General features: G+C 37.5%; 19 protein-coding genes and 1 long non-coding RNA gene across 30 annotated transcripts in view; 14 read left to right on the forward strand and 6 right to left on the reverse strand.

The window, feature by feature from the left end:
* The window catches only part of shroom3 (shroom family member 3), a 72,192-nt gene extending 67,336 nt beyond the window's left edge, over positions 1–4,856 (forward strand). For both annotated transcript variants that reach the window (XM_079847727.1, XM_079847728.1), the window contains one exon: positions 3,228–4,856. In XM_079847727.1, coding sequence (XP_079703853.1) covers positions 3,228–3,575 — 348 coding nt within the window. In that variant the 3' untranslated portion in view covers positions 3,576–4,856. The remainder of the gene's footprint in view (positions 1–3,227) is intronic.
* Positions 4,857–9,419: 4,563 nt separating this feature from the next.
* On the reverse strand, positions 9,420–12,627 carry sowahb (sosondowah ankyrin repeat domain family member B). Its single transcript, XM_079847729.1, has one exon. The coding sequence runs from the start codon at positions 12,522–12,524 to the stop codon at positions 10,365–10,367; it is 2,160 nt and encodes a 719-aa protein (XP_079703855.1). The 5' UTR covers positions 12,525–12,627; the 3' UTR covers positions 9,420–10,364.
* A 1,312-nt stretch (positions 12,628–13,939) lies between these two features.
* ccni (cyclin I) lies at positions 13,940–22,427 on the reverse strand. The gene is made up of 7 exons (XM_079847801.1): positions 22,176–22,427; positions 21,244–21,400; positions 20,561–20,695; positions 19,117–19,191; positions 18,413–18,553; positions 16,615–16,848; positions 13,940–15,046 (listed from the first exon to the last, which is right to left on the reverse strand). Exons 2-7 carry the CDS (start codon positions 21,355–21,357, stop codon positions 14,648–14,650), a joined length of 1,098 nt encoding a protein of 365 aa, XP_079703927.1. The 5' UTR covers positions 21,358–21,400; positions 22,176–22,427; the 3' UTR covers positions 13,940–14,647.
* A 1,128-nt stretch (positions 22,428–23,555) lies between these two features.
* ccng2 (cyclin G2) lies at positions 23,556–28,720 on the forward strand. The gene is made up of 8 exons (XM_079847928.1): positions 23,556–23,653; positions 24,446–24,588; positions 25,084–25,221; positions 25,307–25,557; positions 25,846–25,924; positions 26,012–26,110; positions 26,471–26,673; positions 28,412–28,720. Exons 2-8 carry the CDS (start codon positions 24,484–24,486, stop codon positions 28,527–28,529), a joined length of 993 nt encoding a protein of 330 aa, XP_079704054.1. The 5' UTR covers positions 23,556–23,653; positions 24,446–24,483; the 3' UTR covers positions 28,530–28,720.
* On the reverse strand, positions 26,197–52,610 carry taf1c (TATA-box binding protein associated factor, RNA polymerase I subunit C). Of its 2 annotated transcripts, none has more exons than XM_079847924.1 (16): positions 52,184–52,610; positions 50,836–50,950; positions 46,491–46,543; positions 46,282–46,377; positions 46,103–46,158; positions 45,582–45,829; positions 43,292–43,420; positions 42,985–43,102; positions 41,031–41,102; positions 39,232–39,367; positions 38,033–38,158; positions 37,271–37,448; positions 35,596–35,733; positions 32,509–33,836; positions 30,352–30,661; positions 26,197–26,686 (listed from the first exon to the last, which is right to left on the reverse strand). In XM_079847924.1, exons 1-15 carry the CDS (start codon positions 52,310–52,312, stop codon positions 30,383–30,385), a joined length of 3,201 nt encoding a protein of 1,066 aa, XP_079704050.1. In that variant the 5' UTR covers positions 52,313–52,610; the 3' UTR covers positions 26,197–26,686; positions 30,352–30,382. The 2 variants fall into 2 exon arrangements, with proteins under 2 accessions (XP_079704050.1, XP_079704051.1); XM_079847925.1 differs by having other exon boundaries at positions 52,199–52,441.
* Positions 52,611–55,427: 2,817 nt separating this feature from the next.
* On the reverse strand, positions 55,428–59,622 carry LOC307145101 (proteinase-activated receptor 3). Its single transcript, XM_079847926.1, has 2 exons — positions 59,413–59,622; positions 55,428–57,596 (listed from the first exon to the last, which is right to left on the reverse strand). Exons 1-2 carry the CDS (start codon positions 59,474–59,476, stop codon positions 56,539–56,541), a joined length of 1,122 nt encoding a protein of 373 aa, XP_079704052.1. The 5' UTR covers positions 59,477–59,622; the 3' UTR covers positions 55,428–56,538.
* Positions 59,623–63,045: 3,423 nt separating this feature from the next.
* wdr38 (WD repeat domain 38) lies at positions 63,046–70,007 on the forward strand. The gene is made up of 9 exons (XM_079847282.1): positions 63,046–63,435; positions 63,506–63,626; positions 65,191–65,307; positions 65,480–65,577; positions 67,124–67,204; positions 67,293–67,415; positions 69,427–69,579; positions 69,662–69,709; positions 69,789–70,007. The coding sequence occupies exons 1-9, from the start codon at positions 63,340–63,342 to the stop codon at positions 69,969–69,971; spliced, it is 1,020 nt and encodes a 339-aa protein (XP_079703408.1). The 5' UTR covers positions 63,046–63,339; the 3' UTR covers positions 69,972–70,007.
* A 2,018-nt stretch (positions 70,008–72,025) lies between these two features.
* On the reverse strand, positions 72,026–76,934 carry rpl35 (ribosomal protein L35). Its single transcript, XM_079898506.1, has 4 exons — positions 76,838–76,934; positions 75,967–76,103; positions 74,305–74,386; positions 72,026–72,229 (listed from the first exon to the last, which is right to left on the reverse strand). Exons 1-4 carry the CDS (start codon positions 76,838–76,840, stop codon positions 72,080–72,082), a joined length of 372 nt encoding a protein of 123 aa, XP_079754632.1. The 5' UTR covers positions 76,841–76,934; the 3' UTR covers positions 72,026–72,079.
* Positions 76,935–77,226: 292 nt separating this feature from the next.
* uqcr10 (ubiquinol-cytochrome c reductase, complex III subunit X) lies at positions 77,227–78,091 on the forward strand. Its single transcript, XM_079898507.1, has 2 exons — positions 77,227–77,439; positions 77,777–78,091. The coding sequence occupies exons 1-2, from the start codon at positions 77,299–77,301 to the stop codon at positions 77,822–77,824; spliced, it is 189 nt and encodes a 62-aa protein (XP_079754633.1). The 5' UTR covers positions 77,227–77,298; the 3' UTR covers positions 77,825–78,091.
* Positions 78,092–81,800: 3,709 nt separating this feature from the next.
* On the forward strand, positions 81,801–97,014 carry prodha (proline dehydrogenase (oxidase) 1a). 2 transcript variants are annotated; one of them, XM_079898603.1, is made up of 15 exons: positions 81,801–82,386; positions 83,597–83,805; positions 86,348–86,382; positions 88,378–88,413; positions 89,137–89,286; positions 90,144–90,208; positions 90,294–90,410; positions 91,222–91,301; positions 91,426–91,507; positions 91,591–91,683; positions 93,058–93,204; positions 93,927–94,102; positions 95,314–95,412; positions 95,514–95,602; positions 96,265–97,014. In XM_079898603.1, exons 1-15 carry the CDS (start codon positions 82,063–82,065, stop codon positions 96,453–96,455), a joined length of 1,893 nt encoding a protein of 630 aa, XP_079754729.1. In that variant the 5' UTR covers positions 81,801–82,062; the 3' UTR covers positions 96,456–97,014. The 2 variants fall into 2 exon arrangements, with proteins under 2 accessions (XP_079754729.1, XP_079754730.1); XM_079898604.1 differs by lacking the exon at positions 88,378–88,413.
* Positions 97,015–105,019: 8,005 nt separating this feature from the next.
* Positions 105,020–111,920, forward strand: rexo4 (REX4 homolog, 3'-5' exonuclease). Its single transcript, XM_079846923.1, has 8 exons — positions 105,020–105,568; positions 105,717–106,042; positions 107,453–107,605; positions 107,687–107,880; positions 108,971–109,059; positions 109,598–109,672; positions 109,773–109,847; positions 110,514–111,920. The coding sequence occupies exons 1-8, from the start codon at positions 105,353–105,355 to the stop codon at positions 110,649–110,651; spliced, it is 1,266 nt and encodes a 421-aa protein (XP_079703049.1). The 5' UTR covers positions 105,020–105,352; the 3' UTR covers positions 110,652–111,920.
* A 4,474-nt stretch (positions 111,921–116,394) lies between these two features.
* Positions 116,395–122,252, reverse strand: cacfd1 (calcium channel flower domain containing 1). 2 transcript variants are annotated; one of them, XM_079847930.1, is made up of 6 exons: positions 122,055–122,244; positions 121,660–121,895; positions 119,291–119,363; positions 119,077–119,202; positions 117,838–117,945; positions 116,820–117,121 (listed from the first exon to the last, which is right to left on the reverse strand). In XM_079847930.1, the coding sequence occupies exons 2-6, from the start codon at positions 121,766–121,768 to the stop codon at positions 117,031–117,033; spliced, it is 507 nt and encodes a 168-aa protein (XP_079704056.1). In that variant the 5' UTR covers positions 121,769–121,895; positions 122,055–122,244; the 3' UTR covers positions 116,820–117,030. The 2 variants fall into 2 exon arrangements, with proteins under 2 accessions (XP_079704055.1, XP_079704056.1); XM_079847929.1 differs by having other exon boundaries at positions 116,395–117,121; positions 121,660–122,252.
* Positions 122,253–125,722: 3,470 nt separating this feature from the next.
* LOC307144657 (arrestin domain-containing protein 3-like) lies at positions 125,723–134,708 on the forward strand. The gene is made up of 7 exons (XM_079847202.1): positions 125,723–126,055; positions 126,152–126,193; positions 126,286–126,346; positions 131,256–131,397; positions 131,509–131,602; positions 132,748–133,004; positions 133,143–134,708. Exons 1-7 carry the CDS (start codon positions 125,794–125,796, stop codon positions 133,539–133,541), a joined length of 1,257 nt encoding a protein of 418 aa, XP_079703328.1. The 5' UTR covers positions 125,723–125,793; the 3' UTR covers positions 133,542–134,708.
* Positions 134,709–135,380: 672 nt separating this feature from the next.
* mob1bb (MOB kinase activator 1Bb) lies at positions 135,381–142,595 on the forward strand. Its single transcript, XM_079898404.1, has 6 exons — positions 135,381–135,525; positions 136,660–136,826; positions 138,408–138,501; positions 138,572–138,705; positions 138,839–139,002; positions 140,739–142,595. Exons 1-6 carry the CDS (start codon positions 135,512–135,514, stop codon positions 140,814–140,816), a joined length of 651 nt encoding a protein of 216 aa, XP_079754530.1. The 5' UTR covers positions 135,381–135,511; the 3' UTR covers positions 140,817–142,595.
* A 226-nt stretch (positions 142,596–142,821) lies between these two features.
* Positions 142,822–150,509, forward strand: dck (deoxycytidine kinase). The gene is made up of 7 exons (XM_079847935.1): positions 142,822–143,070; positions 143,562–143,677; positions 147,085–147,278; positions 147,412–147,559; positions 147,654–147,769; positions 149,365–149,464; positions 149,890–150,509. The coding sequence occupies exons 1-7, from the start codon at positions 142,980–142,982 to the stop codon at positions 149,914–149,916; spliced, it is 792 nt and encodes a 263-aa protein (XP_079704061.1). The 5' UTR covers positions 142,822–142,979; the 3' UTR covers positions 149,917–150,509.
* A 1,131-nt stretch (positions 150,510–151,640) lies between these two features.
* Positions 151,641–209,874, forward strand: slc4a4b (solute carrier family 4 member 4b). 4 transcript variants are annotated; one of them, XM_079847932.1, is made up of 28 exons: positions 151,725–152,128; positions 166,900–166,970; positions 169,817–169,990; positions 175,668–175,803; positions 179,718–179,878; positions 180,035–180,214; positions 182,107–182,199; positions 182,658–182,734; positions 184,695–184,852; positions 185,768–185,855; positions 185,936–186,090; positions 186,206–186,322; positions 189,158–189,332; positions 191,429–191,562; positions 194,076–194,344; positions 195,003–195,061; positions 195,232–195,420; positions 196,095–196,208; positions 197,500–197,661; positions 197,829–198,007; positions 199,897–199,969; positions 201,321–201,389; positions 202,429–202,536; positions 202,712–202,777; positions 203,604–203,765; positions 203,854–203,947; positions 205,358–205,428; positions 207,994–209,873. In XM_079847932.1, exons 1-27 carry the CDS (start codon positions 152,112–152,114, stop codon positions 205,390–205,392), a joined length of 3,315 nt encoding a protein of 1,104 aa, XP_079704058.1. In that variant the 5' UTR covers positions 151,725–152,111; the 3' UTR covers positions 205,393–205,428; positions 207,994–209,873. The 4 variants fall into 4 exon arrangements, with proteins under 4 accessions (XP_079704060.1, XP_079704057.1, XP_079704058.1 ...); XM_079847933.1 differs by having other exon boundaries at positions 207,998–209,707; XM_079847934.1 differs by lacking the exon at positions 182,107–182,199 and having other exon boundaries at positions 151,641–152,128; positions 207,994–209,874.
* A 10,472-nt stretch (positions 209,875–220,346) lies between these two features.
* Positions 220,347–230,752, forward strand: fpgs (folylpolyglutamate synthase). Its single transcript, XM_079898508.1, has 15 exons — positions 220,347–220,933; positions 222,408–222,536; positions 223,296–223,349; positions 223,434–223,498; positions 223,939–224,053; positions 224,886–224,963; positions 225,197–225,258; positions 226,280–226,382; positions 226,457–226,534; positions 226,610–226,754; positions 226,828–226,908; positions 227,523–227,673; positions 228,023–228,098; positions 228,182–228,248; positions 229,433–230,752. Exons 1-15 carry the CDS (start codon positions 220,739–220,741, stop codon positions 229,807–229,809), a joined length of 1,776 nt encoding a protein of 591 aa, XP_079754634.1. The 5' UTR covers positions 220,347–220,738; the 3' UTR covers positions 229,810–230,752.
* A 184-nt stretch (positions 230,753–230,936) lies between these two features.
* On the forward strand, positions 230,937–236,884 carry cdk9 (cyclin-dependent kinase 9 (CDC2-related kinase)). Its single transcript, XM_079898605.1, has 8 exons — positions 230,937–231,035; positions 231,407–231,520; positions 231,708–231,789; positions 231,908–231,998; positions 232,541–232,707; positions 232,835–233,006; positions 235,121–235,269; positions 235,877–236,884. The coding sequence occupies exons 1-8, from the start codon at positions 230,995–230,997 to the stop codon at positions 236,240–236,242; spliced, it is 1,182 nt and encodes a 393-aa protein (XP_079754731.1). The 5' UTR covers positions 230,937–230,994; the 3' UTR covers positions 236,243–236,884.
* Positions 236,885–257,614: 20,730 nt separating this feature from the next.
* LOC307144281 lies at positions 257,615–263,787 on the forward strand. The gene is made up of 3 exons (XR_013818715.1): positions 257,615–257,738; positions 257,876–257,923; positions 263,675–263,787. It is a non-coding gene; the product is annotated as an uncharacterized lncRNA (long non-coding RNA).
* A 13,723-nt stretch (positions 263,788–277,510) lies between these two features.
* Positions 277,511–282,500, forward strand: part of fnbp1b (formin binding protein 1b) — a gene marked incomplete at its 3' end in the record, with an annotated part of 75,955 nt that continues 70,965 nt past the window's right edge. For 2 of the 4 annotated variants that reach the window (XM_079847941.1, XM_079847954.1), the window contains exon 1: positions 277,629–277,875. In XM_079847941.1, the coding sequence (XP_079704067.1) occupies positions 277,852–277,875 (24 nt within the window). In that variant the 5' untranslated portion in view covers positions 277,629–277,851. Of the gene's footprint in view, positions 277,876–282,500 lie in introns of all 4 variants that reach the window. The other 2 variants (XM_079847949.1, XM_079847951.1) reach the window with 2 other exon arrangements.

Genomic DNA, 282,500 nt, shown 5'->3' on the forward strand with positions numbered 1-282,500 from the left:
TTAACTCTATAGTAAGCACATATTAATTAATATTACTCTGTACTTATTTGAGGAAGTACAATGTAACTACGTCACCTTAAATTAAAGTGTAACCTAATATATTTTATTATATGAATAAAATTATTATAATATTGCAGCAAAATCAATTCAATTTTATTTAACATGGTCATTTTGATTAATCTTTCTGAAACATTTTTGCTACTGCACATTTAGACTTCTATGTAAACGTTATGTTTGCATATGAGATGAGCAATAATGTTTATTCATTATTGCTCATTTCATATGCAAAGATGAATTTACATACAAGTCTTAAAGGTAACTGATCTAACAACAACACAGAGAGACATTTGAAGTAGTTTACTCACCGTGACTGCTCGATCCTTAAGCATTAGACGATCTGCAAATAAGTCGATCTGGGCTTTGTTTATAAAACAATCATCGTCGAAATGCAGGGAACAAAGAGTCGTGCACAACCTCCGTTGATGCTTCGAAAAAACAAACTCCATCCACTATTCCCTTAACGCTGGGTTCTTTGGGAATCTGTGCAGGGTTGTCTTGCCCTGCCAACCAAAAACCCACTTCTTTGGTGACATTGACTTAGCGAGCCGAGCATAGCGCTTTGAGGTAACGTACTGCTTTCGCTCTCTTCTCTCTCTGGTCTGCGAGTGCGCGCGCGGCCGCGGAGAAGTGCCCTTAGGACCCATATAAGGAAATTCCGCTCTATCTTACGTAAGACAGAGCCATACTCGAAAAAAATTTTCCGAAACTTGTGACAAACCGGAAGGAGTATTTTTGGAACAAAAATACTCCTTTCAAACGTACAACTTAACTTTTGAAACTTTGTCCATGTTTAGCATGGGAATCCAACTCTTTAACAGTGTAAAAAACTCAGTATGCATGAAACAGCAATTCACCCCCCCTTTAATGTGACTCAACTGCATCACTCACATGCTGTAGTTTACTCACTAACACTTGTTTATTTGAAATAGTCCTGACATTTACATACACTGCTGTTTAAAGGTTTGGGTCTGTAAGATGTCTTATTGTTTTTGAAAGAATCTCTTCTGCTCACCAGGGCTGCATTTATTTGATCAAAAATACTGTAATATTGTGAAATATTATTACAATTTAAAATAACTGTTTTTTATGGTGATATATTTTAAAATGTAATTTATTCCTTTGATCAAAGATTGAAGTCTGGAGTAATGATTCAGGTCACATGATCCTTCAGAAATCATTCTAATATGATGATTTGCTGCTCAAGAAACATTTCTAATAATTATTATCAATGTTGAAAACAGTTGTGCTGCTTCATATTTTTTGTGGAAACCGTGATTCATTAGTTTCATGCTCCTTTGATGAATAGAAAGTTCATTATAAACATTATAAATGTCTTTACTGTCACTTTTGATCAATTTAATGCATCCTCGCTGAATATAAGTTGTATTGATTTAAAAATCGTACTGACCCAAACTTTTGAACAGTAGTGTAAGTACAAATATTCCATGCAGCCTTTCAAATAATTGAGGCTACATGTATAATGATTATTAAAGAATTAGCAAAAATAATTTTTAGAAAGTGTATGTCATCTTCCCATTGACCGAAACATACAACAGTCTGAGGGCCGTTTACACGAAACCATTATCATCTAAAAATGGAAAACGTTTTATGTGTTTTGGCCGCTCGTTTACACAAAAATGTCGTTTTGGGGGCCTAAAAAGGCAAACTTTTGAAAACAAGTTACAAAGTGCAATTTTTTGAAAACGTTGACGTCACGCGATTTGTGTATTACGTGTTCAGTCTATAGGCGCGTAGTGTTTTTTTCAAAAGTGGCATCGCCACCTACTGGCCTGGCAGCAGAATACAGCGTTTTTAGTAGTTTTCAAAGATCCTTGTGAACGGGATCGTTTTGACAACTGTGCGTGAAAAAAAACGCAAAAGCAAAACTTTTCCAGTTTTAGCACATTGTTGTCATGTAATCATACTCTGAATTCCCAACCGGACACTCCTTTAACATTTAGTTTTTCTGAAGAAAGGGCTGTTCCAAATAATTATACAGTTTGCCCGCATTTCACGCACTGAGAAAGAACAAGAAATGCTAATTAAAGGACATGATATTACATAAGATAGAGTGATTCACTTGAAACGCCTCAAACGCAGGTGAGGACAGAGATAAAGTCTTATCTGTGAATTACACTCGAACTTAACGTCATCGCGAATTGAGGGTCAAGTTTATGATAACACTGTGTCTCATGACACACTGGTGTTTAAAATGTAGTTTCAATATACTGATAGTAATATTTTAGATATTGCACATGCATGAGCATTTCAGAAACCTTTTTTTTTTTTCAATACCAGCCTGCCACACTTATATCAGAGCAATTCCCACGTCTTCAAAACAGTTTGGTTTTAAGTCCTTCGATTGTGCTTTTGTTTATTTTATAGTTTTATACAGCTAATCCTGTTTGACAAGCATCAGGAACTGTACAAATAAGTATCTATTAGGAGGAGCTTCCAGCAAGAAGGGGTTTGACGTCACTGTGTTTGTGATTATTACACTGTGAAACTCTTCTACAAACACTAGACCATCATAAAAACATCCTTGCTTGCTAAGTTAACCGCTAGAGTGACTGTAACTAGTCATTTTAAAGCTAACTAAAGACAGCCTCAGGTTTGGAGACTGCTGACATATTGAAACTATAAAATATAATAATAATTATAAAACAATTATGTTTCTGTTTCATCTAGCATCACATACAGTTATAAAAAAAAATGTACGATACTGTTTTAAGATTTTTTTTATGTTTTCATCTCTAATGCTCATCAAGGCTTCATTGATTTGGTCAAAAATACAGTAAAATTGAGAAATATTATTTCAATTTAAAATAACCATTTTCTATTTGGATCCATTTTAAGATGTGATTTATGTCTGTGATGCAACTGGAGTGATTACTTCAGTCTTCAGTGTCACATGATCCTTCAGAAATCATTCTAATATGCTGATTTGCTGCTCAAGAAACATTTCTGATTATCAATTTTTTACATAGAAAGTTTAATAGAACAGCATTAAACATTATAAATGTCTTTACTGTCACTTTTTTATCAATTTAACCTAACCATGCCTGATAAAAGTATTACTTTCTTTAAAAAAAAAAAAAAAAAAATTCTTACTGACCCCAAACTTTTAATGTGTTTTTAAGTTAATGTGTGTTTGTGTGTCCCTGTAGGAATCTCTGCAGCTGAAGAGGAAGCAGTTGAGCAGTCAACAGGAAGACGCTCGAGAGCTGAAGGAAAACCTGGACCGGCGCGAGCGAGTGGTTCAGGACATTCTGTCCGGTTACCTGAGCCGCCCACAGCTGCACGACTACCAGCGTTACATCCGCATCAAACCCGCCCTGCTGATACGCCAGCGCCACCTGGACGAGCTCATACGCCAGGGAGAGGAGCAGGTGAGGAGGCTGGAGGAGACCCTGCCCCCTGAACACCACCCAAAGAACACTGACTCCGCCCCCCAAACACAGCCTTGTTTTAACTCCACCCACCTGACACGCCCCACCACTGTGACCTCACTCTGACTCCGCCCATCATAGACTGACGCCACTCACAGCTGAGGAGGAATATGAATCAATGACACTGATGATAAGCAGTGCGCACAAACAAGTGCCTTAAATGAAGGAAATGATGACGGAGTTGCACCACAGACGTTTTCCCAATGTGCCATTGCACATGAACGCAAAGTTTGGAAGACCGTAACTGCGGGTTTTGCCCATTAGACATCATCTACACTGCACCACTAAATAAATGCACAGTGCATTTACACTACATACTTAGCATATAGCACAACACTGAAGCACAAGGCACAGCACAATGCTAATTCAATGGCATCATTGTGATTGGCCAAAACACGAATGATTTCCAGCCCTGTAACTTCTGAGCACTTTGGAACAGATGAACCACTATGATGTCACAAAAACTATCGAACACACACACACTTACTGTCTACGCTTTGAAATTCCTGTTGTCAATAAATGCGACAGCTAAATATTTATGATTTTACGTTTAGAAACAATTTTGTACTCTGTGCGCCGCTGTACATACTCTGAGCAATGCCCTCGTGATTTTAAAATGTAGAAGGTTTAAAAACAGCATAGATGATGTATTTTTGTAAGCATATTACTAGTGAGGGTGTTTGTGTGGCTTTTGGGCGTTTGTGGTCAGCTTTAAGAGGTGCTATTATATCGAAATCATGACAATTACTACCAGAAACAATAATAACTGTTCACTGGCACTTGAACACAACATCAGTACTTGCTTTCAATAGCGATTAGGAAGCGAAAAGTCTGTTAAAACTGATGTTGAATAAATATTATTCACAACTCGGCTGCATGCAGGGTTTTATATATTTCCTGGTTTGATCGCAATGCACATGCCCAACTTATTTTGCCAATAATATATTTTATTTTATTTTAAATTGTGGCTGTTTTTATTTGGATAATCTTAATTCACGAAGTATCATACCCCGTACGGCTGTATCTAAACACATAGACCGCAATAGCAGCAAACTGTAGATGCTCGTAATGGAAGTGTTTATATTGGACTGTTCTTGTATAAGAGCTGTTGTGATCTGATACACATGCAATTGTTGTTGTTTTTTTTTTTTTTTTTTTTTGATGGGCCTAATCTGAAGAGAAGGTTCAGCCATGCTTTACACTGTTTAAAGGCAAAAAAGAGCACAATTGGAAGGCAAAATAAATCTATTTTTTAAATACAACCTCATTGTCTTGGTGTTGCATTATTTGCCATTTTCATATGTCATTTAACTGTAATAAAAATAAAATAACGTTTTATGATTGATCAAGTCTTGTCAATGAAACTCATCTTCCGTAAGTATTGATGTTATTTTTTTTTACTATATATTTCACCTGTTAAACTGAGGGGCCGTTTACACGACACCATTTTCAACTACAAACATAAACGTCTCCGGTTACTTTTGTAACCTCGGTTCCCTGAAAGGCAAGGAACGAGACATTACGGATGTTGTATATGGGAACTCCTCTCCTCCTTCACTTCCGCTGAAATCTTACAGGCTAATTCCAGCAGAGCTGGCCAATTGACGCAAATTATGCAAATACTGAAACACCGTTGCAGTAATAATGCAAGTGCAGCGTCAATTCCCTTCAGAATCGAACGTTTGAACTGAAGTGTGTACCTGTGCCGAATCACATTTAACACCCACGGTGAAATGCCTGGAATAGCTTCCCACGCTGTCTGAAAATGACTCAGCGTGGGTAGATCTAATCCTGCGGTCATCACCGCTGCGGTCATCGCCGCTATTTGAGGGCTGGGAAAGGACACTTCGCGTTGCCCACGAGGTGCCTTTATAGCTACAGACCGTGACTCTGCGCTGCTCGCGGGCAGGGCGGGTAACACAGTGTGTGGTGCAAGAGGGGAAAGGAGCTCTGTTTGTGAAGTGGTAGTTTGCTTTATTGAACACGGTGCACAAGAAACAACATTCACAACACAACTGCACATGACGCTCGTGGAACGTTGAGAGACTAAGTGCTGTAGAGCGCGGCGCTTGGTTTGAACGGGACCAGCCTGGCGCTCTCTTCCCCTCTTACCCAGGCGGTCAGGACGACTGCTTTGGCCTCGCTGGGGAGGGGACGCAGCGACCTTCCTGCGCGGGCTCCTTTGAGCCGTCCTATTCTTACCCGCTCCCTGCCACTGGCCGCTTCGGCCTCTACGAGCATCCGGCTCGGGGCGGGGTGCTGTCTGCCTTCTGGCAGCAACCTGAGGTTGGCGGCCCGAGGCGGAAGACGAGCGCGAGCGAGGCTGCAGTGGAGGCGGGGGCAGTAGCTTTCTTCTGAGTCTCGGAGTAACGCTCGGTGACTTTCTCAACGGTGTCTCCGAACAGGCCTGTTGGGGAGATCGGTGCATTCAGCAGCGTCTTCCTATCAGCCTCCTGCAGGTCTGAAAGGCTGAGCCACAGGTGTCGGTGGAGAACCACCAAAAACCCCATCGAACGGCCTATCGCCTGGGCCGAGCACTTCGTGGCTAGGAGCGCGAGGTCCGTGGCTGAACGGAGATCCTGGATGGCGTCAGCGTCGATAGAGGCGGTGCCATCCAGAGACTTTAGCAGTTTAGCCTGCAGCACTTGGAGAACGGCCATGGCGTGCAGCACAGATAGCGCCTCCCCCGCTGCGCCGTAGGCTTTGTTAGCCTGATGGGCCGTGAATCTGCAGGCTCTGGACAGCAGGCTGCGGTCCGAGCCCAGGGCGGGAGCCGACGGGCAGAGGTGCGCAGCGACGGTCTCCTCGACGGGGGGGATACGGAGGTAACCGTGGTCCCCCGCCTCGTTAACGGGGGCAAACATGGCCTGGGTAGAAGTGAGAGTGCACGCCGATTGCGGGGCCACCCACAACTTCGGAGAACGGGGTTTCCCTTTTCGAAGCGGCCTGACGGCAGCTCGATTGGAGGAACCACGCGTCCAGTTTGCTCTTGGATGGCTCATCCAGAGCTTTCCAAGAGAGGTCCAGTTCCTCGACGGCCTTGGAGAGGATACGAAAAAGCTCGTCCTGCAGGTCCGCCGGGGTCTCATGCTCCGCGGCCGCCAGCTCCGGTGTGGCCTGCTCCGCGCCCCAGTCGTTCTCAGAGGCGGACAGAGACATGGAGTCCTCCTCCTCACTTGCCCCAAAGGACACGAAGTCAGCGACTTCGCGAGGGGGGCGAAAGGTGGAGTCGGGGAAACTCACGGGGGGGTCGAACCTCGAGGGGCCCACCAGCGGCTCGGCGGCGGCAGTGGGCCCGATCCCCGCTGCTGTGCGAGCTTCAGCCCGCCTGGCCTTGAGAGCTCGTAGGGACATGTCCGCGCAGAGCTCGCAGGACCCGCCATCCTTGAGGGCGGACTCGGCGTGGGCCAGCCCCATGCACGCCACGCAGAACAGGTGCGTGTCCGGGGGCACGATGGGGCCCGAGCATAAGTTGCAGATGGTCGCCATCGGATGCAGAAGACAGTTGCAGTATCTTCGGCGCACTTTCGACGACGGCGAATAATCCAGTAGTTGTAGAGGTTAGTATCAGCTTTCTAGCACACGATTTGAGTGTGAGATTCTGAAGGGAATTGACGCTGCACTTGCATTATTACTGCAACGGTGTTTCAGTATTTGCATAATTTGCATCAATTGGCCAGCTCTGCTGGCGTTAGCCTATAAGATTTCAGCGGAAGTGAAGGAGGAGAGGAGTTCCCATATACGACATCCGTAATGTCGAAGTTCCGTAGCCTTGATAGGGAACTTTTTATGAGTTTTGGCGTTCATTTACTGGGTAACGGCATTTTGGGGGCATTTTGGGGGCCTGACATGCAACTTTTTCAACATTTTTTAAAATGATACCGTTATCATCTCCATGTAAACTACAAAAACTAACTACAAAGTGTTTCGGTGCTCTGTGGATCGGCCTGATCCACTTTGTTTTCCTCCTATTTACACAGCCAGGATAATGTACAAACAAATGTTTTTTGTTTTTTTTCAGTAAACTGCTTACTGCAGCTTTAACAGGTTTCATTTTTGTGTGTGCAAGTTCCTGTATCCTCACGTAAAACAAAAGTACTTCATATTTAATGACTGGTGTAGCCTACTTGTATTCATGTGCTATATTTCAAATTCAGATTTCACTGCTCAACAAATATGCTACTTATCTGAAATCTTCACCTCAGATGCACATTGTGCAAACTGAAAGTTATGCTGCATAAATAAAGCTCTTATGATGTTCTGAATGTTTTGCATTTGCGTGAAACCAGTTGCTCAACCAAGTAGAAAGGGCAGGGAGAGAAATTGTTTCTAGGTGTACTAAAGATTTTTGCATTGTTTTTTTTTTTTTTTTTTGCATAATCACAAATGCCTGGGAAAATGCTGGAAATTGGTCAACTGGTCATAAAGTGTTGGAGTCCTGTTATATTCACCTTTATTCATGAAATGATCCCTTTAGAGAGAATCGGGTCACTTGATACAAGCCATAATATGGTCAGTTCTGCAACAGGAAACTAGTGAGTGAAAAGAAACTGCCAAACAAACAATGTAATGGTAACCAGATCACCAATCAGTGTAATGGCTAAACCATAATGATATGTGCTACTTTATCAGGGCTGTGCAAACAATCTGAATCATTTAAACTGCAGACGGTTCAGTTGCCAAATGTGATGTCCAGCCTCAGAAAATTGACATCTTCACTTTTTATTCAAATATTATTAAAAATTTGTTAAAGATTTTCTAAGCATATTGTGCTTGGAGTCAATTGTTTTATAACGCAATGAAACATGCAAAATTGTGCAAAACATAATGTTTTGGCCAGGCTGTCTTACAAAGAAAGTATGAACACATGCAAAAATTTGAAAACCAATGAAATATTAATAATGGATTTTGTTGTTTTTTGCATATAAAATAAAACCTGCAGCTGTAGTTTGCCTTTTTATCCAAATAGTTTCTAGACAAATACCTCAACACAAGTTTAGTGTTTTGTTCTGTCATTGTATTTAAAATATATTTTTTAAAATATATGAATTCCTCATATTTTGATGGTTTCGCCAAACTTATAGGGTCATTAAAAACAAAAATTCCCTCCATGCATAACTTCTGGCCACTACTGTGTGCCTCAAAATTATTCAAAGTCTGAAAAAAGTCGAAATCAGAATATGTTGCATGTACCAGAGAAATTGTTTGCCTTTGAAATGAAAATGCTGGGAAAGCTTTGCTTGATTTCAAGGTCAAACTATTCGATTGGCCTGTATATTAATGCATCTCAACACACATGCAATTGAAACAAAGCTCAAGACGGTTTTACAATGGTCAAAGTCTGTGTTTTATTCAAAATAATAAAGCTGGAACATAAAGGTGCATCATAAGGAGTAAATATTATGTAAGACTAACAGCCAACACTCCCTGTGACAAGTCCAAACATGTCAGCGAACACAACACTGCATAGACATAGATCGCTCAGTGATGTTTCTATAGAAGAAACAAAGTGATGGGGAGAGATAAAAAAAACAAAAAAAAACAACTCCACCAGTGCGGTCACGTTATCTCTCTTCCTAAACTCTGTTTTTCTACCTCTCAGATCACACAGAACACAAAAAACAGGTTTAGCTCAGCATGCAAATCATCAAGCCTTTAGAACTCAAACATGAACATTAACTTGCTCCACAAAATGACTCGTAAAAAAGGAAGAGAGAAAAGGCAGAGAGAAAACTCAACCTAACTCACTCGGTTGCTGCTCAAGTAACACTCGAGGTCTGCGAGCTATGACTGGAATGTTCTTCCAAATGAGTTGGATTTTAGAGGTTTTTCTTTTATCTCTCATACAACGTTTTAAGATAAGGAGGAAAAGTGAGTTAAATATTAAACCAGCGAAGAGCTTATCTGTGGTTTTCAGCATGGACACATGCAGTGCTGGAAAGTGTGTGAGCAACTCAACATGTGAGATCATGGAAGAAAGACACCAAACTGCAATATCCCAACACAAAAATCAAGAGAGTAAACTAAATGAGTTTGAAATAGGACATATCTGAACTGCATAGTTTCCTAGATTAAGCACCGAGGGGCACAAACAGCTTCCAATGCCTGCAGAGCTTAAGGGTAAAAACAATTGCAGGGCACTGAAGCAAATTTGTCCCTGAGGAGGAAATGAAGAACTTGTTATGAGCAGAAACATATTTAGATGATCCTCAGTCTGAAACAACATGAGTGGGAATCCAGTTTGTATTAGTATGAAGCAAAACAGTGAGACAAGAATTATTAAAGGGATAGACCACTCAAAAATTATAATTCTGTACTCACATTCATGTCGTTCCAAACCTGAATGGCTTTCTAGTTTCTATGGAACAAATATATTTTCAAGAACTACTTTTTTCCTTAGAACGAAAGTCAGTGGAGTCCAAAACAACATTGGATCCCATTGACTTTCTTTGCATTGGCAAAAAATCTCTTCTTTTGATTTCCACAGAAAAAAGTCAAACCGGTTTGGAAAGACATGGGGGTGAGTAAATAATGACAGTCAAATAAAGTTTTATTTGAGTCAACTATACCTTTAATGCTTTCATATTATAAGAGAGAGGTATTTAATATCAGCCTCATAAGGGAGTTTCAAAACACCAATATATATATATAAATGACATTCATAGAAAACACTCAAGTTTTGGACATAAAGAGTTACAAACCAAGAACAAAACAGAAAAACATTGTACCATTCAATGCAAGTTGCCATATTTTTAATCATAAAAAAAAGAAGAAGTGACAGTGTTTTTACACCAGCAAAAAAAAAAGTGCCACCATTATGAGCAAGGGTTTAAGTCCCTTACAACAATCTAGCCCCTAAAAAGCTTCTGGACTAGACTTGACCATCAACTGAGACTTGTGTTTGAACAGTGCTGCAATAGACGTGTGTCTTTTGACGTTCACCTTTGTGGGGGCAGATCTTGCGGGCAGGTTTTCTGGCATTGCTGGACAACCGCTGATGCGTTTCTGTGGGGCACCCAGAATCTCTAAGATGTCCCGGTGTTCGTCTTTGCCCAAGTACTGCCACGGTTTCTTCCCGCTGCTGTCCCGTATCCGCACATCAGCTTTGAACTTTTGCACCAGGAGCCGAATGAGTTTCTTGTGGCCGTGAATGGCCGCCAGGTGAAGCGGCGTGTAGCCGCACAAAGTTTTCACGTTGACGTCTAAAGTCAGCCCGAGTTTGTCGACTCCGTACCACAGCGTGTTCAGGACGCGATGGTCGCCATGTTTTGCAATCCAGTGGACGACGGTGAAGCCGGATATGAAGTCTCGTTTGCTCAGGAGATTCGGGTCCTCTCGTAAGAGAGCATAGATGTCGGTCCAAGAGCCTGATGCTGCTTTGACAAACCAGTTGTGTTCTCTGGAGTCAAGAGGGACGGGCGAATGCTTGCTGCTGAACGACCCATCGTGCAAACTTTGTGTGGATCCCATGGGCGATGAGAGGGAACTGTGTCCTCGGCTGGAGGACGCGCTGACTAAATTGCCCATGCTTAGAGTCGAGGACAACCGCTGGAGACGGTTGTGTCGTGCCGAGATGTTGTCCTCTGGGAACGACTGATCCAGGTCTTCTCCGAGACTCCGACACATGCGACTCCGCAGACGGGACGTCAACCTCCGGGCCATGGGTCCATAATGGGTTTCCGGCGAATTGCTTCGCGTAGATGTTCTGGAGTCCTCGTCATCGAGGTGACCCGTCGAGTGGTGCAGGGACGGGATGTTTCGACTCGGTTGGTGGAGTTGGGACAGCATCCTTGCCTCCTGTCTGCGACGCAGGAAAGTGCGTACATCGTTCCCGTCTTGTCCTCCGAGTCCCTGATCACTGGACTGATCCTCACGCCCAAATTCTTGAGGCCAGCCAGTGTCAGGTGGAGTAGAAGAAGGAGAGGGGATTGAGATGCTATCCCGACTAGAGGATAGACTTGAAGGCCCATGGAGCTGCAGATACGTTGCACTTGCATGGACAGGAGGACCGTCTTCAGGCAAGCCGTGCATCTGAGACTCATACTCGTCCTGCTCTTGGATTGGAAACCCATTAAACCCTCCGTTCGGCCGTAGTAGACTATCATTGCTTCGACTCAGGCCTGCATGAGTGTACGCCTGGGAGTGTATGTGTGGAGAAACAGGGCGGTCCAGTAGACAAGGAGACGAGTTGTATACATGAGACTGTCCGAGGGTTGAATGTAAAGGCCATGCTTTGGCGACAGGCTCGGTTGAGTGTTTGGCGTGAACCTCAAACGTGTTTGCATCCAAACTTTTCCTTTCAACTGCAGGCGACAATCTCACCTCATAGTAAGCAGGGGCGGTGAAGGACTGCTCGCAACCATCTGCTTCCCCTAATTGTCTTGGTTTGGCGGGGTAAACACTGTTGTGTTCCAGCTCTGTTGCCTCCCTGGTTGCTTTTGACTCCCATAGCTGTTCAAAGCTCTGGCCGCTCCCACTCGAGCGACTGTCAGTGTCAGATGGGGTTGGTTTTAAATGGCAGGTGTTGTTCACCTTTTCTGCAGCAGAAGTGTAAACAGCAGGTTGTTCCCTCCCATGTGGTGATGAAGTTTTGACTGCTTTCTCAAAAGTGGGAGTAGAATCCTTGTTGTTATTGTTGTTGCTGGTGGTGGGGATGATAATACCAGCAGCTGGCAAGATTTCAACACGAGTTGGGATTGTCAGATCAGCTTGTGGTTTACCGCTCGCCGCTGGTTTGGAGTCTCGTTCTTTCTGTCGCTCGGGCTCGTGGTTCGTGGCGATGTCTCCGAGATGCACACGGTATTTTTTCCTTAGTACAACATGAGACACCCCCTCCTCCTGCCTCACAGTCGCCACGGAGTTCACATACCTCTTAAATAACTCCCGGTTTTGCACTCTGTCCTCGTCCTCTCTCAAAAACCGCTTGTAGTGATGTAATAAATCCGCGTTTCGCACCTTCCCGCCGTTGTTGACGACGAAGCGCAGCACGGATTCCTGAGTGAAGTCTGTGGCCATGCTGTGTGAATCCCTCTCGGGTTATCGCACAATCAAACTGAAGGAAGGGAGTCAAAGGACCTGACAGGCGGTTTCGCTGTTGAGATTGTAACTCCGCCCTCGGGTTTCTCTCTCAGTTCCACCTGCATACCTGCGTGCTGAGATATACCTGTGAACCTCACACACATCTATCTATCTATCTATCTATCTTCAAAAACTATGGTTTGAAGTTTGTGATGAATAATACAATATAATTACAATACTAACAACCTGCTTTATACTATTAAAGTAGCCTACTACTGCTAAAATATATTGTAGTAGCCTATATATATTATGAAATACAAGAACTTCATTAAATGTTATTTTATATATACGTATAAATACGTTGGATGACCGAGGTAGCCTAATTTTTTTATTATGTAATGACAAACTTCACAAGTATACAGTACCTGAAGTGTTTGGACACTTGAGAGTAGTGAAAATAGGGGAGAATTCAGGTTGATTGTTGTGACACGACAAAGAGTCCCAATCAATCTGAATTCACCCCTTTATGAATTTCATTACTTTAAGTAACAAAATATCAAATCAAGTAGCATTTAGTAAGCAAATAAAAAAAAAAAAAATTTTTATGCACAAGCACACTTTTCAGGGAAAACTTTTGGCTCAATGGTTGTTTTATGGTTGTTTTTAACTGCTAAACTATAAAATGAAGACAAAAGGTGGTTCAACATAAAAACATGTTCATAGTATATGCAATGAACCTGTGGTTCCTCTTCTGGGATACCTGTGTGAACTTGAGAACTGACTCCCATCCACTAAAACATTCATGAACTAAAAATCAAAACAAATTAAGTTAACTATGGAAAAATATCCTGCAGCATCCTCTTTTCATTGTATGAAATAAGCATGTCACTTCTTATGCAACATGCCACAACTCCAACTTGCCAATTATTTTGCAACTGCTTGAAATTATTATATAAAATATAAGTTCTAGTAATTTAAAACATTACTATTTGAATAAATAGCTTCTAATTCCACTTACTTGGCTTTAGATACTGAATACACATTTTCTTCAACAACTCAAACCGCATACGGAACACAAAAGATGACGTAAAAGCATGACCTGTGTATCACAACCATGACCTGTTTCTCCCTTTTGTTAGTGAGTGCAATGAGTTCCCCAGTAAAAATATCAGATTTCATTGTTAAGAGTACAGTATTGTTTCTTCAAACACACACACACACACACACACTTAGAAAAAAGTGACATCAGAGACATCAGCAGTTCAGTACGTTTTCATTTATTTGAGCTTTGGGAGGTTTCTCAGCAGCGTCCCGGACTGTCATCAGCACCTCAGAGCACGAGAGAAAGCTTTCGGCAGGAACAGCGCATGGAGGTTATTATGATCAGCAAAGGAATGGTGAAGGTCTAAAGCTTTTTATGTTAGTTCAGAATCTTATGAATTTAATTCTACTCGATATAACAGTTATATTACTAGGTTTAGAACAAGCGACAAACAGTTCAACTAACTAAGTCACGCCATGTGTGATCTAATGCCACGGATAACACCAGCTCATCGTTAATGCTCAGTTTAAGGAAGTGATAGGGACATTATCACCCTTCAAATACTCACACACACTCACTCACTCAATGATCACACACACATCACAACGAGCAATTAGACCCAGCTGTGAAGGAGAGAGTAAATTTGTACAAAACTAATATAATGTGTTCAGAAATGCCACTTTTACCACAGCCTTCAAATATATATATATATATATATATATATATAAAATAAGAGCACTCAGAAATGTTGAGGGCTGTGTTTGACAAATAAAAAGAGAGAAAAGGACAGTGAAAGTTACAGAAATAAATGGCAGGAAATACACATAAAAAGAGACAAACAGGAACTATACGAGTTTCCACAGATAGAGGAAAAAATATTCCTACTTTTTTTGCAAACATTTTTCCTTTATATATAGATTTTTTTTCTGCTTTTTCAAAGCCTTTTATGTGTACGCTCAGTGAACGGTTATGAAATGGCATCATGCACAGAATGTTTTTTTGTTAGTATTTTTGGCCTCTCTCTTGCTCTGAGGTGAACTGATGGACACGGTTGCTGTGGTTGTGTGATTTTCTTCCTCTAGGTTTCTCTGGCCGGTTGGAGAGGCGGGCAGGGGGAGGAGCCAGCGTTCTGCTTCCCTCCTCCCGCTGTTTGGCCCGTACACATGAGCGCCCCCTCCTGGGGACTCTCCTCGTTGTACAGGCGCTTGATCCCATCAAAATACTCGTCCACCTCCATGTGTTCCACCTTCCGCTTGGCCGAGGACTTGCTTGAACGGTTGTGGGTGGTGTTGGGGTCAGAGGGTGCAGTCGGAGCGGGGGACACGTGCCAGGCGGGCAGGACTCCCCTGTCCCGAGGCCCCGGGGCGTTCAGCAGGGGATGGCAGATGTACACAGTGTTAGGAGGCAGGGAAGCCGTGTGTGTGGACAGGCAACGTGCAACCAGCTCTCGACAGCCAATCAGCTGAGAACTGTCGATCTGAGAGAGAGGAAGCGGAAAAATACATATACGGTATTAGTTCTACATCAAAGAAAAGTGTGGTTGCACATATAATATCAGATATACACTACTGTTTGTACGTTTGGGGTCAGTAAGTCTTTTATTCAGCAAGGACAAACTAATTTGATCAAAAGTGACAGTAAAGACATTTATAATGCTACAAAAGATTTCCATTTCAAATAAATGCTGCTTTTTTTTTTTAACTTTCTATTCATCAAAAAAACTGTTTGTTGATAATTTATTGATAATAATCAGAAATGTTTCTTGAGCATCAAATCCCCATATTAGAATGATTTCTGAAGGATCATGTGACACTGAAGACTGGAGTAATGATGCTGAAAATTCAGCTTTGATCACAGGAATACATTTCTTTCAAATTCTAATAATATTTCACAATATTACTGTTTTTACAGTATTTTTGATCAAATAAATGCAGGCTTGGAGAGCAGAAGAGACTTTTCAAAAACATTTTTTATTTTTATTTTAATCTGACCAAACCCAAACTTTTGAATGATGGTGTGTATCATGTTCAATACATACATAGTCAATAATATTTTAAAACTGCTTCATTGATGTTGACAGTATTAGTTACTGAACCTGTATTTTTAAAGCTACATGAAACCGTAAACTTGAACTTTGGGAATTTCTTCATGAGTTTGTTGTACATGTATGACTTTTAAAGGTCTGTCTTTTTTGTTTGGCGTTGAGCTCGCTGCTGGCAGAGATAACTGAGTTTGTTTGGAGAAGTGAGTGACCGGGCCTCTTCTGAGTTATGATAAGGGTTAGAGCGTCTACAGAAACCCAAGCATGCGAGATGGATTATGTCCGCTAGTGCGACTCTAACGTGTAGCGGCTCTTAGTTGTTTAGGTCTCTGCGTCAATGTGATCTTTCGGACCACTTTATGCATTTGCTTAAATGGAAATGTTTGGATCTGGCCTCCCTCTAAAAACTCTTAATCTACATTATTTCATTTTACAAACAATATTCAATACCAATTTACTCTTTTAACCCTATAAATACTACTGTATCAAATTTGCACGGCCTCTAAATGATTGACATGATCAAATCTGCTACATGTCCTCTGTCATCTGATCGATAGTTTATAATTTTAGTATAACTGTAAAAACGTCTAGCTTCAGGTCGTGGTTCACATGTCTTTATGCGGTGAAATCTTTAATGAGTTTTATTAAGTAAACAATAACTTCCATTTTGTAAGTAATATGTCAAGATGACCTGCAACTTTGGTTTACTTGATTATCCATGCATCCAGAAAAATCATGTTAAAATGTATCAAATATGATCCATCAGACTTTTGAGAAACAAAACTTTTGTTCATCTTTCAAACATCATTTCATTGCATTATATATTTTGACCCCCACAATAAACTCTACATATATTTCCCAGATGCACATGGAAATCATCTCGTTGGACCGTATGGACACGTTTCACTAACGTTTGACATCCCGGAAGAGTTTAGTTTAAATGAATCATATATCATAATGTATTCAAACACAATTTGGAGCCACTGAACTTCATCAGTTCTTACCTGTAACTTGTGTAGCAGGTCGACAGTGAGAGCGAGCCAATCAGGACAGAGTTTCTCCAGCTCCAGCGTGATGAGGCCGAGGGACAGCAATGAGCCGCGCACCTGCAGCAGTGCATTGTGGGTCAGACAGTGGAAGAGCTGCTGGGTGAGCAGAGCCACGTGCTGTGACGGGTTCAGACCCGACAACGCCACGTTCAGCCGCCCGGACTTGCAGCTCAGAACCATCGCATGGAACTACACGGAGAGAAAGGGTAGATAAAAATGATTTTAAAAAAACAAGATTCTTTTGGATCTCAGCACTTAATCAGATTAATTGTCAGTCCTTCAGCCCCACATGGAGAGCTGGATATGAACAGAAACCTCAATGTGCCGAGAAAGAGGATCCTTCTTTGACACTCACATGAGGAAGAAAATCTAATCTAAATTCATTTCTCTCACTCACTACTAGCAGCAACATCCATCTAATATTCTACTTTTGTTGGCTGACTTTACACAATACTGTCTTCATTTAAAAGCCCTTTTGCCAGTTTATTTACATGACAACGGCATTTTGGGAGCCTGAAAACGCAAACTTTCGAAAACGGGTTTCAGATTGCAAGTTTTTGAAAAGATACCGCTATGAATTTGTGAGAACAGTGACATCATGTGCATGCATATTACGCGCTCAGTCTATGGATGTTTAGCGTTTCTTTGCAAAGTGACATAAACTACTGGTCTGGTACAAATACAACGTTTTTAGTTGTTTTCACTGATCCGTGTGAACGGGGATCGTTTTTACAATGTCGTCATCTGTATGCGAAACTTTTCAAAAACGCAAAGGAAAAACTCAAAAATATAGACTGATAGCATTAGCTTGATCAGATCCATAACTTTAAATATGATCAACAATAAGATGCTTGCCTTAGCAAATAGGTTTTACAACAGTTTAGTACTTTTGTGAACTAGTATAGTGTTCTGTGTGAATTAGCTAAACTGATATTATCCGCTTCCAATATGAACCAAATCAGATAGCGATAAAGTAAAGCAATATATATGGTAATGCTTTACAATAAGTTTCATTTGTTAACATTAGTCAAATACATTAGTTACATTAACAATAATAATGCTTTAACATTAAGATTAACACTGTTTATTGTTTTGTTTCAACATTTAGATACATTTTTAAAATCAAAAGTTGTATCTGTTCAGTTAATGCACTGTGATCTAACATGAACTAATGAACAATTGTATTTTTATTAACAAGCATTAACATTTAAGATTTAGAAATGCTGTGAAAATCTATTCCTCATTGTTAGCTAATGCATTTACTAATGTTAACAAATGAAACCTTATTGTAAAGTGTTACCATATACATTATGCATCTGTAATTGACATGCACCGTCTAACATATTTGCCGACTCATTGAACACACATCAATGAGATGTCCATTTGATGTGCTTTTTATCATCTGAAAGATGTATTTTTTTAGAGCTTTTGCTCATCTGCAATAAGTCAAAGACCGTTCCTGTCAAATGTTAGACATATAGAAAATTTCCTTAAAATGTCTTTCCTTAAATGCTTGTCAAACATATTTTTTAAACATGTTCACCAGATGAAGCGTTATGTAACATCTTAGAGACATACTTGTGCTGGGGAACATTGACATTTTCTGTAATTGTATGGAAGTCTGACTGAGACCCAGGAATATATATGAAGCAGAGTTTGGCATCTGTCAAAAGTTTGGTGGCATCTTGCGTGTGTGTGCGTGCACGTGTGAGAGAGAGAGAGAGAGAGAGAGAGAGAGAGGAAGTGCACTCACGATGTAAAGGAAGTCCAGTGCGGTGGTGGAGTGCAGGTCCCAGTTTAGCTTATCCAGAACAATCCTCTCCATCCGCAAGATCTCCGACGGAGAACAGCCACATTTGCTGCTGGACACCAACTCTCTCAGCGAAGGGATCCGCTGCAAAAACACACAATAAACGGTTACACACACAGAGACAGCCACAGAAACACACAGAATTATTAAAACACAAACATACTGGTTGAAAAAAAGAAGCAGCTTGAAATCTAACAGTAATGGCATAACTTTGAACTCATTTTGGTAATTGCTTCATTAAGTTTAAGCCACATCACATGGTCAGTTCGAGCCAGAAATGACTTTAAAGGGCTGCCAGAAAATAATCGGATTAAACATTAGTCCATCTTTGGCGTTTTAAGTAGAAACAAGTACAGAAACCGCAGTCGTCATATTCCTACAGAAAATGTCTCACTGTCTGTCCTTTCATGAAGCAGCTGATGGGAATGTTCTGTCATACGTCAGTCTCAGTAAAGAACACTTTTTACTAAAAGGTCATCAAACCTGATTTTAGACTTGAAAGGGCTTTATCTGCCTCCCTCGTGACATGGTCAGTTTTAACTGCTACATAAACAGATAAAGCCACAGAGAGCCATGATGACCGAAGTTGACCATGCATCAGCTCTAGTGCCTCTGAACGTAGATTGGCATAATAATATTTCATTCACCTCATCTTCCTCGCTGGTCTTAACAGCCAGGAAGAAACAAGAGATGGCGATACAGCGCAGGTACTTAGGACGGGCCTGAAAGAGAGAGAGAGAGATTGGTCAATGACGGTACTGATATAATGCATCTCGTGCACTGCTCATTGTGTATGCAGAGTTTGTCACAACAGTTAGTAGTAGTAATAATGGGTTTTTTTATGCCATGTCAGCATCTGAGGCTTTCTTCATGGCAAAAACTGAGTTACAAAAAAACAAGAATTGCTTAAATACAATTAAAAGGAAAAACAAAACAGCAGGAAATATAATACAAGATGTTTTACATTAACATGATAAAAATCCTAAACTCTTTTCTGGTAAAATTCCACTAAACAAGTTCTTAAGTGAGCTTACTACATAAAAATGTTGTCTACTTGCATTAAAAGTGGCACAGTCGAATAAAATATGTTTAATGGAAAGGGGGGTCTTGAAAATGCAAGTCAATCTTGTGCGACATATCTAGTGAACAACAATTGACCAAATCTTGTTCTAAAGGAGATTAAAAGTCTGTTGGGGATTTCAGGACTGATTTAATGTAATTTGTTGTCTGGATCAATATCCCACTCTTTAATATATAAAGATTTGTCACAAACAGGTAAGGGCAAATGTTTCTCACACACATGTGAACATCCTGTGTTTATTTCCTGTTCACTTGAATGCCAAAGCACAAGAACTAATCAGATGTGCAGTGAGTGCCATGTAGCTGCATCTAAAAATACTGAGCAGGCAGTTTCACTTTCTCTCTCTCAAAAGAAAATCTAGAATTGTCTCTGCGGCCCTTGAATGTTCAGGAACGTTTTCTGATGTTCTAAAAGAAATTGGCACAAAGACAAGAGAGCAAAAGATATTCAGTGTTGTATAATAAAAACCACTAAGCTAAATAGTTACCTAACTTTTATCTGTAAAGCAATTACATAACAGTAAAAGTTCTATAACGGAGTAAAATAATGTTCACTGCACACAAGTTAACATATGATCATAAATGCAATTATGCTAATCAAACTTTAAATCCATACATTATAATGCATAACATGCACACATTTAAACATGCATACGACATGCATACATTTTAATGCATAAAATTCATATATGCATACGATAAAATTCATAAAATGCACCTGATAAATTTTGCTTTAATCCTAAGCATGTATCAGAAAATGTATCATAAGAGCTGCAATATTTGCCACACACAATACTAAGAATAAGCCAAATTCATACGAGAGAACATTATTATAATTGTTTTTTTAAAATAGGGTGTTATTAAGTGAAGTACCTATCATGGGCTGCAATTAGACCAGCCAACACACAGCTAAAACCTGTTATGGACAGCTGTATAACGGAAAATGCCATAAAACCATAATCATTGACTGGGGCAGAAGACCTTGACCGGTCAGATGTTTTTAAACATTACCTTAATGGCAGAGAGGAAGCGATCCAGGATGCCGATGGCCAGGCAGAGGGTCTCTGGATAAAGCTTCAGCTGGGAATGCACATCCCTCAACCACCGGACGGCCTCATCACGCTTTTCAGGGGAAATATCTGTATCCTAAACAATAAAAACATATTCAAATCAAACACAAAGCAACCCATACTGACTCAAATCCAAACCAAACCCGTTTTTATTGTCGATCCGAGTAGACTCAAATGCACAGATGCTTATTTATAATAGTAATGCATTTTTTCAAACTAAATGCAAGCCCAAATTGTATGCACAATAAAACTGCCACAGTTCCCATCAGGATCAGTTTAGATAGCAAACCTCACACACTGGCGCATGTGTGCGTGTAACAGACACAAAAGCACCATATAGTCACAACAGGAGATAAAACAGCCTCATAAAACTGTATCCCAGTGTCTCTGTGTGTCTACAAAATTCCGGATTTATAAAGCAAGTCATAAATGCATACTGCAGAATCTTAAGGGATCTTCTGAAATGCAGGCTTACAAATTACAGTACATGATAATGATGATGACAACATTACTATTCACATTGTGCCTGGACAGAAAGTACCTTAAATTATCAACCTCCCACTATGTAAACAGTGTGTTGTCATACCTAACAAACCAGAGATATCAGCTGACAGACTGTCTCACCTGGTTGGTAGGTTTCTTTGGCACGTAACCCTTCCATAGTTTGGCTTCCCTAGAAACTGCCTTCTCTAGAAGAGATGACAGCTTCCGGCTTTCCAAGGGCTGGGTGAACTTCATCACACACCCTGGAACAGCCTACCTCCCCACTGGATACAGCTACCTGAGCGCAGAACACAAAACATCTCAAAAACACAGCAAATATAATCGCTCACAAATTACAAGGGACGTCTGGGTTGTCTATTATTAATCACATTTAAAAACAAAGTCTAGAATAAATAAATGTTTAAAATATTTAAAAAATGTAAAAAATATATATATATATTAGTAGTATTTTATCCAAACTGATTATAATTACAATTACATTTTAATAACAATCATCATACAATAATAGTTATACATATATTGCTATATTTGTTATTCCTATTGTTGCAGTTACTGTTTGTTTTGATTAAAATAAAAGCGTTTAAAAAAAATTAATGAACACCAAATCAAGAAAGAAAGAAAAAAACATTTATCATAAATCAACTCTGAATTGATTATGATGATGATGATGATGGGTTCACTTGCCATTTAAATTGAGGACAAATAATGAGAATTGATTAAGCATCATATTCATACTATATAAATGTAATACTGATGTATATAAGTACAACACCCGTACTGTTTAGTGTTAAATATTACTTTAACCACGACAAAACCCATATCACCAGCTCAGTATGAAATGTTAATGGTGTTGACGCAGTTTACATTTGATGAGTGTTAGCTGACAAGCTACACAGTAATAGATCAGTATACATGCACTTCCACACACCTAACTACACTAAAAATCTTAATTTAGTATTTTAAAGGTATATTTATATCTATTCGAGCTGGTTTAAACAAGCGAAATGGTGATATTTGTTTATAAAATCTCTTAGAAACGGTTAGATTTTTACCTCCCCTGCAAGGTTGTGGGAAACGCAGATCATCCGGTCCATTAAATTGAGGTAAAATAAAGGAGCAAATCGGAATCAGTCATCTTTCTAAGCGTCCAGCTTCGCCTCCATGCTTGCCGTGAAATTTGGTTGGGGTTTTAAAAATCTAAAAGGGAAATTTCCAAACTGATATGAAAAATAAAATGAACGGAATATAGACACGGACGTCTACTTCCGAGGAGGAGACTGAGAAGGGAAGGAGAACCTTCCGCTAACCTCCTCACCGCGCACAGAAACCTCCACCGAAACATTTTCTTATAAATAAAAAAATGTTAAGATAAATTCTAAGCGATTAGAAATACTAAAAAGCACAACATATTAATGTAGATTTAGTCAGATGTTTATTTATCAATGGAAATGATTGTGAATTCGGTAATTGTGTCATAAAAGGACTACTTTTCTGGTGGATTTGTAGATCGTACTGTAAGGGACTACTTTCTTATACAATCTATTTCAATATCTCAAGATGACACTGAAAACAGAAAACAACGCAAATCGAGACATTAAAGGGATAGAATGTCAATTAATAAATTACATTTTAACATCTATTCCATCACGGACATTAAGCTTTAAGGGGAAGTTTAAACAAATTCCTAAATAAATAATATTTGAATACTTATATTATATTACATTATTACTATTATAGTAGTAATGTTATAGTACTATAAATAATAATTAATAACTAAAATACTTTTATATTATTATTAAATTCGATGTGTCTGATAGTCATATCTCTAACCTAAAGGAATATTTTCACCTTTCATGCGTCAATTTATTTTATAAAAACTGAATCAGAATTCACTACATATGGCATCTGCTATAACATTCAGCTAAATATGTTGATAACTCACTTTTTGTTTAATGAATGTTGAAGAGAAAGGGAACATTTTAATTGTAAGACACAGAAACTCATCACAAAAATGAACGAGAGGAATGCATTTGTACTACATTTTTTACCCCCTGGCAACCCTGTCAAAACAAACCCAGCAACAACCATTCAGAGTGCAGGACAAGCTATCGAGTCTAACCAATGGTCGGCGTCTACATGGAACCCAGTAGCCAATGAGCGCAGAGAATTTTGGGCGGACTATTTGAACGCTACATCTTCGTGCGATTCTATTGGTCGGTTAGACTGTCAGTATCCTAAGACCCAGATAGCTTTAAAACAACGCTTGTATGTTTTACAACATGAAATATTTAAAACAGATGTGTCATAAAGATAAAATAACATAAAATACAGTTAAATAAGTGTAGGAATGACAAAAGCATTCGTTATAAATAGCAAAAATGTACCTAAACAGAGAGACTTACGTTCCTTACGTGCCAGGCCCAGAGGGGCGGGGCTACATTCAACATCAACAAAAGGAAAGAGAAGAGAAGCAGAAAACAGACGAGAGACTCGGATACACAAACACAATTATGTCCTTTTAACATCTCTGGTAATATACCTTTATTCATCTTCAATAATTGTCGTTAACATTTGTTTCCTTTTTAGATGTCCGTCTAGATGAACTGTCACTGTTTAAATGTTCTAACGTTAGTTGTTGTTGTTTTTTTATTATGAAAATGGGTTTGATCTTTGGCTATCCTGGCTAATTTTCGACTAGGAGTCAATCTTTATATTTCTTCTAGATTTTAATGGTACTTTATCGATCATTTGTGTATTTCATTAATTACAGTTTTGGATTATTTTACTGGAATGACCGAATCACTTGGGGTTTTTTTTGTTTTTTTTTGGTGTCTTTGATGTTCACTTTCTAATCCAGTACGTTACATGTATCATTTGAAGTCAATTTGTGTATAATTCTGAGTCGAATAGATTGATCCGTAAAATGTTACAGTGCCCGATTTGTTATATTGTAATACACAGATAAACCGTATATAATGTAAGGTCAAAAACACACTGTACATCAGTGTAAAGATTTAAACCCCTCCCCCTCTGGTCTAGGTATTTTCCAGCTGAAGGATCAACTGAGCTCCACTGGATTACATTGACTTTCGATGCTGTTCTAACCTTAATAATCAAGTTAGCGTTTTTAAAAAGGACGTTTCCACATTTATGTGCATATCTCAGGCAGAATGTGTCAGATTTATTTGTTTGTATCTCCTGTAAGAAGGCGTTAACCAGCGAAACCCGACACCGAAGCTCAGCTGCGCGGAGGGGGCTGGGCAAAACCTTGACCCACTGCTCTGGGTGAACTGAATTTACTCACTTTGTTTTCATTTTTAAGGTGCTTTGGAGACTTGAAACCCAGTTAAAGCCGAAAATATGGAGGCCTTCAAACTGATGAAGGAGCTGAAGAGCAATTTGGAGCTGGAGGTTCATTATCTGCCTAAAGAAACCGGTCTCAGTTTGATCGAATGCACCAAAGAGGTAAACTAGTCTTACCAACTCCTGTGAAAATATATATAAAACCTTTATTTGAAAAGAAGTTATTTAAATTTGCATTGTATTTGACTTTTTATTATGTACAAAAAAAAACCTCTTAAAGGGATAGTTCACCCAAAAATAAAAATTGTCATAATTTACTCACCCTCAAGTTGTTCCAATCCTGTACGAGTTTCTTTCTTCTGCTGAACACAAACATGATATTTTTAAGAATGCCTGTAACCAAACAGTTTTTTTCCATACGTTGGAAGTCAATGGGATCCACCAACTGTTTGTCTACCCATATTCTTCAAAAATATCTTTTTGTGTTAAGCAGAAGAAACAAATTCATACAGGTTTGGAACAACTTGAGGGTGAGTAAAGGATGACTTTTTTTTTTTTTTTTGTGGTGAACTATTCCTTTAAATGGTCCAATTGACAATATGAAGCCTAATTACAGTTCTAACTTGAAATTTTACTGATTTCTCCTTGTCCACACAGAACGGTAATGGAGTTTCAGCCAAATGTCGAGATGCTCAAGTGGAAGATCTCTTGAGTCTGACCAGTTTCTTCGGTTACAGCACTCAGACCTTTGTACTAGCCGTTAACCTGCTGGACAGGTTTCTAGCTAAGATGAAGGTAACCAGTTAATTATAATTGATTCCATCTGATTAGCATGATGTCTTCGCTGGTATAACATATCGGTTCTGTGTTTTGCGTAAAGGTTCAGTCCAAGCATTTGACCTGCATCAGCATTGGCTGCCTCCACATCGCCGTCCGAGTAACTGAAGAAGAATGCAATGTTTCGTCCAGCCACGAGCTCATTCGCATCAGCCAGAGCAAGTTTACCGTCTCCGACCTCAGCCGAATGGAGAAGATCATATCTGAGAAACTCAACTTGCAGTTCAAAGCCGTCACAGCCTTAACCTTTCTGCATTTGTACCACGCCATTGCACTTTCGCACACATCCAACAGGTAAGAATGGGTGGTGGCATTATCAAACTTCAAACTCAAAGCCAGATAAACTTTTTAAATGTGCAGGATTGACAAAAGGAAACTTGACTCATGACGGTTGATAAACAGAGCTAGCAAGTGCACTTTGAGCATTTTGCAGTAAATGGGTCACAGAGAATCCAGTTAGCCATGAAAAACTAGGATAATCTCCTGACTAGACTGCACAGCAACAGCTTGTTAAATGGCAAACAGCTCAGCTAACGAAATGCAAGCTGTATTTTGACCATCAACTCTTTTTCTCTCTTTCAGAAAAGACTTCCTGAATCTTGACAAACTGGAAGCCCAACTGAAAGCCTGCCTATGCAGAATTGTTTTCTCCAAAGCAAAAGTAAGAACTACTTCAAAACAAATCGACAGATGCTAGAAGTGAATTATAGGAAGTTTGAATTGATGAATTTTCTTCTCTTTTTTTTAGCCTTCGGTGCTCGCCTTGTCGCTCTTGATGCTTGAGATCGAGGCCTTACAGTCTGCGGATCTGCTCGAGATCGCCCACCGCATACAGACACACTTGAAGGTAAATACTCAGAGGTCAGCCTTTTTTAAATGCCCTGAGCATCACAATAAAAGTAAAGAAATAAAAAGTTAATATCACAGACTGGTCGAGTAGAACTAGTTTAATCAAACAATTGTGTACCAAAACATTGTGAACACATCAATCCATTACAATTGATTGATAAAAAAAATAGTCCTTTAGTTTCAGCAGCACTTTCATCCATGGTGTAGGAAAAAATCCAAAGCACTTAATAGTGTCCTGTCGCCAGCAGACTATTAGTTTACACTTGTCGGCCCCGTCCCATATGAAATTACGCTGGCTCTGTGCCCTGTCCTTATGTAAGATGGTGTCTAATAGAGAAGTGTCTGTTGCCCTACTCAGATCTCGAAGGCTGACCTGGCACACTGGCGTGGCCTAGTAGACCAGTGTATGAGGGAGTACTCCTCTCCAGAATGTGCCAAACCCGACAACAAGAAACTGGTGTGGATCGTCTCGCGGAGGACAGCGCAGAACTTGCACAGCAGCTACCGCTGCATCCCAGAGTTACCCACAATTCCAGAGGGCGCGTGGGACGAGAGCGAGAGGTAAACAGCTTACCTGCGGAAAGACACGGGCATTAGTATGTCACACTCATTATAATCAGGAAGTAGAAGCAGAAAGTTATAAATATTCTGGTTTAACCGCATACAGATCATTTCAATCAAGTTTGATTACCACAGAAAATAATTTAGATGTCATTCAGTTTGCAAAACAAACAAAAAACAGAATTTTGTTCGCAATGGATGTCTATGGGGCAAATGTACAAATCAAAATGATCTTCTCTGGCATCGTTAACTAAAGACAAAACTATTCAAAGTAGTATTTGGTAACTGAAATAAAATAGAACTTAAATATTAGATATGAATATTAGAAATGTTGCCTTTGCCACTAAGTGAAACAAAACAAGCATTAAAATGACTGATAAAATAAAAATGACAAACACATAAAATTACTAAAACCTGAACTAAAATCATAATAGAAAATATATATAAAAAAATGAATTTAAAATATTAATAAAATGCTATAATAGACTGTAAATAATACTAAAATAACACTGGAGCAATTAAATCAATCTGTCACATTATATCCCACATCACAACACTTAGATTTTCTTATTCTACAGATTACAACTTAAGTCTAAAACATCAGGAAATAGCAGCAAATAAACAAACTTGGGAATAATTTACGTAGAGTACGCCTGTGTGCAATTTTCCATCACAACTTCTGGTTTCAGTTCTATCAGTTTTTCCCCATCACATGACATGACATGACTTAACCTTGGTGTTTTACTGACACACACCACTTACGTCACAACCCCGTAAGCACAGGCTGAAGTTCTTTCTGTACGCCCCACCCAACGCCTTACTATCAGGTGTTTTAACCTTGTTACTTGATAACTACTAATGGTTAGTCACACACCCCCAGCAACCATCCCAAGCATGTTTATATCCAAGAGCAATAAGTCATTCCTGAAGCTCACAGCTGATTACAGGCTGAAAATCTAGACAGGACACACTGCTTTAAGATGGCTAATGGGTTAGATATGCATACGTCAAACTAGGCGCAGCGATGGAATGTGGGTAGAGAATAATGTCTGTTTACAAATGTCACATGTGAGTAAGAGATGGGTGTGCGAGGTGTGGCCAGTTAGATGGAACAAAAACATCGCTTTTGAGAACCAAGCATATTGTACAATCAAGAGTACATTCTGGGTTGAGCTTGATTGAAACCATCCGCATACTAGTGAAATAAATATGCTGCCTTTGTGACTAACTGAAGTACTAAAATGACTAAATCTGAAATAAAAATAAACAGAAATATTAAAATAAATTGAAGCTAAATAGAAATACAAAAAAAAAATTTTTTTTAAATGAACTGTCACGGTACCTCTGAAACAACTGCATAGTTTGTAAAGCTTTCACGATTTCCAAATACATTTTAGTGTCTTGATGTTAAATCGTTCAAGTACAGGCATTTGTTTCAAGCCATTTGACTTCATGAATATAATAATGACCAAATATAATAATTAAATCAGAAATAAATATATTTATCAACACCATCCAATAAGAAACACCTGAACGTCACAAATCTTCAACAGAATTAACAACCCCAGCTTCCTTTTGTAAAAAAAAAAGAAAGAAAGAAAAATACTTTAAATTCTCTCCAAAATAGAAATTTGCACCTTAGGACATTCCCCAATTAAATGACTAACGGTTTCAGGGGAATCTTTAACAAAGTACACAACATGATTGCATCTGACTGTGTTTGTTCCTCTTCCAACAGTGAGGATTCAAGCGAAGACCTGAGCTCTGGGGAAGAGAGTCTGAGCAGCTCGCTGGGCAGCGACGCAGGAGGACTCTACTTCCCCTCTAACTTCCGGTCACGTGCCTGCAGACCGTAGTACGCTCTGAACCACATGCCAAGGAGCACAATCACCAATGGAGATGTGTCCACCACAATGCCAAATAATGATCTGAATGGCTTCCTTGTCATCTTTCACGATGACGTCACAGACCTCTCCTGGCTGGAAACCTAATGTTGTACAGCGAGGTGCCATTGTGCCTGGGTTCAATGAAACCAACGAGTCCAAAATATCAGAATTGTATTTTAAAACTCTTCTTTTATGGCTTTACAAAAAGCCAGTCCACATACTGTAAACTTCTCTTCTTGATTACTTGTGTTAAGCTAAAGTGAAATAATTCAGCACTGCACAACACTGGCAGCTAAAAAAGAAAAGAAAAAAAAAAGTAGTCATAGCGTTTATAGTAGTTGGTGCATGTTCGGATGTGTCAACATTCCAGCTGGCTCAACATGACATATCCAAGGTACTCTAGACTGTTATAGAACAAATTAGGACTTGTACTTTGGTGGTTTCCACAGTTTTGTAATATGATTGTAAGCGTGTGACAGCAGGAAAGCTGCGTGCCTGAAGAACTGCCGCCTCTCTGAGGTGACGGAGTTCGAGATTTACAGTGGTGTGCATGACGTTCACAGGGAGAAAAAAAAAAAAAAAGCAGATTGTTTATTTTTGTGTGTGTATGTTTGAGTGTGTTGTTAACCTACTTGCCAACTTAGTACAAGTTTCACTTTAGCCGATGTATGAAGACAAATACTGTGTTGAAAATGTGCAACAAAAAAAGCCTGAAAAAATGTCAATATAAAAAAAAATGTAAATTTGTGTAAATGTAAAAAACAAAACAAAAACATATACTTTCTGTATAGCTTCTTGTAGATATTAACTTATTTATTGTTATTTTTGTCATGGTAATATAAAAAAAAAACATTTACAATTAAAAAAAAAAAGCTATTTTGAAATTCACTGAATGTCTCCTGTTTTACTTGCTTGGGTTTCATGAATATCAGCTTAACTTCTAATTGGTTCTCCGTTCCCAACAACCTCAACTATACCACACACACACACACACAGAGAAAATGGCAAACAGCCAGCAGATGCTGTAAATGTCTTCACTGACACTGGATTTTACACAACAACACAGTGGCTTCTCCATGCAGAGAGCCTTCGTCAAACACCACGTCATGATGTTATCAGCTGATTTAAACGCCTACAAACAAGCGAATGATGCAATTCTGTCTGGTGTGATGCGATTCACATAAAGAAGAGGAACTAATTTTCATGAGAAACCAAAAGCCAGTGCACTGGAAAGAAACAGTGTCAGGTCAGTTTTCATAGGCTGGAACTGATCTTTCTGTTCCCTCAAAGACACAGGTGGGCAACATGCCCTAAACATACCACGAGATCCATTTCATAACACAATGCACTACATACAGTGATGACATTTTGAATGAGAACAAACACTAGAAAATACCACATGGCAAGCATTTGAAGAAGTTTTTGAAAATGATTAGAATTTGGAAAGTCAAGTAATAAACTTAATGTAATAAATTATAATGACACGACACCTTGGTTTTCCCCTATAGCCATTATACAAGTTATGTAATCTCGTTCTATCGAGTGCTAAACTATAGCTATAGACCACTAGTACCCACTACTAAGCTATAGACCACTAGTACGCTCTAATTGGTTCAAACAGAAAGCATTTGCTAGTCATTACAAATATACACACACACACTTGAGGAATTCCCGCACAGTGCACACAAACACACTCACTATAGAAACATTGGCTCAAGTTCCTCGTTCAAACACATCCCGCCTGCGTACAGTACTCAAACATTTGACACCGCACAAAAAGTAGGTCACTTGCCTTGCAGCATTCCTTGTTTGGAGCCAGATTTTTAGAAACCCATCCGAGACCTCTTTTTAGGCTGAGAGGCCTGTGAGGAGCTTCTGATTTGGGGAACTCTCTGGGAAGACCAGGAGAGCATGGACGACTGAGTTGGCGAAGAAAGGTGAACCTGAGACAAAGAAAATCCATCATCCGGTGCAGAGTTCTGAGTAGATATCTGGGAAGCGGCAAGGGAATTAAGGTCCTTCCGCCGTTTCGAGATGGATAGACGAGGTCCCGAATCCATCCCTACTGCAACACTAGGGGTGCTAGAGATTGGTCGTTCAACCTGAAAGTAGAGGTGCATGATATATTATTGGTTATAATTATTCCTGTTATAATGGAATTTCTGCTGATACTTTCACCGATAATTTGTTAAGCCAATTTGTCAAGTCACTAGTGAGGAGTACTTTATCATTGTACCTTGTTAATTTGTTATTGAGCTGATTTAAAGGTTTAGTTCACCCAAAAATGAAAATTCCGTCAGTAATTACTCACACTCATGTTGTTCCAATCCCGTAAGACTTTCGTTCATCTTCGGAACACAAATTAAGATTCTTTTGATAAAATCTGAGAGCTGTCTCACTCCTCCATAGGCTGCTACATGCATGTTATTGAAACTTGTCAGTCAGTAATGTAGGCTCACTATAGGCCATCATCACACACGACCAGCCTCGGCCAACGTTCTGACGTACACCCCAGATGCGCTGCGCTGTTTCACTACGTGAATTCACTCAGAGGCCCACACAGAAGAAAATTAATAGTCGAATAAAGTTGTTATTTTTGTTTTGTTTTTGCGCACAAAAAGTATTCTCATCGCTTGATAAACTTATGGTTGAGCCACTGTATCACTTGGACTATTTTAACGATGTCTTTACTAACGTTCTGGGCCGGCAAGTTTCAATAACATAAAAGCCAATGGAGGAGTGAGACAGTTCTCAGATTTAATCAAAAATATCTTTATATGTGTTCCGAAGATGAACGAAAGTCTTACGGGATTGGAACAACATGAGGGTGAGTAATTACTGACAGAATTTTCATTTTTGGGTGAACTAACCCTTTAAAGAGTGAATGTTTATATGGGAATAAAAAGCCCATAACCCTTTAAAGGGTTAGTTCACCCAAAAGTGAAAACAGTATCATCATTTACTCACCCTCATGTCGTTCCAAACCCGTAAGACTTTCTTTCATCTTCGAACACAATTAAAGATTTTTTTGATGAAATCTGAGAGCTCCATTGACAACAACAAGACAATACAGTGGCTTCACCATGCAGAGAGCCTTTGTCATCCACAGTGTCATGATGTTATCAGCTGATTTAAATGCCTACAAACATTGAGCGAATGATGCAATTCTGACTAGTGTGATTCGATTCACATAAAAAAGAGGAACTCATTCTACACAACAAACGGTTTAGGTCAAATTTTCTGAAGATCACTTTTTTGATGAACAAATTGAATTTAGGCTTTTATTCCCAATTCCCATATAAACATTCATCAGCACACACATCAGTTGTGGTAAACGGAAGCTCAAGCATGTTCACTTGACGTGCGAGAACCAATGAGGTTCATTCTCGTGTTACGCAGCATGTTTGAGCTTCATCAAGAACCAATGAGGTTTGTTTGTGTTCGCTGATCAATGTTTATATGTGAATAAAACCCTAAATTTAATCTGTTCATCATATAAAGGGATCGAGTGGCTTCATAAAATTTGGACTAAATCACTCAATTCACATGGATTAGTTTTACGGTCTCTTTATGAACTACTATGAAGCGTCAAAGTGGTAGTTGCGTAGCTGTCAATGGAGGGACAGAAAGCTCTCAGATTTCATCAAAAAGATCATCATTTGTGTTCTAGAGATGAACAAAAATCTTACAGGTTTGTAACAAAATGAGGTTGAGTAAATGGAAATTTTCATTTTTGGGTAAACTAACCCTTAAATTTACGATCACAAAAGTATTCATATGCCGTAGACGTAATTAGTGAACATGTCTTTGTATTATGTCCTGTTTTCACTTATTCATGAAAACAGATGATCCCAATTAAACAAGCCAAATTTATTAGACAAGTAATAAAATTATCAGCCACAATGACCTGCAAGTTATTGGTTATCAACTCAAATCAGTGAATCCTTACCCGAGAGGATGACTGAGATTTTGACGGAGATGTCAAAAGGTCTCGATCAGGCCTTCTCAGAGGAGATTGTAGAGCAGATCTTACGGGAGATTGTCTTGGTTCTTCCACAATTGATTGATCATGTAAAAACCGTCTCAGCATGATGGGGCTCTTTTTGCGCATCTCAGATCTGGACATCCATTCCTCGATGTCCGTGGATTGAGATTTTTCCAAAGTCTCATCATTAGAATCCAGAAACTGGCTTCCCGCCGATGACAAACAAAAGTCACTTCCTTGGTATTTAACAGACGAGGTGAAGCTTCCAGAAAGCGAGATGCGATGCCGAGCTCTGGCCTGCTTTATTCTCTGGCGCTTTCTACGGAGAGCCGCAATTTTCTTGGCCTGGTTCAAACCCAGCTTCTCCTCCCACCAACATTTCCAATTGCCCTCCCACGACGCAGCCAAGCGCTGGCTCAGATCGTCGTCCCAATCGTCGGGATCAATAGGATCAGGAACTGGCGTCACATTCAGGTGAGGCAAGTATGTGACCCCATGCGAGAGCGACTCTTTCTTCCTCATGACCTCTTGAAGGTCTCTCCGCAATCTAGTCAAGTTATCTTTCACGAGTTTATAGGACTTTTTGCCTTTTAAGCCATTTAAATCGTCCGTTCTTATACGTCGAAAATGAGAGTGTCGTTTTTTTGCTGATGCCTTTTTAAAAATGGGCTTGAACCATTCGTTCCAGGCAGCCTGGAGATCAGGATCCTTGCTTGGTTTAGGTGGTCTGATAGAGCAAGTTGGGTTATTCCCAATAGAAATGCTTAATGGGTCTTTGCTGATATCTTTATTGGTATCCGAAGCATTTAAGTGATCAACATCAACATTATTAATTACTTCCAAATGACCAAGCGCCGCTTGGCGTCCCTCAGTCTCTGAGTCACTCTGAGAAGAATGGACGTCACTGTTGGCGTGGGAGTTAAAATTCACACGCTCTCCATTTTCTACAATACGTTTCACACTGACAGCTTGTTCTGGGATGTCCTTGTTGGTCGTGGTCTGAACTCTGTGCAGATCCAATGCTCGGAAAAAGACGCTTCCAGTCTCTGAGTGCTGGCCTCCCTCAGTCTCTGAGTCACTCTGAGAAGATTGGCCGTCACTGTTGGCGTGGATCTGGAAAGTCTCGGTCTCTACATTTTCTACAGTATGTTCCACACTGACAGCTTGTTCTGGGACGTCCTTGCTGGTCGTGGTTTGATCTGCATGCAGTTTCAATGTTTGGAAAAAGACGTCTCCAGTCTCTGAGAGCTGGAAAACGGACATGTAGTCCTTATTCTGTACAGCAGCAAAACCTGAGGAATAACGAGAAAGCACCACATGAGTACAGTAGTCCAGGGCTTCGGACTAACATTTGAAAGCAGTAACACCAGTGCCACTAAGATCTACAGATGGTGGCACCAGCACCTGATTTGATAGCGCTGGGAGGTGGGGGGATTTTAATCATAAATTCATTATTGTTTTGTAATACCAAGTACAGCAACTAATAATATGTTTATTTTTAATGGAAATGCACATTTGACAGTAGAGCAAAGAGCTTGAGTTGAGATAAAGATAAAATTAACGTATGAACAACAGTAACATGTTTTATAGGGAAAAGCTATTTTTATAGGGAAAAATATATATATTTATCAGCACAATAAAAATAAGTGTGAAGCACTTAAGTGTCACTGAAAAGTGAATTTCACTCTCAAAGGTTGAAGAAACCGTGAAATGAATAATGTAAAAATATTCAACTATTTTTGCCACAATACCATGGTTACAGTTAGCATTACTACATTAAATCCATGGTGAATGTGAGACATGGAGATTTGTGGATTGAAAAGCCTTCTATAACTTGTTCGTTCATGACACGTTTCCACATCAGCGCTGTTTGATCTGATATCTGTGGTTTATAACAATTCTGCAACGAACTTGAATGTTTCTTAAGGATGTTTTTTTTCCCTAAAATATTGTATTCGAATATTCGGGCTCATAAAAATCTAATATTCAAATATTTGTTTATTTAAATGACATTTAACAAGAAAGAAGTTATTTTATTTAAGTTTAAGGCTTTAAGTTTTTGTCACGATTTCTGAACAAGCTTATTGTTAGTCAATATCATTAATTAATTTGATTAAAAGTTTCATTAATTCATTTGATTAAAAGTAATTCCATTTTGTAATATAATTTAGTAAGATCATTTCAGTAATTCCAAACTTCGCGAGGCAGATGACGACATTATGAGATCAAATACAATCCACTTGTTAAACACACTCCACAGCGCCACCCAGTGCATTTAATTGTAACTGCAAGTTTTAGTGTTTGGGATTTATCATGGATTCACTGCATTTACGGCCAGCAAAGCAACATAGTAAAATTCAAATAGTATTTTATTTTTTTAATAACAATTACAGATCGAATACTCGAAAATTCTAATATTTGTGCACACTCCTAATGCTTCTCAATAGATCTTGCAGCAATGCCATTAATACAGCAGCGAATTCAAAACTGTGCAATACGTGTCGCATGATCAAGACTGGCCCACGAAAATTTGTTCTGAGCTCACACTGTGCTTCTCTGTCTATTATTCGCCCTTTGCACCTCAAACGAGTTACATGGTTTTGTTTCACTTTCGCACTGGCAAGAAAAAAAAGGTCACAGTCTGAAGCCCTGCAGTCTGATAATCATTGCACCAAATAATAGAGTAATGCTGCACGATTAACTGAGACAAAACAGAAATTGCAGATTAGTGAAATATTCAAATCCTAAAAGCTGTGAATAAATTAAATATATGCGCAACACTGTTCATTTACACACATTAGCAGTTCATTTACACACATTAGCAGCTCATCCGTTGATTTCAGTGTCTCAGAGCGGCTCGGTTCGCATTAAATCCTGCTCTTTTTCGTACTTTGACTGATTATCACCTCCCCACTTCAAACCAACCTAAAAGAGACTATCATATGACAACACAGTTGTCTAATGCAGCAGTTTAATATAGTACATACTTCATGCTAGTCAAATAATACCATCTATCTAATACCATCCAGCTGGTTGTGAAAGTGTCCTGACCTGTAACAGGCACGTTCAGTCTCTTCTGAGCGATGTGTTTCTTGTGAGGTAGCTGAAGGTTTAGTTGGCTCAGACACTCTTTGGGATTAAAAAGCCTTTGAATGGGTCCTTGAGTCTGACAGGCATGCTCTCTACCACCTGAGTAACACAAGAGAAAATGCATTCATTTAGTCAGTTTTTTAGTACAGTGGATTTATTCAAAGTGTCCTACAGTACACTTATTACAGGCAAAATGCTCCAGGAGAAGCTCAAGACCTTTTTGGGTTTATACATACATGAACAGGGGTGGGAAAATATATTGATAGGACAATATATCGTTGTCCTTCTCCATGCGATACGAGAATCGATATGCTAGCACCAAATATCAATATTTTAAAGGGTTAGTTCACCCAAAAATGAAAATTCTGTCAGTAATTACTCACCCTCATGTTGTTCCAACCGCGTAAGACCTTCGTTCATCTTCGGAACACAAATTAAGATATTTTTGATGAAATCTGAGCACTATCTCACTCCTCCATAGGCTGCTAGGTGACCGAAACTTGCTGGCCCAGAAAAGTTAGTAAAGACATCGTTAATATAGTCCAAGTGACTACAGTGGCTTAATCTTAAGTATATCAAGCGACAAGAATACTTTTTGTGCGCAAAAACAAACAAAAATAACGACTTTATTCCACTATTCATTTCCTTCTCTCTGGGCCTCTAGTTGGTTCATGTAGTGTTTTTGCGTAGCGCGTCTGTGTTACACGTCACCACGTAGGCTCACAATTGGCCGAAGCTGGTCATGTGTGTGATGCGTCTGACGTGCAACACAGACGCGCGGCGCAAAAACACTACGAGGCCCAGAGAGAAGGAAATGAATAGTGGAATAAAGTCGTTATTTTTGTTTGTTTTTGCGCACAAAAAGTATTCTCGTCGCTTGATATACTTAAGATTAAGCCACTGTAGTCACTTGGACTATATTAACAATCTCTTTAATAACTTTTCTGGGCCAGCAAGTTTCGGTCACCTAGCAGCCTATGGAGGAGTGATCCAGCTCTCAGATTTAATCAAAAATATCTTAATTTGTGTTCCGAAGATGAACGAAGGTCTTACGCGGTTGGAACAACATGAGGGTGAGTAATTACTGACAAAATTTTCATTTTTGGGTGAACTAACCCTTTAATTAATTAAATAAGGCGCTCTAAACAGATTTGCCTGCAGATTTGTTACTTCATGGCTCCTTGAAGTAGCACTCAACACATGAATGAGTGAAACATGAGTAAACACAAGTTAACTAGCCTAAGAAAAAGAGGGTTTTAACAGGATGGTGGACAGTGAGTAAAATAATAGATGTCCCAGCCACAATTAAGTCCAAAGTCTGGACACACTTCGGCTATTACACCACTGATGAGACAAACATGACGCTCTTCACCGAGCGCTTACACAGATACACACGAGAGCGTTTGAAAACAGGAGTTGACCCCTAATATATACGCTGATAGATGCCTGTTTTCAAACGCTCTCGTGTGTATCTGTGTAAGCGCTCGATAAAAAGCGTCAAAGATGTCTGGTGGCACATTACCAGGTAACATGAACTAATAAAATGCATTCCTTAAATGAACGCATAGCAATTTGCTGTGGATAAAGCATCAGCCAAATACAAACAGAAACTGTTGCTGACACACAAGCCCCTCACCCGTGTACTGCAGTAGCATGATTTCCTGTGTCCTCTGAGAACCAAGCAGCAATTTGCAGGTTTGGCTTGGGGTCTGTCCTGGCAGATCGCAGGCAAATATTGGCGGAGACTCCATCATATGGTTCCATTTCAGCATGGGAACACTGGGAACCCGCTCATCCATGATGTAAGTGGAAAACTGCAGACGAGGAAACAGGAACTGCTTTATTTCTCTTACACTGTACAGTGATGGCATCAGATACCAGGTATTACAATACTTTGTCTTTAGACATACACTCAAAAGTGTGGGGTCAAGATTTTTAAAAAAGATATTAACTTTTATTCAGCAAGAATTCATTAAATTGATAAGTGACGTAAAAAAAAAATTTGAACAAACATTCGACCAGTAGTGTATAAATAGTATACCTCGATACATAATTATAACTATATTTATACACTAAGCTAGTTCAAAGAATATCACGGTATTACAGTGCTAGAGCCAAGTTACTAACACGGTTATAAAACACACTGAACAAGGAAACGCTCCACTGCATTAAATATCAAATCTCTAATTATACTGACAATAGTTCCTGTAGAGATAAAAAAAAAAGGTTAAATCGTGTGTGTGTGTGTGTGTGTACAATCCCATGACATTTGATACAGATCATCATTCAAGGAAGTTCTGGAGGATTTCATTGAAAAAACACAAGATGAAACACACTCTTCTGCACTAATATCTGATGCAGACACTAATCTTGAATCGCGATATATGATAGTGTTTACCTGGGTATTAATAAGGTGGTGATGGGCGTGGCATTTACTCAGGTACTTGGCTACTATCACTCGCTCTCCCGACACACAACCTGGTGTCTTTCCAATCCGGAACAATGTGTGAGTATTTCCATGACTCTGCATTGAGGAAGTGACAAAGATTAATAATAAATTGAGACCCACTTTAAAAAAGAGAAATAAAGAGAAGGCTAACCAAAGAGTGAAACAAAAGAATGATCATAAAATACACAAATCTGAAATAAATAGTAGAGGTACAAATTGTGGTCAAATCAGCTTACAGGCCGTTCTTCACCCAATACATTTTACAGTTAAGTTGATCAAATGTAGGTAATAAAATAATGTAATATTTTAAATAACATTTTAATTTGATATTTTAAATTAAATAATATTCTAAAGACTATATCATAATAATAATAATAATAATAAATCCCATTACTATGATTGTTATTACTAGTATTATATACTAGTAGTACCTAATTATATTGTTAATATTATTAAATCAGATTAATTTAGATAACAATAATAGGAGTCTATATTAATAATTAGATAAAACAACAAGATTTAAAAAAATATTAAGTCTTATTACTTATTTTATCTAATCATTGTAACATTTAAAAACCTATTATTATTGATAATAATCGGGATGTAAGGTACATATATTTTACATTTATTCATTTATCAGATGTTTTTATTTAAAGCTACTTACAAATGAAGAGCTTTACAAAATATTCATAATACACAATGCCAAACTTAAAGCATAAGCAAGATGAGCATGCAAGCTAGAGCAGAAGTGAAATGCAGAAAAGAAGAGCAAGACTTCATTTTAAACGTGAGTTCCAGTAAGTGTCCTGGTTTATGGTTGTTGATTAGTTGTGTTCATGGAAGAGGCGTGTCTTTAGCTGTATAATAATTTTATCTCTAACATCCTCCTCTTTTGTTAGAGGAAATAATCACTCATCAGAGTTGAATACTACAAGGTACAAAGTGTAATATAATTAAGTATTTTAACAGTGCCCAAAAACCATTGCATGATGCTGCTTCTACTCTGTTAGGCTGTTGCTGTATTGGTGGTTTGGCTATTAAAATGTACAAAACAATGCACTATGATGAGGCACTAAATGTTTATGGAGGACTCAGTTCAGTATCATAATTTTGGCCAATAATGATACACGTAAGAAGAGCCACTTTACCCGTATGTCTGTAAGCTCCGCCCCCGTTCTGTCAGCATAGACCATCACTCTCGGGTGACTGGAGAACTCACACCATCGCCATGACGACTTGGCATTGAAGTACAGGTTGGAACTCTCCTCACGGAACTTCTGCAATCTAAAAGAGAACAGAATGTCACAAAACTCTTGACTGGTTACAACAACCACACACTGCATCATGTGGCATGGGGTTGCATCAGCTCACTGTACAGACTCGTGAAGCCATATGATAATGTTCTGAAACAAACAAACAAACTGAAATTTAAAGGGATAGTTCAGCCAAAAATGAAATTTCTGTCGTGATTTACTCTCCCTCATTTCGTTTCTAAACCCGTAAGACTTTCGTTCATTTTCGGAACACAAATTAAGATATTTTAATGAAATCTGAGTGCTTCTGTCCCTCTATTGACAGCTACGCAACTACCACTTTGTCAATTTTCTGAAGAGACTCGATCGCTTTATATGATGAACAGATTGAATTTAGGCTTTTATTCACATATAAACATTAAATCAACTCAAACATTAGATATGATAAAAGGAAGCTCAAGCACGTTCGCTTCTTGTGTGAGAACCAACGAGGTTCATTCTCGCGTTACGCAGCACGTTTGAGCTTCAGCGAGAACCAATGAGGTTTGTTTGAACTGTACGAACCAAGCGGGTTTGATTGAGCCGTTTATGTTCTCTGATCAATGTTTAAATGTGAATAAAAGTCTAAATTCAATCTGTTCATCATTTATAAAGAATGTGTCTTTATATATTATTTGGACTATTATTTTTATGAATGTGTCCCTTCAGAAAATTTGGATAAACCAATTCATATGAATTTGTTTTACGATCTCTTTATGAACTTTTTGACGTGGTAGTTTCGTATCTGTCAATGGAGGGTCAGAAACCTTGTAGATTTAATTTAAAATATCCAATTTTTTTTTGTAGAATGAAAGTCTTACGGGTTTGGAACGGCATGAGGATGAAGTCTCAGATTTCAAATTCAGACAATTTTATTACGAAATTCAAATAATATATACCGTTTTGGCAGTTTTTCTTTTCTTTGACGTGACAGATCATTGTTGCCGCCTCAGATCAAGCGAATGGGCAGTTAACTGATCGTCTCTTCCACTTTACTACTAATTACAGCACGAAATAAACATGATTGCACATCAGAAATATGTTGAAAGATACAGTACAACTTCCAAAAAGCTGTATCATGTCTCATGTGGTCACTTAATCAGGGTTTCAACCGCAGAAAGAAGTCAATAAAACCACTTGTAAACAACGTCACATAATGCTACATTTACCACAGGAAAACCATCCAATGTCCAAACACTCACAAGTCAGCTAGAAAAATTAACTCGAGAAAGGAGCATTTTGCTAAATATATGCACCATGTTACATTTTCATTACATTTTTTACTGATGTTAATATTTTACGTATATTTGAATAAATCCGTCAAGTTTTTATGACAGACACCAATTAAATGACATGGACCATCGCCACCAACTGGACAGGAGTGGGAATGACAGTTACAAGTTACAGTAGATCACCCTCAATGTAATCTGTCAAAATGACAGACAGCCTTCAGATTTTTTTTCTCATCAATGCTAATAATATTCAGTCAATGATGGAAAATGTTCGGTTAACGTGACCTTTGGAGCTTGGGTACTGCTCAAAATTTAGCTAAAGGACAATTTGTAGTAGAAGCAGATAGGATGATTTTGGTACACTGAGTCCTAAGCACAAGATAACAGCAAGAGAAACACACATTGTTCTTAAAACACACGTACCCTCTGCGCACGGTCCAAAGATATGCTGCTCCTCGCTCATTAACCACCACAAACTCATTTGGTATGTGTGGACTGTGAAAGACAAAAGAGAACACACATTAATAAGACAAGTTTATAGGTTTAGCCAATGTTACAAAGGCTAATAAAAACATGAAGATAAAGGAAAATATCCTAGACCATGTTTCCCACCGCTCTTCTCTTCTATTTTTTCTACACTGTGGAAGTCAATGGGGTCCATCAACTGTTTGGTTACAAACATTCTTCAAAATGTCCTTTTTTGTGTTCAGCAGAACAAAGAAACTCATGGAGGTGTGGAACAACTTGAAGGTGAGCAAATATGACAGAATTAAACATTTTGGGTTACCTAACCCTTTAAGAAATTTAGAAAAACAAATACATTTAGATAAAAGTTTCAATAATATATGCACTGCTGTTTAAAACGGGGGAAAAAATAAAATAATGCTTATATTTAGGATGCATTAAATGGATCAAAAGCGACAGTTAAGGCATTTATAATGTTACAAAAGATTCTATTTCAAATAATTCCTGTTCTTTTCAACTTTCTATTTATCAACAAATCCTGAAAAATATCACTGTTTCCACAAAAATATAAAGCAACACAACAGTTTTCAACATTGATAATAATCAGAAATGTTTCTTGAGCATCAAATCATCATATTAGAATGATTTCTGAAGGATCATGTGACACTGAAGACTGGAGTAATGATGCTGAAAATTCAGCTTTGGTTACAGGAATAAATTACATTTTAATATCCACATCCACAATTTAAATTTTCAATAATATTTTACAATATTACTGTTTTCACTGTATTTTTTTTTATTAAATAAATGCAGCCTTGGAAGGAATACGAAACTTCCTTCAAATAAACCTTACAGACTCAAAAAGTATAAATAGCAGCGTATACATTTTCCATATGCAACTATATTCATAATATAGCATAGCCTCTTGTACATTATGGCTTAAATAAATGCTATTTTGACTATGGTGTCCAGTAGACATAACTAACACAGAACACTATTCAGCCATGAGCACATGATGACAAGAAAAAAAAGGTGATTTAAACTTTAAAAAAAGCACAACTTGTCGGCACTCAGACATGCATACACCCCTTAGGCGCAATAGTAAAATGAAGTCATTTGATTATCAGTTCAGTGTGTGATGCTGATCATTTGAATATCTAATATTAAAGGTGCTCTAAGCAAATGTCACGCATTTTTTGGGCTGAAACATTTTTTGTCACATATAGCAAACATCTCCTCACTATCCGCTAGCCACCTGTCGCCTGAACACACTGTAAAAAAAACGTGGTCTCTTTAGACAGCCCAGGCTCCACAAACGGCAACAAAAACAAACTGGCCCAGCCTGGACCACGAATCATAACAAACAGTGTTCCAGCCAATAATCGACAAGTATGATTTGGGGGTGGGGGGTTAATGCGCGTGCACATGAAGGGGGGTGTGGGGAGTGGAGGAGAGAGAAGCATGAAGAGGGAAGTTAGCTAGAGGAGAGATGTCCTAGACAACGACAAACGTTAGAATTATATTCTCTTGAATTTTGATATGGCCGACACACGACCAAAGAGACGACGTTCCGATGAACAAATAGCAAAGAAGAGGGAAAAGGAGAAGGAACGCGCGAAGTCCCGAATTTACATCGGAAAAGCACAGAAGGGAGGGGACGAGATGAGGAAGAGGGAGGGTCGAGCTAGCCTCCGTTTTGTTTGACAATACTTCGAACGTCAACAAGAAGTGACGTCACCCAACATCGCTTAGAGCGCCTTTAATCATTCACACAGTCCAATGACTGATTTTGAAAGTCAACTAGTAGTCGGGCTTAAGGAAGCCCTGAATAATCAGGGTCCATCAGGAGCACAAGCCGACGTGTTGTGTGAGGCACATGTTAAAGTGAGGCAGCAAGAGCTTTCAGACACACCTGCCGGTGACGCAGGAGAAGGGATCTTTGGTCTCGATGACTTCCACTAACCGCGGCTTCGACCTGTTTCCCAGCATCCACATGCCACATAAATAATCTGACCGCACAGCAACATGACCTGCACACAGATGTTTGACATGCAATAATTTGACATAACATGTAATAGACATTGATTTTTTACTCTGACATGAAGACACTGTACCATCATTGCATGAATTGCATTGATTACAATAGTTTGATTGGTGTGATCAATGACTCCTCCCAAATGTAAGCTTTGTTCTCAGCCAATCCATTTCTCACATCTCACCTTCGTCTTCCATTTTGCCACAACTGATCTGTCTGACACATCCATTCAAGTAAAAGACAGCAGGTTGGGGTTGCATGACAAAACTAGTAGGCTTGTCATCATTAAACTGTTGCACCACCCTGTGGAAAACTGAGGAACTGCAGTAAAGGAAAAATTAAAAGAAACAAACACACGTTTAAATAGTCTAAAGAATTGAGAACTCTTTAAGACCTGTACAAAAAGTATACGTCTGCAAACTGTATGTCCATATAGAATCTCAAAATTAATCATATCTCAGATTGTTTTACTTGAATTGACAGGCTGGTTACACATTTAACAGGAAACCATAGTAATTGCAAGTTTAAAATACTCAAGACATGTTTTCTTTAATAAATACATATGTAGTGAAATTGGTTTATGTACTAATATGTACTAATAATAGACTTTGCTGATATGATGATGATGGGAGTGAATAGTACCTGAGATTTTGAAGCCCAGAGAAGCGCATCCATCCATCATTAATAATAATCCATACGATTGCAGAGCGTTAATAAGTGCCTTCTGAAGTGAAGTGATGTGTTTTGTAAGAAAAAAAATCCATTTTTATAACTTTGGAAAAAAAATATAATCACTGGCTTCCGGTGATGACCGTACGCAGGTCGAGTTCCGGCGGAAGAGTGACCTCTGACCCCACGTATGACATATCGACGAACACAGAAACACAGAAGACAGAGCAAAACAAAACACCAGTCACGAATTAGAAGTCTAAAACGAGAATTTTTAAATATAAATGTCGGAGGAGCTTGAGTTTGTTTGCTCTATTTGTTTGAACCGCGAGAGGTATCGACTCTCACCTAAGCTTACGTTACTCCATCCTAACTCATGCGTCGGGTCAGAGGTCACTCTCCCGCCGGAACTAGACTGGCGTACGGCCGTTACTGGAAACCAGTGATTATAGTTTATAAAGTTATAAATATGGATATTTTTCTTACAAAAACGCATCTCTTCACTTCAGAAGGCCTTTATTTCCCCCTGGAGTCGTATGGAGCACTTTTATGATGGATGCAGTTTTTTGGCCTTCAAAATCTCAGGTACCATTCACTCCCATTAAAAAGCTTGGAAGAGCCAGGATATTTTTAATATCTCTGAATGTGTTTGGCTGAAAGAAGAAAGGCATATACACCTAGGATGGCTTGAGGGTGAGTAAATCATGGGATCATTTTCATTTTTGGGGGAACTATCCCTTTAAGGCCTTGATTAGCTGGTTCAGGTGTGTTTAAAGGAGAACTCCGGTCAATTTTAACATTGAGCTCATTTTTTTTGTAAATTTGGAGTGCTGTCAATACAGAGAACAACGACAAAAATCGGTGTTGCCTACACCGTGTTATCCTCTTTTTACAATTTGCACCCTGTTGACTTCAATGGGGCAAGTTTTAAACCTGCTTTTAGCCTCTTAACATCCTTGATATGTCATTACATGTGCCCAGCCATGTGAGTGATTCATTCAGAGTGAACACGAGTGGATCTGACTGCAGTAGATGTGAAAGATATGAATAAAAATGATAATAATTCAGCCAGTGCTCATACCTGTATTTACTTAATGTTTTCGGGCGAAGTCCACACAGTAGTCGATTGTCGAGTTCACTCGCGTGATAACCTATGCGCGTGAACTCGACAATCGATTACTATGGACTTCGACCGAAAACATTAAGTAAATACAGGTATGTGCGCTGGCTGAATTATTATCATTTTTATTCATATCTTTCACATCTACTGCAGTCAGATTCACCGTGTTCACTCTGAAGGAATCACTCACATGGCTGGGCACTTGTAATGACACATCAAGGATGTTAAGAGGCTAAAAGCAGGTTTAAAACTTGCCCCATTGAAGTCAACAGGGTGCAAATTGTAAAAAGAGGATAACACGGTGTAGGCAACACCGATTTTTGTCGTTGTTCTCTGTACTGACAGCACTCCAAATGTACAAAAAAATGAGCTCAATGTTAAAATTGACCGGAGTTCTCCTTTAATGGGGGTTGGAGCTGAACTCTGCAGGACAGTGACCCTCCAGGAGCAGGATTGGACACCCCTGTGCTACAGTTTTTTCGAGTAGTTTTGAGTGTGTTTCTATGTGCTTGCCATGGTGTTCTGGATGGTTGGTAAAGTATTTGGTTAAACAGGTATAAAATAAAATATGGAGTTAAATACTCAGTTATTGACACCAGCCCTCAGATCACTGACCCCTTAATAACGTTCTTCACCATGGCATCAAACAAACTATGACACTATTGCAACTATGGTAGGAGGATACCGATTTTGTCCATCCCGACTCCCCTGGGATAGATCAGACAGGCATCTCTGCTGATCTGGTCCCCATGAAAGGGCACAAATCCTAGACTGCCCCCTGTAGTTTCTGCACTGAACTGCTGCCGTTCCCTCTGAGTCGTCAGCTCTTCATAGAGGAGCGAGGAAAGGAGAGACGGAGGAACATCGCTCACAATATCCCTGAGAAGATGGTGCATACGACGGATCTTCTTCGAGAAACTTGCATACTCGCACCTAAAAGGAGGAAGAAGCAATTGAGGATTATTTTTAATGCATTATTAAATGAAACTTCACCTTATGATTTTTTTTCCTCTGACTTTACCCATTTAAAATGGACAAAATAAAAGCATTTTTGTTTTTAAATGCCCCTATTACGCTATTTTAAGGGTTCTAATTTTGTTTTGCACTTGGATGGGTAAAATGCAGAGCACAAATTCCAAGTATGGGACACCACACTTGGCCACACATCACGTCACTTTCACTTAGATCCACATAAAATAATCTTACCTCTTATATTTTAAGCCATTTATAAAGTCAATAGACCAACGCATTGACAAAGTATCCTGATTGAAAAACAAGAACAGAAGATAACTATTACAGGACCACTAGAAAACATGCCAAACACAACAAGACAACGACAAATCATTCTGACCACACAACAAGCACACACAGCAGGACTCCCTCACCTTTGGTTGTTTACGCTGGAAAGAGAAGTCATCCTGGAGCAAATGTCCCATTGTGGAGAATGCGTCCATAAAGTAATGCTGGTAGAAATACTGCATCTGAAGGGAAAACAGAGACAAAACATTTTTTTTTTTTTACTAAACAAAACATTTTGAGATGAAAAGTCACTTTAAAACCCAAAGACTTTGGGAATCATGCTCCCCTAACTTACATGATCTGGGAAATCCATTGGATCTGGTAGATCAACAGATGGGACTTTGGCATCTTGGAAAGATTAAAAAATAAATCCATAATACATTATGCAAATATCACCACCCAAAAAATACAAAATAATATCTTGCATAAAGAAAATGAAGCATTTTTTCTTGGCAGTGTGACATTACAATTAAAAACATTATCTTTGGATCCCAGGTGTTATTATTGTTAACTAAAATTATTAAAAATTATTTTTTTGTTTACTGACATGAAGCTGAAATAAAATATAATCTAAAATTAAATGAAACTGAGAAGATAAACTAAAGCCAATTCACAATATTATTAAAAGGTTAGTTCAACCAAAAATAAGAAATGATATCAATGACTTCACATCATTCAAATCCATAAGACTTTCGTTCATCTTTGAAACAAAAATGAAGATCTTTTCAATGAAATCTGAGTTTTCTGTCCAATAAATATGAATCTAGCGGTTTAATCCAGGTCTTCTGAAGAGACATGACAACTTAATGTGATGAACAGATTTATTTTAGGCTTTTATGCACATATAAATATTGATCAGCAAACAATGTTTTAGTGGTCGACCGATATATCGCCGAGGCCGATATATCGGCCGATATTTGGAATTTTTTAGATATCGGCATCGGCCGATAAATCTTTCCGTTTGGCCGATATATTTCAAAACAGTTTGTGACAGTGCATTAGCGCTTTTTTCCACTGACGCGAACAGAGCGAGCGTGAATGAACTGAATACACTCGCTCTGCTCCGCCCAGCACCGTAAAACAAGCCACTCAGAAGTGAAGCAGACATCTGACAGACACAGTAAATGACCATTCGCGTTCGCTTTCTAACCTGACGCTACATTGTGTTACACACAAAAACACTCCGGCGTGCAGCAGAGTCTATTCAAACAGTACCGTGATATGTCAGATCCGCAGCCCAGCGGTAGCTCCAGTGGGGGTCACAGATGTGATATAAACCAATTCAAACAAAACTGAAAACATTTTACCTCACAAACAGTCAAAAATCCTGTGACTGGCTGTTCCTCAGATACGCGCGTTGTTCTCGGGTTACATTTAAACTAGACGCTGTTTTCCAACGGACTCGCGTGCACGGAAAAGCTGGGTCGCGTGCATTACAGATCAGTGGTCGCGTGAGGTGGATGAGAGGAGAACACTATATAATAATATTACGTTTGAAAATAAATCCTTGAAAATGTTATTCACTATCTACTGTATTTATTTATCCATGATTGGCGTAATATCGTGTGTAGTATACATTTTCATATGTTCATGTATGTCATGCAAATACATGTGACGGCTTGCAACGTTTTAAAGAAACAAACAAGCAAAACTAAACACATAAATCATTATTATTTAAATATACTTGAAGTAAAACAACCTTAAAAAAAGGTTGAACTATTTAAACTATTTTAAAGTAAATAGTGTAAATAAACTATGTGAGATTTATATTTTGTATTGTACATAAAATGTATGTAATTTCACATACTATTTTGTCATTAATTTATGAATATTGTTTCGATTGGTTCATTAATGATAAATGTTATTTGTAACCTGCAGTAAGCAGCAGTAATTATTTATGTGACTGAAAAAATGACTGTAAATATTAAAGCAGACAAGAAGTTGCACTAAAACTTTATTTATTGAAGTGTTACCTTACCTTTTTGTTTACATTTTAATTTCTTATTAAATATTTTCTATTGCAAAAAGAATTTTGCATAAATAGTATGTACAATAAATGTTCATTTAGTTTCACCAATATTCTTTATGTCTCTCATTTACTGTATTCACATGTATTGTATCGGCCTCATATCGGCCAATCGGCCAGATTGCTTTCTCAATATCGGCATCGGCATCGGCCATTAAAAATCCCATATCGGTCGACCACTACAATGTTTACAGCATTCGAATTTTGTCGAAGCATGTTCGCGTGACGCACAATAACCAATGAGGTTCATTCTTGCATCACACGGCATGATAGAGCTTCCGCAAGATCAAAGTTTACGCATAAAAAAAGCCTAATTTAAATCTGACCAGATCTCTCAAATTTCATTAAAAATATCTTTGTTGTGTTCCTAAGATCAATAAAACCTTTATTGGTTTGGAATGACATGAAGTTTTTCATTTTAAGGTGAACCGTCCCTTTAAATACTATAATTTTATCTACTTCCCGTCTCTGTCGGGCAGAACCCTTCAAATCCGCTACTTTTTAAAGGAGTCATGACCTGCAATTTTCACTTTTCCACGAGAATCAATGTATGTTATGATTGCCTAACGATTATACACTGGCCGGGAAGCCGATATTTAAAAGTGAAGCGTTCGTTTACCCCAGGGTTCATAAACCAGCGCGCGTGCACGCGCACTCAAATACGAGATTTTGATTTCAGCCCCGACTTGACGTCATGACAGGGCAGGATATCCCATATATGGACACCGCAGACCTGCCGCAGGAAGCGCGCCCTGGCGCCCCTCCTCCCCTCATATTCAGTCGAGAAAGAAGCAGAAACGTAGTACACACTGAGTTGCTCTGTTGTTGACTGCCAGAATCAACATGTAAATGTGTTTTCTCTCCCAAGAACGGACCAAGCTGTCAGGGACCAGTGGATTAAATTCATTTTTAATGACGCGGTTCCTACAACCCTTCCCACTGGCTTAACGTTATGTGTCTGTGCTAACTAAACATTTTACGCCGGAATCCTTCACAAATTTGAGGCAATATCAGGCGAAGTTGGCATCGAAGCTCGGGAAAAAGGGGCCATTTTCAACAATCAGACACTTGCCTGCAATTGAAACAGTAAGAATGTGTTTTTATTGCTCTACTCTGTGTCACAAACAGCAGCCAACTGCTAATGCGGCTATTGTATGCTAGCGGGAGTATTAGCTTCGAGGTAAACATGGGGAATGGCTGCTAACGTTACTTTGCAAACAACAAATGACTGAGATCATCATGAATTCGGCTATTGTATATTGATTGCCTAACGCTTATATATGAGGCGCCGTCTAGTTTGTGTGTGTGTGTGTGTGTGTGTGTGTGTGTGTGTGTGTGTGTGTGTGTGTGTGTGTGTGCTCACGTCTCATATGAGTAACTATGTGTATGAGTATGTGCGTGGAGAGTTCATATACATGTATGTGTGACTACTTAGTATGTATGCAAGCGTGTTTCATATATGTGTGCGTGAATGAAGTTTGATTTAAGCCCTTATACACTGGCTGGGAAGCCGGTCGCGGCCAGGTCGGGTTCATTCATAATTTGCGCCATGATGCCATTTTGGAATGATATGCTAAAGCGTCACCTGCGGTGTCAACCCCCTCCTTCCTGCCACCAATCAACGCGCCCCTCATTTGCATTATTAAAATGACTGTCCACGACAGCCAAAATATCGCATCAGATCTCGCGAGACAATAATGCCTTCAGAAATAAGGGTCTGAGGAGCTCTGTGTTTATTTTTTTTCCACTTTTCTTTTTTAGAAGGGCCTGAAAGACTATAATACAGCAGTAGGTATCCAAGGTAATACTAGGTCATGACTCCTTTAAGGAAATGGAAAAGACACTATTTGTTAAATAAACACTGTGTTGTCAAAGTTGATTTTGCAGCTTGTTATGTCAGACACTTGCATGTGTCATTATATCATTAACACATTACCAAAATCAAGCTAATATGTTTTCATCAAATTACAGGTTATAAAGTTTACTGTATAGTTTTGTGGGGGCTTAGTTTTTCCTGTCATTTGTCCAAAACCTCATGTTATAAAAGATGAAGGCTATATAGACCTTATTCACGTCAGCGCCATCTCTGAGTTTTAATGGGATTGAAAGCGAGGCTTTGAGGGATAGACATTTCTCTCTTCAGTGGGTTGTACTGCTGTTTAATGTGTTTTTGGATTGTTCTGCTGACGAAACACTAAAAAAATATCTTTCCAAGAAATTTCAGTAGACAAAAACCTACTGTGCAACATGAGCTGTGGAAAATTATAAGTGACCTAGCAGCTTTGCATATGGAAAAAAGACGAAATATGGAGATACAAGGTTTCATCGCACAGAGATGTTATATAAATATTATTAAAATAACACTGCATTCTCATTGATAAAACTGCCTTGATTTTATTTTTTGTTAAGTTATAACCTATAATGTTCTTCATGAGATCCATCACAATGCACTTTTCTTAATATAACCAATGGCCAAAATACAAAGACCGTATATTCATAACCAAGCAAATACACTAATGCAAAATTTTACATTTTGGGATCTAAGGATGTTTTATCATTTAATATTTAAGCCTATCTAATGACTAAGCTTCAGACCATTAAAAATAAGGTTTACCTTCATATAGTGGCATTAAAGGGGTAACGGCTGGTTTGACCGGCAGCCATTCCTCACCGCTCACAGCGTGCTGGGGTTCAAACTCAGGACGGGCCCACGGTTGTTCAGCATCGAACTGTAAAATCAAAATCAAGTCAGTCATGATACACATTCACAATTACAGGGTGGAGAATGTGAAACATAACATTATGATAATTCTGCTATAGGTGGAACGATATTGACATTTATTTTTATCTTTCTGTTAAAACCTGTCATGCCATGCCATGCTTTTTAGAGAAGTCCTACTATTCTTTTGTGCCGCCTAATAATACATTTGTGAAATCTAATAATTTTGATTTCTGTACTTTTCAACTAATCATTAATAATAACTTGGTAACTCCTTACCATAATCAACTCGATATGCATTGTTATTGAATTTCTTTTAATTCATACTGATACTTCAAGGGGTATTTTTGTTAAGTATCTAGATAGTAACCAATGCCGATTACAAATCCTCATTTGGCTCATGTATGAATATTTCATACGCAATTATAAACACTAAGATGAAATAATTTAGATTTTCTTCAGATTTTCTACATCAGAAAATCATTCATAAATATTATTATCATAACAATCATATCATATCATATTATTATCATTGCTGCAAGCAATTATCAGGATTCTTTTTTTATTCTTTAACGCCATTCCAGTTTCTATGGCCATTTTTTATCAAAAATAAAACTTAAGATGTTTAAGATTATTTTTTTCTAAAAACCTTGTCTTGATTACTTGGTTAAAAAAAACCTTTTCAAAAGTATCAACAGAATAAAAATAATTAAAAAAACGTAAAGGGGTAGAAGTATAACAGTCCAGCAAAATATGTTTAATGGACAATGGATTCTGACGAGATAAACACTGGTGAAATGTTCTCCTGATAGTAAAATATTATGTGTCTTGAGTGTCCAATCTGGCCTCGTGAGTAAATGACTTGATCCCAGCGATTATTTAAATGTAATATTTTTTTTTTACCCCAAACATCAAGATTTATAAGTAATTATAAAGCACATATTAATGCCTTATTCTGCATGACCATATTCTACATCACTTAATCCTACCCAGTACCTAAACTTAACTAACGTAACCTTACTCTTAATAAACAATAATTAGGCGTTTATTGACGTTAGTCAATATAGTTAGTTAATAGTGAGAATTAGACCCTAAACTAAAGTATTACCAAACCTTTAATATAAACACAATTTACATCAAGTTTACAAGCATGCATATTTAATGTGTGTGCTAAACGCATTTGCATTGTATTCTGTGCATCAGGACGGATCTGTCACTTTTGTTATGATGTGCATCGTCTTACCGGCCCGGCACCCACAGTCCGCACGCGCTCGTATGAACCCCAGCCTCCATAATTGTGTTTCGCCTCTTCTTCAGGCGGACCATCCAGATACAGATGTGGATAAAGCTGATGAGGAAATATGTTGTCCATGATGGTCGCGAGGAAGTCCTGTCTGTGTCTAACGTTACCCGGCCCAGAAGATCAGACAAGCCCGGGCATGTTCTCTTGAGTATGGCCGTCCACGTGCGCACTGATTTAAGATCGTAATGTGTCGGAAAAAGTCATTTTCATATATAGAAATATTGGCAATATTACACGGTATAGCACGCGTTTATGAAAAACGTGGTTGGCAAGAGACCGCGTGCGCGCTAAACAGAACGAAAACGTGCCTGCGCTGCTCACGTCACTCTCACATGCCTCAGCTGCCTCAGCTGATCCACTGCGAGGGAAGCCGGAAGCCGGAAGCCAGACTCCTCGACTCTACGAGCGCGGGAAACATTTTAAAATAAAAGCCTTTTAAACATTTCAAAATAAAGATCTTGTCAGTGTACAGTGGTAATAAACTTTTGTAGCGCAATGGTATATGAAGCAGTTAAGTAGCTTAGGTAAATAAATGATTTAAAAAAATACATTACTAATAAATAAATTAAAAATAGTGTCTTGTTATTCCTGTTAGGTTTCAGCAAACACTGTAAGTTAGGCCTAGTCTGTAATAAACTAATGAATATGAATGCAGTGACCCCACGTTTGTATTAGCTTTCAGCTTATTTACGTTTTCAACATAATATTTGTATTGCTTTTCACGCTTTTATTTTAAATACTTTACCTGTTGTAATGAAACATGGATGCTACGTAAGGTTGCCAACCGTTCCGTATAATACGGAATCGTCCCGTATTTGACACATAAAAGTCTTGTTCCGTATTGAACTGATACGGAACGCACTTTGTTCCGTATTTTTGAGAATCAATTCAGTGCATATCCATGACAGACACATAGCTTCTAATACATAAGAGAAAAAAAACCCCGACGGTACGGTAGATACTAATTTCTCCCTCTGTTTGTCTATGATCAGCGTAGCGTTTTTAACATCTTGGAACATCATCAGAGAATGCCCTTTTAATTGGTCGTTTCAGTCAATGAGTCACGTATCGTAGCAACGATGACGACAAGTGACAACAGCGGGAAATGTATATCGTAGCAACGATGACGACAAGTGACAACAGCGGGAAATGTAAAAATCACTACCTCCGAGCAGCCGGCGAAAAATAAAAGAGCACAAAAATATAGAATTGAATGGGAAAATGACTACCCATGGCTGGAATGCGTGAGGGAATGCTGTTGTGTTTATTTTTCTTCAAATGCAGTCTAAGCCGATGAGTTTTGAATGTTATCTGTTGTATTTGTTTAAGTTAAAAATAAAACGTATTATAAAGTAAACAAATCGATGGTTCATTGCTGGCAAAATGATAATGATAGGCTTTATATTTCACATCTATGTGGTTCAGTCTTGTATATTGATTATATACCCCCCTTCCCCCCTTATTTCCATTTCAGAAAGTTGGCAACCCTAATGCTATGCTACGAGTGATGTTTCCAAGGTCCTCGGATATATTAATGAAAATGAAAAGAAAAGAAAAGAAATGTAAGCAAAGATTAACAAAAATAATAATAATTAAAAGCATTTTTTGTTTGGACTTTGACAGTCATTTTTCACCATTTGCTAATTGTATTTTGATGCTTTATAGCTTAAGTGTATTATTTTCATAATTGATGTAGGCCTTCTTCACACACACACACACACACACACACACACACACTTTTTAGAGCTGCTTTACAGCAGAATGATTCCTGTTTGCATCATTGAATCGTTATTTTCCTGTTATCACTGGAAAGCTGCTTTAAAACAATCTGAATCTGTATTGTATAAAGCACTATATAAATAAAGGTTACTTGACTTACCAAATTAATCAAAACGCAAACTTGAATTAGATTGAGCTTTTGTATTTTCAACAGCTTTAAAGAAAACTTGATACTGCACAAAAACAGGAATAAAAAAGGCCACAGACTTCTTCATTTCTAACGCTTATGAATACGAAAGTTTTACAAGGTTTTCCTCTGCACTTAATACTTAATATATTCATTTATTATAAGTTCATGTGCATTTACAATGACAATATAAGCACAAAAAAACTTTCCTTCAGTTTTCCAGTAATCCCCACCTGTCTTCCTCTGTTCACATTCCTGAAAGGTTACGCTTATGAAACCATAGAGGTTGTCAAGACATCGAGATGCGTGAGTTCATATCAAGCCTGTGAATGAATGTATTTGCAATTCCCCTCAAGGACCAATTGCTAACTGAGATAAAGCCAAAGAGAATTCCAACTAAAAACCACAAGACAGGTCATAACCAAAACAAAAATCATGCATCAAAATGTATATTTTTGTCAAACAAGAGAAGATCTTGGTGAGATTACAAAAAAGAGAGAGCAGTCTAACAACACAACATTTCTTTATGGCTATCAGTTGTCATATTGGCTTTAACCTGGATTAAACAATAGATGACATGAATGTGAAATCTATAGTTGGAATTATACCAGGAAATCAAAACTGACAATTCTTGTTTTATTTTATTTTGTTTGGTACACTGTAATTATTAATTTAAGTATTGAGTTATATTAAGTAACTACATACTTTAGTGTTAGAGTTTGGTTTTTGGTTAGTTGTATGTAATTATGCATAATTTACAGTGATTAATATAGTAACTACATGTAATATATGTAACAATGGCACTGTAAAATAAAGTGTTACCCTTGTTTTTTATAGAATATTGCAGTGTTTATTATAAACGATTTATCCATGCACATCGTAATCTTTAATCAAAATATCTTTCCCTCCCTCTTGCAGCAGCATCTCTTCTCTGATGATGCGTTTACTGGCACGAGGGCGGGGCAACCTGTCACTCACATGAGATCCACCAATAGCAAACCACAACCATCCAATCATTTCCCAATTGACAAAATCAAGTCCCGTCCTTCATTTTTTCCTCATTCGAGAAGCCGTTTCACTTGGATATACGTCGTAATATGAAAGAAAACACTATCGCAACTTCCATTTCATGTCAATTTTAAGTATTTTTAATGCAAAGTCAAATCTTGCATGTTTTTTGATGAATCAAATTTAAAGAAATGAACACCACTCGACCTTAGTTAGGCAGATGGCATTTGATTGAGGTCCATGAAACCTAAAAATAATCAGACAGCCGGGAATTTTGTTTTATTTGTTTTAATGACTATATTAATGCTGTGCTTTGAAATCACATAGGTTTAAATATAGGCATTATCATAAAGCATTTACATTCTCTATACAAACAGACAAACTTTGCCTTGGTCAACAAGGCTTTATGTAACATTCATAACACACACTGAACACAGTCCAGGCAGTATATTACACCCCTTTCTCTCAGGCCCATTCAAATGTCTTTCCATTTGTATTCAGTATAAAATATGCAGCTCTTGTCCAAGCTATTCGAGCCAACTGGCTGGAACTACGGACTATTAGTTCTCCTAATGGCACTTCACATATTAAATACTTTAAACCTAGATGAAGGTGGTTTTAGAAACAGGACCAAAACAAAACAAAAAGCAGATTCTAGATTACCCCTTTTTTAAATCAATATAGTCAACATGAAATCAAAATTTACCCTTTTTACTTAATATGCTTAGTGCACTGTATTGTGCAAGATTCATCAAATGTGCACTACTGTTCAAAAGCATGTGGTTTTTGAAAGAAGTCTCTTCTGCTCACAAAGCCTGCATTTATTTGATAAAAAAATACTGTAAGAACAGTAATATTGTGAAATATTATTGGAATTTGAAAGAACTGTTTTCTATTTGCATATATTTTAAAATGTGATTTGATACTGTGATCAAAGCTGTATTTTCAGCATCATTACTCCAGTTTTCAGTGTCACATGATCCTTCAGAAATCATTTTAATATGATGATTTGCTGCTCAAGAAACATTTCTCATTATTATCCATGTTGAAAAATATTTTTCAGGATTCTATTTGAAACGGAAATCTTTTGTAAAATGATGTCTTTATTTTGATCAATTTAATGCATCCTTGCTAAATTAAAGTATTCTTTAAAAGTTTTTTTTAAAGAAAGTTCTTTCAAAAAAGAAAAAACTCTTACTGATCGTCATCTTTTGAACAGTAGTGTAAGTGCTTGTAGTCTTTTATCAAAATGCAACAACTTTCTCTGCCATTAAAACGTTTTTCTATTTCGCCTGTTTCAACGAGTTCACATTAAACATCCTGTTTCCCTTGGAAAGACACAGGATTGCAGAAGCTAAATAGGTTGCGCAACATGTTGACTTTATGTAGAGATGCTAAGCGCATGTCCTTTGCGTCCAAGAAAGTAGCGTTTGGTTCCGACAGTCCTGGACATGATCACAAAGAGAAACGGATCCATAGCACTATGCAGGCAACACAGACACACGGACACACTGAAGTAGATGTAGAAACTCTCTGTAGTGCTAACAGACAGCAGGACGTAATGCACAAAATGAAAACAGCTGCTTGGGCCGATGCAAATGACAAAGATAATGAAGTTAAACGTGCTAGCTCTGATGTAAAGAGCCCAGTCTTGATGTGAGCGGTTCAGGTGCCAGACGATGGAAGTGTAACTTGCTACTGTCACCACTAGGGGAAGGAAAAAACCTACACAGGTGAGACCAAGGTTATAATAGACAAGCCACTGGTAGTAATCTGGAAGAACGTCGTGGCATGTGATTATTCCAAGATTTGTGATGTGGTAGCTTTGTTGCACTAGGAATTCCGGGAGAAGGGCAATAATAAATACAATCCAGACGGTTAAACAACCACAGGTGCTGAACGTGTGTTTTGGAAAACTCTTATAGAGAAAAGGATGAACCACGGCAATGTAGCGCTTGATGCTAATGAACGCTAGTGTGAAAGCTGAGCAGTAGAGGTTGCCGTAAAAACATGCGGTCGTGATACGGCAGGCGATTTCACCAAAAATCCAATGGTTCCCACTGAGATGATAGTGTGTCTTCAGCAACAGGCTGAACAACAGCAGCAAGTCGGACAACGCTAAGCTACAGTACAAAATCGCAGATGAAATTAATCTCACTTTGGTTCCAACGGCAACCAAAATGGCGATATTGGCGGGAATGCCGACGACGATGGCTATGATGTAGACAGCTGGGATGAAGCCCTTGCTCAGAGGACCTCGGAGGTACTCTGCCGTGTTGTTGCTGCGTAACACCACTTCCACAGACGGGACGACACATGCTTGCGGGTCTGTTGTTTGATTAGGAGGAAGAGGGAGGTTAACTGGGTTCGCGTTTCCTATAAAAAACCTTGGGTTGGCAATGGCAGTGATGTTTCGTTTGTTCTTCCCGGCCCTCTTTCCTGCAATTAGACATATAGAAGAGTTAGTAATTGTACATCTCCTCGTTTTATAGATAGATAGATAGATAGATAGATAGATAGAAAAATTGCCTTCTCTAAATTTCCTTTTATTTTAAAAATAATAGAAAAAGCAGTAGCTAAGAAACTGTTGGAGGTTATAAGTGAAAACAATATTTTTTCAATCCTAGTACTGAAACTGCCCTTTTAAGAGTGACTAATGATTTACTGATTGCAGAGGATGCTGGAGAGTGTTCTGTTTTATTACAGTTGATCATTCAATTCAGTCTTAATTGACACATTAAATAGATGGCTGGGAGTTTCAAGGAGGGAGTTGGACTTGTTTAATTCTTATTTGTTAAATAGAACATTTGTAGTGTCAGTTGGAGAAGATTTATCCTCCACTTCTACAATGTGGTGTTCCTCAGGGCTCCCTGTTGGGACCTATTTTGTTTTCAATTTATATGTTAACTCTTGAATCCATAATCTAGAAACATCATATACATTTTCTCTGCTATGCAGATGATTTACAATTATATTTATCACTGTGATCCAATGATCTGAGAAGCTTAGATGTCCTCCAAGCATGCTTAGCAGAAATAAAAAAATTGGATGACTTGTGCTTTTCTGCAATTCAATACTGATAAAACTGAAGTAGTGATAATAGGTCATTTATATAATAAAAGTCAGATCAAGTTAGTTCCTAATATTCAGCAGGTAGTTAAAAACTTGGGTGTTTATTTTGACACCACTTAAAAAATTTAATATCACGTTAAGAAATATGTGTTTCCTATACTCAGTTAAGAAATATTTCCAAGGTGAGACAGATTATAAATTTTAAAGACACAGAGAAACTTATTAATGCTGTTGTTAATCATCTCATCTGGATTATTGCAATGTCCGGTTTTCTACTTTAAAGCAACACATTTTATCACAGCTTCAGTTACAAAATGCTGCTACTAAAGATTATTGACACAAACTAGATCTTTTAATCCTATTACTCCAAATTTAGACTCATTACATTGGCTACCAATTCCTTTTTGGATATTTTTTAAGATATTATTTATTATTGACATATAAGCACTACATGGTTTGGCGTCTAAGTATTTAGTTGACCTTTCAAGACCTTAGGAAACTGTTAGATGTCTCAGATCTTCTAGTCATGGATTGTTGGCTGTTCCAAGATCCTGATTAATGATATAAAACAAAAGGTGACAGAGATTCTGCAGTGGCTCCATTGCTCCAATGTTATGGAATAGTCTCCCAATGGATATTACATCTGCGCAATCTGTGTCTGTTTTTAAGTCTCAAAAACGTATTTGCATAGACTTGCTTTTATTACTTTGTGAAGTATGTTTGTGTGTTGTGGATCCTTTGGTTTATGTAGTATGTTTGTTTTATTATTTTGTAAAGCTATTCATGTATTTTTACTTTTTACTTTTTTACTTGATTGTATATTTTATAATACAATCTATATATTATTATTAAAAAAAAAAAATATATATATATATATATATATATATATTAAATAAAACTTCTCAAATGTTCTACTGTAGTTTATAGAATGTTTATAGATTATTTCGGAAATAATCTTTAAGAAAAAATAACACTAAAACTCTAAAATTCTTGCACAATTCTACAGCACTTCTATCATTTGAGCAAAATCAGATTGAATGATGAAGCCTTTTTGTTATGGTTTTGGATTTTTACAGTAAATCGAATGTTTTCTCGTTCATCACGATCACACACATGATGTAGACCAATGGATTGTTTGAAGTGAATCAAAACTAAACGGTTTCCAACAAATCGATTTGCTTACCTTTAGCCTGGATCGCGTTCAGAAGAATGAATGTGATCAAAACGAAAAGAAAAACTTTCCCCATGACTGAGAAAGACGTCCAATTTTGTAAATTAAAAACGAGCGAATTCTCAACACGGTTTATCTGTGTGTGGAATGCAAACGAAGCCCGACACGAGAGAGCTTCGTGGAAAGAGCTCACTGTGAGTCAGTCTCAGTCTCAGTCTCAGTGACAGTCTCAGTCTCTCTCTCTCTCTCTCTCTCTCTCTCTCTCTCTCTCTCTCTCTCTCTCTCTCTCTCTCTCTCTCTCTTTCAGCGGTGTCGTTCCATTCCGATGACATCATCTTCGTCCCCGCTTGTTTTTGACTATTTTGTGTTTTTGAGGTAGGCCTACTTGATTTTCTCAACTAACTATTAACTATTTATAACTATTTTTCACTACCAAACAAGTCTTAAATGGATAGTTAAACCGTTAAGTCTTAAAGGGATAGTTCACCCAAAAATGAAAATTAGCCCTTGATTTACTCACCTTCAAGCCATCCTAATATGACATTCTTCTTTCAGATGAATACAATCAGAGTTATATTAAAAAATATTCTGGCTCTTATAAGATTTATAATAGCAGTGATCGGCTGTATGTTTTTTGAAGTTCATCAAAGTGCATCCATCCATGATAAAAGTGCTCCACAGGCTCTGAGGGGGTAATAAAGGCCTTCTGAAATTATGTGTTTGTGTAAGAAAAATATCCATATTTAAAACTTTATCGACTAAAATAACTAACTTCCGGCAAACGGCCGATTTATGGCGAATGAGTAACACACAGAGACACACAACGTAATGATAAACGTGGGGGTGCAGAGGATAGAGCAAAACAAAACACCAGTCACAAATTAGAAGTCTAAAATGAGAATTTTAATGTCGGAGGAGCTTGAGTCTGTTGCCCAGCCCTGTGTGTTTGAACCGCGAGAGGCGTCAAAGCTTACGCTACTCCTACATCCTACATCACACATCGTCAAGTGTTACTCTTTTGGTGCAAGTCGACTTGCGTACGGCCTGTTGCCGGAAGCTAGTTATTTTAGTCGATAAAGTTTTAAATATGGATATTTTTCATACACGAATCACGACATAGCTTCACTTTAGAAGGCCTTTATTAACCCGCCAGAGCTGTGTGGAGCACTTTTATCATGGATGGATGCGCTTTGATGGACTTCAAAAAATATTTACCCATTCGCTGTCATTATAAAGCTTGGAAGAGCCAGGACATTTTTTAATATAACTCAGATTGTATTCGTCTGAAAGAAGAATGTCATAAACACCTAGGATGACTTTAGGTATTCATGGGTTAATTTTCATTTTTGGGTGAACTATCCCTTTAATGGGATATTTATTTATTTATAGAATTAGATTAATTACTGCTTACTTGTAAGCAAGATGTGACTTAAACAAAAAAATCTTGTATTTCTAAAAGTTAAAAGCCCTGTTGGTCTAACAGAACAATTTCAGCTTAGTTAATGGATTCAAGCTAAGATCTTGTTCTACCACAGATTGTGTGGGAAGGAAAGGGCTGTCTGACAGTGAGAGATAACACAAGAATAGAGGTCACAGTTCTGATCCTTCCCCTACAGATGACCAGAGATCAAGAAGACAACTGAAAAGTCATTTGATTCGAACATCTGTTTTCATTTTCCATAAGTGTATTATTTTCCTGTGGTTATGGGTTACTGCATTGCGGTCAACTAGTGCTAGAGTGACGCAGTTGTAGGAGCAGATCAAATATGTATAAAGGTGAAAAACACATGAGAGTGATGATTTCCTGTTTTCTACAAAAGACCAACTCTGCATGTAGATGTGACTTCAGTAATTCTCAAAAACATGCACACCAACACATATCCGCACGCACGCACACACACACACACACACACACACACACACACACACACACTCGTTGGGTTTCCATGTTTTATGAGGACTTTCCATTGTACAAACTGTATATTCTACTTCCTTACACTAACCCTACTCCTAAACCAACCCATCACAGAAAACTTTCTGCATTTTTACATTTTCAAAAAATATCACTTATGATTTATAAGCTGTTTTCCTCACCAAAAAAATGTCCCCACAAGAACAAGGATATCAGATATTGCATTCATCTTCTATAAGATATTTTATCCCCCATAACGTAGGGTTTACCAGCACACACACACACAGACACACCCACACACCCACACACACACGCACAATTTAATTATAGCCCCCTTATCATGCAGGTCAGAGAGCTCAACTTCCTCTTAAAAAGTTCTCAACTGGTTTGGCTTCAAGACCAAATCAAAAATGTCCTAAAAGCAAACATATTATATGATATTACACCAATAATGCACCAAAAAGAGCTTGATTTGACGCACAACATTTGACGTCAACAAAAAAAGATATGGGATGCATTTTCTACTCTCTTGTAGATTAAGTTGATTATATATTTAGCTCCTACTTGTATACATGATTTTTATTTATTTGCATTTGTTTCTAAAAAATGTGCTTCAACTATCTGGGATTATAAATTTTGTTTTTGAAACTGCTGTGATTCTATCAAAGTGACTGTTATCCAGTAAAGGTGAAAGGTGTCACTGTTTCCTGCATAGGCGTGAGGACACACAGAATGACTAACACACATCTCCTGCTGTGAGCGAGCTGCGTGAAACTCATGCAAACGACCCGCTAAACATCCTGCTGTCAAGAACAAACATTCAGAGAGAAAGCCTACGGATCTGTTACGTCAGTGACTCTCTCTGACTGTGAGACCAGAACACAGATGTCTTCCTTTCTAACAGTAAATCAGAAACAGCCATGGAATATTAGTGCCTGGGTGGATCATTTCTCAAAAATACGGGACAAAAAAAAACTGACACTAACATGTCAGGACTTCTGAAGGGTCACGGGGTAAACTGGTATTCATACACATATTATTACACACACAGCATGAACAGACATGCATAGAGGTGACACATTTAACAGGACAGTGCAAAAATTCCTTATGTGGACATTTCTGAAGTTTGGGATTGTCAAACAGACTTACTGAGAGGATTCACAGTGACAGATTTCTCTCCTTCAGCCTAGAATCAACTGACATGTTACTAACATATTGCTAATGCGATTTCTTTTTAATATTTCAAATGGTTATGAAAGGTATTAGTATAAATATTAAATATTTGTATGAAATATTAGTTTTATGTTTTCATGTAATTCAATTACTATTTATAATAATATATTATTATATCTTTATTCAGGGTTATTTAATATGCAAATGGATGGAATTATTATGAGTCATGAAAAATGAAAAGTGAAACCAAAATTGAAGCTTTACTGTAACATATGGAACCTTGTTTCCGCCTTTGAATAAAACATAAAAAAGGTTATTGCGACTTTATATCTTGCAATTCTGACTTTATTACTCACAATTGCGACTTTATATCTCACAATTCTGAGGAAAAAAGTCAGAATTGTCAGATTAAAAAGTCGCAATTATCTTTTATATTTGTTTTATTCAGTGGTGGAAACAAGCTTCCATAATAACAGGTATCTAAATATGTTTTTACTTTTTTTATTTTAGGATTACCTTTTTTTACTGTATGTACTTGTACTCTATGCATCATTCACATCATGAGCTTATAAAATCATTTTGAAGTGAGTTTTATGTACTTCTTGCATGACTTAAAATCAGTGCTTAAAAGTGCTACTGGCAGGCAAACTCACAAACTCAGCTTGTTAATGTGTTTTCAGAGTTAATGACTGTCTAAACCAGGAGAGAATTGTAATAAAGCGCAGACACTCAAGAGACCGTAACTCTGGATACAAAACCCAAACAAAACTGAGCTGCAACACCAACGACAGCAGCTAAGCTCCATGATTCATTGACCATGTTCGATTAATTATTACATTTGTGACATTTCTGAAATGTTGCTTTCTCATGAAAAAGGAAACACGTGGCGTCATCCCTCAGAGGACTTCAGCGTGTCCAACATTAGATATTTTTCCAGACACAAAGGAGAGGTAATGTTTGTTTGTACTTAATTTAAATATAGACAGAGCAAGCCTGTGTTCATGTTCTTGTCTGTCTCAGGTGAACTGCTGTGTGTTCTCACCTGACTGTCAGATTCTGCTCAGCTGCTGTGATGATGGCAGACTTTACCTGTGGAACGCCACCAGCGCAGAACACCTGGCCACAGTCAGCGGACACTCAGGTGCATTCAAGGGGTGGTATAATGCCCTTTTCACAAGATGTAAAATAAGTCTTTGATGTCCCCAGAGTGTGTATGTGAAGTTTTAGCTCAAAATACCCCACAGATATTCTTATATAGCATGTTAAAATTGTCACTTTTTGAGGGTGAGCAAAAACGCACCGTTTTTGTCTCTGTCCCTTTAAATGCAAATGAACTGCTGCTCCCGGCACAATGGGCGGAGCTTCAACAGCTCATGTCCTTTTACCTCACAAAAAAATTCAAAAACTTTTAACCTTTTATGTTCAAACCGGAGTCAGACAATGATGGAGAGACTCAATAAGAAGTGACAACAACGTTTCTGAATGGTTAGTTGATGAATGTATGTAGCTTATGTGTAGTTATCTTCTAGTGATTAGCATTTTCTGTCTTGATAATCTATATATCGTGTTCCAGGGGCGGGGTTAATGTAAATTCTAGAGTTGGTGATGTAATTAACCCGGGAGGAATGTTGTGTAGTCTCTACCAGCCGTTTGTTGTAGTCCTTATAAAGGAATTTCTGTAAAAGAAAATATTTCCCTTTGCTTTGAACTTTGAGCGTTGTAACTTTGCAGATGTTGTTTATGCTCAAACAGCAACATTACACACTGACTAAAGTTAGAAAAGTGAAATCATAATCAACCACCCCTTTAAAGGGATAGTTCACCCAAGAATGAAAATTCTGTCATTAATTACTCTCCCTCATGTTGTTCCAAACCTGCAAGACTTTCCTTCATCTTTGGAAGACAAATGAAGATCTTTTTAATGAAATGGATATTTCTGTGCCTCCATTGGCAGCTACGCAACTACCACTTTGACGCTTCAAAAATTTCATAAAGAGATCATAAAACCAATCCATATGAATTGAACGCAAGTCTTACGAGTCTGGAACGACATGAGTTTGCTGAACGCAGTAATAAGCGTTTAAAAAAACTCAATGAGATGACATTATTCTACTCACCCCTCAAACAAGAGAATTTAAAAGTGCAAAAGCATTAACAAATTACTACAACAGACCATGAAAAAACCCCAAAAGCTTGAATTTGGACAAACTTCTTCAACCCTCTTTATATGTTGTCACAAAAAGTTCAACTTTTTAAATTACCTGTGGAAAATATGAATTAAATAAAATAGCCTATCCTCAAAAAAATATTATAGAGTAATAAAGAGTAAAATGTTCTGCTAATAAAACCCTGCTATCTAAACTCGTATATATACACATATAGCTATATAGTGGCATTCATTTATGAAGTGTAGATAGGTTTTATTAGCAGAACTCAAAAACACAGAGAAAAGACAAATCCAAGGACAGAGCAAATCCAGAGAAACAGGTAAAAGATAAAAAAAGATAGAAAGAAAATGTACAAAACACTTAGATATGCAAGAGTGCAAGATATAGCCTATACACAAGTAACGAGTCCATCCATTGGTGCAGTGGGTATGATAGGGCATAGGCTAGAGAAGTATATTTAATGAGGGCAAATGGGCAATTCTAACATTTCTAATATTTTCTTTGTTTATTTCTTTGTTTTTAAAAAATAAACTGTAGGTCCAGTGAAATCGTGCGTTTTCTCGACGGATGGTCAGCTGTTCGCGAGCGCGTCCCACGACTGTACCGTCAGAATCTGGTGCAGCTCGAGCACTAAATGCACACACATACTGACAGGTGTGTTTACGTTCATAATGAACTCAAATAGGCCTAATTCTTCGCTTCATCTGCAGCAACAAAAATATCATTATAGTTATCAGCCCTTTTCTGCTTTATAATCACCTTTAGATGAATATAGCCTACTACAACCACAGCCTAAATGTGCTCGAGTTGTTGTTCTGAACCTCAGGTCACACGCGGAGTGTGGAGACGGTGAGCTTCAGTCCGGACGGCCAGTGGCTGCTGTCGGGTGGATGGGACAACAGGGCGCTGATCTGGAGAGTTCAGGTGAGAAAACAACACTTCTATTGCTAGCTCAGGAACTAATGTCTAAAACAAGCATGCGCTTCCCTTTTAATACATACAGAAATAGAGGGACAAATGTATTTAACCAAATGAAACAAACACTTCCCTTTTTTAAAATCATACTTCAAGAGACACCTCTTCCTAAAATATAAAGGCACATTATATATTTTCATGTATAAATTGCCATTTATGTAATGTGAGAAAAATGTTAGGTGCATAATATTATACTTTGACTATTATATTTATTTTTTTATGTTAATATTACATTATAGGCCTACTTTATATTCTATTTTATATCATTATTATACTTTGTCTATTATAAATATTTTTATGTTAATATTATATAGTATACTTTATGCTTATATATTATTTTCATTTTTATGTTAATATTATATTATACTTTTTGGCAATAATTTATCATACTTTAAATTATATTATACTTTGTCTATATTATATATTATTTTCATATGATATGATATTCTATATTATACTTTGTTAATATTATATTTACTTGATATTATATTTTATTTTATATTATACTTTGTATATTATATATTTTTCATTATAATGTTAATATTTACGGTGGCCAAGAGAGCTCAACGCACAGCAACTGAAGAAAACACATGCAAATAGAAAAATGCAAATTGTGTGTTTTTTTCTATTTGCATGTGTTTTCTTCAGTTGCAGCGCGTTGAGCTCTCTCGGCCACCGTAATAATTATAATACATTATATATTATATTATATTATATTATATTATATTATATTATATTATATTATATTATATTATATTATATGCTTTGTTAATATTGTATTATTCTTTGTTATTATTATATATTTTTATGTTAATATTATATAATATTTTATATTATACTTATACTTTTGTCAATTATATATTATTTAAATGTTTATGTTATTATTACACTATACTTTGTCTATTATATATTTCTTTATTATATTACATTATATTATATTATACTTTGTCTATTATATATATTTTTTCATTTGTTTAATTATTTTTTTTAAAGATTTTTATCTTATAACTGCTTTAAAGCTAAAACTAAGTTAAAATTATCCTTATATTTAAATAATTCCTTTAATATCTATATGATTAATATTATTTTCTTTTAAAAATAAAATAAAAAACATCAAAATGTATACGACAAAAAAATCTGATTTGTTATTCAAATAAAATATTTTAGAATATAATAAAATTAATTATTAAAATCATGATTTCTGACAAAGAAAATAATACCAAATGTAGCAAGTATGTCTAAAAATATTATTCAGTTAATATCATAACATTTAAAAAAAAAAAATACTTTGTATGATGTTTTTCTCATGGGAATTTAAAACCCCTCACTTTCATTATCATTAAGATGGTGTGGGATGAGCATTATGATGAAGTGTTACTTACGGTTAACGGGTTGTTTCAGATCACTAACCCTAAGCATGATCTAAGGACAGAGCTCTGGGACTCTCCTCATGTAGTGACAGGTGTTTTTGAGAATCTAATGTTTGGTGTTTCAGTGTGGTGAGATGTTTGAGGAGTTGCGGGGTCACACTGCAGCTGTCCAGAGCAGCGTCTTCTCCTCAGACTCGCAGTGTGTGGTATGACTCTCACACTCTCTCCGTGTCGCTTGTTTTGAGCCGTTCAGGACGAGCTGCATCACCTCTTCGTTCTTTCTCTTCGCCACAGGCCACAGGCTCCTGGGATCGGTCCGTGAGAGTGTGGAAACTTCATGAAGGAAAGGATGTCGTGACATTACAGGGGCATCTGGGAAACGTGGCCTGTCTCTGTTTCTCTGTTACTGGGATGCTGGTGAGCAGATTTGTTGTTGAGAGTGAGCTTTGGTATTTGATTCAGGATAAACGGGACATTTAATAGTTCGTGAAAATGAATAATTTCCTTGAACTCAGAATGCATATAATTTCATGCTGAGTTTTCCCATACACACTCTCAGAGGAACGGGTTCTGTCAGACGCTTCACCCATCATGGGATCGTTTTATGGATTTAGTTTTAATTAGGCTAATTCATTTTGTTTTAATCCATTTTTAATTGCAATTATATTTTATGAAGTTTAGCAGCCTGTAAACATACTTCATCACTAGAAAAAATGAAATAGCCCATTAACATTGAAGTACTATGCAATAATTTAAGACATTTGGCCCCGGTCATCCTCTCCTTAATACAGTGCAGTCGCCCTGTCCCCTGTGCAGAAAAACACCCCCAAAGCATGATGCTACCACCCCCATGCTTCACAGTAGGGATGGTGTTCTTGGGATGGTACTCATCATTCTTCTTCCTCCAAACACGTTTAGTGGAATTATGACCAAAAAGCTCTATTTTGGTCTCATCTGACCACATGACTTTCTCCCATGACTCCTCTGGATCATCCAAATGGTCACTGGCAAACTTAAGACGGGCCTTGACATGTGCTGGTTTAAGCAGGGGAACCTTCCATGCCATGCATGATTTCAAACCATGACGTCTTAGTGTATTACCAACAGTAACCTTGGAAACGGTGGTCCCAGCTCTTTTCAGGTCATTGACCAGCTCCTCCCGTGTAGTTCTGGGCTGATTTCTCACCTTTCTTAGGATCATTGAGACCCCACGAGGTGAGATCTTGCATGGAGCCCCAGTCCGAGGGAGATTGATAGTCATGTTTAGCTTCTTCCATTTTCTAATGATTGCTCCAACAGTGGTCCTTTTTTCACGAAGCTGCTTGGCAATTTCCCCGTAGCCCTTTCCAGTCTTGTGGAGGTGTACAATTTTGTCTCTAGTGTCTTTGGACAGCTCTTTGGTCTTGGCCATGTTAGTAGTTGGATTCTTACTGATTGTAGTATGGGGTGGACAGGTGTCTTTATGCAGCTAACGACCTCAAACAGGTGCATCTAATTTAGGATAACAAATGGAGTGGAGGTGGACATTTTAAAGGCAGACTAACAGGTCTTTGAGGGTCAGAATTCTAGCTGATAGACAGGTGTTCAAATACTTATTTGCAGCTGTATCATACAAATAAATAGTTAAAAAATCATATATTGTGATTCCTCCATGATTTCCAAGTGGGAGAACTTGCAAAATAGCAGGGTGTTTAAATACTTATTTTCCTCACTGTAACCTTTTTTTCAAAGTGCACTCTTAAAAATGAAGGTTCTTTATTGGCGTTAATGGTTCAATTAAGAACTTTTGACATCCATGAAACCATTCCATTCCATAAAAGGTTCTTTATGGAAAACGTTTCTTCAGATTATAAAAATGTTCCTCACAGTAAGAAAAAATAAATGGTTCTTTTAAGAACTGAAAGGCTCTTTAATTTTAAGAGCGTAGAATTAAAACGACCTAAAAGCCCCCAAAATGAAGTTCAATGTGTGTAATTCTTGTCCTCTTCCTATAAAACAATCATGTGTTTGGTGAAGAACATTAACTACTAATCAAACGTTTGGGGTTGGTAAGATTTTTGTTAAAGATTTAGATATTTAACGGCGGGTTCACCAAGCCTGCATTTGTTTGATCAAAAATACAGTAAAAACAATACAATTCTGAAAGATTACTCCAAGTTTCTATTTGAATATATGTTTAAATGTAATTTATTCCTGTGATCAAAGCTGCATTTTCAGCATCATTACTCCAGTCTTCAGTGTCACATGATCCTTCAGAAATCATTCTAATATGATGATTTGATGCTCAGTTGTGCTGCTTAATATTTTTGTGAAAACTGATTAATTTTTCTTCAGGATTCTTTCAAATGCGTTCAAAAGAACAGCATTTATTTGAAATGGAAATCTTTTGTAACTTGATTTATTTATGTATTGCATGTGTGTGTTCTAGGCCTCAGGCTCATGGGACGGGACGGTGCGCGTGTGGTTGCCGAAGCGTCCTGCGTGTCTGTTTGTGTTGGGGGGTTGTGAGCGTGTGTGGGTCAGGAGTCTGGCCTTCTCCAGAGACGGACGGGTTTTAGCATCCGCCGCTGAAGGCGACACGGTAAAACAAACACATACTCATTCACACACACACACACACAGTCTGTGCCGCACAGCTTGATTTTGACACGTCTCTTCATCAGGTGAGGATCTGGGATACGACCACTGGAGCTTGTGTGAAGAGGCTGCAGGTGATCCAAAACCTTTGACTGGTCATGTTTAGCATTATGATGACATCACAAAGCCTCATACTGTGTGTGTGTGTTTCAGGGTCATAAGGACTCAGCGTTCGGCTGTGTGTTCAGTCCCGGCGGGGAGCTTCTCGTCTGCGGATCTGAGCAACTGGATGAAGAAAACAGCTCAGACTCAGAGGAGAGAAGTGAGAGATGGACGAGTTTAAACAGTGAACAGGACGATAAAGATGACGGCGATACCAACTTATTTGTAACATAGAGCTTGTCCATTTGTAACTTGAGCGCGCAAGGCTTCTGATTCTGAGACTTTCAATTCATTTTCTGCTGTAGGTAAATTACTTGAAGAATAGTAGAGTGCAGTAAACTGTAAAACTATTTTAACAGTACTGACCAAAGTGTTTATGATTATGATAATACATATAAATTTAAATAACAAATACAGTTTGCACCATGTTTTTCACACAATTTAAGTGATGCTTGACCATGCATGCCATTCTGAAAAATATAAAATTGTAAATATTACATATATATTCTTTTCTTTTTTATTTGATTTTTTCATGTTTCTGTTCTACAGCCAGAGATCATTTAAATATTATCTGGAAAATACTTTTAAAAAATTCTGTAAAAAAAAAAAAAAAAAAAAAAAAAAAATATATATATATATATATATATATATATATATATATATATATATATATATATATAATCCTTTAAAATTAAAAATATCTTTAAAAAGGATTTGTTAAAAAAATATAAATAAATAACTGAATCGTCTTATGTTTTCTGTCATAATAAAATAAAAGTAGATTACAAACCCATTTTTTTCTGCAATCTAAAACACTTAAACACACATCACAATTATGATTTTTAAAGTAAAAACTTATTTTGAGGATTTGAAGGCAAGATTAGCTACAAATACAAAAAGGGTAAAAATCAAATCCAAATCTTATTCTAATGAACTTAAAGGGATAGTTCACCCAAAAATGAAAATCTGTCATCATTTACTCACACTCCAATTGTTGCGAAACCTGTATGAGTTTCTGTCTTATGCTGAACACAAAATATATTTTGCAGTTGATGTTGCACATATTGCTGAACATGTTTTTTCCCCATATGGAAGTCAATGGTGTCTATTAACTGTTCTGTTGCCAACACTCTTCAAAATATCTTATTTTGTGTTCAACAGAAGAAAGAAACTCATACAGGTTTGGAACAACTTTAGGGTGAGTAAATGATGACAGAATTTTCATTTTTGGGTGAACTATCCCTTTAAATCTGTTTTTGCTACAGAATCTTTTAATAAGTTAATAACCAAAACAAGCCCTAAGTTTTATATATCAAGTTATTTTAAATATCTTGAATTTTATTCTACTTTTTAATAACTACATTTTTTTTTTTACATAGTTATGACTGCAAAGATATCAAGCATACTGTAGATTCCAGTAACTTCAATGGAAAAACCACTTCAATCCTCCAAGTTCCAATGTAAAAAACAGATAAAGTGACTGTCCGTGTGATATAGCCTATACAGTCCAATAGCACACAGCTTATCCCTATACATACGTGTCAGAACATGAAACCACAATATTCCTTATCTAGATCAGTGGTTCTCAGCTGGTTTGGCCATGTGACCCACATCTTCCCATGGCCATTAAAATCCTGAAATCCTGAGTGCACCAGAACACTATATAAAACAGCACAAAGTGAAAATAGAGTATTTTGGATTAAGGCTACATAAACTATTACACAATGTAAACTAACCTGAGCTGTTAATTCACATTTGAATGAGTTGAATGAACATCATACCTGCATGCAAATCCTTCCCAGCTAACACACGACACACCAATCGTGTTATGTATTGGTAATTTCATGATTTACTAACATAACATTGCATGCTTGTAATTATTTGCCTTTTATATAGTGATGGTGATAGTGCGTGCAAATGCAGCAAGCTCAATATAATGTCTGACAGTTTGAAATTTGTTTCATACCAAGTTATGAAAATAACATTTGAATACTGACACTAACATATCACCTGACAGCAGATCCTGAATCAGGACATTGTTTTCCTCAGGCTCACTTAAGAGTTAAGTGTTCATGCTTACGCATGAGTTTGTGTTCACGCCTTTCAAAATAAATCTTGCAATCAAAAAACATCGACTTGTTTTTGACTACACCCTGCACAACCCCCTCAAAACTCACCCGTTGAAATACACTGATCTAGAAAGATAAGACATGTACCATATGCCATCAGCACTTCACATTTCTCAAGAATCCCTATTACTGCTTCAGAGAGACACACAGACTCAAGACTCTTAATTCCAGGGTGGGGAGTTTTATTTTTTCAGTGAAAAACAGTACAGCCTCTTAAGCCTTGATGGCGAATTTGCGAATGGAGTAGAGGCGGGACTTCCTCTGCATCTTCTTGTTCATCAGGTTCTCCTCGTGTTTGGTCAGCTGACGACGGATGGCGCGGGTCTTCTTGGGCCTCAGGTCCAAAGGCTTGTACTTCTTACCCTGAAGATGAAGAGAACAGGGCTGTTAGAATACATTGGACTAACATTTACAAACACTTATACCATATGAAAGCTGTAAAAACTTCCTGATTTAAAGTAAATGAGCAGTTCTCACAGACTGTGAAGACAGTTTCCATAGTTGTTAACTAGGGATGTACCGATATAAACATTTTGGTTGATACTGATAATTCTTTATATTTGAAAGCTGATAACTGATATATTGGCCAATAAATCTAAATCCAAGTTTATTTAATTTAAGAGCATAATTACAAAAACAAGTCTCACCATTAAAAGTTGTCACAAGCACACCATGTTCTCATTATAATTTTATGAAGCCTATATAGCCCCTTTCACACAGCGCTTTGAACCCGGGAAATTGCCAGAGGGCCTTTTGTGTGAACGCAAACACGACCCGGGATTGATGCCGTGTTGGGGACTAGTAACATTGCCGTGTTCAGTCCCGGAACGCGCGCTGTGTGAACAAAAGCCGTAATAATGCCGTGTTGTAGCCTAGTGATGCCGCTGAAGCCGGGATCGTTCGCCAGCTGTGAAACGGTACGTAATGCGCTAGTTTATGATCAAATCAGAGAAAAAAAAAAATGCACAAGCGTGGTTTCTCGAGAGAAGTCGCAGCTCATAAGCAAACTTAAGAAGACACTGCTGAGACATTAAAGTCACATCGATGTCACGTGTCTTTACGGGATTTTTACGGGTTGTGTGTGAACGCACTCTCTGATTCCGGAAAATCACTGGCAGTGTGAATGAGCCAAAATCAAACGAACCCGGGTCAAATCCCGTGTCACTTTATCCGTGTATTTTCCGGAATCTCTGTGTGAAAGGGGCTTATGACAGTTGCGCTGCACATGTTGCTCTTAACTATTTTCCTTTTTGAAGTGATTACATCATGTTGAACAGTGCACATCTGAAGTGTCTCAGCTGAAGGAAATCCATTATTTATCGACTTTAATATATCGGCCAAATTTTCTTCTATTGGGCAGATAACAACATTAAAAATAAACAATATCTACCGATACCAATATGGTGGCCAATACATCATGCATCCCTAACATTGTAAATAGCAATATATACAGAAAAGTTTTTCCTTTGCGCTTTTGAAAAGTTTTGCATACAGACGACAAAACGATCCCAGTCCACACAGATCCGACTAAACACTGCATTATTTATGCCAGGCTGGTATATGGCGATGTCACTTTGTAAATAAACTCTACCTATAGACTGAACATGTGATGCGCATGTCGTCACCGTTTCGTAGCTTACACAGACTATAACGGTGTCGTTTTTAAAAACGTACACTTTGAAGCCTGTTTTTAAAAGTCTGCATTTTCAGGCCCCCAAAACGCTGTTGTAGTGTTATTATAATATAATTATATTCTTATTTAATAAGAGACGGCATATAAACGTTCTGTCGGCTGCTCACAGCAGATGAGCGTCATTTAAAGACTCTGCTGTGAACAGCCGTATTTCTTTAGCAAGAGAGTATTCACACTGTCTCCACTTGTGCAGGAGGAGTGCTGGGTGATCGTTCTTGCTCAGTTCGTTCTTCACAGACAGATGTGTTGTGTAGTTGTGGGTTTGCGTCTCATGTCTCTGCCTGAAGAGACTTCATGTTGGTGTCTAGATCATATTTGGACTTGCAGTATAACCTGATCTTCTTTTAAGTCATCATGAATTAAAAAATTGACCCCATTTACTTTGTTAGCGCACCTTACTAGTCTTGTGGTGAACAGTTAATCCGTGCAAGTTAATACACGGGGAAAAATATGTGTTGTGGCAATCTTTAATTAAAATCGGAAAATTTGCTTCCGCTCTGGAATGCTGTTCCCTTTGACGGCTCGGGATGGAGAGGCGGTGCGCTAAAGTAAAACCCCCACCCTCTATTCAATATGCTCTTTCACTTGGAAATACAACACTGAAGTAAAATCGGTTGCAAGATCCGGTTCACAGTGACTTTAACATGTAGACCAACTAAAAATGAGTATAAGGCATATCCCATCAGTGAAACAGCATCTCTGCAAAAGTATGCATGAATGTGTGTTTTAGTGGTATTAAACTGACCTTGTAGAACTTCCTCAAATTCTCCTTCTGTGTCTGGTTGATAACTGTGAGGACTCTAGCGATGGACTTGCGAACCACACGGCTGAAAAGGAAATTGGAAATTAATCAGAATAATGCTTTACATTTTCGAATGTAGCCTTCAATTGATTCAAATTCAATAGAAAAGGCAGCATGCTATCAAATATGTTATAAATACATGGAACACACACACATTAACTATATAGGGTTTGAAATTAACACCCGCCAACAGTGGTTAAAAATCATCTGTGGCCGGTAACGCTGTCAAATCACCAGGCAATTTGGCGTGTTACTCGTTTACCCACTTTTCAGGGGAAATCTGTGAAAGACAAATCTGCGCCGATTTAGCGCAAATACTCAACTCGTGCGTCATCATGATATATTAAACACCGTATTGCGCACAATCTGCACATATCTGGCTTACTTCAAATAACGGCACACTTGATCATTTGCATTTAAGCAATAGCGAAGATTAAAAGGCATTCGGTTAACAGAAGACAGTTAGTTTCCAACATCCTATTTTTTTTTTAAATGTTATATGTACTGTTCTGATCTGTCCACCTAAAATACATTTTATGAAATGGAGATGGCTCGTTTTGTTTGAATAAGAAATTCTATGAAATCCCAAAACAAATTGTATATAGACAATTGACCTAGAATGATCATTTATATAAAGCTTGTATATTTAAGTAATTTCACTTAAATGACAATTAATATGTAATTTATAAAGTTAAATTATTGAAATTAAATATACGAGCTTGATAAAAATTATCATTCTAGAAGAATTTCAGATGGCACTTAGAGGCTTTTGCATCTGAACTATTTATTTATTTTATATATATATATATATATATATATATATTTTATTATATTATATTAATATATATATATATATATATATATATATATATATATAATATATAATATATGTGTGTGTGTGTGTGTATATATATATATATATATATATATATATATATAATATATAATATATGTGTGTGTGTGTGTGTGTGTGTGTGTGTGTGTGTGTGTGTGTGTGTGTATATATATATACACACACACACACACACACACACACACATATATTATATATTATATATATATATATTTATATATATATATATATATATATATATATATATATATATATATATATATATATATATATATATAATGTAGTTAATCTACTAGGCAATAAAAAATAAAAATAAAAACAAGTTCTGAAAGGCCCATAACTTAAATTTAGTAGCCATAATTGGCCGTTGAGTGAAAGTTAATTTCAAACCCTCTGTGTATACACATTTATAAATAAACATGTAATATAACATGCACACATACACGCACACATACAAATATATATATATAAATATATATATATATATATATATATATATATATATATATATATATATATATATATATATATATAAATAAATAAACCTTGAATGTTCTTTTGGTTCTTAGATCATAACACAATAGAGAGCCAAAATTCACACACATTCCCATTACACTAAAGCTGGCACTGAATCACAGGAGGGGCCCCAAACAATTCTTTCTCCTACACAGCACATTCAGGCCAAAAGCACACATCCACGAATAGTAAACTCTGGTAAAGACTAAAACCAGTGACTCCCAGCAAGCACTCACATCTTGGAGAGTTTGGAGGCAGCTCCGCCAGTAACCTTGGCGACTCTGAGCTGGGACAGTTCCACCTTCAGGTCATCCAGCTGTTTCAGCAGCTCCTCCTTTTTCTTCCCGCGAAGGTCCCTGGCCTTGATCTTTGCCTACAATAACAAGATCCATTAGAATCACTCCAAACCAATATACATGTTAAAACCAGGGGTGTCCAATCCTGCTCCTGGAGGGTCACTGACACTGTCCTGCAAAGTTTAGCTCCAACCAGAATGACACACACTTGAACCAGCTAATCAAGGACTTTCTAGGCAAACTACAAACACCAGAAGGTGTGGAGGAAAGATAGAGCTAAACTCTGCAGGACCCCTCCGTTTAACCATATTAGAGACTCGTGGAATATTGTGTACAAACATCACAAGCAAACAAATGCAGTTATTGAGGATTGGTTTTCTTCAATTTCCTAAACATAATATCACGGGTTTCTGATGTTGATGCTTTGAAAACATGTTAGTTCACACTGAATTTAACTAGTGTCGTCTAAAACAGGTTTTAACAATGTCAATTTGTGTCCGATGGCCGTTGACTGCTTAAATCTACAATATCAAAAAGTAGCTACAAAAAAAAATTATACTTTTGTGTGCCTATTATTGCAGGTTTCAAGTTGTTAAATCTTACGCTACGGCTACGCTAACAGGCTACAGGCACAGACCACGGTCTCGTTTAATCAATTATTTTCCACTTTATATCAAGATCATCACTTCAAATACTGTGCTCAAACTCTAGCGCACAACTCAATGTGTATTTTAAACGTGTTTTCAGAGATATTAAGCATGTATAATCGACCAGATTGATTTAGATTGTTGGGTTTCGGTAAAATCCTCACCATTTTTCTCGATGGCTGCCACAAGAAAGGAAGTTGCAGCGGTCACGTGGGAAAATCAACCGGGTTACGGAGGAAACTAAACGACTGTGCGAGAGGGGGGTGGAATCTTCCATTCCACTCTTAAAGGGGGTGTTTAATGACTAGAATTGATTAAATTAAGCCATAATTACTCTCAAATGTAAAAGTAATAACTAAATTGAATGGTAAATACGCGAAATATATGAATGGATTGCTAATTTATGTTAGATTTCTGTTACAAAACATTCAGTGTGTTAGATATATATGTAAGAAATAATGGTACGTGTACAAATAGGTCTGTTAAAGTAAAAAAAAAAAGTAAAATACTCAAATAAATAAACGAATTAATTTAAAATGTATTTGCTTTATAGACTCATTGGTCGACGGATTTGATAGACAGCTCATCGCCCCGCCCCTTCTTCCGGAATACTCCATTGACCAACATGGCGCTCGTAAGAAGTGTCTACAATTTGCTCTTCAGGAGAACGTCAACTTTCGCCATAACCATCATGGTGGGCGCTGTTGTCTTCGAGAGGGTGTTTGATCAGGCTGGAGATGCGGTATTTGAAAGCATAAATCGGGGGGTAAGTTATTTTTCCATTGAATTTAGTTGATATCTTCATGACCCACCGGCAGACTGACCTTGATTAGCCCGCTGGCTAACTACAACCAAATATTCAGTGGGATCATGAAAATATAGAGCTTAACTTAAGCCTATAAAAACACATCTCAGTTTGATAATAATATAATTTTGTCCTAATAATGATCAGATCTTATAAAAACAATTTAAGGGCATTATACAACACTGTGATGCTAAGTCTACATTTGGAGTGTCTGTACAATCTGAGTATAAATTATGTATCTGTAATGTGTTCTGCTCACCATGTGTGATCTAATTGTGTGTTTATTGTTTTTTTTTAGAAACTCTGGAATGACATCAAACACAATTTTGAAGAGAAGGAAGAATAATCATGCTTTGATGCAGCTAGTGGAGCCTTCATTCTGCCATCATCCCATTTCCTGATGTGACCCTGTTGGATGGTCTACCGGCTTTTGCAGTGTCTTCGGCCACCATGTTCCATCTTCCAGCCGGATTGTCCTGAGGACATAGACATTTACCGATACCTGTTAAAAATGTCACGTGACCACCTGTTATTGTATGACGTGTCACATTCTTCATGATTTGTAAATGTGTTGCTAACTTAATTCTGTATGAATAAACTCAATGACCCAGAATCATTTCAAATCTGGTGGTTCATTTGTATAGGGATTAGAGTGGTGCAGTTCTGAACCCAGATGATTAATTCACTGCTGGTTCCTTCGAGATTTTCCTATGGGGTTTTCAGTTTATGAGTTAAAAGGTCTGTGGTAAATATACTTTGACGTTTTGTTCTAGAACGTAAACTGCATACACTCACACACCAAACGTTCTTATCTAGTAACTTATACGTTTTTAAAATTAAATGTTATATTTGCAACAGACCTTATTTTACTCATATATTGAAATTCCCCATTGAACCAGCGGTAAATTAGTCTGACATCATAACTGGAAATTTAGGGGGCATTTATTTGAAACCATTTCAACTAAAAACTGAAAACTTTTTAAACGGGTTTCAAAGTGCACGTTTTCGAAAATGATACTGTTATCGTCTCCATGAAAACTACAAAAACACGATTTTATGAAAATGTTCAGTCTGTAGGTGTGCGTTTTTTTGTTTTGTTTTTGTTTTGGTAACATCGCCATCTACTGGCCAGGCTTGAATAACAGCATTTTTAGTCTTTTTCACGGATTCATGTGGACGGGATCGCTTTGACAACGTCGTCTGTATGCAAACTTCAAAAACGCAAAGGAAAAACTTTTAATTTTTAGTACATTGTTGTCGTGTAAACGTAGGCTACACTGGCTGTTTACACGACACCGTTTTCAACTAAAAGCTCAAAACTATTTGTGCGTTTTGGCCGTTCATTTACACGAGTCACTAAAATGGCATTTTGGGGGCCTGAAAACGCAAACTTTTGAAAATAGGTTTCAAAGTGCAAGTTTTTGAAAACGATTCCGTTATCGTCTCCGTTTAAACTATAAAAATGCAAATTTGCGAAAACGGTGACGACGCGTGTTTCTTTACAAAGTGACACAGCCAACTACTGGCCTGGCAAAAAAAAACAAAAAAAAAACAGGTGGCCTGGCATAAATAATACAGCGTTTTTAAGTCGTTTTCACAGATTTGTGTGAATGGGACTCATTTTGACAATGTCGTCTGTATGCAAAAAACAAAATGGAAAAACTTCCGTTTTTAGTACACTGTAATCATGTAAACGTACCCTAAGTTTATTTGCAACATGTATTTCATCAGACTATAAATCCCATCAAACCAATATGCAATTGTGAAGCATTTCATATGATGGAGGTGACTTCACAGAATATAGCCTGCTTTAAGATAGACTGACCACTTGGTGTCACTAGAGCACTTAATCTCATTATGGCATCAGTGAGAATAGTTTGCTCGCTGAACACTGATCTTTCTGTAGACAACTGAGGTTTGCTGTTGTAGCCTACACAAAGTGAAGTTAGAAAGCTCATTCAGTAACTTCAAAGTGAGTAATGTGACTGGATAAGTAAGCAGTACTGAGCTTCTTTTGAGTAAACAGACAGGTAAAACCACATTCTGTTGGGTCGCACTGGTCAGACATATGAACCAACGCCCATGTAACTCATTGAGGTCAGGGAAAGGGTTTGTATTGATAGTCCTATTGTTTCAAGGTTCATACACAATGGTTTCAACTCAAGGCAAATACACAAATGCTGAGTCGATCCACATAGTAAGATAACACATTAACTATCTTTGAACAAGAACTTCTCTGATGCAAATGAATCCATATAAAAAGGTTTCAAACAGCATTAACATATAATAGAAGAATACTTCAGGAAAGTCATATGTCAAAGGTTTCTGTTTTGTTTGAGGTTGGTGGTCACGATTTCTAATGGACAAACACAATAATCAATCCAATGAGTCATTAAAGTGTTCGAGTCATTGGCTGTGCAACATAATATTGATTAGGAGTTCAGATCTTCAGCAGTTGAGTCCACAAGCTCAAATCTATAGGGTGACAATCTCTTATTTTTTATTAATATTTTGAACTAACTTTTATTTTTATATTTTCAGTTTAAATTTTTATGGGCTTTTGCCATTTTTATTTATTTATTAAATATTACTATAAGGTATTATTAGGTAATACTTTTATTTCAAAAGCATCACAAGCCCAGATGATATAGAGAACATTGGCAGCAATGGTCTTCACAATCAACTTGGGCTCACAATGCTTTTAGGAAACGCAGAACAGGCCATTTCAGGATTATTTCTGTGTCTAATAATTTTATTATTATGTTATAGTCCACATATTTTACCAAAATAATTTTAAATTAAACAATTGAACAAATTTCATTGTATTTATCCAGTATCTAGGACCACGCATTATTTATATTAAGCTTCACTCGTTTTATTGTAATACTGAGAAAATGAATCAGGTGTTCAGTACAAAAGGAACTGAACATTATTTATGTACTATGAACTATGTAGGCTATGTTTGGTAACACTTTATTTTACAGTGTCCTTGTTACAAGTACTTACCGTAGTAATAACAGTAAATTATACATAATTACATGCAATTAACCCTCTGTGGTTAATGTTAATGTTCTCTGCAATTAATGAGCTGATGAGTTGAATCGGGTGTGTCATAAAGATTTTTAAAGACCAAGGAGTGGTTGTTTTCATGGTAATTTCCTATGGGGACAGGGGGGACATGAGTTAATTAAAATCTTAAATGAAAGTCAAGAGTAAATGAGAAAATTAAATGCTTGAGATCCTGCCAGCAGCGGCAGATCTTAAAGGGACAGCAGCCACTAATTCTGTAGTCAGTAAAGTTAACCAAAGAACAAAGGGAACAGAGCAAATTACTCACTGATCTTGACTAAATAACGTTTGTAGCTTTAATATGGATTAATCTATATTTAATTTATAATTTATGCAGTGCAGACTATTTGATAACCTTATGCAATTTCTGTATAGTTCGTACCTGTTAGACAAGAAGGGCATATGTAAATATGACATTTATTATGGGTTTATGTGAGGATTGTTTAAAGTTCACTTAAAATAAAAGTTGTTATATTTTTGAAGCCTAATAAATGTTTCAAATTTGGGGAAAAACAATCATTTTCATAGAGACATCAGTAGCTATATTAATATCAGTGATACTGGCCTTCATTCATAAAAAGATGCTATTAAACAATTATTTAAAATATACTGTCTTTATGTTGTTTTTACATACAGTGGAAATTGGGTCTCAGGTTATTTCAATTTTATTTACACACAAAACATTAATGGTGAACATTTTTGACTTTATAAAATGATTCTCTCAAGTCTTGGCAAAGTAAGACATCTTTTTGTTATAGTTTAGTAGCCTACTATTCATTTTGGCAGAATTTATCATTATAATCAACTTAATTATTTCTTGGATTTTGCATCACCATAGTCCCTAAATGTTTGTAAATGCAGGAAATGGGATTCAAATCGAAAAAATGTTCCCCGATTTTATGTCCCCCCCCCCACTTCTCAAACCAAGGTTACACCCTTGTATAGTATGTGTTAATAGTAGAACATGGGGTTACACTTTATTTTAAGGTGTCATTGTTACAGTGTATTTATATATTTAAGTACTGAGTAATTATAATTAACTACATGTAGCCTACTTACTATGGGTTAGGTTTTGGGGGTTGAGGTTGAGGGTTAACCCATGTGATAATGAGCTGATGAGTTGAATCAGGTGCGTTTGATTAGGGAGACAAAGAAAACGTGCAGTGTTGGGGGTCCTCCAGGACAGGCTTGAGAACCACTGCTCTAAACAATGTAATAACATGGAAACATTTTTTTTCTGGGTCTCAGGAGGATATACTATGAACATGTAGGCTGGCTACTTAACATTAGTACATGTAATGACGCTATGAGCCAGTCTTTCTCGTCACAGATCATAAGCCAATCGCCACTCAGAACGCGCTGAAAACACTTTGCATATTTTCAGAGCGCGCTTTAATGACCCTCCCGTCCGGGGGTGGCTCCATCTCATTCATCTAGAAAACTCCATCGTCGTTACAAGTACCACTCATAGATACCACTGCAATATTTCCTCTATCATATCTCCCTTCATCAAACATGTCTTACTCTAAAGTTATCCCCGCTTTGGCCAGAGTAAAGCCGGGTCAGTTGTTTAGCTCGAGGCGTCGGTCCACGGCAGCATCCACGCAGCAGAAAGAGCTGAAGACGGAAGACCGGCTGGACCCGAGCTGCACTATCGTGGAGAAGCCCTGCGATGTGGACCTCATCAGCGGGAAACCGCACACGGACAGCCAGAAGATCTCCGTGGACTTCGACAACACACAAGAAGCCTATAAGAGCAAAGACACGCTGGAGCTGCTCAGAAGCCTGCTGGTGTTCAAACTCTGCACCTTTGACTTCCTGGTCGACAAAAATAAAGAGGCGAGTTACTTTTGATTTTTGAAAAACTTTTAGTTGCATTGACTGCTTTTTTTTCTCTCCTTGAAGAGTTTTATTTGAATGCACACAATTTATTTGATTTATTATATCAATATTATTTGAATGCACACAATAAATGAATAAATTACTTCATTTTTTATTTTATTTATTTGAATTTTTTTGAGATGTGTCGTTTTAGAATGTGTGTGTATATGTGTGAATGTGTGTGTATATGTGTGAATGTGTGTGTGTGTATATATATATATATATGTAGTGAATATATATATATATACACACACACACACACACACACATATATATATATATATATATATATATATATATATATAGGGATGTACCGATATGAAAATTTTGTCCGATACCGATCATTCTTTATATTTGGACGCTGATAACCGATATATTGGCCTTTAAATCTAAATCCAAATTTTATATCATTTTTGAGAGGCTGATTAACGTTACCAAAAAACAAAAGTCTCACCATTAAAAGCATATGTCCCAAGCACAATTATTATGATGTTCTCATTATAATTTTATGTAGCCTATATGACAGTTCCACTGCACATGTTGCTCTCAGCTGTATTTTCCTTTTTTGAAGTGATTCCAATCATATTTCAAGCAATTCAAAACCATCATGGTGAACTGTGTGCATCTGAAGTGTCTCAGCTGTTGGAAATAAGCCATTATTTATCGGCTTTAATATATCGGCAAAATTTTCTTATTATACGATAGCATTAAAATTGAACATTTATCAGCCGATATATCGTGCATCCCTAGTAAATGTATGTATGTATGTATGTATGTATATGTGTGTGTGTGTGTGTGTGTGTGTGTGTGTGTGTGTGTATATATATATATATATATATATATATATATATATATATATATATATTCACTACACACACACACACACACACACACACACACACACACACACTGCATAGGTTATGTAAGGTGTTTTGGGTTAGATGAGATCTAGTATTTAATTAATTATATATATATATATATATATATATATATATATATATATATATATAACACATATACATGTATAACATTAATATATAATATGTATGTATAATTTTTCTTTTTTATTATAATGTTTCTAATTTTTATTTATTTATATTGGAAACTAATGTAGGCAACTTCTCTGTTTTATTTATTTATTATATTCCTCACTTTTCCCCGTCTGCAGCTGATGGACCTCAGTAAAAAGGTTTTTGGCCAGCGGCTCTTCGAGAAACTAATGAAAATGACCTTCTACGGTCAGTTCGTTGCGGGTGAGGACCAGAACTCCATCAAACCTCTGATTGAGAAGAACCAGGCGTTTGGCGTGGGCTCGGTTCTGGACTACAGCGTAGAGGAGGACCTGACTCAAGAAGAGGCTGAGAAGAAGGAGATGGAGTGAGTATCAACCAAAGAGTTTGTTTTACTTTCATTTATCCTACTGTTCGATCAGATCGAGACTCCACGTCAGAAATATCAGATCTAAACCCAGATGCCAGATCATGTCAGAACGATATCAATTTTAGTCTGGCATCCAAAACCAGTAAAGCCTGTCAACAGCAAGTCTTATCCTATACCCAAAACAGTCTTCTATCAGCCGGAGAGTTTGACTGAGAAAGCCAAGGGCAGAAAACAGCAGATTATTGAATAAAGTTGCGTAATCATGTACAGGAATGACATGACATGATATTGTTTTGAAACAATGTCACCCCTTTGACTGCAGTGCACTAGTGTAAATGGTCTCTGATTACACTCTTCCCCATTGGTCAGTTTCAGCCATGGCCCACCGCCTGATTGGCTCATAAAGGGAGGTGTTTTCCTCTTGAGGAATGAAGTCACATGAGGTTGAGCCAGGAAACTCAGGCCAGCGTATTGAGAAACTCAGAGCCAGTCACGATCATTTGACATTTGAAGGTGTGGCGCACATAGTATAAAAATCACTTTTTAAATGAGGTTAATGCTTTATTCAGGACTACGTTTTGAGCTGCCAGTTTAATATATCCCTTTCAGAATCAGTCAAGGCTCACAAGTTTCTATAACACAAAAGGGAGGCTTGTTTAAACCCAGTCCCGTGGGAAAGAGCTCACATTTCATTCGGTGGAAAAAGAGTAACCACACACACACACACACACACACTGCATAGGTTATGTAAGGTGTTTTGGGTTAGACGAGATCTAGTATTTAATTAGCACGAGGAACACAAAAGGTTCAGAACAGATGCAAAAGCTTTCAGGAATCAGCTTAACATGAAACTTATGCTGAAAAGTTTTTAAAATGATTTTTAGGAGCGCTGAGCCGTTGTTCATGTTACTAACATGTGAATAGGATTGACCGGAAGAATCGCAGAGCAATAAATGGAATTACATCTATTACAATAATACCATATTCAAAAACATGGTTATAAAAAAATATAACCTGTAATATGAAATTATTGGGATACTGAGAACTAGACATTTTACAGCCAGTGATTTCCCAAACAAGACAAAAATACTCCAATAAAACCAGTTACAACATGCACTCAACTTCAGTGCAATAAAATTAAATTGCTTTAGGGTATAATTTTCATCGGTTGTAAACCATGATATACACTACTATGTTACTCATGCTTGAGTTAAGAGTCTCCATTACTGCTATTCGGACATGAATTGTTCCGTAAATCAGGTGATTTATTTATTTATTTATTTATTTATTTATTTATTTGAGCTTCGCGTCGGGTGGTTCTTCGCCTCTACGTCGTGCATTAAAATCCTTTAATGCATGGCTAGCCGTGGATTATCCCTTACATATATAATTGATTTATTTTTTATTTTCATATATTCTGCTGCTATGTAAATAAAATGTCTATAAAGTTTTATTTAATAATATTTTATTTCTGTTTTAGGTATTCTAGTTCAAGTAAGTTAAACTAAATGTAAATGAGAAATGTTTCCTTGGCAGCTAACTTAGTATTTTATATTTTATTTTATTTTAGTTAACATTTTATTTAAAGTAATGAACATTTTTCATTTTAGTTAATAATAACTTTAATATAGTTTTTTATTTTAGTTTTATTATATTTTTGTAAATGTTGCTATTTAGGTTTAATTTCTTTTTTATTCCAGTTTTAGTTTTTTATTTGCCAGGGCAACATTTTCTAATTTTCAAGTTTAAGTTTTTCAACTAAGTTATTTCAACTTATATTTATATCTTATTTTATTTCAGCTTTATTTTAATTAACAGATTAGATACAGAACAGATTTTAATAGTTTTAGTTAACGATAATAACTACCTATTGCACCTGCTAGAAAGATTCATGTATTAAAAATCCACCATCTCCATTTTTTTGCAAGCAGTATTTGCAGCATTCAAATAATTTGCGTTTGCTTTAGTAGCAGCGTCGGTCTGAGCACATGTTGCAGTTGTCATGCTTGCAGCCCTATGTCTTGTTTGTACAGATACAGAAGGTCAGGTCGAATACATGTCATACTTCTCATTCACATGCCTCAACTGAGCTTTCACATTAGAGTTGCCAATTTCAGTTATTTGCATTGTGCCAATTTGCGTTGGATCGTTTTAATTTCCCTCACAGCCAGAGAGCTAAATTTCTAAACATTTCTAAATGTATCCGAAATGGATTCTTTATTGATTGAACTGACTGTCTGTTGACTGAGACTTGTGTTGCAAAGTGTATGACGCATGTGACTGAAATCCGAAGTGGACCAGCGTTTGTGAATCAGGGGTTTTGTGAATCAGGCGTTTGTGAATCAGGCGTTTGTGTCACTGCCAAAGTGTTTTGCATCATTTAATGGTCCCAAGTGAATTTATCACCTCTTCCAATAGAGCTGACTGGAGTTCAAATGTAAAATGTCCTGGTTTAGAGGTGACCTGTTTGCAGAAACTTTAACTAGTGTTCATAAAACACAACTTTGCACTTAAACATGCTTTTTGCCTTGTTTTTCAGTTCCTGTGTTTCTGAGGCTGAGAAAGAGAGTCATGGTAAGTACAATAAATTGACTACATTAAAAATATTTGAACTAAATGAGAACATAAAACTATACATTGTTTTATTGACCTGTTAACCTGGCATATATCATGATAAATGTAAAATTCATCCCTGAGTCGGTTCAGTACGGTACAGTGTAACTAAATATAAAAAAACTGTTTAAGCATCCTACTAGGATTATATATTGCTATTTATTTTACCACATTTTATTTACTTTTGTTGTTGCTTATTTTATTGTCTTGTTTTTTGAGTTGGTTTATTTTACTTTTGTTTTATTTTTTTATTTTTTGTCTTGCTTCATTTTTTTGTTTTGTTTTTATTTTATGTTGTGCTGTTGTTTTATTTTACTTTGTCTTTTTTATTTTGTCTTGCTTTGGTTGTCTTGGTTTCATTTTGTGATATGCTGGTTTGTTTTATATTGTCTTTTGTTTTAATTATTGTTTAATTTTTGTTTTATTTTATTTTGTCTTGTTTTTTGTTTATTTCTTCTTGGTTTTATTTAGTGTTGTGCTGTTATTTTATTTAGTTTTTATTAGATTTTTTTAAAGGGGTCCTATTTTACTTTTTTCACTTTTTCAACTTTAGTTACTGTGTAATGTTGCTGTTTGAGCATAAAAAGATCTGCAAGGTTACAAAGCTTGCAAAGAACTACAACGAATGGCTCGTTTGGACTACAACGCCTCTTATGAAGTCACAATGGTACTCATTTAAATAATCCCGCCTATGAAATAAGTAGGGCTGTCAAACGATTAATCGCGATTAATCGCATCCAAAATAAAAGTTTGTTTACATAATATATGTGTGTGTATGGAGTATAATTATTTTCTATATATAAATACACACACATGCATATATATATATATATATATATATATATATATATATATATATATATATATATATATATATATATATATATATATATATATATATATATATATATATATATATATATATATATATAATATTTATATATAATATAAATTATATATAATATAAATATATATACACAGTATATACATGCAAATATTTCTTAAATATATACATGCATGTGTGTGTATTTATATATAGAAAATAATTGTACACCGTACACACACATATATTATGTAAAAACAAACTTTTATTTTGGATGCGATTAATCGCGATTAATCGTTTGACAGCCCTAGAAATAAGCAAAAAAGGGGACGAGACCTGGTGTTGATATGTCAAAGAGACACTGTCTTTTCCACAACATTTCCAAAACTCATTTGTTTGACCCTTGATGAACTTAGCGTGGTTAAAAACTTACTTTAAACACTGTTCCTGAATATTATAACCCCAATGTTTATCTGTGCGCTGCACATTTATGGAGAACAGCTTGTTTTCAGTTGCTTTTGTAATTTTGTCTCTCGCTTTTGTAAGACAAAATTACAAAAAGACATACCACTTTTTTGAAACGTCCTGTGAAATTTGTGCTTGCTAAGCCTGTGCATGAAATCCGTTCTACACTGTCCTCTTGTTCGTTAACATTGTCAGGGTCTGAATCGAGCTCGAATTGGTTTGAAATTGACGCCATCCTTATTCATATATACACTATAGAAGAACTCGCAGTTATGGAGGGGCGGGACATTTCCCGAACACGCGCTACACAAGGCCAATCATGACACACTAGGCCTGCTAACCAATCACAGCACATTTCGTATTTTGGAAGGAGGGGCTTCATAGAAATCGGCGTGTTTGAGCCAGATTGGGGAGAGAGGTGCTGTAATAATGTCAAATATGTGAAAAATAAAGTGCTTTTTGAACTATCAAGCATGAAAACATATTCTAGTATACCTCAAAAACAAAATCAAGACTTCATAAAAGGGCATAATAGGGCCCCTTTAATATATTTTTATGCATTTTATTAGATTTTTGCTTTATTTTTATAAATCTGATGATGATCACTGTAAATCACGGCCTCAAGGGGCTCATTGCTTTAGTAAACAATTGTTTTGTTGTATTTTCAGTGAACACCAGTGCATGCTTACCTCAGGACCATACATGTACAGTGTTTTCCATTTTATTTTAGGGCTTTAGCGTTGATCCTGGAAGGGTGTTGGCAGTTTGTTGGGTTTCATCTGTCTGGGTTTTTAAGTAACATTAGTAACGTGACAGGCGAGCAACACTTCGCCTCAGAGAGCATGCTGTGTTGGCAGTCATCGAGGCTGAAATAGACTGCTGTATGCGTGTTATGGGCTCTAGTTGTTTCACTCGTTTAGACTGGTTGAAGCTGGTTTAACTGTGGGCTCTCCTGGTGAAGGGGCTGAAATTATCTTTGCATGCTCATGTTTTTTCACTAGTCTGTGGGGTATTCTGTATCTCAGATGAAAACCTTTCCTCTGTAAGATATTAAAAAACATTATGCAGTGCAAGGTTTTGGCCACAGCCATCATGCTGCATAAAGCTGTTCAGCATTTATTATAATCTTTTTTTTTTTTTTATTCTAAATGTGCATGACATTCCTAGTAATTTCAACATGAAATCAAAACTGGCTCTATTATCTTTTTAAATTATGTGATGCACAAAAAATACATAATTTATAGTAGTAAAACATTTTCATTGTGTGCATTCTGTCAGGAAACTTCAGCAATTTCAGCATCATAATGATTTTCTGACAGCTTTTTGCAACATAATGCGACACTTAGGGAAAGTTATGGTTAAAACGGAGGGATGTTTCCAAACCAGCATCTCAAAAATTTACTGTGATTTTTAAAATCCATATTCAGGTATGGATCATCGTGAGAAAAAGTACAAAGCTCATCGGCAGTTTGGAGATCGGCGTGGAGGAGTGATCAGCGCTCGTACATATTTCTACGCAGATGAAGCCAAGTGTGACCATCACATGGAGACGTTCATCAACTGCATTAAAGCTTCTGGTGAGAGGAATATTACTTTGTCTTCTGTGCCCCTGTTTTGCTTATTCTGAATTTTGGATATTACCTTTCATGTAGTGTGTAATTTAGCTGTTTGTAAATATAAAAGGTCTGCAAAGTTTCTGAGCGGCCTAAAGCGAATTGTCAGTGATTCCAGTCTTACTTCCTGTAACAAATCTGCATAATTCCAGCCTACTTTGACCCTTAAACACTGCAGTTGTAGCTGATGAAGCCTGAAAGAGTTAGGTTTGTGTTGTCGACATGTTGAAAAGATGCTGTGTGTTCTGCACTACCAGAGCAAAAACACTTTGCAAAAGGATGAAGGCTCGAATTCAAATGGTAAAATCAACGCTGAAATCCAGATTAAGCTAATAATGGTAATAGCCGCTTCTTTTCCGAGACTCACTGTAAGTGGTAGACCAATCAACCGACTGGGTCATCTGACCAACCAGAGCAGAGTAGACCAATCACAACCGACTGGGTCATCTGACCAATCAGAGCAGAGAAGACCAATCACAACCGACTGGGTCATCTGACCAATCAGAGCAGAGTACTGGACCATCTGACCAATCAGGGCAGAGTTGACCAATTACAAGAGACTGGGTCGTCTGACCAATCAGGGCAGAGTAGGCTCTCAGGAAGACCGAATCCTTTAAATCGTTTCAGACACTGTGAAAAATGAGGTGATGCTGCAATGTAAATTATGAGAAAATTAAAGTGTTTTTTGACCTTAGATGCATGTAAACCTATTGTAGGAGCCTCTTAAACAAAATTAGGAATCTTTAAAATAGTACAATAGTGGCACTTTAATATCAGGCTATGTTCATTGACGTATTTGTGTTGATGCCTGTGTATTTCAGCCGGAAGCTCGGTCGATGGATTCTCGGCCATCAAGATGACCGCACTGGGCCGGCCACAGTTCCTGGTAATTCTCTTTTTTGAACTCTTTCAAATCTCTTACAAATAAGCTGATGTCTGTGTGATTGATCTTGATTGGTTCTGTCTTATAGCTTCAGTTCTCTGAGGTGCTGGTGAAGTGGAGGCGGTTCTTCAACCTGTTGGCCGCCCATCAGGGGAAAGAAGGCATGGCAATACTCGAGCAGAAGCTAGAACTTCAACAACTGCAGGTTAGTGTTTTGCACTCAAAGTCTATAATGGTTTATAACTGGGCAGTTTATAATGCGTATGAAAAGTAGATTATTGACAGGTTTTTGGAATGTTAAACTAATTTAGTGTGGTCAATAAATTGTTTGCTTTCGCAAATTTAAAGACAACTTTGCAATGCTATTATAATTTGTAATGTAACATTTTATAGTGAACAATATTATTCAGAAATCAATATTATTTATTTTAGAAAAACGACCAGGGACATTTTATTAAGGGGGGTGTAATTAGATTTTTGATGTTTTGTTTAAAACTATTTACAATTTATTATGACTGTGTACAATTATTTATGTATTTATTTAAAAAAGTGTTATTTAATATACTAAAATAAAACAATAAAAATGTGTGTTCTGTTCTTTTAAACGTTCTATTCAAATAATCCTGAAAATAAAATGTTTCACTGTTTCCACAAAAATAACGCGCAGCACAACGGTTTCCAACATTGATAATAATAAGATAAAAATCGTAATAAGCCAATCAGCATATTAGAAGACTGGAGTAATGATGCTGAAAATTCATCTTTCACATCACATCACAGGAATAAATTACATTTTAGAGTATATTCAAAAAAAAAAAAAAAACAGGTATTTTGAATTGTAATATTTCTCAATCTTTTCACTGTATTTTTACTGTTTTTGATCAAATTAATGCAGCCTTGGTGAGCAAAGAAAAATATCTTACTGACCTTAAACTTTTAAACTGTATATTCATTTAAAAATGTACACATTTACATATATCTTTCTTTGTCTTTTTTATTATTTTGTTTATCTGCAGGACAGTTTGATCAAACTGGGAGTAGGTGCTAAATCAGACGTTGAAAACTGGTTTACTGGAGAGAAACTGGGTTCATCAGGGTAAAATTCCTCATCTGTCACTTAAACTGATTTCCCTGGACCCTGAAGTACACACAAGTGTGTGTGTGTGTGTGTGTGTGTCTCTGTTTGTGTGTTTGACCATGTTTCTCTTTTGTTCTTGTAGAACCATTGATCTGTTGGACTGGAACAGTCTCATCAATGACAGAACTAAAATCTCCAACCTGCTTGTGGTTCCTAACATGGAGGTAACACACACAGGCACACACAAAAATGTGTCTAAAGCACACAAACGCTACTCGGCTCATACGAACTCTGTGTATTTCCAAAGAGTGGTCACCTGGAGCCTCTGTTGAGCAAATTCACTGATGAAGAGGAGAAACAGATGAAGAGGATGCTGCAGAGAATGGACGTCCTAGCCAAGGTATTATCACCAAACCTTCAAACTTAGAGTTACTCTGTAGATGCTGTTTGGGTAAATGATCTTAGATTTCTTGGACTGTTTGATGGTGATTGGCACATCTAAAGTTTACATAAATGTTACGACAGAAATCAGGCGGTTGCGCTTGATTTCTACACTCATTGTGTCTGTGTGCATTTGATGTTTGACATTACTCTCTCAGAGTGACTTGACCCTGATCAGACATTAACCAAACACATTTCTTACTCTGACGCAAAAGTGTCTCATTTTTCCTCTGGTTTGTGTTTGCACATCTGCTTTTTGACCAAGGAGACTTTGATAAATAGATAAGTAGAAATGATTCTGGTGGAAAAGTATCACTCGGTTAACCTTGACCGTACATGTTAAACGACACAAGAATGTAGTCAGGTGATTGATAAAACTGACAAAAACCTTCTCGTCGACTTGCCTTAACTTCTTATTGCTTGGGAGACTATAGAAACGTCTGTTCTGGACATTTTAACAATGTTCTAAATATTCTTTACAGCCCTCGTTGTCACAAGACTGAGTCTTTATCTTCTGTGAGATAAGCAGACAAAAAAGCATTATAGAGGGAAATGTTTTTAAAAATACAATGTCAAACTCAAGGTAGAGTTAGAATAAACCAAATACAAAATGTTCCAGTCTTAATCTCTTTTAAGACTGACGCTGAGGCTGTTAAATAAAAGATTTGTGAGATAAATGAAAGCGTTTTTATCTTCGCAAATGCTGAAGTCATTTATCTACAGCGTTTCAGCTTGTGAATTCTTAAACTGAAATAATTAAATTAATAGACCACATTTATACGAGTACTTTCAGTAAAGATTATTATGGTTTTGATTGGCCAAAAAAAACATATACAAATTGTAAAATGTTTTATGTGTACATATATACACAGTGTATATATACAAATATTGTACTGTATAAAATACTGTATATACAAATATATATAATGACATTTTGTTATAAAATATCTCAAATTTAAAAGTAACAAATGTAATATTACATGTACATTAATGTTACTGTTAAATTATATTTTAAAAATCAAATACAAATAAATGTAAACTGTTTTACATTTTATACTGTACAATATATACTTGATATTCTTTGTTCTTGCATGCATTTTATATTGTTTTTTTCTTCTGACTTTAACAGTTTTTTTCTTCTTCTTGCTTATTCAGCTGTTTTCAGTCTGAGAAGTGTTTAGTTTGTTCCTGTCTTAATAGTCTGTTGTTGACCATGACAGCAGGATTGTGGTGGAAATGAAGGTGTCCTGCAGGCGTGATGGTTATGTAACTGTGTTTACTGAAGTGCACTGTTACAGCTGAATAACTGTGTGTGTGTGTGTGTGTGTTCCAGCACGCTGTGGAGAACGGCGTGAGGCTGATGGTGGACGCAGAACAGACGTATTTCCAGCCGGCCATCAGCAGACTGACCCTGGAGATGCAAAGGATCTTCAACAGAGAAAAACCCAACATCTTCAACACCTACCAGTGCTACCTCAAAGTGAGTCGCTGAAACACACACATTCCAATTCAAGCTAAACACACACACGTCCGCACCCTCAAAATCAGCTGCCGATCTTTGCCACACCCAGACTTCTCATTTATCGTGCCATAATGTGGATGATTAACATATTTACAGTAACTCACACCCGAGTTTGTCGCACTGCAGCAAAATTGCGTTGCTGAGAAGAAAAACATAGATGCGTTTTCCTTTGAATGCTGTACAACAGTCAGTTTAAACTGAACCATGTAATGTTTTTGGTTTTCATTGACTGCATTTTAGTGTTATGAAGAGGCTGCAAAATGTCAGTTTAGCAGTGCTAGAAATTATTTGTTTTTCGCACGTGTTTGTGTGCAAGTATGCTTACTCCATTTTGCTTGCATGACGTTAATTGCAATATATAAGCCGCGTCATTAAAATAAGGTTGTTAACCTAAAAATAAAACAAAAGAGCAGAGTAGATCAATCACATTCACAACAGACTGGGCTGTCTGACCATCAGAGTAGGCTCTCGGAAAGCTTTTTTCTTTATAATTTGTGATTTAGGCTTTTGTTACTTTCTCAAAAAGTCCCGCAGCCACAGAATGAGTCAGCATGATATCGTATTATAGTGGTAAATGACTGTCAGAAGACCTTACCTACAACTTTCTAATGGTTTTATAGCAATAATTCTGTGTGATAAATCTCATGATAAAGTTAATAAATAAACACCTGTGCTTGTAGGAAGCGTATGATAATGTGTCTGTGGATGTGGAGCTGTCGCGTCGGGAGGGCTGGTACTTCGGCGCTAAGCTGGTCAGAGGAGCGTACATGTGTCAGGAGAGATCTCGGGCGGCAGAGATTGGCTATGAAGACCCCATCAACCCCGACTATGAGGCCACCAACAGGATGTACCACAAGTACGTGCCTTGCAGTTAAAACGCATATTTTAAATGAAAAAAGCATTGATAAAACATATCATCGCACCCACCATATGATTTACAAGCAGTATTTTCATACTTTGATTGCTGTGGATTTTTGTTAACTTGTAGAAATATTGAGCTTTATTAGAGCAATATAGTTATATAACTTAGAACATACAATGATGAAATACTGATAAACACTGTAAAAGAAATGTGCATCTATTTAAACCATGTGGTGAAAAGGACTTTTATAATGTCACTACCTTAAATATAATGTGAGAAAGATGAAACTATTGTTTTGGGGGTGGAGGGGGAAGGCACATATTTAAAACAAAAAACCCAATTAATTCTTCCAAGTAATTTTTTTCCACATAACCTATTATGTGATCCAAAAACAAGCATTTAATTATACATTAATTCTTTAAATATTTTATTTTATTCCACATAACCTATTATCTGAGGAAAATCAAATATATATATTTAAAAAAGGTTATATATTTTTGAGTATTTGCTTTTCATTGGGTAATGGTTTATGTGGAATAAAATAAACTATTTATTATACATATTTATGTATATTTAAATGAATTTATTTTAAATATTTTAAAATTATAACCCATTATCTTAAGAAAAGCAAACATTTAAAAAATATTTTAATTGTTTAAACGTATATATTTTATTTTATTTCACATAACTGATTATCGGATCAAAAGCAAACATATGATTGATTGATTGATTTGATTGATTGATTTTTTTTTTATTATTTGACCCTTTTGTTTAAAATGCGATACAGCTTTGCACCATACATTAAAAAGAAACAAAACAAAGTCAGGATAACATAATAAAGCCCTAGGGCTTATTTCCGTTGTGGTCCCGGGGATATATAAAAAATATATTGTTTAAATGTATATTGAAATGTATATTGAAAACACAATGTACCATTTAATTTAGTTTTGCCGTCTCATCTCAAATGAAAACTTTATTCCACACCAAACAAACCTGCTTACCTGAGCTGAACTTGTTTTGCCCATCAATGTCACGCTGCATGTGAGTCATAACTGTCAATATTTGCACGCACATTGTGACAGGAATGTTCTGACTTGTTGCTACAAACAGAAGCAAATATTTCAGGATTAATTTCTTTTATTCTTCTGTCACTGTAATTGATCGAGCCCTAGAAGCTTTTATTAACCATTATCTCTCTCTGTAAGGTGTCTGGAGTACATTCTGGAGGAGATTAATCTCAACAGGATGGCCAACGTCATGGTGGCGTCTCACAACGAGGATACGGTCAAATTCACCCTGGAGAAGTGAGTCTAGAGCCAAGAAGAGATGCATGAAATACATTCAGCTCAGTATCTGTGGCTAATGCTGGGCGTACGTGTGTGTGTGTGTGTGTTTTTCTGTACAGAATGAACGAGATGAGTCTCTCTCCCACTGAGAATAAGGTTTACTTTGGACAGCTGCTGGGAATGTGCGACCAGATCAGCTTCCCGTTGGGTGAGTGTGTGGGAAGGAACAGATGTTGACATCAAGACTTTGTAAAAGAGCATAACAGGTCCTCTTTAATATTAGATTTAGTTTTTGGGCTCTACTAGAATAGGTTTTCACACTTGAATGTTAAAAAAACACTTTTACACTGTTGCAGCCCCTCTCGTCTCAGTCTGTCAGTAACGCTCTGTTTAGTTCATGTCTCTATGAAGCCCCTCCTTCTAAAAAGTATACTGTGCTCTGATTGGTCAGCTGGATCAGTGTGTTGTGATTGGTCATCCGCATGTTTGTTGAATGCCACGCCCCTTTCTATAACCATGAGTTTCTACACACTACTAACTAACTCAACCACGCCCCACCCCTTTATTCTGCAAATGCCATTGTGCGGGAATTATTTAAATGAGGAATATTGTGACGAGTTCGTTCCCTGAAGAAACTCAAGACTACAATGGAGGCGTTTCAGGGAGTTCAGAAACAGTGACACTGATATAGAGAATAACTCCCGCTGGAGGGACTTTGTGCTTTGTAACTTTGCAGACCTTTTTCATGCTCAAACCACAACATTACACATGTTGAAAATGTAAAAAAACATTATACCTGTCACCTTTAATATTGATGCTGATAAATAGAATGTGCTGATGAAGTTTTCCGGTGTGTGTTTTTGCGAACAGGTCAGGCAGGGTTCCCGGTATACAAGTATGTTCCCTACGGTCCCGTGAACGAGGTCATCCCGTACCTGTCCCGCCGAGCGCAGGAGAACCGCGGCTTCATGAAGGGTTCGAAAAGAGAACGCAGTCTGTTGTGGAAAGAGATCCAGCGCAGACTCTTCAATGGACAACTGCTCTACAGACCTGCGTACTAAAACACACACACACACACACACACAACTGAACATCAACTGTATTTAAAATAAGGACCCCCTCGCCCTACCGGTGAGCACAACCATGTGAGCGTGGGGAACTCATCACAAAATGGACATTAATACATTCTATAGTTGTTATAGTTTGTGTACATCAGTGGCTGTAAAATGAACTAGAGTTAAAGACAACATTAAGGACCTTGCTTTTGCAAGACATTTAACGTCTGTGATGTGACATGAAACACAATTCAGAGGGAAATAATGTAAGACCAGAGTTAATCTGATGAAAAGCAAACATTTTAAATTATATTAATTATTTAAATCTATATTTGATTCCGCATAAAACATCCGTTGAAAAGCAAAAATTTAAAATAAAAGTTAATTCTTTAAAAATATATATTTTGAATTGCATGAAACATTTATCTTTTTTTTTTTTTTTTTTTACTATTTTTCACATAAACCATTATCTGATGAAAAGCAAACATTTAAAATGTATATATATTTTTTAAATATTTATTTATCCCATAAAACCCATTATCCAATAAAGAGCAAATATATAATGATATATTTATTGTTTAAATACATATTTTATTGGATTCCTCATAACCCATTATCTGATGAAAAGCAAACATTTAAAAATATGTTTTAGTTTATTAAACAACGTGATACAGAAAGTTCAGAGGATAATAATGTAGGATATTGGGTGAGACATGTTAAGTTATTAGTTATGAAGATAAGTTATGAAGTTAAGTCAAAGCATGTTTAGGAGATGTTTAAGTCATGTCAGATATGGAGAAAGTTTGGGACCGTTACTAAGACTGTAAATTGAGTCGTTATATGTTGTCTTTAAATCAGCTCTGTCTTCACATCTCTGTGCGATTAGAGTCAGCTGTTCGTCACTGGTTATGTTTGGAATAGCTCACGACCGTACTGCCGTTTACACGACACTGCTTTAAGCTAAAAACAGAAAACTTTTTATGCGTTTTGGCCATTATCGTCTGAATGTAAACTACAAAAACTCTTTTTGTCTATAGGCGTTAAGTTTTGTCTATAGGCGTTTTATAGTCTGTTCTCTAAAGGCATGTAATGTTGTTTTACAACTACTGGCCTGGCAGCGTAATAACTTTTCAGTTTTTAGTACATCATTCTCATGTAAACGTGTGTGTATATGTATTAGTATGTGCAGTATGCAGCACACTAGTACTTCAAGTTTTTCAAGTCAAGTCACATTTATTTATTTAGCACTTTACAATACAGATTGTTTCAAAGCAGCTTTACAGAGATAACAGGAAATAATGCAAATAAGTTTGTTTCCAGAAGAAAATAGCGTCACACTCCATCTTTAAGTTCAGTGATGTTTAATTTTTGTTTAAAAAAAAGTTATTAATTTAGTTTATATATATATATATATATATATATATATATATATATATATATATATATATATATATATATATATATATATATATATATATATATATATATATATATATATATATATAGCCGCTGTGGAGTAAACGGTGATGTTATCGTCCAGCTCAGTTCTTCTATAATAGTGTCAATGCAGGCAGATCTGTATTATTGTTGAATATTAAATTAAATGTTAAGTTTAATGTCCCCAACTAAGCAAGCCAAGCCAATGGCAACAAAGGTGGAAAAAGGCGACCGTGGCGAGGAACCAAAACTCCATCAGGTAGCAGAATGGAGAAAAAAACCTTGGCTCAGTCGGGGGCCAGTGCTCCTCTGGCCAATGAACGAACAGTGCATGATTATGATTCAGGCAGCATTATTGGTCAGAAGTCAGACTGGTTTGGAGCAATCACAATATTATCCAGTTCCAACCGGTTGAAGATTGGAGTCACGACCGGTATGGAGACGGGCGGGTTTGTTGAGGATCAGTGCCGATGGCTGTCGTGTCGATGAGGCCTTCACAGGGGAGAGTCTAGTTGACACAATCTCTGTTGACACTTCAGGGATGTGTTGTGGTTGTGTTCAGGCGCAGGTCCACCATCTGATCTGGATACGGGCCGGATCCGGCTGACTACATCATGCGTTGTGGTCATTTTCCAGGCGCAGGTCCACATCCGATCTGGATACGGGCCGGATCCGGCTGATTACAGTAAACCTCGGAATAAGCAGAAAGACTAACATTAGCATAGATACCATTCTTCTTATGATGTAACGAGTCCATCGGGTGTTATAGGAAGTGTTCCCGGTTCCGGCAGACCTTATTTATGCTGCCTAATAATCATTTAACTGATTTGAATAAGAGGAATGTATAATGTTCTATGTGTATGCCAGGTTAAAGAGATGTGTTTTTAGTCTAGATTTGAACTGACAGAGTGTGTCTGCTTCCCGGACAATGTTAGCAAGATTGTTCCAGAGTTTTGGTGCTTAATAGGAAAAGGATTTACCGCCTGCAGTCGACTTTGATATTCTAGGTATTATCAACTGACCAGAGTTTTGAGATCGCAATAGACGTAAAGGACTATGTGTGAAGTGAAAAAAGAATTGACCTGTTGACCTTGTGACGCACATGGACTGTTTTCAGCTATTTTTTTTGTAATATATTTAATGGTATACCATATCATTATGATTAAATGTCTATTAACAGACTGGTTAAATGCATTTTAGCACTGGATATTCTGTTTAGTGTATGACTGTAATCTAAATTGTTTTTTTTTTTGGCTTGTTTTTCTTTTGCTCATTTTTTAAAAACTACGTCAATGTAAGATTGGGTTTGAGTTTAAATGAGTTTTCGGATGAAGTGTGCATGTGAATCTTTCAGTTGTTTGAAATATTGACTGCTCTTTTATTATGTAAATAATGAAATGCGTTCATATAATATTAGCGACAGCGCACAGTTCTCTTTCCAGGCTGATTTTACACACTTTGTTTTGCACTGTTAGATGAATCTGGATGACTGTATATGAACATGTTTTAAATAAATTTATTTTATATCAAATAATGAACTATTAATAGTTTTCTTTTTTTGTTATATAGTTATGTAATATATGTATGTATATAAATGTGTGTTTGACAAATAACCAGGTCTTATGGGGTCATTTAATAATATTCTTGTAGCAAGTGATTCTTACACGGTAGTCGAAATGGTAAGTGCTAGTTTGTTTTAGGTGTGATGTTTGCACAATCAATCTTTTTTTTAGTGCATTCCTTTAATTTCAGGACAAGGGTAATCAAAAACACCCTTTTGTAAAAGATATCAGGAAGTGGCTTTATTTCTCTGCTCCTGCCATGGTTCCTCTTGAGTATCAGAGCAAAAACAAAAAGGAAACAGGATGAGTTGAGGCTTTTATGTCTGAATAGACAGTCAAGTTTGATTGTTGGAGTTGTTAAAAAGTGAAAATGGAGTCGTTATCTGTCGAGCTCTCTTGTCCTGTGTGCATGGAGATCTTCAAATGTCCTGTTGTTCTGTCATGCAGTCATAGTTTCTGTAAAGAGTGTCTTCAACAGTTCTGGAGATCAAAGAAAACTCAACAGTGTCCGGTCTGCAAAAGAAGATCCTCGAAATCTGAACCTCCTTGTAATCTTGTGTTAAAAAGCGTGTGCGAGTCTTTCTTGAACGTTGAGGAGGTTTGTGATGTGCATGGTGAGAAACTCAAGCTCTTCTGTCTGGAGGACAATCAGTCGGTGTGTTTAGTGTGCAGAGATTCAGAAAAACATGCTCATCACCGATTCAGGCCTATCAATGAAGTTCTTCCATCTTACAAGGTAAGAAAAAAGATCTTGTTTTAAATGCAGAACAATACTTTGCTATACAAACCGTAATAAAGCAATCATAAATTAAAAATCAAATCTGATTGCACTAAAAAAAGTGATTAGTAATTTTTTTTTTTTTTTTTTTAAAGTTCGTTTACATTTAGTTTAGGCTACAGCCATGGCCAAAAGTATTGGCAGTGACATTTTGTTTTTCGCAGAGTTTGCTTCTTTAGTTGTTGTGAATTGTGATGTTAATTCACATTGATTCTAGATTAATGTGAAGCGTAATCAGATGCATTTTAAATAAATTCATTGGCCAATTCTAGTCAGGTGAAATTGCTAATTCTGATTGCATTATAATTGCAGACTAACTGCTATAAAAGGATGGAAGAAGTGCTTCCAGTCATTGGGTTTTTGTGTTAGAAAAATCCCAACAGGAATCTTGTTCACATTCCTTAAGGATATTTTGGACTAGGGATAAAGGCGTGTTCACACCAAAGATATAGTTCTAAAAATCGTTCTTAATATTAAAGAATAGCAGAGTTCACACCACCGCTATAACGATAATGGCACAGAGAAACGATTTTATCCAGCTGATGAACGATAAAAACATTGACGATCAGAATCCATCCTGCAGTAACGAGCGCGAGCATTTAAACACGCACGCGCTTGGAATAAACGGAACGATATCGATCGATATCGATAGTTAACTTTATAGTTATCGTTCTCTGTGTGAACGGGCCTTAACACACAGTTGGACTGACAAATGTTCCCTTTGTTAAATTCTAGGAGGAACTGGGTCTCGCACTGAAGTCCTTATGAAAAGCTCAAACACTTAGAGGAAGGTAAAGAAGAGTGTGAGGAAGCGGTTCAGCACATGCAGGTGAAGAAGATACAGTGTCAATCATACCTTCCGCATATTCAACACAAAACTGAACTGACTTTTATTTCTCTGTCTTTATTTGAGACTCAAGCTCAGTACACAAGGCATCAGATTAATGAGGAGTTTAAGAAGCTCCAACAGTTTCTCATTGAGGAAGAAGAGGCTATAATCACTGCACTGAGGGAGGAAGAGGAGCAGAAGATTCAGATGATGAAGCAGAACCTGGAGGAGATGAACAAACAGATCTCAGCTCTTTCAGACACAAAACAAGACATCGAGGAGGAAATGAAAGCCAAGGATGTCTTGTTTCTAAATGTGAGAACTGGTTTTGTCTGATGTGTTTGTGCTAATCAGCAGATTCATTTTACATTCGTTTATACAAAGGCTGTTTTTATGGCAGGTGGGGTCAAGGGGTCAAGATTTTACAGGTTAGCATGACAGTGTATTCGTACAGTAGCTGTGTATTCTGGCTAGAAGAATGCACAAATATCACCAATATTCTTTTATATTATAGGCTAGTAAATGTTTTTACAATGACAGATTATTTTTTGGAGGATTTTAACCGTTTGAAATGGACTATAGGCCTAAAGTCTGCTGTCTTTTTGACACCACAATTTGAGACAGTGAGTCACATGACAATTACAGCTTGGTGTATTACAGGATATGGCAGATTTCAAATCGCAAGCTTTGGTTCTCAGATCTTCTTGACCCAACTTTTACAAACACAATAGGCTATTTGAAGGAAAAATGGTGTTTGTTTTATTTATAGTATTTTAACAATATTTGAAGATTTTTTTTTTTTTGTACATTTAAATTTACATTAGTTATATTACTTTAATATATTAATCATAAAATGTTTTTACATCAGGGGTGTCAAACTCAGTTCCTGGAGGGCCACAATCCTGCAGAATTTAGCTTCAACCTTTTAGTTTACACGGAGATGATAACGGTAACGTTTTCAAAAACATCCGCTGTGTCCGAAATAGGCTACTGTCTGAATAGGTACTACATTTGAATTCGAACTTACTTAGCGACCAGAACGTGGGCACTGGGCAGTATGAATGAAATTCGTATGTGAAAGCCCGTCTAAATCGGTCCAATGGCGGTACAGATTGAACGGGTGAAGGTCTCGGCGCTTACTGTCTTTCCTTTTACGCAACACAACAAGATTAAATGCAATACATTTTCTCATTATGTATTACCTCATTATTTCATCTGACTCCATATACATGAAAAAGGATATCTGAGCATCATTAAATGAGAGCGAATGTTTGATTATTCTTTTTAACTCTTTACCCGTTCAAATTAGGAAACTATGTCGCTCTGAGGTCCTCACGTCTTCTGTTTAACGCAGGTCTCACGATCACAAGCTTGTCAGTTTTGGGTCTCTAAACAGAGGTAGTTGTTGCTAGCCTATATACCTGAGATGTTCACATTCACGTTTACACAATCAAAGATACTTATAGCCCCCATGACTTTGCATACACTTGAATTTAAAGTAATGTTTACTTCAGAAGAGGTATGGCCACTAGACTATGATTTAAGTCAATCAACTTTACTTCTCTTATAGGGAAATAGCTTTGCATTGGCCATGCCATGGTTTTCCACGTAGGCTACACTTAGGCTATCTAAAGTAACATTAAATTAAAACAGAGGTAAGACACACCCAGATTTAGGTTGGTCAAGCAGCATTTTTGCTGCCCTAAACGGAAATTCGCTTCTTGTTTTTGCTAAACACATACACTTGAATTAGTGCCAATATTAGTCATCACTAATCTTGGGAGGAACCCTAAAATTGGGAGGTGATTAACTCAAGTGTGATCGTGTCTCGGATGTTGATGGTATAGCAAGAGAGTTCAAATTAATTTTCTAGTTAATTAATTAAGTTAATTTCCTTTGTTTTCTCAGAGAGTAGCCCTCTCTTCCAGTTTCTCCAGTCTTACAGCCATAGCTACATCCGCCATTTTGTTATTGTCACGTGACCCATTCATAAATCCTCTCCCGTGGCCTCATGGGATAGTAAAGTGTCCATCGTATACACACTTTAGAATATCGGTGATAGTTTTACCTACTCTTTTGAGTATACTGTGAATTCGGACATGCTTCTTTTGTCACATACTGTTTTTCGCCTACTATATAGTAGGGAAGTATAAGATTTCGATGTAGCCATTGAGTAGACTCGCTCTCTCAGTCAAAATCGAGGGGTCGAGGGCCAAATAAACTTCCCTCGTCTACTTGACGAAGTTGAATGCGCTTCAAAATGGCTGCTGGGACAAGAGCAAGTGCTTAGGGAAGTTCAGAAGTGTTACACTTCGGGGCAAATTTGCATATTCATAGAACCGCGTTTACTAAATGAGGCAAGGGTGTGGAGTTACATTCAAGTTATTTTAAGGCATGAAGAAAAATTTTCACGGAAAAAATTTTTAAATATGTGATTTTGGTGATCAAACGTGATTTTTAAGGGATATAATGATTGACAAGGGGGCTTTAACTATCCTTTAGTGGAGTGATAATTAATCATTTCCACTCTTTTCCAGAACTTTAAAGCCACAATGGAAAGGAAAGTGTTCTGCCTCCTGTCGCTCTTCTCTGCTTGTGAACCCAAACCCATTGCAGAATGTTCTTCCAGAGCCCAGAGCCCACATCAGGATCCACAGATGAGTTCTGGAGCTCTGATTAATGTGGCAAATCACTTGGGATTGAAACCTGGCATTTTGCTCTCATTCACAACAACCTTTGCTGAGAGAATCTTTCCATTCTCTAGTGTTTGTCTCATTTCTGGTCTGAAGATTCTACCAGTGGAAATATTTGTAACAGACAAGCACAGTTATATATGATCCTCCTGTATCAATTCAAGTTTACCTGAAATATCTACAAAATTCACAGGTCATTCATTTTCAATCATTTAAAATCATGTAGCCTATATTAAAAAATGCATTATAAAGACTTGGATGTTTTTTGTCATTAATTGCTTCTTTGCTTATTATAATAAATAAAGGATTCATTTAAATATTATAATTTTTATTATATTATGTTTATATTATAATAAATATTTTATATTATAATATATCAAAGTGACTTTTAATTCAGAGCTTGAAACATATTCATCTTTGAAGAGTTGTATTAAAGTCTCCTTTTCTGAATTATTTATTACATTTTTAAGTAACTTATTAAATCTGGTCAAATCCGGATGCAACATCACTGAACAGAACAGGGGTTTTCAGTCTTTTAGATGCCACTAATCTTTTCATCTAACACCCAAATTATACTCTGAATAAATTAATATTATAAATGTGTGAAATATTATTTTGAAAATATTTAGGGTTTTGCAAGTGATTCCAATCATATTTCAAGCAATTTGAACTGAAGTGTCTCAGCTGAAGGAAATAATAAATTATTTGTCGGCTTTAATATATTGGTCAAATTTTCTTATCAGGCTGTTGACGATAACATTAAAAATGAATACATATCAGCCGATATGTCGACAGATATACTGATATGGTGCAGATATATATCGTGCCTCCCAAATTATTTATGTATAGGCTATATTTGAAGAGTTCAAATGCAAAAGCCTCTAAGTGCCATCTGAACTTTTCTTCTAGAATGATCATTTTTATCAAGCTTGTATATTTAAGTTCAGTAAATTCACTTACATGGCAATGCAAATTACCTATTAATTGTCATTTAAGTGAAATTACTGAACTTAAATATACAAGCTTGATAAAAATGATCATTCTAGAAGAAAAGTTCAGATGGCACTTAGGGGCTTTTGCATCTGAACTCTTCATTTATTAATTTGATCATTTTAATCAAATTATTTATGCATTTATTTAGTTCAATCTTATTTTATTACAATCTTATTATGTATTTATTTTTGCATTTTTACACTGTTTTCCCCCCTAAACTTATGAAAACCCCTGGACTAGAATACAGTGCGGAACGTTCATCCACACACAGTTTCTGCACGGGTCGTATTGTTGTAACACAGACACGACAGAAAGTTCCATCAGCATGGTTGTCTCATGGTATAGTTGTGCATCGCTCTTATAGTCATATTTGCGTTTAACGCTTTTAAGTTAATATATTCTCATAGAGTTATATATATTTTTCATATATGTTTACTATTGTCCGCGCTAACATGCATGTCGTATATCTGCGCTAATGATAGAAAGCTACGAAATAACATGTGAACAGATAGTGATATTTATTAGAGCCAGTACGTGCTCATTATAATAACAGAAAAGCTGAACGACACCCTAGTGTTTTATCACTCAGGTTACCTAGATCAAACCTAACTATGTCTAAAGTTAAGCCGAACAAACATGCTGTTAGTGTTCAGACTAATGGTCAAGCAAAGCATACTAAGAAGAAAAAGAAACCTGATAAGAAAAAGATGTTCTTCTACCACACGAAACCTATTGTAAAGGAGGAAAAAACAAAAACTGTGAAGCCAAACATAATGCCCCCAACAGAAGTTCAAGAATATTCCTGCAACTGGAAGAAATTATTGCAGGTAAGAGTATTTTTTCACCATGGTAAAATTATAATGAATTCCTGTACGACAATATGCACAAGCAATTCTGAATGAGAAATGCATCTTATGTCTGTTTTAACCACTGATGTGTGTGTGTGTGTGTGTGTGTGTGTGTGTGTGTGTGTAGACTCTCGCTGCAAATCCTGAAAAGAAGGATGAAGGCACAAAACAGAGGAAAGATGCAAGCGTTAAAGGAAATCAGCTTCAGAAGACGCAGTCAGCTTCCAAAGACTCTCGTAAACCGGATAAACTCTTCAAAAGACCCACACAGACTGTCAAACCGGCTTCTGAGAGTTCAGGAAGAGCAGAGAAAGATGGAGATCAACAGAATGGAAAAGACCCTGCTGGACACAAACAATTCAAAGCAGAGAAGAGGAAAACAAAGGATGAAAAAGAGAAACCAACGAGCAAAAAGAAGAAAGTCGAGGAGGTGGAAAAGAAACCCACCGCAGAGTATGTGTGCATTTTAAAACAAGTTGGCTCGCTTTTTTGCATTGCCTTTTCCCCTATCACATAGTTTAGCAATCATCTTGAATTAGGTATCATTTGAAAGCTTAAACTCTAAAAATTCATCCTGTGAAAACACTTTTGAAATTGAACATTGCACTACCATGAAAACAATACTTTAAAACCTTTTTAGCAGCCCCCTCATGTTTCACATTTTACAAAATATACTGCACTGTTTTTTAATCAAATCTTTTTCTAATCTTGGCAAAACATCGTTGGAAAGGTCTAAGAGTCAAGGATTCAGCCACTGGGATAGAAGTAATATTGTGACAGAAATGTATTCATTTGTGACAAGAGAACACATTAAAACATTCAGTGGAATGTGGCTATTATTGGTACAGCACCTAAACAAAATCTCATAAGTTTGTGTGATATCAAATTTAAAATTGGAACACAACTTTGCTAGACGTGCGGCTTTGATTTATAACAATTTTAGAGTCCAAATTGTTTGTGAAATATATATTTTGTATAAAATATATATGTTTAGTACAGTACATTTGTTAAACCTCTATGCTTTCAAAATGTCTTCTTTAAAAAAAGACCAACCTTAAAAGGTCAGTTCACACAAAAATGAAAAATATCCCATATTTACTCACCCTGAAGCCATCGTTGGAGTATATGACTTTCTTCTTTCAGCCAAACACAATTGGAGTTATATTAAAAATATCCTGGCTCTTCCAAACTTTATAATGGGAGTGAATAGAGCCTGAGCCTTTTTGATATACGTCGGGTCAGAGGTCACTCTTCGGCCGGAACTCGACTCGCCTACGGCCGTTACTGGAAACCAGTGATTATACTTTATAAAGTTATAAATATGGATATTTTTCTTACAAAAACTCATCACATTGCTTCAGAATGCCTTTATTTACCGCCTGAAGTCGTATGGAGCACTTTTATGATGGATGGATGCACTTTTTTGTCTTCAAAAATTGGTACCATTCACTCCTATTATAAAACTTGGATAAGCCAGGATTTTTTTTTTTTTTTTTAGCTATAACTCCGATTGTATTCGTCTGAAAGTAGAAAGTCATATACGCCTAGGATGGCTTGATGGTGAGTAAATTGTGATAATTAAAATTTTTGGGTGAACTATCCCTTTAAGGTCGGTCTTTTTTTTAAAGAAGACATTTTGAAAGCATAGAGGTTTAGCAAATGTACTAAACATCTTTATTTTGCACAAAAAATATCTAGTTTACAAAAGAATTTGGACTCTAAAAAAAATAATTTCTATATTCCAAAGCATTCATTAATTACAACCATTTAAGTTCAGTGCATTTTCATGTCTATGCTGGAAAAGGGGTTAATGCTGCTTCATTTCAAATGACGGTCCTCTTTTAACACTCTGTTTCCTCTCAGGTCTGATATCTGGTTTGATGACGTGGACCCCGATGACATCGAGTCCGCCGTGGGGGCCGAGGCCGCAGACATCGTACGAAAGCGGAACGGGATTCTGAAGTGCAATGCAAAAACCACGGAGTCGTCGCTGGTGAAAGAGCACGCGTTTGAGGGGTGAGCGAGCGCCTGCAGCTGTCAGTGTAAGTCCTGGCGGCAGGAAGTGATGTCAGCTAACCGCTGTTGTTGTGATTTCAGATTGACCCGTGCCGTTGCTATGGACTGTGAGATGGTGGGGGTCGGATGTGACGGGGAGGACAGCATTCTAGCGCGCGTCTCGATCGTCAACCACTTTGGGAAGTGCATCTACGATAAATACGTCAAACCCACGGAAAAGGTTACGGACTACCGGACGGCCGTTAGCGGCATCAGACGGGCGGACATTGAAAATGGTCAGGACCCCTCCTAATAGAAAGAACTGCATGGATTTTCTCTATTGCATTTGAAAAATACTATATGTGACCCTGGACCACAAAACCAGTCACATGGGTCACAATTTTGAAATTGAGATTTATACATCATATTAAAGCTGAATAAATAAGCTTTCCATTGATCTGTGGTTTGTAGAGATACAACTATTTGAAAATCTGGAATCTGAGGGTGCAACAAAAATCGAAACATTGAGAAAATCTCCTTTAAAGTTGTCCATTTATGTTGGCGATTGTGCTGCATTCACTCACAAGAATAAATGTTTTATATATTACAGTTGGAAATTTATGGAACATGATCTTTACTTAATATCCTAATGATTTTTGGCATGAAAGAAAAATCGATAATTTTGACCCATGCAATGTAATGTTGGCTGTTGCCACAAATATACCCGTGCGACTTGTGACTGGTTTTGTGGTCCAGGGTCACATATGTTTGGTTAAATAGCTGTTTGTATGGGATAAGAATGGATTAAGAAACGAAAAAAGTAATTCTCTAAATTTTGACTTTCTCAGAATTGCGAGTTTGTAACAGTTCTGACTGTGTCTCTCAATTCTGAATTTATATATCGCAATTTTGAGCTAACATTTCACAATTTTGACTTTTTTCTCAATTGCAATAGTGCAACGCAGTTCTGGTGGTGTTTCTTTTAATTTTTTTTTAATTAAATCTCACAATTTTGAATTTATTTCACAAATCATTTTCTCAGAATTGCAAGTTAAAATCACATAATTCTGACTGTATTACTCATAATTCCAAGTTTATATTTTTTTTCTCAGAATTCTGAGTTTACATAAAAAATTCTTAATGTTTCATGAATGTTTCAAAAGCATTTTGTGATCTAGACAGACCCTTTCGTCTATGAAATTAGGCGGGTCACCAGTTGATTTCTGAATTAGGCATTCAATATTAAATTAATAATAAATCATGAATCTGCTATTTAATGCATTTTGTGAATGTAATAAGTAATTTTGTGCATTAATATTCGAAATTAGGCTTCAATATATTTGAGATTATTTATTGTGTTTTGATTGTTCTTTATGTGATTGACAGGTGAGGACATCAAGACGGTCCAGGAGGAAGTGGCTCAGATTCTGGAAGGAAGAATTTTAGTGGGACACGCCATTCACAATGACTTAAAGGTACAGTACACTCAACAGAAAGGCTGCTGTCATGCTCATATCATTCCTGCATGCTTTTGCTGAAATGTTTGACAAGCTATAAAAAACACCATAAAACTAGTCCATATGACTGGCTATATGGGCCATTCTACAGAATTGGTTCAAAGTCAGAGTTGGAAACGTCTTGAATTTATTTATTTATTTTTTTTCACACATTTTGTATGTATGCAAATTGTATAATATCCAAGGTACATGTTTCTAGTAATTGTGCAGTTAATTATCATATTGTATTTTCAGAAAGTTTTGGAATATTTGTCCTCTCCCCAAATTTGTTACTACCGAGAAACAATAATAAATAATATAATAAGAAGGCTTATATTGGCCTATTAATATTATTATTTACATCTACCTTGTGAATATATTTTTTGCTATTTAAAAAAAATATATAACAGCATATTGGTTTGAAAGGGCATGAGGGTGAATAAATAATGATATTTTTGGTGAGCTATTCCTTTAACCAGTGTAAGATTTATTTGTATCACTTTTGTCTTGTTTATAGATTTTGTTGTTGGGTCATCCCAAGAAAATGATCAGAGACACACAGAAATACAAACCATTTAGGCAGAAAGTAAAGGTATGAATCTTAAATTAATATATATACTATGTTAAGTGCAATTACTGACTTCAAGTGTTATGTTAATTTGTAATGTCTCCCCTCCTGTCCTCTTCCTCAGTCCGGATGTCCTGCATTGCGGGTTTTATGTAAAGAGATTCTCAATGTTCAAGTCCAGCAGGGCGAACACTCATCCGTAAGTCTCCAATGAACTCTTCTCCATTATTTCAGATTACTTGACTTGACCTTTTCACATATAATGTAAGTTAAGGAGTTAAAGTCAGTTTAGGCCGTCACAAGCACTAACGTTCACAAGTTTAGGGGTCGGTAAGATTTTTAAATGTTTCTGAAAGAAGTCTCTTCTGCTCATGTTTATTTGATCAAAAATACAGTAATAATCTAAAATAACTGAATATATTTTATAATGTAATTTATTTCTGTGATCAAAGCTGAATTTTCAGCATCATTACTCCAGTCTTCAGGTCACATGATCCTTCAGAAATCATACTAATATGATGATTTGCTGCTCAAGAAACATTTCTGATTATCATCAATGTTGAAAACAGATGTGCTGCTTAATACTTTTGTGAAAACAGTGATACAATTTTTTTAAATCGAAATCTTTTGTAACATTATAAATGTCTTTTACTGTCACTTTTGATCAATTTAATGCATTCTTGCTGAATAAATGTATTCACAAAAAATCTTACTGACCTCAAAACTTGTCATCAGTAAGTCAGCCAGAATCCCCTAAGATACCCCCGTATAATTATTACAAAGTGTTTTGTGATCTTAAGGTACAGCTGGTGGTTTGATTGTGTTTTTAACCCTGCTGTGTGTGTCCTGTTGGCTGAACTCGCAGGTTCAGGACGCTCAGGCCACCATGAGGTTGTACACTATGGTGAAGAAGCAGTGGGAGGCGGAGCTTAAAGCCACGCGGGCGGGGAAATATAAGAAGAGTCCACGAAAACCCAAAGCTCCTACAGACCACAGCAAATGAACTCAGATCCACCAATAAAAACTCTTCACTGTCGTCGCAAACCTCAACAGACTGAAACGGTACATCGATCAGTGACACACAATCTCTTCAGTTATGTAATGATGAACCGTTTAATTATCTGTCTCTCTACTGTTAAACTGTTTCTTGATTTCAAGTCTGAACTTCTTATTTGAGGAATCAGACAGTCAAACTGTTCAGATTATCAGGTTATAAGTGTGACTGTACTATCAAGCCCTTTTTATACCAAGTAATGTAGTTTTTCATCCTGTATAAAATTTCAGTTTTCAGTTTGAACTCCTATTAAAGTCCTGCAACCGGATGTGATGTGCTGATGTATTCTGTGAAATCTCGTGCTGGGGTGTTCAAACAGTCAGATTTACTTTGAAAACATTATTGAATATATCTATTATAATGACATTAAACTTGCTGATTGGTAGTCTTACAAGTAATAATTACACTGATGGTCAAAAGTTTGTAATAAGTCTTTTTATGTTTTGAAAGAAGTGAAAAATACAGGAAAAACAGTAACATTGTGCAATATTATTACAATTTAAAAGAACTTTTCTATTTGAATATTCCTGTGATCAAAGCTGTATTTTCAGTATCTTTACTCCAGTGTCACATGATGATCCTTCAGAAATCATTATAATATGATGATTTGATGCTCAATTATTATTGGTGCTCTGTTACTAATTCTTATTTTGTTGCTTAATTTTTATGGGAGTGTATCACGAATTCCACAAAAACGTTACCATTGTTGGGGGGAAGGTTACTTTTAAAAGTAATACATTGCAATATTGGGTTACTCCTGAAAAAAGTAACTAATTGTGTTACCTTTTATTTATTTTTTTGGAAAAAACATTACTTTTGTGTTACTTTTTTCACCTGGGCTCTAATAACAAAAAGTTAATAATCTGGATTAAAAAAACCCTGCAAAGTCCTGTCTGTACAGTAGAGGGCGCATCTCCAACAAACCTTTCAGCTGCACTGCTTTTCTGGATTGCAGAAGATAGTTCAAAATTAATACTTAATAAAAAACAGAACAATTTAACAAATGTCAAAGTACTTTTTTCTTATTAGTGTGGTTGAATTGGATCATCAAAGGTCACTGGTTAATAAAGTGAGATTAAATACATAAAGTATATCTGTGTTAACATTTAATAGCAGGTTTGCATAATATTCTGTTCTCATTTCACAGTTTTTATTCATTTTGAGGAATACTGAATCTGTTTTTGAGCAAGTGAGATAAATAAAAACATGTTCACATTTAGTCTAGAACTACGAATACCCATCATGTTCACACACACCGCCTCTACACTTATGATTTCTTTCAACATGGGGACGAGAGCCGTCAGTCAAAACATGGGAAAACATAACTTGTGTTACTTATTTGGAAAAGTAATTAAGATATTTTGTCGTAAATTTAAAACTAATGCGTTACTTAAAAAAAAGTAATCGATTACGTAACTCACATTACTTGTAATTTGTTACCCCCAACACTGGATATTAAGCAGCACAACTGTCTTTAACATTGATGAGCAATAAATCAGCAAATCATTTTTCATCAAATAATTGCAGCCTTGTTGAGCACAAGATACCTCTTAATTATTATTAATAATAATAAAAAAATCACCCGCCAATTATTCCAATTTTTTAGTTAGAAACTCTTACATAAAAACAACGAGCAAACGAGGAGATCAAAGACAGATGCCTTTATTTAGCTCATGAGGAAAACAGGAAAAAAGTCTCAATCTCAGACCTTTTTGTGTACACATCATTGCAAAGTCAATTAGTTACATATCACTGATCCAAAACTAATACACATCGGGACAAGATCACAGCTAATAACAAGTATTCAAGTTTAGGTTGTGCGGAACAAAGTTTGGTGTTTCAAAATATCTTCCCTTTTTTCAATCAGTCCTGTTGTGTTTGTCAGGCCATACAGAAGTGTTTGGTTATGGATATTAGAAGACTAGAAGACTTCCATCTTTAAGAAAATCACACTTTCAATATCATAGTGACTATAAACTCCTCTACAGATGGACTAAGGCTATTGGAGGGATTGTACACCAAAGTTAGTGATAAATAAAGGTGTGTTCAAGTCCTCTCGGGAAGTTCGTATGTACGAGTTGGGAAGTCGTATTTACGACGTTCAATTCACTTTCGCCGGCGTAAGATGGCGGTGTACCTTCTCTTAATTAACAACACAAAAACACAGCAAGGTTTTTAACTCTACTTCGAGAAAATTAAGAACAAAATGTGCATCAGGTGTGTTTCGCTTTTTTTTGTTTTTAATAAATGTATGAAGTCACTGTAAACTTCATCGCTGCATATGAATGTCATATTATTACAGTGCTATCATTTTGCGCAGGCAATTAGCGAAATTTGTTGTAAATAAAAAAAAGCCGCTGCTAAAAACCTTTAAGTATTGAGATATTCCGCTCGTATTTACAACTTTGTGGTGGCGTTCAACTCATAAATACGATCTTTCCGACATAACTTGAGTTCATTCTTTCAGTTTATCTAGGTAGACATTAGATTCAAGCTGGTTTGTGTGCTGGTGGAGATTTAACTATATAACAAGTCTCAGTAGTGTTATTGGAAATCATTTTACTTGCTAAACATACAGTGCATGCAAAGTTTGGAAAAGTTTACTGAAAGCATTTCAAGGAAGCAAGACCAATTATAAGGGTGAATCTCACAAACACACTCGGGTCACAATTTACCCCAAAATCAAAAGGAAAAAAATATTTATTTTGCATTAAGGAAATTGATTTTTTTTCTGCAATTGAGACCATAATTTAGCAAATACTTATGCCTAATAATTCCTGTTGTTCTTAATGCAATTCAACATTTTATAAATGTAAATTAAATAAACAAATGTGCTTAAAAGGTATACTATGTAACGTTTTTTTGTTCAAAATTAATACAATTTAAATAAAGAGTCAATACATCTTCCAAAAAAATAAATAATAAAGATTTGTGGGTGACATTCGAGGCATAATGACTGATATATAAGATATAAACTCGCAATTGAGAGAAAAAAAGTCAGAATTGTCGCAATTCCCTTTTTTTTTTTTCCCTGGTGGAAACAAGCCTCATTAAGTAACAGCGTGAACACTAAGGTCAGAACAGGACAGAATGATGACCTCTGACCTCCACATTATAGATTTGTAACTTTGGCTTTCATACCAGTGGTCAGTGTTGAGACTGGCTCAGATAGATGCAGAAATAAGCAAACAACACGTCATCACAGCATCAACAAACTGAATCGTTTCTTGTTCCGGAAAAGAAGCCCTTCTTCAGTGCAGCAACAGACAGACGGCTTTAGAGGAAAGTTAAGACTGAAGACAGAACGTAAACCACTATCTCATCATTCAAAGTTACACTCACACAAGCTTTTAAAGGAAACAACCAGAAAGCGCAGATCAGACACTCTTTCACCAAATCAGTGACAGCGAAAGTGACAGCGAGATTTTAGAGCAGCGCGTGTAGAAAAATTACATTCCACCATTTCTTACAAACAGCAAACATGCTGCAGCAAAGGATTCTGGGTAAAGGCCAGTTAGCAGAGGCACACGAAACACACAAACACACTAGTTTTTATCCCTGCAGTGGCCTTAAACACACCTGCAATCGCTGAAACACATTTTTATCATGCTTACACATTAAAATACAAGTTTGTTTGCTCTTTTAAAGGATTAGGGGCCATTCACACAGAACGCGTTTTTGCGGTTAAAAAACTCAGGCTAGTGAAGTGGGGAAAAAACGCAAGTACTGAGTTCGAAAACTTAGGCAACTGACTTGTTGCCTCACTGCCTTACAGGTATTGACTTTGCAGGTGTTTGCGCTCAAAGATACCTCACGAGACTGATTTCGGACGGACTTCTGAGGCAGTGTTACGGTTTAATGATCTACAGCAAAATACAGTTTCAAAGATAGATAAACAAATATTTAATGACTACAATTGTAATTTCTCACGAGAAATGACATCAAAATGACGTTAAAAACGTACACACAAACTGACCACCAACTGCAACTTTATTGTTGTTAAAGATTATTGTTAAAGACGCCATCTTTATTTTTTATCTCAACTGTCAGAGAATGGATTGTGGGATATTAAAGTCCCCGTGAACCGGAAGTTGCAAACGACTTTTCTCCAGTGTTGTGACGTATTTCCCAGTGAAAAGGAATATTGAACAGAGGGCAGGGTTTTACTCTAGCGCTCCTCCTCTCCATCTCTCGCTCATAGCAGACTAACGGTTTGAGGGGAGTGGTTAAGCGTTGCCCAAACCAATTCCTCAAACCTACGTCATCAGAGAAGGTCCTCCAATGCAGAGGGGAGGGGCATTTTCAGATTTTGATTAAAGATTACCATGGTAAAAAAAATTTTTTTTAAATATTTTCTTGCACGGATTAATTGTTCACCACAAGACTAGTAATATGCGCTAACAAAGTAAATAGGGTCAATTTTGATTTCATGGGGACTTTAAAGGCAGCGAAGGATACATCTATGCTGCCTTAATAAATCCATCAGATGAAGGTCTCTCAGGAGACAGGAAGTGCAGCTAACGTTGGATTCAGATGTGCCTTGTTTCACTACCCTACAACTCGTCCTCCGAAGGCAGCACTTTTAGGTTTTCAGACGCAGCCGAGGTCTAGAGATGAGTTTTTTTAAAAGTTGAACTAATGCTGCATTCACATGCTATCGGAATTATCGTAAATATTAAAAATCGGACATGAGCGTCCTCTCAAGTCGTATTTACCACTGGGAAGTTCTGGGATCATTTTGAGTTTCCGAGTTAGGCGGGTCACAAACTTTAAAAATGCCAGAGGGAAGAACGATTGCTGCCGAGACCTCGAGACCGAGTATTCTTTATTCGCTTTATTCCACAACAGCTTCAACGCCTTGTCTTGTCGTTAAATTAGTGCATATTTACATATAGAGCTGGTAAGTCCCGCCCATCCGTAAAACCCCAAGTGGACCTCAAGGTTGAAAAATCGTCAATGCAAGTGAATGGGAGAAAATAATTATTTTCTGGTCCCGTTTGAATTGTGCCATGAATGTGAACATATGTTGTCTGGGAATTTTTTATATAACTTTTCATGTTACGAGTTTGACAGTATATTGTATGATTCTTCGGCTAGCAGTTGTGGAAAAGACATAACGAGAAAGACTACATGTCGCCTATGTGACGTCACCCCATAAAGTTGACTTACCCGTGGTTTTCGCCAACCTCAACGATTTTGTCCTCTCCCTGAAAGAAGGCGGTGAAGTGCACCAAAGACACAGCCATGTTTAGCGGGATCCGTGAGCTAGTGTCCATGTGCGAGTCGTGGTGACGTTTCAAACGCGTTGAAAGCAGCGAAGAGTTGTAGTCCACAAAGTGCTCTCACACAAAGTCTAACCATATAAAACTTCTACCCGCTAAATTGTAGCATTCTTTAACGTTATATTAAAAATTCACAGACAACATATGTTCACATTCATGGCACAATTCAAACGGGACCAGAAAATAATTATTTTCTCCCATTCACTTGCATTGACGATTTTTCAACCTAGAGGTCCAGTGGGATTAGCGGAAGGGGCGGGACTTACCAGCTCTATATGAATAATCATTTGAAGTGTATTATACACAGCAAAAATAGCCCGTATTTGACCGAAAATCCAGAATCGTCAGCAAGCTGACTATAGATAGTGCGGTGAATGTTTATGTTTGTCATGGACGCTAATTATCATTTTGGCTTTAATAAGATTTTCCCCAATTTATAGGCAAGAATAAATCTGGTGTCCTCCGTGGTTCCTGTTCTTTCCGACATCAAAGCACTGTAATGCGATCACGTAATCACAACTTCAGAAGTGGGAAGTAGGAAATTTTCGATAGAAAAAGTGTCAAAAACAATGGAAAAGTGGCGCAGTGGAAAGTAAAAACGCATTCTGTGAGAACCGGCCCTTATCTGTCCTTTTTCCCTCATCTACAGAACAAAGAATTCTGGGGTGGAAAAAAATCCCAATGGCCAAAGTTCCAGTTCCCTGCGCTTGAGTTGAGGAGGTTTGACGAGAGCTGAAGTTAATGCATTCATTTACACTCCAGCTCTGTGTTTGGTAAAGTGAAATGAAAGATAAAAATAAATTAAATTAATTTATACAAACTGTGCACGAGAGCGCAAATTATAACCCATTTTATTAACTAAATCCTACACAAACAAACCAGAGAACTGATTTCCACTGGCTGACTCACACCCTCAGTCGTCAAAGGTTAGCTTAAAAACATCCCAACAAACCGTGAAGCACCTCAGGTAATGCATTTTGTCGTGTTAAGGGAAAACGAGAGGGAAAGGATGCAGTGAGGTGGTGAAGGAGGTGAAGAGGAGAGATTCACGGCACAGAACCATCTGTCGTTTCTGCAACTTTCTCTTCGTCTCCTTTGTTTAGGTGCTGCAATCGGGCGTAGCTCACCGCGTCGCCTCTGCAAAACAGGCAATCATTTCAATCATTTCTTCAATAAAGGTCATAAAAGCAAAATGTATTTAAAAAGTTACTCAGGTCCTGTTCACACCTGGTATTAAGAAGCGCTTTGGATGATCAGATCACAAGTGGACGACGCTAAATACAGGTGTAAACAGCGTCTAAAACATTTTGAGCTTGCCCACTATCAACCACTTCTAGAGCTAGTCGAAAACTCATTTGACGGGATTGCTTTGGTAGAGTAAACACTCATGTGGTCGAATGGCCATTAAAGTCCGTCTACTCTCTGCCTACTGACCTAATACGTAAACATTTCAGGAAGCGCTCTAGTCAGACGGGATTTAAACTGTCGGCTGAAGACCCAAGTTTGGTTTGAAGACGATAAACATACCAAGCACAATGTTCTCTCACCATTTCTGATTTCTAACACACACTCACAGTGTTCGGCTGGTCCTGTGGCTGTCAGAGCAGAAACGAAAGTCGTCTCCGGGTGCGTTTATGTAAATAAGTTTATTTCGTCCATTTGATCGAAAGATCTGAAAAAGCCTGTACATTTCCCTGCCCATAGACCCTCCACTCGAAGAAATCAGGATTCAATCAGGACAGAAGTGGTTGAAAGTGGACAAAAGTGACGCATTAAAACAGGTGTAAACAGGGCCTTAGTGAAATATATATGTTTTTTGCTCTCTGTGCAAGCAAATGCAAAAATGCACCCACTTCTTTCCGAGGGATGCGAGTCCGTACAGCACTCCGGTAGCAAAAGCGATGGCATTACCGAACAGAGTTGTCAAGGAAAATTTCAGAAAGATGGGAAACAGAGCCATCCTGAGGGAGAAAGTGACATCAGCGTTAGTTATGATCATAAAACAACAACAACAACAAAAAAAACAGGGCAACAATTTTAAATGCAATACCGTTTATTTTGGGGTTAGTACGATTTTTTCTTTTATTCAGCAAGGATGCATTAAATAGATCAAAAGTGACAGTTAAGACATAATGTTATAAAAGATTTCTATTTCAAATAAATGCTGCGGTTTTGAACTTTCTATTCATCAAATAATCCTGAAAAAAAGCATCACCGGGCCTCCACGAAAATATATGAAGCCGCACAACTGTTTTTAACAACGATAATTATAGAAATTCAGCAAATCAGAATGATTTCTGAAGGATCATGTGACACCGAAGACTGGGAAAATTGAAGACTTCAGAAAGACTGGTGCTGAAAAATCAGCTTTGATCACAGGAATAAATTACATTATAAAATATCTGATATGGGTTTTGGACTGTTATGGATAGTGTTTTGTGCTGGGTTAAATATATTTCTATTAAATGTGATTATAATATGAGTTTTCAATCAAATATTGAGTATGTGTGTGTATCTTGAAATTATTAAGATTTTTAAAAGAAATTTTATGCTGTGACAAAAAATAAGAAGGCATATTACACTGAAGAATAAATTGCATTTTAAAATATATTCAAACAGAAAACGGTCATTTTAAATTGTAATAATATTTTTACAGTATTTTTGATCACATAAATGCAGCCTTGGTGAACAGAAGAAATCTTTCAAAAACATGGTAGTGTTCATGTTTGTTCATAATACATTTATGCAACTTCTAATGTAGCAGCAGGCTAGAAGCAAAGATTAACCTCAGCGTAGATTAATAAACACTGTAAAAGTACTGTTTATTTTAATCTTAAATATTTACTAATCATTAATTACAGATGAATTTACTTGTTAATTTTACACACGCCATTGGGGTGCTTTGACATTTTCACACCAGAAACCAATCCTTTCAATTAATTGATTTAGACAGTAACATTTGTTAGAGGACAAAATATCTCCGGCTCAGTGGGACGAATGGCTTTCACTTGTTTCATAGTACATATTTATTAGTTCCACAGTAACATTTATTAGCCAATGAAGTGATCAGCTGTGGAGTTGCACTCACTCACCCGCAGTAAAACAGGGCTTTCTGCCAGGGCTTCAGGCGGTCGGCACGCGCCGCTATTACGTTTGCAAACTCAACGAACTGACAGCAGAACGGCACCTCACACAGGAACAACACACACGCCGTCATCCTGAAGGATAAAAAGGAGATATTTAATCTTCTGGTTGGCTTCTCTACATGGATTAATAAACAGTGGGAACTAAAACGCAAGTTCTTACACCATCCAAACTCCAGCCACGATGTTTAACGGATTCACAGTCACACAATTCCAGATGCCCATTGTTGCACACGCTAGAAAAAAAGAGAGAGAAATTAAATTTTTTGTACATTTCATGTAAACAATAAATCAAAATTGTTATTTTTGGTAAATCAAAATGTGTTTTTCTAAAAACTATTGTAGTCGTTACATGGTCAGTTTGAGGTTATGTAATAGCCCAGGGTTTCCTATGCTGATAATTAATTAAATAAAATCAAAACGTTTATTAAAAAAGATGCAATATTTTATTTGTTTACCCACATGTCATGTGACAATTAACTATAATCAGAGAACTACGAATATGCAAATGTGTTGTAAAATTAATTAATTAACTTAAAATACTCAACATAATACATAATAAGTAAATATTTTCCTGAAAAGGGGTTGTAGTAAGTAAATGAATGAACATGCACATTTGTTTAATGGCTGCTTCAGGAACCTGTTATACTTCGTTCAGAAACAGAAACGTTCAAAAGCGCAGAGGAAGGACAGGCGTTTGGTGCGAACAGCTGCTTTCCTGGATGAAACAAGCTTTTGTTGGCTTTGATGAACAGCTGTTGCTGTCATCTGTGTCTCAGCATATGTAGAGAAAAACAGAGAGCTATTGATGCCGACTGATCACACACACACACACACACACACACACACACACACACAAACACACACATATGCTGGGTTTCCATGTTTTATGTGGCATATACATAATGATTTTTATACTGTACAAACTGTATATTTTATCCCCTAAACACAATACACTCACACACACACACACACGCTAACAATGTAAACAATATTGCACAATAATAATAATCGTATTTGGGAGTCCATGGCCTCTAGATGACTGAAAACCCCCGCACTACATAGAGAGATATTGCTTCGTAACACATAGTGATCCCTAACAAAACCTGACCGAACAAAAGGATGAGAAAGAAAAGCGCAAGAGAAAAGAAAGTTGCAGTTGCTATGACACCTGTGTTACCATGACAGTGTCCACAAAAAAGTCCTCATACAAACCAACCACCACAGTTTAGGCTTATTTATCAAAATATGACAGAGTAAAAGTGCTTAGATATTTACATCACTATATGATCTCATTTCCGGCACTTGATATTTAATAATAAAGGACTGCCATATTAATATACAAGCCAATTTGCATGATACTCAAACATATCTCAAAGAATACTATGGTATTACCATGGCACAATAACTATGGTAGGTATTGATTCTCCATGACAGGATTTCTATGGGAGTCACTGTGTGAAGGTGTGATTGATTAGACATGCGGGCAGATTAATGATGCATTAGTTCAAAGCAATGATCCAATTTGCCTTCATCCCAAAATAATGATAATAATCCATATATTCATGTTGCACAGCAGGGGGTTTCAAACTGGGGTTTGTGTAAAAAATAAAAAAAAAGTGTCAAAATAAATGAGTAAAACATTTGATTACAGTAATTTAGTGAGTAAGGAGAAAAACAAATAATGTAATGCAATCTAAATACTTTCAAATAACATTTTACACATATTGATAATATTAAATTGAGGATGGGGGTCCCTCGTACATGGATTATCACATTTGGGGGTCAGTGGTGTCTAAAAGATTAAAAACCCCTGTTGTACAGCTTTTGCCTCTAAAGAAGTGATATCACTGTGAACATATTCTTTTTGTGTTGTCAAATTGATTAATCACAAATCTATGTAAAAGTTTGTAAGCATGTATGTATGTATGTGTGTGTGTGTGTGTGTGTGTGTGTGTGTATATATATATATATATGAAGAGTTCAGATGCAAAAGCCTCTAAGTGCCATCTGAAATTTTCTTCTAGAATGACCATTTTTATCAAGCTTGTATAATTAAGTTCAGTAATTTCACTTAAAAGGCAATGAAAATTACCTATTAATTGTCATTTAAGTGAAATTACTGAACTTAAATATACAAGCTTGATAAAAATGGTCATTCTAGAAGAAAATTTCAGATGGCACTTAGAGGCTTTTGCATCTGAACTCTTCATATATATATATATGTATATATATATACACATATACTTTTATGTTTAGATGCGATTAATCGATTTGACAGCACTATTTTTATTAAATTGTTTGATATGCCATAATCAAGGTCAAGGATGTGAAAGCACAAGACGTCCAGCATAGGACATGATTGTGTGTGTTGTTGGGTGTAAGAAAGTATCTTTGTTGAAAAAGGTTTCATATCCCATCACACCGGGATACACCTATGTGAATCCAGGAGCCAGTGTGCAGAGAGACTCAAGGGTGATATAGTTATTCTGCATTAAACAGCCATATGTGCACAACACGTGTGATACTTACATATGCCACCTACAACACCAGCCATTTTGCAGATCCAGCGGTACCACCAGGACATGCCATCGTCCTCTGTGCCAGCTTTAGTTGGAGCTGCCGCCTCCTCTGAGCTCATTTTCCACAGTTAAATTATTCAGACTCCCAGTGTCTCACTTACAACTCACCGGCACCTGCAGTACCACCGGCGGCCTGAGGGCGTCGCTTTTTCCCCGACGAGGAGAATGGCTGGAAAGTATAGCTGACTGTAATGTCAGCCAAATAAACAAATTGCGCAATAAAGTTAGCAAACAATCGGCAGCCAAGAAATTCACATGGAAGTTTTGGTTTTAAAATTGTCCTGGATAAAAATACTGCTGAAAGGACGCTGATGCGGCGTTGTTTATCTGACGCCGCGGTCTTACTTGAGGCTGAAAGCACCAACACATCAAGAGATAATCCAAACCTCTCAAGATTCCGTCTACTTGGAAATATGTCGAGTTAAAAAAAAATGTCGCTGAATCGGTGTCCTCAGAATGAAATAATCATCGGTGTAATGTCAGTTTTGTTTAGTAGAGCGTTTGGTCCTCTTGTCTTGGAGGTTCCCTTGTCTGCGTTGCATTGTGGGTGGAGCCAATAATGCGTCACTGAATATGATATGGCGCTTCAAGAGCATCAACCGCAGCAGCATTTGCGCAGTCTGTTGGTTTATGAACAACTAGTGTAAATGTGTTTAAAATGGTTTTCCATCACGACTTTAATACAGTTTTTGTAAGGATTTTTATTATTAATCCTAACGCAAAGCGATGTAACCATATTGTTATTGTAAGGAATTGTATTATTAGTGGAAAGCCTTGCGCCAATCAGCACAACAGTGATCGAAACAACTTTATTTTTATTTTTTTTGTGACAAATGGCCATAACCTTTGAACGTTTGTCACAAGTGTGTCCTACCATTGGACGTTCCATCAAGACTAACAAAACGTATATCTCAGATTTCATTTCCGTCTTGAAAATATTTCCACCATAGGCCTATTGTATTTGGACCAAAACTAGCCTATATAGTCCTTCTCTCCCGATCAGAACTAAACCACTGCAGAAATATTCTATGGTGTCCAAATAATAATAATTAGCAAAAAAGGGAAAAAAAAAGCTAATGGGTGCCAAAACTTTTAAAGTGGGCGTGAAAACTTTTAGAGTTAGTTTACCCAAAAATGAAAATCATCATAATTTACTCACCCTCAAGCCATATTAAACCATAGGCAATAGTTCCTTGTGTAAGTTTAGGCTGCTGATTTCTGTTCATGGTATTCAGGCAGCTGCAATGAAATGTTTGGCAAAAAGACATAAACATGTTTGATATCTAAATGTTTGACTTCGATTGTATTGGAATCGAAGCTAATCGATGTTACAGACACAGAGGCTTTCATTTGCTGTTGAACATCGTCTTTTATATGGAGAGAGCCATCACTCCTCTTTCACAACTTGTTTTTCGCAGGGAACCCCCAGGATACAGGAATGACCATATATAAACTTAACCTCCATAGACACACACATGTCATAAATCATCAGTTATCTTTCCCTGAGTTCTATATTTCCTCCAATAAAAAGCATTGCAATTTCACAAACATTTATTTATATAACATCCATAGGCTAATGCAAAACTGAAATTGAAACTGAAAATAATAACGAAAAATCTGAATTACTCCTTGCTATAACACATTCTTTAAATCAGATTTTCCACAACATGTATACTTAAACAGTGCACTTTAAGATTGGGTTTGGAAATCCGGCCATATCTTGTATGATATGGTTGCTTTTGAGCAGTTGGCTCAGCTGTAATGTTTTCTTGGGCATGTCGTGCATCTTCAGACTCAATGTTCCAGATCAGTTTGTGTTTGGTGTGGGAATGGTTCTTCTACATATGTCTGCGATTCCTCCAGTGCTTTACCCTTTGACTCCACTAAGATCTGGGCTTGGTGAGTGGGCTCTTTACAACTCCAATCTTATCATGGCCTTTTACTCTTGGCTCTTCAGTTTGTTAATGACATTTTGAGATGACAAAGTCCTGAGTGGGTTTTTTTCAAACCACCTGGACTAAGAATCTACCAGCACTAGGTACTGTTGGCTGTTCCAGTCAAATAGCAACTACAGACCAAAGCAGTTCTGGTATCTCGTGCAGAGGTGCAATGGCTCCTTTTGTTGATAAGGGTTTCAGAGCATTGCATATGCTGAAAGACTGCACAAAGCTGTCAACGTCCTGTCATTGTCAACCAGAAACCGGCATCACATGCTCTGCATTTAGTCGCTTCAGTTCCTGCATGGTCCTTGTGCTAGATTTGTAGACACTCACTCTTTGAGGAATTACTGCGTTCATGATGATTCCATCCTTAGTAGTGAGCTCATCTCGGAAAGGAAAGAAGGGTTTTAGTGGCATTGGCACACTCTGAATCTTCTTTGGCCATCAGTGCTTGATGGTATTGCACAGACTTTGAGGCCCATCCTTTCCAATGTGTTCTTTGAGCTATGAGTTATCAGTTGGACTGTCATCACCTCAAATTCACCCTCATCACTGAGATGCAGCGTTATCACTTTCCTGGGAGCATGAGACATGTGTCAGGTAGAGCGGCTTTCCTCTTTTGTAGGTGCAGAGTCAGGTTGAACTTACCCAGTTGAAAAACAAACAAACAGCTAAAACCAGCATAAGGTCTCAGTCTGGGTTTAGAGGGGATTTGGCCACTTTTTGTTTGTTTGTTGCTAAAATCCAGCTGAACAACAGCTGGACACCATTGGCCAGCCTGGGAGACCAGCTTAAACCAGCTACTTTAGGTTTAAACTAGTTAAGATCAGCCAACCAGCCTAGGCATGGTTTTAGTTGTTTGTTTTTTTCCCCAGCAGAGTTGTGCAGCTTCAGTATCTTAACTTCTGTACACGCACCTGCCATAACAATGTCATAAATCATCAGTAATCTGCAGAAAAGATTTGAAATCGATAACATTCAAACGATACCCAACCCGAATCCTTATTTGTCTGAATGCCTGTGATCTATATACAGCTCAGATGAGTTGTATTACACAAACTATGAATTGTTTTGAAAATGTGAACTGTTGCAGTTTATGCTTAACATTGAGATTTTATTATTACCTTTTTGAAATAATCCATTAAACAAGTTGCGATTTGAGGAGCATGCACTAATATTTTCAGTTCCATAGACCATATTCACAGCAGGGATAGACACTGGCTGCATCCGAAATCGAATATTTCCCTACTACATAGCTGGTGAAAAACCAACCGACAAAAGAAGTAGGCTATGTCCGAATTCACAGTACTCATAAAAATGTATAGGCAAAAAGTACACGGATGATCTACTTACTCCGGCGAGATTCTGAAGTGTGCATATGATCATAGACAGCAAAAGAAAGGCATATGATGGACAATTTACAATCCCATGAGGCCATGGTTGAGGATTTGTGAATGGAGGTAGGACAGGTCACGTGATAATGCGAGAATGCTGTAGTTTACATTCATACTACACACATAGAACATACTTTTTTAGCGGTCGTGAAGTAATTACTTAATCAAATAAGTAAGAGAGTATGCGATTTCGGACGCAGCCATACATCTCTTCAGTGGGTTGTACTGTTATTTAATGTGTTTTTGGATTGTTCTGCTGACGAAACACTGCAAAAAAAAAAAAAAAAAAAAAAAAAAAATCTTTCCAAGAAGTTCAGCAGACAAAAAACTCCAGACAATATGAGTTGTGGAAAATTAAACGGGATCTGGGATATTTATACAGCTTTTTACAGCGGATGCAGTCTATCCCTCACATCCTCGCTTTCACCTGCCATGGCGCTGCTCTGAATAAGGTCTGTTACATAGCCTACATCAGGGAAATATCATGTAAATACTCTCCACCCAATTGGAACAGTTTTTTTTCACAGGGACTGAACACCTGCCCTGGACTACACTTATCTCAGTCCTCCCCTGACCACAGCAGCAATCTCGTCTACTTTGTAGGTGAGGCGTTTGGCATATCAAACGAAAGTGTCCGACCTGACGGCTCCTTTTTTCAACTCCTCCTCCTCCTGTCCTGCTTACCTGACTATAAAGCGATATTGCTTTGACTTCACACGTCAGAAGCGGATATTAACACCAGAAGACACGATGTCTCTCACAGTGAAAAACATTTCTGTTATTTACACTCCTATCAATGAGACCAATATCTTTACAAGCGGGGATTTTATATCGGGACAAGTCCTTCTGGATGTAGTAAAGGACACGCAAATGCAGTCGCTCAGTGTGAAAATTAAAGGTAAAGCACAGGTGTCCTGGAGCGAGCATTACGGTAAAACCACGGTTGTTTACTCTGATAAGGAGAAGTATTATTCCATGGAGAGGTTTTTCGTTTTGGAGAACAAAACAAATGGTAGGAGGAACTTCAGCTGTAGTTTTTGTGTTAGCCTACCGTTTGTAGAACTCATATTTAACCAGCTTTATTTTGTGTTGTAACTTGACCTTGTAGGTAATGACCATGAGATGCTAAAAGATCCATCAGGACAGCCGTGTAAGTCTGTTTGCAATTTAGATGAATAATGCAATTTGAGCTTAAAGAACTGAAAAATGTGCTGATCTTTGGTTTGATTTTTGACTTGTTAGATTCTTCGGTTGTGGCACCGGGCCATCATGTTTACCCTTTCACCTTTCAGTTGCCTCTACAGTAAGTCTGTTTGTTGCATCTCGTAAAGTTATGTTAAGTGTGTATGTTGGTCAATGACAACAAGGATGCCCGAGATAATATAAATAAAATAATTTGAAGAACAAAGTTTAAAACAAATGCACCGTCATTATTTTTATTTTATTTTAGTAATGTAATTTTTCATATTGTTTTCAGTAATGCAATCTGTTGGTTAATGTTTTCATATTTTTTAAAGGTTTATATTCAAACAAACAAACAAACAAAATTACTTAATGTATAGTAGTGTAATCATCAAGCTAAAGTAGGCTACTAAAGAACTTTCTGTGCACATTGAAGACATGCAAATGAATATCCTCCTGGGACCCAAGAATAGACTTTTGTCCACTGTAGTGGACATTATATTTTAGTGAATTTCTCTGACGTCATACATGTCACATGACACAACCTGGGTGTCCTGTAAAGAGCACATTCAGGACTTTTCAGAGATACCAAATGTTTGGAGGTTTCACCATGAAAACAACTTCTCCTTGGTCTTTAAAAATGTCTGACATTAATTTAGTGATCAAATGTAGCATTCTTATGGAAATATGATGATATATTGTAATTATAATTTAAATTGGACTACTTTTCAAATTGTATTTCATAAAACAACATCTCAGGAAAATGTTAAGGGGTTTCAAATAAAAAAAATATTTTCTGTTCCAGAACAGGGCATTGATTTCATACATGTCCACTGTAGAGGACACCAGGACTTAAATCATGTTTATCAGGCATTTTGTGAGACACAACAAGTGAATATGGAAATAAATTATACATCAATATTCCTATGAAATATTAGATATTATTATTAAAATGTTGCCAATTATTACTCCAATTATTACACTTCTTTTTTCATTAAATGTTGCTCCAAGAACACATTAAGGTGCAAATAAGATACAGTTTATATATACATTGCATTGAATGGGAATATTAATTTATGGACATTTTACCCACATATTGCATAATGTAAAATGGTGTATCAATTCATTCCGTTATTTCTTTCATAACATAGTTGAGAATAATCTTTATACAAATTTTGGTTGAAAAAATCCTGAAACCCCCAAATTTATTGGTGATTGAAAAAAAAATCCCATTGTTTTTGCCTATACATATAATTTCAGGTCATTTTATTTTTTAAACAACTTAGTCCTGGCGTCCACTACAGAGGACATAGAATAACTTATGAATAAAATATTATTTTGCAAAAATGTTTTTTTTACCATTTGTTTATTGTGATCTAAACAGTGTGATGACATGGAAAAAAAACAAAATTCAAAAAACTTTTTTTTTCTGGGTCCCAGGAGGATATCCAGAAATTTCCTATTTCCTGCATGTTGGTTATGCCACACTGACTTTGATTTGGTGGATAGTTTTTCGAAAATTAGGCCTAATAATATTTTTTTTAAATGGCTTGACAGCACATATTCAATATAGATATATTTCTAAAGTATTAAAATATAATTAAAGGTGCACTATGTGAGATAATTAGTATAAAAGTCTTGTTATAAGCCTGATATAAGGCCTGTTATAAGTGTTCATATTTTAGACCGAGCAGGATGCTTTTTGCGCAAAATTGCATACTTGCGTCACTTGTCCGTGTGTGTCTCATCATATCCATAAATAAAGAAAAGTTGCTCCGGCTACTTTGACGCGTGTCTGGTATGTGAGTGGCAGAGGTTAGTTTCACAACGAGTGAGAAATGTTGACATGGAGCAGTTAAATCTCAAACCTCCGGGGAATCTCCTGTAAAAAAAAACCTAAAAAAAATTGAATAGAGCAGAGTTTGTCTGCAAAATAGAACGCGACAGAGCTCGTAATAAAACAAGAATCAACATTAGTTCGGCTTTTCGGAGATGTGTAGTGAATGTTTTATGAGCAGTAGAATAACCATATTCATCAACAGTCACACAGCGCCAAAGCACAACCAAAACAATGTTCTTCTGCAAAATGGAAACAGTTTTGTTTTTTAACCGCCAGAGGGCCAAAAGTTAGTGTACTTTTAATAAAATAGAACATTTTACTTTTGCCAATATTTCTTTTCTCAAGATTTTCAGCCTTTGAATGAGACTTTACTTTCTGCTGTACAATTACTCTGTATTTACACACGCTTTTCCACTTGTGTAAAATAAAACAACAGACAAACGCTGAATTCTGAGTGCGAATCACCATTGAATTTCTATATTTATACATGGCATAATTTTCTTATAGACATTTCCCACACTCAAAAAAATGCTGGGTTGTTTCTGTAAACAAATTGTTGGGTTGACTGTGCTGGGTCAAAAAGTTGGGCTGTTTGGGGTACTGTAAACACATTATTGGGTTGATCATGCTGGGTCAAATGAGTTGTAAGGGGGTCATTCACAAATAAACCACTGGTTGGGTTATTTTGACCCAGCAACTGGTTACTTTTTTCATTCTTTGCGGAACTTTCTGGATTCTTCACTTCTGACTCGAGGAGCACGCCACTCGGAGCAGGCAGTGTTTTATGGTAAGTTAATATGAATGTTTACCTATATTTTTAATAAGTTGTGGTGGTAGCACCAAGCTAATTTCACTGTTCAACATAGTCTTTGATATGGAAGTGTGAGGGGTAACTATTTATTTCTGTGAAACATTAAATAGCCACAGCTAGCCGATTAGAATTTTTGACAAAATGCCACGTTAAATCCTTAGTTGAAATTAAACCAGCTATGTCAGCAGCCTTTTTGAAATATGCAGTTTAAATTCTAAATTCATCATGTAATTATCGTAGGCCTATTCATTGTGGACGTTACGTATTTAAAAGTGAGATAAGCGTTTTGTATGAAATCCATACGCGCACTTTCCTCACAGGGCTCGCACGTAAAATCAGCGGGAAATGAGTCTCTTATGTAGGCTAGCTAGAGAGTTGTGAGTGAAAAGTCTGCTGGCGTAGTTTTAGAAATACTCGTCAGAAGAAGTGACTGAGGTAAGTTCCAGCACAGTCTGCGTGTGTTTTCTGTAATGTCTCGAACCATCGTTTCTGCCAAAAAAAGGCTTTCAAGAGCTTGATATAGCCTAGTTTTTATTATGTAGGTTATGACTTGCAATCTTTATATACAGCGACTGAGGAAAGGAGAAATAAATGGACAGGCGTCAGTTTTGAGAAGAAAATGATACCCGTTTAGTTGAACGAATGATCGTCAATATTTAAAACTTAAAAAATGCAAACTTACATGATAGCCTACCCGAAGTATTTTATTGTGTGTAACATCTAAACGAGGCGATCATCAGCGCCAGTCAGGAGATTACCGAGCAGCTTTGTGGGTTTGTGAGTTTTAACGTTAAAGACACTATCAACATTACAGTAATATTTTACTTTTAATAAAGTAATGTTTTATTTGAATGCCTTAATGTTGATAATATTTGTCCAAATTACTCTTTTATTACTATTACTATAATTCAGTTTGCAAATACTGAATACACATTTTGTTTGTTTTTCACATTTGGTCATTTAATGTTTGCAATATTTTAATTGCATATTCAATAATAAATTGATACTTCCACAAAAAAAACTTAACTTGCATGTCAGTTTTATTGCAACACTCTAAGTGATTGTCTGGGAAGCAGACACACTCTGTCAGTTTAAATCTAAACTAAAACGCATATCTTTTACCTGGCATTCATATAGAACATTATACATTTCTATTATTCAAATCAGTTAAATGATTATTAGGCTGCATAGGTCAGCCGGAACCGGGGACACTTTCCTATAACACCTGATGTACTCATTATTTAATAAGAAGAATGGCATCTATGCTAATTTTTGTCTTTCTGTTCATTCTAAAGTTTACTGAAGTCAGCCGGATCCAGGCCATATCCAGATCAGAAGGTGGACCTGCGCCTGGACCCATCCATGACGCATCCCTGAAGGGCCAGCCTCATCAGCCCTGTGAAGGCCTCATCTCATCGACACGACTGATCCTCAACAAACTCGTCTCCATACCCGTGTGATGACTCCGACTTCCAACCAGATGGAACTGGATAAATATTCTGAATTTTCTTATTCAATCTGACCTCTGACCTGTAATGCTGCCTGAATCATAATCATACACTGTTCGCTCGATTGCCAGAGGAGAACTGAACGACTGAGCCTGGTTTCTCCCAAGGTTTTTTTCTCCATTCTGTCTCCTGATGGAGTTTTGGTTCCTTGCCACTGTTGCCTTGGCTTTTGGCTTGCTTAGTTGGGGACATTTAATATACAATATTATTGATTTGCCTTAAGGTGGACGATGATGCAATTTTCTTCTAGAAACAAACTTTGTTGTATTATTTTCATGTTACAGTATTACTGTGAAGCTGCTTTGATACAATCTGTATTGTAAAAAGTGCTATATAATTAAAGATGACTCTACTTGACTTGTGTAATCAACAGGTGAGGACCAACATGGTTGAATATTTACAAAATGAGATGACTGGTGAATTGCTGCACATTCTGTGCCTCAGGGATGAAATGAGGGGGACATGTCAGACCTTTGACATTGATTAACATTTGTATTCAATAACGAGAAGTATTAAAGAAATGTATAAAATTAAAAAAAAATTAAATGAGATTGAAATCACATATACTGTGGCCTCTCTGGTTTATTGTATTACAGAGATAATAATTATTTTACATTCGTAATATAACAAATATTTGTTACTAATTTTATTAAGGCAATGAGACAAGAAATAACCCAGCACATGAGTAAGACTTAACCCAGCAAGAGGGTTAATTTCACCCACTGGTTGAGTCAAATGAATGACCCAGAAATATGGGTTAAATGGTAAAACCCAGCACTTGGGTCAAACCAACCCAGCGCGTGTTCTGTCCAATAGTGACCCAGCGGTGTGGTTAAGGTTGGGTTATTTTTTAACCCAGCAGTTTTTAGAGTGCACCAACCTTCAAATGTGCAATTGGAAAAATTGCCTACACTTTGGAGACAAAATTATCCCGATCAATGCGTGTTTCTAGCAAAGCCAAAGCAGAGTTTCACTATGTCTCCAGTCATGTTGTGTCCAGTCCTGAACTAATGGTGAGATTATGACTAAAATCCCATGTATTGTCTTTCTAATCTATACTATACATTCCTCTACTCTATTTTGGGGTTCAGTCACCTCTGTTTTACACGTTTTGTCTTGTTTAGGTGCCTCAGTATGGAAGCAAAGACAAAAAAATAAAACTCTCCTCTGGGAATGTCTCCATGGACATAAGCACTGAGAAAATGGGATACTACCTCGGTAAAATGATAGTTCTTATTATAACATCTCAGCAGTGTTCATGTTATCTATTTGTCAATAAACTCAAAGTTTGAGTTTTGTAGACACAACCATTTCTGTATCTTTGTAAGGAGATGAAATGTATATAAAATTGCAAATATCAAACAGCTCTGTGGAGTAGGCGAGTGGTGGATGGACAATTTCCATGATTTTCTTGTTTACTCTCTGTGTAATCATAAGTAAGCAAGTAGATTAAGACAACAAATGTCGTCTTTTCAGATCAGCTATTGTAATAATTTATAAGGAAGTTACACATTTCATAACACATTTCAACCATAAGTCCATCATAACCCACGCATCACTTGTACAACTGGTTCTACTTGTTTTTGTTTTGTTTGGTTTTCCCCCAATGCAGGGCTTCATAGACTTCTTGTGGAAATCATATTTTTGTTATACATACAATCAGGGCTTGACATTAACTTTTTTGCTTACCAGCCACTGTGTTTAGTGGTTTTCCAAAGCCACTCAGCATTTTCACTGGCCACAATTTTGACATCAATACCAAAGGGAAAAACTGCCATATAGATATTTTTATTAGTATCTCTTAATTTGGCAGCAGGTTTATTAGGCTGCTGTCACTTTAAGACACGGATCCATTATACTGTTACACATGCATTTCTTTATCAACTGTTCACTGTTCACGTTCACTTAAAACATAACAGACTGTGTTTACGTGACTCACCAAGACCAGCATTTTGCCATTATTTTGTGTGTATTTGATTGTTTTTACTGCAATAAGCAGTGAAAAATAACTCGATTCAATACTGAGAGGCGGAGGAGGGTTTGTGTGTCACTCGCTGTCGGAGAGATGAGAGAGAGAGAGAGAGAAAGCGCAGCTGGTATCATGTATCTACTGCAGAAAATGAATATTGGAAGTGTTTCAGAGATTTCTGTATTGATATGTAGCTAAAAATCAATGGGTGTTAATGTCAAGCTCTGCACACAATCATAATGTTATCAGTACAGTTTTCTTTTATACTTTTTTAATTGTGTATTTTTATATGTAACATGATTCTGAATTAAGAGGCTTATAGTTATAGTTTCTTGTGATATTTTATCAAGTATGTTCAATTTACCTAATTGTGTCTTACTGTGTCTCACTACAGGAGAGGGCTTGAAAGTTTTGACTGAAGTTCAGAACAATTCATCCCGTGCAATCAAGCCAAAATACTGTCTTTACGAAAAACACAGTTTTTTCGCCAAAGGAAGGAGAAAAATTCACAAACATGACCTTGTCAAAGAGGAAGGAGAAACCATTGAGCCGCACTCAAAGAACAAGGTCACAAAAGTGCTGTCCATTCCTCCAAGCCTTACCATCTCTATCCTAAACTGTAAGGTCATCAATGTTGAGTACAGACTCAGGGTGAGTTTCAGCATCTAAAGCAAAGACACAGAGACAATCATCACAATAAAGTGAACAAATACATTAGATTGGCATCACTGTGTGTTCTACACAGATATTAATAACTTTCTTGTTTTAATATGTGTGCTTTGTGTCTAGGTCTACCTGGATGTGCCGTTTGCCTCAGACCCGGAGATCAAATTCCCAGTAGTGGTTCTTCCTCTTCAGTCTGTACCAGGTGCAAAAAGTGCTACAAACAGTGATTTTGGAGTCTGGAATCAACCACCAGGAGGCAATGTGAACCCCAGCCCACTTCATGTGCCTCCATCTGCCCCACCTGGTCAGTTTGGTGCCTCCGGCTACCACAGACCTCCTCTGAGTCCGTTTCCTGCTCCTGCTTTCCCTGGACCACTGGATCAGTTTGCTCCTCCTAGTTACGTTGGTCCTCCTGGTCAATTTGGTCCTTCAGTTTCTCATCAGTCTGACTCATCAGATCCTCCTCCATATCAGGAATATCAATTATATCCACAGTTGCCAGACCACTCTAAAAAATCTTGACAAAATGATTTTAAAATCACCTTCTAGGTTTCTTTTATTATTATTGTTATACCTAGATTGCGAGAATGATTCGTATTAATATGTAAGCCTTATAGATCCTATATTAAATTAAGTCTTATCAGTAGACAAACAAGTCTGCTAAACACACAATCATGTTTTGTTTTTTTAACACAGAGTGTCTCTGTACTGCAATTAAGACTGAATAATGAAGTATTTTATGTTTTCATGTGTGAATGAAATATAAAACTGATTTTACTCACATATTATAGGACCAATCTGGTTAACAACTGGAAGAACAGTAGTTTGAGTAGTTCATTATTAGTTACAAAATGATATATTGATGTTGTTTGCAGTAAAAGAGTGGCCTTTTATATGCTGTTCTTTAAAGCTACACTATGTAACTTTAGGCCATCTAAATAAAACTGTATGCGTCTTGCGGAAGAACATTGTTTTGGTTGTGCTTCGGCTGTGAATGTGGTTCACATGAAACTCTGAAAAAGATGTGATCTGAGGTGCCATATTTTATGTTGTCGTTTTGACCTTATTGGAAACATTTATATTTTTAAATAAATGACTTATCAAAAGTTTAACAAAACGTTTTTTTGTTTGTTTTTAGCACTGTGATTCCCTAGTTGCCTCTATAACAGTTAATAAGGTGAAAATGACTATATTCCTGTGGTAAATTCCCGAAAATTGCCATTATAACATTATAATTACACGGAGGACCACTTGGCTCATTCTGCTCACTAATAGGTTTTGCTTTTTGATTCATATTTAGACATTATAAAATCATTATAATATAATTCCAAATCACATTTTGTCAAAGTTTACCTCGTCATTTGTACTTCAGATTAGGTATCAGTTTTTGCATCATATACAGTGAGACCTGAAAATGGTGTTATAAATGGGAGAACTAAGCATTTTCTTACCTTTCATTTATTTCAAACATCTTTATCTGCAACAAAAAAGTGTTTGCGTGTGTGTATTTGTGTGTGTGAAAATTGTGAATTTGTTAAAGATCACCACTTCATTTGTACCGAGGTATCAGTTTTTACAATTATGCCACCTATGATTACAATGAAACCTGAAAATGGTGTTATGTAGAGGAGACTTGCTGTAAGCATTTTGTTACCTGTCATTTATTTATCAATATCAATGTCTATTTACAAAAAAATGTGTGTGTAAGCATGCTTAATGTGTATTGAGTGTTATAGTTTAACCCTTTAATTTCTGTGTGTATGTTTGTATGTGTATGTGTTCTGGTCTCAGCCTTACATTTCGGGTCAGCCTAGACCCCAAGGGTCTTGGACCATATGAACCCTGTTAATTGATGCTTGCAGCTATATATTATTATTATTATTGTATATTATTATTAGACTAAAAACTATATTAAAGTTGTGAATGTGATGGTAAAAACTTCTAAATATTTAATTATAATAATAATAATAATAATACAGGCTACATGATTATGAGATCAAGCCACAACAAAAAGTGTTAAAGACAGGCCAAAAACACAATACAGAGATATATAGAGATATACTGTATATAGATAAAACCAGCATATATCTCTAATATAGCCTACCCTTGAAATGTATAAGGGATTGTATGTCTGGAATAATCTATCTGACGACTAACAAGTCTACCAGTTTAAATAATCAACAATGAAACAATAACATTAAATAAAAAAATACGTTAAAATAAAAAATAAACTCACAATCAGAAAAAAAGGCTGACGTCAGCGATCCGAACCATCGCGATATGTTGTGGATGGCGTAAACACAGATCTCCAAAACATATGTCGGCATCCACCCTGTTTAAACTCAAAAGTGACCTGACTTACAGATCTACAAATCAGACGAGAGCATCCACAGCGGCGGTGGCAAGTTTGTTGCAGGTGTCTCTGCACTACACGAACCAGAACCTCGAACCGGGACCGGCAGCAGAACTCTGAACCGGCCAGACAGGACAAGATGAGCTTCTTATTGTGAGTTTGACTCTATGATTGAGATGATTATTTATAGAGTAATACCAATTTACTCCTTTAGCTTGTCTTGCTAAAGAGCTGTTTGAGTTTTATTGGACCGAGCTGACTTCAGTTCTGCGCGTGTTGATCGTTTAATGTGTCAGTATTTCATCCTGACAGCTGTGCTAAAATGTGATATGTTTTCACGCGAATGCCTCAGCATCGAGATTAACCCAATTCTGGCACATTGGCACCGGTTTCTTGCCTCTCTGATGTGCTGGGCTGAAGGGGGGCAGATCTTATGTAATGCATGTTTGTTTCACACTGTGCTGTTCAAAAAGCACGTTGTGTGTCTTGTCACTTGTTTCAGAGGTCAGAGAGTTGCATTGTGTCCAGAGCCTGTGATGCATTCAAAGTTGGAAAACATCCTCTGAAAATATGTTGTATGCTGAGAAGCAGAGCATTTGATGAAATAGCTTGAAATGCAATGCAGTTTTAATTGTTATCAGGCAGTGCATGATGCTGCACCTGCCATATGAATCTCCTTAAGAGTGTAAACAAGAAGTTAATGTGTTTTATCCGCCAGAAATGCTGTTTAATTCAATCTAATCATATCTTTTTGGGAGGGAAGGGGGGGGTATTTGCTTTCTCTGTAATTACTTTAAAGAACATGTTTACATCTTTAGTAAGAGAGTGAGGAAATCAGTATGTCTCAATCTCAGTCCTGGGAGGATCTTGTTTGTTATGATGCATCTGAAATTTCATTTACTGATAAGGTTGTCTGGAGCCATTAGAGAAGTTTATCATAAGAAAACCAGCTTCCTCAAAACAGCTGAGAATGATTGCATTTGGAAAATCTCCTGAAGCTCTTGTGATGGTTCGTCGGAAGCATGTGATTTAAGAGAAGTTAAGAACAAGGACAGACATGTGACAGTCATTGCCATTGTGTTGTCTTGAGATTTGAATGATAAAAAATGCTGATTGGCGTGTGCATTCATTTAATGGGAACCAGATAAACTGGATGTCTGTGTCTTAAGATGAGAAATATGTAACACACACACACACACACGTGCTTCTACAATCCTGATTATGTGGTATGTCGTATAGCCTATTTCGACATTCATTAATTGCCTTTTTTTGTTCCATCTCCTCCAGCGGGAATCGTTCGTCTAAGACGTTTAAGCCGAAGAAGAATATTCCAGAAGGTTCTCATCAGTATGAGCTGCTCAAACACGCTGAAGCCACGCTGGGAAGCGGGAACCTGCGCATGGCCGTCATGCTTCCTGACGGAGAAGATCTGAATGAATGGGTGGCTGTCAACAGTAAGAGTCAAGAGTGCTGTCATATTTATTAATTATGCCCTCACACACATCCTCAAATTGAATCGTTCCTTCTGTTTCTAGTGTGGTTTGTTACTGCAGATGTTTCTCTCTCTGTGTTCGTTTGCTTTTCTCATTTTCTTCTTAAAAGCTTTGACCCTTGACCTATTGATGACACCAAGCCTGACCCATCCTGTCATGACTGATCTCCTAGTCAGTCTCGACTCTCGAGAGACGCTGTGTACATTGCTGAATTACTAACACACCTCCCCCAACATTTTTACACACACACACATACAGTACAAGCCCGAAGTCTGAGACTAATACTAAAAATGCTGCTCTTTTGCATTCTTTTGCAATTTGTAACATTGGTATAGAAAAATTAGCACGATCAGTGTAACAAATAGAGTGAAAAGTTGTTTCAACATTTATATGACATTCATAATGTATTTAGTTTGTGTCTGTACTGATACCAATTTATAATAAATATAAATGTTCAACCAAGTAAGATAATTCATTAATATACACTGTCTGCCCCCCCCCCCCCCCCCCCCCCAAAAAAAAAAATCACTGTTTGGAGTTAAATAGGCAAATGCTTAAGAGTCTATGATTGGATCATTATTAGGGGTGTAACAATATATCGTGTCACAATATATCGCAGTACAAAAATGCAACAATATGTATCGTGGATAGTTCACACAAAATACAATTTACCCTGTGAGAAAAACTTGAAGTTTTCAGAGTCAATACTACATTAAACTACAATATATTATGTTGAATATAATGTATAATAATGGGGGAATATTAGTGGGTCCTGATAATGCTTATGTTATAAGTCTTATGTTACCAGTAAAAAGTGGCCTACATTATTTTAAATATATCTAGCCAGTGACAGAGTGCAAGCATATTCGTCTAAAATAATTCTGCATTTTCAGGTTCAGAATCATGAATATATTTATTCTGGTGTCACCATTGTCCAAGCCTATTCATTTACACCCACAATGTTATATCAAATTTAGCATTTAATCAACAATAAATTTTTTCTTAACCTTTTATCATATGTCTTGGAGTATCGCAATAATATCGTATCGTGATATGTATCGAATCGTGAAATTAGGGTATCGTTACACCCCTAATCATTATCGCAGTGATTATGATGTTTCTACATGTTATATGTTTGACAACAGTTCTTCTAACCCTAACTGATGGAGTGTGTAGCTTTTCATTTCTTAAACAACCATGTAGGAAAACACATCATGGCCATATTCCAGGATGACAATGTCAAGATTCATCAGACTCAGATTGTGAAAGAATGGTTAGGAGGAACATGAAGAATCATTTCCACACATGAATCGGCTCCTCTGAGTTCAGATCTTAAACTCATTGAAAGTGTTTGGGATGTGCTGGAGGAGACTTTACAGAGAGCTGGACTCTTGCATTAACAATACAAGATCTTGACCAAAAATTGATGCACCTCTTGATGGAAATAACATCACATTCATTCCAACCATTCTAATGATGCATTACAGATAAATTATAGAGAAAAAAATGAAGTTGCATGTTTTTGTTTGGTTGTTTCCACAGCGGTGGATTTCTTTAACCAGATTAACATGCTGTACGGCACCATCACAGATTTCTGCTCGGAGGACAGCTGCCCCGTCATGTCCGCGGGACCAAAGTGAGTGTGTTTGGACAGTGAAGAATGACTGGGTCCGTCTCTGCTGCTTCACCCATCTCTTTTCCTTTAGATACGAGTATCATTGGGCAGATGGGACCAACATTAAGAAGCCTATCAAGTGCTCTGCTCCCAAGTACATCGACTATCTGATGACGTGGGTTCAAGACCAGCTGGATGACGAGACCCTGTTTCCTTCTAAAATAGGTAACCTGTAGACATTCACACTGCACATGTTAGCAGTAGCCATACTTAGCCATATAAATATGGTGGAACTTATGTATCAGTATTTCAACAAATTGTTTTGCACAAAGTTAATGTGAACTCTATCCATTTCCAGGTGTTCCCTTCCCCAAGAACTTCATGTCTGTGGCCAAGACTATTCTGAAGCGTTTGTTCAGAGTTTATGCCCATATTTATCATCAGCACTTTGACGCGGTCATGCAGCTTCAGGAGGAAGCTCACCTCAACACGTCTTTCAAACACTTCATCTTCTTTGTACAGGTGCTGTCACTGTTTTATACTTATTATAAACATCCTAAAATGATGAAAGAGGCTGTTCAGAGTCAAAATCACGGCCTAAAGTGACTGACAGCTTTTTTTATATGGCAACTACTGCAGTATGACAAAAGATATCAGTTAAAAATCCAAATGAACCATTTCACTGCCAATCAAAATCTAAGTTTCCGTCCAAAGTTGTGAAATTAACTTATGCGCAAGATGTCGCATAAAACATTTGCAAATAAAGCACCGTTTCTGTCCAGTGAGTCAAGAACAAAATCATCACTTCCTGATAAACTAAATATCACTATGAAAAGTAGGAGAAGCCACTGTATGTAATAATATAATGTTTGGGAACACAGTCGTGTAAAAGAGTTCTGGAAGGTAATTCTACCGAACCACTTTAATGACAGACTTTGCTCGGGCCTTTCAGAACAACCAAAACAGCATTTCAGATGCTGGTTAGTCCAGTTATTTCATCCCATTTCTTTTTTAATGCGCATCGAGGAATTTATTTGGTAAATGTGTTTGCATTGTAATTTATGCGCATGTTTTCTTATCAGATAAAACAATTATCTGACTCAGACGAGCATTATGCGCATTTTAGAATTAATGCGCATTTTTCGTCCACCGTTTTTTGACGCGATATCCAAAAATGCGCATAAAAATAGGTGGATGTAAACATTGCTATAGTCTGATTGTAGGCTTTATACATTTTAAGCAACTTGCTGCATTTAATATAGTTTTCAAATTATATGGAGTGACCTGTGTGTGCGTATATGGTTTTACAACAGCTTTGAACACTAAGCACTTCTAAATACCGCTCATGTTTTTTAAAAACAGTTTTATGATGGTTAGAAATTATGTTTTAGCTGTTGCATTGCTTATCTAACTGCAGTGAGAGCCGCTCAGATTTAAATTTATATGACATAATGTAGTTGCCAGTAAAATTATAGTTTACTCAAGTGATAAATGTTAAAAGAGTTGCTTAGTTTTTGAGTTTGTATTTATTTATTTTTGAAAGAAATGAATACTTTAAATCAAACATATACCCCTGGTTTCACAGACAGGGCTTAAGACTAGTCCTAGACTAAAATGTAAGTCTGAGCTGTTTCCACTGAAATAAACTTGCACTGACTGATCTTAAAAATATATCAGTGCCTTTTTAGTTTTAAGATGCACATCGGTAATGTTTTTTTCTAAGCATGTTTATAAAAATTACTTAAATGTCCTAATTGATCTATGGTCTAATCCTGGCTTAGTCTAAGCCCTGTCTGTGAAACCGGGCCCAAATGTATCAAAAGTAATCAGTAAATTAATTTATAATGTTACAAAATATTTCTATTTCAAATAAATGCTGTTCTTTTGAACTTTCAATTCTTTAATGAATGTATCATGGTTTCCTCAAACATATGAAGCAGCACAACTGTTATCAACATTGATAATAATAATGAGAAATGTTTCTTGAGCAGCAAATAATCATATTAGAATGATTTCTGAAGGATCATGTGACACTGAAGACTGGCAGCTTTGATCACTGGAATAATATTCGTATTGAAAACAGTTTCACACAATATTGCTGTTTTTAATGTATTTTTGATCAAATAAATGCAGTTTTGGTGAGAAGAGACTTCTTTTAAAATGATTACAAAAATCTTAGACTCCAAACTTCTGAACTTGATTGTAGTGTTGATGTTCCTGAATTTAAAATAAACGGTGCTTATTTTGTGTGTTTTCAGGAGTTTAACTTGATCGACCGTAAGGAGCTGGCGCCTCTTCAAGAGCTCATTGAGAAACTCACAACAAAAGACAGATAAACTGAGAAAAGAAGTTAAGAATGAAGAAAAAAAAAGATCCTGCTCTCTCTTCTGACTCTCCCGTCTCTCTTTTGCTTTGTACAGATGATTTTAACCACACAACACTGCTAGGCCTAGTGTAGTGAAAGTACAGGATCAGCACAATACTAATATCTGTACATGAATCAATCCTGTTCACCTGATGTGTGGCAGTTGATGACAAAATGATGCCTGGGTGAAATGGCTATATATGATTTTTAGTTTCTCAAGTCCTTCACATTGTTTAGTTTGGTCACTGAACGGGAGGGATTTTAACCCATGAGAATTGAACTAAGTACGTGTTTGCATGGTGCCTGTGCCACGTTAAAGCAGCCAATGGGTGATTCGCTCGCTTCGGCTAGTGTGAATGTTTAAAGGGTGTTTGAATCTTCAATGCCTGTAATGCTGACAACAGAAAGATAGAGTTAAATGGATATTTTCCTATGCAATGAAGCTCTTGTTATTTGTCCTTATTCATATTATTGGACAAAATTGTTTATATCAGAGATTTATCGAGCCTGTTCGTTCATGATCTCTGTCTGGTCTGTGGATTTAATATCGGTCACTATGAAGGTTTATTTTAGCTGTGTTTTGAATACCGAAATATGAATTGTGCATGCTGGAGTTGCTACTTTATGCCGTGCGTCAGAGAAACGAGAAATGTATGATAACGGCTGTCTGATTAGACATTTGTTTTGCACAAGCAACAACCATTGAAGTTTAAGTTTTGCATTCGTACAACTCGGTTGCCAAACTTTGATTGGTTTCCTTCGCATGACACCCATTTGAAATACACTTGTATTCTGAAATATTCAGTGTGTCGGGTGAATTTCGCTTTATGGTTTGGTTGTTTTGAGTTGTTAGGGTTTGATATTGAGAAATGAAGTTAGTGTGTGACTGTGGAATTTTCTTCTCTACTTCCATTTTAACCCTTTTTTCATCTCTGTTCTTCTACTACCACTTTTATAAATGTGTGTTAGAAATCCGTTTGTTAGTTTAAGATTTGTTGCTTTGGACATTTTGAAGTTGAAGAATTCATATTGTTTCACGAATGTAATCATTTTAATTCTGACGGTTTGAACTATGCCGTAGTGTAAAAGTGCCAGCTGCTGATTAATATTGGACATATTTGAAGTATTTATAGAGAGATTTTTGTCACTGAAATGAGAATATATTTTCCCTGAATTGTAAAATAGTTAGGGTAAGATTAGATATGTAAATATGCGAGCTGCCTCAGACATTAAAGGGATAGTTCAGCCAAAAAATGAAAATTGTCATAATTTACTCACCCTCAAGTTGTTCCAAACCTGTGTGAGTTTTTTCTTCTGTTAAACACAAAAGATGATCATTTGAAGAATGTTGGTAACCAGACAGTTAATGGACCCCATTGACTTCCATAGTACACCCCCCCCCCCAGACAGTTAATGGACCCCATTGACTTCCATAGTACACCCCCCCCCCCAGACAGTTAATGGACCCCATTGACTTCCATAGTACACCCCCCCCCCCCCCCCCCCCACACACACACACACTATGGAAGTCAATAGTATATCTTTTTGTGTCCAGCAGAAGAAAGAAACTCATTCAGGTTTGGAACAACATGAAAGTGAGTGAATAATGACAAAACTTTCATTTTTTGGGTGAACAATCCCTTTAAATCGATTTCCTGATATTGTTGTAGTTTACATTAATAAAACGATATCACTAACTGATGTTATGATATTTTTGCTGTACATACTAGAGCAAATAAAACCCTTCTCTAAACACGTTGTATTTATTTATTTTGTGATTTTATATCTTTATTTATTTTAATATGTACAGGAATCAACAGTGTTGTAGACTTGTTTTTATAAATTACTATTTATTTTTTTTATTTACTTTTTTTTTTTTTTATACAGTCATTCGTTCTCAGGTGAAAATGCGTATTTTTAATTTAATAATGAATGTCGTTTAAAACAAAAACAAAAAAACAAGTGTTATGTCAAGCATATGTCGTGTGGTTTGAAAGCAGCTGTTTCCGGTGGAAGGCTCTGCCGTTTGAGCGCCAGAATTTAACGTCCCGTCTGTTTTCCGGGTAACTTACTAACTGACTGTAACTGAACCGAGTGTTAATGCACATTTCTGCATTGCTGGATAAAAAATAAAATGTCTCCAACAGCCAAAAGAGTCTGTCCCAGTCCTCTGGATGACAGTCTGGAGAAAATATTGAAACGCATCTCAGTTGAAGGCAACATTGGTAAGTCATTCATTGTATTTGTTAGTACTGTAAATCATATTTAATTGCTGGACTGAACATAACTATTGAATGCTACAAATCCAGTTTTTATAACTTATACATGAGCTTGCATAGATTGTGGCTTATGAAATTAGTGGTCTGACTTGTGAAGAAAAATACATTTTATGTTTATAAATTTTTATACACTTTCAAAACGACATTGACATTGGCGAACACTTCCGGTTATGAGATTTCTAGTCACATTAAATATTTGTTTGTGTGTATATTTCGACTTTGTCTCTCTTAAAAATTAACAAAAAAATTGCTGTTAAAATCTAAGAATCGTGCAGCGAAAGTTGGGTTGTGATTGTGAATATTCGTTTTAAACATCTAGTTTCCGCCTAAAAGCGCAGGTTATGAGTGGTTATTTGACTGTTGTATATGAGGTTTCTGTCGTTTATTCCAGTCGTATTCTTTAAATATGATTTTTATCTGTTATTGTCCTGTTCTAGCGGCGGGTAAATCCACTTTTGTTCGCTTGCTGGAGGAGCATGACAGAGAATGGGAGGTAGTACCGGAACCCATCGCTAGGTGGTGCAATGTACAAACTCATCACAACGACCATGAGGTACAGAAATAACTGATAGAAATATACAGTACAGGCCAAAAGTTTGGAAACATTACTGTTTTTAATGTTTTTGAAAGAAAAAAAATGTAATATTGTGATATATTATTACAATTTAAAATAATTGGTTTTCAATTTATTATACTTTAAATTATCATTTATTTCTGTGATGCAAAGCTGAATTTTCAGGATCATTACTCCAGTCTATCACATGATCCTTTAGAAATCATTCTAATATGATGATTCATTATCAAAGTTGGAAACAGTTGTGCTGCTTAATATTTTTTCATAACCTGTGATACTTTTTTAGGATACTTTGATGAATAAAAAGTTAAAAAAATAAAATAAATAAAAAATAGAAATCTTTTGTAACAACAATATACACTACTGGTCAGTAATTTGGGGTCAGTAATTTTTTTCTTTCTTTTTTTTAAATAAATCAATACTTTTATTCAGCAAGGATGTGTTAAATTGATAAAAAGTGATAGTAAAGAAGATTTATATTATTAGAAAATATTTTTTTATTTTGAATAAATGCAGTTCTTTTTAACCTTTTATTCATCAAATATATTAGGCAGCAGAACTGTTTCCAACACTCATAATAAATCACAATATTAGGATGATTTCTGAAGGATCATGTGATAGACTGGAGTAATGATCCTGAAAATTCAGCTTTGCATCACAGAAATAAATTATAATTTAAAGTATAATAAATTGAAAACCAATTATTTTAAAATTGTAATAATATATCACAATATTACATTTTTGATCAAATAAATCCAGGCTTGATGAGCAGAAGAAACTTCTTTCAAAAACATTAAAAATAGTAATGTTTCCAAACTTTTGGCCTGTACTGTACATTATTGTATAAGGTAATATAAAAATATAATTATATCTTACAAATATAGATTGCCATTGATAAGAAACTGCCATAGTAAGTAACTAACTCATCAATTCACCCTGAAAATATGCACACATGTCTTGGCTTTAGATAACAAAATGTTTAAACAAGAGGCATTTGTTTTAATGAAACAGAACAAACACGTTTAAAACAAAAACATTTTACTAAAAGTAGTTTTCTGGGTCAGTTCTGAGTGAAGATGGCACTTGGTTGGATGTTTTGTTGTCTAATGTTATGACATTCAGACAAAGCGTCCAAATATTGTGTGTGGTCACTGTCCGTTACTTGTTTATGACATGTATGACAAATAGGCCTGTGATCCTGGAAACGGCTCTGGCAAACACTGGCAGATGGTTGAGTCCTCAACAGCTGAGCACTCAAGCAGAACAGATGCCTTCTCACACACTCACTACCACTGATAAATATAGTGTTAAGTCAATTACATCTTAATTGAATTCATGTTTTCAGTCGGAGAGTTGGAGGAGGGTCCTTGTCTCTTTCAAACGTGTCGAGAAGCTGGTCTTTATGTTAGTGGCTGTTTCTATGACTCACAGTGGACATTAATGGCATTTGACCCAATACTGAAGTGTCACTTAAACCTATTTTAGCAGGTTTGTCTGCAAATGCCACTGTCCCCTACTTTCTGTGACAGATTATTCACACTGTAAAAGATCACTTAAAAAATCCATTAACCCTATAATATAATGTTACATCCCAGGATGTATTTTGTTTTGTTTTGTGTACAGTAGTAATAGTAATTAAGAGTGTTCTGATATAGGTTTTGGACTAGTGTTTTGTGCTGGGTGTAATATATATTTAATATGTGTTGTTATACAATTTTTCAATCAAATTGAATATGTGTGTCTGAGTATCTTGAAATAATTAAGATTTTTGAAAGAATATTTATGTTATGACATTAAAAATTAGAAGGCATATGACACATTCAGCTTTGCATCAAATGAATAAATTGCATTTTAAAATATTTCACAATATTACTGTTTTTACTGTATATACTGTAAATACATCTTTGAGCAAGACTTCTTTCAAAAACATAAAAAATCTTAATAATAATAATAATTATTATTATTATTGTATTTACCTGTAGTGTAAATAATCATAATTTATCAGTTTGGTTATTATAATTACTGATCAATGTTATGCCTGAAATATATATAAACCTGTATGAGTTTATATAAAATCCTATAAGTATATATATATATATATATATATATAATCAGCCATAACATTGATCAGTAATTCTAACCGAACTGATTAATTTAATTATGATTATTTAATTATAATTTTATCTATCTCAGTTCGGTTAGAATTACTGATCAATGTTATGGCTGATTATATTTACAGGTGCTGGTCATAAAATTAGAATATCATCAAAAAGTTGATTTATTTCAAGAATTCAACTTAACAGGTGAAACTAATATATTATATAGACTCATTACATGCAAAGTGAGATATTTCAAGTCTTTATTTGTTATAATTTTAATGATTATGGCTTACAGCTTATGAAACCCACAGAATCAAAATCTCAGAAAATTAGAATATTACATGAAATCACACAGTAATTACACAGTGATACCATGGTCACTGAACCAGGTTTTGGTTCTTTTGGCAGTGTGGGCAGGTGCAAATCCTGCTGGAAAATGAAGTCAGCATCTCCATAAAGCTTGTCTGCTGAAGGAAGCATGAAGTGCTCTGGACATGTCCTGGTAGACGACTGCGTTGAGTGGACAGCACAGTGGACCAACACCAGCCGATGACATGGCTCCCCAAACCAACACAGACTGTGGAAACTTCACACTGGACTTCAAGCATCTTGGATTGTGTGCCTCTCCATTCTTCCTCCAGACTCTGGGACCTTGGTTTCCAAATGAGATGCAAAATTTGCTCTCATCAGAAAAGAGGACTTTGGTCCACTGTGCTTTATTAAATCCAGAGTCAACGCAGCCGTCTACCAGGACATTTTCAGAGCACTTCATGCTTCCTTCATTTTCCAGCAGGATTTGCACCGGCCCACACTGCCAAAAGAACCAAAACCTGGTTCAATGACCATGGGATTACTGTGTAATTACTGTGTGATTTCATGTAATATTCTAATTTTCTGGGATTTTGATTTCGTGGGTTTCATAAGCTGTAAGCCATAATCATCAAAATTATAACAAATAAAGGCTTGAAATATCTCACTTTGCATGTAATGAGTCTATATAATATATTAGTTTCACCTGTTAAGTTGAATTCTTGAAATAAATCAACTTTTTGATGATATTCTAATTTTATGACCAGCACCTGTATATACTTATAGGATTTTATATAAACTCATACAGGTTTATATATATATAAGGCATAACATTGATCAGTAATTCTAACCGAACTGACTAATTTAATTATGATTATTTAATTGTAATTTTATCTATCTCAGTTCAGAATTTGAAGCACAAATATTAGATGCATAACACAAATGTGCACCGATATAACGTGCATGTGTTTGTTTCAGGAGTTGACCACCTCTCAGAAGAGTGGAGGAAACGTGCTGCAGATGATGTACGAGAAGCCCGAGCGCTGGGCGTACACCTTCCAGAGCTACGCCTGCATGAGCCGCATCCGCTCGCAGATCAGATCCACCAATGGGAAACTCCGAGAGGCGGAGAATCCTGTGCAGTTCTTCGAGAGATCGGTCTACAGTGACAGGTAAATGACAGAGTAAGGCCGCTAACATCCCTGGGGCAAACCAGACACGTGCATCTGAGTCTGTGATTGTTATACAACCATTATTATGTACTAATCGGCTTTTTGTTTTAATCATATGATTGGTGTGTTGCAGGTACATCTTTGCCTCTAACCTCTATGAGAGTGAGTGTGTGAATGAAACCGAGTGGGCGATCTATCAGGACTGGCACAGCTGGCTGCATAAGCAGTTTGGGAAGCACATTGAGCTGGACGGCATCATTTACCTACGGGCGAAACCAGAGGTATGAACACTCACCCAGATGGGGTGATGAAAGTGTGTAATGTGAGTGTGCTTTACTGTGAAAAAGACAAAACCATGTGATTTTTGTGTTTCAGAGGTGTTTGGCGCGATTGCATTTGAGAGGAAGAGATGAGGAACAGGGAATTCCACTGGAATATCTGGAGAAACTGCACTATAAACATGAGTGCTGGTTACAGCACAGGACTATGAGGTATCAAACACAAGCCATTAGTGTCACACACACACACACATTCTTGTACATCTATCTTTATGAGGACATTCATTGACACAATGCAATCTCTAGCCGCTTACCCTAACCTTACCGATCACAACTAAGCGCCTAACCCTAAACCGACCCTTAACCTACCCTTAACCTATTATAACCTTATCCCTAAAACCAAGTCTTGACACTCAAACAGGCCTTTAAAGGCTCTCAGAAAGTGAGGACCGGCCAAAATGTCCTCACTTTACTCTCTTTGTCCTCCTCACTCCAATGGTCTAAAATTTAAACTGGTCCTCACAAAGATAGTTGTACAAGTACACACACACACACACACACACACACACACACACACACACGCACACACTTACCACAGGTCAAAAATTTGGAATAATTATGATTTTTGTTTTTTATGTTATGTTGAAAAGTCTCTTCTGCCCACCAAGGCTGTATTTATCTGATCAAAAATACAGTAAAATGTTGAATTATTAATATTGTTTAAAATAACTGTTTTCTATTTGAATACATTTTAACATGTATTCTTCCAAAACAAGCTAACTGGATATGCTCCAGGGGTATAAATGCGTAGCTACTGGTGCTCGTTCGATAAATGAGAGGTAAAGACACTCACGTAGTTTAACTAAAAAAAACCTGGGCTAATTCATTAAAACATTAAAAAGGTTGATCAACGCATTCCACCTACAAATCCCTCTTCAGGATACACTTATATTTCAACATGTAATTTACTCCTGTGATCAAAGCTGAATTTACAGCATCATTACTCCAGTCTTCAGTGTCACATGATCCTTCAGAAATCATTATATTATGATGATTTGATTCTCAAGAAACAATTATTATTACCGGTATTATTATTATTATTATTATGTGCTGAGCAATATTTTTGTGGAAACCATAATTCACTATCATTCAAAAGTTTGGGGTAAGATTGAAATATCTTGTTGAACTTTCTATGCATCAAAAATTCCACAAAATATTAAACTGTTTTTAACATTAATAATAAGGACCATTAGTAATTGTGCACCAATAATAATTAAGCACCAAATCAGCATATTAGAATGATTTCTGAAGGATCATGTGACACTGAAGACGGGAGTAATGATGCTGAAAATTCAGCTTTGATCACTGGAATAAATTACATTTTAACATGTATTCAAATAGAAAACATTTTTTTTTTTAATTGTAATAATATTTCACAATGTTACTGTTTTTACTGTATTGTTGATCAAATAAACTAGTTGTGTGTATGTGAGAGAATGGAATTTATTATTTTATATTTATATGTTTTATATATTCACTTTTTAAGGATGTAAAATGTAGCGAGATGATAAAAAATGCATTATATATATATAATGCATTTTTTATCATCTCGCTACATTTTACATCCTTAAAAAGTGAATATATAAAACATATAAATATAAACACATATATATATATATATATATATATATATATATATATATATATATATATATATATATATATATATATATATATATATATAATACAATCATACATACACATTTATACATATATATAATGTACCCTCATTGTGTGTATGTGTGCAGTATGGACTTTGAGTATCTGAAGGAAGTGCCAGTTCTTACCCTGGATGTTGATGACGATTTTAAAGACAACAAGGTCAAGTGTGCGGATATGATTGAGAAGGTACAACACACACAGACACACACTTCAGTCTGTTATCATAGAAGAAGCGTTGAGTTGTCACTATGAATATGTTTTTACATGTAAAAATTAATTCAAAAGTGAATGTCGTCATCATTTACTCACCCTCATTATGACATTCTTACACCCATACATCCATCACCCAGAGCATGTGTTGAGTGCAAGTCTGTGACGTTTTTCAAATGTGGCAGAACTGAAGTTGTGTCTTATGATGAGGGTCAATACAGGGACCATTATGTACTGTAGAAAATGCATGTTATACATGATTAATACTCTAGTCTAGAGTCCCCCACACACACACCCACACACAAAATTTATTTTCATGCATGCACGCATCACATGCAATAAAGTAAAATATGAGGACAGTTTCTGTTTAAAAGTTGATTCATTTTTTTTTTTTTTTTCAGGTAAAAGAGTTTCTGAGCTCCCTGTGATTATGATGAGAAATGTTGCTTGATGGACAGAATAATTTAACTTTGTCTATTTTTTTTACATTTCGAAACTATGAAACCGTAGTGTCAATTTAGCACTTATCAAAGTTTTTATGTAAATTGTTTTTACTTTTATGCTTTATGAATTAAATAATAATATTAATTTTCACTTTTATTTCTCACTTTTATTTCTATTACTTTTATAATTTTTTTCTAAAGAGCGAAGAATGCTCTCATAATAATCAAGGCTCCATTTACTTGATCAAATGTACATTAAACAGTAAATTTCAAATTGTAATTTATTCCTGTGATCAAAGCATCATTACTCCAGTCTTCAGTGTCACATGATCCTTCAGAAATCATTATATTCTGCTTCATGCTCCTTTAATTAATAGAAAGTTCAAAGATTTGAAATATAATTTTTTGTAACATTACAACATTATTTTAGCAATTTAATGCATCCTTGCTGAATAAAAGTATTATTATTATTTTAAACTTTTACTTGCTGACCCCAAACTTTTGAGTGGTAGTGTGTATATATTCAACCATTCTGCCTCAAAGGATTATTTGTCTGGCTTTAAAGGAATTGTTTACCCAAAATGAAATGAATCATAATTTACTCTCTTTCTCCTGTCATTTCAAGCCTGTGTGCTGGACAAGCATGATGGTGAGTGAGTAAATAATGAGGGTTGCTGTGATGTGCACAGGTGTGTGGTTATACTCCTGAACGCCCAGTTGGTGGCGTAGTTCTACAGGCCTTTAGGAACAGTAAAAATAACACTATTCCTTGAATTCTTCTTGTCAAAAATGCATAAGAACTGAGGCATCGACAATCATTTCTTAGGATTTTAAGTACAAAACAACTTTTTCTTACCAAAAACATAATCTTGAAACTTGAACTGGATGGCATTCCTGGATTTTTGTCTAAACGTTTTAGAACGTTCTGCTAAATGTTGAACAAGTCTACAATACCAAATACTTCATATTTCAGTATCAGGTGTTTAAGGAATCACATTTACCTTTAAGGGGCATCATTGTTTTGTAAATGTAATTGTTCAGGGAAAAGCCATTTATATAGTGTGTAATGTGTGTGTGTGTGTGTGTGTGTGTGTGTGTGTGTGCGCGCGTGTGCGTGTGTGTTTGGCCAAACAGTTGGCAAAGTACTGTTCAATCTCAGCAATTCTAGAAATCATGTTTATTTGGAAATCTTTTTTTTTTTTTCAAATCTGAAATTTGTTTTAATCTGTTGAATTATTAAAAAAAAATTGATTCCTAACGAAAATTCGCTTGTAATGTGGAATCAAATAAAAGTATATATATATATATATATATATATATATATATATATATATATATATATATATATATATATATATATAGGCCTATATATATATATTATATCAGTAATTACGCTTCACATGACTCCCCAAGCCATCTTTGGAGCCAGTGTATCTAAGGTATGTTAATAACAATAATTATCAAATATTATAATATAATATTGATACAGTTAGCATACTTAAGTCATACTAGTAATGAGTATTGATTGACTGAATATTTCCAACATTAAAGCTCTAGTAACTAGTATTGAATATTAGTATGGGCTAATATGAATTATTTTGACTATTAGGAATTAGTTGCTAAAGTAATGTTAGACAGCATATAAGATTTTTTTTTTTTTTTTTTAAACCTCTAACCCTAAAGCTCAGTGTTTTTCATGTGTGTTCCGTGTTTGTGTGAGGATGCAGGTATTCGCTGTTGCATCTCACACGCGTGACCTCTCGCGCCTCATCCTCCCACTGCTGCGTCACGCTGGAGGAGGGCGAGATCTTTAAATATGGAACAAGACTCAAGACGAGCGCTGAGAACCGCGACGCGACGCGGGCAGGTTTACGCGCAACGTGGAGTGTTTTCCGACGGGACAGAGAGAGTTCGTGAGCCTGTTGCGTTATGACTGCTGGGGTGGCTGAATGTATCGTAGTTAGCAGAAGCAGCAGTGAAATATCTCTGGCTCCAGATAAAACAGAAGCGAGTCTCTGAATGTGTTCCTGCTTTTACGCATCCAGACACGCTGAACTTGGAGCGAATTTGCACTTGCGCGTATTTTGAAAGTGTTTGTGAAGCCCGGACGCACTTTTAACTCAGCGTGAGGGGAAGAAACAGGGTCTCTGGCAGAAGAGAACCCGCACAATACAGCCAACATGAGCGACAAAAACAAGTGAGTACTTTTATTTGCGTGTAATCTTCCTCAGAGAGTTTCAGTCGAGAGCAGTTCTGTTTCCATGGTTGGGTCGAGTGTAACAGCCCTCCCACACTGGATCTGTCCTGCTTCTTCAACAAAAAGTAAAGGTGCAACAGTATATCCTCCAGGACAGAGGAATAGAGCTGCGGTTAGGGCTCGAATTTCAGGGACGGAGGTGATTATCCATCAAAGACATTAAACTGGGCATATGCATGTTTGACAGCTCATGAACATCCTAAATGTTCAAACAGCATCATAGTGTTAGTTTCATGCACTCCTATTGGTTCTAAGGTCCTTTTAAGCTGTTGTTAAATTAGCATCAGTGGTTCCATGAAGAACCTTTCACATCCATAGAACCTTTTCATCGCACAAAAGGTTCTTTATAGTGGAAAAAAAATAATTTTTTAGAATGTTCTTCACTCTAAGACAAAGAAAAATATGGTTCTTTTTTCAACTGTTCACTGTAAGGTTCCTTTAAATGCTTGAAAAGAGTAGTTTATTTTTAACAGTGTATGAGAATCTTTCGAGTTTTTTCAGAGAACTTCTTATCTTTCAGTTCTTTAGAAACCATCTGTGAACTGGTGCTTCGAAAACTGTCCTAGATTATCAACAACTGAAAGTGTCCGTTTAATTCCCTCAGAGAACCTTCTTAGGTTCCACAATCACTTTTTATTCCCTACGTCTTTAGAAAAACAGCCCTGAAATCAATACGCTTGATCTGAAGAACAAGAACCTAATGGAACATCGAGAACTTTTTGGCCATCTGAAAAATTAACTTTTAAATATAAAGGTTTAAAAGAGGGGTTTCATATCAAGCAATGCCATAGAGGAAACACTAGGAAACATTCTAGTGAATAGCTCTTAAAATAAAAATAAGAATTCATGGTGTGAAGAACATTTTAATAATCTAAAGAACCGTTTGTGCAATTGAAAGATTCCATGGATGGTAAAGGTTGTTCATGGAAGCAAGTGTTTAACTTTGCCGAACCCAAGAACCATTGAAGAGCCTTCATGTTTTATCTGAATGAAATCTCTCATGGGGTTTCCAGAGGCCATTAACAGGGGGTTCCACCGGCAACACATGATGTATGATGTAGTTCATCCTGTTCATTCTAACGTTACTGCCAAGTCGCGCTGCTTTAAGTCGCCCTCTTTACAGGTTCCCTGAAGCCGCGGCTTGAACTGTCAGAGTAATCTTTTTCCAAGAAGCTCCTGTCAAAACCAATTAGGTCCTTAGCGTCCAGGAGCAATGCGTGTGTCGCTTAGCCTGCCTGAATCTGGTGGCTGGATATGATGCAAGCTCCAAACGGGATTTGATCTCTTTTTAGTTCTGTGCAACTTGTGCTGTCATAAAAAAAGAGCCAGCTGCCTGCAGGGATCACATTTTTTTGCCCAATAGGGCTCTTCAGATGGAGTGGATAGATCATGTGGTGTCTGGTTTCTTATGCAGTGCTAAAGACATTATGATTTTTACACTTAAATAAGCACTAACTCGCTGATTGCTGGGAAATTAACACTTACAGAGAGTACTGTGATTGTTAGTATGCCATATCCATATAGTGTGGTATTTAAACGCAGTATAACCATGGTATCATGCTCACAAAAATTGTAATACCATGGTAGTTTGATGTATACCTTAACTTACAAGTACTTAAAAATATGTTTTTTGGACATCTAGTACCATTGCGACCAAAATAGTACCAGGTTTTTTAAAGTACCTTTGAGTACTATGGTGTATTTTAAAGTACTATAGTAATACCATTTGATGCATATACCATGGTATTGATGTGGTACTCAAACAAAATCATGGTATTATTATGGAACATGAAAACAAAAACTGTTACTTTGAATAATACCATGGTATAACCATGTATAAAAAGCAGTGTAAACATTTTAATATTATTTATATACTATTTTAGTATTTATTAATAATGTTTTCATTTTAAATGTATTGTAATTTTATGTGCTTTTGTATTTTTATTTTTTTTTGTAATTTAGCTTTTGTATTTAAACTTTAGTTCCTAGTACTTAAACGCATTTATTTCAGTTAGTTGCCAAGGCTGTAGTTATATTTTGCTATACAATGGGCGGGGCTGTTGAATGCTTGATTCTGATTGGTTGAGGAACGTTCTAAGGTGTGCAGTTATTTTCAGGGAAACGCACAGCTTCAGTAGTTCAGGCAGGTCTTTATCAGTTATTTCAAAGATCCTTACAGCCGACAACAGCAAAAGAACCAAAACCCACAACGACACTGATCAAGCAAATAGATCTAGTCAACTAGCCTGGCTAACGTCAGACCTCTTCTCATTGAGACGTGGTCTGGGAACCACATGTTCATTTTCTTGTATTTGAGGCGTGGTTTACGAATGCCCAGAGCCGTTTATTGGGCGCTATACGAATGTCTATCAAATGCGCCTGTACGTAGCTCCTAGCCAATCGTTTCAATTATACCAGATGACGTATGTAGAGCGACAGAAATTCGACGAGGAAGAAGACGAAATAAACTTGCGTTCTAAACTACTAAGAACACTATCTAAGGCTGCATCGAAAGGTAACTTCGCGTCTGCTGCCATGTTGGATCCATAGATATAAACAAACTGCTTCGGTGTGTCGCATAGACGTCGTCATCGTCTTGCTGCTCCCTCCCCGTTCTGTGATTGGTTCCCTTTTTGAGGGGAAAATCTGGTCCATGGTGTCCAGGCTGCCTAGCAGCGTGAATAAAATCGTGCTGCGCTCAAGGCAGAATGGGGAAACCCAGGCTACTAGTCAACAATAAAAATGACAAATTATTCCCATGTTTTTGCCACAAAATGACATTTTATGTACGGAAAGCACATTCTCACTTTCTCCCGCTCAAACGCACACATAATGTATGGACTCTTAAACTGGTGAGTTTATCAGTAAAATAGTTAGCAACTTAAAAGCTCCATGACGTCTCTCACTAGCAAGGTAATAACGGTGCTGTTCTTGAAGCTGATAAACTTGCAGTTTCATTATTAGTAGAGGCGTCTCTGCCGAATACTAAGAGACGCACAGACTCAGGTAATTCACACACTTAATCTCTCTCTGTCTCTCTAATAACTGGATTAATAACTGATGTAGCTCATCCCGTTCAGTCACGCTGCTTTAAGTCGCCCCTTTTTACAGGTTTACAAAATCATTGATGACACCATGGTATTTGAATCTGTCTTTCAGAATCTAAAGCTGTCAAATGATCCCACCACACCTGAAAGAAGTAAGCTAGCAGGGATTTCATAGTGTGTGATTTTTCCTGATTTCTAACCTGAACTCACACAGGCTTATCTGTGTACGACAGCACTGAATAAGTGCGACAGTTGTTGTACACCTGTTGAGCTGTACGTGACGGCTCTTTCCCTTCCTCTGACTGTCTGCAAGTACCCAGACATCACTCCGAACATCTTCCTGGTGCTTTGTCCGTCTCACCTGCACAGGTATTGTGAACGGAAGTTTCACAAGGGGGAAATGCAGTCACAGTGGAATGTCCTTGGTAGACTCTGCCCTCAGAAATGCTCGCCTTGACTCTTCTATCTCTTTTTTTCTCCTTGAGAGTGAGGTCATCTCTCGCCTGTGAATGACGGACAGAAGTGGCCCTGAGCCGCTGGGTTTCTATAGCGATACGCTGTGTGTTCTGAAATAGAAGGATTTATGTATCAGGAGCGCAGCGCTGATTTCATATGTGAACTTGAGGTTCTGGAGTTTGACGCAGAGCTGCTAGATTTACAGGCATTTGGTGAAAGGTGTGTGTGTGTGTGTGTGTGTGTATATGCACACACACTATATATTTTTTTAGAGTTTTGGTAATACCATAGTTTTAAAATACACTATATTGTGTATATGCACACACACACACACACATATTTCTAGCCAAATAAAAAATAAATAAATTGATAACTATGATAAATTATATGTGACCCTGGATCACAAGTCGTACAGGTATATTTGTGGCAATAGCCAACAATACATTGTATGGGCCAAAAATATCGATTTTTCTTTTATGCCAAAAATCATGAGGATATTAAGTAAAGATCATGTTCCATGAAGATATTTTGTAAATTTCCTACTGTAAATATAGAAAACATTTATTTTTGTGAGTGAATGCAGCATAATCATGAACACAAATGGACAACTTTAAAGGAGATTTTCTCAATGTTTCTATTTTTTTGCACCCTCAGATTCCAGATTTTAAAATAGTTGTATTTCGGCCAAATATTGTCCTATCATAACAAACCACACATCAATGGAAAGCTTATTTATTCAGCCTTGATGTATAAATCTCAATTTAAAAAAATTGACCCGTGTGACTGGTTTTGTGGTACATGGTCACATAAAAATAAGAATATATATATATATATATATATATTTATTTATTTATTAATTAATTACTTAATATTACATGTTTCATGGCAATAATAACAAATAATGATAGATTTGTAACAGAAGCATTACCATTGGGATCTGTGGAGATGTTCCTTAATTTTTTTTTGACCAGTTCAACCAATCAATTCCTATTAAAATCAAGTCTAATTTTTTTCTCATTTAATATCCTGTTTCGCTTGGAAATAACAATATGTTGCGATTGCTGTTTCATGTTGACTTTAAATCAATGACTGGTCATTCTGACTCCTGATTGTCTCAGCTTGATGTCTTGGATTAGTTCCTGTCCTATAAATCACCCCGGTGTTTCTCCTCTTTGCCAGTTAAAGATGTCATACGATTAGGGATCTTGTCCTGAGATCTTGTTCTTGTCCTGTGGGATCCTGCGGTCTCTTCCAGACATGTGTTTTAGGCGTTTGGAAGTTCATATCACTGTTTGACTGCTGTGGTCACTGTGTGTTTAGGCTTGTCTCACAAATATTCACTGACTGATGTCTAAGTGACAAGTGCTGAAGTGTGTGGAATTCCTCGGTTATTCCAGAGTTTCTGTGCAAGGTGACTAAAATATTGCAAAAGCATTTTATTGTTTCATTTATCTGTTAGATCAGGGAATGTCACTCTTTTATGACCCCTTTATAAATGCTTGAAATTCTCTGTAATTTGCTGTATAATCTTCAGTAGCACTGTATAATCATTCATAACATTAACATACATTATTTCATTATGCTAAACAAGTGTTGACCTAGTTTCTAAATTAACTTTGCCATCATGCCAATGTGTGACAGAGAGAGATTTATGTCGGTTTATTAATGTTTTATAAGGTTCTTTACAAGGCATAATTAATACATTATTTATAAAGGCTTTTTACCCTCTGGTGCTCTTCAGTCATTTTTGATAAAAAATTCTATGTTGTGGATTTATTTAGAATTTTTTTTACTTCATCGAAACTTGGTAAAGTTTTTGGCACTTGCTATGTGAACACAAAAGGATCATGGACATGATTCGAAAAGGTTAAATTGTCCTGAAAAAAATAGTCAAACTTGTATTTTTTGACGGCCGCTTTGGAAACGTACGGGAAGCGGATTTCAATTAGTGGAAACGTTTGGTACTGCACCCAAACAAAATCTTACTGAAATCATAAATAAGAGATATCTATAAGAGATATCAACCTCAAATTTGGAGCACAACTTGTTTACATTTTTGGCTTTGATTTTCCATAGTTTTACAGTAAAACATGTTTTGGAAAATTTAAAATTAAATTAAAAAAAATAGTGTTTTTGAGCTTTTTTTTTTTTTGTGATAATAAACTTCTATAAAGTTTTTTTACTTAATTTTTTTTTTTCACTTGTGCAATAATCTGCCAAGTGTCGTCTTTAAAAAGCAACCAAACTGAAGTATGTGTTTCAAGGCTTTCAAGATTTATGACAGTTTAAGTTGGAAATTTAAGTAAAGTGTTTCTTTTAAAATGAAAAGGAAAAAAAAAAATCCTCAATTTTTATTTCTAAATAAAAAATTCAATATGTTTTATATGTACCTAAAACAAATGACTTCTAAAAGGAAATGACTTGTTTCTTGCTATAGAACACTGTTTATTAGTTTAATTCGACAACTTTGTAATCATTTGTTTATGATCGGACTATACCACTGTGTTGTGTAAGTTGTTGAAGCAAGGGTTAATTCCTAGATCCTTACATCCTGATCCCGTCTGTCAGTGTGCAGGAGATGTAGATAGAAAGAGGAACAGAAAGAGAGAGAAAATACAATGGAGAGAACATAATATGAGGAAGAGACAGAAGACAGAAAAAGTTCTGTAGAAAACAAAGGAAGCCTTGTACTTAAAGGAAAGAAAGGCTGGATGACATTGACTGACAGGAAGAGAGATTACACATGGAATGAGGAAAAGAGGTGTAGATGACAGAAGATGGAGAGGACAGGCTCAACACACCCTGGTCTCCTGAACAGGTGTAAAGTGTAGATGTATTTCATTCTGTGAGGGGTCTGCAAACTACTTTTTTTAGGGAAGTGAAGCTTACCAAAGTTCTCCTTATTTCAGTTGCTGCTGTTATTTCAGGAACTCACAGACGTCCTGGGACGCCGGCTTAGACCAGCATGAATGTCTCTGTTAGTCCAGGCTGGTTTATGGTGGTTTGTGCTCGTCATCTATAGTCACATCAAGAGAGAAGAGGACGTTTGATTGATAAAGTGACCAATCACAGTGTTTTATTCTTGTGACACTTTACGATATGTACCACTTTTTCAGCGGCGTTGGTTCTGGAACTATTTTTTCTGTTCATTTTTCCCATAGGGATTCTACAATCCCATGAAGCATTGCAAACAGCATAAAAATGATGGAGAAATGTAAAACTTTATATATAATGCAAATATTTAATAATTTTAGGTAGATCGACTCAATTACATGTGCTTCATGGGAGTGGACGGAGCTAAGAAGATCTTTTTTGACATTTTGACTCTGATTGGTGGAATTGTACAGCATCAATGTAGTTTTTCACCGCAAATTCCACTGATTATTTTAAATGAAGTCGAAATAATGTAGGCTGATGACTTCAACAAAAGCAAATACCATTGATTAACAACCTCATAGCTCACAGTAGGGCTGTCTTTAAAACTTTATAAGTTACCATTAAAAATCAGTTTCCCTATGGACAGAATTAATAGAGTTTTTACTTCTGGATTCCAACTGTTGCACTCTGTATGCTTTCATTTGTTAACTACATTAATAAACATGAACTATTAATAAAAAATACGTATAAAATCTTAAATGTTAATTTTAACATTCAATTCATTGTTAAAATCAAAGGTTGTGCCTGTTAATATTATTTCATATGAGCTAACAATAAACTAACAATGAACAGCTGTATTTTAGTGTTAACAAAGATTAATAAATAATGTAACAAATTAAAAAATCTGTCCTAAGTAATAAATGCTAAATATTCACACACACACACACACACACACACACACACACACACACACACACACACACACACACACACACACACACACACACACACACACACACACACACACACACACACACACATATATATACTTGCTACTTAGCGTCTCAAACAAAACAAAGATTTGATGACATTAATCTGGTCATCTTTGGCAAATCCAGTGAGTAATTCTTCCTCAAAAGTGTTCATTTTATCAGCCCAGTGCTTTATAAACATGCTTTTGTTTCCAGACAGACAGGTGTCTCGTGTATGCATTTTAAAATGTTATTTACTCCAGTGATCAAAGCTGAATTTACAGCCTCATTCCTCCAGTCTTCAGTGTCACATGATCCTTTAGAAATCATTATAATATGCTGATGTGCTGCTCAAGAAACATCGGTCTGCACTTGTTTGATTAATTTAGGATGATATTATTGATTGTAAAGATCAGGTCTGGGTCTGGCCACCAAGAGAGTCTCAGGTGCTGTTTTGGTCTTTCTCCTCTTCTCTTTCTCCTGTCAGCCGGAATGATTAACTGGCTCTAGCTGCTCAGGATTTAAAGAAATCTACACCATTCGGCCTGACCGTCACACCATCTGTTACTCCAAATGCCTCAAACAGACGCTGTACTAAACTCTAGCTTAACACGCTGGCTGAGCTAAACTAACTGCTGAGAACTTATATGGCCAATCAATGGCTGCCGGGAATGACATAGTATTATCCCTCAACCGCATGACTTCATGTTTAATTTGCAGCTTAAAGGGATTGTTGTTCACCCAAAATGAAAATTCTGTCATTTACGGGCACTGATTTCAGACCTGTTTGACTTTTGTCTTCTGTGGAACCAAGTTCAAAAGTTTAAGGGCGATTCGATTTTTTTAATGTTTCTGAAAGAAGTCTCTTCTGCTCACCAAGGTTGCATTTATTTGATAAAAAATACAGTAAAACAGTAATATTGTGAAATATTTGTACAATTTAAAAGAACTGTTTTGTATTTGAATATATTTTAAAATGTCATTTATTCCTGTGATCAAAGCTGAAGAGCTGCGAAAGAGACGCTTTACCCCAGGCGTCTTTCTGTGCGCGTGCGCTTAAACACACAAATACACACAAAAATATGTCAAGATGTCCGTCTTGGCGAGTTTTCACTTAAATGCAATCGGTTACTACCCTGGTAATCCAGAGTTCTCGTGAGAGCACAAGTTGAATTTGCTCAGCGAGTTTACTCTGGTGTCGAGTAATGATGCTCATTAAATATGCCCTTGTATCCGAGCTGCACCAATCACATCGGGTTATCTGATATAGGCGGGCCAGAGGCGAGCTAAACAGATGATGACGTCGAAGTCATTAGTAAACATTGCAAGATGGCTATGGATGAACACCAGTTGTTTGAAACGGCTTTGGCCGCTACAATGAACGAGTTAGACGTGGATTTTTCTCTAAAACAGGAACAGAAGACGACGCTCGAATCGTTCCTTTGTAAGAAGGGCGTTTTTGCTGTTTTGCTGACCGGATACGGCAAGAGTCTAATCTACCAGTTAGCGTCGCTGGTAGCTAAGCGTATGGAGCTTATTGTTGTGATTGGTCGTAGTGTTATCCAGTTGTGTGCAGTGAGATTTTCAAATGCATGCTTGGTGCCGCCCCTCGAGCTGGCCGATTTTCATTAGTCGACGCCAGACCATTAATCTTTCAGATTTAGGTCTGGATTTCCAGGCTAATCGGTTACATCAACAGTTGGGAAAGTAACCGAATGCTTGTCAGTATATTAGATCTGTGCATTTGGTCTTAAAGTGACAGCAGCCTAATAAACCTGTTTGTGTCATCTAATGTTAAAGGTGCTCTAAGTGATGTTGGGTGACGTCACTTCTTGTTGACGTTCGAAGTATTGTCAAACAAAACGGAGGCTAGCTCGACCCTCCCTCCTCCTCATCCGTGCACTAACCCCCCAAACCACACCCCCAAATCCTTCTTGTCGGTTATTGGCTGGAACAGTTTGTTATGTTTCGTGGTGCGGGTTAACCCAGTTTGTTTTTGTTGCCGTTTGTGGAGCCTGGGCTGTCTACAGAGACCGCGTTTTTTTACAGTGTGTTCAGGGGACAGGCGGCTAGCGGATAGTGAGGAGATGTTTGCTGTGTGTGACAAAATGTTTTGGCCTTAAATATGTGTGACATCGCTTAGAGCAGCTTTAATCAAACAACAACCACAAAACCGAGAGAATCATTCACTGCTCTTCACTGAACAACTTTAGTAACTTTAATGAGAATTAATGTATACGGTGAAGAAGACTATACAGAGTTTTATTACATTTGATTACTTAATTCAATTTCTGTATAGTAGGCTAAACTGTTTATTTCATTTGTTTTTGAACCCATTGTTTGGTTGGGGGTCATTTTGGGGTTGTTATGAATGCATTGTCAGGGGCCCCGGACAAAGTTTTGCTTGGGGCCCCCAGAAGTCTGTCATTCCTCCAGTCTTCAGTGTCATGTGATCCTTCAGGAATCATTCTAATGTGCTGATTTGCTGCTTAAGAAACATTCCTGATTATCAATGTTGGAAACACATTTTTCCTAAGAATTCTTTGATAAATAGAAAGGTCAAAAGAACAGCATTTATTTGAAATAGAAGCCTTTTGTAACATTATAAATGTATTTACTGTCCCTTTTGATCAATTTAATATGTGAACCTCATCAACAGATTCAGTCAAATGATTAATTTGAATTGACCTCAGTGGCTCGGTGATTTCTCAAGATGTTTATATTTTTCTCTGCGGGTCATGATCTGGTCTCATGTTAAGTGCTAAAAGCTAAATATAAATGCTGGGCTAATGCGTAGTTGCATATCTGGCAAACAATCCTGTTACTTTTGAAATGACTTGTTTTGCTTGGATCATAAAGTTAATTGCATACAACAAAAACCAAATTGGCAAGTAGTTTAGACCGGATTAAACCGAAACAAAGTGCCGTTCCCACAGAAGCCGTTACATTTGAGGAATTAGAGCATATGAGAAGGATTTAAAGATCAGAAGGTCTTATTAAAAGCTCTGTTGAAATCCCACTTACACAATGATGTTGCTATTCTTTCGTTCTTTCACTCTTTCTTTTCTTACGTGGCTGTGAGAGTTGCTACGAGAGCCAAACTGTGCTTGTTGTTGTGTATTTAGTGTAGTATCTAAATTTACAACTCAGCCTAATAGACATGTCACAACTCAAGTTTACCTCAAGGACTATATTCAATGACTGTCTCAATCACCTAATAAACCACTTACCCACCCTCAGGTGTCAGATTCAACATGACCTTTGACCCCAGGAAGCATTTGTATGTTATAGACAACACCTTGTTGGCTGTTTGATTGATCGCCTCTGTAAACACGTCAGGTTCTGAGATCACGTGTGAAATTGGCTGGAGATAATGTTCTTCGTCGCTATCAGTGTGGTTTATGAATGTGTCATTTGTCCCACCCTCTGAATAGGTACACATGGTACTAGGGCTGCTGGGAGCTCGTGCGTCAGTCAGTTACACACCTTTATTGCTTGTATTTACTTTAGCTTCATGACATTCCTCTGCCCGGGTCTCATGATTTTCCTCATGATCATAAACCGTAATAAACAAATCCATCGGTGTGTTTGATCAGTCTCTCCATAGGTAACAGATTTTGTGGTTGTAGTTTGTAGTTTTGTCATATTTCTCCCCCAAACACCCAAGCATTTTCATAAAGAGCATAAGCATTTTTTTTTTATTTGTGACAATTAAGCACATTTATATATTTTACATCATCAAAATGCATTGAGATGTTTTAGATCATTAAAGTCGTCATTTTTCATTATTCTGAATGTGATTCTCAAATCACAAATTTTAAGATTTTATCAGCATAAAACGATACAATAAATATTATTATTAATATTTATTATTTTGTATTATAAATATAACCATACAATGAATATTATATAGATAAAGGTTCAATTGAGTATCAAATCATCATATTAGAATGATTTCTGAAGGATCATGTGACACTGAAGACTGGAGTAATGATGCTGAAAATCCAGCTTTGCATCACAGGAATACATTAATTTTTAAAGCATATTAAAATAGAAAACCATTATTTTAAATTGTAATAATATTGTGCAAAATTACATTTTTTTTCCCCCTGTATTTTTGATCAAATAAATGCAGGCTTGATGAGCATAAGAGACTTCTTTCAAAAACATTAAAAATAGTAATGTTGCCAAACTTTTGACCTGTACTGTATGCATACAGTTATGCTATATTAGTTATGCTAGTTATGCTATTAAAATTTATTTATTTTACAGATTTTTTTTCAAAAAATTGCATAAGCATAAATTAAAGGCAATACGATTAATATTAACTAAATATATTTCTATATTAATAATAATAATCATTTGTGTGTGTGTGTGTGTGTGTGTGTGTGTGTGTGTGTGTGTGTGTGTGTGTATATATATATATATATACATGTATAAATATATACACACACACACACACACACACACACACTTCTGTGTTTGTGTATATATATGTATATGTGTGTATATATATATATATATATATATATATATATACATACACACACACACACACACACACACACACACACACACAAATGATTATTATTATTAATATAGAAATATATTTAGTTAATATTAATCGTATTGCCTTTAATTTATGCTTATGCAATTTTTTGAAAAAAAATCTGTAAAATAAATACATTTTAATAGCATAACTAGCATAACTAATATAGCATAACTGTATGCATTGTACCACTTGATCAACATCTGTTAAATACATCTTGCGCTCTATTTCCCGCTTGTGTTCCACTAGGGATGAATAAACTTTATTTAGTTTGAAATGCAGAGAGTTGATGCGCTGCCAGAAATCCGATTGTCAAATGCTGATCCATCAGTTATGTCCATGTGGCAGTGTGGCTTCCTCAGGGTGTGTGAGGGGTTATGATAAACACAGAGATTACAGTACATCCAGCTCATGTTTAACGTATATTAATCACAAGATAACATAGCTCATCTAACCAGGTTACATGACCACCTGGGCTTTGCTCGTCATTCTGAAGAACACAGGAAATGAAGTAAAGAGTGACCGGAGGGATAAATACTGTGAAATCTTCACTTCACTTCAATCATGGATAATACATGCTTCAATGAAACGATTGTATAACAGAGTGTAAGAAATGAAGAGATATACATGCATAAAGAAGACAGAGACCAGCTGTGAATCTAAATAACCTCATGGATAAAAGTGTCAGAGAGAAACTAAAATAACGGAATAGGAAGTGAGAATATGTATTAAAGTAAACAGTTGTTCTTCTCGCTAGTTGTTTCTGAAGTAAAAACCTTGTCCAGCCTATATGATATACATTACTGTTCAAATGTTTGGAGTTAGTCATTTTTTTAAGTGCCCCATTATGCTATTTTAAACGTTACTAATTTTGTTTTGGCGGCCTCCAACAATAGGTTTACCTGCGTTCAAGGTAAAAAAAATAAAATGAAAAAAACCCACTAATTTTCTCACAATATGCATTGTAGCATCAGCTCTTTTTTCACAATGTCTAAAACGACTCGATAAAGGATTCAGTCTCTCTAAACCCCTTCTTTCTGAGAGCCTACTCTGCTCTGATTGGTCAGATGGTCCAGTCTGTTGTGATTGGTCTACTCTGCTCTGATTGGTCAGACAGCCCAGTTTGTTTTTGATTGGTCTACTCTGCTCTGATTGGTCAGATGGTGCAGTCTGTTGTGATTGGTTTACTCTGCTCTGATTGGTCAGATGGCCCAGTCTGTTGTGATTGGTTTACTCTGCTCTGATTGGTTTACTCTGCTCTGATTGGTTAGATGGTGCAGTCTGTTGTGATTAGTTTACTCTGCTCTGATTGGTCAGATGGTCCAATCTGTCGTGATTGGTTTACTCTGCTCTGATTGGTTTACTCTGCTCTGATTGGTCAGATGGCCCAGTCTGTTGTGATTGGTTTACTCTGCTCTGATTGGTCAGATGGCCCAGTCTGTTGTGATTGGTCTACTCTGCTCTGATTGGTTAGATGGTCCAATCTGTTGTGATTGGTTTACTCTGCTCTGATTGGCCAGATGGCCCAGTCTGTTGTGATTGGTTTACTCTGCTCTGATTGGTTTACTCTGCTCTGATTGGTTAGATGGTGCAGTCTGTTGTGATTAGTTTACTCTGCTCTGATTGGTCAGATGGTCCAATCTGTCGTGATTGGTTTACTCTGCTCTGATTGGTTTACTCTGCTCTGATTGGTCAGATGGCCCAGTCTGTTGTGATTGGTTTACTCTGCTCTGATTGGTCTACTCTGCTCTGATTGGTCAGATGGTCCAATCTGTTGTGATTGGTTTACTCTGCTCTGATTGGTTAGATGGCGCAGTCTGTTGTGATTGGTTTACTCTGCTCTGATTGGTCAGATGGCCCAGTCTGTTGTGATTGGTTTACTCTGCTCTGATTGGTCAGATGGCCCAGTCTGTTGTGATTGGTCTACTCTGCTCTGATTGGTCAGATGGCCCAGTCTGTTGTGATTGGTTTACTCTGCTCTGATTGGTTTACTCTGCTCTGATTGGTCAGATGGCCCAGTCTGTTGTGATTGGTTTACTCTGCTCTGATTGGTCTACTCTGCTCTGATTGGTCTACTCTGCTCTGATTGGTCAGATGGTCTAATCTGTTGTGATTGGTTTACTCTGCTCTGATTGGTCAGATGGCGCAGTCTGTTGTGATTGGTTTACTCTGCTCTGATTGGTTTACCTCTGCTCTGATTGGTCAGATGGTCCAATCTGTTGTGATTTGGTCTACTTTGCTCTGATTGGTCAGATGGCGCAGTCTGTTGTGATTGGTTTACCGCTTACAGAGCGTGTTGGAAACTAAACGGCCATAACCATATCTGAATTTCAGCTCCAAAGGCTTCCTCATCACTTTGTACACAGTTATAAGAACGATGGTGTCAGCGTTGAAAAGCAACAGTTTTCATACAAGCATGCCAAATTTTTCACCTCCACACAAGGATATTATGGGTGGTTGCCAGGGCTATGCTATATTGTTGCTAAATTATGTTGAGTTCTATGTGGTTTCTTATTGTTTCAAGTCTTAAGAGTTCACCCTCAAGTCATCCAATGCATCCAATCCTCAGTGAAAGACATGTGATGACTTGAATCACAACCAGACTGGTTCAGGTTTACACACCTGATAAACAAGTAAAGGTAAAAGGGAAAGGTTAAAACACAAGTGAGTGAACTCCTTCAGAAGAAACACTGTTCTGAGAAACGTGCGCGTGCAGCGCGAGATTTAACATGTTTTTACTCTTTCTTGACATAGTCTGGGTTATAGTTTCTTTGTATTTGACTTTCCCTCTCTATGGTTTTTCTTTTACAGAATGGAGGATGAAGCCATAGTGGACAGGGGAGCGTCTTACATCAAAAACGTGTGTGACGAGGAGGTTGAGGGTACGAAACATGCGCACGCACACACACACACACACACACACACACACACACACACACACACACACACACGCACTTAAATATATTGTGTGATATACGATCTCCTTTGTGACGACTGTAGATCCCTAAGACTCTTACGTACTGTGGATTGAGTTTCACGCTCACTTTCACTCACTCCAGTCTCACTCTCTGTTGAGGGCCAGCTGTGTTTTTTTTTGATTTTTTTTATTCTTGCATTGGTTGTAATTTGTGTTTAAGGGCAGGAGAGGATTATGAGTGATGCAGATGTAACAAACCAAAGCTCTACACGTGAAGATGTTTACTATCTTAATACACACACACACACACACACACACACACACACACACACACACACACACACACACACACACAGAATCTGTTTCCACACTGGAACTGACTAAATGGGCGTCACTGTAGCGCACTATATTTCAGTGCAAAACCCTTTGTCTTATTCACATATGCCACCTATATATATTTATATAAATAAATAAATAAATAAATATATATATATATAAAATACAAATACTGTGTGTGTGTGTGTATATATATATATATATTAGGGCTGTCAAACGATTAATCGCGATTAATCGCATCCAAAATAAAAGTTTGTGTTTACATAATTTCTGTCTGTGTACGGAGTATAATTATTTTCTATATATAAATACACACACATGCATATATATATATTTAAGAAAATGTGTCATTTATATATAAAATATTTATATATAATATAAATTATATATAATATAAATATATATACACAGTATATACATGCAAATATTTCTTAAATATATACATGCATGTGTGTGTATTTATATATAGAAAATAATTATACACCGTACACAGACATGTATTATGTAAAAACAAACTTTTATTTTGGATGCGATTAATCGCGATTAATCGTTTGACAGCCCTAATATATATATATATATATATATATATATATAATGTATGCAAATATATGCATTTTTGTTATATATATATATATATATATATATATATATATATATATATATATATATATATATATATATATATTTGTATTGTATATATTTTTTAAAACTATAAAAATTATAGTTTTTTACAACACAAAAAATTTTGATAGCAGAAATGTTATACGTATATATTCATGAAATGTGAAGGAATAAAATATTTTGTTTGACATCCTTTAAAAAAGTAATTAATTTATATATATATATAATTATAATTTATACAATATTATATTAATCATATATATATATATATATATGTGTGTGTGTGTATGTTTTATTATATTATAGTATTAGTTATATATTTTATTAATAAAATATTTAAAAAAAATATTCTAGTATTAAAATAAATTATTGTCATGTCTCTTTCCATGCAAATGTTGCTCATCTTAGAATCATTTTAATGTGTTTAATGAGTGGAATACTGACACTGTGGGCCATATTCAAATTTGCAGCCCCAGTTTTGTCCATGTTTGCAGCTTATAAATAATTGACTTGGCACAGTTCACTCTGAGTGAATTCCCCTTTCAGTTGTGGAATGTATAAAGTATTACAGGTTTAGACATCTAAAAATATCTTCACATCAAAAGCAGATCAAACACACATTCGCAAACATGAGCATTTCACACACTCATGCGCTTTCTATATTTGTTTCTCTCTCTCTGTCTCTCATCATCCCTGAACTTTGGACTTTCACATGATGGACACACACACACACACACACACACACACACACACACACACACTAGTGCTATCAGATAACGTCTGGTGGACGTATTTGTTTAAAGTCAAACCTGAAATGAATGAAGGATGACTAAAGCATGATTGATGGATGACTAAATTGATGAGCAATTAGTCCTTATATTGTTCTGTGAGTGTGTGTTCGTCTAAGCCTGTGTGCTTTCTGTTTTTACATCCACATCCTGGAGATGTTTTACCATTTCCTGCCTGATCAGCTGTACAGGAAGTTGTTGCCATTTATCTATAATCTAGCAAGTGTGAGATACGAGTCAGTTTTTCCCTCAGAAAAAAACACAAATGCATGCCAACACAGAAACAGACTGATAATTCCTTCTTACACATGTTCCTGGTCTCATTGTGAATGATTCATCAGTACCTGTTCTTCCAAAGAAAAGAAATGTTGTAAAAATTTAACTCTGAAATGACTTTTTTTCTGAGCTTATGTCAGAAAGTGAATTACAATGCAATACTATTGGTCGTCATCACACCAGTTTTGTTTGACTATTTTACAGTATTTATTAATAGTTTGAATTAGCTTTTATTTAATTTTTTTTGGTAATTTGATGTGCTTTGTAATTTTTAATAGTTTTAGTTGATTAGTTTTTAATATTATACATTTTTTATAAGAATTATATTAATATTATTTGTAATATGAATTATATTAATAATATTTCCATTTAGCTTTAAGTTGAACTTGAGCATTGGAAATGACCAACTCTCATTGAAAATAAATGTCTTATACGGTTGCTTTTTTTGCTTTAATACTGTAAAAAGTCTCAACTCAACTCTTCCATGTTGAAATCCATATTACAAAATTCCGCAGATTTTCTCCCAAAGTTTTTGGCTTCCATTAAATCGATTATACATTGGCAGGATAATCATTGACAGCAGCAGGCATACATATTAAACACAGAAAAAACGCTGTGTTTACTAAAGCAATGACATCATTATTCTTTATCTGGTTATCTGTTCATCTATTTTTAGGCTTTAATTTATAACCTGTCGCTCTGTTATGTATATATCTGTGTATCTGTAAGAGTGTATGTGTGTGTTTGTTGGTAATCCTGTAATCTTACCATGCCTTGTGCCTGTGTGTAGGTCATCACACAGTCTACATTGGCGTTCATGTGCCTAAGAGTTACCGTCGCCGCCGGCGACACAGACGACGATCCAATCACAAAGAGAGGAGGGAACGTGTGACGGAAAACGTGAGCGACAAATCGGACACAGACAATGCAGATGATCCCTCCTCCAGCATCCTCAAACCACTCAGTAAGTGACACGGCCCTCAAATGAAGAGAAACTGCCCAACTGCTCCTGTATCTCTGCACTATTGATATGATCAAAATAGTATGTAGACAAAGACTTTAGATATACTAAGACTGTACTGATATTACTAAGAATGGGAGAAAGTGCAATGCGCAATATGGCAGAATAAAGTCCCGCTTGCGTCACAGCAGCTGTTAGAAGCTCTGGTTGCTTTAGAAACTTCGGCTGCATCCGAAATCACATACTTCCCTACTATATATATACAGTGCTATGCATAAGTTTAGACACCCATGCTAAAGTTGACTAAAAAGAGGAATAAAAAAATCATCTTTTGGAAATTGAAATGAATGCCTTAATTGAAAAAATTAGGAAAAATCCAACCTTTAAGGACACCAATTTCCTAGAGATTGGCATGGGGTACTTTCCATAAGATCATCTCTCAATGCAAATCAAACCAGCTATTAGGCTAACTGAAATAAAACCATGCCAATCTCTAGGTATGGTGAAGGCTATGTGATGATGTGGGGCTATTTTAATTCCAGAGGCCAAGGGAACTTTATCAGGATGCATAGTATCCTGGATCCATGAAGTAACTGGCCTTTAAAAATAAAAATCTGCCTGCCTCTATGGGAATTTAACATAGGGGTGTCCAAACTTATGCACCCTGTATTTTAAGGAAGAACATTTATTTATTTACGATACATTATTCATTCACAAAGAAAATTGGTGTCCTTAAAGGTTGGATTTTTCCTAATTTTTTTAATTAAGGCATTAAGTTCAATTTCCAAAAGATGATTTTTTATTCCTCTTTTTAGTCAACTTTAGTATGGGTGTCTAAACTTATGCATAGAACTGTATATATACACACAGTATGTGACAAAAGAAGTATGTCTGAATTCACAGTACTCAAAAAAAGAGTAGGCAAAAAATACCCAGATGACCTACTACTATCGGCAAAATAATAATAATGATAATTCATTACATTTATATAGCGCTTTACATGGAAGGAGGGAATCTCCTCAACCATCACCAATGTGCAGCATCCACCTAGATGATGCGACGGCAGCCATTTTGTGCCAGAACGCCCACCACACACCAGCTTACTGGTGGAGAGGAGACAGAGTGATGAAGCCAATTGTGTATATATATATATATATATATATATATATACTATGGCCATGATGCACAGAGGCCACTGGGCAAATTTGGCCAGGATGCCGGCGAATGGCGCATGGCGAATGTAGTACATCCAGATTATATTCATACAACACACATTCATACTATATAGACATACTATTTGATAATTACGTATTTAAAATAAGCACCCACTCAAGAGAGTATGCGATTTCGGACGCAGCCAGTCAGTGTTCTGAGACGCGCACTTCTGACTGTAAAAATTGTGGGGTTTTTTGTCATGATTTGTGCATTTAGAAAACAAAATTTATGAGACTGTTGTTGTCAGGTTTCATTGGTGATTTCAAAAATGAAATGTATTCATAAACTTGGTGAACAGCTTTGGAGAATCTGATATTTCCTCATTATGAGAGACAGCAGCTGTACTTGAATGAGTGAAATAGCTGCCCGAGGGGTGTTTCAAAGACGGCCGCAGAGTGAAATGACTCGCCCTAAAGGGACTTTGTTGCTGGTATGGGGTTTGTAAAAATGTTTTTCCTTTTTAAGTGTGTATTTAATTTGTTTCACCAGTGAAAGTTAGGCAGAAATGTCACATGACTAGTATACAATGACTTAAATTTTGAACTATTCCTGACACAGTGCTATTATTCGCAAGACTTGGATTGTAGTCTTATTGACTATAATTATATTTTTATAGTATCTTTTGGGGATTTTGGCAGTATAGTCACCATTTTTCTTGCAAGGAAAAGAGCAGCTCAGACATCTCCTTTCATGTTTTCATTAAACCAATACACATTTCTACAAGTATGTCTTAGAAGAAAACCTATTATCCCAGAGCACTTCTTGATGTTCTGGAGAATCAGAGAGCGATGGAGAGAGAGAACGAGATAAAGCGGTCCTTACAGCCTCAGTTAAAGGTCTTTGTGTGTGCTAATCTCTCCTTATCAGTGGCATGGCTGAAAAGGCAAAGCATCAAGCTAAACAAGTGCACAGTCACCTTTATCTGCGCTTATCTTCTGTGAACCCATTCTACCTCTCCATCGCTCCTTCGACTGTAGATCGTGTGAGACCGCAGAAATCACACGTTTCACACAGTCATTACTTACAGTAAGTCACTGGGTTAAACTAACAAACACATTTCTCGCACAAATAGTTTGTACGGCTTCTCATGGCCTGGATTTGTGGCTGGATTTAGCATTAGTGGTCAGCTGATTGCAACAATACCGCTAGTTTCAGTGTTGAGGATATGCTAGCTAGTGTATAATGGGTAATTCTAGCCACTTGTGGTAAGAGGTGTTAACTTTTAGCTCAGGTTAGGAGGCATTGAGTTAAGCGTGGGCCGAAGGGATGTTCTTCCCCTCTCTCTGTTACGTACACCATGGCCTTATTTACTCCGGAGGGGCTGTTTCAGGCCACTGAGGGAGGACTACAATCCTCCAGCTTTGACTAGTTTAGCTTAGATTAGCTTAGCATGCTCCAAATGTGCTAAACTGCACAGAGAAAGAAAGGCAGTGCTAAAAAGCCTTCGATATGTTTAAGCAGGGTTCACCAATCTCGGTCCTGGAGGGCCGCTGTCCTGCAGAGTCTCCAACACACCTGTTTGAAAGTTTCTAGTATGCCTAGTGAGACCTTGATTAGCTGGTTCAGGTGTGTTTAATTGGGGTTGGAGCTAAACTCTGCAGGACAGCGGCCCTCCAGGACCGAGATTGGTGAACCCTGTGTTTAAGGATAAAATCTGGTATCGGTTATCTTGCATTTTTCTACTTTGATACAGTTGTAATTGCATATTATATTATCAGCATAACTAATTGAGTGATTATTCTGAACCTCAGTATTCGGTTTGTCTCGTTTGATTCAATGACGGCAGAACTGGAACTGATATGAACAAAATCTGATGATCATGTTCTCTAGCAAGATTTGAGATGATGCAAAGAGCATATTTTCATCACATCTGACCACCAGATAAACAAACATGTGACTCTGGATCACAAAACCAGTCACAAGTCGCACGGGTATATTTGTGGCAATAGCCAACAATACATTGTATGGGTCAAAATTATAGATTTTTCTTTTATGACAAAAATCATGAGGATATTAAAGGAGAACTCCGGTCAATTTTAACATTGAGCTCATTTTTTTGTACATTTGGAGTGCTGTCAATACAGAGAACAACGACAAAAATCGGTGTTGCCTACACAGAGTTATTCTATTTTTAAAATTTGCACCCTGTTGACTTCAATGGGGCAAGTACTAAACCTGCTTTTAGCCTCTTAACATCCTTGATGTGTCATTACAAGTGCACAGAAAATGTGAGTGATTCCTTCTGAGTGAACACGAGTGAGTCTGACTGCAGTAGATGTGAAAGATATGTATAAAAATGATGTTATTTAAGCCAGCGCAAATACCTTTGTTTACATCCTGTTTTTCGGTTGAAGTCCAAAGTAGTCGATTGCCGAGTTCACGCGCGTGATCATAGGTATTAAACCTATGCGTGTGAACTCTGCAATCGACTACTTTGGACTTCAACCGAAAAACAGGATGTAAACACAGGTATTTGCGCTGGCTTAAATAACATCATTTTTATACATTTCTTTCACATCTACTGCAGTCAGACTCACTCGTGTTCACTCAGAAGGAATCACTCACATTTTCTGTGCACTTGTAATGACACATCAAGGATGTTAAGAGGCTAAAAGCAGGTTTAGTACTTGCCCCATTGAAGTCAACAGGGTGCAAATTTTAAAAATAGAATAACACGGTGTAGGCAACACCGATTTTTGTCGTTGTTCTCTGTATTGACAGCACTCCAAATGTACAAAAAAATGAGCTCAATGTTAAAATTGACCGGAGTTCTCCTTTAAGTAAAGATCATGTTCCATGAAGATATTTTGTAAATTTCCTACTGTAAATATATAAAACATTTATTTTTGTGAGTAAATGCAGCACAATCGCGAACATAAATGGACAACTTTAAAGGAGGTTTTCTCAAAGTTTCGATTTTTTTGCAGATTCCTCAGATTCCAGATTTTCAAATAGTCGTATCTTGACCAAATATTGTCCTATCAACAAACCATTCATCAATGAAGCTTATTTATTCACCTTTCATGTGATGTATACATTTCAATTTCAAAAATTTTTACACATGGGACTGGTTTTGTGGTCCAAGGTCACATATGTCTCTATATATGTCATAAAGCTGCTTAAATGCAGAATCATAAATGTTTTTTAAGTCGCGCATTTTAACTTTTTTAAAATTTCTTGCTGAAAGATATTCGAAAGAAGCCAAAATAGATCTGCAGTGTTGATATGTGATGAGAAATTACTAAGAAAAGTGTAGTTGCTTTTATTTGATGTCACAACAGTTAAGTGGAAGAATTCAGAACTTACCTAAAATTCAGAGTTGACTATTTAAAATTATGAGTTTGACAAAGACATAAACAGTCAGAAATTCATAGCTAACTATAGCTATATTAGTCATTCATGACATGGTTTGATATGTATTTAGTTGTACTTGGACATTGTGTGTGTGTGTGTGTGTGTGTGTGTGTGTGTGTGTGTGTGTGTGTGTGTAAGAGAGAGAGAGTGAGAGTTTTAATAACTCTCTCTCTCTCTCTCACACACACACACACACACACACACACACACACACACACACACACACACACACACACACACACACACACACAACTTTACCTTGACCTGAGGCTAGACTGAAAAGAAGCATGCACATCTGCGCACATGCATGACATGCGTTGATCTTGATACACTTGTAAATACACTTGGTATGTCCCAATGCAGACTTTGAATCAAACTATCCAGTCCTGTTGCAATGCAAACGAGAGATTTCCCCATGTGCTGACTTCCCTAACTAGCAGGGAAGGCCAGAATCACAGAAATCACTGTATTTTTGGACCTAATTTCCCAGACGTAGACACAGATCTCATCAGTATCCCAAAAGTCTCATCTTAAACCGTTTGTTTTGTCTAGTTTGACCTTTAAAAAAGGCCTTGCCTGTGCAGAGAATTAAGTCTTTGTAATTTAAACGTGTGCACGTTTAGAAAAGGTGTGGCGCAACTTTCACATTATAACATTCAGTATACAGCAGTGTGGTTATGAGAAATGCTGACATAGGCTTCCAAATGCATTTTCCTCACGCATGTATTTTGTGCTTTGCATCTCAAGGCAACTTCCCTGTCAAATTCAGATTGAAATCTCAAAGAGGGGTCAGTTCAGGCTCAGTCTGCTTTCGCAACACTATCTATTTCTGTTTCTCCAGGAAATAAAGTCTCACGTACTGACTGCTTTTTGGGTGTAACACTCACATTTACAAGAAAGCTCATTCATCCTGATGTTACATAACACCTATGCAGGAAACAATCTATTTCTATTTCTATTTCTATTACATTCCCACCTTAAGCAGACAGAGTGCTATTGTCCTGTTGTGTAATTGTCTGTTTCTGGTATGTGATCTGTAGTTTGATTGTATTGGCTAGCAGTCTTTGTTATAAGCTGGCCTGTCACACCTTGTTTGTTGTTTCCTCATCAGTTTCTCCGGCAGCAGAGCGGATCCGCTTTATTTTGGGGGAAGATGACAGCGGCCCACCACCACCGCAACTCTTCACCGAACTCGACGAGCTTCTTTCCGTCGACGGTCAAGAGATGGAGTGGAAGGAAACGGCCAGGTAAAGTGTACAAACACTCAAGAAATAGTTTAAACAGAAGATTTAGACAAAAATGCATATTGATTTCACACGTCTTCACAATCCATGTTACATTATATTCTCAGTATGGCCACAAGGGGCGCTATACTGGTTAATGTAAACTGTCTTCTTCTACTGTCTTTTCTAGCCTATTATCCCAGCATCCCAATTTGCACACTACACTCCCAAGTCAAGAATACTATATCGAACTGTATCGATATAGTATAACTATAACTACACTGAACAGAAATTCGGGCGAAAACTATGCGAATTAAGACGCGAGGCTTGTCTTAATTCAGAATAGCATGTTATTATAATACTGTTTCTGCCATATCTTTATATTGCATAAATAGTAAGATTAGTCTGCTAATATTAGAATTTTTTAATTATTCCTGAATCCCAATTTGCATAATATCCACCCTAAATAGTATTAATTTCGAATACTATTTATGCCGAATTGTATGCAAATTGCGATGCAAAACTTGTTTTATTTCAGAATAGCACTCTTATTGTTTCTGCCATATCTTTATATTGCAGAAATAGAATAGTGTGCTATATTTTTAAAGCCTGTTATCCCTGAACCCCAATTAGCACACTATCCACCCTAACTAGTATTTAAGAATACTAATATCGAACAGTATTTCGGACAAATAATATGCAAATTGGGACGCAAGGCTTGTCTTAATTCAAAATAGCATTTTATCATACTACTCTTTCTGTTTCTGCCATAACTTTATATTGGAGAAATGGTAAGAATAGCATGCAAATTAATTATAATAGTTTAGTTCTTGAATTTCATTGGCTAATCTGCATGGAACAAATCATAGTATTCTGGCATTTGATTGGCTCATTTGCACATTTTTGCATTTACATTGATGCATTTGGCACTTTGAGCCACAGGAATCCCATCATTGTGTTTATTAACCATTTTGCATCATTTTCTAATTTCGTTAACTTCAGCAGATTTCCAGCTATTTTGTCCTCAGACGGATATGTAGGTTAGAAACACACGCTTGAAAGGGGGAGACCTCTCGTTTGTCTCCGCTAAAACAACAGAAGTATTAAACACTCGCGTCATTTACCAAATGCTCATGATTTTAGTGCCACTTGACTGATCTTAGGATTTACACATTCCTGTCTGTGTTCCCGCTCACGTATGCTATTAGATAAGCCTTCTGATTTCAGAATAAGGGTTACGCAGAAAACAATAATAAATTACACAAGAACAAAACGTATCTGACAAACAGATCTGGACTTAAGGAGAGGTACATTCTTTCATTTTTCTTTTTTCTTTTTTTTTTTTGTTAACCAAAAATCTATTTGCCCTCATTTACTCACCATCATTCCAGACTGTTTTGTTTTTCTCACAAACAGCATGAGAGGGAGTAAATAATGACAACATTTTTACTATTTTGGCTCAGTTATGATACTTATGAACTGATCAAAAAGCAAGAGACAAAGAAACCGAGGAAAGACACGTCAGCAAAAAGACAAAGCAGCTTTCATCTGGTCCAAGTAGTTTTGATTTCCTGTGTGTATTGAGTGACGGATGATCTTTTCCTGCCACGAACATATCAACTGACACTCACACTTTCACTCTTACTCACTCACTCACACACTCTTCTATATGTGTTTTTTTATTGTACAAACTGTATATTCTATCCCTCACACTAACCTAACCCATCACAGAAAACTTTTGGCATTTTTCTTGAATGTAAAAAAAAAAAAAAATTCTGTTTAGTATTTTTTTTTTACGCCATTTGGTCTACGAGGACCTCGTAAACCATGCTTACGTTGTAATACCCATGTCATTATGCACATTTGTGTCCTCATAAACCATATATACAAGAACAGACACACTCCCACTCACACACACAGGTCTTGCAAACTAGAAATTTCTGAAACTGTTATTTAACCGTTAAATCATGTTTTTGAGTCATTCTATGAAACGAGTGCTAAAGTATTTTTAAATGACAAGGCGTAACTTGGTTTGGATATGTTATGCTTGAACATGAAACATGAAAAATAACAACGGATGTTGAATGTCAGTAGAACAAGCTTTTGAAATTTGCTTCTCTGAAAACTTTTATGATGTCACTTCCTTTTCATTATGACGTTTAAGCTCTTCACTATTATTTTGAGAGAAATAATGGGGTGTTGGGGGTTCTTGGATATAATAAATAAATAAATTGTCTTTATGTTATTTATTTATATTATTTTATTTTAATTTAGTTTACATAGATGTGATTTATGATGTGATTTATTAAGGAAAAACCAGTGCAAATATATTTATTTGGGTTATATGGACATGCAAATACAACAAATTAAACTGCAAATACGACATGAAATAATATTTCAATAGAATGTTTATAATTAATTTTGAATGGATATATTTAATCTCACATAGCAGTCAATAGCAGGTTTTTGTGTTTTGTTCCAGTCCATCAAATGTTACGGACACAAATGGCGCTCCTTTCATGGAACGGTTTCTTTCTTTGAATTTGCATGGTCCAGATTTACATGTTAAGATCTACATGGCTCATTTTGAAATGAAACCATTTGCTAACAAAGAGCCCATTGTTTTTATGTGTGTGCATGTGTGTGTGTGTCTGTGTGTGGATGGAGTGATGGATGGATACACAAACCGAGTTCACAGAGTTCTCATGGGTTTCTGGGTTTACCTGTGTCTCAGGTAACATATCAAAACTGCAGGCCGCCGTGTGTGTGTGTGTGTGTGTGTGTGTGTGTGTATCACTTTTGTCTCGGATATCATACCCACGCTTGGCTAAACTCAGCTCACCAGCCTCTCTGCACAAGATTACAGGGCTCTAAAGGATATCTGTGTGTGGTTGGGTATCGTTTCTCTAAGACAGATATTCGCTCAAGTAGACATGGGTAAGCTGATAACAGGGCCAGAAGCTTTGAATCATTTTGATTCTTATTTTACATCAAAAAGCTTTCAGTTAGTCAGCAGAAAGCTAAAGTTACGCAGCTATCTATCTCTTTCTGTTTTTGCCAAATGGTATAAGCTTAAACCAACAAAAGTATATTTTATCTGTTCCTATAGTAAGTATAAATAATAATAATATTTCCTTGCAAACAGTGATGGTAAAAGCATGATATTAAATGATTGCCATATTCATATACCATTCAAAAGTCTCTTCTGCTCACCAAGGCTGCACTGATCAAACATACAGTAAAAACATTAATATTGTCAAATATTTTTTTACAATTTAAAATAACTTCTATTTGAGTATATTTTAAAATGTAATTTATTCCTGTGATTCAAATCTGATTTGAGTCTTTAGTGTCACATGATCTAATATGCTGATTTGACGCATTTCTGATTATTATCAATGTTGAAAAAAAAACAGTTTCTTGATGAATACAAATTCTTTGATAAATAGAAAGTTCAAAATAACAGCAATGATTTGAAATAGAAATCTTTTGTAAGGTTATTTATGTATTAACTGTCACTTTTGATCAGTTTAATACATCCTTGACAAATACTAAAAAAAACTTTAAATCAAAAGTGGTGGGATAGAAAAACATGTACACACACACACACACACACACACACACACACACACACACACACACACACACACACACACACACACACACAAAGATTTATATCTACATGTACCATGGTAAAACCATGGTATGATCAATGTGCATGACCAAAAATAAAAGGTGTTATGATGGTAAATGTCATTCTGAAAAAACATGGCATTGTGATAAATGTCCCAAAAAATTGTATTATCGTGGTATTTTATCCGATAAGTATAAGTATCCGGGATAATGTCACTGTACAGGGTCACGGTGCTCTAAATTTCTATTTTTTTCAAGATTCAGCTGTTATCTAAACATCTAAGTGTGTTTTCTGTTTCTCTCAGATGGATAAAGTTTGAGGAGAAGGTGGAGAAGGGTGGAGAACGGTGGAGTAAACCCCATGTGGCCACTCTGTCTCTTCACTCGCTCTTCCAGCTGAAAAACTGCATCGAGAAAGGAACCATCATGCTGGACATGGAGGCAAACTCACTTCAGCAGATCGTTGGTAAAACCACACTTCAATCTTCATTTCGGCTGTATAAGGTTCTTGAATTGTTGCATGGTTCTTAAGAGGTTGCAAAAGACCTTCAGATTAGTGTTCTGGTTTCTGTTCTTTAAAGCACCAGTGTATTCTTGATGAAATCTGTCTTTTGTCTTTCAGAAATGATCACTGACAGTCAGATCGAGAACGGGCAGCTAAAGGCCGACCTGAAGGAGATGGTCATGTACACTTTGCTACGGAAACATCGCCACCAGACCAAGAAGTCCAACCTGCGTTCGCTGGCTGACATTGGAAAAAGCGTGTCGAGCGCGAGTCGTCTGTTCACCAACCAGGAGAACGGTAACACAGCTGCCACATTAAACCTCTCGCTTACACTCTATCGGTTTCCACATCTCTCCTCTCACTTTCACCGTCAGCATCTATCTGATCAATCCTTCCGCACGTCTCTCACACATTTGACAAATGTTGTGTATATATCGTACAGATGTTTTCTAACAGCCTTGTGGGTGAAAGAAAAATCACATTTGCACAGTGCAAAACTGAAACTGAAAATCCTTTGATGTTTCAAACTTGCAAGTAATCAAATGTGCTGATGAGATGCAGTAGGTTATTAAACCTCAAACCCTCCCAGGAAGAGCTAGAAACGTATCAGAACAAGCATTGGTTTCTGCAATTTGCTGCTGAAACACTTTAGTATTTTATTTAATCTGATTTAGTATCAAGTTAATCATGTTTCTCTCAGTTTTGGGGAGTAACTGGCTTAACTAACTTAACTTAAAGGTACACTATGAACCCTTTTTTGTTCAAAATGAACAAAAATAGGCAATAATTTTATCTCTTAAAACGCATCTTTGATCACCAAAATTTCACATTTAAACGTTTTATTCCTTCTTCACATTAGCTTGAATGTAACTCTACACCCTTGCCTCATTAAGTATACGTGGAACCATGATTATGTAAATGAGCCCCGCCTCCACTCACTCACACCAGCTCAGAATTCCTGATTCACTCGCTCAACTTTACTGCAATAAATGCCGCACAATGGCAAGTGAAAATACTGGATTAAATCAGCCATATATGTTTGAACCAGAAACTTAATGTCCTACGTCATACGCCGGCATCCATCTGCCGTGAACGCGCGTCGACCGTTGCCGGAAGCCAAATATTTTCATTTATAAAGTTTTAAATATGTATATGTACATGTATATAGTATATTTTTACGACAAAACCGCATGGATTACCCTCAGAAGGCCTTCGTTTATCCCCCTGGAGCTGGATGGATAACTTTTGTGAGGGATGCATGCACATTTTGGGACTTGAAGGAGTGGACCCCATAACTTCACATTATAACCACTGAAAGATCTAAGACATTTTCTAAAATAACTGAAAATGTGTTTGTCTAAAAAAAGATTGACATATGCATCTCGAACGGCTTGAGGGTGAGTAAATCATGGGTTAAATATCATTTTTGGCCGAACTATCCCTTTAAGTTGACTTTAATGTTTAAAGAACTAGAAGTGTTGTCTGAATGTCAAGAAATGTTGACTACATTCTTCGGCAGCCTGACAATAGATCAGATGTTTTCATAATATTGTAATTTTTCCAGAAACGAGGTGTTTGTACCGAGTAGTGGTGCAGTGCTACATGACTGGTTTTAATGTACTGCACATGCTGTACTGCACATGTTGTACTTCACAAATTTACAGTTGGGCGAGCTGAAACAATCATCAAACACTTTCTCACGCACACACCTTTTTATTTTAGGGAATCATTTGTTTGGGATTGTTCGAATATAAATGAACCACTCTCAAAAAAAAAAAAAAAGAACAAAAAAAGATTAATTGGCATTCATTAATTTGCTTATTTCTTACTATATATATATATATATATATATATATATTATTTATAAATATGTATAGCTTAGATTCCAAAGCAGCAGCAGTTTCACAGCTTCTCTAACTCTGCTCTCTCAGAAAGTTGTATGTCTTCCTTTCAAACTGTGATCATTTCTCTTCAGGTGCTGATTGGGTTTTCGTGAATGTTGTCTACTTTCATTTTTATTTGAAGCTCAAATTCAGTTTCTGAATCAGCGCTTTGAAACATACTTTCATTGATTTCTCTGCTCTAATGCTTTGTTTTCTCTGTTCCCTGTCTCTTGTCCCTACACCTTGTCTTGATTGACATGCATGCAACCCTGTCTTTTCTCTTTCTCTCTCTCTGTGTGTGTGAAGCGCGTCCTCTTGATCAACCTGTGCCTTGCTTTATCAACTTTGAACCTGACGAGCAAATTCAGATGCAGAGAAGCAACAGCATGGGACTTCTCTGTAAGTCTAGCTGAAGATTCAGACTGATTCATGCTAGATTTGCAGTTGGTCTGGTTCACTGTAAGATTGCTGCTGAAGATCAGGTCTTGTAAATTTGCAGATAAGGACCAGAGTGAATATTTTATGAACGCTTTGAAAAAAGTAAAAGATGCCATAAAGTCAATGTTGTATGCATCTAAAAATAGTATGATGACTGTTATTGATTATTATGTCTTAAAAAATTAAAGATAACTGAGGTGTTTTAGTTTTCTGTAACCCGTCCAACAAGTTAGTTAAGGAATGTATTGAGATGTAGATATAACAAAATAACTTTTTTTTTTTTTTTTAAAAAGGGCCTCTTTGTTGAAATTCTTGGGCCTCTTTGTTTCCTAAGAATTTTTCTGTATTTTTTCCACAACGTGTTTAGCGTTTTAGCCGCTGACAGGTGTTTGACCTCTGACCTTGTACGACTTCTGCAGGTAGTCCAACCACGGCCCACCGTAACCTGACCTCCAACAGCCTCAACGATCTCTCAGACAAGCCTGAGAAAGACCAGGTACTGTGAAGTGTGTGTGTGTGTGTGTGTGTGTGTGAGTGCATGCGTGCGTGCGTTAATAGTTTCTTCACATGTAGAAGCAGAGATTAATTCTGCAAGAAAATATTGTTGGGTCTTATCACAGACATGATGGTAAAGTGTGTTACCAGCGTGAATCTCATGAAGATGTCCAGGTCATATTTTACCACCAAAATCAAAATCAAAAGAAAAAATAAGTAATTATGTTTTGGATCAGTAGATTATCTTTTTTTTAATTTATTATTATTATTAGAATCAGCAAATACTACCATGATATATAAATGCTGGACAATTTAATAATATAATAATGTAAATTTAAATTATATAAATGTTAAAATATAATACATAATATTTAAAATGACAACAGTACATTTAATCATATTTAAATTGAGATGTAAAATGATATATTATATTTATTATATATATAACAATAATATATAAAATAATACTTAAATTGATAAGTAAAAAGAGAAATTATACATATATATATAACAATAATATATAAAATGTATATATTAAAATATAAATGCTTGCCTATTTAATAATATAATAATGTATTTTTTATAATATTATATAATATTTATTAACATTTATTATTATTATTATTATTAATATTATGATAATATAATAATATTTAAATAATAATAATAATAATTTTAGTACTGAGTTTTGTTGTTGTTGAGTTATGGGGAAATGCTCTTCATCACCAAGAAAATATTGTCTTAATGGTTTGAAAACAGGCTTTATTTTCTTTAAAATTGAGTGGTATTTTATATCGAATTCTGACCCAGGTGTGTTCTTAACAGGATTTGTGAGATTCTCCCACCGAGAGTTCATTACAGGGAGGATAAATGACTGTTTCTCCTGTGGGAAGTGTGGTTAGGAAGGCTACAGCCCTGGGCGTGACATCAGTAGGACAGGAATGAGTGCAACAGGACAAAAGAAACTCTTTCTTCAAACAAAGTAGTGCACAATGAAACTCAGTGGATGTCTTTCACACAAGGACAAAACATAGCTTCTGTCGTCAGTGGCGTCAATATTTGTGGATTAGCGTGAGTGCCTTGTCAAATGCACAGAACTCCTGTTGTGTGTTATTCACGCTACTGCAGTAATTACACTGATAGCACAAGGCCTCTTTTGTGTTATAGTGTCTGTGTGTGTGTGTGTGTGTGTTCCAGGCTGTCTGTCATCTCAGTGTCAGTGTTCATCGCTAATGAAGTGCTTTATGACTCAGATGCTTTTGTTTATGTAGTTGTACTTGTTTCTTTCCACTCGGCTTAAATCGTGTTAGACTTTTATATTCCACTGAAATATGATCTCATAAAGCTTCTTTTGACAAATGCGTGAAACAAAGAAGTAATGTAATCTGAAGATTGTTCTAGGTATATAGAGATATATTTAATCATTATTTACTATATTTGTACAATGATGCAAACAGAGTTCACTTTGCAGCTTTGAAAAGAAAAGAGTGTCTTTGTTCAGTTCAGTGTTGATTCAGTTCCGTTGTAAAGATCATCAATTATTCAATTAGTTCAATTTCACTATAAAGCAGTTCTGCAGTTCTGTCAGATCAGTAATGTTTTTGAATATTAAGAGTCCCCAACTAAGCAAGCCAGAGGCGACAGTGGCGAGGAACCCAAACTCCATCAGGAGACAGAATGGAGAAAAAACACATAGGGATAAAGTCAAGACAAGTCAGAAATCAGATTGTGGATTGGTATCATTCAAAATATTTCATCTAGTTGCATCTGATCGGATTCATCACGGCGGTGCGGAGACAAAGCTGGCCATCAGGAAGCAAGATAACCCAGGGTTTCCATTAACCCAGGGTTTAGAATGACCCAGTTCAAGAGTGAAAAGCCTACAAACCAACACATTAAACAGTGCACACACTGAATGTAATGAAAATTGTGTTATTTTTTTTCTTATTGCTTCTCTCTAGTTGAATAATAAGTTCATGAAGAAAATTCCTCGGGATGCGGAGGCGTCAAACGTGCTGGTCGGGGAGGTGGATTTTCTGGACTCCCCCTTCGTGGCGTTTGTGCGTCTTCAGCAGTCCGTCATGTTGGGAGGACTCACCGAGGTTCCTGTTCCCACACGGTAACCAACTCACTATTGCATTGTAATTCATAAATCTGTTGCTTTGGTTACAACCAGTGCTTGACTATATCTTTTTTGCTCATCAGCCACTGTGTTTAGTGGTTTTCCAAAGCCACTCAGCGTTTTCACTGGCCACAATTTTGACATTGATTCCAAAGGGAAAAACTGCCATATAGATATTTGTAATATTATCTCATAATTTGGCAGCAGGTTTATTAGGCTGCTGTCACTTTAAGACTTGAGGCACTTGAGGATCCATTATACTGTTACACATGCGTTTTCTTTCTCAACTGTTCACGTTCACTTAAAACATAACCGACTGTGTTTACGTGAATACTTACCAAGCCTGGCATTTTACATTATTTTGTGTTTTTTACTGTTTAAGTGCAATAAGCCATGAAAAATAACTCGATTCAATACTGAGAGGTGGCTTTATGTGCCGCTCTATGGGTGTGAGCAGAAAATCTGCGGGAATGAGTAAAATTATGCGCAATACGCACAATCCCACGCCGAAATTAAGGCCCTGTAACAGCAATAATATTCACCCAGAGCAAATGAAACGAGTCAGTGAAGCGAGGCGGGTTTGTGTGTCACTCGCTGTCGGAGAGATGAGAGAGAGAGAAAGCGCAGCTGGTATCATGTATCTACTGCAGAAAATGAGTATTGGAAGCGTTTCAGAGATTTCTGTATCGAAAAATCTGTATTTTTGAGGCTACATTGCACTTAGTTTATTATTTCAGATGCCTTTTTAAAGATTACATTTCAAAAATGTATATATTATATATAAAACTCAATATTTGCTAATAGGAGTGACTATTACACGCCACCGCTGAAATCACCCGCATTTGCCGTGTTGGCTGGTGTTAATGTCAAACCCTGGCCCCTGATTACAACAATATCTATTTGTGTTTGTAGGTTCCTTTTTATTCTGCTGGGGCCCAAAGGAAAGGCCAATTCATACCGGGAGATCGGACGTGCAATCGCCACGCTCATGTCTGATGAGGTGTGTGTGAAAGTCTTCTCATTCATGTGTTTATATGCATGCTTGCAGTATTTTCATGGCTTTTATTTCGGCCCCTGCAGGTGTTTCACGACATAGCATATAAAGCGAAAGATCGTGGCGACCTGCTGGCAGGCATTGACGAGTTCCTAGATGAAGTCATTGTTCTTCCTCCGGGAGAGTGGGATCCTGATATCAGGATCGAACCTCCTAAATCCATCCCGTCTGCTGATAAACGGTACCAGCAATCATTGATCTGGCAGGATAATTCATCAGTTGATTGTTAATTGAATCAGCTTTATGACAGCCGATTACAGATGAAGCAAACTGAGTTTGTGTGTGTGTGTTTCTAGTAAAAACATTATTGCCGGAGGGGAAGGTTTTCAGATGAATGGCGGTACGCCTCATGATGGGACTCCAGGTGGCGGCGGAGGCCATGCGGTCGGTGATGAACTCAAAAGGACGGGCAAGTGAGTGTATAAACGGGCATTCGTTTTTTAAGGATAACTTGCAAACTTTTAAAGACAGTTCTACTGTGAACTACGAGGTTGTTAATCGATAGTGTTTGCTTCGGGCCACATTTATTTCAGCTTAATTTTAAAATAATAACGGCTAACAGTGGAATTTGTGGTGAAAAACTACATTACCCATGATGCTGTACAGAAAATTCCACCAAAAAACACTCCAAAACACTCCAAAAGAGCACGTTAGCTCCGCTTCACTCCCATGAAGCACTGCGAATGACGCAATCTCCTACTACTCTCAAAATACTTTTATATGTGTGTATATATATATGTATGTTTTACAATAAACTTAAAATATATTAGTTTTATATAATCAACATTTCTAAATGAGTAGTTTTAGGGACCGTTCGGTATTTATGGAAGGGGCCACCGGAGGAAAATAGGGGAGGGTCATGTCTTTTTATTCTTTGTTGAGGGGAGGGTCATCCAACTTTTTTTAGTCTAGGGGGAGGGTCACCCAACTTTTATATTCATGAAAACAGCAACATTTCAAAGTGGCTTGTTTGGTGCTATTTTTTTCCATTTAGCTCCATGTTGATCTCGCGTTATCAGCCCCCCTTCGATATCAGATGGGTCTGACCCAACAAAAATCCAGTTTGGCGCTGTTTGACAGTGCACGCGCACTTCAGTTCGCGCTTAGAAGAAGTGCATCATGTCAGAACAGAATGCCAATGAAATGTTTACCCGGCAAAGCTTTAAAGCACGAGCAAATAATGAACTTTTGTAATTGCGAATAAGTGTCCTGTGAGTGTAACTCTACCGCTGCATTAACATGTGACGTGAATGTACGTCGAGTTTTACAGTATTGGGACTGAGGCGCCAGAACTGCAGCTGATAGAATGTGCGCTGTAGCGCGATACTACCATATTTTAGTTTCCATTCTTATTTTGTTTCCACGATGTGTAAGATGTAGGGCTACCACATCTTTAAATTACTATTAGTATTATTTAAGTTAACATAATAAAATACGTAGACCTACACCACAAAAAAAAGTTGAGGATAAATTCGTTAAAATTGGGCGATTCCAGTGTTATGGACGTGACATTTGCAGTCAAAACTTGAAATATAAATTCTCAGAAAATGCATTTAATACCAATATTTTGAAACGTCTGAAAGGAGTCAAGACATTAGAAAAATATCAGTCTACACATGCGTTTTATATTTAATATGAGGGAAATACACATGTGACGTGACACAAAAAATCTTTAACTTTTGTGGCAAAATATTTTTTAGTAATTCTATAAATTACACTGTGCAAACCAAAAGATATATACCCACCGGATTAATAAAGATCGGCCTCCACAGAACATAAAATATTTTATTATTTTTATTTTATTTTTCGTGTTCGCATTTATGTGAAAAAAAAAAAAAAAAAAAAAAAAAAAAAACAATGTTATGGGCGTGACAGTTCTCCATTACGGACATGACTGCTCTGAAAGCGACTTTAAAAATTTCACAGAGACCTCAAACAGAAAGCACAAAGCCTTTCTTTAAAGTGAATTTCGTTTTTTTATTAATTGTATCTTAATTTTAATCAATGTTTCATCTGTATTTAATAAATAAGAAGTAAATATAGTATAAAATAATCATGACACGGAGGCACGGGCGAGTGAACTGGACTCTTGTCTCATAAATGAACCGAAACTCAGCGTAAGGTAGGCTACTTGCCTCACAGACCTGAGAAATATATAGAAAGCTTGAAATGTCTACTTTTAAACAGAACAATTCAAAACGAATGAAAACAGACTGCTTTCTGCTTATGAAATGTGCATTTCTCTCTGGCGCGTTCTGAAAAGATCGCGACGCATCGTCAACTTCATATTTGCAGTCGACACAGAAAACACTTGTTTATTAATAAACAATTTAAATGTCTCCTTGCTATATTTGACATATTAATAATCATTACTTTTGCCGGTTCTTTGTGACAGCTTTTAGATGCTTTGTTGGCAGTGCCACCCACATGTTGAACGCGTCACACCGCATCAGCACCGAAAACATGATTTTTTTCAAATCTAAAATCAAAAATCGTGATACGAACTGAATCGTAGGTTTGGTCTATCGTTACAGCCCTAGTAAGATGAGAAAGCAAGAGTTTAACGTTATGGTTTAAAAAAACAAAAAAACAATGGCTATCTGAACATCTTTGCCAAGCGCAAACCAGTACAGAAGTAGGCTAATCAATAAATTATCGGGGAGGGTCATGCCTTTTTTCACAATCATTTTGGAGGGTCATAGAAAAATGTATTGCTGGCGAAGGGAGGGTCATGTCTTTTTTGACAACAGATCTCAAAACTCCTCCGGTGGCCCCTTAAATAAAAAACGAACAGTCCCTTACTACTTGCTTTTAATTTGATTATGCTGTTCGCAATGCTTCATGGGATTGTAGTTCTTTCCCCCACTAAAGCCGTTAAGTACACAGTCTTGTACTTTTGTATTCTTGTCTGATTTTCAAAAAATGTTTTGCTTCAAATCATAGTTTGTAATGATATGATTTACCTTGTAGCTGGTTAGTTTGGTTAAGGGCTTATAACGCTTTAACAAAGACTTTTTTTTAAATCCCTATGGGAAAAATGAATGGGAAAAATACTTCCGGAACCAGCGCCGCTGAACATGTTGCCAGGCGCTGTTGCACTCTATTACTTTTGATGGTGTATGCAATATTAAAACCATTTAATATTATTTTTTTAAATTAATAAAATAATGTATTTCAATGTCAGTATAATTTTTAGGTTACCTGAGAAAGCATTTTTCAGTAAGAAAACACAACCCTATCTCTCCTAGGTTTTGCGGGGGTCTCATTCTGGACATCAAGAGGAAACTCCCATTTTTTGCGAGCGATTTTTACGACGCTATCCACATTCAGTCTCTGTCTGCCATCTTGTTTATTTACCTGGGTACCGTAACTAACGCCATCACCTTCGGAGGGCTTCTGGGAGACGCGACGGAGAACATGCAGGTTAGACCGGTCAAGGCTTTTTCACTGTGAGATTGTGTGTGTTGTACTTAACTAGTGTCCGCCGATTTGGCTTGGCTATTGTGGGTTTATTCAGGAGCTCCTGGAAATAAAATTTGGCTGACATTGTGTTCACAGCTCCAGGGATTTAAAGGCCACGGATAGCTGTTTGATTATTAAACATGTCACTTCAAATATATGTTATGTGTTTCCTAGATCGGGTGTTTGGAAACAGATGTATATGTTGCATGTTGGGATTTGATTCGTGCTATGCTGGGAGAGAGAGAGAGAGGGGGAGAGAGAGAGAGAGAGAGGGGGAGAGAGAGAGAGAGGGAGAGAGAGAGAGGGAGAGAGAGAGAGAGAGAGGGAGAGAGAGAGAGAGAGAGAGAGAGGGAGAGAGAGAGAGAGAGGGGGAGAGAGAGAGAGAGGGAGAGGAAGAGCGCTTTTCTTCGAACAACTGTGTATATAAATAGTCAGGATTGTGAATGGTACTTTTGGACATGTGCAGTGACTGCAAAGTTTGCACATATATTTAGCAGTGCATTTATATGGCGCAGGCTAAGGAGGATCAGCTATAAATATCCTCAGATTACACACAAGCGCACACACACACATAAAATCACACAACTACACTTCTAAAAGATCCCTCTAAGGGAATCCTTCATGACCTCTGCCCTTACCTACAAAGCCTGCTTCAGATACGTCGAATAATAGCTTTAGGTTCAGGTTGCTGAATTGCACACAAGGACTTTTTCTCTCACCTGTTTCATAAACCTTGAAGATGACTTGGGTTTGCAGGTAAATATACAAACATGCTTGTTAGAAATGCACTCAAGACACAATTCTGTGGAAACCGGCACATTGGAATTATGACATACTAAGTTCGAAGTTATGACAAACTAAATCGAAATTATTAAATTAGAAGTCAAAATTTAGAGATAAAAAATCTAATTTATGACACACTAAGTCACAATGAGATTTAAAAGGTCAAAATTATGACATCAAAAGTTTAAATTATGACATACCAAGTCATATTTATGAGATAAATTTAGAAATTAAGACTTGGTAATAATTATGACACTCAAAAACATCTAAATTAAAATGTAAAAATGATGAGATTAAAAAGTCAAAATTATGATTTATTCAAAATTAAATGTATTCCTAATTAAATCGAAATTGACATTCAAATCATATTTGAGATAAATGTCAAAATGATTAGTTAAAAAGTCAAAATTATGACAAAAAAAAAATTATGACATTAAATAAAAATTATGATTTATGAGATAAAAAGTCAAAATTATGACATACTAAGTCATTATGATATTAAAAACTCATAATTATGACTATAAGTATGTCATAATTAGACTTTTTTTTACTTCTCAAATTTTTGATTCATGTCATAATTCTGACTTTTTATGTCATATGTACAGTATGATTTATCAAGATTTACAATATTTTATTTTTCTTATGTGGCAGGAATGGATTAACAGAATGGACTCAAATCTGAATGCAGAAGAGTTTAAATATGTCGTGATAACTCACCAAAATTGAGCTGTCACGACTTTATCAAGAGTTTCACATTTACAGTGTAAGTCTATGGGATTTTGTTAGGTCAGTTTTATCGTCCACCAGGTAAAAATCATAACAGCACACCTCTCCTCATCAACGAAATCAAAACAATGCATTAAACTCTAAAAAGTAAAAAGTCTGTAAAAATAGGGCCCAAATGTACTGTGTTTATATGAATTTCTGTATTGATTTTTTTCACAGGTCTTTTTTTTTTTAAATACACATTGCATTGTGTTGTTTTAGGGTTAAAGGAAATATCCTGGAGGAAAATGGCCTTTTCTGTTTGTTTTCTTACTGTGTACTTAAGTTTAACATTTAGAGGCTTGTTCAAATAACCAAGCCATCGTGTGAGCAAATGCCTGTAACAGTGATGCTCACCTGAGAAAACTCCAGCCGTTTGTGTTGGAAACAGGTGTTTGTCTGATTAAGCGTTTTCAGAAACAGCTGACGGCACATACAGGCTCAAATCTGATAAGAGTTCCTGTTTTAGAGCTTTTAGTGGTCTTATTTTCCGCTTGATCTCTGTGCAGGGCGTGTTGGAGAGTTTCTTGGGGACGGCGTTAGCTGGTGCCGTGTTCTGTCTGTTTGCGGGTCAACCTCTGACCATCCTGAGCAGCACCGGGCCCGTGCTCGTCTTCGAACGACTGCTCTTTAACTTCAGCAAGTGGGTGGCGTACACACACACACACACCTACATACTGAAGCATGCATGCACAAGCACATACTCAAACACAAGGTTGCTTTAATGTGGTGTGGTAAAATCCACATAATTATCAGTTAGCCTGCTGCATTGATAAAACAGTCGGAACAGAACAAAATAAGAAAAAAAATGTTTAATAAATTATTGCATTAATAATAAAATAAAAAATAATTATATAATAACTATATCAACAATAATAGTAATGTATTTATTATTAATAAGTATGTATTTACTTACGTAAGTATATTATTATTAGTAGTAGTAATAGTAGTATTATTATTTAAATATAGTATTATTAGTATTATTAAATTAATACAATAGATTGCATTAATCATAATCATAATATAATTATTGCATTAATAATAAAATATAATATAATATAATTATTGCATTCATAATAAAATTAAAAATAATTATATAATAACTATATCAACAATAATTGTAATTTATTTATTATTAATAATTATGTATTTACTTACGTAAGTATATTATTAGTAGTAATAGTATTATTATTATTTAAATATATGATTATTAGTATTATTAAATTAATACAATAGATTGCATTAATCATAAAACAAAAAATAATTATAGAATAATTATAACAACTATTATTTATTTATTTATTTATTTATTATTAACAATTATTTATTTACTTAAGTTTATTATTATTTACTATTCATAATATATTATTATTAAATTAAGATAATATTGCATTAATGATAAAAACAAAAAATAATTATGGAATTTTTATATTTTACAACAACAACAATATTTATTACTAATAATCATTTATTTACTGAAGTATAATATTACTATTATTTACTATTTAAATTAGGGCTGTCAAACGATTAATCGTGATTAATCACATCCAAAATAAAAGTTTGTGTTTACATAATATAAGTGTGTGTATGGAGTATAATTATTTTCTATATATAAATACACACACATGCATGTATATATTTAAGAAATATTTGCATGTATATACTGTGTATATATATTTATATTATATATAATTTATATTATATATAAATATTTTATATATAAATAACACATTTTTCTTAAATATATATGCATCTGTGTGTATTTATATATAGAAAATAATTATACACCGTACACACACATATATTATGTAAACACAAACTTTTATTTTGGATGCGATTAATCGCGATTAATCGTTTGACAGCCCTAATTTAAATATTTTATTACAATTGTTATTATTGCTGTTATTAAATTAATATAATAATCACATTACTAATAATCTCAATAAATGATTATTTCACCATGTAATGTAGATCCTCCGACTGTAGGCTGTGTGTACAGTCGACAGTGTTTATATGAGCTGTTTCAGTCAGATTTAATAGCCAGATATGTCCATTTCACATTCAGTTACAGAATCTATTGAGAACATCGGTATGAATTTGGGTCCAAATCTAGATGTTTTATACTTCCTTTCTGTATTATTGATATGTTATATTTAGTTTGACCAAAAACAAGCAACATTCCCTGGAAGTGTTTTAGTTGTGTGTCATCTGGCACAACACGTTCTGAGTTATCTAGAATCAAGATACATCTTATTGTTATCAACCTTTCCGGCAAGGCCTCGTCTCTCTGTCTCTGCTTGTGTGTGTGTGTGTGTGTGTGTGTGTGTGTGTGTGTGTGTGTGTGTGTGTGTGCATGAATACATCTCTCTCTCTCTCTCTCTCTCTCTCTCTCTGGATTCAGGTTTCTGTGTTTATGTTCCATTATGAATAATTGAGTCAGATTTCATGTCTGCTTCTGCCAGTGTGTATCAGTTCAGCTTTGCTGAGGGTTTCCATCTAAGCCGCTGAGTCTATAATTATGGAGTGTAACATATTTGATGAGTAAGATGTAGCATACTAATATGATTAGTACATTTTAATCAATGAAGATGTCTGGATTCAGTCCGTAAATTTATATGCATGTATAAATAAATAAATAAATATATTAGTGCTGTCAAAACGATTAATCGCATCCAACATAAAAATGTGTGTTTATATAATGTGTGTGTGTGTGTGTGTGTGTGTGTGTGTGTGTGTGTGTGTGTGTGTGTGTGTGTCTGTATATACATATATATAAATATATATGTGTGTGTTTGTATATTCAGGCTATATATTAGGCTATATACATATACATATACATATACATTTTAACATAAATCTGATGATTAAAAATCACAGTTATTATTATTATTATAGCATTATGGGATCAATGGCACGTTATGTTTTTTGGTAAAGTAGAAAGTTAATCTGTTTTTTGTTTAAGTTTATGTTTTTTGGTAAAATAGAAAGTTATCCAGGTAATCCATGCAAAAAGAAAGCTTGCACACTGTGTTTATTATGCCATTTAAAAAACACTCTTAGTCATTTTATCCCTATTCTCTCATTGGTTGGCTGTTTTCCTCCTGTGTTGTGATTGTTAGTGGGTAACGATGCTGTGTGTTTCTTTGATTGGTTCAGGGATAATGACTTCGACTATCTGGAGTTCCGGCTGTGGATCGGCCTGTGGTCTGGGTTTCTGTGTCTGATCCTGGTCGCCACAGACGCCAGTTTCCTGGTGCAGTATTTCACCCGCTTTACTGAGGAAGGCTTTTCTGCTCTCATCAGCTTCATCTTCATCTACGACGCCTTTAAGAAAATGATCAAACTGGCTCACCATCATCCAATCAACTCCGGCTATGACATAGACATGGTCACGCAGTACGGGTGCCACTGCAGTCCTCCAGACGGTGAGGCCATCAGTGACAGAGAGAATAATAATCTGGATTTATGTCTTCTTTAACGTTTTTGTATTAATACTTTATTTTTATTAATAAGAATATAGTAATATAATAATAGTTGTATTTTAATATCAATACTTGTTTTCAGAGAAAATATCTAATTATTTAAAAGCCCTATTGAAAAAAAAATTACTTTGTTTTAATCAGTATAATATATATTTTTTGTTTTTATTATGCTGAAACAATGCATCAGTGAACAAGAAAATGAGATAAAACCTGTGAAACAGAGGAAACTAAAAAAATAATCAGTGTTTATGTCGTCTTGTACATTTTTATAAATATTTTCTTTTTTAAATATTAACATATTACTAAAATAATAGTAACAGATTGATATTAATACTTGTTTTCACCGAAAATATCATCGTATTTAAAAGTTATTTTTTATAACTTATTGACAAATTGGTTTTTTTTTTTTCAGTTTTATCATTTAATTTTTATGTTTTGTTTATGGTTCTATTATGCAAATGACTTCGATATTCTTTTTGAAAAGCTGGACAAAATACCGATCAAATAATTTTTTTTTTTTTTTTTTGTCAGAGTAAGAAACTCATTCAGTATCCGTTTTAACATAAAGCTAAACTCAAATTTTGTGTTTTTCTTTCAAAAGGCAACAGTTCAGGTCTGTATATGGAGAAAATGGAAGCCCTGATGAACAGCACTGGACAGGTAAATGCTCTCTGTGTTTGTGTGATTTATTATTACATTATTACTGTATTACCCACAATGCATCAGTACACCCAGATACGTTAAAAACGGCCATTTATTAGCTAGTTGCACAAGTACAAACAGATTTTTTTAATTGATAAGAAAGAGTATAATTGTTTGCGCCTGCACAGCATCACTTAAACGCGACCTGGATGTCGCTGACCCGCACCGAGTGTGTGGAGTGGGGCGGTCAGCTGCTCGGACCAGCATGTGAATACGTCCCTGATATCACGCTGATGTCCTTCATTCTGTTCTTCGGCACATACACCTGCTCCATGGGCCTGAAGAAGTTCAAAACCAGCAGATTTTTCCCAACTACGGTACACTGACACACACACGTCGTCATCACACATTAATGAGGATCTTAATGCGGTTATGCTGTATGCATGAGGATGTAGGAAAACCACTACACCCACAGCCACATGTGTACACACACGCACGCACACACACTTTAAGCTTCAATCTGAAAGTCATTGCTTTTGAATTAAACCAGTCTTTTGGTTTGGCAGCTGTAATGGAAAATAGCCCATCACTGATCCTTACAAAAATGCTGCAGCATATTACCAATCTGCACTCATTAAAACATTGTAAGTCTCCATTAATCTCCACTAATTAGAGATTACAGATTTAAAGATTATAGTTTTCACTTTTGATTCTGGTATTTATTGTGCATTTCTACTCCGTGATCAGTGATGTATTTCTGTTTGATTTCTGATTATGGAGAATGCAACATACATTTCTCCATTAGACATTTTTGATTGCAAATCATTATAATATTAGTTTATTTTAGCTCTTTTGTAATAAATCTTAATCTTAGTAAGTTTTTTTTATAATCTATCTATCTGTCTGTCTGTCTGTGTGTCCGTCTGTATTTCTATATCTGTCTGTCTGTCTGTCATTAATTTTATCCATCTGTCCTGATGTTGAAATGCCCTTGTGTCATTTAAACTTCTGATGTGAATTATTACACTGAATGGTTGTTTACATTTTGCAGATCCGCAAACTGATCAGTGATTTTGCCATTATTCTCGCCATTTTCATCTTCTGCGGTGTGGACGCCCTGGTCGGCGTTGATACGCCCAAACTAATAGTGCCAAGTGAATTCAAGGTGTGTATTTGTGTTTTGAAAAGGTTTAATCTCTTTTGAGGACCCATCTATGTTACAATAATCCTTTAATAGTGCCACATTATACCTTCAAACTGCTCATTGATGTATGACACTTGAAACCTCTAATATGTGTGTGTGTGTGTGTGTGTGTGTGTGTGTGTGTGTGTGTGTGTGTGTGTGTGCTCACAAACAGACAAGAATAAAGAATTCTGTGGTCGTATTGTTGCAACAAAATCTGTATTGACACAAGTTGAATCAATATAGCGTCCACTTCATATTAGCTTTCATTAGTAATGTCAACAACCCATAATACATTTTATAATGCATGACAGATCAATAGATAATTTATTTAAAATGTTGTTATGATGCTCATATTTCTATTTGAATATACATAAACTATATAATGTATATATATTATATAATGTTTGCTAATAATGTTATCTTGTCATGCTTAAAACAGTATAATATATACTAAAACAGAAATAAATATTATATATTTCATATATTTATATATAATATATGTATATATAATATATGTATATAAACAATATATATACATTCATATATAAAATATATCTAACTTTAAAATTAATATAACCTATATATATATTTGTATATATATATGTATATATAACATTATATATTCTAATATACATATTTTGTGTATAATAATTTAAATATTATATATCATATATATGATCAAATATAATGTTATATAATGTAATATGTTTGGGATTTTTTAAAAACTTTTTTAATACAAGTATATGAAATAGTTCATGTTCAATTGATATACCGTGTATGTATATGTGTGTGTGTATATATATATACACACATATACATATATACACACATATATATATATATATATATATATATATATATATATATATATATATATATATATATATATATATGATGTATATTATAACTTCTTATAACTTTTTTATTTTATAACTTTTATATTATATATATATGAGAAATGTTATAATATTATATAAATAATATAATTGCATTATTTAAATACATTTATATACAATACATTACTTATATAATATTATATAATTTTTAAGTTATAAAACATATATTACATTTACAAAGAAAATCAATGGATGTTTATATTAGCCTATATTATCTTATGTTATTGTATAGTATAGTATAGTATAGTATAGTATAGTATAGTATAGTATAGTATAGTATAGTATAGTATAGTAATGTGATTAACATCATATAATAGAGACCAGCGGGATTATATCTTTAAATTTCTAATTATCCTGTGTTCTACCCTAAATAGCCGACGAGTCCCCATCGTGGCTGGTTTGTTCCCCCATTTGGAGGAAACCCTTGGTGGGTTTGCCTGGTGTCGCTGTTACCCGCTCTCCTGGTCACCATCCTCGTCTTCATGGACCAGCAGATCACAGCTGTCATCGTCAACCGCAAGGAGCACAAGCTCAAGGTACTGTTGTGGAATATTATCAGGGATTATCATCAGAGGATTACACCGGCACACGTGGAGCTATACTGACCGCAAAACACTATTACAGGAATTACATTTGGTGTAACAGGTGTTTAATACGGAAAAGCACTTATTTATTTTACATTATTTTTCCCATTTGAGTGCAGAAGGGAGCTGGGTACCACCTGGACCTGTTCTGGGTCTCCATTCTCATGATTTTGTGTTCGTTCATGGGGCTGCCCTGGTACGTAGCGGCGACCGTCATCTCCATCGCCCACATAGACTCGATCAAGATGGAAACTGAGACCTCAGCGCCTGGGGAACAGCCCAAATTCCTGGGAGTCAGGTGAAGGAAAAAGCCTAAATGCATTTTAATCTTGCTCAAGACAGCTTAAAGAGGCTATATGGAGAATTCAGAAGCCCTTGTTATTAGTGACACTGGTGGCCGTTAAGTGAACTGCAGCCAGCAACTTATTGCTCGTGCTCGCACTCGTGTAAACGTAACGTACAAGAGACTGAACGTGATTCAATGTGCCGATATAATCACGGCAAAGTTATTTTTTGTTCTTTGCTTAGAAGTAAAGAGAAGTTGGAGATAAATTACAGCGATATGTTAATGAACATCCAGACGTCGTCCGCGCTGCTGAGAGCGACGTTTAGATGAATATGTAAATACGTGCTGTGCGCTTTCCTCTCAATAACAAAATAAACACAACAAAAATAATGACAGCGGTGAGAAAGCAGCAGTTAAGAAAGTATCTGAGCATAGAGATGTGGATATGTTTGCACCAGCTCTGTGATTCACCGGCATCATGTCGACAGAAGAGGTCATTAAAATTGATGTACACTGTAATGATAGTTTGATTATAACGTATATTTGAGACTATACAGACTATATCTGGCTATAGTTTGATTTAATCCCTTTTCGCTGCATGACACATTGACATTACAGTACAGAATATTTCAGTTCAGAAGAGTTCACATAAAAATCAGTCTGTAGATCTAGTTTTTTAAGTATCCTTTGCAAGCTGTTCACACATTGGCAATAAAAAACGATTCATAACTGAAAATTCTTACATATAGCCCCTTTAAATCATTGTAAACTGTATTTAAACTATGCAAAACATGATTACAGCATTATCATGTGTCTGTCCTTATCAAGTACTTTCTAAAATCTGACCAGTCACAACCAATTAAACAAGTTGTGTTTAATATACCACTATGTAGGACAGTTGTTTTGACCAATGAGATTATAAAACAGTATCCAAACAACCTAGTATTTTTGTCTCATTTTCAGTTACAAATATCTCAAATTTTCTTAATCAAGATACATTTACTCACATTTACTTTTCTGAATAAAGTTTCAAAATCAGTGTTGTTATAGTTAACTGAAACTATAACTATAAAATTATTTTTGGTTGCTTGCAATAAAATAAATGTTAACTGAATTAAAATAAAATATAAAAACACTTAAACTTATATTATTTCAGCTATTTGCAAGGCAACATTTCTCATTTTCATTTTTAGTTTAACTTGATACACTAAAATAAATCAAACTAAAGCTTAAATAAAAACTGTATAGGCATTTTTTTTTTAAAGTTTATCATTACAAAAACACAACAAAATAACTAAAACTTTAACTAAAATTAAAATGAAAACAGAAAATATAAAAACTAATTCAAAATATGAATAAAAACTATAATAATATCTCAATTTACACTGATCAAAGTTAAGTGAGTTTATGCTTGAAACAAGAAAAAATAAACTTAAAATAAAGATTGTTGGTTTAATTTTAAGCATAACTTTTTGACTAAGTCAGAAAACAAGACTTAGTCGTTTTGCTTCTCAAGTAAATGTATCTCGATTTAAGAATGTTTAGATATTTGTACTGGAAAATAAGACACAAATGCTGAGAAAGAAATATGCATTTTTACACGGAGGATATCAGGTACACAAAATTGTGCAATGTATAAATAAACTGGGAAACAGAAGTAGTTTATTATCCATTAACATTTATTATCCATTGACTGTCACAAGGAGGAAGTTACACTCCCGTTTTATCGGCCAAGCAGACATTATCAGCTGATGCTAAACATATCAAAATGACTGAATATCTCGAATAAAATATCTGATAAATCATATATTGTTTTTTTGTGTCACATAACATCCTCTAGATCTAGTTAATGTTCACGTGTCCGTGGCTCATGCTTGTTTTGTCGATTCTTTCTCCTACAGAGAGCAGAGAGTCACGGGAATAATGGTGTTCATTTTGACGGGCCTGTCGGTTTTCATGGCCCCCGTTCTGAAGGTTTGAACTTTTATATTTCATAAACTATATCTATACTGTCTTTTCACATTCTGATACTTGTCATTGTCCAGGAGAATAAGAGAGAATGTTACTAAACAAACCCTGTGTCATGAAAATAGACATTTCATGGTTTTGGAGTTCATGTGTACTGCTAAAAGTTGACAAAACACACTTTTTTTTAGCAGATAAACATATTTATCATTTTTTTTATTCTCTTCTGGGAAAACTGACCACAAATATGAATGACTCATGACTGTGGCTTGTAATATCAGGAAGCAAATAATGATTCATAGCTGTCATGTAAACTAAAGAATATTTGAGGAAATATGAATTGTGTCTACAAAATAGTTCTTTGGGTATTTTAAGCAATTCTAGTTATTTAAAAAGAATGAATTATAAGGTTTATATAACTCATGCCCTTATCCAGATCTCCATGAAACTTGAGCTATATTTCTAAATTCTATATTTGATATCAGAACTGATAAAAAATCACAATGGTTCTTCCTTTTTTGCTATTTAATATCTTATTTATCATGTATAAGGGTATTTGCATGCACAAAATACATGTTTTTCTGGACATGTACCATAGTAGTACTATAATATTCCTGGAAGTACCATGTAAACACTGTAGTATATGGTTTCCAGTACCAATGTACGTCACATATCAAAGTATTATGTTGATAATACCATCTGATATGTTTTAGGAAACCATGGTATAATTGTGATACATGTCCAAAAACCCACACTGAAAAAAATTATTAGTTGAATTTACTAAAAAAATGTTATGGTAAGTGGTTCCACACAATTGATTTTAGCTACATTTAAACAAATGCATTAAGTTGAACTTATTACATTTTAGTTCAACTTAATGCATTTGTTTAAATGTAGCTAAAATCAATTGTGTGGAACCACTTAACATAAAACATTTTAGTAAATTCAACTATCATTTTTTTCAGTGCATTATCCCATGGTACTTTTTTTCGAGGTTAGTGCAGTTACTGCCCCCTGCTGGACATTTACTTTGTAAACATCACAATTTGGTAAAGAGGATATTGACCTCGAATGGGAAAAAACTCCAGGATGCGAGATGAGACCGAGGCTTTCATTCCTGTGAGCTTTTTGTCAATAACACAAATTCTGTTTCGTTATAAAATTGTTTGCTTTGCACAAATCTCCTCTTTTGGAGCATATTATGTTGACAAGGTTGGGATTTGGGGTGTGTTCGGTGGATATAACTTTTTGTCTTCACGTAACCTTTGATTCTGTATGTGTGTACAATATGGCTTTATGTGTCTGAAGACAGATGACTGCAGTATTATGTATCTAATGCTCATATGTTTGATCTCTGCAGTTCATTCCTATGCCCGTCCTGTACGGCGTGTTCCTCTACATGGGTGTCGCCTCTCTCAATGGCGTCCAGGTGAGTGTCATGTTACTGTTCGGCAGAAAAAGCCCCTAATCCTGCTGACTTACCTGATCTCCGCTGGAGCCTGGGAACCCGACCGATTCCAGAACTTGATCTGAGTTCAGGAAAGTCGGGATAAGTCAGGAATACTTAGGATTTTCAGGGTGTAATATGCCTGACTATGACCTAGAGGACAGAGCTGGGCATCAGAATGTTTGTTTTATTAATGGTGCTTTCTGTTAAACCTTTGATGCATAACAAGTTGTTGGCAACAACACCTTAGCAACGTCTTATTAATTCAGAAACCCACAATAGTTTGCATTGTGGCAATACTTTAATTTTATTTTAATGTTTTGCTTCTCTTTCAATAAAATGTCAAACTCTTAAATATATATTTTAATATTGACATATTATGTATTTAAATAAAATTATTCAAAATATTTTTTAATGTTTTGCTTTTCTTTCAATAGATCGTAAAACTCTTAAATATATCTATTAAAGATATATTTTTATCATTTACATTTGTATTTAAATAAAAAATATTTAAATAATTATAAATACAATTATTTAAAAAAATATTTATTTATTGTATATTAAATATATATTTTAATAATATAATATATATTTAAATTTTTTATATATTTATTTGTATTGTTTGTATTCTATTTTTTTAATGTTTATTAAATATAAGATAAATAAATATTACAATTATATAGTATACACACACAAACATATAATTATTTATTATACTTTTATTTACATTATATAATATGTAAATTAAAACAAAAAATATTTTATAAATAATTATAATTTTATAAATTATATTTATAAAAAAATATATAAATATGAAATATATATATATATATATATATATATATATATATATATATATATATATTAATAGATATTTTTAAATATTATTGATTTATATAGATATATAAAAATAAAAAAAAAGTATGCTTTTTAGATTTTTTTGGGGGGAAACAGGTTGTCTGCCTCTGAATAATCTAAACTATGAATAAACATTTGTGTGTGTGTGTGTGTGTGTGTGTAGTTTATGGATCGTCTGCAGCTCTTGTTGATGCCAGCGAAACACCAACCAGATCTGATCTACCTGAGACACGTCCCGCTCAGACGGGTTCACTTGTTTACCTTCATACAGGTGTGTGTGTGTGTGTGTGTGTGTGTGTGTGTGTGTGTGTGTGTGTGTGTGTGTGTGTGTGTGTGTGTGTGTGTGTGTGTGTGTGTGTGTGGCCGCATGCTCATCCTAATATAAGGCTCAGATCTTTAGCTTTAGTGCTGTATATGCATCATTAATGTGTGTGTTCTGTGCACAGGTGCTCTGTTTGGCCCTCCTGTGGATCCTGAAGTCAACGGTAGCAGCCATCATCTTTCCAGTCATGGTGAGTGTGTGATCTGCTGCAAACACACACATAATACTTCCATGAACCGCATCCAGTCAGTTTAATTACTATCTGATACAGAATTGCACACTAAACTGGAAAAACTAATCAGGTCAACACAGAACTTTTGTTCTCTTGTTCTTAAGACATTGCACACATCGTACTACTTGTCTCCTGTCCTCTGATTGACAGTTTATACTTGTTTAGCAAGTAAAAGACCAAGTAAAAAATGTCCTCTTTCAGGTCTTTTTGCTGTGAAATCTTTAATGATTTTTACAAAGTAAACAATAATTTCTATATTGTTAGTAATATTTCAAGATGAACACTTACAGCAACTTAGTTTTACTTGATTAACCATACTTTTTTTTTTAGTATCAGATATGATACATCAGGCTTTCTCTCAATTGTATTGTATTGTATTGTTTTATATTATGTTTATGTTTGACCCCCACAATAAAAACTACAGAGCTTTCATCATAAAACTAAGCATTTAAATATCATCATACTAAGACATATATTATTGGGAGATATAGAGTGACAGTTGATATTTATATGCATTTATGTAAGTAGTCATATAACATTATACAGTTATTTATGTTAGAACTGCTCCATATTCTCACTATATCACACTATATGAGCCATAAAAGCCTGATGAATCAAGTATGACACTCAAAAAAAAAAAAAAACGCATATGCAAACTTTTGTCTAAAGGCTAAATAAACCATTAAATGTGGCTATTATGTCATATCTCAGGCTTTACAGGGTTAACACAGCCAGTAATAGTTCTTTTGCATGCGTCTGAGATCTCTCTCTGTTGGTTTTCTAGATTCTCGCGTTGGTCGCGGTGAGAAAGGCCATGGATTACCTGTTCTCGCAGCACGATCTCAGTTACCTGGATGACGTCATGCCCGAGAAAGACAAGAAGAAGAAGGAGGATGAGAAGAAGAAGAAGAGAAAGAAAGGAAGCATTGACAGCGAAATGAACGACGTGAGTGAAATCTCTTTTATTTGTGCGTTTAGAAGCGGTGTTGCTGTAAAACTCCAGTGGTAAGAATATCCCAACCCTGCGTTCACAGTCGGATTTCCCAGCCGTTGAGAATGTTCCCAGCATAAAGATCTCCATGGAGACCATGGAACAGGATCCAGTGCTGGGGGAGAAGCCCTCAGACAGTGAGTAAACACACAGGGTTTCCCTCGGCCTCGCGCAGGGCTTCCACACGTTACTCTGTCCTGTTACTAACAACTCAAATAATGGCTCTTCCCTCCCCTCTTCTCGCTGTCGTCACACACTCCTTCGTGATTTCTCCAGAAAACATCTCTTAATCCCGTCTTTCTCTTTGTTTATGGTGTTGCTTGGTTTCCTGGTCTGTGTGGATCAATAATCCGCTCTTAACAGATAACAAATGCTTAATCACTGCAGTGCGCATGTATTAATAAAGTCAACATGCATTCAAAATGGGTCTTATTTACTTTCCCACTGCATGTTCCTGGTCTTTTTGAGCAGGATTCATTCCAAAGAAAAAATGTTTGTTTCCATAATCTTTCATCAAAATAACTTTTTTGTCCGATGTCATCAAGCCGTCTTATTTCTCAATCTCTGCAAGCTCCTGGATTTATTCTGGTCTATAGGGACGGGACTTATGGGGAATTTAATGATTACGGTAGCAAGTTCAGGTCCGTAACGGGTGCTTTGAAGATTCTGTTTGTAATTTTTGGAATATACAATGTACAGTGTTTGATAAAACTGTTGTTACCTGTTGAACATACTGTTCAAAAGTTTAGGGTCAATAAGAAATGAATACTTTTAGTCTATAAGGATGCATTAAACTGGTCGAAAGTGACAGTAAAGACAATTATAATGTTACAAAAGATTTCTATATCAAATAAATGCTGTTCTTTTGAATTTTCTAGCCATCAAAGACTTCTGAAAACTATCTTACAGTTTCCACAAAAATATGAAGCAGCACAACTGTTCTTAACATTGATAATAATCAGAAATGTTTCTGAGCAGCAAATCATCATATTAGAATAATTTCTGAAGGATCATGAGACACTGAAGACTGGAGTAATGATGCTGAAAATTCAGTAAATTATATTTTAAAATATTCAAACAGAAAACAGTTATTTTAAATTTAATTAAAAAAAATTTTATCAAATAAATGCAGCCTTGATGAGCAAAAGAGACTTTTCAAAAATATTTAAAGAAATCTTACTGACCCCAATACCACTATAAGATGTTTCCACGTGTTTTTGTTGATTCACATGCATATCTGACCATAAGCTGCAATAATAGTCATGGTTAATAATATTAAATACAGTATTCCCAATGGCTAAAATCAAGTCTTGACTTAAAGTCACATTACGGAAGTAAATTGGTTTGCAAACACAGTCTCATGTTGACTTTATCTGGATGGGTTGTGGGTCTGAATTTCCTGTTCTTTACTATCTCTTTTTATTCTAACTACTAACCAATCAACTCCTTTTCAGCTGCATCGTAACCTCTTTATATGAACCCTCTAAGATTTGATCATCTGACATGTGTGTATATATATTAACTGTACGTTTGTTTGTTTCTTATAGGAAACAAGCCCATGTCCTTCCTCACTCCCTACTGATGGAAAGCACTTTTTCCCTTCCGTGACTATGTCAAGGTAAGTGTGTGTGTGTGTGTGTGTGTGTGTGTGTGTGTGTGTGTGTGTGTGTGTGTGTTTGTGTGTTTTAATATCACTATTAGTAAGGATAGTATGATCTCTGTATAATATCAGTATTTAAATGCAAGATATTTAAAGGGATACTCCACCGTTTTTTCATATTAAACTATGTTATTCCCTTAAAGGGATAGTTCAGGATTTTAGACATGAATCTCTATAGCTTCCCCATAAGCAGTGTGGTGCATTGACCATGACTTACCCCCGACAGCGTCCTGTGAGCCGAGCTCCGGTCCAGTTTTGGTCAAGATGAAATTAGTCCGGCAAGTTTGCTGGGGTCACGGCAATAAAGCTTTTTTCTTCTCAAATCAATATGTGTTCAAAAGAGTGATATATTTGCAGCACAAAACCGCTGTCTATGGAGAGGTCAGACCTCGTAATGGCTTGGCACTATTTTCTTCCCCGTCATATCACTGCGCGCTGCCGCTACCTACAGCCAGCTGGGAGCCGCGCACGTGTCACTTTGTTTACAGCTCGTAAAGAGAACGATAACATGTCTGACTACAGCAGCGACGATGACAACATTGACTTCGACACACAGCCAAAAGGATATCTTTACGAACCTGAATACACAGATGACGAGTTACGCCAGATGGAGTTAGAAAGGACAGAAAGAGAGAGGATGGACAGAGAAGTTGAACAAGTTGAAGCTGGAGCTTGTACAAACTGATCGCTCTTGGTGAGTAGCTATGTTAGCTCGTTCGTGTAGCTGTTCTGAGCACGTAAACACTGCTGTAAACACTGCCGAACAACTGAAAAAGTGGTGTGCGCCTGCGCAGCTGGCTGTAGGTAGCGGCAGCGCGCAGTGATATGACAGGGGAGAAAATAGTGCCAAGCCATTACGAGGTCTGACCTCTCCATAGACAACGTTTTAGTGACGCAAATATATCACTCTTTTGAACACATATTGATTTGAGAAGAAAAAAGCTTTATTGCCGTGACCCCAGCAAACTTGCCGGACTAATTTCATCTTGACCAAAACTGGACCGGAGCTCGGCTCACAGGACGCTGTCAGGGGTAAGCCATGGTCAATGCACCACACTGCTTATGGGGAAGCTATAGAGATTCATGTCTAAAATCCTGAACTATCCCTTTAACTAAGACGAGTTGATACATACCTCTCTCATCTCAGCTCGTGCACTCAATCGCTCTAGCGCGCGGTGACACTTTGATAGCACTTAGCTTACCCCAGTATATTCAATGGTATCTAGCAGCAATGAATTTAGAAGTGACCAAACACATCAACGTTTTCCCTATTTAAAAACAGTTACACGAGTAGTTACACGACCAAGTATGGTGACACAAAATAAAACGTGGCGCTTTTCTAAGCGGGTTAAAAAGGTAGGATAACTATAATGTATGGCGGAATAGCACTTTTGGAAGTACTTCGACTCGGCGTAGTAAAAAGTCAAGCCTGATCCTCTTCCCCTTGACAGAAGTGAGAGGAAGAGGATCAGGCTTGACTTTTTACTACGCCGAGTCGAAGTACTCCCAAAAGTGCTATTCCGCCATACATTATAGTTATCCTTTTGAATGTGTCACTTCTAAATTCATTGCTGCCAAATACCATTGAATATACTGGGCTGAGCTAAGTGCTTTCAAAGTGTCACCGCGCGCCAGAGCGATTAAGTGCACGAGCTGAGATGAGAGAGGTATGTATCAACTCGTCTTAGTTAAGGGAATAACATAGTTTAATATGAAAAAACGGTGGAGTATTCCTTTAAAGTGTACCTGAAGTACACTTGCAATTATTAGCAGAATCAGAAATACTTCAGTATATCTTTAGTTGGACCTCAGCACTATTTCCAGATAACTAAAGTGCATTAAGTACAAAATTAGTTGTTCCAATCTCGCAGACTTTAAGTATACCAACAGTACAATTGCAGGGTACTTATATGAAGTATGTAACATGTAAATGTATTTGTTGTGTACTTAGCATAAAAAAAAATATATTTCAAATATATTTTAGTATATTTATTTTTCACTAGGGTAGGCTTGGGTTAGGCCATAAAAATATAATGAATATAAAAAAATCAATGGAAGAGTCTATGCAGCGCCCACTAATGTCCATGCACTTGTCTTTGTGAGGACCATGTTTAGACCATCAGAGTGAGTAAAGTGAGAACTTCCTGAGACCCCTTTAAAGGCCTGTTTGAGGGTCAAGACTTGTCTATAGTTAGGTTAAGGGTTAGGGTTAGGCACTTATTTGTGGTAGTTAAAGTTATGAATGTCTTCACGAAGATAACTGTACAAACATGAGTCAGTAAGTCTGAGCTTGTGTGCACATGCATATCTATATTTACCCAGCTCAGTTCAGCATGAATATCAGGTTGGCTCAAGCTGGTTTATGGTAGTTAGTTCTGGTCTAACGCATTGGCCTTAAAACAGTCAATTAAATCAATTAGCATCATAAATTATGCATGTCTATGAGTTTGCATGTTTATGTGTGAATGCAAGGCTGTATATTTTGAAATATCTAACAGCTTTCTGTCTTTCTCTTTCACCTAGTCAGGATTTAAACCCCTTTAAGAAGATGGTGCCTCAGATCAGAATCGATTTGGACTCAGACAACAACAAATTCTTCTGGAAGACTCCATCCTCTGAGACGTCCCTTTAAACACTTGTGAAAACACACACGTTTAGGTCCAGATGATGGTTTGAAAATGAAAAACTTTGCTGAAAGTTTCTTTTTAAAGTCTAAACTAATGGATGGATGTCATTTCAACACTACAACCAATAGCTGCACAAACGCAAACAAAAAAAGTGTGAAACTTTATGTCCTCCTGACATTTTGGTAGCATTAGCCTACTTTTTTTTTAGGGGGTGTTTTTGCTCTCGTTTTAGTTTTAAGTTCTGGGTCCAGACTGATTTTTGTTCCAATACTTTTTATAACCATAATATTTTATTAAACAGAAAATATATAAGAATGATGACATAATCAGTCTTAATCCAATTGTATAAAATAAATTTGCAGTTTGAGTTTTTCTTTTGGCCAAATAACTGCTCTTCATTCAAATGAGCACATTAGATCAATTTATTTTTAAATGTCTTTGAACAAATTTGTATTAGTGTCTCCGTTCTCTTTGATACTTTGCATATTTAAGCGTATATTTACTGAACCACAATTGTGGGCGCAACTATTTATCCCAATAAGGGAGACTTCGGTTTTAAAGACACAATTAGCCTACTTAAATCTTTCCAGTGCTTAAGAAGACACTTCAAAAAGTGGGAAACACTCGATATGAATCTAATTTTCTAGTTCTACCTCTTATAATGGACTGTAGGTGCCAGGCACTTGTTAGAGTGAAGCATTTCTCTATGCAGTACGTTACGGATGTCAACGGCGATCTTAAAGTCACGTGACCGGAAGAGTGGCCATCGCGCTGGAAGCCTCTTCAACATTCTTCTGTCTACGAAATTCCCTCCGCCCTTTTGTGAACTCAAGATCTGTTTCTTCGTTCATAAATGACAATCAATAACAGGGCGGACACTTTCAATGTGATTGCGTTCTATGTATTTACTATGAAGCAGTTGATTTATGGTGATTTTATTGTCTGGATATTTTTATGTACTTTTTTTAAAAAGAAGTAATGCTGTAGATAGAGACATCTTTTATACTGAGATGAGAGGTGTAAGGACTTAATAATGAGATTTAATGTTAAACAGCTGCACCAAAGTGACAGAAATATGCAAATTTCCTTGTTTGTGTGTTTGTGTGTGTGAGAACTTATGCTGCCATTAAGAAAGATCATTTCTCTTACGTTCAGCACGAAGATATTTCAGTCAGCAAATCGGGTGTAGAATATTTTTAACAATTATAACGTATAAATCCACAGTCATTAAAACTTGAATATAGACACACAAGTCAGTGTTTGTACATAGGTCTGTTTATCATCATTATCTCATCCTCAATAATGTCTTCCATTTCTTTTGATTGAATCAAGGACTAAACCGTCGTAGCGAGACGCATATGCAAGATGACGTTTTCATGAATCATTTCTTTTAGATGCACACCTGTTTTGTTTTTTGAACCTTTTGAGATGTATTTATTGTCCTTCTGTTCTCTTCTGGAAGCTGTCTTACTCTCTGATTATAACGATGACGCTACAGGCAATAATGAGATTAACAGTTGATCACTGTTCTGTAAAAGGGAATCATCACCATGTAGCACTGTGAGGCGATGGGCAAATTAAAGCAATTATTAAAACTCATTCTCATGGTGTTATGCATTTAAATGAGCTTTTATATGCTGAATCAATCATAGTAATATTGTTTACTACATAGAAATTACATAAGGACACTCTATGACTTAGAAATGTTGCACACATGCTTAATATAGGCCTATTCATTGTAAAGATATGGATTTGGATTAAATTGATTTGCACTTTTATGTGAATATGTTCAAGTTTAAAAAATGACCAATAATTCTCTAAATCCAGATTAAAACGCACTCATCACCTACACTTTACATTCAGGAAAAAATCAACCTTTCAGAATCTCCCTCTGAGGTCAAAGTGCTCCAGGCCAAATCGGATATGTAACAGAACCTGAAACAGGAATCTGGGTTTAATCTGGATAAAAGCCCAGGCCAGAGACATCGAGTTCTAGTCCTTGTAATCTCTGACCTACAAGAGACAGAGAATTCTAAAGAAGATCAAGAGAATTCCATAGAACTGGAATGATCTCCCTCCTCCTCACCTGTCTGAATCCAACATCCCAGCTAACTGATATCTGTGTTCCAAGTTATTATGCAAGTTATAACTTATCAGTAGGATTTCAGTACAGTAAACATTCAGGTTTTAGATTTTCAAAGAAAGTGTTGTTTTATTTCTAATATCTTTTTAGATAACTGGTAGGATATCAATCTCAGACAGGTTTAAATAGTTTGCCAGGTCACTGTAACTTTAAAAAAAAAATTGAGGAAACCCATTGCCTTAAAATGATTAAGTAAATAAACGTCATGCTTAATCGAAAAAAAAAAAAATAAGTAGGCCTAATGTGTAATTGTCAAGTTCACATAACTTCTTTTTATTTATTTTTCAATTAAGCATTAAGTTTATTTACTTAATAATTTTGAGTATGTGTGAACAGCGTAAAGAAACTAAGTTTCTAGGTTGTCTATTTGAAAGCTTTTTAATGTTGATTTTTATGTGAAGGACTCGGGACGTTTTTGCCAGGAAAATCAAAAGAATGTGACGTTTAAGTGCGCTCCCGAGAGCCTCTCTTCCGTTCAATGACACACGAAACATTTTTACAATAACAATTCAGGGTATGCCTTACTAATGTTTCAGAAAAAGTTCCATGAATGATGTAGCCTATAAATAACGGCTTGTGCTAACTTTTTGAGAACATGATTAAAGATAACTTTGAACTAACGTCTGAATAGCCTAATGTTTGTTCATGAGAAAACCTTGTCAGAACATTAGCAAAAGTTCTGAAAACGTTCCCTGTTGCTGCATATAACACACTCTCGTTTCTTGCAATTCTTTGACCTAATCCTTGACGTCTAGTCTCTCCATAGCCTAATTGCTTTCACTCACATGTTTCGCTGAGATAAACCGTGTTTGCACGAAGATGAACGGGAGAATGACTGGTAATTATTTAAATTGCTCACTATGACGGCATAGGCCTCTTTCAAAAAGATAACCAGAGCTGAGATTCGCATATTTTCCATTTCAGTAAGCTAATCGACGGATCTCATCACGGGAATGGATTTAGCAAGTAATGAAGCAAAAAGACACCGGGCTAAATGTCATCACATGGTTGGACAACTTTAACACGGAGTTGTTAGTAGTTACTTTGATCATCTCCTGTCCTGATATGTGGCTTTTCGCAGGAATTTCACCTTAACTGTCCTGCACTGATAATGGGATGTATAAACGCACGTCTGCTCTATTAACCCATGTGTCACACAATATACCACTGAGTATGGGGAAGATAGACCTCTGGGATGAAGCCAGGAGGAACCTTTCATTGATCAGCCTTCAGCTGTCGACCACTATGCCACACCATCTCTCAATCAATACTAATAAATGACCTGGGGTAAGATGTTGCCCTATGTTAAGAACAATGTTTACTGTTAAACAGTGGGCCTAACATATTTAGAGATATAAGTTTAGCATGATGATGCATCAGCCAATGTGTTATTATAGGTAATAAATTGAAATATTTGCTAATTTAGAAAACAAAATGTAAAATATAAAAAGAGGGGTAAAATATGGCCCCTACTGGGGTAAGAAGTCCCTGGATAAACCATTACAGAATGTGTAAATTACTTTTGATATAATTCTTATTAATAGGCGCTATATATATATATATATATATATATATATATATATATATATATATATATATATATATATATATATAGGCTATATTCAACAAGGTGCTGAAAGCATTCTTTAGAAATGTTGGCCCATATTGATAGGACACACTGTAAATTATTTCACTGTAAATTTACAATAAATTGCAGGTTAATAATTGCATGACTTTCACAGTAAGTTACCGTATCATTTTTACAGTAAATAATTGTGAAATGACAGCTGTTTACTGTGACTTCACAATAACTATGCCGTCAGATTACTGTGATTTAGCAGTAAGATGCTGTATAATTACTGTATTTTACTGTGCAATTACAGTTAGTCTATCATATTACTGTAATTTAACAGTAAGCTGCTGTAGAATTACTGTATTTAACCATGTCTATACTGTGATTTAGCATAAATGATGGACCAAACAAAACTGATAAAAACAATGGTTTAACTTTTATTTTTTTAGAAGAAAAATACATTTTAATAACAGGAATAAACACTGTGTAACATGAATGAACACTGGGAAACATGAATGAACACTGGGTAACATGAATGAACACTGGGTAACATGAATGTCTGTCAATATGTGTGTGAATGTGTTTACTGTGTTTACCATTATGTGATAATGGTACTTGAAAAATACAATTTAATAACAGGAATAAACACTGGGTAACAGGAATGAACACTGGGTAACAGGAATGTGTGTCTATGTGTGTGCACTGTGCATGTGTTTACTATGTGATAATGGTACTTCACAACGTAGGAGCTTAAAAGAGAAAGAAGGAGAGAGAGAGAAGAGAGAGTGAGAGAGGGAAGAAAAGACAAAAAGGTGGGAAAAGAGAGGGTTGCAGGTGTCTCGCTCCTTCCCTTGCAGCAGGCACCTGCATAGTATGGGTTCTGTCCACTATCTACAAAAGATAAGAAAGACAAAAAGTTTAAGTTACTCTGTGGTGCAAGTACCTGCAAGTATGGTACTCGCATTGTAAAACTAATCCTAAAATGTGTACAATTTAAGAAATTACAATTGTAAAACTCATGGTAAATCAGATAAATCATGTGAATAGTACTATATCAATTAATATTAAATCAACAAACCAGAGGACTCTGAAAGTAACATGATTGAGGTTAAGCAAAAATTACATGACATGCGTACATAGTAATGCAACTCAGTAAGCCAGTAATGTGATGTAAATTTACACTTAAAACTATTGTAAAGTACGTCTGTAAATTTGACGTTTTTATTCTAACCTATCAATAACCTATAACATTGAAAAGGCATGTTTAATTCAAATAAACGTAAGAACAATGAATTTTAGACATTTTGCAGCCTGTCTAAACTCGTAGAACAGATTAAAGGGATAGTTTACCCAAAACCCCACCCTCATTCCAAACACGTTAGCCCTTCGTTCATCTTTGGAACACAAATTAAGATATTTTCTGACTCCTCCATGGACAGCAATTTTATTACCACTTTCAAGGCCCGGAAAGGTAGTGAAGATTGTTAAAATAGTCCATGTGACTACAGTGGTTCAACCTTAATGTTATGAAGCGATGCAAAAATACTTAATAGTGCGGAACGCACAAAAAGTATTCTCGTCGCATCATAGCAATAAGGTTGAACCACTGTAGTCACGTGGACTATTTTAACAATGTTTTTACTACCTTTCTGGGGCTTGAAAGCGGTTATAACATTGCAGTCTATAAGCGGGATCAGAAAGCTCTCGGACTTCTTAAAATTATCTTAATTTGTGTTGAACAAAATTCTTATGTGTTTGGGACATCATGAGGGAGTGTAATTAATGAGAGACTTTACATTTTTGAGTGAACTAACCCTTTAATAGCTTAAGTAAACATCTTACTGCATAACTAATTCTAGCTTAAAACAGAGACAGTGTTTCGTTAGTCTGTTCTGAAGTTGGAACACAACTTACATTAGACTGACATCCATTCAAAGTCAATGAGCTTCCTGATCAGTGTACAGACTTGCTGGTTTATGTGTCCTCTCTGCCTCTTCGATTTTGTACCTGTCTCTGGGTTGATGCCCAAGAAGCACATATAAACAAAAAGACAGAGAAGAAAGATGTTAGTTTAATTCAAGTGGGATTAAAAAGGTTTCAGTTCCCAGTCATCACCTTCAGTTGGTCACTGCTGTTGCAGTACTGAGCAAAACTAAAGTTAGCTCAGTTTTAACAAGGTGACATTACTTGGATTCAATTAAACAGCAACCATTTAAATAACTTAACAGCAACTGAAAAACATTTACATCACAAACACACAGTCAAGAATAGTCCTGCAACAAAGTAAGTTAGATGTGTGTGATTTACCCAGGCAATGCATTTGCACACAACAATTTACATCATTTACACGTACTGTTTGCAGAGGATGGAGGAAGAGCCTGTTGCCAGTCCATCTCCATGTGGCTGTTTCTGCTTGCACTCTTCCTCCTAGAATTATTACCCGTTCACAGACAAAATGGCTCCTAATATCTCCAGATGTCGACCTGTTTTACTTTAGAATAGCACAGCTAACGAAGCTCCACTAATTCAGTGATAAACACATTTATTTTCCTATATCTTTTTTATAATAAAATGCACTTTATTTTTTCTGTTGACGAGACAGACAACGGCTGCTCCGTTTCACACACGGCAGAAAAATATGGACGACGCCCAGGCCCAGCTAGCTAACGTTACTAATTTGAGATTAATTTATTCCACCTTTGCACAAATCCACAACACTATAATGTATCTAGTTGATAATAACTGTCATAATACACACATTAAGGCCACAGCTTACCTTATAACTTTATTTCCCGGTGGTAGAAAAATGCTGTGGGAAAAGAGAGAACGCTGTTAGAGTAACGAACGTTAACTAAGAAAAGCATTAAGCAAAGCTAAAGTTCAATTTTGACGGTGTAGCTAACGTGAAGCCTCACAGTTAATAACTTAATACGGTAACGTTACTACTAATACACTTATTAACACAACCAACGTCTGATCATTCAAATTTGCGCGCTCAAACCTAGACGCGAATCTGCTCCAGCTAAGTTACAAAAACATGAAACAGAACTTAACTAACGCTAATTTGGTTCATACTTTTAAATAACATGCAATTTCATATTAAAAACAGTCATCAAATTGACAAAGTTTGAAATTAAACTCTTACCGCACTGAATCCGTCGAGTGAGACCATGGAGGAGATCAGGCCGGGGAGCTCAGATGACGCAGTTGCAGCGCGAAAATGACGGAATTCACAGTAGTTTCTTGTAAAAGCCCCGCGCCTGCATTATTTTCACAGTAAAAGTCTAAATACGGTATTATATTGTGAAATATCACAGTTAAAGCCTGTGAAGTGGTAATAATGTAATTACCTGTGAAATATTACAGTTATATATTGTGAAATCCTGGAAATATTTTACAGTGCAGCATCTTGCAGTTGATGGAGATTTGTGGGATGCACATCCAGGGCACGAAGCTCCCGTTCCACCACATCCCAAAGATGCTCTATTGGGTTGAGATCTGGTGACTGTGGGGGCCATTTTAGTACAGTGAACTCATTGTCATGTTCAAGAAACCAATTTGAAATGATTCAAGCTTTGTGACATGGTGCATTATCCTGCTGGAAGTAGCCATCAGAGGATGGGTACATGGTGGTCATAAAGGGATGGACATGGTCAGAAACAATGCTCAGGTAGGCCGTGGCATTTAAACGCTGCCCAATTGGCACTAAGGGACCTAAAGTGTGCCAAGAAAACATCCCCCACACCATTACACCACCACCACCAGCCTGCACAGTGGTAACAAGGCATGATGGATCCATATTCTCATTCTGTTTACGCCAAATTCTGACTCTACCATCTGAATGTCTCAACAGAAATCGAGACTCATCAGACCAGGCAACATTTTTCCAGTCTTCAACTGTCCAATTTTGGTGAGCTCGTCCAAATTGTAGCCTCTTTTTCCTATTTGTAGTGGAGATGAGTGGTACCCGGTGGGGTCTTCTGCTGTTGTAGCCCATCCGCCTCAATGTTGTGCGTGTTGTGGCTTCACAAATGCTTTGCTGCATACCTCGGTTGTAACGAGTGGTTATTTCAGTCAAAGTTGCTCTTCTATCAGCTTGAATCAGTCGGCCCATTCTCCTCTGACCTCTAGCATCAACAAGGCATTATCGCCCACAGGACTGCCGCTTACTGAATGTTTTTCCCTTTTCACACCATTCTTTGTAAACCCTAGATATGGTTGTGCGTGAAAATCCCAGTAACTGAGCAGATTGTGAAATACTCAGACCGGCCCGTCTGGCACCAACAACCATGCCACGCTCAAAATTGCTTAAATCACCTTTCTTTCCCATTCTGACATTCAGTTTGGAGTTCAGGGCTGCGTTCAGCCCCGACAAAACGTTGCACAACGTTTTTTAAACAGAAACGGTGATGCGTTGAACACACTGTTCTGATGACGCAAGAGTTGCAACTATGGCAGCTGAGAAGGCCATTCTTTGTGAAGAATTTTCTGAGCCTGATGAAGTCGGTATAAATATGTGTTTAATACTACAAAATATGCCCGATGTTACAGTTACTGCACTTGCCGCCCAGAACAAAAGAGAACATCCCAATCGAGTGAAGGGATTGCTGAAACTGAAATGGAAGCACACATCTTACCTAATTCAGACTAAAACACATCTATTTAGCCTCACATACACATACTGACTTTATTTGTAGTTCATACTGTTTTAATACCCTGTATTTTCTTTCTCATTTTTAGGAAAAGCACTTAATTACCATTGTTTATTTCTATACCAAATGCCATACACTTGCAATGAAGCTAAAAATATAAACAACTACATCATTATGTTGATATCCTATATTTTTACAATAAAACTTACGACAAACATGTCTTCTAATATCCTCAGTTGTTGCGTATACCGAGCTGCATCGAACACATTTGTAAATTACTTTCCTTGAACCCATTGTGCGAGTTCACTTTAATACCGCGTGCTTTATATGCATGTTGCTGCTGTATGGACTGCAGTTCTGACACACCCACCAAACAAGAGAAAACGTATCTCAAACCCTGTTGCATATCGGTGCACGCCGTTTCCAGGAAACATGACGTTCAACCTGGAAACCGTAGCAAAACGTTGCGCACCGTTTTGAACTTGAACGTGCCCCTGGAGATTGTCTTGACCAGGACCACACCCCTAAATGCATTGAAGCAACTGCCATGTGATTGGTTGATTAGATAATTGCATTAATGAGAAATTGAACAGGTGTTCCTAATAATCCTTTAGGTGAGTGTGTATATATATATATATATATATATACAGTCATGGTCAAAATTGATGGCACCCCTGCAAATATGATAAAAAATGGCTGTAAAAAATAAATCTGCATTGTTTATCCTTTTGATCTTTCCTTCAAAAAATTCGCAAAAATCAAACCTTTCATTTAAGTAAAAGAATTGAAATTGGGGGGTAAATCACATTATGAAATAAATGTTTTTCTCCAAAACACATTGGCCACAATTATTGGCACCCCTAGAATTTTTTATGAGAAAAATATCTCTGAAGTATATTCCCATTAATATTTACATTTTTTAGCACACCAGGGTGACTAGGAACATGAAATTGTCCAGCTATGACTTCGTGTTTCACAGGAGTTTAAATATGAGGAAACACAAAGGCCAAATTCCCTTAATCATCCAATACAATGAGTAAAACCAAAGAATATAGTTCTGATGTGCAGCAAAAGATTGTTGAGCTTCACAAAATAGAAAGTGGCTGTAAGAAAACATCTAAAGAATTGAAAATCCCCATTTTGACCATCAGAGCAATAATTAAGAAGTTATAATCAACTAAAGATGTAACGAATCTGCCAGGAAGAGGACGTGTGTCTAAATTGTATTAATGGACGGTGAGGAGGAAAGTTTGAGTGGCCAAAGACTCTTCAAGGATCATAGATGGAGAATTGCAGAGATTACTTGAGTCTTGGGGGTCAGAAAGCCTAAAACAAATTATTAAACAACCCTTACATCCCCACATGTTGTTTGGGAGGGTTTCAAGAAAAATCATCCTCGCTCCTCCAGAAACAAACTCCAGCATATTCAGTGGTCAGACACGACTGGATCTTCAAAAGGGACCGGATTCTGTGGTCAGATGAAACAAAAAAAAGGGCTTTTTGGCAGCAAACCCACCAGATGTGTTTGGTGCACACAGGGATAAAAAGTACCCCATGCCAATGGTTAAATACACTGCTGAATCTTATATGTTGTGGGCCTATTTATTTGCTGGAGGTCCTGGACATCTTCAGATACATGGTATTATGGATTCTAGCAAATATCAACAGATAAAAAATCAAAACCTGACGCCTTCTGCTAGAAATCTTATAATGGGCCGTAGTTGGATCTTCCATCAGGACAACGATCCAAAACAAACATCAAAATCAACACCAAAATGGGTCACTGAGCACAAAATTAAGCTTCTGTCATGACCGTCCCAGTCCCCTAAACTGAACACTATAGAAAATGAGTGGGCTGAACTGAAGAGGAGAAGCACCAACATGAACTTGTGAATCTGAAGGATCTGGAGAGATCCTGTATGGAGGAATAGTCTCTGATCTCTGGTCAGTTGTTCTCCAAACTCATCAGGCATTATAGAAGAAAACTCAGAGCTGTTATCTTGGCAAAAGGAGATTGCAAAAAGTATTTAATAACAGGGTGCCAACAATTATGGCCAGCGTGTTTTGGAGAAAAACATTTATTTTATAATGTGATTTACCCCCCACTTTCAGTTCTTTTACTTCAATGAAAGGTTAGATTTTTGTGAATTTTTTGAATGAAAGATCAAAAGGATAAACGATGCAGATTTATTTTTTACAGCCATTTTTTTTATCATATTTACCAGGGGTGCCATCAATTTTGACCACCACTGTATATATATATATATATATATATATATATATATATATATATTTTTTTTTTTTTTTTTTAAGCATCATTAATGTAAAATACTAAATCAACTATGGGCTACTGTTTGAAATTGTATATTTTTACAATTTAGTTGAATAATTCAATAACTAATGACAGATAAAGCAGAAAAGAGATTTATCTGAAAGGTACAATTATTCTGTACAGGCATATCAATATTTACTTATTTAATTACCCATATTTTATATGAAGAAATGTCATAATAGCAGCACTATGAATATGAATGCAAATTGAATGATTTCACTCAACTAACCTAAAGGTTTTAATGAAGGCGAAGATGTCTGAAATGTTCATTTAATTCATGGAAATACAGAATAATAACCTCATTAATTACAATAATTATTCAATTGAAAAAAATAATAACACTAACAACATGCCACTTGGCGCCTTCTGTGCCAATTCTGGGTGGCTCATTTTACCCCAATGATCTAATTTTAACCTTTTACTTCAAAATGAAAACTATAAATTTTACTCCACAAATAGGCTACCTCATTAACCAGATGCAAAAAACATGATATTCAATATGTCATAGATCACTATTTTCCAGAGACACAAAGTTCGATAAATTAACCTCAAAACTGTTTCGGCTGACTAAATCTGACAAATATTGATATTCAGATTAAATGACAAAATTAAGAATAGCATAAAGTGCTGAGATGAGATTTTGCTACCTATAGTCAGGATAAAAAATTATTCATCTTCATCTTACCCTATTACCTTCTGAGGAATCATTTAAATTCAATTTCCTTTTATTGTCATTGATATAATACAATGAAATTAATTAGCAAATCTTACAGTGCATCCACACGTCACGTGACAACACAACAACAGTAATTAAGACACAATAAATTTAACACACTACAATTTAGAAACTTGGCAGTTTCATGTAAAGACAGGCCTACTGTACATTGTTGTTATAAAGTGAACCTATCTAATTATAATTAGTGCAACTGAATCATGCCCATCGCTTATCAACCCACCTTAGAAACGTTTTCTTTTCTGAAATAATTTAACAAACAATTAGACTTTTTAAAAAAAAATATTTGAATTTTAATTTTTAGAAACAAATCATGTGTTTATGTGGTGAATACGACAGTCAATCATAGTGTATGTCTTCTATCAAGCTTGATTCATATTCATCCACTGTCTTTTGGCGACATCGACTGGCCATTTATCAAAATTGAGCGCGAGGTTCTCAAACCCAAACCTTCTAGAGTTCAAACCCAAACCCTGCACACATCTGTAAAAGTCCAGTGAAACTAAAAAATATTTTAACTAGTTAAAAAAATTTTTTTATCCGAATACCAAATTAGACTTATATTTTGCAGGAACACTGATCTCCAGGCCAGAAGTAGGCTAGGCTACAACTGAGAACCCTGGATTTACACTTTACTTCCTGATTTTGAATATTCAATTAACATAAATTATCGTGTAATTAACTTTCTATGTACCAAAAAATAATGTAAAATATTAATTAATTTAATTCAATTTAAAACGTGTAATGAAACGGTCATGCCCAGTAGGCGGCGGTGCAGTTTTATAGGCGATAATGCGCATGCGCAGTACGATATGTGCACTAGCTCTTCTGCTCTTGAAGACTGCTGACACGTGAGCAGCGTTTCAGCAGCACTGCATGGCAAACTAGACAAATCCAGTTTTTTTAACATGCAGTTTTTTTTAACATGCAGCTGTGCAGCGCGACATGTTTCTCTGAGATTATGAACACACAACCTGGTTAAAACAGGATGTCTGCTGTGGTTTTAATCGCCAGTGAACTGGAAATGTTATGCTGATTCAACTGTCCGCTTCTGCAGCCTTTTGACTTAGTAAACCGCCTTCCTCGAATCACAAATCATCATTTAATTCTTCTCTATTTATCCGAATGCACCAGATTGTTGTCATTCGCACTGGCAATAACAATAAACAGTAGTGAAGTCTGTATGGTGAGCAGAAAGGAGGCGTGGGATGACGCGGAGGTCCATATTGACAGGAAAACTCCCCAAATTTGGTGCTGCTTCCTGCACTCTACGGGTCCCCACCATGCGCCTGTTCCGCGCGCTGGAGCGTTTACGCGCGTGGACCGGAGTCTACACGGCCGAACTGTCACTGAGATTCTCCAGCACAAAAGCGGCTCCGCGGTTCCGAAGAATGGACTATCAGGTAAAGCTTTTGAATTCCCTTGTCTAAATGTTATGCGTATTTATGTGAATCAATACAATAAATGGTAAGTTTGTGCACTTTTTTTACGGACTTTGGGCTGAAAGTGTTTGTTTAGATAACAAAATATTATTTAAACCCAGCGCACGCGGATGATGATTCATCCGTGACAGTTGTTACATCAGCCGTTAAGTTTTTAAAATCAAAGAGCGGCAATTTGTGTGCGCGGTGAGAGTGAGTCAGTGACTCCATTGAGGTCCTACGGCAAGCCGTACAACATTTAACAATATCCATAATAAAAGGCAATCTGTTGTTATTATGTTATATGTATCTATGTATAATGCTATTACGCCTATTTATGATATACTGCTCACTTTTAGTGACTTTACTAGTAGTTAAAAGTAACGGTTACGAACTAGTACAAATTGTTACCAGTTACAAATAATAGAAACTTGTCACTATTTGGATGACAGAAAATGAGTTGGTATTAATATGTAATTAATAATTACATTGGATTGGAGTAATTACACATTGGATTAGAGTAATTACCTGTAACTAAAAAGTACTAGTAACAATAATAGAAGATTACAAGTAGATACAAGTTAGGCTAAGGGTTAAGCAATAACTGTCAAAACAGCTTGCCATAAATTCTGCATTCTTGTATTCAGGCCATGTGCTCAGTGTGGCAGCCATAACTGAGGATTAAAAGCATTTGTGTGAAGAAAAAATATCTTATTTCATTTATAATTGTGCTAAATGCGTTATTTATATCTATTAAAGAATTAGATGGCAGTTAAACTTTTATTATTAGTCAGTGTCAACAAAGTTTTACTGGCATAATTGTTAACATTTGGAATATATACACAGTGCTGTAAGGTTAGGCTACTTGTTACATAAGGTGGACAAATGTTAGAAATAACGGAAAATATAAAAAAAAAACAAGTTAAAAAAATATATATACAGTATTTGATTAGAAAATTACAAATAAAAACTTTTTTATTTGAGATTTCCCTTATATTTGTTATGGTTTCAGGACTAGATTCACCTCATCTTGCATTATATATATGCCAATTGCTTGTATGATTCATCTGATCAATTTCACCAACTAACTAAAACATTTAGCAGCTTTACATAATTAGTTTTCATTTGTCAGTTGTAATATAATTGTAGTACATACATACACCAGATCTGGCTAAACATTGACTAAAAACGTATTATGAAAGAGTTCAGAAGTTCAGTGTGTCTATCAAAGCAACAGTAAAGCCTCAGTTTGTAGAGACTAAAGCTCCACATGGATAGCTTATCCTCTGAATTTACTTCCAGCACATGTAATACGAGTCATAAATCTGGATTTGATGTAAACATGAAATGTTCTCGAGCGCCGGAGCTGGTGTTTTGCTCCATGGGTTGGTGTTTGAGGTGTTGAGATGGCATGAAGTCTTTGAGATCCAGCTGTAGCGTCATGAATGTCTTTCAGGATGCGGTGTGCACCCTCAACACACTCCAGACCAACGCCAGCGCTCTGGAGCAGGTGAAGAGAGAGAGAGGTCATCCTCAGCTCCAGCTGCAGGCCATGAGAGGCTTTCTCCAGCGGGCAGGACTCAAGGTACCAAACACCGCTACATAAAAACGACACTTACTCAAGACGGTATGACCAAAATCCTTTTATCACAGTAGGAATAGTTTTACAGTATATCACAAATGATTGATCACTTTTTATGCTAATAAATCAGCTGTTATTTGGCCTTTTTTGTATCAGTCTTGGCAAATAACCATTCCTCCTTAGCCGATTATCATTTCTATTTTAAAATCTTGGTTAGTAGATAATATGCAAATTTGGTTTTCAAATATTTTTTAGTGAGTTAAGTTGATATTGTATAAAAATATTTTTTAATTTTCAGTGTATATGCGTACATTACGTTTCTATAATTACATTGCATTGGCTTTTGTATATTTTTTGTATGTTAAATATAATGTGGTAAAGCCTATTTGTGGATAATACAGTGAATTAAATGCTTTATAAATGAAAGGTGCTTAATTTTGTTTAATTATTGTCTCTTTATTTGCAACTTAACATACACAAAACAAAAGAAACAATACAAAAATGTATAAGTTTGATATCACCGTGCAAAAACAGCTTCATATTAAGCATGTAATTAAAATAAAAACAATAAAGCCATTATAAATAGTAAATGTATGCCTAACTGACCGCACATCAGCAACTAAAATCAACTCAACTCTGCTTTGCATCGTGCAACCAAGTTCTTCCTACTCTTGACTTGTTGAAACATGTTCAATTCAGTATTTTAATTACAAATTATTTTTGTAAATAACCATTCAACTGATGTGCTCTGTGTGTCCTCAGGTAGAAGAACTTGATCGTCTCAATATTATTCACGTAACTGGAACAAAAGGAAAGGTAAGTCAGTTCATGAATGATTTAAAGGGATAGTTCACCCAAAAGTTCAGTGAAATGCTGATTATTATTCTGTATTTATTTCAGGGTTCAACGTGTGCCTTTACAGAACAGATTTTGAGGAACTATGGCTTCCGCACTGGATTCTACAGGTATTATAACCAGTCAAAATAATGCAGTGTATGGAGATGAAGTGTGTGTATAGTCATTCTGTAGTGATTGTGGGAGTGGTCGGGTTTTTAAACCAGAGTAAGTGTTGTGTAACTCTACTGTTCATTCATGCATGCACATACATATACGTTCGTGCTGAACTTTGCTTGATCTTTCCACTTAAATAAACCAGCTCTCAGAGTAGAAGGTAAAGCTATGTGTTGCGTCAGTATTACCTTGTAAATGATGTAATCGATCCGTCCTAAGTTTTGTTTAGTTGAACTTTATCTCAAGCTTAATGATTTACATAATCATTGACCATTGTTCACAGTAAGACGTCAGTGGATTTTATAGGGCATAAACAAACACTGTAGTAAAGTCTTTACATTTACTGCATTATCTTATGTCAGTTGGTTGTTTTATATGATGTCTTCATTTTTAGTTCACCTCATTTGGTGCAAGTGAGAGAACGAATCAGAATCAACGGGCAGCCAATAGGAAAAGAGCTTTTCACCAAATATTTCTGGCAGGTGTACGGGCGACTGGAAGAGACAAAGGTGAGCCGGATGTTATTTTTCTCCCTCCCTCCCTTTTGAAATAAGTCAATATGCAATGTAGACTTTCACAACTCAAACTCCTTCTTAGTTGGACAGTTTATTATGTTTTATACACCAGACCATTTGTGAAAACTAATGGTAAAAAGTCATAAATCACCATGTGGTTATGACACAGTCCTGAACACATTAACATATGATGACAGTGTGAAATATGCTGATAGGTGAAGATATATAAATATTTGCATAAATATTTGCATAAATTAATAATAGAAGTACAGTTACAAAAAGAGCCTGTCTGGTTCTGTCTCAGAGAGAGGATAGGAAATGGCCATGCAAAATAGTGTTATGAACACTTTTGGTGCAAGAAATTACACAAAAATAATAAACATGAACCCTTTAAATTCCTTTGAATGAAAATGTGCAAATGTCTGAGCTTTTTCCCTTGGAAGAAGATTAACATATGCGTTAGTAGTACTAAGTAGTAGCTTTATACAATGATCTGGTTGCTTTCTCTACTTCTGCTAATGCTAATTCCTATGAAAGGATTGCGTGTTTCCTGCTGACTGCTCCTCTGGGTTTGTGTCTGTACCATGTTAATTGTGTTAAGTGTAAATGTGAGGCTTCTGGTCACGTAATTGCATAATCACAACAGCATGTCAGTCATGTGAGAAAGGAAACAGTGCCGTTTGTTAAGACACTTGAACCTAAAATGTGTCTTTGAACATTCACATCCATGTGTCTTACATGCATGACAAAGCACATCAATAATATGAGTGATATCTAAAAGTGGAAAAGACTTTTGTGTCATAAGAGTTTGTGTTTGACCTTTCAGGATGCCAATGGCGGCAGCATGCCCGCTTATTTTCGCTTTCTCACCATTTTGGCCTTCCACGTCTTTCTTCAGGAGAAGGTGAGTACCATCACTGATCAGTATTACCTGATCCGTTTTATTATAATGATTGAGCATGTAATGGAGCCCACATATATTCAGCTCAAGCATTTAATAGTGATAGTTTTTAGCACTCTTTTATCATCAATGTTAAAGTTTAATAAATTGTCTCATAGATCATGACAGTTGTCCTTTTATTATAGATGCTGGTTATTAATTGAGCTAAATTCTCTATTTCTCCCTCTCTTGCTCAGGTTGATTTGGCTGTCCTCGAGGTGGGGATTGGTGGAGCTTATGACTGCACCAATATTATTAGGTACCAGAGCTCTGATTTCTATTCTCCCTCCCATCTGCTTCAGTGTAGCGTGTCTAATTCTCTTTGTACCGCGTTAGCCTAGTTTCAGCCATTTCATCTTCATTCGTCTGGCTTCATAGTTTAAGCGTGACACATTCCTCTCAAATCAACCAATCATTGATCTGCATTCTTTATTGGTTTAGTGTATCCTCAGTAGCCATATCAAAGCAATCATCACCAATCAAGTGCACAACAAATAAAGTTATTGTCTCGTAAAAGAAAGAACCGCTTCTAAACGGCCTGTAACGAGTCGCCAGTAATTTCAGTCTCACTGCCTGAAACGAACCTATGTAGGTTTGTAACAAATTTGCATAATGCTAGCCTATGTTCTTCATTGGCTGCTTGCGAACAACAATCTACTTTGAATCGCCCTCAAACGCTGTAGTTGTAGCTGATGAGGCCTGGAAGAGTTTGGTTCATGTTGTCATCATGGGAGAAGGAGCTGTTTTCTGGTGCCAAAGCAAATCCACTTTGCATGCTCTTCCAAAACATGAGGACTCGGACTCGAATCAGTGTGGCAAACCATCGTGACTGTTCATATCACTGTGTATCAAGCTCTAAGCTTCCAGAGCTGAAATTTAGATATGATAATTGGTGTAAGTAGATCAATCACAACAGGCTGGGGCGCCTGACCAATCAGAGCAAAGTAAACCAATCAAAAACAAGCTGGGCCGTCTGACCAATCAGAGTAGACCAATCACAACAGACTGGGCCATCTGACCAATCAGAGCAAAGTAGGCTCTCTGAAAGAAGGGGTTTAAAGTGACTGAATCCTTTATCAAAACGTTTCAGACATTGAGAAAATGCATATGCATATTATGAGTTTTTTTTACCTTGTATCCATGTAAACCTATTGTAGGAGCTTTCAAAACAAAATGAGGAACCTTTAAATTTCTTAATAAGGGCACTTTAAATTTTTATAAGAAATGACTCGCTTCACTTTAAAGATTTAATTTGTTGAAATGCCTCTTGTGTTTCCCAGGCATCCCTGGGTGTGTGGGATCTCCTCTTTGGGCATAGATCACACCAGCATACTGGGAGACAGCATTGAGAAAATTGCCTGGCAGAAAGGAGGGATTTTTAAGGTGAATATTTGTGAGTTGTGACTGTAAAAACTGAGTGTGTTTTAAGGTATTCAGTGGATGTGTGTTCATTGCAGCCGGGGGTTCCTGCGTTCACAGTCAAACAGCCTGACGGGCCGATGAAGGTGCTTGAAGAGAGAGCAGAAGAAATTGGGGTGAGAAATACGAAGATGCTGCAGATACACAATTCAAATTGCAGTTCATTTGCTGACATTGTTTTTCTCTCTCAGTGTTCGTTGTCAGTGTGTCCTGATCTGGATGAGTATGAGAGCGAGGGCTCGCTCAGGTTGGGTTTAGCCGGTCACCATCAGCGCAGTAACGCTTCTCTGGCTCTACAGCTCTCACACACCTGGCTGCAGAGACACTTCCTCACAGGTGTGTGTTTCTGTCTCTGTGGATTAGTTCACATCTCTTTTATAGTGTCTTTAATCAGCTGTTTATTCCTCAGATCCTGTGTCGTCATCTCTAGTGGAGTTCAGCGGTGTGAGCCCAGCTCCAGCGTTCCAGCCTACTCCTGCAATGATCAAAGGTCTGTAAAAACATACTATACAGCCTTATTAAAAGCTTTGTTCTAAAACCTGTTGAGCAGCCTTGATGTCTACAAGGCAAAACTGCTTTTCAAGAAATACTCGAAATACTCACATTGAAGTTCTTTTTCATTCTCCACTTAGGGGTAAAAAATATACCTGAGCGGCGAAATACTATTAGCAAACATCCCAATGCCGTGCGCTGCTGAGAGTGGCATTTAGATGAATATGTAAATATGAGCTGCATGCTTTCCTTTTAATAACAAAATAAACAAAAATTGACAATGTTCAGAAAATAGCAGTAAAGAAAGCAGCTGATCTTAGAGATGTGGATTTGTTTGCACCAGCTCTGCGATTTGGCTCTCCAGTCAAGTCACATTTATTAATACAGCACTTTGTACAGTGGATTGTTTAAAAGCAAGCAGCTTTACAGTATTAAACATGAGAAAACAATGTCAGTGTTTCGAACTCCCAAACCTCCAAACAAATTTAGTTTTTGCCTGATTTTGTTCAAAATGTCACATATGCTGTTTTCAGACCAGATATTTAACCAGTATGTTACAATTTAAGTCAAATATGCATCTAAGTCAGTACACAATATATGATGTTTTGACAGGTCTTGCAGAGACTGAGTGGCCTGGGCGCAATCAGACGCTAAAACACGGCCCTGTGACGTATTTCCTGGACGGAGCTCATACCACTCGCAGCATGCAGGCCTGCGTCCGCTGGTTCACTGAGATCGCAGCACATCATGAGAGAAATGCTGGGTGAGAAGGCCTTGCTCTTTATTTTTATTTCTGTTTTATACTATACCTTCTATGATTGATGGCTTCAAGACTGAAATCTTTAAACATACAGTACAAAAGAGAGCCTATAATTTTTCTTATTAGAATTATATTAACGTTAACTGAAATAAAGTATCAAAAAACTATTAAAAACTGAAATATATTTGAAAAAACTAATAAAAGTGAGAAAAAATTATACATTGTAAATGCTATAATAGTATATTAATGAAGTAACACTGACCTACGGTCAGCCTTGCGGTGGTTCTTAAACGTTGCATATCTGCAGATATCTGGTAAATGTGCTGGTGTTTAATGTTGTGTGTGTTTGTAGGGGTTCGGTGGTGAGGGTTCTCTTGTTCAACGCTACAGGAGAGAGAGACTGTGCTGCCATGCTCAAACTGCTCACAGTGAGTTATCAGTTCATACTTTTTAATCATGTTACTCTTCTGAAGTAACCCAGAGACTCATTTTCAAATGCTCTATGTTTTAGCCCTGTCATTTCGACTTTGCCGTGTTCTGTCCGAACATCACAGAGGCCATAGCGACCTGTAATGCAGGTAAGAGATGCTTTTAGTCCTGTGTAAGAGATCCAGAGATCTAGTCCAGGGGTGTCCAAACTCAGTCCTGGAGGGCCACTGTCCTGCTGTGTTTCGCTCCAGCTTGCTTGGAAGTTTCTATTATGTAAGACCTTGATTAGCTGGCTCAGGTGTTTTGTATTGGGGTTGCAGCTAAACTTTGCTGGACAGTCAGTGGCCCTCCGGGAGCAGGATTGGACACCCCTGATCTAGTCAATCAGAAAGACGGGTGATAACTATAAATGTGATTGCTGGATCAGCTGGACCATTTAGGTACTTCAATCAGGACTGCTTAACGAACCGTGTTTGTGTGTTTTTAGCCACCACAGCTTAAGCACTCTTTTAAATTCAAGTACGCTGTCTACCTAAGCCACATGATTGTTTCATTCCTAATGCTAATAGTGAGCAATAAAATTATGCCTTTTAGGCCCAAAATGTGCAGCACAAACAGGCAATCCCATAATGCATTGAAATGATATTGAAGATGTCCATTAATATTATGATATATGATTTAATATATGAATTCTAAAAACATTTGATTAAAATAATAATAAACTTTATATACATATTATTTAGTATTTTATATTTATTTGTGCCTTTTTAAGCACTGTAAGTATAGAAGCTTGTTTCCACCACGGAATTAAAAAAAAGAAAAGTAATTGCGACTTTTTGTCACAATTCTGAATTTTCTTCTAAGAATTGTGATACAGTCGCAATTGTGAGTTATAAAGTCTGAATTGTGAGATATAAACATGCATTTGCAAGAAGTCAGAATTGCAACTCTAGTTCTCAGAATTGTGAGTTTATATCTCACGATTTTGAGAAAGTCAGAATTGTGAGAGAAAAAGTTGTAATTACCTTTTCATTTTTTTTTTTTTTTTTATTCCACGGTGGAAATGAGCTTCCATAGAAAAACATGCATAGGAATATTTCAGTACAATTTAAAATGCTTTTTAGAGTATCAGTTTATTTGTTTAGCAAAATGTCAATATCAGACTTGTGAGTTTTAGTTGAGTTTCTCATGTGCTGTTTTTTGTAAGTGGCTATTAATATTTCAAATCAGTCTCTTAAGAGATTTTATGTCAGTCAGCACGCTGCCTTACAAAGTAATTTTTGTGCTAGTGTGTAAAGTTCAGTGTATTTTACTAACACATTCTGTCTTTCAGATCAACAGAACTTTAACGTTTCCGTGGAGAACATGCTCACACGTTGCCTGGACAACCAGCAGAGCTGGCGCGTTATGAATGGCCAGGAGAAGAAGCCAGAGGCGGAGCTTCTGATCGGGGCAGGTTTGCCTTTAGTGGCAGAAAGGCACAGCGACACACTGGTGTTTCCCTGCATCCTCAGCGCCCTGCAGTGGATCAGTCAGGGAAGAGACTCTGTTCTGTCAGACCCAAACAGATGCGTCATACCCGTTAAACCGAGCATAAGCACGAAAGCCGCACCGTTACGAGAGGCCGTGAACATACACGTCCTCATCACAGGGAGCTTACACCTGGTGGGAGGGGCTTTAAAACACTTGGACCCTGCTTTAAACTCATAATGGACGTATGAGCATCAGACATTCAGACAAACACAGCAAGTGCGCCACCTAGTGCCTAAACCCTGTCACACTACAGTTCAGTCTGAGAAGATTTACGGCCCGAATGAAATCATGACAGCTTGTTCTAGAATCCATGCGTTCTTCATCATGACTTGAGAAGAGCATTGCACCAGTTCTTTGAGCATTCATCAGTTTATGTAAAGAGCACATTAATTCAAAACTACTTGCTGTTCATGTTTACTTTGATTCGATGTGCATTCAGTTAACTTTCTGTGTAAGCTTCTTTGTTTTGCATTTCAATTTTGATGTTTTTAACCAGATCTTTCCATTTGTGAAATAGAAAGTCAGGTTACTTATCCATCAGTGTTTGTGTTAATTTTTTTATTGCACTGAAAGAATTGTGCCATATATAAAACACTGTTTTCTCATAATGTAATATTAATGTGTCATTTCTAACACATGTATGGGAAAGTTTGCATTCATACATTCAAGCGGATGTGAAATGATATTCAAAGCATTTCAACACTGAGGTGCCCACATCTGTTCATAGTAAATAAATAAGTTAAATGGTTTGTGTGTGTATATATACATACGAGGACTGGCGGTGTATAAAAACTGTTTTCCATCAAATCTGCATATTAGTGTAATTTAATTTTTTGTAGCATTTTATGTACTGTAGTTAAGATGGGAGGGTGTCTACTAGTCTAAATAGAAACTGCTATCTTCAAACATGTTTTTCTTTTTCTTTTTAGATGGTAAAAAAGATGGTTTAGATGGTTTTGTTATCTGTGAAAGTTTGATAATTATATCAAAAATGTGACTTACTATTTTGATCAATAAATATGCCACTCTTGTCTTAAAGTGCCATAGGATGCTATTCAAAAAAATCTTACAGTACTGTACATACCACCGATGGAAAGTGAATAAAAACAATGTTAAGGTTTTTGGTCTATCGGTCAATCATATACCTAAATATGTACGTTTAATTCCAAGTTGAGCTAATAAGATATAATGCATGCACACATGGATATATAGCACATTAGTACAATAACGGTTTTGAAATATATATATTTATATATGACTGTAAAGTAGTTTTGCGTAAGACTTCCGGACGGTAGGAGGCGGTAGAGTTTTTCTTGCCGGGTTTGAGAGTCCGTCCTGGGAATCCGCAGAGGAACAGCAAGGATGCAGCGCGACAAAACCGGAAGCTCCGCCGGCGCGGAAAAGTACGAATATTTTAATAAATTTCTATCTCTTATCAGTCACTTAAAATATTAAAACATCACTTTTATTTATCTTGAACATGTCAAGCACCCATTTGTACTGGTTAAATATATTTAGTCTTTTAAACGACGCTATAAAGCTGGCATTTCTGTGTGTGGGTCTGGTTTTTGTGTGTCAGGCCCGAATTAACAACATAAAAAATCACCCACACAACCAAAACAGCTTCATAAAGGACTAAATATTGTCTTAATTAAAACAGAATTCTGCCAAAATGCGTCTGTAAGTGTATTGTAATTGTGATTATCTCAATGTAAGAACGACAGAATTGACTGAGAGCTCCTCTTGTGTGTGTGTGTGTGTGTGTGTGTGTTAGGCCGGACAGAGAGACGGCCATCATGTCTAAATACTACGATGGGGTCGAGTTTCCCTTCTGTGATGAATTCTCTAAATATGAGAAGCTGGCGAAGATCGGCCAGGGAACTTTCGGGTGAGTGTTTGATGCTTGTGTAAGTAAATATATCACCTTCATGTTTATTCCTGCTGTAATCCACTGTCAGAAAAAAACATGGCTGATATAATGACTGTTGTGATTCATTAAACCTCTTGTTATATGTGATTGCTGGCTGGGTTATCAGTGAGGTTTAGTGGATCTCTAATGTGTTTTCTCTGTGTAGGGAGGTGTTCAAGGCCAAACACAGACAGACGGGGAAGAAGGTGGCTTTGAAAAAAGTACTTATGGAGAATGAGAAAGAAGGGGTAAGAACATGCATCTCCATCCTCTGTTGTACAGTTGATTATGCAGATGTCACACACTTTAGCATCTCTTGTCATCCTGTGTTTTGTTCTGAGTCCGTGTTTGTGCTCTCCTTCTCAGTTTCCCATCACAGCTCTGAGGGAGATCAAGATCTTACAGCTGCTGAAACACGAGAATGTGGTGAATCTCATCGAGATCTGCAGAACAAAAGGTGTGTGTTTAAGTAAATGTGGTATTATTGCATTTATGTGCTAATCTATAAATTTCCACAGTTATAGAAAACCTGGAAATATCAAGGAATTTTATAGTTGTGATTTTCAGACTTGAAAAAAATCATTTAATTGAGTAAAATTTATATGAATAAAAGTTTAGTAATCATTTTTATTTTTTAGTTAATAACATGTTTTTTCTTCTGCTGAAATATTTTTTTGTTTAGAAAAACTGGTGTGATTAATTAAGACCCTCAGTGATTATAGTTGTGGTGTGAAAATCTCTATTTTAAATGAATTAGACTAATTATTAAAACTTCATTGTTATAGTTGTTGTCCTTGGTGTGAACGGCCCTTAATGCAGTAATCATGAAAAAAACAATGGAAATTAATGAATCAAAAAGTGTGGGAGTCTATGACTTGTGTTCTTGTTACTCAAATTATACCAATAGGCACTATGTTAAATGACCATTATGTCTAGCTATTGATTGAAGGATTATAATGCCAGTATCAGAGTTTATTCTGCTTGCCTCTTTCTCTCCAGCCACCCAGTTTAACCGCTATAAGGGCAGCATCTATCTGGTGTTTGACTTCTGTGAGCATGACCTCGCGGGACTGCTGAGCAACGCTAATGTTAAATTCACCCTGGCTGAGATTAAGAAGGTCATGCAGATGCTGCTGAACGGACTTTACTACATACACAGAAACAAGGTAAGAAGTGGCAATTTACAGGGCCAGATTATCTGAGGGAAATGTAGTTTAACATTGTAGGAAGCAGGCACAGGGTTGTCCTCATGTTTACAGGCTCAGACTGAAGTGTTTTGTATATTTGTGTCAGATCCTCCACAGAGACATGAAGGCTGCCAATGTTCTGATCACCAGAGATGGCGTTCTGAAGCTGGCTGACTTTGGTTTGGCCAGAGCGTTTAGTTTGGCCAAGAACAGTCAGGGGAACCGCTACACAAACCGGGTCGTCACACTGTGGTACCGACCGCCTGAACTACTGCTGGGTGAGTGAAGTACAACCCTGTTGAAACCTTGTATTCCACTTTCTTTACAAGTGGTAAATGGAAAACAGATCCTGTTGACAAAAATATGATGAGCAAAAGTTTAATTAGCAGGTATTACCTGCTCACTGAGAAAGAATTGATTCATGTATGCTTTGCACTTATGCATTGAAAAGTGCTGTTTTCTCAATATCACTCGGCTGAAGCACTTTCTCTCAGGCTGCATCTGCAATTGCATACTTCCCTTCTATATAGTAGGCGAAAAAGAGTATGTAGTAGAGTATGTAACAAAAGTAGTACAGTCGTGCTCAGAATTAATCATACCCCTGGTAAATATGATCAAAAATGGCTGTAAAAAATAAATCTGCATTGTTTATCCTTTTGATCTTTCATTCAAAAAATTCGCAAAAATCTAACCTTTCATTGAAGTAAAATAATTAAAAATGTGGGGGGGAAATCACATTATGAAATAAATGTTTTTCTCCGAAACACGTTGGCCACAATTATTGGTACTCTTTTATTAAATACTTTTTGCAACCTCCTTTTGCCAAGATAACAGATCTGAGTCTCCTCCTATAATGCCTGATGAGTTTGGAGAACAACTGACAAGAGATCAGAGACCATTCCTCCATACAGAATCTCTCCAGATCCTTCAGATTCCCAGATCCATGTTTGTGCTTCTTCTCTTCAGTTCAGCCCACTCATCAGGTCAGGGAACTGGGACGGTCATAGCAGAAGCTTCATTTTGTGCTCCGCATCAAATTTTTGTGTTGATTTTGATGTTTGTTTTGGATCGTTGTCCTGATGGAAGATCCAACCACGGCCCATTATAAGATTTCTAGCAGAGGCCGTCAGGTTTTGATCTTTTATCTGTTGATATTTGATAGAATCCACGATGCCATGTATCTGAACAAGAAGTCCAGGACCTCCAGCAGAAAAATATGCCCACATCATTAAAGATCCAACGGTATATTAAATTGTACACATGGGGTACTTTTTATCCTTGTGTGCACCAAACCCATCTAGTGTGTTTGCTGGCAAAAAGCTATTTTTTTAGTCTCATCTGACCACAGAACCCTGAGCTATTTTCTTACAGCCACTTTCTATTTTGTGATGGTCAACAAGCTTTTGCTGCGCATCAGAACTATATTCTTTGGTTTTACTCATTGTGATGGATGATTCAGGGGATTTGGCCTTTGTGTTTCCTCATATTTAAACTCCTGTGAAACACGAAGTCATAGCTGGACAGTTTCATGTTCCTAGTCACCCTGGTGTGCTAAAAAAGGTAAATATTAATGGGAAAATACTTCAGAGATATTTTACTCATAAAAAAATTCTAGGGGTGCCAATAATTGTGGCCGACGTGTTTTGGAGAAAAACATTTATTTCATAATGTGATTTCCCCCTCCTCCCCTTTCAATTATTTTACTTCAATGAAAGGTTAGATTTTTGCCAATTTTTTGAATGAAAGATCAAAAGGATAAACGATGCAGATTAATTTTTTTACAGCCAATTTTGATAATATTTACCAGGGGTATGATTAATTCTGAGCACGACTGTATGTCTGAATTCACAGTACTCATAATAGAGTAAGTAAAGGGTACAGAGATGACCTACTACTTCCGATGAGATTCTGAAGTCTGCATACGATATACACTTTACTATCCCATGAGGCCACAGGAGAGGATTCATGAATGGAGATGAAGCAACTGGCACTGTAGGTCACATGATAATGACAGCATGGCGAATGTAGTACGTCCAGATTACTTTCATACTACACACATTCATACTATATAGAACATACTTTTTAAGCTGTGGTGAAGTAATTACTTACTCAAAATAAGTACCTACTCAAGTGAGTATGCGATTTCTGTCACATACTTTTACAGATTAACATGCATGTATGTGAAGAAGAGGGAGGCTAACGTAACAAATAAAGATAATTAAAAAGAGAGTCGACGGGTGAACTTCTCCACTGTTTATCAAGTGTGACAGGAAATTAAATAATTCTTTAAAACGGCTACTGGTCCTGTTTTTGAATAAAATTGAACTGCTTATTGTGGGGTATTATTGTGGAGTATTAAGTAGATGGTTTCTCACTCTGCGTATTTTTTCAGGGGAGAGAGACTACGGGCCTCCTATAGATCTGTGGGGTGGAGGGTGTATCATGGCGGAGATGTGGACCAGAAGCCCCATCATGCAGGGCAACACAGAACAACATCAGCTCACCCTCATAAGCCAGCTGTGTGGCTCTATTACTCCTGAGGTAACACACACACACACACACACACACACACACACACACACACACACACACACACACACACACACATACACATACACATACACATATACACATACACATATACACACACACAACATTAGAGATCCATTAACATTTGTTTTGGGCGATCAGATCACAAATAGTCAAGCGAGAACGATTACTGTTTTATCTGATATTAGCTTGTTTCAAATGTGTCTGAAGTGTCCGTTTGTGATGTATAAAACCACTTAGAGTAACATTTTATAATTACAGAATTTTAGGAATAAGTTTGATTCGTAAAGCTCCATAAGTATTACAAATGGTCTCAACTCCTTGATTAAGAAAGCTGAAGAAGTATCCTAACTTAGTTAAGAGTTGTAGGATGGCTGTATGCCAAAAAAGTTTTATACATACGACCCCTGGTTTTGACAAGATAGCTTCACATTTCATTATGTGAGACAAATGCTAGTTTTATTTTCTCTTTCTCAAGTTCTAGTTTTATTTCTTAATAGTTTCCCTCCAAACCTTGATTCACAGATTCAAAACTTGAATCCATGATAATAAATGTATTTATCTTCATGTTTTTAACATGTATTGTGTGCTATCTCAGGGTTGGCCCGGTGTGGATAAGAAGTATGAACTGTATCAGAAGATGGAGCTTCCTAAAGGTCAGAAGCGGAAGGTGAAGGACAGACTCAAGGCGTATGTGAAAGACCCGTACGCTCTGGATCTCATCGACAAACTGCTGGTTCTGGATCCGGCTCAGAGAATCGACAGCGACGACGCTCTCAACCACGACTTCTTCTGGTCCGACCCCATGCCCTCTGACCTCAAAAACATGCTCTCTACGCACAACACCTCCATGTTTGAGTACCTGGCACCGCCACGCAGGAGAGGTCACATGCCCCAGCAGCCAGCCAATCAGAACAGAAACCCGGCCACCACCAGCCAATCAGAGTTTGACAGGGTCTTTTGATTGAATCAGTCACACTCGGACAGTCTGTGATTGGTCAGGAAGGAGAGAGAGACTTTGGACTAAAACTTTAGTGGTCTCACTCAATTATGAAATATAATACTCTTCCACAGATATTGCTTCCTCATAGTGATGTGTTGGACATCTATGAAGTAAGCAGATACAACTGTTGTTTAGTGTTTGCGCTCACAGAAGCTTTATTAAGATTACAAAAAACACTGATTGAGGATGAGATGAGCTTAATTGATATGATTTGATGCTTTACTACCAGAGCTGATCCAGGAACAGCTTCAGCACTGAGATATGAGTGTCTTATTGTGCTGCAGTGCATTGTGGGAGAGAGAAAAAAGTGTTCTTAGTGTTTTCATGGTCAGGTTTCTGTTTTTACACACAGATTCAGTCCTGTATTAGATGTAAGTCTCCTGATAAGATGATTTTGTATTGAAAAGCTAAACTGCTTTTTGTGTAGGAGACTGTTTGACATTTATTTAAAGCCCTAGTTAACTTCTCTGTTCAGATTTTATTGTTAATTTACGTTCTTGTTCTTTTTAAAGATGGTTTTATTTGTAAGATTGTGTGTTTGGGTTCTTGGTGTTTAAGTTACTTGTAAGTATAATACACCAATAAAACATTCACTTTCCTACCATTCACTTGTCTTACTTGGGTCATATAGATGGTAAAGCTAGAAGTACTGACATATTTACTCCTTCTGTTGTGGAAGATGTCACAGACAAGGGAAGAGTGTTACTGGAAACAAACAATCTAAATTACTCTGGTTGTGGTTTTAACATTTTTTAGAAAAGCATTGACAAGTGATTTAACTCTGACTTCACTTCATATAAGCATACTTTTATGAAGACATACTGTGGTAACACCTTATTTTCCTTTAATTCTGGTACTCTTTGGTATTTCATCAGAGATCAGATATGTAATCATAACTGGGCCGATGCCTTTGAAATGAAAATGGCTATGAAGAAACTCAATCAGGGCCAGTTTGTGAGGCTTTGCAAAATTATGAAAGAGTGCCCCACTGGTTAAAAAATTATAACTAAAAAAATCTGTAAACCCATTGCAAATGTGACAGCCATTTTCCTCTGAACCTTTTAAAGGTCCCATATTGTACACATTTCTGAAGTTTTATTTTAGGTTTTGATGTCCTTAAGAATATATATTTGCGGTATAAGTACCAAAAAACCATCTCAATATATTTTTACAGCTCCTTTCTCATGAGCTCTGCTAAGAACAGGTCGATTTTGGCCTGCCTAATTAATATTCATGAGCCTCTCTTCTGATTGGCCTGTTGTTTTCTAAGTGACAGGCCAACCACAGGTAACTAGGGTCATGTATGCTGTAGCCTGCTGTGGCTTGGTGATGCTCACTCACAAGTAAGGTGAATAAAAAACACCTGTAATGACGGACATTGCTGAGGGAAATGTTATCCGGTGTGGTGAACAAATGAGTCCTACTGAAGAGATTCGGACCCCGTATGCCATAATAATGACATAATTAAAATTGCATTACGAATTGCTGTGAATACGGTAAGGCAGTATCAGAGCAGTATTGCTCAGTTAAAGCTCAGCTAGCTTAAAAATTCGGCACAACACCTGCACTGAACTGTGCCTGATTGACGAAGCAGTCACTTGTGAGATGTGCAGAACAGACGATTAAGGTCGAACTAAATTGCTGTGGTATTTCTGAAGAAACAAACATTAGCCACTGGTTTCTTATGAATGTTGTTCGGGTGGGACTGAAGGCGGTAACTGAGTAGTTCTGACATTACACGGAAGTCACAACGGCTCCTGAAAAGGCACAGCTAGTTTATGCATGTTTTGAAACTTGTATGGTAGTTTCATAGCCCCCAGACCTCTATCATGAAAAAAGGCAGGACATTTCAGTTTAGACAATATGGGACCTTTAAACACCAGATAAACTATTACATCGGTTATGTGGTGTGACATAATTTGTTTAAAAAAAATAAAAAAATCATGTAGTCTACATCTGTGCTCATATATTGTAAAAAAAAAAAAAAATGTGTATCGTCGTGATTGTCAAAACATTTGGTAACAAAACAGAATTTTATTTCAGAATTTTAGTTTAGTGAAAATGTTTACATGTGGTACAATGACTGGTTACTGTTTTTATTATTGCTTGACACAATCTCAATGAAAATTCGATTATTTTGATTTGATTCTGATCTTGATTTTATATCGATTAATTTGGATAAATATAAGGGACATTCATTTTTCTTAATAATAATAAAATAAAAAAAAATCACCTAATGCAGTAAACATACAGAGAGCCCTGTCAGCTGGTATTATTATTAAAGGTTTAAAATAACAACTCAAACTCAATATAATGCAAATATAATATAATTAATAATAAATATGTAATACAGTGCACATATTTAGCAAAATACTTCTCTCTACATCCATGTGATCGACCTCTTACAACGAATACACAGCTGAAGTTTTATCAAAATCAGGCAATGGGTGTGTGGTAAAGTGCTGAGTCCAAGCGAGAGCGAAGCCAAGCGCCCCTTCGCTCTCTTCCATTGGTGAGAACCATGGTGAGAACTGATATGTCCCGATATGGCACTGACATCTTAGGACTTGAGTCTGCGCAGTAGCGATCTCTGCTTATTTTCGGGACAATTATGGCAAGCCGTTTTAACATTTAATCATTTAACCGACTAGTCTCTATTTTCATGCTACTACTTATTTTTTAGATACTAGTATCTATTCCATTAAGTAGCCTACTAATACTTATTCATTAGCTACTAGTGCTTATTCTCTAGGTACTAGTGCCTATTCTTTAGATACTAGTGCTTATTCTTTAGGTACTAGTACCTTTTTTAAAGATACTAGTACTTATTCATTAGATACTAATTCTTAGATACTAGTACTTATTCCAATAGTGACTAGTTCTCATTTATTAGATATTAGTACTTATTCATTAGATACTAGTTCTTATTTATTAGATACTAGTACTTATTCATTAGATACGAGTACCTATTAAATAGATACTAGTACTTATTCATTAGATACTATACTTATTTCAATAGTGACTAGTAATTATTCTTTTGTTACTAGTAACAAATTCCCATAGAAGTCAATGGCAAAAAAACAAACACAATTTGTTACTAGTAACAAAATAATAATTACTAGTCACTATTGAAATAAGTACTAGTATCTAAAGAATAGGCACTAGTATCTAAAGAATAGGCACTAGTACCTAGAGAATAAGCACTAGTAGCTAATGAATAAGTACTAGTAGGCTACTTAATGGAATAGATACTAGTATCTAAAAAATAAGTAGTAGCATGAAAATAGAGACTAGTCGGTTTAAATTATTAAATGTTAAAACGGCTTGCCATAATTGTACCGAAATTAAGCCCTATCGCTACTGCGCTGACATCTTGGGACTTGAGTCTGTGCAGTAGCGATCTCGGCTTATTTTCGGGACAATTATGGCAAGCCATTTTAACATTTAATCATTTAAACGGACTAGTCTCTATTTTCATGCTACTACTTATTTTTTAGATACTAGTATCTTTTTAAAGAAGTACTATCTTTTTAACTAGTACTAGTATCTTTTTAAAGATACTAGTACTTATTCATTAGATACTAGTTCTTATTTATTAGATACTAGTACTTATTAATTAGTTACTAGTACTTATTATTAGATACTAGTACTTATTCATTAGATACGAGTACCTATTAAATAGATACTAGTACTTATTCATTAGATACTAGTACTTATTTCAATAGTGACTAGTAATTATTCTTTTGTTACTAACAAATTCCCATAGAAGTCAATGGCAATTACTAACAAATTCCCATAGAAGTCAATGGCAAAAAAACAAACACAATTTGTTACTAGTAACAAAATAATAATTACTAGTTGTGATGCCCATAAAATTGTGTAAATCACATTTGTGGTAGTTTTTGTAATTTTATAAAAGAAATGTTTTTGAACTTTGTTCAGGGGTAATTAACCTGTTTCTACCATTTATTTGCGCTAATATATTTTATATAGAAATTAGGAGTAATTATGGAGTTTGGCAGCAGGGGGCAATGTGGCGCTTATTGTGCTCCCGGGGCGTTACGTCAGTTTGTCCTGCTTTGCGGTCTTTCTCTTTCTGCTGAGCGAGATGAGAAACGGACACAGACTTTGCCCTGTCTCGTTTATTTCTCCTGTTTCAGAGCAAGAGCATATAAGCCGTTTACATGACACCAGCCGGTACCTGTAACAGTTTATTGGGGGCTCGTCCGGGATCACTCCCACCTTGTGGCCAGAAGCTGATCCAGTGATACTGCAACCTCGGACCAAAAGTGACCTGATGCAACCAGCGAGCTGCAGCCAGTGAAAGAAATCAACAAATAACACCAATCCTGTCTACTAATGAAGAGGTTACCGGTAATGAACAACGAATGATGACTGTGCAGTACTGAAATCACCACTCGTCAAGAACAGCGCGTGAATTGTAATCCTGGACTTTGGTGACCAAGTGGATTGCTAGTGCAACCCACATGACAGGCTAGTGACGCACTGACGCCCTCTATGGCTAGTGACGCACATGATACAGAGCTGCAGAAAATGCTTACTAGTTATGAGGAGCTGAGTAAGAAAATTATGCAGTACAAACACACACCCACTCCATAGTCTGTACCTCAGTCATCTGTAAAGATAGGACTCACCACACAGAGTAGTAATGTAGCAGGTACCAGAGGTTCAAGTGAACACTCGACACCATTAACAAATGACAAGTTGCTCTCCTTAAGAGAGTTGTCTTACCTTCATCGCAGGGAACTGAAGATCCAGGGGGGTCAGATTGGGGACCAGGGGTCAGATCTCAGCTATAACAGTGTCTGTCGGCAGATGGAAGACGGTTTAAAGGAACAGTTCAGTGATGCAGAGGTTGTAAGAGCCGTCCTCGAAGTCATCAAGCCAGGAAATTTTAAAGACATGTTGATGAATAAGGATGATCTGACTGTAGAAGAGCTAAAAGCCTTCCTTCACTCCCACCTGGGTGAGCAAAGTAAGACTGAGCTGTTCCAGGAGCTCATGTGCACCAAACAAAAAGACAATGAGACACCCCAACAGTTCCTGTACAGAGCCATAGGACTTAGGCAGAAGATCATGCTGTCCTCCAAACATGCTGACACAGATGTCAAGTACAGTGCAAGCACAGTGCAGGATGTGTTTCTCCACACCGTGTATCAGGGCCTAGGTCATAAACATGATGATGTCCGCAGAGAGCTGAATCCATTGCTTGCGGACACTAGAGTATCGGATGAGGCAATCTTAAAACAGATGAAGAAAGTGATGTGTGATGAAAGTGAAAGGCAGCGAAGGCTAGGTTCCGCCACCCGCCAAAAACGAACAAATGTGCACAGTGCTCAGTCTGAAGTCAACGCTGCACAGTGTCCTAGTGTAAAGGAGAAGGTGCCAAAAACAGATGTGATCCAGCACAACGGAAAAACTTGAACAGCTTACAAGTACGGTTGAGTTCATGAGACAATCAATGCAGACACAGGTGGCAGGACAGTTCAACCACAATGGGAAAGGCAGAGGAGACCGCAGGAGAGAGAAACCATATGGCTGTGACAAGTGTGTGGAGCAAAATCGTCCCGACTGCCCTCACTGTTTCCTCTGTGGTGAAGAAGGCCACCGGGCAGTGGGCTGTTTAAAGAGACCACCACGTCAGGGAAATTGGAGTCGGTCCCTGCCGAGGGACAAACAGTGACCGGCTCTCAGCAACCGTCCCAACCTGACACTTGTCATACTGATCCACCAAAAGACTCAAACACTCAAACAAAAGACAAAATAACGGAAAAGAGACAGAAACAACCAAACAAGACAACCAATCCATTCACTCATGACTTACCTCACAGCAAAAGGGAACGCCTAGCCAAACTCATTGGAAGGAGAGCTCTCACCCATTGTAACCTAAATGGATTAGCAGTCAGTGCTCTGCTAGACACTGGGGCTCAATTCAGTTTGATTGATAGAGACTGGAAGAGTAAATATCTACCTGACACTCCTGTTAGACCACTCAGTGACATAATTGGTGACGAAGACGAGTTGCGGGTGTATGCAGTGAACGGTGAAGTCCTCCCGTTTGATGGCTGGGTTGCTCTTACAGTCAATTTGATGGGGAATGAAGACCCTAATCTGTCAATCACTGTGCCTTTTCTTGTCAACAGTCTTGCTCTGGAGAGACCACTGCTAGGTTTCAATGTGCTGGAAGAGATGATACAAGAACAACCTGAAAAGCTGATTTCAACCCTCGTCGTCCTACTCTGTAATGCCTTGTGTATACCAGCAGAGAAAGCAGAGCTAATGGTGAGCTTCATCCAAGCCAGCAAACCCTCTGTGCAGTGCGGGCGCTTACGGACAGGCAGACAGGACATTGTTATCCCAGCAGGTCAGGTAGCCTGGGTCAAGTGCCAACTTCCTCCTCACATGAGTACATCTGACACAGTCTTCCTATTTGAGCCTGATGACAACAATGTGCAAGTGACAGAACTGGACGTGGGTGAAGGTCTGTTGGAGGTACAAAATCCAGGAAAACCCTATGTAGCTGTACCCGTGGGTAACAACACTAAACATACAGTAACTCTGCCGAGGAAGACAGCACTTGGTAGCATCCACTGCGTTGAAAAAGTGACCGCCATAGACTCACCTGAAACACCCAAGCCCACAGTGACTGTCAACAGTGCTGTATCAACACCTGTGGACGCCCGTCCATCGTCATGGCAACCTTCCATCGACCTCAGTCACCTTGATGAGACACAAAGGGAAAAAGTCAACAAAATGCTGTGTGAAGAAGCCGGAGCTTTCGCACGTGACAGCAACGATATTGGATGTTTACCAAGCCTACAAATGTCGATCACCCTCACAGATGAAATCCCTGTACAGAGAGCATACTCAGCAGTCCCGAAGCCACTGTTTAAAGAGGTAAAGGAATACGTGCAGGAGTTGCTGATGAAAGGATGGATAGTCAAGTCCAAGTCCCCATATGCTGCCCCAGTTGTCTGTGTTAGGAAGAAAGATGGCAGCCTACGGCTTTGTATTGATTATCGCCTCCTGAACAAAAAGACTGTACCTGATCGACATCCGCTGCCCAGAATACAAGACCTGACAGATACACTGGGGGACTATAACTGGTTTAGCATCCTCGACCAGGGAAAAGCTTACCATCAGGGTTTCATCGCTGAGGGTTCACGTCACTTGACTGCCTTCATCACCCTGTGGAGCCTCTACGAATGGGTCCGTATCCCATTCGGACTCTCAAACGCCCCAGCAGAATTCCAGCGGAGCATGGAGGAGGTGCTAGGCACACTTAGGGATGAATGCTGCATCCCATATCTGGATGACGTGTTCTGTTATGCCAGAACATTCGATGAGCATGTGGAGGCTCTCCGTAAAGTACTCCAGACTCTTCAACAACACGGAGTAAAACTGAGGCCTGAAAAATGTGAACTGTTCAGACAAGAAGTCAGGTACGTCGGGCGCCTTGTGTCAGCTGATGGTGTCAAGATAGACCCAAGGGACTTTGAAGCAGTCAAAACCTTGACAAGCAAGACACCACAGACAGTTGGTGAGGTAAGGAAACTGATGGGTTTCTTAGGATATTATCGCTCATACATCCAGGATTTTTCCAGGATCGCAAAGCCAATCTATGAGTTGCTCCAAATCAAGCCAGGGAAAGCCCAGATTCCAAAACGTGGGAAAACCACCAAACGCCCGCAGCTGCCTTCCCGAGAGCCTGTTGACTGGACTCCTCAACATCAAGAAGCCTTAGAGCAACTGGTAGATCTCCTTATAACTCCACCTGTTTTAGCCTATCCTGACTTCAACCTACCTTTCACGCTGCATACAGACGCCTCAGACCAGGGCCTGGGGGCTGTCCTCTATCAGCGCCAGATTGGAAAGCTGAGAGTCATTGGCTATGGCTCGAGGACTTTGACACCGGCTGAACGTAACTATCACCTGCACAGTGGAAAACTGGAGTTCCTCGCACTGAAATGAACTGTGTGTGAAAAGTTCCGGGACTACCTGTACTACGCTCCCCATTTCACTGTGTACACGGACAACAACCCCCTGACCTATATCATGAGTACAGCAAAACTCAACGCTGTTGGTCATCGGTGGGTGGGAGAACTATCAGACTTCCGGTTCGACATAAGGTATAGGCCTGGAAAATCAAATGGAGATGCAGACACACTGTCTCGGCTCCCGTTGGACATGGGGAAATATAAGGTGGTTTGTACAGAGGAGCTCTCGAACGAGGCAGTACGTGCTACATGGGTTGGGAGTCAGGCAGCAGAACGGAAGGATGTGGCCTGGGTTGTAGCACTTAACATGCGTTCCCCGGATCCTCCGCAAACTCATTGTCACCTGCCAACTATCAGCCATGATGATCTTGTTAAAGCTCAAAGAGAGGATCAAGCAATAGGCAAGATTATTGAATTAAAGGAGTCAAACACAAAACTGACAGATGACATACGCCAAACTGTAAGTGGAGCCACCCGAAAGCTGCTGCATGAGTGGAGTAAGTTGCACCTTGAAGACGGCCTCCTGTACAGAAGGACGACCCAGCACAAGCAGTTAGTCCTCCCTCTGAAACACAGGTCAATAGCTCTGAAGTACCTACACAATGAGATGGGTCATGTAGGCACAGAAAGAGTACTCCATCTTGCTCGGGAAAGGTTTTACTGGCCCTTTATGGCGAAAGAAATCGAAGACCATGTCACCCGTAGATGTCCCTGTATCAGATCTAAGAAACCCACAACACACACTCGAGCTCCTATGGGCAGTATCACATCTAATTTCCCTTTAGAGCTTGTGTGTATTGATTACTTGCATCTGGAAACCAGTTGTGGGGGATATGAATATATCCTAGTAGTAATTGACCACTTCACTAGATTTGCTCAGGCATACCCCACGAAGAACAAGAGCGGGAAAACAGCTGCTGAGCGCATCTTCAATGATTTCATACCCCGGTTGGGATATCCATCCAAACTACATCATGACCAGGGTCGTGAATTTGAGAACAAACTGTTTCAATCATTGCAGCGTTTATCAGGGGTTGGCCACTCGCGGACATCGCCCTACCACCCACAAGGCAACCCAGCTGAGCGGTTGAACCGCACCATCCTCCAGATGTTAAGAACATTGACTGATAGTGAGAAACTACGGTGGAAGGATCACCTCCCGCATGTTATACACGCATACAATTGCACCAGACATGAGTCGACCGGCTACTCACCATTTTTCCTCCTCTACGGCCGTCACCCACATCTCCCAGTCGACTTGCTGTTTGGATTGGTTGGAGAAAGGGAACCAGACTCACCTAGAGGGTTTGCAGAGAAATGGGCTGAAAAGATGACAGAAGCCTACCGCATTGCTAGCGAGAATAGTAGAAAGTACAGTGCAAGGGGAAAAGTGACGTATGAAAAGAAGACAAGAGGGGTGGTACTGCAACCAGGGGACAGAGTTCTGGTCCGGAACCTTAGTGAACGTGGAGGACCAGGGAAACTAAGAGCGTACTGGGAGAAGACTATATACATAGTCGAACGCCAACTTGGCAAGATTCCAGTGTACGTTGTCTGCCCTGAAACTGGAAACAAACAGAAAAGCAGGACACTGCACCGTAATCTCCTGTTGCTGGTGAACGACTTACCGGTTGAGGTTACTCCATCTGACACCAGACCTATCCCTGAGAAGAAAACACATAACAGACAAAACCAAGACAGAATGATAGACACTCAAAGATAAGCAGACACAAGTGAAGATAGTGAAAATGATTCAGATGATGATTCTGGCTCGGGATACTGGTTAAGGAGACCAATCATAAGGACAGAGGAAAGACCTGTTATTTACCAGGAGCAACGCACCAGGTATCCAGAGATTCGGGGGTCAGGACCAACATCTGTAAGAAGAGAAAGTCATACTGTACCTGAACACTTACCAAACCCTACTGAGACAAGACACAACGGTGACGAAAACCTACCTTAATGCACTGAACCTGTGGAGGAAGAAGAAAACAATGGATACCAAGACTCTGACTCAGAAGTTCGACCTTTGACCCCTCCTGTGGAAAACACTCAGTCAGACATTAGAAGGTCCGCTCGTGAGAGAAGGCCACGCCATTTCCTCACATATGAGTCATTAGGTGAACCATCAGTTCAGGCACACGCCACAGTTAATTCAATGACTGGTTACACAGCACCTTATGTACCTGTCATAGAAGCATCTCATCACACTACACCTGCGCACTCATTCTTTCCATACATACCGCCTTATTGTATGCCATATCCGTATTCACTCCATTACCCTCAGACACCATACTTACCTTATCCTTACCAAGCTCCAGCCACATACATTCCACCTACTATGCTTGTTCATTGAATAGAGATTTGAGAATCAAAGTTAAGAGTTAAAAGGGTTAAATAGTTTTGAAATGTCAGAAGCCTTTTTTTTTTTTTGTCAGGGAGCGTGTGATGCCCAGTAAATTGTTATCACATTTGTGGTAGTTTTTGTAATTTTATAAAAGAAATGTTTTTGAACTTTGTTCTGGGGTAATTAACCTGTTTCTACCATTTATTTGCGCTAATATATTTTATATAGAAATCAGGAGTAATTGTGGAGTTTGGCAGCAGGGGGCAGTGTGGCGCTTATTGTGCTCCCGGGGCGTTACGTCAGTTTGTCCCGCTTTGCGGTCTTTCTCTTTCTGCTGAGCAGATGAGAAACGGACGCAAACTTTGCCCTGTCTCATTTATTTCTCCTGTTTCAGAGGAAGAGCATATAAGCCGTTTACATGACACCAGCCGGTACCTGTGACATAGTCACTATTGAAATAAGTACTAGTATCTAATGAATAAGTACTATTATCTATTTAATAGGTACTAGTATCTAATGAATAAGTACTAATATCTAATAATAAGTACTAGTAACTAATGAATAAGTACTAGTATCTAATAAATAAGAACTAGTATCTAATGAATAAGTACTAATATCTAATAAATGAGAACTAGTCACTATTGGAATAAGTACTAGTATCTAAGAAGTAGTATCTAATGAATAAGTACTAGTATCTTTAAAAAGGTACTAGTACCTAAAGAATAAGCACTAGTATCTAAAGAATAGGCACTAGTATCTAAAGAATAAGCACTAGTAGCTAATGAATAAGTACTAGTAGGCTACTTAATGGAATAGATACTAGTATCTAAAAAAATAAGTTTAACTACTTTTAACTACTTAAAAAATAAGTAGTAGCATGAAAATAGAGACTAGTCGGTTTTAATGATTAAATGTTAAAACGGCTTGCCATAATTGTACCGAAATTAACCCCTATCGCTACTGCGCTGACATCTTGGGACTTGAGTCTGTGCAGTAGCGATCTCGGCTTATTTTCGGTACAATTATGGCAAGCCATTTTAACATTTAATAATTTAAACCGACTAGTCTCTATTTTCATGCTACTACTTAATTTTTAGATATTAGTATCTTTTTAAAGACGTGTCTTTCTAGACCAGGGGTCTCCAACCCTGCTCCTGGAGGGCTACTGTCCTGCAGACTTCAGGTCCAACCCTGTTCCAACACACCTGCCTGTAATTATCAAGCAACCCTGAACAGCTTGATTAGCTGGTCCAGGTGTGTTTGATTGGGGTTGGAGCTAAAATCTGCAGGACTGTAGCCCTCCAGGAGCAGGGTTGGAGACACCTGTTCTAGACGTATCCACTCTCTAAGCTGGTCTTTGGTTTTTGGTGACAGCACTGCATTGACCAAGATAATGTTCAGTTCTCTCACAGTAGGCACAGTAGGCTTTACTCTTGGCCCCTCTGTTGGCTGAACTCTCTTTGTGGTACAAAGAGGCTATCTCTGCAGACTCACCAGCTCCATGTAGGAAGGTCACCGTTTGTCTTTAAGGACGACCATCAGTCTTCACATTATGCCTTTCCTTTATGCTGCGTCCAGTAGCCTGACTGTCGAAGCCCTGACACCATGATTCATAGCGGAGCCATTCTGCCAAATCATGTAGAGTGTGGGTCGCCCCTAACTGCTTAAACTGATGTCGACGGAAATCAGCTCACTGTTCCGGAGGGAGCTTACTCAGCAGACGAGCAACATGTGAGCCACAGTTGTGTTTGATTTCCCCTTCAGGACCCAAAGTCTGCAACAAGCCCACTAAAGATTGTACCTGGAGAGAGAACTTCTGGAATGCCATAGTATCACCATGCCTTACTTCAGGGGTTTCTAAAACACTTGCAATCTTCTTTAAGGCAAGCTGATGAGGCTGACAAAATTGGTAATGGAGAGCTGACATAGTGTCACTATAAGGGTTGGTGAGTTTAGATAAGCATCAGCTATAAGCTTAGATTCATCCAGCTTTAAATGATGCACAAGTATTTGATACTTGAAGAGTTCTGTAGCATTAGATGGGAGTAGGTTTTCTAGAGCTATGCGAAGCCGTGCAAACTTACTGGGATCTGGGTGAATGAGCTTTGGGATTGTGGGTTGGGGCCCTCGATACATTCCCTGGCGGCTGCTTAAACTGATAAGGTGGCGGCATGCCATGTACAGCTCCAGTGGCTGCTAAGGGATGGTAGGCTCGGGCAGGCGCTGATTGCATTACAGGTGGGGCAGGGTGTGTGAGCAACTGTGAGCAGCAAGAGGGTCGTGTAGAGAGGTATGGGGATATCCCTTTATCAGATGCAGGAGCGCAATACTGAGGAGGCAGTGGAGGCTTACAAGGCATACATACTCTAACTTCAGGGGGAAAGTCGAGTTGGCTACTGTCTAGCCCTTTTTCCTCGACCCTGAGATTGCACATGCCTCTCGACAGGTTCTCATCAGGTTCAATCCAGGGTGGAGGATCAGGCCAGTCCTCCTGCTCCATTTTTGAGTGTGCTGCAACAGCAAAACTCCTTGAGGCTACAGCACCGGCTTGTGGAGATGTGGGGTTACTGTAGTTTGAGGCTGGCCTATTAACTTGGGCCAGGTCTGCTCTCAGTGAGCAGGCTACTTCCAGTAGCTCTTTCATCTCGCACCATGCTTCATTGAGTTCCTTTATGCCAGTCTGGAAGGCCTGTTGTGTTTGGAGCAGCTTAGTATTCTCCTCTCGAATAACTCTGATTTTCTCAGAGAAACGAGAATCCAGATATGGGCTCTGATGGGATGAGGGTGTTCGCGCAGGCTGGATAAACCCATCCAAATATTTCCTCTGGCTGTGTTCTGGGGCTAGCTGAGGAATCTCAGGGTGAGCAGCATTCCCAGGGAAGCCACTAGAGTGAGGGTGGGCTGTCTGGAAAGGGGTCATTTGGCCTGGACCCTCCCGAGTGAGGAACACCCTCCTATCCAAGGCAGGGGATGACAGGCCCCATTGCAACTGATCTCGTTGACTATATCCCATATAGTCCACTTCGAAGTCCAGAAGTCTGACAGATCGATGTATTTGATGTTTAGGTCTCACATCAGGATACATCTCTTCATCTGACTCCATCCTGAATACTGCTATCCGGCTCGAAAGGACCAATGTTAGTGAGGTATTCTAGTAGGGCTAGTTCATCAAGGTTTTCAGCCAGTAAACAGGATGGTGTATCGGTCAGGACACAGGAATAAAGACGAGGAGATGTAATTTCTTCTTGTAACTGTATTGAGCTCCAGCAGTACTCATCAGAACATTCCAATATCCAGTATTGTCATTATAATTTTTCGTTGTTCTGCCCACATTTTGTGTTGCAATAGAAACATCTAGTGGTGTAAAGTTGTATTGCATTTGGTTTTTCATATTTTAGTCCCTCCTCTCTTGCCGTTGGTTTCCTGTTTGCTTCTGACTCTGGTCTACTGAGAGGACATGCAGCAGTTACTCTTTTCTCTTTGCCTTTGGTAGTTTTTTGAAGGTCTAAGTCTGTAAGTATTTATATAGGAAGTATATCTACTTTGCTATAGTCTTTGTGTATTGTTCGTTTTAGCATAATATGCATGTTGTATTAATAGATGCTAATCACGATTAGCATTTCTCTAGAGACACCAATGTTAAAGTTAGCTTAAATACTTACTAGTCCTGCGAGTCTCATTATAATGGCTAATTTTTCTTATGGGATAGCTATATATGTTAGACTTGAGTTGCATATTCATGTGAATGTATATATAGGCAGTTTGTAATGCCATATTATTATGTTTCTACAGTTTTACAAAATTGGAAAGAACCTTACTACAGGCCTCTCTCTACTCCGGTTTCCTGGGTCTTTATTTCATGGATCTTATGTTAGCTATCTGCTACGCTAACCTGTCAAAGCAAGAGCAGAATATTCGTCTTTAACTCAACACATGAATATTGGTAGCTGGATCATTCAGAAGGGACTAAAGAAGCTACACAACACAGGTACGTAGGCTAAACTATGCTGTTGAACTTGAACACGTGTCCGTACCCACTATAACCAACACACTAGCTACACACTTCCTCTACCGTAACCACAGAAGAAGAGTCTTAAAGCGGCAGGAGAAGTCTTAAGTAGGCTTACAATACACTGTGTGCTGCATGCTTTCCCATCTCACCAGTTCTTCTGCTTTATCTATATGTTTGTGACTTCTCTCGCTGTCACTTCCTACTCACTACTGTGCAGGTCCCGAGAATTGTATTGTCCTATGGCAAGCCATTTTAACATTTAATTTTATACATTAAGTCTTACTGCAATGAGTCTATATGGATTCATCACGTCTCTGTTAATGTGGAGCACTCAGACACGGTAAACCAGTTGTGTAAAAATAGTTTGTCGGTCTAACTTTATAAAATGAGGTCTGAATTCTACTTTAAAAAATTCAGTGAAATTACATGAATTTAATTTGATGTATTCTGTGAATTTTATTAACCCTTGTGTGGTGTTCAAAACCCTATAACACCCGGGATCTTCTCGGCCAAAAATGACCGGACTATAAAAAATAACTTATAAATCTCTCATTATACTATATTTCACTCAATATTGGATTCAATCTTTTTGTCAACTTGTTCTCTTTCAATTGGGACTGGTTTTATATTTCTATTTGCATCTGAATAATCGTAGGCCTCATTTATTTGACAGTAGGGATCTCATTTTTTGAGTTAAAAAAAATATATTTTTGAATAATTTTGGAAATATTGAATAAATTTGAAGAAAATTGGCACTGTTGATCACACTATTTTGTTTTGAAAAACTTTTATTTTGAACAAAATGGCACATTGTCACCATGCGGCAACCTCCCTGTCTCCCAACATGGAAGTGAGTTAAACTGCAATTCATCAACTGGCCCCTTGAGGCTGGTGTCAAAAGTGAGTCATGTCTGCATTTCCCCCATGTTGAAATGCCCAACTTTACAGCAGAAAAATGTTTATAGCCTGGTACTCGAAGTGGTTTTGGTATACAGCTAATTTTGCCCTTCATGACAACTGTGAGGGGGTGAATTTTTTTTATAACTCATCCATTTAAATTATACTAAGCCTTAAAGTTCTGCATAATTAAGGGTGTGGCCACTTGAGTTACAGGTGGATTGCCGCTGATGTCAATGCTAGCCGTTTGTCTGCTGTTAGCCGTCACTTCACCTCAGCAAATTTTAGTTGCTGAACTCGCCATCTCTGTAGTGTTTGTGCTTTTTTTTCTGGATTATTTCATACAATTTAATACACCCATTATATTACTTCGCCCACGGCTTTGGATTCCGTCGTTGTCGTCGAGTATTGTTCGAGAGAACAACCAGCGCTGTATTTCAGTTGTTTTCCTCTGTGAACATGCACTAATGGATGTCTGACAATTTCGTTGCTTTTTGGAGTTTTCAGATTTAAAAACGTCAATATAAATAAAGGCTCGTTCGTTCTGCTCTCACGGAACAGATAGATTATAATATGCTTATATCGTAAGATGAAATCCTGCAGGCATCGGTGCTTTCTCCGTCCATGCAATAAATGCACATCCTTGAATGAGCGCGGATTTCTATCACATTTACTTGAACTTCATAGGTAATATATCTATGGTTTAACCCATTTGAGAGGCGGCCAAAATCAGAATTTAAAATGGACTGAATAAGCTATCTACGAACTTGATGAGCGATGCCGCGCTGACGGACCATAGACTATAAAAAAAGAGTGACTGACAACATGCACATAAATCACTGTCACACACACTCTCAGAATAATATTAAGTTACTGCATAATAAATTTTCAACAAGCAGAATAGTACAGAATCACGATGCATAGTCTCACCATGTCTTTTAACAACTATAATATTTCGAAGGGCAAAAACAGGAACTTTTAATTGGCTTTACATCATCAACTGTCACTTTAGCGCGAGGCCCTGTGCAGTCGCAGAAATGGTACTCTCAGTAGGTGTGTTCGACATCGGCTGCAGCTTGATAACCGATCGGCGAGAGTAGTGCAGGCGGGGAGGAGCTGCAAACGGAGACGTCAAGTCGGACACTTTCTGGTTCCCGTAGTGACTGCTCACGTGGTGTTTACATACTTTACCACAGCTTAAGTGAAATAAATGCAATATTTGCCAAATAATACACAGATGTTTCAGAGACATTTTCATTCAATATTTTATGTACTGCTTCATACAGTGTCTGTTTGAAGAAGAATAAAGCTACTATCATAAGCTACTATCAATGAAGTGGAGTCTACGTTTTTTAATCAGTTTTAATTTGATAAACATGACACAATATAACATCGCAACTACATAAAAAGAGTGTTTACTGTTATAAAAAAAACTGATTTGTGAGCTTTAGAGGAACTAAAGGTGTTCGAATAAACACGAAACACACGTGATTGTTGTCATGCGGTGAATCCGGCCAATCGTGGAACAGCTGTGTCGTCATCAGAGCCTGTGCAGCCGCTCTTGAGAAGCTGCGCTGGTGGAGTTCTCTGGCTACTCTCGAATCGCTCTCGCGGTACTTTGATGGCATACGCGACAGTCACGTGGCGTCGGCGCTGTATCAAGTCGGACAAAATTTCTAACCGGCATGCACTGCTTCAAGTCAGCCGCCGATCTGTCTGTGCAGAGCTGCATGAAGTCAAACAAGCCTAGTAGCATATAGCATTACCTCCCAAGCCTGAGCTAACTCGATCACATCGAGCTAGGTGGGCGTGGTTTCAGATAGCCAGGCTCCTCAGCTCCACCCACGCCCCGCCTCTTTGCCCATTTTCTGTTATCTGGGAGTGACCATAGACAGTATAAGAAATGGACATAGGGACCCCATAGACTTCAACGGAGAAAAGTGAAGCAAATTAGAAGCACTCACTTCCTGATGGCTGAGCGTCCTGCGCAGACTCAAACTGAGCTTGATGACGAATATGTGACGTGAGCAACCTGTCTGACAGTTGTAAGTCTTCTAGTAGCTGTGCCAAGAGAAATCTGAATAATTCCCTTCCGAATCTTGCAGAGACGGAGAGCGTGAGTAGGAGCTGTCCATGAGCTACAGTAGGAGCAGGAGCAACTTTATGACTCTCTATGGGCTTCTCCCTTGACTTTATCAGACTTTATGCCTCCACGTCTCCCCGATTGACTGCGAGCTTCTCCTCCTGTCTATACGGTCATTTCCAGAGAGTCGCGTGGTTATGACGCAATCGTTAGCCTATTTTTATAAAAACTGCTTCTACTGGGCCATAACTTAAGATACAAGGTAATGGAGCCTTTTATACATTGTCGTGTTTCTTTAGAAATAAACAATGGACAAATAGAGTCTTTAAACGCCTCAGATGTAAAGTTATTCGCTGTCAAAGTGACGCCAAAATGAATGGGAGTCAATGGAATGCTCACAGCAGGTGATGGCTTGTTAGCCAATGGCGGCCCCCGGGGATGGTAGGCTTTTCAGGTGCTGGATTACCCCCCTGGGAGTGACGCGAGACCAAGATGGCGACTGCCGGCTCCGCCCACTTTAGGCTTAAAAAATGCTCTCCTGAAACCTACGGATGACATCACGGACACTACGTCCATATTTTTTTACAGTCTATGATTGTTACACTTGTGGTGTTCCCGGTCAAAAATTCCTGGTCCCCTACAAAAAATAGCTTATAAATCACTTATGTTGTATTATCACCCAATATTGGACTTTTTGTCAACTTGTTCTTTTTCAATTTGGACTCATTTTATATTTCTATTTGCATCTGATTAATCGTAGGCCTCATTTATTTGAGAGTAGGCATCTCATTTTTTGAGTAAAAAAACATTATTTTTGAATAATTTTGGAAATATTAAATAAAATCTGAAGAAAATTGGCACTGTTGAACACACTGTCTACTTTAATTTTTCAGCAGGAATTTTGTTTTGAAAAACTTTTATTTTGTACAAAATGGCACAGAGTTACACTTGTGTTCCACTGGGCCATTGAGGGCCATTGTTTCATTGAGGGCCATTGAAAGTGAATGGGAGAGACTGAAAAGTTTTCAGGAGCATGTTCATTATGTTTATGTACACATATGTGCATGTGTGCTTGCAAACATCAAGCCCTTGAACCTGTGCATGTGTGGATACATGCATACACATGCTACCCAAACACACACACACATACGTTAAAACACACAAACTATTTTGAGTATTACACACATTCTTTTTCACAGAGAAACTTGATCCTATACCCTAAACTGCATCTAATATCCATTCATCCATCTGACATTCACACACACACACACACACACACACACACACACACAGAGACACGTATGCGTGTGATGTTCTTCATCAGATCATTGATCAAGATACTAGTGAGGAGGAGGCGATGCAGGATGAATCTCAGATGAAAAACTACCTTGCCTCATAGGTGGGGATGAAGACCAGGACAAAGTTACATCTTTTGACCAGAATGTAACCAACAGCTGGGCCCTCATCATCAGAAGATTGCTGCTCATCAGTTGTTTCACGGTCTCTAGCATCTGGTGCCTTCTTCTTCTGATACATCTTTTAATGCTCCTTCACTGCAAGATTCATTCTGCATCGCCCCTCCTAACTAATGCAGGGCTTAAAGTATTCCGGCACCGTGCCGGATCTCCGGCGTGCGGCCGTGAGGAAGAAAAAAAAAAAAAATTGCATGCGGTTTAATATTTTCGAGTCAATTGATTTCACCTACCAATCATATGAAAGGAACGCAGCTCTACTAACGTTACAAGCCTATCAGAAGCAGAGCAGGGCGGGGCCTGGCAACACAGTGTGATTGAGATTTATACGTCACGTTAGCGTTGTCGGTGAAAGGAGCGCTAGTTCATGAAGCTTGGGGATGATGTCCTACCCACGGGCGTAATTTCCTATGGGGACACTTTCCAAAATCCCGTTGTCCCCCCCACCCCCACTCAAATTCGTTTGTTATGATGTTTAACCGCACGCCGTCATTGCCACAGAGGAGCAGGACCGAGCCTGTGTAAAAGCTCACTGAATGTTCTAATGAGCAAGTAGCGGTTGCGGCACAGACAGCGATGAAACGCTAGAAACATCAACAGGTGACTTTAATGTCATCATGGATGAAAAGAATGAAAGGAGATGTGAGTTGGTTGATTCAGTAAATTAGCTCAGGTCAGGATAATCATATTTTCTGTCTACACCTGTTGATAACTGAGCTAACGTTACACTGCTGCTTGGTAACTTCAGACTTAGCTAAATATTTAAATTTTAATATTTAATTAAATATTCTGTGTAGCTTACAAAAAAAAAACAAAAAAAACATTCTGTGTAGGCCTACCATGAAAACGAGTCCACTTTAAACCGCAGCATTTTCTGTCAGCAATGTATGACAAGTAGCCTAACGTTAGTGCTGTCAACGGAAACGCATGCGATTAATTTTTGTCCAGCTTGACGTGTTAAAATATTTATCGCAGCGTCCCGTTCTTTCTGTCATCCTTTGGGTTATATGATCATGCTCTCCTTCACGCAAATGTTTTAAACTATCAATGCGGGAGAAGACAAAAGAGAACGCGCTTGTCAGTGAATGTCCTCCTGAAACACACACACACACACACACACACAGAAAGACGCGCGCCACTATCGCAGTCGACAGCGCGCCATCGAGTTCTCTTTCGCGCTTGAACGAACTAACACACACATTTATGCCAAATGTCAGTTTTGTCGAGTATCTTCACAAGAACAGTCAAATGAGTTAAATACAATCTTAAATGGAAGTGAAGAGTAGAGAATGAGATCCTGTCAGCAGCGGCGGGTATTAAAGTGACAGCAATTCTCTCTGTTAGTAAAGTTAACCAAAGAACAATGGGAACAGAGAAAATTACTAACTGCTCAACGCTTAAGGATTAATCTATTTTTCATTTATAATTTATGCAGTAGGCTACGGACTGTTTTATAAACGTATTCAATTTCTATATAATTCACATCGGTTAGACATAAGGTACAGGTAAATATGACATTTATTATGGGTTTAAGTGAGGATTGTTTACAAAGGTTTTGTTTACAAAAAAAGTGAGGATTTAAGTGATCAAGTTCACTTAAATTAAAAGTTGTTATATTTTTTAATATTTCAAATTTTGGAAAAATAAATTTTCATCAAGACATAAGTAGCTATACTGGACTTTATTCATTAACATGCTTGAAAATAAATGGTGCCAATGAAGCCCCCCCCCCCCCCACACACACACACAAAAATTTCAGGCTCAGGATTTTTTTTCACTTTAACCCCTGCTAATGTCTCGATCAATGATCTGATGAAGAATATCATGCACAGAGAGCTTTTTCGCCATTGTACTGCTACAAAATTAATGACAAGCATATGTGTCTATGCTATAACATCTATATTTGTGCAAACTGTGATGAAACAAAGAACATGAAAGTAAGATTCTTTTGAAACAATGAATGTCAGATGGATGAATGGATATTAGATGCAGTTTAAGTTTCTCTCTGTGAAAAAGAATGTGTTATTCAAAAATAATGTTTTTTTTACTCAAAAAATGAGATGCCTACTCTTAAATAAATGAGGCCTACGATTAATCAGATGCAATCTGAAGTGTCTCAGCTAAAGGAAATAATACATTATTAATCAACTTTAATATATCGACCAAATTTTCTTATCAGGCCGATGATGATAACATTAAAAATGAACAAATATCGTCCGATACCGATATGGTGGCCGATATATCGTGCATCCCTATTTTAAATACAACAAATAATATATTGTTTGATTTACTAACAACATGTAATCAGATTTATTGATGCACATGATACTTTCTCACCTCTTTTGCTTCTAGTGTCAGTTCTATACACTGACATGCAAGACACATGACTAATAATAATGACTGCACACCGCATACACTCCCACAGAATTTCATTCTTAATCTTGCATTTTATGTATATTAATTAACACCAGACCAAAAAGTTAATTGTCTTCATGAATTGTACAGTGAAATTGGAGGAAAAAAATGGAGAGGAGATTGAGATCAAACAGGAGGAACCACCAGCCAATGAATCACGAGAGACGGTGAAACGCCAGAGATGTGACAGCATGGGGCATTTAAAACCAAACTGTAAGTATTTTATTACATGAGCTCTCACTGATTAATTCATAATCTCTCTGTTAAATAACAGATATAACACAACTGTAAACATACAGTGTGCATGTACTGTAAATATGTTAAAGGGGTGATTTCCTTTTTATCTTCAGTCTCTCATGATCCAGTTAAACTTGAGTGTGATGACAGTTCAAGATGAGGTGAGTTTATATCACTGACATATAACACTGACATTTAAACTGATCATAGTAGATAAATATAACTTTGCACTGGCTAATATTTGTGTCATGTCTTGTCATGTTATGTCTTGTTCCTGATCTTTCTCTCTACTCTGTCTCCCTCTGCTGTTTTTTTTTGGGTTACTTTCTCTTTCCCTTCTCCCTTCCTCCAGCCTCCAGCTGTTCCTCATCTTCTCTGACTACCTCGTTTACTCTCATCCCACCTGTTCCCTCTTCCCTCTGATTAGGTCCCTATTTATCTCTCTGTTTCTGCTTCTTTCTTTGTCGGATTCTCACTTGAGTTTCTCATGCAAGAAGCAAACTACAGTCCTGTTTGTCTCTGTCCGTGTCCTGTCCTGTCCTGTTGGCATCCGCCTGGTGAGCGCGATCTATACCATACTAATCATCTTGATCTTTGTATTCTGTCCAGTTCATCTGTTGCTGAAAGAGATCTGGTAACCGCAGTTGTTATTTGAGCCTTGACATCACTGAGAGACCCGCAGCCTGTCGCCGCAAACACAGTCTTCTCTGCCTGCTGCCTAAAGAGACTCTTTTTGAAGTTTTCTGAGATTTCTTTTGTTAAAGTCTTTTTTTCGCCCTCTCTGCGGGTTGCCTGTTTTTGCCATTATCTCTCAAGAAGAGGATTTGTGTTCTACATTATTGCCACCCTGTGTTGCCACCCTGTGTTCTCATTAAAGACTCTATTTTTGTTAATTCGCTATTGGGTCCTCTCTTACCTGCATAACAGAAGAATCCGACCAACGATGGACCCAGCGACTCCTAATCCTATCCAGTCTGCTGTCGAGATCCAGGGAGCGATGATCGGCCGACACGAGGAAGAGTTGTCCGCCGCTCGACTTGCCGTTGAGACCCTGGCTTCCCAAGTCTCTGATCTCACCAAACAGATCCATCATCTTCGCCTTGACCCACCGGTCGCTTCCAGGGCTCCCGAGTTTCCCGAACCCAGAGTCAATACCCCCCCGTGCTACGCTGGTGAGCCCACTGAATGCCGCTCGTTTCTCACTCAGTGTGATGTGGTTTTTTCTCTCCAGCCCTCCACTTACTCCAAGAGCAGAGCCCGTATTGCCTACGTTATATCTCTCCTCACCGGACGGGCCCGGGAATGGGGAATGGCGATCTGGGAGGCGGAGGCTGAATGTACTCACCAGTATCAGGACTTTAAGGAGGAAATGATACGAGTTTTTGATCGATCTATTTTTGGAGAGGAGGCTTCCCGGGTCTTGTCTTCATTGTGTCAGGGTAAGCGGTCCATTACAGACTATTCAATTGAGTTTCGGACTCTCGCTGCCTCTTGCGACTGGAACCAGCCGGCCTTACTCGCCCGTTTTCTGGAGGGGCTCTGTGCTGAGGTTAAGGATGAGATCCTCTCTCGAGAAGTTCCTTCCAGTGTGGATTCCCTGACTGAACTCGCTATTCGCATTGAGAGACGGCTCGACCTTCGTCGCCGAGTTCGTGGAAAGGAGTCCGCCTTCTCCGTCACCTCCCTCTCCGCATCTCTACCATCTCCCTCCGCCAGCTCGGACTCCGAGCCCATGCAGCTGGGGGGCATCCGCATTTCGGCTAAGGAGAAGGAGCGGAGAATCACCAACCGCCTCTGTCTGTATTGCGGTTCAGCTGCTCATTTTGTTTCCTCCTGCCCTGTAAAAGCCAGAGCTCACCAGTAAGAGGGGAGCTACTGGTGAGCGCGACTACTCTGGTCTCTCCTTCAAGGTCTAGCACTAATTTTTCGGTCCATCTCCGCTGGACCGGCTCGTCGGCTACTTGCAGCGCTTTGATAGACTCTGGGGCGGAGGGCTGTTTTATGGATGAGACCTGGGCTCGAGAACATGATAACCCCTCTCAAGGAATTAGAAGATCCCACGGCCCTGTTCGCTTTGGACGGTAGTTCTCTCCCCAGGATTCAGCGTGAGACGCTGCCTTTAACCCTCACTGTCTCTGGTAATCATAGCGAGACCATTTCTTTTTTAATTTTTCAGTCACCTTTCACTCCTATTGTTTTAGGCCATCCCTGGCTAGTCCGTCATAATCCCTCTATTAATTGGGCTAAAAATACTATCCTTTCTTGGAGCATCTCTTGTCATGTTGAGTGTTTAATGTCTGCTATTCCCCCCGTTTCCTCTGTCTCTATTTCTCAGGAGGAGCCTGGTGATTTGACTGGGGTGCCGGAGTATCACGATCTCCGAACGGTGTTCAGTAGGTCCCGGGCCACTTCTCTCCCTCCACACCGTTCGTATGATTGTAGTATAGATCTTCTCCTGGGAACTACTCCCCCCCCCCCCCCCCGGGGAAGACTATACTCGTTGTCAGGTCCCGAACGTAAGGCTCTCGAAGATTATTTATCTGTAGCCCTCGACGCCGGTACTATTGTCCCCTCCTCCTCTCCCGCTGGAGCGGGGTTTTTCTTTGTTCAAAAGAAAGACGGGTCCTTACGTCCCTGCATCGATTATCGAGGGCTGAATGACATAACGGTTAAGAATCGTTACCCGCTACCTCTTATGTCATCAGCCTTCGAGATCTTGCAGGGAGCCAAATTTTTTACTAAACTGGACCTTCGTAACGCTTACCATCTCATGCGCATCAGGGAGGGGGACGAGTGGAAGACGGCGTTTAACACTCCGTTAGGGCACTTTGAATATCAGGTCCTTCCTTTCGGTCTCGTCAACGCTCCAGCTGTCTTTCAGGCACTGATAAATGACGTCCTGAGAGACATGCTGAACATTTTTGTTTTCGTTTACCTTGACGATATCCTGTTTTTTTCGCCGTCACTCCAGATCCATGTCCAGCACGTCCGACGCGTCCTCCGGCGCCTTTTAGAGAACCGTCTTTAAGTAAAGGCTGAGAAGTGCACTTTTCATGCCTCTTCTGTCACGTTTCTCGGCTCTGTTATTTCTGCAGAAGGTATTCAGATGGATCCTGCTAAGGTCCAAGCTGTCATTGATTGGCCCGTTCCAAAGTCACGCGTCGAGCTTCAGCATTTTCTCGGCTTCGCTAATTTTTATCGCCGCTTCATCCGTAATTTCAGTCAGGTGGCTGCCCCCCTGACAGCTCTTACATCTGTCAAGACGCGCTTTAGATGGTCCGATTCCGCCCAGGGGGCTTTTGATCTTCTCAAGAATCGCTTTACTTCCGCGCCTATCCTTGTTACACCTGACATTTCTAGACAGTTCATTGTTGAAGTCGACGCGTCAGAGGTGGGCGTGGGAGCTATTCTTTCTTAGCGCTCTCTCTCTGACAACAAGATCCACCCTTGCGCGTATTTCTCTCATCGCCTGTCGCCGTCTGAGCGTAACTATGATGTGGGAAATCGCGAACTGCTCGCCATCCGCTTAGCCCTAGGCGAATGGCGACAGTGGTTGGAGGGAGCGACCGTTCCTTTTATCGTTTGGACAGACCATAGGAACCTAGAGTACATTCGTTCTGCCAAACGACTAAACGCACGTCAGGCTCGTTGGGCACTGTTTTTCGCTCGTTTCGAATTTATAATTTCCTATCATCCAGGCTCTAAAAACACCAAGCCTGATGCGTTATCTCGTCTCTTTAATTCCTCTGAAGTCTCTATGGACACCGAGGGAATTATCCCTGAGGGGCGTGTCGTCGGGTTGACTGTCTGGGGAATTGAGAGGCAAGTGAAACGAGCGCTCGCTCACACTCCTTCGCCGCGCGCTTGTCCGAAGAACCTTCTTTTCGTTCCTGTCCCGACTCGTCTGGCCGTTCTTCAGTGGGCTCACTCTTCCAAATTAGCAGGTCATCCCGGCGTCCGGGGTACGCTCGCGTCCGTCCGTCAGCGTTTTTGGTGGCCCACTCGGGAACGTGACGCGCGTCGTTTCGTGCCGGCTTGCTCCGTCTGCGCGCAGACTAAGTCTGGGAACTCTCCTCCCGCCGGACTTCTCAGACCACTTCCAATTCCTTCACGACCGTGGTCACACATCGCCTTAGATTTTATTACCGGACTTCCTCCGTCGGCGGGCAAGACAGTTATTCTCACGGTTATTGATCGGTTCTCTAAGGCGGCTCATTTTATTCCCCTCGCAAAACTTCCTTCTGCTAAGGAGACGGCGCAAATTGTCATCGAGAATATTTTCAGAATTCATGGCCTCCCGTCGGACATCGTTTCGGACAGAGGTCCGCAGTTCACTTCTCAGTTTTGGAGGGAGTTTTCTCGTTTGATTGGAGCTTCTGTCAGTCTCTCGTCCGGCTTCCACCCCCAATCTAATGGGCAAGCCGAACGGGCCAATCAGACTGTTGGTCGCATTTTACGCAGTCTTTCCTTCCGTAACCCTGCGTCTTGGTCAGAGCAGCTTCCCTGGGCAGAATACGCCCATAACTCGCTTCCTTCATCTGCGACCGGTCTGTCCCCTTTTCAGAGTAGTCTCGGGTACCAACCTCCGCTGTTCTCGTCTCAGCTCGCCGATTCTTGCGTTCCCTCCGCTCAAGCTTTTGTCCAACGTTGTAAGCGCACTTGGAAGAGAGTCAGATCTGCTCTTTGCCGTTATAGGGATCAGACTGTGAGAGCTGCTAACAAGCGTAGAACTAAGAGCCCTAGATATTTTCATGGCCAGAAAGTATGGCTCTCCACTCTCAATCTTCCCCTTAAGTCTGCATCTCGTAAGTTGACCCCGCGTTTCATCGGTCCGTTCCGTATTTCTCAGATCATTAGTCCTGTCGCGGTGCGACTTCTTCTCCCTCGCTACCTTCACCGTATCCACCCGGTCTTCCACGTCTCTTGTGTTAAGCCCGTTCTTCGTGCTCCCACTCGTCCCCCTCCCGCCCCTATTCTTGTCGAGGGCGCTCCTATTTATAGAGTCCGCAAGATTCTGGACATGCGTCCCCAGGGTCGTGGTCATCAATATCTGGTAGATTGGGAGGGGTACGGGCCCGAGGAGAGAAGTTGGGTTCCCTCTCGGGACGTGCTGGACCGGTCTCTCATCGATGATTTCCTCCGTAGCCACCAGGTTTCCTCCTAGGGAGCGCCGGGGGTACTGTCATGTCTTGTCATGTTATGTCTTTTTCCTGATCTTTCTCTCTACTCTGTCTCCCTCTGCTGTTTTTTTTGGGTTACTTTCTCTTTCCCTTCTCCCTTCCTCCAGCTGTTCCTCATCTTCTCTGACTACCTCATTTACTCTCATCCCACCTGTTCCCTCTTCCCTCTGATTAGGTCCCTATTTATCTCTCTGTTTCTGCTTCTTTCTTTGTCGGATTCTCACTTGAGTTTCTCATGCAAGAAGCAAACTACAGTCCTGTTTGTCTCTGTCCGTGTCCTGTCCTGTCCTGTTGGCATCCGCCTGGTGAGCGCGATCTATACCATACTAATCATCTTGATCTTTGTATTCTGTCCAGTTCATCTGTTGCTGAAAGAGATCTGGTAACCGCAGTTGTTATTTGAGCCTTGACATCACTGAGAGACCCGCAGCCTGTCGCCGCAAACACAGTCTTTTCTGCCTGCTGCCTAAAGAGACTCTTTTTGAAGTTTTCTGAGATTTCTTTTGCTAAAGTATTTTTTGTTTTATATCGCCCTCTCTGTGGGTTGCCTGTTTTTGCCATTATCTCTCAAGAAGAGGATTTGTGTTCTACATTATTGCCACCCTGTGTTGCCACCCTGTGTTCTCATTAAAGACTCTATTTTTGTTAATTCGCTATTGGGTCCTCTCTTACCTGCATAACAATTTGTGTATGAATATTATGAATAATTAAACTCTGCTCTCTCTGTTCCAGCACTGATGTCTCAACTATTCCTGTTCCTCTGGCTTCAGAAGCCTCTATCTTTATCATATGGAAAAACAGTGTCAGAATGGTGATTTATGGCAGACAGCATCTCTGAATTCTCTCAGACCCGTTTACAGCTGCTATATAAATCGATCTCAGGTGAAATTATGACTGTACTGGTTATTGGCTGACTACTTGTGATGGGATCCGTTGAGACTGGTGTAATGGCTCAGTACAGGACCCAGTTTAAAATGGCCACTTTATTAACTTTTTAACTGTTTTCTGATATGTTAGGCCATTTTTATGTCACTCACTTCAATAGAAACAGAGAGAATTTATGTCAGCTTTAGCACTTAATACAATTAACTGTTGTATTAATGCAATAAATAATGTTTATTAGAGTTTCACTTCCTATTGTTGTGTCATTATGCTCAAGTGAACATTTGAGCTACCACAGCTTGTTTTATTAAGTAAAACTGCTTTTCTGAAACCTCATTTGAGTGTACATGATTTCAAACATGGCTTTCAAAAGTAGTTTGGATGGTAAACTTCTGAAAGTGAAAAACATTGCCTTTTATGTGTTGCATTTAACTCATACTGCATATAATTTATGTGTACTACTAAAATTATTATTAAAACGGTAATTAATTACCATAATGATTTACTTCTAAATAAAACGTACTCGGTTACTAACGTAACCTCGGTTCTCTCTAGAAGAGGGAACGAGTACTGCGTTTTATCAAAACGCTACGGGAAAAGTCTCTTTTCACGAAACACTGAAGCAAAAAATTATCCTTTAATTTTCATATATGTAAAACGCGTTGCGGCAGCAGCAGTCAGCTATGGCGAGACGGCTTGCTCGCTCATTGGCTGCTCTGCGGCAACTGCATAAGCCTATCGAGCGAGGCCTGAGATGACGTCAGGCCAATGAGGGCGCTTCGCGCCCTCCTCGCCACTTCCCGCCGAAACGGGCGTGGCTTACCTCTATAAAAGGAGCTCGAGAAGGCTGATTCACTTGATTTTGATCGCCGAAGCGATCCAGAGTGAACCGTACGCACGGCAGAGAACGCAGTACTCGTTCCCTCTTCTAGAGAGAACCGAGGTTACGTTAGTAACCGAGTACGTTCTCTTACGAGAGTTCTCTCGTACTGCGTTTTATCAAAACGCTACGGGAACCCCTTGCAAAACGCCGTGCGTGCTGGGATAAAAACACTGATCACCGGAAGCTATTTCAGGCATACAGTGCATAATCACCAGATTGACTCACACAGAGTCAGGGAATAAGGGTGGGAGCCTTAATTCCCTATACTGTAGCGTCGTAGAATAGACATGTCCACAGACGCAAGTATACCATCACATAGACAGGGTAGGGAACCTGAACTAATGTGGGAAATGTGGGTCTTACACAGTTCTGCCCAAGATAGTCGGTAGCGCATTGCGCATGGGTTTCAGCGGTCTGACTAGACGGCTGAACAGATTACACCGACAAAAGCTTAGCCTGTAAGGCGGGAACCTCTAGGTTATAAAACCTGATAAATGTAGACGGAGAGGCCCAGCCTGCCGCCGTACATATATCCTGTAGGGAAATCCCGCTGGACCAAGCCCACGAAGAAGCAACGCTTCTCGTAGAGTGCGCTCTAACTCCCAACGGGCATGGAATGCCCTTGGCAGTATAAGCCAGCGCTATGGCGTCAACTATCCATCTGGATAGACTTTGTTTCGAAACAGCCATTCCTTTGGAACGTCCGCTGAACGAGACAAAGAGCTGCTCTGTCTGTCTGAAGACAGCAGAGCGGGACATATAAGCTCTTAAAGCCCAAACAGGGCAAAGAAAACTCGAGTCCCCTTCCTCACTCGATGCCGGCAGGGCAGCCAGGGAAATAACCTGAGCCCGAAAAGGCGTGTTGAGGGATTTCGGCACATAGCCGTGCTTAGGTTTGAGTATGACTTTAGAGTCATTAGGACCAAACTCCAAGCACGCCGGGCTCACAGAGAGCGCGTGCAGATCGCCTATGCGCTTCACTGAAGCGAGAGCCATCAAAAACACTGTTTTGAAAGACAAATGTTTGAGGCTAATAGACTGGATAGGCTCGAAAGGGGCACCTTTCATGGCCGCCAGGACCGTAGAAAGGTCCCACATAGGGACTGAAGGAGGTCTGGGTGGATTCAGTCTCCTAGCTCCCCTGAGGAAGCGGATGACTAAATCATTCCTTCCCAGTGACTGACCCAGCGTTGAACCGGAGAACGCTGAAATAGCCGCCACATACACTTTGAGCGTGGAAGGGGATCTGCCCTTATCCAACAGCTCTTGTAGGAAGGAGAGAACCTCCGTTACCTCACATTCGAGGGGTGAAAGGCTCCGAGCTGTACACCAGCCGGAGAAAACCGACCACTTCGAAGCATAAAGCCGCCGAGTCGACGGCGCTCTAGCCTGAGTGATGGTATTCACGACTCCCTCTGCGAGACCAACGGGTATCCGTTGAGCGCCCACACATGAAGGGACCACAGTTCCGGGTGTGGGTGCCAAATCGAGCCCCCGGCCTGCGAGAGGAGATCTCTCCTCAACGGCAGTGGCCATGGAGCGATATCTGCCAACTGCATCAGAACTGGGAACCATGTCTGGTTCTCCCAGAACGGAGCTACAAGCAGCACTGGGCATTTTGTTTTCCTGACCCGTTCCAACACCTGTGGCAGGAGGGAGACGGGGGGAAAAGTGTATAACGGGCAGCGCGGCCACCTTCGGGACAGCGCGCTGTCGGTCTTTGAAAAGAACGCGGGGCAGTGCGCGTTTTCGTGGGACGCGAATAGGTCCACCTCCGCTCTGCCGAATCTCTCCCACAACAGCCGTACTGTTTGTGGGTGTAGAGACCATTCGCCCGGGGGAACATTGTTCCTGGACAGTCTGTCTGGGCCCACATTCTGAAGCCCAGGTACATGCACTGCTCTCAGCGAGCGTAAGTTGTGCTGAGCCCATAATAGGAGGCGTTTCGCCAGCCTGTACAGGGATATGGATTTCAGACCGCCCTGGCGATTTATGTAGGACACCACAGCCATGTTGTCCGAACGGACTATGACGTGCTCGTCCTTGATGTGGGGACAAAAACGCGTCATCGCGTTGTGCACTGCCAGCATTTCTAGGCAGTTTATGTGTTGGAGCTTTTCTCGTTCCGACCACAGGCCGAAGAACGGTCTGCCTTCGAGCAGCGCTCCCCATCCCGAGGTGGATGCGTCTGTCGACACCATCCTCACTCTCGAGGAAGTCCCCAGGCTTACACCTGATCGGTACCAGTCGTCCGCCATCCAAGGCGCCAGGGCTGAAACACAGCTCTGATCGACCTTGAGGCGTAATCGACCGGTCACCCGCGCTTTCAACCAGAACTGCAGCGGGCGCATGCGAAGCAAGCCCAGCCGGAGAACTGACGATGCTGAGGCCATGAGACCCAGCATCCTTTGAAACTTCCTGAGCGGGGTGAAAGCGCCGCGGCGGAAAGATCTCGCCGCGCGCTGAATGAGCAACACGCGCTGTGGTGACAGCCGCGCTGTCATAGACTGTGAGTCCAGAACGACGCCCAGAAACAAAATCGTTTGACTGGGGTTCAATGAACTCTTTGTCCAGTTGACCGTGATACCAAGATTCTCGAGGTGATCGAGTAAAATGGTTCTGTGCTCCACGAGCTGTGATCGTGATTGAGCTAGGATCAGCCAGTCGTCCAAATAGTTCAGCAATCGCATGGCTCTGAGTCTGAGAGGAGCGAGCGCTGCGTCCATTCATTTCGTAAATGTACGAGGTGCCAGGGACAAGCCGAATGGCAGGACTGTATACTGGTATGTCTGACCCTCGAAGGCGAATCTCAAGTATCGCCTGTGACGTGACGCTATCTGTATTTGAAAATACGCGTCCTTCAGATCTATCGACATGAACCAGTCTTCTCGGCGAACATGCGCGAGAATTTTGCTGGTTGTGAGCATTTTGAAACTGCGTTTCACTAATACTCTGTTCAGCCGTCTTAGATCCAGTATGGGTCTGATACCGCCGTCCTTTTTGGGGACTAGAAAGTATCTGCTGTATAGCCCCCCTTCGCTTAGAGCTGGGGGAACGCGCTCTATCGCCCCTTTGCTTATCAGTTTTGATATTTCGGCTCGAAGTAGGTGTGCTACTTCCAACGAAACCGTAGTTTCGACGCGCGCTATGAAGCGGGGAGGGCGTCGACAAAACTGTAGCGAGAAGCCTCTCTTTATAATGCCTAGCACCCAGTCCGAAACCCCTGGAAGCGCTGCCCATGCTTCTGCATGGCTGGCTAGGGGCTGGATACAGAGCGCGCTCTGTTCGCCGTGCGACAGAGGCGCTTCGGGGGATAAAAACATAGGCGTTATGCCTGTGGCATTTGAGGCGGGGCGCGCGCTTAATACAGCGGGCGGAACGCTCGTCCTCGACCTTACTACAGTGCTTAGCTGAGTGAGGGAAGACTGAGAAAGTCTCATAGGACTCATGTGAGCGAGTAGATGTGGGCTGGGAGCGGGCACATTTACTGCTTTGGGCGCGCTGTCTGCCTGAGCAGAGCGCGCGCTCACAGGTCTCGTTTTTACAGAGAGCCTGTGATCTGTTAGACATAGTGTTCGTGGGCACTGGGAAGTGGGCACTTTCACTATGTTGGAAGTGCAATCGACCTGAGTCGATTTTATGTGCGCGAGCCCTAAGTGTAGGGCTGTGCTTGTGTGTAGTGATGGGCACTGAGGAGTGGGCATCGACACTACATTTATAGCACCATCGGCCGTGGCCGGGCAGAATGCCTGCGCTCGACCCCGCTGCGGTGTTTAACCGAGCAAGGGAGGGCTGGGCGAGTCCCGTAGGACATATAATGGCCGTTAGTAAGTGTGGGCGCGGGAGAGCGGGCACAATTACTGCAATGAGTGCACTGTCCAGTGTGAATGCACACAGGTTTCGTCTTTACAGAAACCACAAGGCATGCAGAACATAGTGTTTGTGGGCACTAGGCAGTGGGCACGTTCACTATGTTGTGTGCGTGATCGACCCGAGTCGAATATATGAGCGCGGGCCCTGTGTGAAGGGCTGTGCTAATGTGTAGGGATGGGCACAAGCAGTGGGCATCTTCTGTACACATATAGCATCATCGGCCGTGGCCGAGACTTCGCTCAAAAACAAAAACAAACACGTCTGCAGTTGCCTCTCGGGGAACAAACAGAGTGATTTGCATTCGGCGGCATAAATATTTTCTGCCAGCAGACCCGGGAGTTGAACTCGGATCCCCCGCGCGAGAGCCTAATAATCTACCACTGGACCACAGTGAAGATACATAGACAAAGTCAGCGCGAGTATTATCCACACTGGCGTTTGCTTGCAGGCATGTACCACGTGCTCGTGGGCTGCGAAAACAAACACGTCTGCAGTTGCCTCTCGGGGAACAAACAGAGTGATTTGCATTCGGCGGCATAATATTTTCTGCCGGCACACCCGGGATTCGAACTCGGATCCCCCGCGCGAGAGTCTAATAATATACCACTGGACCACAGTGAAGATACATAGATAAAGTCAGCGCGAGTATTATCCACACTGGCGTTTGCTTGCAGGCATGCGAGTAAGCACGACATGCAATACTAACATTTTCAGACGCCTGAAATATGCCAGAATGTGAGAAGAGTGGATATCGCCCGGTTTCAGCGGGGCTGAAACACTCCATTCTCCTTTCGCCAGTGACGCACGGGAACCGTAGAAACGGCGTTCGGTTGCAGGCAAGCAGGTACTACGCGCTCGCTGGCTGCAAAATGCATCTCCGAAGTCGCCTTCAGGGGACTGACAGAGCGAAGCATTGGCGGCATAAAAATATATGCCGCTAGACCGGGATTAGAACTCCGGTCTCCCATGCGGAAAACCTATAATTCCGCCACTGAGCCACAGGGGGATATAGGCTTTGAATGTGAGAAGAGTGGATATCGCCCAGTTTCAGCGGGGCTGAAAACACTCCATTCTCCTTTCGCCAGTGACGCACGGGAACCGTAGAAACGGTGTTCGGTTGCAGGCAAGCGGGTACTACGCGCTCGCTGGCTGCAAAATGCATCTCTGCAGTCGCCTTCAGGGGACTGAAAGAGTGAAGCATTGGCGGCAAAGGCGGCGTCAACATGTATTCTTCGGCGTTTGCTGGCAGGCAAGCGTGCTATAACAGACTCACTTGCTGCAATAATATTTCCAGTCGCCGAACAGGGAACTGAGAAATATGAGAGAAAAGAGGTGAGACCGACCAACGGTGGGACTGAGAACACTCTTTTCTCCTTCGCCGGTGAATGACGCGTGCGGAGGCAGGGTAGCTTTTCTTGTAACGTAAAGAAAAACTAATCCCGCCGTCCGCTTCCAGGAAGGGCAGCCTCGGAAAGGATGCCTGGCGAGTCCTCGGAGTCACCGTAGGCAATTGGCTCGGAGTGAGGGCGTTTCGCCGTCAGCGAGCGCGAGCGCTGCATGAGAAGGCGTCTTGAAAAAGACGCAGCTCTTTTAGGGGTGAGTGTTGCAGCGAACACACACACACACAGAAAACAGAGCAATATAGCAATAAAGGATATAGGCGTCGGAAAGCGCAGCAGGTACGGCTGTAGAAGGCGGCGTTGGCCAGCGGCTTCGAGGGCTCGTCCCGCTGAAGTGCTTGCTTCGAACGACGCTTGCTTCCGTGATCCAGCGATGCGTGCGCTTCGCTGAAGAGATTAAAATCAAGTGAATCAGCCTTCTCGAGCTCCTTTTATAGAGGTAAGCCACGCCCGTTTCGGCGGGAAGTGGCGAGGAGGGCGCGAAGCGCCCTCATTGGCCTGACGTCATCTCAGGCCTCGCTCGATAGGCTTATGCAGTTGCCGCAGAGCAGCCAATGAGCGAGCAAGCCGTCTCGCCATAGCTGACTGCTGCTGCCGCAACGCGTTTTACATATATGAAAATTAAAGGATAATTTTTTGCTTCAGTGTTTCGTGAAAAGAGACTTTTCCCGTAGCGTTTTGATAAAACGCAGTACGAGAGAACTCTCGTAAGAGAACCAGTCAATACTGAGGGTGGCAAACACATTGACCTAACATTAGTAGAGCCTTAATCGAGTTTGTCCACTAGATGGCGCTGTAGCTTATCTTTAATTCTGCAAGCATGAGCTACAGCTGTCAGTGTCCAAATTATCCTGCTAAAATTATATTTCATCTCATCCCAATATATATAATTATATATCATAGTATGTTATCTAACATTTTGTGTATAGTGCAGGAAGTTGAAAAAACAAAACAAAAAAACAAGAATATTACACTGAATTATAAATTTGGATTTTAAATTTAATCCGGTATTATGTGATGTTTTTTGTCATTCACCTGCCAACAGTAGTTTAACTTAATTATGAGCAAGACAAAGGTCAAACCACATTATTATTATAATTAATATGCTTTCCTTATATGGTTTTCATGCACAACACATGTTCGATCACTGGCTCAGTCAGGCTGTGATTGGTCAAGAAAGAGAGAGACTTCTGATTGTATTGGAGGAACCTTTAGTGTACTCACCCAATTACAACATATAAATTATTTAACAAATTACCCTTTTACAGAGTGAAAAACAAAAATATTATAAATGCATAAAATATTGCATGGAGAATATTTAGTTTCTATTACATTTACTCTTGTCTGTATCTTATAAGGACATTTGCATTAACCTGAAGAGAAACATAAAATGTTTATTGTAATAAAATAATTCTCATGTTTTCTGATCAGATTTCAAAAGAAGAATAGTAGCCTAATAATGTCAAACAGTAATAATGTTAAATGCTTATGGTAATGCTGAACTCACAGAAATGCATGTGACCACATTACATTTGTAGTGGAAACTCCTGATTTGACCGGAACTGCTCAACTCAAGACTTTAGAGAAGTGTGAAAGACAGGCCTAGACAGGGTGAAATAGAGAAGATCTTTGATAACTGGAATTTGACCCAGTGTCATAACTTTTGCTGCCAGAAAAAAAGCAGTTTCTAGCTGAAAATCCTCCTTCAATTAAAGGGTGGCATAAAGTTATTTTTCAATTGATTCCACTAGAACATCTTAATGGATTTTAAAACGGATCAATTCTATAAGGTTTGCACCCACTTTCTGGATCATTTATAGGATAGCCTACAATAATTAATTTTAATAGTAGCCTATAGGCAGTACTGTTGATTAAAGTGATTACTGCACAATTAAACACCATTACGTTTATTAAGCCTATCTTGTGTCTGCAACTGCATTTGTTCATATATTTTTTTTAGTTAACCAAAAGGCAGTCACCAAGCTCATGGTAATTTCTTTTACGTCACACCCTTACAGTCTGTGGCCACACCCCCATTTATTATTACAGTCTGGGTCACACCCCTCGTTTGTGAGTCACTCGGCAGACTCTACAGCTCCAGATTCAACATTAGACACTCGTACGTCCCAGACCCAGTCTCACTTTGTTTAAGCTCTTACAGGAACAATGGCGTTTGCTACATGGAAATATTTAAAGCCTGTTAAATATTTCAGAGATATAGGCTATCTGCGAAAGTGTTTCACGGACGGTGAGCATGTTTTATTAAATTGAGATTAAATAGCGACATTTGAACTATTTATGATGTAGCCTAAGTAGAATAGGCTATAGAATTGTAAACTTGGTATAGGCTACACTTTAAAAATGATTTCAAGCTTTATTGTTCTGTTTTGTGTAACTGCACAAGTAAAAAGGCAATTAACGCAGACTAACCATATTCGTAGGCTATAGATTATAACATTGTAATATAATGTTGTGTTAAGTAGCACCATTTCTCTTTTGTTTGTTATAATTTATAATAATATAATAATAGTTATAATAATAATCTTGTCCTCTGGCACTGCTTTATTTTATTTTATTTTACTTTAGTTACTTTGTATTTTGAATGAATATGTCTCATTGTATTGTTCTGGTTTATGGCATTAATAATAATAAAAAACTGGTAGGCTACAAATGACACAGTTGATAGTAGGCTACAAGATTTCCCACACTCATAAATGTGATAAAATAAGTAAACGCTGGGGTTTATTTCATTTAAGTTTGTTTCATTTGTGTTGTAAACGCGTTTGGTTTTACTTTCAGTTTAATGAGGGAATGATGATTTCAGCATCTCTCTTCAGCGTATAATTGTCATGATTATGGACTTGTATTCTTATATTATGTTTTGTTTCCCTTAGATCATATATTTCTGCTTTGTTTAGTTTCTATTTCTTGGTTTCTGATTATTGTGGCTACTTGTTTGAATAGTTACCGATTATCCCCAGCTGTCTCGTTTAGTTCTCCGTATAGTGTAGCTTATTTACCTAAAACAAACACACACAATTCGCGGATCATTTAATTTACTAGAAAATTAATTTACTTCCTGAACCCGACTGAGATGTGGTTATAACATAAACAGTACTGGAATGGGGTTCTTGTGTGTTTTCATGCTTTTATTTTATTTTATTGTATTTTAATAACCGAGTGGAATAACAGACGCCAGTTTTTACATGTGTATTGAACTATGAAGGCCGACTTGAAGCTTTTCTACATGTAAATTTTGGCCATCTAAAGGTCAGAAGGATGAACAGCACACATACCAAACTTCCAGTTTCATTTTTTTTTTAGCAACTGATTAATTGACAATTTACAAAACAATTTATTTAATTTTTTTTTATTTTGATTAAATAAAAGAAATTGTGATTAAAGTGATTATTGTTTTGTGTTTTGACACTAAAATAAATTAAACAGACATTCATAAATAAAACATTTTAAGCCCCAAACATTAACAAAAGCGTGACCTAATGAACATCACAGCAGAGTTTTAGGTTTGAAACGTGATAGATGGGACAGCATGCAATATCTGATAGCAAATTGTAAGTGTTTTATTATACATGTTGCTGATGAACACATAGCAAAGTCTTATTTTCCATTTTTATTATTTTCAAATTTTTACTACATTAATAATGACATTGATGGTACCTGCTATGCATCTATAATGAACTTTATTTGAAGATAACCTATTTTTTACCTTTCATGATTGAGCTGCAGAATCTCGTTCTGATGTGCCAGAGAGTCCAGGATGAGGCCAGTTTGTTTCTAGCCTATATTTGACAGCAAGTAATCTTGCTGCTTTAGAAAACAACAGGACCTTAAACTACAGTATGTGATGGGGATTCTGCAAAGTCACTTTCAAGGAAAGTCTGTTCAGTTGGTGGCTATATTTGCAACACCTCCAATCCATTTAGCTATTTCAGACCTCCTGCAGGAATCCTGCATGGGCGCATATTTTTCGTTGCACTTTCTTTCTCCCATTCATAAGTAATACGACTGTCTTTGTATAAAAAAAAATCTTTGGGTCTGATCACCATCCTCAGCAACTTTATTTTTTACTGTTAATCATTTTGTGTTTCCTTCATGGCTGCACATTTGGAGCTGTGCTTTTTAGCTACACATTGCAATTTCACAAAGCATGCACACAGTTTATTGTTATCTGTTGCCTGTACAATGCTTTTTATTTTCTGTTGAGCAATCAACAAAAGCACATGTGGAAGAACAGGAAGAACAAAAGAATATGCAGGACTCTCTTAACAACAATACTAAATATACTATTTAATACTAAATAACTAGTTCTTGTTTATCAAGTAATTGTGTAAATAAATGAGTAGAATATCATCCTAATTATGTGACAAATCAGATACCTGAGAAGTACATGTTGTTGCCAGTATATGCCAGTGCCAGTGATTTTCTCTCTTCTTTAAACTGTTGATCTTTGCGTTTATGCAAATTGTCTGATGTGCATACACAACATTTTACATTATACATGATAATTGACATCTCCATTGATTGACACTTGAAAAATAAAGGAACTTAAATTTGTTTATGTGTGGCCTTAAGAGAGGAAACATTCAATTATGATGCTTTATTTCATATTACTTTAGCTCTCACACTCTCATTAATAAAATCATTGTAAAATCAAAGACATTGTCTTGACATTTGCAAAAACCCTTTCAATTCTGTCAATGTTGATCTTCCACACACACACACACACACACACACACACACACACACACACACACACACACACACACACACACACGCACACACACACATATATATAAACAAGTTGATCTTCCATATATATATATATGGAAGATCAACTTGTTTAATCTTTAAACAATAAACAGATTATCAGTATAAAGTCAACAAATGCGTGATTTAAAAAATCAACAGTGAGATGGTTTGATAGGCTTCATAATGTGGATGCCTTCAGCATTTGAATTTGAAACTCTGTAATAAACTGATTAAAGATTAAGAGTATAGTATTCTATTATCACTGTCTCTGTGTTTTACTATTATTTAAAGCAGGACATTAATTTCCAGTGTCAATAAATGCTTAAATAAAGTGTTCAAAAACCTGTCATAATTTAATCAAAATATTGTTAGAAACTGTGAAGCCAAAACCCAGCATGCTTATAAGTTTCCCGATTCATGGTCATATCATGCTGGCAGCCACCATGAGAATGTGATCAATGCAGAAATGTGTTACCTATATATCTCATTTTATTCTGCATTTCATTTAGCATTTAAAAAATACTGTTTAACCCTAATTATAGTAGTTAGTCAAATTCAGATTAGTAGGTTATGTGTTCAAACTTTCAGCAGCGGCCAGAACAAAAGCAGGCTTGTGTATGAGGCATAAAAACTAAAACCAGAAACAAAATCTTTTCAAAATAATGGCTGAAGTGAAAAAGAAAGTCTGAAGGTCATTTGTTTCAGCGACTAAATGCTGCCATCTAGAGATGAAAAGAAGACACTGTCACAAACAATGACATACTATAAAACTAAAAACTGTAGGCCTACAGCAAAATATAAATAATTTCTGTATTTATTGCGCTGCAATTTAATGTTATTTTATTTATAGTTCATAGTTACACATTAACCCTTAATTCAGAATTATACTTACTTGGTACAGCACTTTGGTCAGTCTTGTGGCTGTTTTAAATGTGCTAGGCCCTAAATAAAAGAACTTGAACTTGAATAAACTAAAAACACATCAATAAACCGATGGGACAATTGAATGATTTAGGGTTTATTAAGCCGGTGTTTACAAAGGTTGTGGATGAAGTGGATCAATATCACTCACTTGAATATGTGCTTCAATAAATTTGTTTGGAATTAAAAACAATCATTTCCTGTAGACCGTGCTTGCGCCATGAAGGCTTCTGTCCACTAGATGGCGCCACACGCTTGTTTTTTACTCTGGACTCGTCAGCAGCAGCTGTCATCATTCACGTGCTCCTGCCAAAATCACATTTCATCAGTTTATGAGAGTGCATTGCAGAGATGACTGCAAATTTCTTCATTCAGTAATGTAAGTCGATCTCTGAAATAATCTGGCACAATCCGAAATGAATTCACATCACTCTGCAATTAGGGAGCGCGGGGCACAACCTAACGCGGGGTTAGTTGTAACACGCTTGTTTTAAATACTTCCGCACATGCTTGGATGACGGAACTTTGTTTATTTACTAGTTGCCATATCAACACTATATAGAAAAAAAAATCCGCCAAAATTATTTTCTTTTTGGAAGATATCCATAGACATTTATTAAACCATAGCAAAAGTAAATTTCTTACTTAAGTTAATTTTTCATCTCTATTTTTTGTGTTTATTTAAAATAAGACAAATCTGATATTATTTTAATCTCCGATATGTTATTTAACAGTTGAGATAGTTCTTTAATGCTTCGCTAACTAGCAGAAGACACTAGCAGGGTTTAAATCCCAGTTGTGCAGGCGGGGGCATGTTGTAACACTGCGTTACAATGTGCCCCTATTAGAAATATGCTATTATATTCTATACTTTTATTAATTTTATTGAGAAAACGTGAGAAAAAGGTAAATAAAGACTGAGAGTCAATGTCCAGAAATTACTAATTATTTATTTGTTTTGAACTATGTTGTATAGCTGTGTTTTCATGTGTTCGTAGTCAAAACTCAAAAATGAGTTTCTATTTAATTATTAAAAATTGCCATTATTTTATATGAAAAAGTTTTTTAATTGTATTTTATTTAGAAAATATTTTAGTTTGTTTTGTATATTTTTTTTATTAGATCAGATAACATTTTAAGCTGCCATATGTCATGTTACAATGTGCCCCACACATGTTACAATGTACCCCACCTATGGGGCATGTTGTCACATTTCACTTCCATTCTTTCGGGCTATATCAGGAAAAAAGTATATACTGTATTAATAAAACAAAAACACATAATTGTACTAGACATGTGGGAAATTAATGTGGGGAAAAAATAAATACTCTGAACCATAAGTAGATTTACACAAACTGAGAAAGTCAAAAAGCGTTAGGTTGTGCCCCGCTCTCCCCTATAACTTACACTTTGTATATATTTTTACAGTAAAACCTGCCCATCGTGTTTTGATTCCTTAATTAGCCTACAGTCAGCCATTTATATCAAACCCCATGTTATACATTAGATTATTATTATATATTTATGCTAATAGCCTGTGTCACATAACGATCTCACAATATTTTGCAGTCATTGAAATCTCAACATTATTTGAAATATTTATGAATTATTTATATATGTAAGCAAACAACACTTTCCAACACCCAAATGGAAACATTGGATACCACGAGAAATAAAAACTAGCTCTTATTGTTCTGAACAGGCTCGCCATCTGTCCAGCGAGTGAATTATCACTTATCGATTTTTTCCCCCGATCCTTTCGCGTTCTACGGCGTGCGCGCTCCCGCCAGTGCAGCTGTCACCGGGGCCGTGAGGCGCGTGGCCGAGCTCTGCGTCTGTCTCTCTGAGAGTGTGAGTGACTGTGACTGACTGTGTATTTGAACATGATGCTTCTGCGGTTCTGAGCCATTTTCAGGAAACGAGTGTGCAAAGTCACCGCTTTTTAGGCGCTCTTCTCATATCAGGAAGAACTGAGAGAGGGGCAGTACTCGAAGCCTCCAGAGACACACACATACACACACACCCACCCCCCACGCAAATACACGCGCACGTTCATTCGCGCAGAAACCGAGGAGCGACACACACGGACTTTGTGCTGCTGCTGCTGCTGTGCTTTGGAGTACCAACACGCATCCGAACGCACGAATCGTGGATTATTACGCGAAGAACGCGCGGAAACCATGAGCTGGGGAACCGAGCTATGGGTGAGTTCACACCGCGCCACGGGGGTCCGGTATCTCGGCCAAGGGCTCTGATAACGGGTTCACGGACACCAGTGTATATGTGCACTGGAACTGCATCTGTATACATCTTAAATTGAGCGTGCGCGTGTATATATAGTAAACACAAAGAGAGTGCGCGTATGTATATTACATACATAACGCTCAGCAACTCAGTATATTTTGTGCAGCATATTTGCATTATATATATGTATGTATGTATATAGGTATGTATGTGTGTGTTCATTGACAACCCCAATACATACCAATATGCACTTTTAAGTGCAGTGTTTGTGTCTAGTTGTCATTGCTGTGACATTGTTGCAGATGTTTAGATGTGTTATTTGTGTTCTGGTGTTGTTGGATGGGACCCATCTTGGCCTCATGGCTGAGATTTTCTCTTCTGCCTGCTGTTGCTTGTGATCACACTGGTCTGTGTATCTCTGCAGGCCTGTTGTGCTTGTCCATGTACCTCAGGGTATTTTTAGTCATAGTGGTTGTGGAGAGGAAATGTCAGCCTCACTACCTTGGGTGTTGCGAGTGAGGCAATGCAAATTTCGGCATAAGAAGGCAGCTTCTGTAACAAAACATGCATGAGATGAGAGATCATAATGTCATAAAAGCCCAGAGTGACTGTATAACTGTAAGATAGAAATGAGTTATGTGCAATTCAGTTTATGAACACTAGGGCAATCTGACGTCTTTTTTTCAATATTTTAATTACAAAGATTTTAAAGATATCTTAAGGCTTGGCCTTGCTTTTAAAAAATTAAACATCTTTTTTTGTGTGTGTGTGGAAAGTACTGGTTTGTTTAATACTACATTGTAAAAGTATGTGAAGTATATACTATATTATTTTGCTTTTGTCTGATCAGTTTCATTAGCCTATAGCAAATTACACATAATTGCTGATTTATTTCTCATTAATTAGTCTAGCTGATATATTTCAGCGTGTCGCCACTCACTAGGGGTTTGTGATTTGCTTTGGAGCCATTTATATTATGATAAGCTCTATACAAAATATATTTGAATGAAGTAATAGAGAAGTAGAAGCACAAAGATAAAGATGTTTGTTTCAAGAGTCTGATTTAAAGGGATAATTCATCCAAAAATGAAAACTCTGTAATCTTTTCCTCACCTTCATGTTGTTCCAAACCTTTATGGGGTGGAAAATACTATGGAAGTCAATGGGTTTCATCAGCTGTTTGGTTACCCATATTCTTCAAAATATCTTCTTCTGTGTTCAGCAGAAGAAAGAAAGTCATACAGGTTTGGAACAACTTGAGGGTGAGTAAATGATGACAGAATTTTCATTTTTGGGTGAACTATCCCTTTAACGCAGGTCAGGCCGGAGAGGCCCCTGGTGCCGGGGCCCGATTGATCGCTAGCTGAATCCTCACAGTCTTTGTTTGTATTGATCAGCTTTTATAGACTGCATGACAGTGGCTCAGTGACCTGCACTGTAGGGTGATGTGATTATCATACTCAGAGCTGGTGTGCATTTTACTGTTCCTCTATTCTTATTCACAGCCACAGGATGACAGTCGGCTACACTGGAAGCCTAGAATTAGACTGAGATGATTCTAGAGTTTGATGAAGGAATAACACACTCAAGGTTGAGCACCACGTGATTTTACCATGGAGGGTGAAATGTGGCTCATCCAGTCAGATTTAGAGTCAGGTGTATAATTGATCATTTATAATTTAAATAAATAAATGTATAATTTGTGATTATGTTCATCTAGAGCCTGCGTTTGAACTTTGGTGCTTAGAACTTGTTGCATACTGGAAATATAGCTGTGCATTTACTATCTGACTAGTGCATCACACACACACACACACACACACACACACACACACACACACACACACACACACACACACACACACACACACACACACACACACACACACACACACACACACACACACACACACACACACACACTCTCTCTTTCACCTCTCTCTCTCTCTCTCTCTCACACACACACACACACACACACACACACACACACACACACACACACACACACACACACTCTCTTTCCTCTCTCTCTCTTTCTCTCTCTCACACACACACACACACACACACACACACACACACACACACACACACACACACACACACACACACACACACACTCTCTCTTTCCTCTCTCTCTCTCTCTCTCTCTCTCTCTCTCTCTCTCTCTCACACACACACACACACACACACACACACACACACACACACACACACACACTCTCTCTCTCTCTCTCTCTCTCTCTCTCTCTCTCTCTCTCTTTCCTCTCTCTCTCTCTCTCTCTCTCACACACACACACACACACACACACACACACACACACACACACACACACACACACACACAAGAGCCAAGTATCTGAGGAGGCCAATATCATGCGTCACGAACACAAGTTGCCGTCTGGCATGATGAGGATGCCCACTGGCACCAAACCACCACACACAAACACACACAAACAAACACGTAAACAAACATGCGCCGCTTTCTCTTAATCACACGCAACCTTTCTTTGAATAGGTCTCTGTATTTTCTCCATTCAGCAAACTTAAACTGAACCTTCAGCAAACACATGATGACCCTAGCTAAAAATCAGCACAAATTTAAAACCAGCAACATCCTTTTTGCTGGACAGAAAGAAAGAAGAGACTAGCTGAACACTGCTTTCTGCTACAGAAAGATAAGATAAAAATAGGAAGTGTATTAGTCTATTTTATTCCAAATTCAGCTAATGTAATGTTATCTTACTATCTCTGCAGTATGTAGGAAGTGTGGAAAGGATTGACCCTATTAGTGATTTCATACAGAAAAGATTTAATTACGAGGTGGATCCTTCTTCTTCTTTCCCTGAAACACTGTGAGGTTACTTCTAAATTTTGGTTGGATATACATTACTGGTTGTCAGTAAAAACAAACACAATTCCTTCTATTGTTCTACAAAATATCCTCTTTTTTTAAAAGTGTGATTTAAAATCTCTTTTCTCTAATGTTGTAAACGTTGTTTTATTCATACATATAAATGGAAAAAATGCAAGCCCTCCTTTAATATATTTCTATGCGAGTTTGTGAAAATATTTCGTAGCTTCAAATGTTTAACTTATGTCTAACTTTATGTTTCTCTATGTCAAAATTTTAGTGTCTTAAGTTCTAATGTCTTTATCTGCCACCTGTAGTCTTGATCCTTATGCTTGTTCATCCTGGTGGATGTGTCTTACATTGTTGGATGTTCCCTGTCTTGTGTTATACAATCTGCAATAAAAAACAACAAACACACACAAAAAGTTAGGACATTTTATGCATTTAATTAAAAATGCAAAATAAATGTAGAACTGTGCAAAGTTGGTGACACCACTTACGTGCAACTCGTGACAGCAATGATTAAAACATGGTTTTATATTGCTTACTTTTGCATAAAATATAGTATACAGTGCATAGTGTGCAGTAAATAGTACACTAGTTTCCACTCTGAGCACAGCCTGTATTTGAAACGGGGAACCACATGACTGTTGTGTTATTGGATGCTCAGTGAAAGCCTGATCAAATCTAATAATGACTCAAAATTTTCCCTTTCCTGCTTGTATAAACACACGCGCATGGCTAATGAGATGTTATCGTTTCAACGACTAGTTTCTCATTGTCTTTAATTTCCTTGTTTAAACAGGTGACTAGTTTCTTTAGCAGGTGAACTGCATTTAAAATTTTCTCCTCATTTCCTACATTCTCCCATTCTGTTTCATTTTTTCCTCTCTTTCGTTTTTCTTCTTTCAGTGTCAGACTGTGTGAGTGACTCCCGCTGGGCTTCAGCTCCACAGGCTCATTGTAGGAGAATCAGATCAAATGATTCATCCCTGCTGATCATTTAATCTCCGTGATTCAGAGGTTCATCCCTGCTGATTCACTAGTGTTGACTCTGAATCAGCAGGAAGGCCTATAATACAGGAGATCTGTGAAAAACAAGTGGCACAAAGACGGCGAGGAATGCTGGAACGCAATTGGCCACCCGGTTACAAAAAGCTGGAATGCTATTGGCTGTTCTAAAGAGGAATGCTGGAATGTTATTAGACCTCTCTTGCTTATTACAGCTGCAAAATGGCAATCCATACCCTGTAATTTCACTTATTAGCTTTTTGTGTGTGTGTGTGTGTTGCATGTCTAGTTTTTCTTACCCAACGCACCACAACCACAACAGCTTGACCAAACTAGTTCAGCAACGAATTTAGTTTTTTTATCAGCATTCATTATTGTGCAGAATCCCAGTTTCACTTGCATTAAATCCAAATATGGAGCATCAAAACGCAGACAAAGGCGACAGATAAATTTTACGTGGACGTAGTACGTGGAGTAAGCATATGTAAACTCTGTTTACACAGCTTTTTAAAAATGGCAAGTGCCTGTGTTTTTTATGGCACGTTTTCAGACAATCTACGTACACTGATGGTTGGTACCTATTGTGCTGGGTTAAACCCTACTCTGAAGTAGGAGCTAATTTAACCCTCCCAAAAGGCGTTCCTAGAACTAAAATCGTTCACAGTTCTTGCGGTGCGAAAATGCCAAAAAGTGGGTTCTTCCGGCAATAGTTATAGGGACTAC

This window comes from Squalius cephalus, assembly GCF_949319135.1.
Source record: "Squalius cephalus genome assembly, chromosome: 17".
NCBI classification, from domain to species: Eukaryota; Metazoa; Chordata; class Actinopteri; order Cypriniformes; family Leuciscidae; genus Squalius; species Squalius cephalus.

Coding starts and splice junctions, on each gene's coding strand:
- wdr38 (XM_079847282.1), top strand. CDS start 63,340: ATGTTGCTTTCTCATGAAAAAGGAAACACGTGGCGTCATCCCTCAGAG. Junction 67,205..67,292: donor CCTCAGACTCGCAGTGTGTG/GTATGACTCTCA, acceptor TCTTCGCCACAG/GCCACAGGCTCCTGGGATCG. Junction 69,580..69,661: donor CCGCCGCTGAAGGCGACACG/GTAAAACAAACA, acceptor TCTCTTCATCAG/GTGAGGATCTGGGATACGAC.
- ccng2 (XM_079847928.1), top strand. CDS start 24,484: ATGGAGGCCTTCAAACTGATGAAGGAGCTGAAGAGCAATTTGGAGCTG. Junction 25,558..25,845: donor CTTTCGCACACATCCAACAG/GTAAGAATGGGT, acceptor TCTCTCTTTCAG/AAAAGACTTCCTGAATCTTG. Junction 26,111..26,470: donor GCATACAGACACACTTGAAG/GTAAATACTCAG, acceptor TGCCCTACTCAG/ATCTCGAAGGCTGACCTGGC.
- mob1bb (XM_079898404.1), top strand. Junction 136,827..138,407: donor TGAATGGGTGGCTGTCAACA/GTAAGAGTCAAG, acceptor TTGTTTCCACAG/CGGTGGATTTCTTTAACCAG. Junction 139,003..140,738: donor ACTTCATCTTCTTTGTACAG/GTGCTGTCACTG, acceptor GTGTGTTTTCAG/GAGTTTAACTTGATCGACCG.
- rpl35 (XM_079898506.1), bottom strand. Junction 74,387..75,966: donor GCCTCCAAACTCTCCAAGAT/GTGAGTGCTTGC, acceptor TTTCCTTTTCAG/CCGTGTGGTTCGCAAGTCCA. Junction 72,230..74,304: donor ATTTGAGGAAGTTCTACAAG/GTCAGTTTAATA, acceptor CTTCATCTTCAG/GGTAAGAAGTACAAGCCTTT.
- slc4a4b (XM_079847931.1), top strand. Junction 191,563..194,075: donor CTGCTCTTTAACTTCAGCAA/GTGGGTGGCGTA, acceptor TGATTGGTTCAG/GGATAATGACTTCGACTATC. Junction 195,062..195,231: donor TGATGAACAGCACTGGACAG/GTAAATGCTCTC, acceptor GCGCCTGCACAG/CATCACTTAAACGCGACCTG.
- cdk9 (XM_079898605.1), top strand. CDS start 230,995: ATGCAGCGCGACAAAACCGGAAGCTCCGCCGGCGCGGAAAA. Junction 231,521..231,707: donor ATCGGCCAGGGAACTTTCGG/GTGAGTGTTTGA, acceptor TTCTCTGTGTAG/GGAGGTGTTCAAGGCCAAAC. Junction 231,999..232,540: donor CGAGATCTGCAGAACAAAAG/GTGTGTGTTTAA, acceptor CTTTCTCTCCAG/CCACCCAGTTTAACCGCTAT.
- uqcr10 (XM_079898507.1), top strand. CDS start 77,299: ATGGCGCTCGTAAGAAGTGTCTACAATTTGCTCTTCAGGAGAACGTCA. Junction 77,440..77,776: donor TTGAAAGCATAAATCGGGGG/GTAAGTTATTTT, acceptor GTTTTTTTTTAG/AAACTCTGGAATGACATCAA.
- sowahb (XM_079847729.1), bottom strand. CDS start 12,524: ATGGCCACAGACTTCACTCAGGAATCCGTGCTGCGCTTCGTCGTCAAC.
- rexo4 (XM_079846923.1), top strand. CDS start 105,353: ATGTCTAAAGTTAAGCCGAACAAACATGCTGTTAGTGTTCAGACTAAT. Junction 107,606..107,686: donor AAAGAGCACGCGTTTGAGGG/GTGAGCGAGCGC, acceptor TTGTGATTTCAG/ATTGACCCGTGCCGTTGCTA. Junction 109,673..109,772: donor CATTTAGGCAGAAAGTAAAG/GTATGAATCTTA, acceptor CCTCTTCCTCAG/TCCGGATGTCCTGCATTGCG.
- prodha (XM_079898603.1), top strand. CDS start 82,063: ATGTCTTACTCTAAAGTTATCCCCGCTTTGGCCAGAGTAAAGCCGGGT. Junction 89,287..90,143: donor CAACTGCATTAAAGCTTCTG/GTGAGAGGAATA, acceptor TGTGTATTTCAG/CCGGAAGCTCGGTCGATGGA. Junction 93,205..93,926: donor CCTACCAGTGCTACCTCAAA/GTGAGTCGCTGA, acceptor CTGTGCTTGTAG/GAAGCGTATGATAATGTGTC.
- fpgs (XM_079898508.1), top strand. CDS start 220,739: ATGACGCGGAGGTCCATATTGACAGGAAAACTCCCCAAATTTGGTGCT. Junction 223,350..223,433: donor TAACTGGAACAAAAGGAAAG/GTAAGTCAGTTC, acceptor TATTTATTTCAG/GGTTCAACGTGTGCCTTTAC. Junction 224,054..224,885: donor GGCGACTGGAAGAGACAAAG/GTGAGCCGGATG, acceptor TTGACCTTTCAG/GATGCCAATGGCGGCAGCAT.
- cacfd1 (XM_079847929.1), bottom strand. CDS start 121,768: ATGAGCTCAGAGGAGGCGGCAGCTCCAACTAAAGCTGGCACAGAGGAC. Junction 119,364..121,659: donor TGGTGTTGTAGGTGGCATAT/GTAAGTATCACA, acceptor CTTTTTTTCTAG/CGTGTGCAACAATGGGCATC. Junction 117,946..119,076: donor AAAGCCCTGTTTTACTGCGG/GTGAGTGAGTGC, acceptor TTTCTCCCTCAG/GATGGCTCTGTTTCCCATCT.
- taf1c (XM_079847924.1), bottom strand. CDS start 52,312: ATGGACAACATATTTCCTCATCAGCTTTATCCACATCTGTATCTGGAT. Junction 41,103..42,984: donor TTCTCCTGCGTCACCGGCAG/GTGTGTCTGAAA, acceptor TGTCTTTCACAG/TCCACACATACCAAATGAGT. Junction 37,449..38,032: donor ACCACCTTATTAATACCCAG/GTAAACACTATC, acceptor CCTCGTCTGCAG/TTTTCCACTTACATCATGGA.
- LOC307145101 (XM_079847926.1), bottom strand. CDS start 59,476: ATGGGGAAAGTTTTTCTTTTCGTTTTGATCACATTCATTCTTCTGAAC. Junction 57,597..59,412: donor GAACGCGATCCAGGCTAAAG/GTAAGCAAATCG, acceptor GTCTAATTGCAG/GAAAGAGGGCCGGGAAGAAC.
- LOC307144657 (XM_079847202.1), top strand. CDS start 125,794: ATGTCTCTCACAGTGAAAAACATTTCTGTTATTTACACTCCTATCAAT. Junction 126,056..126,151: donor TTTGGAGAACAAAACAAATG/GTAGGAGGAACT, acceptor TTGACCTTGTAG/GTAATGACCATGAGATGCTA. Junction 131,398..131,508: donor TGTCCAGTCCTGAACTAATG/GTGAGATTATGA, acceptor TGTCTTGTTTAG/GTGCCTCAGTATGGAAGCAA.
- ccni (XM_079847801.1), bottom strand. CDS start 21,357: ATGAAGTTCACCCAGCCCTTGGAAAGCCGGAAGCTGTCATCTCTTCTA. Junction 18,554..19,116: donor AGACCAGCGAGGAAGATGAG/GTGAATGAAATA, acceptor GTGTTTTTGCAG/CGGATCCCTTCGCTGAGAGA. Junction 15,047..16,614: donor ACCTGCTACACAAGTTACAG/GTAAGAACTGAT, acceptor CCTCTCTCTCAG/ATCGACAGTTCTCAGCTGAT.
- dck (XM_079847935.1), top strand. CDS start 142,980: ATGTCTCCAACAGCCAAAAGAGTCTGTCCCAGTCCTCTGGATGACAGT. Junction 143,071..143,561: donor CTCAGTTGAAGGCAACATTG/GTAAGTCATTCA, acceptor GTCCTGTTCTAG/CGGCGGGTAAATCCACTTTT. Junction 147,279..147,411: donor AGATCGGTCTACAGTGACAG/GTAAATGACAGA, acceptor GGTGTGTTGCAG/GTACATCTTTGCCTCTAACC.